The following is a 225089-nucleotide window of genomic DNA, read 5'->3' on the forward strand; positions in this document are numbered from 1 at the left end:
CTGAAAGGCTCTGTATAGCTGTTTTTCCAACTTCACAGTTGGATGATAATTTTCTGTGGGTTTGTCACTATAAGCTTTCACATTACATGTAGGAATTTGATCCGTTAATATTAAAAAATATTAATTAGTACAGCTTTAAACCAACATAACACAATTATTCTTTTGTTTGCACTACAGCTCCCATGAGGTTTAGAGTGTGCATACATTAAGAACTAAAAGCTAGTGGAACTGAAGTGCGGGGGGACGTCAGCTCTCTGTTTTATTAGAAATAGTCGGAAAATCACTGTTGCAGTCACACACAGACAAACGTTCCTTTATTGTGTATTTATGGACAGTTTGCACATTTATCATTAGCAACAAGGATGATTCATCAACTGTAATAAAACCTCTCAGAGTTGTATTATTTGGAAAACAAATGAGCATGAATAAATAATGAAATGTGAATAAATCCGGTTACTGTTTCTTTTTTTTTCTTCCTACCAGTGACTGAACTTGCTGTATACATTATAAATCAATTCATCTAGCAAAAACATAACCTAACTTTATAAAATATGGGTTTTCATTTCAAGTCCAGTGTCTTCAAATGCCTAAAGAAAAAAATCTTTTGAAACCAGTAGTGAAATGCCGCTATGACACATACTCAAGAAATATCATGAGGTTCTTCTCTAATAAAAACTGACATCAATCATCTAGAGGAAAACCTACCGAAGTGCACAAGAAAAAGACATTCTCATGATGGCACGGAGGGGGATATAAATTAGGGCTAATTATGAACTTTGGAGAGCGTTTCGATATAAACATTCTACTTACATGTTCTTCTTCCCCTTTTCATCCACACTGAGGCAAACAGTGTAATCACATTAATCAGAAGTAACACTTTATTGTACAGTCTGTGTAGCTTATGTGTACTATATTCCCAGCATTCACACAAAAAATGTGTTCAGATATGTACTCTGAGGTACAGAATTATTGCACTAAATAGTATTAGTGCTGACGTTGATCCCAAAACATCCACTGAATTAAACAAGCTTCTGTACCATTTTGTTCATAAATGCCAAGAGAATGAGAGGGCTTTCAGGTGTAACACACCCTCCCAGCAAAATGTTACTCAGAAGATATTGAAACGACAACTTGGATATAGAGGACGATCCACCTTAATTTATGTCTAATTTTGGTTGAATGCTAAATAGATGTACAGTACATTTATATTGTGTTAATATTTAGGGAAATATAAAAATGTTGTACAAGTTTGGCAGTCATGGGCTACTTTAGGATATATTTTGATAAAAATTCATGGACCACTGTCAAATTTTAACAACTGTTTCTGGGCTCTATGATGGTCACAAGAGAGATTAGATCAAGCCAACATTGGGTGTTTAGTGGGACACTGGCAGCCATGTTGTAGGCCTTGGACAGTCACTGTAAACAGGTGTTGTTTAGCGTTGAAACAGAATTCAGCAGACAGATGTTTTGTGCTGCCTTCTTTTACTGATATTTTTTTCACCAACTTATCTGACTGATTTCATATTTAGATATTTTAGCAGCATTTAGCTTGCAAACATTCTGCTTAGCTAATACTAATTAGCACTCTCCTGTTGTACACCTAGCTTACACACTAGATAATGTAGTAGAAGCTGGAGTTAGCATCTAGTGTTAATGCCAGCTGCTTTGCTTAACTGAGCTGGCTGCCAGATACTTAGCTAACAAACAAAGCAAAAACCAAATGCTAATTTTGTCAATCATACATTTCAAATACTTTTTTCGATATATGGGCTCTTCCAAATGCATTTCAAAGATGCCTTTAAGCGACATGAAAATGTATTTCTGTATCTGAAAGTAATGTAGAACAGCATGTAGCCTGACATGCCTTGAGAAGTATATACTGTAATATATTAAGGAACATAACTGAAATGTATTTTCTTTAGCAGTTTCAAATATATATTTAACTAGAGAAACAACAGAACATAAAAAGTTTGACAAAATAATCTTAACTCAGGGTCCACTTACTAGCTTTTTCTGGAGATTTCAACCAGATGGCACGTTCTTCACCAGCAAACTGAAGTTTGCTCAGTTGTCATGACGTGACTGCAAGTATGGAACTTTGGTGACATGATAACAAGTAGTTGTATATACTAGAGGTAGTAAGTGAACCTTCAGTTAAGATTAATTTATCAAACCACTATTCCCAAGATCAAGAATAAACTTTCACACTGAAAACTGAAAGTAGGTTTGCAATATTTGAAGTGAATTTAAAATATATTTGTTAGACATTTAGACCTGATTTGAAATGCATGTTAAATAGCAGTGCATTTGGAATTAATTTAAAATTAGAGATATATTGAGAAATCCCCAAATATACTGAAAAAGCACCACATGCAGTATTTATCACAATATTTGAAATGGCCAATATTATTTTGTATGCATATTGAAACACATACTGTATGTAATTGAAATATATTTTCTTTTCAAGAAAATTTGGAAAGAAATCTCATGAGTGAGCTACTTATAACACGAATGAATGTTAGATATCTCTCTTTCTTCTTGGGTTTTATACTGTAGTCATTGTTTATGTAATATTTTCAAACAGCTAATTCTTTAACAGACCAACTTTGTGGCTCCAGTTGTGGCTGAGATAAGATTTGTGACAAAACTGCAAAGCCTCTACAACGCAGAGAGATTGTAGAATAAAGTGCACTGTAACTGAATCATACACATCTTCCAAGTACAGTAGTTGTGCGGCGCGCAGCTTCAAACTGGGCAGAGGGCTCTAGGGCTCCCCTGGGGTCATTCATCAAGGTTGGACGGCGGAGAAATGTGCCTGTTGTTGGTATTAATAGCCTGGGGTGAAATAGGTCTTCTCCGCTGTGGAGACGATCTGGCAACTCGGGTGAGCCCTATCTCACTTTTCTCCACTTTTACTGACTTGAGCCTCATTCTGGGCCTCATTCTCCTCAAGCTGTTACTGCAGGAGAGGCAGCGAGTGTCATCAGAACATTTGAAAACACCCCCCATCCCCACCCCCACCCTCTACATCACTCCATGTACTCTTGCTATTTCCCGGTTCAGTAAATCATATTTCTCTGATAAATTCATGATTAATAAATTATCTTCTCTTTGTAGACAATAAAATTAAAATAATTTGTAGTAATTAAGGCAGTCTTTCCATTTATAAACAAGACATTTAAACTCAGAAAATGTAATCGGATAGGAAAAAAATGAAAGGTCGGACTTGTCCCAAAGAAGTCATGTTTACTTGCTCCATAGTTAAAACCTTTCATGTTTTGTTCTTCAATCTCTTGAGGAAAACGTCTTGTAAAGTTCCCACATATCTTCTTCTCCCATTTATCAGATCATCTTAAATTCCATTAGAGTCCCTCTAGACCTTATAGAAACCTGGGTTCCTAGATTTCAGCAGAAAGAAACCTCAGCGTTGGAGTTATACGTGCACAGACGGCACACTCTTGTTCAGGACCTGCGCTCTCATCAGTTGGACGCTGGTCATGATCTTCTTCTGGTGGCCCATGAGCGTCACCCCAAGCCTCTGGATGTCCCTGTACAACACACACACAAATACAAACACATACAAAAATTGAGTTGTTGATCCATGATGACCTTAATGCTGTTTCAGTCTTGAATTTTGGGGAATACACAGAAAAAAGAAACACTTTTTGACATGAAAATTAAAAACCCTGAGTTTTGGCAGAACATACTGTAAATTCTCAGATAATAGCCAGGGCCTTCATGTACCTCAAAAGCAGAGAGAACAAGCCCTTTATTCAGAACAGGCTTATATCAATGATAGGCCTTTTTACACACATTTTTAAATATATCTCACAATAATTACTCTGTAAAATGTTTTTATGACCATCTCCCTTTTTAATTTGCTGTTGCTGTTGTTTTGTGTTAATGCAAACTCAACACATCTTCCATTTTTAACTGTTGTCTTGATAAATTCAGGATAATGTACATTTTCACATCATTAAAACCATCAGTATAACAACACAGTCTACTTTCCACTTTGCTGTTCTTTCAATCAGTGTCAAGCTACTGATTTATTTTTTTTTTTTTGGGGGGGTATTTTGTTTTTATTAAAGTGGCTATAATCGATATTTTTATAATAACAAATTTATGACAGAATGTGAAAACAATGTGACATTGTGAAAGGGGTCGCTCGTAGTGATGAACCTACAGAGAATTATCAGCTGAATGTGCAGCTCCCCTCGGCTTTACTGAGCTTTTTAGTGAGTTTCAGCTCATTGTTGATCTGTCCGTCCCACAACTTTACTGTTTTGGTTCTCTCGCACTGCTCTCATAGCGTTGTATGCAGACAGAGAAAGGGGAATGACATGCAACGAAGGTCCCCGGCCAGAACTGAACTGGGGACATTGCGATTACATGGTTTGCATCCTAACCACTAGGCCACCGGGCACCCGTCCTGCACAGATATTTCACATTAAAAGCTTTCCAGTGGCTCAAAGGACAAAACCCTTCTCTGATAGGCCTTTTAATGTGAAATACATAGCTACAGGAACTGTTGACTTTCGCTGACAGTAGCTTGACACTGATCAAAAAGTGCCAAGTAAAAGCAGTTGGAGTTATTTAGTGAATGTGAACAGTGCTTCTGTTAAAAAGAGAACTTCAGAGTAATAGATTGGTGAGCATGACATTACTATTGTTACTCACCATGTAAGCAGGTAATTCCACCCCCCATACCCCCCATTTTCTCCTATTACCTGGCCTTTATTTGATAGTGGCCAGCACATATTGTTATATTATTTGGTGGTATTTGAGACTGTATTTGGGCATCAGCTTTTATTTGAGGCACAACTCACAATTTGCTGCAAGAGTATCACATTGCGTAGGGTGATGATGATTATGAACAATTTTAAATCTTCTTCTTCTTTAAATCACTGCTTGTTCACATCACCTCTGGGTCATAAAACACACCCTGCCTGGACTCAGGGAGGACATCAAAGAAGAATTAGTGACAAATGGCCAGTTCACGAGAGGATGGGCCTTCACTAATCTGATAAACTGGCAATACTCCCACATCTCCAGATGTGGCTGGGGAGTTTACAGCACACTGGGAATTCAGAAAAGAAAGAACAAAGGGACAGGCTTGACCATATGGAATTCTTGTGATATTGGGGTTGATGCTAATAGATTACTAAAAGTAATTAAGCGTTAGGTCAGGAGTAGGATCCGACTTATCGTAAAATCGTGCTTCCCAAAACCTTGCTGCCGAACGGTGATCTGCGTATTCTATTACTTATTTATTCACCGATCTACTGTATATATATATTTTTGAGTAGCATAAAGGGAACCACAAAACAAAATCTCATTATACAACCCTGTGTTGTAAAATGATCAATAAATCTATCTTGTATCTTGTAATAATTCTGATTAACACTATATATCCCTACATAATGGTGGAGAATGCTTCAAACTGCTTTTGTTTCCCTACATATTTACTACAACTGTCACATTACAGGAGAGATGTGGTCATGCAGTATGTGATGATAGTTGTGAAGGGCAGACTTGAAGGCTGATTGAAATAGAAATAAGCTAAGATCCTTACCCCTGGCTCTGTGGAGGTGGTAATTAACAAAGAACATGAGCGGTGCAGAAAAACAGCAATTTTATCTCTATTTTCTGAGATTTACTTGGAGCAGTTTTATAATGATCCAAGTGTGCAGAAGCTCCAACTTACTTCACTGTAACAATCAAACAGTTTAAGCCCGGAGTGCAGTGATTTCTCACCCTACAGGGTCTTTCTGCTGGTAGAGCCCAGCAGCTAAGTGCTGACAACAGCTAACAGCTCACCATATCCTCTGAGTTGTTATCACTCTCCATCGTGGTCAGTACTTACCCTTGGTTCATGCCTATGACGTGCCCCAGAGTATGGTACCCCCCTGCTGCAAAGCGGTCCTTGTAGCGGCCCATCTTTATGGTGTCGAGCCACTCGTTTACTGAGTTACAGCTACTGAAGTCGGGGATAGCTCTCTCCATCAGCGGAGGACTGTTTAAACTGCCAGATGGCCATAGATAGACAGAGAGTGAGAGGAAGATGTATGGGAAGACAAAAAGATTAGTTGGAGGGAGTCCGAAAACGAGAAAAGAGTCAAAAAGTGAGCAAGAGGCAGAGCGACCGTTGGTAAGGGGGGCTTTGAAATGCGAATTGTAGCTGAGACAGAAAATCAATTGCAGTTAAAATGATAGAGAAGAGGTGGCGGCTGTGGTTGCAGGATGGCTGCTTTGGGTAGATTAATAAAGGGATAAATCCTTAACACTCCTCCTGCTCCTCTTCCTCTACCTAATACTTCTCTCACCTCACGCACAGATGCACAGTACCACGCACCACTGACTCCGTAGGTCCTGGGATCTGAACAGAGCAATTTACACAGGTCCAGCTTCAGCCCGGGTGTCCTCTCAAACCTGCTCCCAGTTTCACCGCGGATCAATGTCAATATCACAGCTTGGCTTTTACTTAATGCACAGCGCGTCTATCAAAGATGAGCTTATCGGAAAACGAACACGACCACTTGCTCCATCTGTCAGAGAACTTTGAGGGAAACTTTAGGCTGCAACTTTATCCCACTGTGCTCATGTTTGATAGCAGCTGGATGAGATTGGATTTACTCTGCCTCCCACACCAGGACAGTTACTTAGTAGCCTAACAGTCTGTCACCATATATTGTCCGGGAGATCATCTTCTCAGCCCCTCGCAGACGGTGTCTTGCTTTGATTTGCAGCTTAATCCGCTAATCACATGAACCAATATTTGATTAAATTTTGGCGAACTGTCATGCCAAATTAAATCAAGACTCCTCTGCATGTGACACAATGCACCCATGTTGCTTCACCATAAATATAGATCTATTCAGTGGCCCACCCACCTGCAGAGCGTGTCCATAGACTTCAGGTTCTCTGGGTTGCGGATTAGCTTGTCAAGAACAGTGACTATCTGGCAAAAGCGTGGCCTCTCGTTGCGATCCTTCTGCCAGCAGTCCAGCATGAGCGTGTGTAGAGCAGCAGGGCAGCCCATAGGAGCAGGCAGCCTGTAGCCCTCCTCCACAGATTTGATCACCTGCACATGTACAGCAAAATATGGATGAGACTAGAGTATTTGCTATGAAAATACCATGAAGATTAGTTATGGTCAACAAATATTGCTCACATCTCTGTTGGTGAGGTTCCAGTATGGTCGCTCTCCGTAAGACATCACCTCCCACATGACCACTCCGTAGCTCCACACGTCACTGGAGGAGGAGAACTTCCTGTAGGCGATGGCCTCCGGGGCTGTCCAGCGGATTGGAATTTTCCCGCCCTGTCAGGAACATAAAGAAAGTTTGACCAGGGTGTATAAGACTTTATGAGACATCTCGAGACTAGACAATCAAACTCATAATCACAGTTTTAAGGGTGTGTCTGGCTATAGTCTATATTTATAGTTATTATTGTCAACACATCCCATGAAAAGACCAAAACTAACTTAGAATGTATCCTACTTGCAAGTAGTCTTTGTATCTAAAGCCTGATATACTGCATCTTCTTCCTCTGAGCCACAGAGCTCCAAATGTGGTAAAAGGGTCAAATGTCAAAAACATATTTCATTTTAAAATGGGATTGTATGTCTACAAATATTCTCTGAGGCTGTTTAATAAATAAATGCAGTGGTGAAAGAAGTATTCAGATCCTTCCAGTTAACAATGGATCAAATAACTATGTGTAATGTGAAAGGAGTCGCTCGTAGTGACGAACCCACAGAAAATTATCAGGTGACTTCACAGTTCCCCTCAGTTCTACAGAGCACTTTAGTGTCTTTTAGCTCATTATTTTGGTTTTATGGCCAGTTAAAGTGGTAATATCACAGTCTAGAAATAAAGTAAAGGTATAGAAGTAGTATTAGCAAAATGTAGTTAAAATAACAAAAGTAAAAGTACTCATGCAGAAACCTCCCCCTCTATTCCCAAAATCAGGCCAATGTAACTCGATTACAAAACTGTCTCCGAAGATATTAAAGACTGGTTGTCTCATAATTTCCTTCAGTTAAATGAGGACAAAACAGAGGTCCTACTCTTTTTATCACTGTTGCACTGTGTGCATCAAATATGATCCTGGGTGTCATATTTGATGCAGATCTAAGTTTCAACAGGCAGGTCAATTCTGTTGTCAGGTCCAGCTTCTTCCAACTCAGAGCCAGCTCCAAAATGAGGCATTTCCTATCACCCTCTGATTCATGCACTAGTATCATCCAGGCTGGACTATTGTAACTCCCTCTACATAGGCCTCTCTCACGCTGCCATTTTCCGCTGCTGCCTGTTTATTAACAGGCCCAAGAAATGAGACCACATTACCTTTATCCTGAAATGAATGGAAGGATGCAAGGATAAACTTCAAAATCGTTTTAATTGTCTACAAATCTCTCCATGGTCTCGCCCCGACATATATCTCAGAACTTCTCACCCCCTACGGCCCCACCAGCCCCTTCAGATCCTGCTACCGTGGAGAAAAAAAGGCCGGGGACAGGGCTTTTTCTGTAGCAGCTCCTCGGCTCCGGAATAGCCTGCCAGAGGCCATTAGACAGGTTGAGTCTGTTGATGCTCTTAAGATGCACCTAAAGACCCACTTTTATTCTCTGGCTTTTAATTGTATTTAACCGGTTTTATTTTTATCTAATTCCTTGGGTTTTAAATTGGGCTTAATTTATTTCCATTTTAATCTTACTTTATTACCACAACATCTGTTATGCACATATATGCCTTTATGTTTGTATGTGTATACATACATGTCTGTCTTTGTGAAGCACTTTGGTGCAAAACCTTTTAAAGATTTTTTTTCAGAGCATTTATTTGATTTATTGATTGCTGTCGGGATGTAAAGAGAATTTCCACAAATATAACAAAAAATGCTTCTGAAATACATTACCTACCCTAGCTTTAATGTGGAAACAGCATTTAAATGGTACAGCTAGTGAAAGTGGCTTATTTTAAGTACTTTATATACTGTTGATTTGTATAAAGTAACTATATACTGCATATATAGTAGTATCTAGTAACTAGAAGTGAAATAAATTTACTGGAATAAAAAGTATACTATTACCCTCTAAAATGTAGTAACGTAGAAATAGAACAAAATGGAGATAGGTTAGAAGAGTACTACCTAAAGTGTGTACTTGAGTACAGTACTTTCCACCACTGAGTAAATGTACATGAAATCAAAAAGTTAAAAGATACACAGCCAGTGTGGGCATGCGTTGCAGGCCAAGACAAGAATAGACTTGCAAATGTTAGCAAGTATGTGAACTACTTTTTCCATTATTCTTGATATAAAACTGACACTTCATTAGGTTGACAAATGGATACATCACTTCTTAAACAAACAAAGCACTCCCTGTGGGTTATTTTAAACATTTGAAGGTTGCTCTCAAAAAGTAGCCCATTATAGACACTTGATGTCCTGCTAAACTTTAAAACCAGCAAATTGATCCACTGGAATTCTCTAACCTGAACTTGTGATCTCAATACTTTTGGGTTCTTCAAAGTGACTTTGCTTCCAGGTTCCACAGAATAGGCAGCTTTATTCACTTTACTAAAATTTCCAGGCAATAATGTGAACTGTATTAATCTTCAGCCATTATCAACCATTAATTCGAGATGTGCTGTAATGATGCTATAGTGTCTGTAATATCATCATCTACAATCCTTTTCCCCTTCAGAACGTCTCGGAGTGATGCTGCACATAATCACCTTGCTTTCTGTAATCTGATTGCTGTGCTTTAACAGACTGTAACAGACAAATGTGTCAAATGCTGATTTCCATCTGCGTCCTGTGAGCTGATAGCATCAGACTCTGGAAGGAGCTGCCTTGGCCTTTTTTTTAGTTAAGACTTAATGCATTTGTTAGCATCAGGCTGCAGGTTTAATCTTGGACTGCTCTCTACTGGAGCACTTACAAAGATGATTTTACTTTTACTTTACTATACAAGTACAGTCCATTTGCTTTGCTCTAGCATTCATGTGACTTTGTATTTGTATTGCTTTATATATTGTTGTATTTGTCTCCAACCTTTATGCTTGTCTCGATGCTACTTTCCTGGCCAGATTTCAATGGAATTGCCTTCTTAAATCCATTTTTAGATTTGTTATCTTTTGGCATGCACCTTATTGACATGATCTCAAGGCCGCCACTATGCCTAGTGCAACTTTAAAGATGAAACACCTTATTTCATACATAAAGTTCAGTTCACTCATCATAAGGACCACTACTCAGTTGCTCGGAGGAGCTTTGTAAAGTCTGAGTAAATGACCCAGAAGACATCATAGTGACACCATCAGGGTTATCTTGGCTTGAGGAATCTTTAACAGAAAGCCAGTGTTACAAACTGGGGGTGTGGGTTTACTAGGGATGGCTCAGATACTGACCTTGCGAAGGGTGTGTGTACTGGCCAGACATCACCGATCTACATTAAAGCTACTGGTGTTACTCAACATTTCCTGCATGTGCTTCACAATAAAAGGTATATTAATGTGAAGGCGGAGTTAAGGCTTTATGGCTTTATCGACATTAGACTGTATTACGTGTTTAACAAAGCCTGATTGAGGACAGTGGCTAAGAAAATGAGGACTGACATTACATATTATTAACAACACATTTTTTATTTACAGGAGTAAAAAAACACTATGGATGAGCTTTTAATGTTAGCTTAGCAGTTTGAAGAAGAAAAAAAACAGATCCATGTACAGGTGGAGGATATGGTAAAAAATAAGTATCGTCAGGGTTATTTCTTTTAAACTTTAGATAACTCCCACCAGAAACGCAAAAGATATTATACAAGTATTTCCACACACTGAGAAGTACCAACCATGACTAGTAAACTGAACTTCATCTATAAAATGGTGGAGTGTCCCTTTAGATTTGGGAAAAGAGAGCACATTATCAAATGTGTATTTGCAGAAACCCTAAGTTTAGGTATCCAAATTGGTATCTGGAGAGAAAAAGTTTGGTGCGTCCTTTGTGTTTGCTACTGGTTGTGTTGTGGAAAATGTAGGATTCAGGGTTTTGGGGCTTTCACCCAAACTAGTGTCTAAAGGTCAGGATATCTCAGCCTCTGCTGCTTCGATTTTTACTATTTTAACTGTCTCTTGTGAGTCTTACAGTGCCCTTACAGTGCCCAAGTGCATTACTAAATCGCTGAAGTGCCCATTAAAAGTCTGAGTCCCTCACTGCATGGAACTCTTTGTGATCATTCTTATGTACGTTAACATGAGGCTGTAACTGTAACTTTTACATATCAGCAGAGACATTCATTCACCATCATTCGTTTTAGGTTTGTGCATTTAAATTGTAGCTGTTTTATTTTCAGTCCCATTACATGTGATTGCCACTCCCTGACCCGAACCATTTATTTTAAAGAATTGTGTGTGTGTCTGAATGTGTGTGTGTGTGTGTGTGTGTGTGTGCGCTGCCTTAATGCTTGCCTCGATGTGAAAACTCACACTGGTGGTGTATGCAGCATCGGGGTCATCCTCCAGTACTCGGGACAGGCCGAAGTCAGACACCTTACACACCAGGTTGCTGTTGACCAGGATGTTGCGGGCAGCCAGGTCTCTATGGATGTAGCCCAGGTCAGACAGGTAGGTCATACCGGCCGCAATGCCACGCAGCAACCCGACCAGCTGGATGATGGTGAACTGGCCATCGTGTCTCTACAGGAAGGCAGAAAAGAAAAGGGAAAGATTGGGAAGGAGGAATTAGGGAGAGTTTTAATGGCAGATCAAATAAAAAATACGTGATGGTATAGCAGCAGAAAAGATGAAGAGAGTGATAATAGAAGAGATTTTAATCAAGATAGAGAAGAGAGTAAAGATAAGAGAATAAAACATGACAGGGATTTGCTTTTAAGTTATAATCCGCAGTATTTTCTTATAAGCAAATACTGGAGCTGTTTGACATTTTCGATGTAATACAATGTTAAATCAACTTATATCTTGTAAAATAAAACTTTCACATTTGCTGGTAAACCACTGGTGCCTTTCTCCTGGCAACAATACTCTGATACACAGGAAGTGATGTGAAGTGATGTTGCTCTCCTGTGAAAACCATTTATTCTCAAGTTTGGAGATTTTTATATTTTCACATTCTTCTTGATGCATTGAGAAAATTCTCCAACCTCTTAGGTTCATAAAACCTTTTGGAAATCCACTGGATTATCCAAACAAATGTACTAAGCTTATACCAAAGCTTTTTAATAGTTGCTAAGAAGTTAACAACTTGGTGATACGTTGTTTTCACCGGACATGGATGATGAGCAGGTATAGCTGTCATAGCTTAACAGAGAAGGAGAATATCGCCCCTTACCCATTAACAGACAACAGAAAAAAACATTTAACACTAAAGACAAAATTAGGGCAGCGTCTCTGCAGATACAGGCACTGCCACACACTTCTTGTGGGTCATAAGTGATGATTGAGAGGGATTATTTTTAGGAAAATCCTACTCTTTCTACATTTAAATACTGTTCAACCTAAAGTTTCAATACCAACCCTGAGGAAGGAGTCCAGAGAGCCATTCTCCATGTACTCTGTGATGATCATCACCGGTTTGCCTGAGGAAACAAATAGGAACCTTCAGGACTCTGGCTTTATAGTGTTTACACATAAATGCAGTGCCTTGATTTTACTGTTACAGTCTTTGTTCCCTTGACTTAAAGGGTTAGTTCACCCAAACAACAAAAACATAAAGAATCTTCACTTTTCGCCTACCCCTCGTGGTAACCATGCAGAAAGCGTCTGTTTCATGTTGGTGAGCTTTCCAGGTGTCTGGCATCATAGCTGTGTCCCAATTCCACACTACATGCTAATTCTAAGCAGGTTGTGAGGGTGTATTATGTTCACTAGAAAAGTGACAATATTGGGTATACATAAAAGGTCAGTATGGTCAGTAAAAGGTCATACTAAAAAACACATTATTTTTGAGTGTGCTGTTGGTGTAAGGACATGGTGGTTACTGCTCACTGTCGCAAAACATTAAAATAAATTCTAAAGGATGGTGAGACTTCAACAATTTTAAATCTTTAGAAAGTAATTTTACTCTCCCTCTGTGAAGTTTAATGGACAGTGGCATTCTATAGTTACACATATTGTATCATTTCCCTTATACTAACCTCAAAAAATAGTGTTCCATAAAAATGATTCAATAATACATACTGTATACAATTAGTAAGTAGTATGGATTAGGGACACAGCATGAGACCTCTGCCACCACCACAATACACTTCAAATGAACGGCAAGTTGTCTTTGGAACTCAAAGCATCTACAAATGCAAGTGAAACACTCAACAGTGTTTCCGTGTTCAGAAACAATGTCTCATGTCTCTGAATCATCCATAGACCCCCCCACTGGAACAGTTTCCATTAAGAAATGTGGCAGTAGTACTTTGGTAGAAACTCATTCTCAATGAACCACGAAAAGATGTTGCTGTTGAGTTTTTCAGTACCAATGAAAATGGAATAACTGTGAAATGACGGTAAGTATTTCAGTTAATTGTGTGAACTGACCCTTGTTTGGGAAACAATCTTTAATGGTTTGGATAAGCATTAAGCTAGGACACATTACAATCTGGCAAATTCTGTCAGATGGGATACAAAGGAGAGAGACGGTAATTATTACAGTATTACAACCCCAGTAGAGACGCTTTTACCTCCTTCTACCTTTTGCCCTCCCAGTAAAAATGACTACAAGTTAGAATAGTCCCATGTGATTTGAGCTCCCTGGCAAATGTTAAGCCACTTTTTCCATCAAGTGCTCACCAATAGCTAACAGCTTTAAGTAAGATGTCTATAGCCAACATGACATTACACATACAGTAGTAGATTACTGACATATATGTCAATAATCCCGAAAACTGCTTTACACTAATATACAGTTTTAGCGGCAGCATACTCTGAGTTACCACTCCCTCCAGGCGGATGACGTTGGGGTGGTCGAACTGGGCCATGATGGACGCCTCAGCAAGGAAGTCCCTCTTCTGCTTCTCTGTGTATCCTGCCTTCAGGGTCTTCAGGGCCACTGGGATGTCTCTTTTCCCTGGGAGTCTCATACGTCCATAACACACCTCCCCAAACTCCCCTAAACACATACACAAGAATGAGCCCAATTCAGCGTGAAATACATTCAACCTTTAATTTTATTCCACTGTATTCAACATGTAATGTGCTTTGCTGCACACTGTATATATATGTACAAAACTGGAAGTAAGCTAACCATCAGCCTCTTTCTCATTAATTCTTATCTTTAGCTTAGAGTGTGATTGCTGTTATTTGTCTTCTTCAATTTTATACTTTATATTTCTCTGGATGTCTGCAGGAGTCATATCTAGCACAGTGTATTGTGGAGCTGACACAGTGTTAGTATTCCCTGCCTGTCCGAGGAGCTTTGATTGACAGTCCCACGCAACGCTCTGATTCCGCTCTGCCATCCTCCTCTCTGCTGCACACCACAGCCTTTACACTGGCCAATGATTTTAAGTTAGCTCAGCCAATGATTCTTACTGTGTGTGTGTGTTTGTGAGAGTCCCTGTTTGTGTGTGTGAGCGCACACAAGTTCATGGTTTTACCTGAACCAATGATTTTCTCTATTTTGATCCTGGAAGCTTCAATTTCTCTGGCAAACTCGTGGACCGCCTGGCAGGGGTCCTCGTATGTGTGCGGGTCGATATAGAACCTTGCGTCGGGGAATGACACTAAGATAAACAACATTAGCATTTGGTCACATATCGGAGAATGAGAGCAACATCACATCTGAGCCCCTGTCACTGGTGTGTGGAGGGAAAACTTGATGAAAGGAAAAGAAATGACTCAGAAAGAAGCAATGAGAGAGAGGGAGAGAATAAACAGCATGCAGGAAATAAGGCCTGTGTGCTCCTGAAATCACTCAGAGCGTGATGAAAATTGTTTGCTCTAAGGATGAACTTTATTACACGGGGATGAAAATAGTCCTCTTCAAAGAATGCTGAATAGATGTAATCTATTATTGGTAATAATTGAGGAATGGGCCAAACATACCGTGACCGTTCTGGTAATGCATCTTCTCCTCATCAGAGTCCTGGAAGGCTTTGCTGTATCCACAGTGTCTGTACAAACCACACACACACACACACACACACACGCAAAGGACAAACACACACACACATGCACACACATAAACAGACGGCGGGATGAAAATAGTGAAACATTTGTACAATCAAACTCTAACCACAGCTCATAATTAATAAATCAATAATTGTTAATAATGAATTAATAACTTAGTGAGACTTTGTTATTTATAAGGAACAACCAGTCAACCTGTTCTCCCAGTTAATTAGGTTTCCAATTGCAAGTTGGAGAGGGAAAGAGGTTAAGAAACGGAAATGTTCACCCACATTATTAAAAGATTTCTGCTGTCACTCCAATACACAGGCTGAATTGTGGATTGAAATGTTTGTACCACTAGAAGTAAGTGAGAAAATATGTTTTTTGGTTGTTGTTTTTTTCCAGGGGGTAATTTGGGTGAACCAACTCTTCAAATTATTTTGAACATTTTCTTTTATAATAATAAGCCTTTTTTTCTATGGGTATGCTTCCATGTTTTCAAGTTAATATGATTAACATCAATTTTCATGTTCAGAAGGCACAATAAACACATCTCAAGAGGGCATTTAGGAGAGACAGGGCAAAAGGATTTAACTCCTCGTTCACACATACAGATTAAAAAGAGGCAGCCTGTCTCTTGCACCTCATGACTCTGTAGCTTCCAGGCGTGTTTAGCATTGGTCGTTTGCATACTGAGCACCAACTCAGCAGTTTTTTTCTCACTTTGCCTCTCGTACCAAGTAGTATCGAAACGTCTCCAGTCAAACGATACCTGTACAGCAGCTACAGCTAGCAGCTAGCAGCTACAGCTAGCAGCTATAGCTAGCAGCTACATACAGTCTGTGGTGGTGGTGAAGTCTAGCACGGTGTATTTGATGGAGTTGCCTGTCCAGGCCGGGCAGGAGGGACTGCGACAGCCGAAGAGATCGGTGTGTTTCCCGGGGAAACTTCAGCTCACTTTCACAATGTATTCGTGTAAAAATCATTTGGATGGGGAGGAGTGGTGACAGCATTTTATGCAACTGAATTCTTCTGTTCACATGATGGGTATCGAATGAAGTAGGGAAAAAAAAGGTTTCGAATGAAGTACTCTATTAGTATCAGTATCACTTTACTACTACAACTACTGGTACTGGTATTAGAACTGGTATCATCATTTTTTTAAACAATATCCAGCCCTAACAGTGACAGTCGAGTTAGCATGATTGACTGGCATTGTGGTCCTGTATGCACTCGAAACGTTCCCTGTACTAGCGTCATGGTATGAGCAGTATTGGGGAAGCTACTTTGAAACTGTAGCTAGTGAAGCTACAAGCTACTCTTCAGTGGAAGTAGTTAGGCTACAGAAAAACTATCTTTGTGTTGAAAGTAGCAAGCTACACTACAAGCAACTGAAAAGTTATCTTAACACAATGAAGCTGTTTACCATGACTTTGCTACACGTAGCGTCGCTTTTTGAGTCTTGGCGGTCGACGACAAATATTGAGGTTCAATTCAAAATGTATGCATCCTGTCACTTCACCAGTGTTTGAGTCATTGGGTACGGCTTCTTTAAACTGTTTGGATTTTACTCTGTGTGGCAGTAACCATTGCTATTGCCTCTCATCTCCTTACTAATATTTTAGTTATTAAAATAATACAATTGTTAGTCAGTTTCAAAGTCATGTCTAAAAGGCACATTTTCTTTTTGTCTGTATAGTTACTTTAAAACCTGGCAAGGCTGGTGAGATACCCACACTGACAGTCCTTATGAAAACTGTCCTTTCTACTTGCTGACTCGTTCCAGAGACCAGAGATGGAAATGGATGCCAACAATAAAGTATAAACCAAGTGCTGCAGGTGATAGAAGTGCTGCTAAAAGCAAATGTATCAAGTTTTGGCAAATTGTGATGAGATGGAGACATAAAAGACAAAAGTCTCCATGCTAGCGTGCTAGCATACACTATCTTGAGTGATAGCTGGGCACTAGCATCAGGCAAAGTGCTGTATTTTATTTAGAAAGATTAAAATGTCAATTAGTCATATAGCAGAATCATTTGAGGTGATCAACCATTAATTCATCTGCAGTGAGGTAAGGTATTTTTTCTTATTCAGGTTTACTTCCTGTGTAAACAGCAAAACCATCCCCGGTGGTTTTGTTGGTATTTTCTCATCAGTTTAATAGTAAGTTGGCCAGTGGCCCATTTCCCTCAGTTTTAGTGTATTCCTTAAAAAGGGGCATTTTAAATGCTAAACTCCACTATCAGTGAAGACTTTCTCGATCCTCCATCTCTGCATTGAACATACGGGACTTTGCGGTCATGACAACATTTTTTTGCCTGGATAACATCTTTAAATCCAAACATATTTTTTTCTCCTCAAACAGAATGGAAATGAAAAACTTAATTTGCATTGAAGTACGAATTAATTAAGTGCAATGAAATTAATTTTTCGGTGCAGTACTCCAGACATGTAAGTTGAAGACATGAAAAGAGAGGAAGGGGGGCTGATGGGATAAGTGGGAACGTTTGGCTTGCAAGCTAGTGGACATGAATCAACATAATTAAATCCACTATGAGGTGGAAATCATGAGTTAGGACATTAGCTAAATAAGACAGGGAGGGTTGAGGAGATGAAAGAAGCTAAAGCATTAGCTTTCATAACTCCCCTCTACTCCTCGTCCTTATTACTGATAGATAAAAGCTTGCAGATTATTTGCGCGCTCCGACATTTTGAACATTTCAACATGACGAGGGGAAATAAAGGTATTTTAGCTTCTCAAACACAGGCTTAAATGAGGTCCTTCCCCATTTTTGGAGAACATTTTTAGGTTTTCTTTTAGGAGAGCTTCACTCAGATTATAATCTTACTTTCAATTTACATGCAGTCAATACTACATGTGGAAAAAGCAGGGAGAAATACAGTGCACATTGGGTTTTGATCACAAGCAACATTACACAAAGAGAGGCATGGTAGAGTAGTGTAAGAAAGTGTTCCACACACAGCAGCGATGGGTAGTGTGGTAAAGTGTAGCCTTGCCGTTTCCTGCAGATGATGATGGCCAGAAAGGTGACCAGGCTGGACACCAGGGCCATGCAGATCCAGATGATGGTCATGGTGTTGTAGCGCAGAGGAGCTGAAAACACACACAAACACATTGTGTTAGCTGAGGAAAAGGTGCCATCAACAGTCGAGCGTTTGCAGTTTACACACACACACACCGGCAAACACAGAAGGCAGGTAGAGTGGTCTTGGTCAAACAAGATAAACAAGAATTTGGAGCTTCATTAAAGAGCTTGGTGTTTTCTAATTACCTCCTGTTTGCATTTTGAAAGTTTGTCCGTGGCATTATAGGTAGAAAATATTCAGCTAATGTTGTCATCTATTTTGAAAGATTGAATGTTGTCCCAGACTTCTAAGGGATTAAGCATTTACCTTTAAGTACGCTGTTATGAATACCTACATGGACATGTAAGATGCGAGTGTATGACAAAAAACATTGCAATGTTTTTGCTGTCTAAGCAGCTGTTAAACAAACAAACTTATGGTATGTTATACGCACATCAAAACTGATAAGGTGATTAATGTACATAACGTCGGAACTACGGATAATGGAATTTTAAAATGACATAGGTTATTACATTTGTGATTGTTAATACATTATGATTTCGTTGGCAATTTTTAAAAATGAAAAATGTTATAATTTACCATATATTTTAATAACAAGCCTAAATAAAATTATTAAGTGTGTGATGGATATATTTTTGATAACTGTGTATGCCAGTGGTGGAAAGTAACTAAGTATGTGTACATTTTCCTCTACTTTATACTTCCACTCCACTTCATTACAGAGGCAAATATACTTTATACTCCATACAAATTAATTAAAATTAGCCCCACCTTTACCAGCTGCACATTAAAGTGATGAACACATTAATGCATCAACAATTCTAATACAATAATATAATATAGTATATTATAGTATATTATTCTGAAATGGGACATTCTGCATAATGAGTACTTTTACTTTGGTACTTTCAGTACATTCTGATAATAATACTTGTACTTTTACTTTACTTTTAAGTTTTGAATGCAGGACTTTTACTTGTAACAGAGTATTTCTACACTGAGGTACTTCTACTTTTACTTAAAGCTGGACTTTTACATAGAAATGAACGTCTGTTATATTCAAGCTGCTGCCAAACAAGTTCACACAAATGCTGATTAAGCCTATCACTGCCAGGTAAATCTCTCTGTATTTCGCAGTATATCAGAGTTTTTAAATCTGGTGTCTGTGGTGACATTCCCGCGCTGGCAACCAGCAATGACTGCTTTGCCAGAGCTGAAGGGGGAAGCAACCCAGAGCCATGTAGAGATCCGCCATTGCTGGCTACCAGCAACTAGGAGTCAGGTTGGTAAAATATTCGGAGTAGGCTGTGCAGCTATTACATTGACTCCACCTAAATAATGGATTATTGTCTTGAACTGTGGACTGTGGTCTCTGTATTTTTGAAACTATTTCTGAACACGAGCCTGGAGCTCACTGTAGGCGTACGCCATCAACACTCACTGCCAGAAGGGCAAAAGGTACACACTGCAGGTTTAAGTAAAAGACCTTAGTACTGCTTCCACCACTGCTGTGTGCTAACACACCCTTCAACATGGGTTTGTACACCTAAAGCAGTGGTAGTGCCCATGTAGCCCAGCACTACAGAAGCATATGTTCACTTCCTGGAAGCAGGGCATCCAGCTTGGCTAGGCATTATAAGCAACACAACTGGCACTGTTGGTGGCTGGGAAGCCAGTGAGGGATGATTCACTAGTTTTTGCCCTAGGACAAACCAACTACATGGTGGAGGCAGTCTAGATGAGTGGGCACAGTGAGGTTCCTGATGCAAAAAAGGTTTAATTGAGAATAAACCTATTTACTTACTACATTACACATAAAAAGGTATCACATTATGTACATTTTTATTAGGTTATGGGCAGGTTATTACATTATCAATTAATTATTTTATTACATTATATGCAGTTCTTACAGTAACTGCAGTTATTACATTATCGGTTTCTACAAGGCCTAACAAACATTCATATTCATGTCTTCATTCCTTGCGTCTTTTTTGTACATTTAAAGAAAAATGGAAAGGTTTCCAGTATGAACTTATAACGACACAAGGCCCTCCAAAAGGCAGTAACCTTACCTGTTTTAAAATTTGAATGATACATGAAAATGTAATGCAGTTTTAAAGTAACTTCAAACTGTTTTCAGTGATTCATATACAGTAGATGTGTGTTGTGCCCACTGGTGGCTGTTTTCCCTGGTTGGAGAAACAACGGACCCGATCAGAGCTTTGTACCTGGCAGGATTAAGAATGGGGGATGTCATCTTCCTGTGCTAGAGCTAGAATCCATTCTAAACAAAAATGGCAACACATGTGGATGATATTGATGCCACTGTTCAGACTGTTGTAAGTTAATTCATAGAAATAACAACTCTTAAAGCAACATACTTCTTGGATTGCCATGCAGACGTTAAGTTAAATGCTCCGAGCAATCACTACCACAGTTTGTTTTTCGGCTGAAAATGACATTGGGAAAGATACATTAATCACGATTGACTGGTTAGAGCAAAATAACACCCCATCCCAAACATGAACATGATATCATACTGATTCATGAAGTAACAAGACTACAGCCACCCTAGCTGCTCTGTGAGCCTGGACTGAGGTATAGTGGTGCTTTGAGCTAAACACTAACATCAGCATGCTAACATTCTCACAGTGACAATGCTAACGTGCCGATGTTTAGCAGGTATATTGTTTACCCTGATCACCTTCTTAGTTTAGTGTATTAGCATGCTAATATTTGTAAATTAGCACAAACTCTTAAGTACAAATGAGGCTGATGAGAATGTCATATTGTAGGTATTTGGTCATAAACCAAAGTGTTGGACAAATTGAAATTTGACCTGATGGTGGTGCTAGAATAAAAGTCAGGACATCACCAAAATCAGTAGGTTACATCCTCTGGGGACCACGAATGTCTGTACAATATATCTAATATTTAAGAGATATTTCAGTCTGGACCAAAGTGGTGGACCGACCGACAGACAGACCATCTCTAGAGCCATGCCGTTAGCATGGCTAATTTCAGTCTGATTATCAGGTTACACCTAAAGCAGGTTACTGTTAAGTCTCACACAAGTTTGGGTACAACTCAACTCTGAGAATTGACGTCATTGTTTGCAGTTACGGACACGACGAAAAAGGCTACTCAGTCTGTTTTTCATAAACTTTAGGACTTATTGATTACTCAGCATGTAGGCTAGTGGGATGTGTGCAGTCCTATTGAGAGGAGGGGAGTCTGGGTCCAGTGAGCAGCAGAATGAAGGGAGACTATTAGTCAATGAAACAGCACTGGGACTCCAACCAGGCAGGATGTTGAGCTTTGCAGACCTAGAGTCTTCGCTGCACATTATCTGCCAAATCCCCTATTAGGAAAGAAAAATGTTCTAATAAAAGGTGTTTTTTAGTAATTCCTAACTTTCAGTGTTGTACTTGCCTCAGGTGAACAGACTCATGAAGACTTCTACCCCACCCCAGAACTGTGTACAGTTGTTTGAAGCTGGGATAGGCTGCAGTTTTGCTGACAGGGGTGACCCTCTAACAAAGCGCAGATCAATGGAACAGAGGGATGGACTGAGGCGGTTATCTGCCTCACTGACACCCAAGCCTCTTTAGCCATGGACCATGCTGTGCAGTCTGGCCTGGCTTTGAGAAGCTTTCTTTTAACACAACAAACAGTTTTCTTACTGGACTTTTTCCACTGTATTAAACCACATACGACTGCTGAAAGCTTCCTGTGGCTCACGGCAGGCAGGAGGGTTTAAGTAATAATTCAGTGATACAGTATGCCCTCTTTCTGTTTCTCTGTTTCTTATAGACCATCATACACACACACACGCACCTGCTTTCCCAGTCTGGATCTCCACATTCTGACTGAAGCGTCCGCAGCCTGCTGACGTTCTGGCTCGGACCTGGAAGATGTACTTGGTGCCCGGCTTCAGCCCTGACACTCGGGCACTGGTATTTTTAGACTTCAGAGTGGAGTAACTCTGCTCTTCATTATCCTGTAAGAGAAACAGCCACATTCAAAGGTGGTCAGCTTATGAGCTCACTGCGTTTCCCCATGAAAACATAAGCTCTGCTGCTCCATATTAACATGTTATGGATAGTTGTATATAATACAGTATGTAATGTAGACTTTAGATTGATACATTTCACAACTCAAAACATTAACTCAGTACATTTGATGTAGCCATGTTTATTGTTAACATTGTCATGGCATCACCTTTCAGCAAACAGTTGCTTATTTGCATATGCAGCAGAAATGGAGCAACATTATCATTCATTTGGAGTCATGTTTCTGTCCACCAGATGAATGAAAGCCCAATAGTCACTCTCTGTTAGCTCTGTGTTTGGTCTCCACCAACTCCTGAGGGAAATATCTGGTTTTCACTGAAAACAGCTGCTTGCTGCTGCCGAAAACGACGCTATGAGAGCGGTGAGAGTGAACAGTAAAGTTAGCTAAACAATGAGCTGAAACTCACTATAAAGCTCCGTAAAGCCTCAAGGAGTTACAGATTTGGGTGATAATTCTCTGTAGGTTCATCACCACGAGTGACCCCTTTCACATTTTGACATTGTTTTCACATTGTCACATCCTGACAGCAATCTGGTATCTGTGGCTGTTGCAGGCCTGTAATAAGCCCATCACTGGCCTGCCTGCCTGTCTACCTGCCTACCTGCGCACACTCTGCACGTGCACTCATTGCACATGAAAATGTGTTTTGGGGGAGTGGTTTTGGAGGGAGGCCTGAAGGGAGGGGGTGGATACTTTCAAAATCTAACTGTCTCTTACTAGTTTCTCCAGCGTTACCTACGCTAGCTTTAAGCTAGGAACCATGTATTAATGCACTGTACCATAATGTTTAGGGTTGGGTGGGAAGATTATACAAATTTGTCAATTGGCAGGGATTTTGCTGTTTACACTGAGCCAACAATTTAACATCTCTGGCTGTATTAGGACATTGTGGGTCATGTTGCAGCTCAATGAGCAGGGCTGCTTTATGGCAATATTGGAGTTTTATGTAATTTTTGCATCATGGGATGAAGTAGCTTGATTCGTCAGCAGGGGTTAAATTGGGCCGGAACCCGCCAGAGCTGAGATCTGCCTCATCAATCATATCCAGGGTTGCCAACTCACACTTTTGGCGTAAGACACCCGCTTTCAGGCCCTGTCTCATGCTCTTACACCACCCAAAGAAATGTCGTGCCAAAGAAGAGGAAGCCACAAAGCCACTCCTTGATAAAACATATTGTTTTAATGCGATAAAGGCAGATTTTAACGTTGATCAATAGCTGAGTGTTACCAATACTTACACTTTCCCGTCATTGAATGTAATCTGGAGTTTTGTAGAAACATTAATACTGATGTTCTGTTTAGTATGGGACTTGACCGCAACTATCTGTAGAACTTTCCTTTCATTTCAGTGGATTCAAGACTGGATACCTGCAGTCATCACACAACAGCAAGACTGATATGTGTGTCTCCAAAATGAACTCAACTCAACTCAAACAACCAAAAAAAAAAGATATCATCTGCCATTGGCAGCATATTTGGGGTGATGGAATGTGGCCATGTAGATTGTAGTTATGATTCAGTTTATCTAAGGATTGAGTTATCTGTCACCTCACAAATCCTGATTTAACCCTTGTTCGTCAGGTATTTTATTTTCCGGAATAGCCAAAAACAGACACCCCCATTTCGTTATTTCTCACCACAGTTTCTCCTCCACTCCTCATCATTTTAATCTGATACATGAGCTCAATTTAAAAAAAATCATGGAAAGAAGTCCCTGTGCGTCTTCAAAATAGTATTAAATTTCAGTTTTTGGTTTAAATAAACCACAGGATTTGGCTGTGTGATTTAAGATAATTTAACATTTAGCTAATAGAGCTGCTGCAATTTTCTCATTTTGGAGGTAATAGTAGTGGTTCCTCAACATGTACTACAGTTTTAGTGAGGAGCAAACGATCAACTGGGGAAACATGAATATTTTGCTGTCGCGTGACTGGCATTTTACCAAAATTGTTGTGTGTTCCAACAGCAACAGACACATTTTCTTCCTTATTTTCAACATGCTTGTCATCTTTACGTGTGTTAATAGTCCAAATTCACCACCACTTATAACAATGCAATCAGTTGAAATGCTTATGGTTTAAAGGTCATTTTCAAAATTAATTTTTTCAAACAATGCAGTGCCATTTGTCTCAGGAGGTTTTTGAAAAAACATCAGTATCTTGAAACAAAGTGGAAAAGAGCAGATCATGCTAGCTCTTAAATGATCTTAAATGAATACAACCTTGTCTGCCAGTCACATGTAATTGGCAGGTAATTACCTCAGATATCTTTTTATCTGCTTTTATCAGCTAAAAAAATGACAGGTACTTTGAGGAGTGTTTATCTTTTTTTCATGTTTCCTTTCAGATAATAGCTTAATTTATGATGCATCATTTGTTCAAATGTAAATTTTCAAGCTTATTATGCCTATCTGCCTTGCAAAGTTTAGTTTTCTATGTACATAGTCATTAAAAAGGGGATGCATTTATTGTTTTGAAGGAACGTTTCTTTTTTGGAAGTCTCGATTAACAATAAAGTTCATCATTATCATCATGATTGCTATTCTTATTTTCATCTGCCTGCTGCAGCATTTTTGCAAACTTAATTCAGAGATACTTTATAAGTGTGGAGGTAAGAGGTGCAAGGTGCATCCAAACAGCAGAATAAGTGAATCATTCATGTGTCCTTAGAAAGGATAAGAGCCTAATTATGAAGAAGTGCTAGGTGCAGAAATACGAGCCTTTTTTGTCTTCATTATCATCCTCAGCTAGTGTGCTGCTGCAGCGGCTGCCACCCTCACTGTGACTCATTGTTGTTTAGTACAGTAGTATAGAAACCTTAAGAAAGCACATTGCTGACTTGTCCACTTGAAATCCCCCACAGGCGTCTCGCCCCCCTGAGCGAGGCCAGATTAAGACACCAGTGCAAGAGACGAGCTAATCCTTCAGCACTCCCCTCACCATCCTGCTTGTTTGGCTATGAGACTGCCTGTTCCCAGGCTGCTCCCTCTGCAATTAGCTGATTTCTATCATCACACACACATACATCTCCTCACCCAAACACACATGCATGTACACATTCACACACACACACTCAGCAATTAGCTCATTGCGAGGCTTATGCGCCTGCCAGCCGCTTGCTGTCACTGTCACTTTTGCTAAGTTGGAATCTACACCGTCTCATCCTCCTTCTTGCTCTCCCTCTCTCAACCCCCATTTCCTTTCAATTAGCTGAGCTGCCAGCAGGATCTTTTTCTTGGATTAAGTTATCCAGAGTCTATCCAAACGCCACTCCTCTGCATTCACAATACCTTGACTCAGCTTAGTCGCAGCCCTTTGAAGACAATAAGCTTATGTTCTCCAAGTATAGCGGAGACTGTGTCACTTATTTTCCTCTCTTAAACTGCCTCAATAATTTGTTAGCTGTTTTTGGAAAATAAACAGAATATGTTGAAACAGCCCTAAAACAAATGACTGCAGTATTTGGGGTTTGTCCTTTTTAAGTGCAGTTCCTATGTGGTACAGATGCAGCAGTTATTTGCGTACCTTCTCGTAGTATTTGATGTCGTACTCCAGGATTACTCCGTTGGGCTGGTCGGGTTCATGCCACAGCAGAGTCACGCTGTTCTGACTGGTGTTCTCCTGGCGAATCGCTAACACTTCAGAGGGGGCTGCACAACAAAAAGGAGAGATTACTGTTTTGTCAGTTCATGTTGTTCCTCAATGACTGCCACATATAATAAGGTAATGATATTGCCCTGCAGTAAAGTCCTATTGATACAGGAACTGCTGCATTTCATGAAATACATTCAGACCGGATGATGAAATGATTTATTGTACAGTAAGTTGGCCTTGACAGCTACATCAGTTAGTGCAGACTTTATAAACTCTTTGATAAGTTCAAATCATTCTGACAGATGAGATCGTGTGGTTGAGTTTAGTGACTTAGGGTGATATAGACTGACACTTCTGACACTGACATGGCGCTCTGTGGTGTATTTTGGGGGGATGAGTCTTTCGCTGAAGGTACTCCTTTGTTTGACCAGCACGTCATGGAGTGGGTGGGAGACACTGTCCAAGATGGCATGTAGTTTGGCCAGCATCCTCCTCTCTGACACCACCGCCAAAGAGTCCAGCTCCACCCCCACAATGTCACTGGCCTTACAGATTAGTTTGTTGAGTCTGTTAGCGTCCGCTACCCTCAGCCTGCTGCCCCAGTATGCAACAGCATACAGGATAGCACTGGCCACCACAGACTCATAAAACATCTTCAGCATTGTCCGGCAGATGTTGAAGGACCTCAGCCTCCTCAGAAAATAGAGGTGGCTCTGGCCCTTCCTGTAAACAGCTTGAGTGTTCTTAGCCCAGTCCAGTTTATTGTCCATGTGTACTCCCAGGTACTTGTAGTCCACAATGTCCACACTGACCCCCTGGATGGAAACCAGGGTCACTAGTGCCTTGGCCCTTTGTAGGTCTACCACCAGCTTCTTAGACTTTGTCGCATTGAGGTACAGTTGGTTCTGCTCACACCATGAGACAAAGTTCCCCACAAAAAACATGATCCTCATCGTGCTTGCCGGCTTGTCCAGGTGGGTGTAGATGTGATCTGACCATGGGCCGCAGCTGTTCCAGCACCAGTTTCTCCAGGGTCTTCATTATGTAGGAGGTCAGTGCCACCGGTCTGTAGTCCTTGGAGCCACTGGGAAGCGGCATCTTTGGCACAGGAATGAGGCGAGATGTCTTCCACAGAACAGGGACCCTTTGAAGACTCACGCTCAAGTTGAAGACATGGGGAAGAACTCCACGTAGCTGGGGGCACAGGCTTTTAGCACCCCGGGGCAAACGCCATCGGGGCCTGCAGCCTTGTTTGAGTGGAGTTTCATCAGCTGTACTCTCACCTCGTCAAGAGTCAGGCACCCAGCAGAGGTTACAGGTGAGGGAGGGGGGGAGTCGTCAGTCTGGAGAGGCCCGTTAGCCTGAGAGCCAGTTGAGAGGGGAGTAAGACTCTCCCAGGAAGCTGGAGGAGGGGGGAGCAGTGGACTCAGAGGAGTCTGAGGGCAGACAGCAGCTGAGTTAGAGGGGGGATGAGCAGGAGCCGGTGTGTCGAATCTGTTAAAGAACAGATTAAGTTTGTTGGCCCTGTCCAAGCTGCCTTCAACTCCTCTGCTGCCAGTTGGTGTGAAGCCAGTGATGCTCTTCATGACGCTCCAGACCTCTCTCATGTTGTTCTGCTGGAGTTTCCGCTCCAGCTTCCTCCTGTTCTTCTCCTTGGCCTCCCTGATCTTCACCTTCAGGTCAGCCTGGATTTCCCTCACCTCCTCCTATTAAAGGCCCTCCTCTTGGCATTCAGGATGTCTTTGATGTCCTTTGTTACCCACGGTTTGTTATTTGGATAACAATGGGCCATCTTAGTTGGGACATTGCAGTCCACACAGACGTTAATGTAGCCAGTGATGCACTCAGTGAGCCCATCAATGTCCTCTCCATGAGGCTCACATAGTGCATCCCAGTTTGTCACCTCAAAACATCCCTGCAGTGTCGCATAGGCCTCCTCTGACCATCTCCTCACTTCCTTGTGGTCGCAGGCTGCCTTTTAACCAGAGGCACATAGCAGGGTTTGAGGTGAACCAGGTTGTGGTCTGACCTACCCAAGGGGGGAGGGAGGAAGAGCTGTATACATCCTTAACATTAGCATACAGCAGGTCCAGTGTCCTCTCCTCTCTAGTAGGACAACTCACATACTGGGTGTTGTTGAAACACTGACATGGTTGAAGTCATCCGAGATTAATATGAGTGCACTCGGGTGTGAAAAATGTTAAACTTGAGTGCAGGTAAGACTTAATAAGTGTCAGCCAATCAATGACAAGGTTTTTGCTAGTGATCACTGAAACACTAATCACAATGCAGATAAAGTTGATATTATTTGTTGTGTTTATACAGTCAATATGGAGTGCCGTAGTGTCAGAGTAGGACATAAGTACTGCTGACAGTGGCAGCTACTCCAACTAGTCCTTATGGAAACAAAGTGCGTGTGCCACAACTTGCTTTTCATTATCAGCACAAAATGTCGTTGAGACAGCACATTTCTTTCAAAGATTGTTATTTTGGCACTTTTGCTAAATTTGACAGTAAGAGTGAGACAGCAAGAGGAGAAGAGACAGACGTGTGATGAAGGATCAAGGCTGGATTCAAACTCAAAATGATGTGGCTGCAAGTCAGCCACCAACATGCCCAAGGGCAAAGTCTATCTTTTATTTTTTTAAAAGATTGTTTTTTTTGCCATTTTTCTTCTTTTTGATAATTTACAGTGAGTGAATCAAGGTCACATTGAACCCAGGACGTCACAGTTACATGGTATGAACTTGAGTTGTTGAGCCATCCCGAACAGCAGAGTGAACACATCCTTTACTATTTGAGCTTTGTCCTGTCTAAAGTCATTCTGCATTTTTTTCACTACAGGAACCAACAAACTGTAACCTGGAGCTTCCCATAACCTGAACTTTTAAAAACCTGTAAGGCTTTGGAACAAGGTCATGCCTTACATTTGTGCTGTGTTTTGCAAACTGGAATGGATACATGTCAACGAAAAGTCGACACTGCTTCAGATATACACCACAACAGGACGTTGTCATTCTTATGTGCTGTTTAGTAGGCGAATGCAGTTGTGGGACAGACAAGAATGGATTGGAAGTGTCCCTGATAATGACTTTCTAATGGAAGGGTCCCACCCGTGGGATGCACAGCAATCATATCTGAGCTTTCTTTTTTCAAAGGGAAAATTAAATGTAGCAATGTAACGTTTAGTTTGTGCAAGAATAGCTCACTACTGAGAACATTATATGAGTTTGACAGCAGTTACACAACTTTATCAGCTTTATCACACTATGTGATCAATGAGAGTGAACTACAACAGAAAAGTTGTGTGCTGCGTAACGTAGAGGGGAGCTGCAGATTCAGGTGATAATTCTCTATAGGTTCATCATTATGAGTGACCCCTTTCACATTGTCACATTGTTTTCACGTTGTCATTTGATACATTGTTATCATAAAATATCAATTATAGCCACTTTAAACTAGTAGTGTACTCCCCAACACTGTGCAGTCTACATATATACATAGACAGCAAAACACAAGTGTTGGATAATCTCATTTAGAATCATATAGAATCAGAATATAGCCTGTATATCAAAGCACACCTCCTTGCAGTACTTAGCTAAACACATGTCCTGCTTTATTGAAGCCATGTTGCCTCTGCAAACAAATTGTTGATTTCCATCCCCCTTAGAGTACCTGGAACTTGGATATATTCCATTCCGGAGCAGTGCTGAAATGTATTTCCAGGAACAGTGGAAACAAAAGCAGAACCCAGGACAGTGGATACGTTACGGGTTGTTCCATAGTGGAAAAGTCCTGTATGTGCCATGCACCAATGCCTTCATATTGAGAAATAGAATGTTATTGTTCCGAACCCTACCTGCCTGGTTCGTTGTGATGTTGACCAAGACATAAGGTGATGGCTCATTGCTCAGGTGCGTCACTGCATTCATGGCCAGAATGCGGAAGGAGTAGTTGGTGTGAGCCACGAGGTTGAGCACCGTCACCCAGGGCTCCGTCAACCCAGTCTGGCGTGGAACGAATCGAACTGCTGCAGTGCCTGAACGCTCCACCATCCCTCCTCCTCCGGCCCCGATACTCGCTCCTCCGCCTGCCTTCCCTCCACCAGAACCTCCCGGGTAGGATGCACAGTCCTCGCAGGGCCCTCCTTCCCCTGAGCATTTCTGACACAACACGCTGTACTGCAGGTCGCTGCGACCTCCGGTATCCAGAGGGCGATCCCACTCTAAATTCACAGACGTCCCGTTGACCGAGGAGATGACACTTACTGGAGCAGATGGAGGGCCTGGAGAAAAGAAAGATGGGGATTTGAGTTCATTCACAGGTTTGATCACTGTCTAAAAAAGTAAATTGGATTTTTGAGGCATAGATAAGTTCGGCACATCATTCCATAGTCGCGGGTGTGTGCGAGTGCGTGCATAAGTCTTAGAGGCTTTCTTGGCTTGGGATTAGGTGATTTTGTGTACCATGTGTTTGTGCTTACGGGAACATGGAGCTGCAGGTGGGTCATCTGCTGCTCGATAGTAGTTGGAGTCGCAGGGGCAGGAGAGGGCAGCTCTGGTCTCTGAGTGGCTGTGTTGAGGACATTTACCACACAGGCCATCGCCTGCCACCGGCTTGTAGAAACCCACCTCACAGGCTGCAGAGAGAGAGAGAATAAATAGAGTAAACAGAGAGCTTGCAGGGAAGGGCTCTGCACTCCCATAATCACTCAGACCATGATAAAATTGAGAGAGAGTGCAGCCAGAAAGGCATGAATCACAGTCCTATAGCAAGCTGTGCATATCAACGGAGCTTCAACTTTTTCAAAACTGTGTCATCTCCTCCAAAGCATTCATTTTAAGACTTAACCCACCCCTTGCACCCCTCCTCCAAATCTATGTATAATTACAGGCCTTGTAACCGTAGAGACCGTGGAGCAGGGGAGATGAAAGTCATACTTCTTTCTGCTCAGATTTGGACTGAAAAGGCTCTGCACTGTTGATACTCCCAGTGAGACCCTCAGAATCCAGACCGTGTTTCAACCTTATTCAGCTCCTCTGATACATATTCACTTTTAACTCTGCACTGATTAATAATGGAGGGGGCTCTGATAAATATATTCTCTTTCCAAGCGATTAATAGGCTTCTGCTATGGTAAATGGGGCAAGGGTAAACCTCACATACACTCAGAAAGCAGCAGCAGACACTGGTGTGCTCGCGTTTGCTCTTCCTCACAGGGTAATTTATGCTTCCCCAGAATGCTGAGTGTTAGTTTACAGATGCAGTGTTGTTCTAACCTTTCCTTGTTTTTAGAAGACCATTTTAGGTGCTTAAACTTCAAAGGTGCTGAAAGAACCATGAAATTGGATAACCAACATGAGTGAAATTTTAACAAAGCAAATGGTTAAAATGCATTCTGGATTACTGGCTGAGACAATTTTAGATGCAACTGAAAAGGAATAAAACCTTCCCTTCCCTGCTTGTACCTGAAAAGTACACATGCAAATGTTCACCATGGCTGCACAGAAACACAAACAGAGACACACAACCTGGATGTGCAATTCAACCATGTGATTAGATTTTATGATACCCTGCATAATGGTGTTTAATTTCATAGGCTGAATTTTCCCCAGCCATTTCATTTTCAGCTAATTGTTCACTGGAACACTCTGTTATTACCCCCATGAAGTACTTTTCATGAAAAATGTAATCATTTAAGTGTGAAGGTTCACATTACCCCTGAAAAATCTACCTCCACTGAATAGAGAAGTTACTACTTTTGACATGATCCCTCACTGGCTTCCCACCTGCAAACACCAGCAGTTGTGTTTATTGGCGCATACCACTGCCAGCAGTCAGACCGTGGTGTCTGTGGCAGTGGTAAGTCATCCCGCATTTTGCTTGCTCATGGTGGGATTTGCTGGGTCTCTGTAATTAATATTATAAAGAGTACAGTCTAGACCTGCTCTATAGGAAAAGCGCAATGAGTTATGAGATAACTTCTGTTATGAATTGGCGCTATATAAATGAAATTGAATTGAATTGAAATTGACATTTGACAGACGTATACAATTGAAATAGAACGAAAAATGGAAAAGAAAGAAAAATAATGTGGATGGATAAAAACACTGCATTCTTTGACTCAAAATTTAAATTAAATAATTAAAATATGAATTTCTTTTTAGGTTTCAGTAGGCCTCTGTTTATTGGATGCTGTGGGTGAAAAAGAAAAAGACTGTCTAGTCTAATTATCTACTCTTCTCTGCAAACTGAAGCAAACCAAATTCTAAACAGAAAACATTGGAAAAAAAGTGACACTGAAATATTACTATTCTAAATTGATTGTTTAGAAAATACAAAGGTGCTTTGACTTTGACATTGTGAGCACTCTACTACTTTCACTGTTTTAACATGGACATGGTCAACATAGAAACATTGTCTAGGCTACCCGAGTATCTCTGAGCATGATCCTGAATTATTTAAAAAAAACACCCCAAATGTTTTAGCACCTTTTTGTTTTACACCTCTCCTGACTTCCTGTGGTCAAACATCCATGTCACAGCCTTTCTTTGGGGTGTGTCACTACTAGAAGCCACCACATGCTTACAAATGTAAAATCACTCCAATAGGCTGAGATGGGCTATGATACTATCAGTTCAGCATGGGAAAGCATATCTGAAAGGAAAATTCTGTTCCATATTTGATCAACTACAGTGTTCAACTACTCTGCAAACCCCACTGTATATGTAACGCTATTCAATATATGTTTACACAAACCCCACAGTTGTTCAGGTTCAATTTTACTGCATCTTCTTACACTGTTACATATTTTTTAAATAATTACTTTAACCCCCTCTTAATTTAGAAATTAGTTTTTCTTATGGAAACTCTACTGACTTTACAGATTGTTTTATATGGAGAGTTTGTTAAGGTAAGGTTTTATTTAGAGCAACATAGAAACATGTAGATGTGGACAGAGATGGAGAGTCAGACACTGTGCTCCTTGTTGTGTGTTTGTCATATCAAAAAGTGCATCAGTAAAGGGGCATACATTATCAGAGCAAAAGAGCAACATTAGATTTCTATGACAAAACAAGGACAATTGAAGGCTGAAAATGCTGAAAACCTCTAACGAAAAAGGAATATAGATGGACAGTGTGAGGCGCACACACACACATACATACACAGTATTTTATCTGACTCTATTCCTCTATCTGGATGAGAAAAGAAAGATCTCTGGGAACTCTGAGCTTGAGCAGGGCGAGCCAATAGGTAGAAAGTGTGGAGGAGCTGGCAGCAGCTTGCAAAAATGGATTTACCAGCTCAGCTTCCTTCCACTGTTTACCAAGGAATCCTGTGCTGAGACAAAAATGTCTGTATTTTCTTGACAGAGTTGACATGCCTACAAACCTAGAGGGACCTGCAGTGTTTGCAGCGCACATTTCAGCTAAGACAGTTTCAAGAATTTTACACAGAAGTCCATGGGATCTGCCAAAAAGTTGATTCTGAGGCCTGACTGTGCTATGTGTTATTTATCCTGGGACGTCAACGGCAAGCAGGGGTCACAACTGTGCTGTATGTAAGTACTTTAACTTATTCTGGGATCATTCTTCCATGTTTGCACGAGATGGTCTTCACCCAAACAAGTCAGGTAGTTGCATGCTGGCGGCTAACCTGCAGCACGCTGTGCTGTCCTCCTCACGTAGTTGACTATTTACATCACCTGTTTCCCCTCGCTCTTCTTCTTCCTCTTTTCTGCCCACCAAAAATAGCCACGCACCCTCTGCTGTCACTACCTCCTCCTTGTGGACTGATCATAGTGCTGCTATCTGGAGCCCGGATCCCTCTAGTGCCACTTTTAACATTTCTGTGGTAATTTCGGATAGGTCCTTAGTGCGAAACAGACACAGCCGACACAGCAATAATAATAACTTAATGAAGATCTGGGACAGAACCCTACCTCCAGTCTCAACCTCAAATCTGTAGCAGCACAGACTTTTTAAGATGGCTCTACTCAATGTAAGATCCCTCTCTCCCTCTCTAACAAAACGTTTGTTTTAAATGATTTTATCTCTTCTACTGATTTAGAATTTATGTTTTTAACTGAATTCTGGTTACGTCCTGGTGATCACAGTCAGCTGGCTGAATTGTGCCCCCCAGATTATGACTGCTTTAGCCGTCCTAGGGTTTGTGGTCGAGGTGGGGGCCTTGTTACTGTCTATAGGAAGCATTTTAATTGTGACCTCATAGCTTGCAATGATTTTTCCTCCTTTGAAGTGCTCATGTTTAAACTTGGCGGCCCCCTCCTGGTCATATTTGCTATTATATATCACCCCCCTAAACCAGCTGGCTCCTTCTTGTTGGAACACCCTGAGTTTTTATCCAGTCTTGTGTTAAATTATGATAGAATTCTTCTTTGTGGTGATTTTAATATTCATGTTGATGACTCCTCTAATGCCCTTGCTGCTGATTTTTTAAATATCATTAACTCTTTTAACTTTCAACAACATGTGTCTGGCCAAACTCATTCCCGTGGCCACACCTTAGACCTAGTCTTTAGTCTGGGCCTGAAAACCCCATCTGTGGAAACCAGGGACATGTTTGTATCTGATCACCTCTGCATTGTTTTTAACTGTGAATTAGAGGCTGCTAGTACTGTCTTGTCCAACTCTAAGTACGCACGCGTCCTTAATGAGCATAGTGCCTCAGAATTCTGTACACTGTTCAATTCTCCGGGCAGTGTGTTTCCCGATTCCTCCAACACCAACGATTTGGTTGATTATTTTAACTACCTGTGTTCTTCAACCTTAGATGTCATAGCTCCTCTGAAAAATAGACCAAACTCAAAGACTAGAAAACAGCCATGGTTAATTCTGTTGCACTTTGCTGGAAAGGTGGAGTTAATAAGATCTGATATCACCCCCAATCCTGCCTTTTTAGATGTGGATCACCTGTTCAGGGATTCTTTGAGCAATTTTTCTGCTGTTACTCTGCCTGAACTCGCAGACATCATGTCTCTTATGAGAGTATCCTCCAGCCCTCTGGACAAAATCCCAACTAGGTTTTTATTGGAAGTTATGGATTGTATTGCGCCCCTTTTACAAATTATTTTTAACAGCTCGCTGTCTACTGGCTGCGTCCCTGATTACTTTAAAATAGCTTGTGTCCTAAAAAAACCTGGGCTTGATCCCACCCTCCTGGATAACTACCGCCCAATCTCCAAATTACCTTTTATTTCGAAGATTCTCAAAAAACTTGTATCTAAGCAGCTTCTTGCTGCTATGGAAAACAATAATACCTTTGAAAGTTCCAATCTGGCTTTCGTCAACACCACAGCACTGAGACAGCCCTTCTCAAAGTCACTAATGACCTTTTAATGAATGCAGACGCAGGCATGTGTTCAATTCTTGTGCTGTTGGACTTAAAAGTGCTGCCTTTGATACAATTGATCATGGCATTCTTTTAGATAGACTGAGGCACTGGGTGTGCATATCTGGCACTGCACTAGACTGGTTCGCATCTTATCTGTCCAATAGGAAATTCTGTGTCAGCATTAATAACTTCATGTCATCCTTTTCCCATATCAAGTACGGTGTGCCTCAAGGTTCAATTCTGGGACCAATACTGTTCTCCTTGTACACGCTTCCTTTGGGTGATGTCATCCGCAGACATGGTATTTCTTTTCATTGTTATGCGGATGACATACAGTTGTACCTCCCTGTCAAGCCCACTGACCTTAGTATGCTGAGTTCTCTGCAGGACTGCCTGTCTGACATAAAAAATTGGATGTCGATAAATTCCTTCAGGTCAACTCAAATAAAACTGAAATCCTTATTATTGGGCCCCAACACATCACTAAACAAATACTGCCATCTATTGGTAACCTGTCACAACATATCAAGCCTGTTACAAGAAATCTTGTTGTCCTGTTTGATAGCAATTTATGTTTTGAGCAACATATCATTAAGCCTGTCCAATCATGTTTTTATCACCTCAGAAATATTGCAAAAATACAATCTACAGTATTTTAAATCTTAGTGATGCAGAAACTGTTGTACATGCTTTTATCTCCTCACGCATCGATTACTGTAACAGCATGTTCACTTGTCTTAATCAAAAAACTTTGACACGACTGCAGACTGTACAGAACTCAGCTGCTAGGCTGTTAAACAGGACCAAGAAGTACGACCACATAACACCTGTTTTAGCCTCTTTATATTGGCTCCCTGTTTGTTTTAGGATTGATTTTAAGATCTTGTTGATTACTTTTAAGGCTCTTCATGGCCTGGCTCCAGATTATATTTTAGACCTTGTAATCCCTTATGAAACTTCATGTAGTTTGAGATCTTCGGGCAGGGATCTTCTGTTTGTTCCTGAGTCCAAGATGAAAACTAAGGGAGACAGAGCTTTTGCTATCAGGGCCCCGAGGCTCTGGAACAACTTGCTCAAAGAAATTAGGTTGTCTGAGTCAGTGTCTTCGTTTAAGTCTCGTCTCAAAACACATATTTATCTGAAAGCAGATCCTGATTTTACCTGAACTGGCTGTTTATTTTATTGTTTATTTTATTGCTTTTGTGTATTTTATGTATTTTATTTCTTTATATTCGTCATTCACTGTGGTATTTTATTTCTCTTGTTGTGAAGCACTTTGTACTTTGTTTTGATAAGTGCTCTCTAAATAAAGTTTTATTATTATCATTAACCAATGTCTTACAAGAAAGCTTCCTCCATGCAATACTCTTCCTAATTGACTGTTTATAGCACACCTTTGCAGTTCTTTTCACTAAGTAGCAGATATTGTAGCTGACAGAAATTCCAGATATCTCTGACATGGAATTATAACTAGAACAATTTTTCCCACTCGGTTGTTCATAATTACAGTCTTTACGACTCGAATGTGACATGGACGTGCTTTAGCATTATTGCTCATAAATGTGTGTATTATCCTTTGAAAGCCACCTACACAGCATGCATTCAGAGTCTTACAACTTCTGCTTCAACTTCAATAATTTCAGCAACTCCATCAGCACATTTTGTTTCAGATGACATATAAGCAAGGCTATTGAAATTCTGGCTATCCAATTTTGTCAATTTTTTACAAGTTTCATGCAGACATGAAACACACTAAATTTACAGTGTTTGACAGTGTTTGTACAAATTGTAGAGTTTCTTTTTCTTTTGGCCGTGTTAAGTGACTAGAACTGAGTGTTACTGAAACTTCTGTGGTGGAGGATGGGGAGGCCTGCGTTATCTATGCGTTCAATATTTGCATTTCCGTATATAGATTGTGTAATTCTCAAGTTACTCTTAAAAAGGGAGAAGGAGTTTTCTCATGAGTTCACTGACATTTTTTCATTAAAAACCCACTGTAGAAAAATATATTTGATATATTTGATTTGATACACGGCTTAAAATTTATCTGGAGGGCATCTTAAAATTGCCCTTTTAATAATGCTAGATTCTGTTCAGTATTTCATCTAGATATCTACAGTACCACATGCTAACGCTTTAGTATCTGCTATTACCAGCAAAATGTAAAATGAGTTTAAATTACACATTAAGTACTAGGAAAAATAGCTTTTAATTGATTTGCATTACATTTCCAGGGATTGAAGCTGCAGCATTTAAAACTGTGAAAATTATAACTGAGAATTAACACACTGCATAAAAACACCCACACACACACCTGCACAAGTGCTGATAATGTAAAACACAGAGCAGATGCTCAGATATGCACATACAGACACACACACACACACACACACACACACACACACACACTATAGTATGTGTATCACTATAGATAAACAGACTGGGGGCAATAGTGCTCTTCTCTTTCACTGTCAGGACCCCCATAGGAGCCAGAAACTATTTCTATTTGTGATATTTCTCCCAGACTGTTTTCACTTCCTCCTTTTTATCCTGTTAATCCCTCCATCCCTTGATGTTTTTTGTGAAGCCCCTGAGTTGAAAAGCAGGTCACGATAAACATCGGAACAGCTCGTTCATCAAGGAGAGAGGCGGCGAGCGCTTTGAAGTCTGACAGATTCACCAGGAGTTCTACACACACTCACGCATATACACACACATGGAAAGGTTATGATAATGCAAAACACACACAAACATACACACGGGATGTCTGATGCAGCCACAGTAACCACACGCAACATGAATTTATCAACACACAGGTGAATATGCAAAGGCCGAGTGAAGGCGGTCTGTGTCAAGACCAGCTGTGATAACCTTTCACTTCACTTCTGACATGCTGCTCATTTGGTGCTCTGGATAGAGAAAAAAAATAGATTTAAATGGGGATAATGAAAATAATATCATCATAAAAAAGATGAGTTAAAAGGCCAACAGCCACAAGAAGCAAAGTGATCAGTGGGAAGCATGACAAATAATGGATTCTGGGCAGACTAATTTTTCTTCTGATATTCCTATTATATTTCATACAATGTACTTAAAAGCAATGTTTGTAGCATTTAATGTCAATAAATCACATCATCGTTTGAGACCTTAGTAGAATTAAACCATGGATGAGCAGGATCAGCAACAAAACAGGATGTGAGTGCTTTTCTTTCAGCACAAACGGAGCCAAAGCTTTGAAAGTTTCTGTTAACAGTAGGATTATCACAATGCTTTGTTCACTCTCACCTACAGCACTGTAACCTTCTCTAAATGCATGGTTAGTTGTTGCTCCACAAGCAAGTGAGTAGCAACCAATAGTTTTAATTGATGCTATCCATACTGTCAATGAGACAGTGAGTAATGCAAATTGTGACTCTACTATTTCAGTGACGTTTTGCAGGTGGACTTCGCCTGTAAGGGTTGCAGCTTGGGATCGAGGCTTTTTAACAGAAAGTCTGCTTTATATACCGGATTGATGGAGTTTGAAAGACATGGGCGTTTACAAAGGTTAGTCAAACATAATGGGAAGTGTAGGATCCAGTGTTTTTGGAGCTGGATCCATACTAGGGACTAAAGGTCAAGCGATCTCAGCCTCTGCTGCTTCTCTTTTCACCATTCTTTGTTTTAGTCGTGTTTACTCTTGCGAGTCCCCCGACTTTGTAGGAGTGCATTACTAAAGAGCTGGAGTACCCCTTTAAAGAAAAGCTCTGACGCAGGTTATACTTTTCCTAATGCAGAACCATTCAGCTGTTGTGTCTACTGCACTGTGCAGCGGTATTATATATAGGGAATAAATACAATTTATAGAAATGTCAGAACTTAGTATCAGCAGATATTTTAATGTATGAAAATACCTGTACCTGACTGGGACAAAGCTGAATTAACAACATGGCAAAGTGGACAACTGCCACGGGTGAGTTGTGAAACTGGGGCCCCAAAAGCCCATCACTGTGTGTTAATGAGTTGTACATATGTATGAATTTGATTAAATGCTAATTTGTTTCGAATTTTTCACCCCAAAAGAACTATATTGATTAAAGCACGTCCTGCACCTCATCTCTGTCTGGTCTTGCAGAGGGGCCCTTTGTCAAAAACTAGTTTTAGGACTAGTTAAGGAAGATGCACCATGAGCACAATATAAACTAGGAGTTGTGCTTAAATCATATTGCCTTAAACTAACTGACACACAGAAAACCTGGAGCCAGGCAGTGTTACAGCACTGGAGTGTTGGTTGATTTCTTGGTTTTGGGCATATAGTGAGGCTGTGGATAGGAGCCCGGGGACCCTGTTGAGACATCTCTAGTTACAGTGCTAATGGTACAACTAAATTGAGATAGTGGCCAATCTTCTCCACTATGGTCTCGTTTGTTTACAATAATTACACAAAGATATCACAGTCATTTGACAGCAGATATTGATGTTTAACAATACTACATGTAGGGGCATCCTGGTGGTTAAGATGCATTTGATTCCAGATTATTTGACTTGAAGATGGTGAACTTCATGGACAGTTGCAGAGTTCTTAAGCATTACTGTCAAAACTCTAGAAGTAAGTTCCAGATTTTAACAAAAGTTTAAATTTTCTTGAACAGCATTCAAGAGATCAACACTGTGAATAATTAACAGTTTAAAAACTGTATGACCATCTGTAGCAAGAACTCTTTCAGTGGTTTTCCTGGAATAGAATTTCATAACGTGTTATATTTTACAGGGTAGACATTTAATTTTACTGTATAATAATTTTAATAATACTGATGAGTAGATAACTTTTCAGAAAAGTAAGGGATATATGTTTGAAAATGTACTATGAACGTAATGAAATAGTGATGAAATAGAAGGAGATGTGGTGAGAAGAGACACGTAGTTCTCTCTTCGGTCACACTCTTTAAGGTAAACTGCCTGCAGAATCTGTAAGATGGTAAATGTGTGTGTCTTTGCATGTGTGTGTGTTCATGTGGCTGTTTGCGTGTTGCCCAGCGTGTCAGTACCTGTCAATGTAGTGCACTCGCTACAGGAGAATTTGCATTACAATGCATCTTAATAGCCGTGTGCGGCATTGTGTGCTGACCTTGATTTATTCCCTGTATAAGTGGGTAAATAAATACACGGGAGCTGGAGAAAGCACATCATCGTTCCACGCGTGAGGAGACTGAGGGAGAAGTGGGGAGGCGCGGGGTCTGAAGTGCAGCCTGGGTTGGCTGGTGAAAGCTCACATTCAGCGTGCAGTGCTGGCTCTGAGCCCGCTCTGCCTCAAGGATACATTTGAATTAATTTAGGAATCTACAATAAAAATGAAAACAATAAATGCATTTCTTCATTTAAAACAAAAATAAGGACTTCAAATCTACTTCTCTTCTGCGGTGACAGTCAAAATGTGCAAAGCAATGTGGTTGTTGAAAGTCTCCCAGAATGGTAAAAGACAGTAAAGTAGGAGTCAAAATGGTGGATGAATTATATTAAAGATGCATAACCGTCACTTGTGCCAAAATGAAGGCTTATTGGCTGAAATGCATTAGCGTCGTGTGATGGTCGTATGCCCATCAATTAACTGGACTCTGCTGCTTTGACTCCTTTCGTTGTTTCTTAATGGCTTTTCAGTGGAGGTTGTGGTTTTTTTTGGTCCATTTTCTTTTGCTTACCTTAAGGGTGACGTCTAAAAACAAAATCTCTACAAGTCCGTTTTCTCTCAGTGCAGTTTGACATGTTTTAATGCTCTTAAATTGTACACAAAGGTGCTAATCAGAAAGTTCCTTTTTCCTTGCAGAGATGCTGATCCCGGAAGTCACTTGTCACCAGAGCTGTAATGAAGACCACTTCTAGTCTAGTCAGAGACAAGTCCAAGTCCAAGCAGTTATGAGATCAAGTTAAGACTGAGTATAATATGGGGCCCAAGTGCGTGTCAAGATGGAGTCCAAAAATGCTTGAGACAAAATAAAATCAAAAGCCAAAAAAACAAAACAATCTCCACTCAAGAGACTGTTGTCTTACTGTTGTTGATAGCTGAAGGTCAGCTGTAGAAATATGTAAAATGTGATAGCAACAGAAAATAATGTAAATTTGCCTAAATGTTGTATTAATTGCTAAAAATGTGATTGCAATGGGAAAAAACAATTATATTAGAAATGTTAGAAAGTAGAAAGTATTGTGCAATATTGCAAATATTGCACAAGCATCGTATGTAACAAGCAAACTTGTACAATATATTTACACCCATGTGTGCATAAGATGCTTGGGTGTTATTATTGCCTATGGCCAGATGATCGTTTGTGACGACTGTGCAACACCAATGTTTTTGTTTTTCCTATGACAAAGGTTTTTAAGATTCAAGCTTTCTATAATATTTCTTATGTCAATTAGGGTGATGGCAAATAAACTACAGTTAAGTTATGATTAGGGTTAAGCAACTAAAATATGGAAGACTTAAAAGGCCTAAATAAAAACAAATCAACCAAAGAAATAAGGCTGTCATATGTATTTCTTCTTTATGTATTTACTGTGTCACAATGAAATGGAAACATGTCACGGCTGCCATGATGCCAGCGATGATCAGCTCCATCCGTGGTTCCGCCCCCAGCGGATTTTCATTTCGGTATTGACAATGCTGCTCCATCTCAAATAAGCAAAAAACTCCCTTGCATCTCTTCATGAAAACTTATGACAAGTGTTTTGTATTTAGTATTGGCAGGTCTATGCTACTCTCTGCTGGACAACACTGAAATGCAAAACACTCTTCACTTTGTTTTGTTGTGATTTTATTTTAATGTGGCATGGAAAATTCATGTCACAATGAAAAACAATTCATTCCGTTATTAAAGACAAAAAGTTAAATAATTGTCCTTTTAACATGTCGATGAATACATTAAAAGCAAATACATATAACAATGTGTATTGTATTTCACTCTATTTCTTTGTTTAATTTGTTTAGACATTTTAAATCTTCCAGACTGAAACACGTGGTTAGGGTTAGGGGAAGATTGTGGTTACAGTTAATAAAACAGCATTCATTAATTGCAGGTCTTCCTACTTCCTGCATTCGCACTGACCGTTGGCATTGAATCGTAAATCCTGAGGTGCAGAATCGTCCAAGATGGACATAAATCCTAGGGATACTGGCCTGACATTATTGTGCAGAACAGTCCATTAAAGGATTTTTGCCTCTGTGTGTGGAACTGACAGTAAAGCAGCCTCTCAAAGCCTGCTGTGAGAGCAGCCAGCCATACTGGGCAGCAAAGGCAAAGAAATTATGATGGGGGGGACTAGTTGCCAAGACAGAGACAAGTTCAAGTCAAAACACCCATGAGACCAGGCCAAGTATGAGATAATAGAAATATGTCTCGAGACCGTACTTGAGAACTACAGCCCTGCTCGTCAGACACACTTTAGAACAGAAAATATGTAGAATCTTTCATTAACTGGATAGAGAATACACCACCATCGCGCTGCATCAATCGGTAACAGGGAGTAGAAATGCAAATATTTATTGATAACAAAGTATCACAAATGTTTACTTTTAAACTCATCAGTCAGCAAGATCAGATCTAAAAGTTCTGCATGTGCTTCAAGAACATATCCAGTCCCGATGTCCTAGATCCTGCGCAGCATCGACCTTGTAAGGAAGTGAGTGCACTCCAAAATCCAGTGACAAGCTGGCCAAAGGCTCCTTAGCTGGTCCCCCCGGAGCACATGAGGACAGTAACGAGCCGCTGAAGCTATCTGAGTGATGGATGAGCGTGTCGGTGAGATCAGCTGTGGAAATGGGACACATCGCTAGTGTAGATACTGAGTTACTCCGCGTTATGTCCAGCTGCTTGGAGCTAGAATGGATCGGGCTGGTTAAAAATCCGTTCAGGAGGAGAGAGAGATGGGCTCAACTTGTGTGTGTTGGGGTCAGAGGTCAACACAGAAAGTCACTGGAAAACATCATTTTGAGTGCTCTTTGCAAATAAAGGCGTCTTGTGGCATTTTTTTTGTGTTTAGTTAAGCGACATTCTTTACCATTTACAGAAATAAAATTCCTCCTATTCTTCCTATTCAATATCATAATGGATCCAAGATGTAACTGTATTGTAATTATTGTATTGTATATTGTCTGCAGTTTTATACTGTAGAGAACTTGATGGAGCAGGAAATCTGTGATGAAATGTGTATTGATGCAACAATGAGACAAGACTAGATAGAAATGGAACTAGAAAATGAGAAAAAAGGTTAAAGATAGATATATGATTCTTCTTATAATTACAAAACATCAGAAAACATGTCAGCAGAGAAAACAAGCAGTCTGTGGGAACATTTATTAGACTGTAAAGTGGAAACTCCACAGCCTGGAAGAAAACTGGAGCACATTTTAAACTGTCTAAATGAAAAAACCACTTGTTTATGCCATTGGGTACCTGGGTTTCCTCTGGCAATATGATCACAGCACATTTTTAAAGTCATCTATCACATAATTAGCTGACCTTATCTGGAAAATCTGTGTGAACAGCCAGAAAAATAAGACTGTTGGCATTGCAGCATTTCTCCACTTAAAGTCCAACTGAAATCACAAAAGTTATCAGTTTTTGTAGTCAGAGATTATTGTTTATGTGTTTGCCATATTTTTCATTAATATTGTTATTACTGAAAGAAGAAAAAACTCTTTTAGCCTCCTTGCCTCTGAGTGGGCAGCCTGTGTAGGTGTTTGATTGACAGCTGAGCAGGCAGGGTCACAGAGACAGAAAGTGAATAAATGTCTGCAGGTTTGCTGGGATCTTTTAAACTAATGTTACAGCTTACTAGCTAATTAGCTAACTAGCCTGCAAAATATAATTGCAACTAGCCGTTGAACATAGTGGAGCATTTAGCTGCTGGAGACCAAACACCGAGCTAAAGGAGAGTGACTGTTAGACTTACATTTATCAGGTGGAGTGACACACAACTCCAAGTGAAAGGTAATGTTGCTCTGTGTCTGCTGGATGTGTACATAAGCATAAGTGGGGTGGCTGTGACTTAGTGGTAGAGCGGGTTGTCCACCAATCAGAAGGTCGGTGGTTTGATCCCGGCTTCCCCCCGCCCACATGTCTAAGTGTCCTTGGGCAAGACACTGAACCCCAAATTGCTCCCGAGGGCTGTGCCTTCGGTGTGTGTGTGTGTGTGTGTGTGTGTGTGTGTGTGTGTGTGTGTGTGTGTGTGTGTGTGTGTGAGTTTCTTTGCTCTGATGAGCACCTGCCATCAGTGTGTGAATGTGATATGTGAGTGGTCATACAAGTACAGTCCATTTACCATTTGCTAATGCGTTAGCTCCATACTCCAACTCCATAAGGTGACAATATGTCAATGTTTATGTTTTGCCCCCAAAATTGAATGATTTGGCTGGTTGTATCCAAAGAATGTATCTCCCTTTTGGTTATTTATGCTTTGAGAATGAATCACAGAGCACATCTGTACGGTGTAGCAGTAAACTCATGACATTTCAGTTAATATTCTCTTCTATATACACAGTACATGTGAATCGTGTGTTTTTGTTTGCTGTATTTCATGGTACAGATGCTACCAATTGATTCGTCTCTAGCTGTCAGAATTTCTGTCTGCTTGAAGAACATTGATTTAAGAGAAACTAAGACAAATAACAAGTATGGCGTCAGTGTCTTCAGTACATATACATTCCTGCCTCTCCTTGCCTCCCTGTTGGCCTCCCTGCTGGGTTCAAATCTATTCCATCAATGAAGCCATCACAAAGGGAACATTACCGTAGTGTTTTCCTGTGAAAAAGGCCTGGTAATTACAAATCAAACGAGACAAATACGTCCCGGTTAATGAGCGTTAAACGGATGTTAATTATCCGATTGAATGGCTGTCACCATTAAACTGTGTCTGATGGGGGAAATGGGAGGAGGAGGGGAGGGGGGGAGGAGAGCGGGGAGAGGGTCGAGGGGAAGGGTAGCTCAAAAAAGACGGGCATTCTGAAAAGCATATTAGCAGCAGATTGAGAAGATCAGACAGTGTGAAGCGCGTGTGTCGGAAATGGAAGCGAGAGGGGAAAGGCGTGGGGAGAGGCAGCAGGGGAGGGGAGGGGAGGGACGGGTCGGCGGAGGGAGGGGAGGGATGGAGGGAGGCTAAACTTTTCTCTTTTTCCAACATTAGCAATTGCTGCGATGCACCAGAGGGGAAATTAATCAACTGTTTTTGATTATTTATATATTTGAAAAGGACAAAGTGTATGAGGAGAGAGCTGCACAGAGGCAGGAGTCACGCTGCGCTAATACGGTCACAGCCGGTCTGCCAGGCAGCTCCAGTCATAACATATCCGTCTCAGAAGGATAAAAAAAAGTTCACACACTTAACATTCAAAACAAGGTACAAGTCCTCTCTGATTCATCAGGCAGCTCACATAACGAGGTGGGAGTCTACATTTGGAATAGGAAGTACACGCAGAACAAGTTTGGAACTCACTCATGTCTGTGTGTGTTTGAGCAGAGGTTTGGTCAAATAATAATTCCTCACTGGATGGAGACAAAATAAACAGATGAAGGGTACACACAGAGCTGAGCGGGGTTTTGACAAAACCAATCTGGATCGAATCTGTTCAACAACGCCTTGAACGGTCTGATTAACGTATGACACCTGTAACTGTGACCTGAGTTTTTCGCTGCTCCAGGTCTTTTGTTTGTTGAGGTCAAAAAGATAAATGAGTTTCATTTTCTTGCTTTTGCACAGGACTGCTCCATCACCGTTAGGAAGATAACATCTCACCACATACTGTAACTAACAGTTTTCCATGTCACAGAAACACACTGCTCAATCAAGAAGGCTAATCTGCAATCTAATGTTGTGATTTTAATTTACCGTATTTCCTTAAATAAAATATTATTCCTTTTAAAATTAAGTTTGTAAAAAATCACAGTGGCCAGCACTTTTAGGGAGTTACTGAGCCTTTTTAAAAATAAAACTATATACTGTATTTGAAACCCATTTTTAAAGATTTCTGTCCTCAGTAGGAAATGAGTGTGGTTGGGGTTGAGGGACGTCAGAGAGTATTGAGAGATGGACTAACACGTGCTTTACTGTAATGCACTTTACTTTACCCCACTCTACAAGCCACTGAGACATGTGTTTGACCATGTCTTAACTTCTTTATTGTCCTGTGTGCTGTCTGTTGCTGTGTTGCTCTTGGCCTGCGAAACAAAACTGAACTTGAACTTGAAGATTGTTGCTTTTATATGGGATTTGTTGACAATAAGAAAAATTTAGAATATTGCAAGCCTTATAAAGGCAACCGACCACATACAGAATACACAGACCATGGGATGAACAACTAGGGGCCCATAGCTCAAGTTTGCCCCCGGGGCCCCCTAGCAAGCTGCGACAAATACCAATGTACTGTATTGTCAACTTTAATTTTGCCAATTTTAAATGAGCAAAAACATACAAAGTATCGCATTTGCAAGATAAAGTGTTTGACTTATTAGTTGACTCGGAAATAAAAATCCAGTGTGTAACATTTAGGAGGAGCTATTGGCAGAAATGGAATATAATATTTATATAAGTATATTTTCATTAGTGAATAATCGCCTGAAAATAAGAATCGCTGTGTTTTTGTTACCTTAGAATAATCCGTTTTTATCTACAGAGGGAGCTGGTCCCCTTCCACGGAGGCTGCCGTGTTGCACCGCCATCTTTCTACAGGAGCCCAGAACGGACAAACCAAACTGGCTCTTGATTGGGCCATTTGTGTTTTGAGAGTTTCGTGGCCACCGTAGTTTCTCCTACACGCTTGGAAGGGGAGGGCGAGGCGAGCGGTGTTCAGATGTCTGCAAACTGCAATTTCACCGCTAGATGCCACTAAATCCTCCACACTGGACCTTTAAATATTCAAATGACATTTTACCAGACTGCATTAGTGCATACTCTGGTTTTCAATAAGAAATGACAAATTACATAGCATAAATTTGCAATATTTCTATAGTCTCAGTTTTGTTTATCCAAGAAATCAACTGATGAATTTAGTCTCCCTACCAACAATGTTGCAAATGGTCCCCCTATTTTAAATGCCAGCATCATTACAATTCATGACACACGCATACATTCAACCATCCACATCCATACAAACTTCTAGCCTAGAAGAGGGAGAAGTAAATGACAGCGTCCTGTGTGCACATCAGTTTAACTCAACAAGAAGTCAGGGCAGAAAATCATTTGAAGAAGTCCCGCAGTCCCTTCAGACGGAGGCTGCCAGCTTCTCAGTGATCTGCTATCATGTTGCCTGTCTCTTTACTGTCAGCACTAATAGCTTTTAGACACTGGACTGGGACATGGGTGGCTACTGCAGGCCAAAGGTGGCACACACTCAATCAATAATTTACCCAGCAGCTCTCGGCCTTTTGTGTGTGTGTTTTCATTCCTGAATTAAGCATTCATGTGGACTGCACATAAGAGGATTTGTTTGTGAGAGTGTGTCTTTGTGTAACTGGCAACATGGGTATGCAAGTGTGTGCAAGTGTGAGTGTTTGTGTGTCAGCAAAGTTGCTTTGAGTACTGATGTGTAGCCCTTTGCACCTGCTGTGGAGATAGGGCTTCGGCCAATCACAACAAAGATTGGAGGGAAGTTTGAGTGACACAACAGTGCTGTGTCTGGCTGAGATATGATTCATTCTGTTATCGCCCGCTCGCGCTCTCTCTCACACACATGCACGCTCACACACACACACACACACTTACACACTCAGTCATGATGGCTTAACAGCATTAAAATGTTTTATAATACCATCTCTCCTCATCCAATGGTTCTTTTTCTCTCTTCTCTTTCCTTTTCTCCTTTCCTCCTCTGCTCTCCTCTTTTCTCTCCTCTCTTCTATCCTCCTCCCCACACTGACCAATTAAATTCCTTGGTCATCCACCAATGAGGACCAACCAGACACACAAAAAGACTAATTAGTCTTGGCACAGTAACAACAAATCCCTCAGCAGTGACGCTCACACACTCTAACAGACAGATGTACACTGCTGACACGTTTAATGAGACCCACACATTTGGACACATTTGCGCATTAACACACACATTCCCAAATGCACAGCATGCGGCCACAGCAGCTGTGATAGCTGTTGTTTTGTGCTTTTGTAAAGTTTTTGTTTGGCCACATCAGTATGGTTACCTTATAACTGCATTATGTGTGTTTTGTGTGTACAGTATGAACATTTGCTTTGCCTCCAGTTTTGATTGTTGGCCCCTCCTTGATTGTTCGCACCTGTGTCTTGTTGTTTCACCTCCCTTTGTTCATTGTCGGATCATTGTGTTCCTGTCGTGTGTGTGTGCGTGTGTCGCTGGTCTGTGCATTCTCGTTGTACCTCATTCCTGTGTCCAGTTTCCCGGCATTTCTGGCCGTGACTTCTTTTGTATGGATTCTTTGTCTCCCTTGGATTGTGTCTGGATTCTGGACTTTGAACTTTGCCTGCTCCCTGTCAGATTTGTTTAGCCTTGTTGGACTCATTTCCTGGTTTCACCCACTGCCAGCCGGTAACCTGTTTTCCTTTACCCGGACCTGTATCTGCCTGTATCTGTCTGTAAGCTACATCACCCAATAAACACTGTAGTCATCCAGCTACCTCATCCTCATACCGCTTCCTGGTCGTCTGCATTTGGGTCCACATACTGCACCACTTACGACAATTCCAGTGTTATTATGAAGTTGATTATCCTAATTTAGCTTGAGACGTTTCAATTAGCCACTTGTCACTGTGCCACTCAGTGTGCTGTAGGCCTATTTGTCTGAGGTAAAGGATAATTCCAGTTTACTACAGCTTGAGTTTTATTTTCATAGTTCTGGCCATCATTTCTATCACTTAACATTGTATTCAATAAAATAATTTCTGAGATCTGGCAACACGCTGACATCCCTTCAACAAAGTCTGTCAGGGTGAACTTCCATTGGCGGCAGGGGCTTGTTTATGGTGAAAATAAAGGTTAGGCTCTAAGTAGGTTACACATTTGGACATTATAACACGTTAGGCTTTTTATCTCCCCCACCTCCCAAGAAACTCCCAAGTGACATTTGTGAGATTTTGGTTTTGACTGTTAGCTAGCTAGTTAGCCTGAAAATCCTGAGGGGTCCATACAAAAGAGACTTAATAACAAGAGATTTAAGCCGTATCTCTCGTCATGGGCAGCGTGAGATCACTGGCGAATAAAATGGACGAGCTAACGGCGTTAGCCCGGAGTTTGATGTGCTTCTCAGAGACATGGCTACACCAGGATATCCCAGATCACAACGTTTCTATTTTGATTAGGTGTATTATAGTGTATCATATTTCGATTTGCTTGCAGACTTATTTTTGTCTATTTCTATTCTATCAGTACTTCTTCTCCTGTGTGTCGTGACAGTGAGCAGCTGTAACAAAGTGTTTCCCCTCGGGGATCAATAAAGTATTTCTGATTCTGAAATCAATCAATCGTAGATCCCAACTCTGCTTGTCGCCATTTCTCTAGCTAGGCAGCTATGTAGCGAGATGACGGCTCAAATTTTTTATCCTGCCACCGAAGCTCTGATTGGTCAAATGTCTCTCCAACCAGCAGTGAAAGTCAAACTGAAAGCGAGGATGCCAAAAATGGATGTTTACAATGAACAATTTTACGGTTTGCCTTTGTTTTATTTTCCAAATACATTTTGTCTGATCCTCAGGAAAAAAAAAGTTCAACCTGTCTGATCATCAGACTGCTTGCGTATATTTCCCTGCCAGATTTCTCTCTAGTGATTTGGGGCATTCCCAGATCTCAGCAATTACTTTGCTGAGTCCAGTGTTTTCATAACCAACAGAAGTGGTGGCCAAAACTACAAAAAAAGACCCAAGTTGCAATAAAACCCAATTTTCCTGTAAGAGAAAAAATGATGACCTTCTTCAGAGTTCAGATGATTTTGGTACAAATTTCAGGTGAAATGGAATTAGAGGATTCAAACTGTATGTGAGTTTGTGTCCCTCAGTATAAAGTCATATCTGCGTGTGAATGCTTGCTCTCACACTGGACAGCTTTCCTGCCCCAAGGCTGTGAGTGTGGGTGTGTTTCTGGTGCCTCTGTGTCATTTGCATCCAAACAGTAACAATGTTGTTGATCAGCAGTTGTTTACAAACCGCAAGGAGGATGGAACTAATTTGATCGCTTCGTATTCCCCCGTCTCTCCCTCTCTGGAGACGGTTTCAATTTGAGATCCTTATTCGTTCTCAATAGCAGGCCGCCACAAGTTGATTCTGACAGCAATTATGAATATCATGTTCCACTCAAGTGGTCGTGAGCCGAGGCATAATGAAGTTCTCACCAAATCATCTGTTCCCCAAATCACTTAACTGCATCTTCATTAGAAACTTTGCAGCCTGGAGGAAATCACAGTGGGACTCGTCTGAAAGACGTAGCAGCTACGTACATGCCAAAGAATTAGATTTATGGGCTTAATTTCACCTACGTTACTGAAATCGCAAGGCTTATAAATACAGCTGTCTGTACAGGGTGTTTCATGATGGATTGCATTGTTTCAGCAGATACTAATATTTTTTATATATCGAAATCAGTGTTGATTGATAGTAGACATTTTCTACATTGATTGTCTGATTTGTCCATTTTAGTGTTAACACGACTGGAATAGCTTCTAAAACAACACTTCCTCCTGATCATCTCACCAAGTATTGTGAATATCCATTTCAACTGCTTTCATCTCATACACTTCCTACACTCATACACTTTCAAAACTTTCAACAGCTTTCAGGTTACACTTCAAATAACATCCAAACTCCTTTTAATGCTTACAATTCAACTGCCTTTAAACCCTTTCAGTGGTTCAACTTCAGCTGACACTTCAACTGCTCTCAATGCTTATTCATCAAATGACATTTCAACTGCTTTCATGGCTTTGACATTGACTGACAGTTCACCTGTTTTCAGATCTTACTCTCCAACTGTTAGTTTAACTTCTTTCAGTGTTTATTGCACTATGCACTATTACTTTATACCGTATTATCATCATCGACCGGTAAACCCACTTTGTACTTCATTATATTTTTGCTTAGTACTTCTATTCCTGTGAGCACTGTAACAAAAGAGTTCAATAAAGATCAATAAAGTATTTCTGATTCTGAGTGTACAGTATATACAGACTGACAACTCAACTGTCTACACTTGAAACTAAAATTTCAAAAATGAAATGCCTTCAGTGCTTCAACCTCAACTGACAATTCATCTGCTTCAAGTGCTACAACTCAAACTGGAACTTCCATGTAACATCTTACATGCAAACAATAAACATTTTAAGGCATTTTAATTTATAGTGTTTGAATGTGCAATTTTTAGCACATGTGAGCATACTTACATTTTCCTCAGAAAATGTTGCTTTTTCCAGTCTGTCTATTTTTTGGATAGTTATTTGACTGTTTAGTCTATAAAATGTCAGAAAATTGTGAAAAATATCCATCACAATTTCCCAGAGGCCAGGTGATGTCTACAAGTTGCTTCTTTTGTTTGACCAACAGTCCAATTTCAAAACTTTGCAATTTCCAATCCTACAAAACATAAAAAGGCAGCAAATACCAGTGAATGTTTTGCATTTTTGCTTGAAAAATTACTACAATTAAATGTTTATTGAAATAGCTGTCGATTAATTTTCTGTTACTTCACTAATTGATTAATTAACTTTTCAGCAGTAGTTTAGATGTTCTGGCTATATTAGCTCTTTCAATATCCATATCAGAATTTACATACATCATAACAGATGAATTAAAAGATTAAATGTTTTTATTATTTTATTAAACATTTCCAGAACATTTTTAACTGTTTTCAAGAAGACATTGAATCTTTTTAAGGGTGGACAACATTATCTAATATCCAATATTTAATAAAAATAACAATATTGGTCTGATAACCTTTAACCATATACAGTACATAAGGAAGCCATTAAACTGGTCTAACCCCTTTTTCACAGATGAGTGTCAGCTGTTTTCACCTGTACAGACCTAAGGACCCTGGGCCAATGAGGGTGCTCTGCCCTGTCAGAGATGGCCATGCACAGCTCTGTCTCTGGAGATTCAATGACCTGTGTGTGTGTGTGTGTGTGTGTGTGTGTGTGTGTGTGTGTGTGTGTGTGTGTGTGTGTGTGTGTGTGTGTGTGTGTCCACCTCTGCATACGTGCATCATCTGTTTGAAGTGGAAAATACCAAAAGTGAGGAGGTGTGACAGCAGAGAGGAGGGAGATGCTGACAGGCCAGAGAAAGGACAAAGCGCTCAGCTCCTCTGTGTGTGTGATGAAATAAATATATAATAGAGGAATATTAAATCCTCCTTGTCGCCGACTGCTGTCTTCCTCTGATAATTCTCTACGGTGCCACACTGACAGATAATGATCACATTACTGTAGGTGGCGGAAAAATATTTTTACTAATGTTGTGATAGTTTCAGCTATATTGCCCAGCCCTAATACAGTGGCATCCAAAAATGCCAGAACCCTGGATTAAAAATATATACTATAGTCAAAATACTGTGGAGCACAAGAGAATCCTTTCAGATTCAAATGTTATCAGACATTAGAAATTTCCTTTGTACAGTTGGCTCTGACTGACATAGCAATTTCCTAAATCTCATCATTTGCTCTGGTCATGGTTTTATCTCTGCAAAGGGATCAACTGAATTAGTTTTGCCTGATACCTTTTTGTTTGTCTGTAAAAATGTACAATTTTCTCAACAAAGAAAGGCCATATTAATGTGGATACTGACCATAATGAAAACATTTGTGCTTAAATGTAACGCTTTACAGTATAGGTAAATACTTTGGGTATTATTTATGTTTAAAATCAGAAAATGAATACATTTATTATTAGTTCACTAATATAACCATTTGCTCATCTATCTGCATTCACTGATAAAATTCTTCTTAATTTCTCCAATTTTAACATGAATACGTGATTAATTTTAAACAAACAAGTTTATCCCCTCAAACCTCAAACCTCACTGACCTGGTGTGGTGTTTCAGTCAACACGAACTTATGTTGTGCAGCAAAACTTTGTTTTAATCCATTTTGAGTTCATTTTAAAGGGCCTGAAAACCCATGTTCTCAGTAAGCTTCTTATTCTGAGTGATAATGTCTTAGATGAACACAAATTTCTTTATCAAAATTACAACATTTTTAGTTATCTTAGTGAGAGATTTTCTGTATGTGGTGTTTTGTCCAAGCTCTTTGCACTGGTTTTAAGTGGCTTGGTTGGAAAAATGTGATGTCCTGTATATTAGGATTTAGCAACAGTTAAATAAAAATGTGACTGTTGGGTTGTTTGCTTATGTTGCCAGGCCACCGTCAATCGAATCTGATCAAACCACAGCCACACAGTCCTGATGGAGCACATTTGCTGATGTTTTGAATGTAAAACTTTAATACAACTTTAAAACAACTAAGGGTATTCATTTCTGAACTTTAATTTTGATTGTTGCTTAATTAGTCATAAGTATTATGATGACTATAATTCAGAAGGATTTAAAAAGTTTCCAGTGTCCTTAAATTCTGGTACACAAAACATCTATATTTCGATTTGATGGAATGGTACAGCATAAAAATCATTGGGTTTGAATATTTTACTCAGTGTAATTGGCTGCATATACCTTCAATAAAGATGTGATATAAAGATATATATATATATATATATATATATATATATATATATATATATATATATATATATATATATATATATATATATATATATATATGATACTGTCAGACAGTGTGGAATGACGAGTTTAACCTTAAAGGTACTTTAGGGGAAATATAAGGGGAAACTGTATGTTAAGGGGTTAGTGTAATTGTTTTAGATGTAATAGTTCCAGTAAGTGTGTGAATTTCTATTCTAGTAGCTGGATTATGTCATTTCCTACAAACTCAACCATAAATCACATGAAAGAATCAGAGGCACAGTGCAGTTCACAGAGTAGGAGGACAGCCTGTGGTCCATTGACTGAGCAAAGGACTGAGCTAACCCAGATGTGTGAGTACGCACCAACCCCTCTCTCCTTGGCATGTGTGTGTGTGTGTGTGTGTGTCAGGCTTGGATGGGCCAGCTGAGCTGAGTAGATGTGACCAGCCTAAGTGTGTGTGTCTCATATCAGTGTGTCCTCGATCGCTCTCACTGTATGGGGCACTTTAGTCCATTCTTCACTGGCACCGGGAGGCACGCATACACACAGAGACACACATACACACACGTACAGATACAGTACACACCTGCACACATGTATGCACAACTATACACACACACACACACAGACTCAGTGTTTTGATGTAAACTCAAGTGGACGAGGGGTCCAGTCAACCACTCCACCAGTCTTTCTTCCTCTTTTCTCCTTCGTTTTTTATTGCCCTGTGACACTTTTAACGGCATGTCACGCAACCCTGTGCTCACACACACACACACACACCACCATGCCGTGCTCTCAGCCAAAGCTCTGCACCTTTGTCAGGGGAGAACCACTTAAGAACGCTCATATACACACACATATTCACGCACATTCATGTCTGATTTCTCTCTCTCTCTGCACACACACATACGAGCCTTCACCACTTAAGCCGTCTTCCTTTCACCATCTCGTGCCCTCCCCTCCTGTCTGTGTCTTGTCTGGTCTCGTGTGTGCGTGACTGTGGCTGGCTTTGGCGAGGGTGAATTAGCACGGCGACCCAGTTTGGTGCCAGAAGAGACAAGACGTCAGTGGAGGATATATTGAAGAGCTCTTTTTTCCCCTTCCAGTGCAAATCCACTTTGTGCTCTGGCTGCCGTGATGTAATGGTAAATAAAATACGGGGTAAAAACATCACCTCCAGCTGAGGATTATCATAAAACATATTAATTTTATTTTTAGATGCTTTTATGCTTTTTTCTCCCTTAAAGGATTGTATCTTTATAACCTCAGATTACTTACATCAGTGTGTTACATTCAAATCAGCATTAAAATGTGTATTAAATCAGTTCCATAAACACTGACTTGGGGTGATTTTTCCTTCCACCCTCTTCTCTGCTTTCTTTATGGGCTGTTTTGCATTTCTGTGCTGATGCTAATTGGCTGCAACTAATTATAGAAAGTCTGTAAGTGGCCCTCTGAACCGGACACACAAACATACACACACACGCACATAAACTCCTCTTCCTACGCTTTTCAACAGGTTTTGACAAGGAGCTCTCACTGTGTCGAACCAAGAGGGTGTTTGCCACTGGCCTTGAATTGGTAAGACACAACAGAGATTTGTGAGTGTGTGTGTGTTTGTGTGTGTGTGTAAGTGTGGGAAGGAGGAAGAGGGGGAAAAGGAGGACGAGGGGGAGGAGGGGGATGCAAGCAAACCGGTGTTGCGTGTCTCGTTCGGTTCGTTTAGCTGACAAACTGCTTTTAGCGTTTAATTATCCATCGCTCTGTGATTAATAGGTTTTAATTACTGTAACCCATGGCAACCTGAAATATGCACAGGTCTCTGCACGAGGTCAGCCTATCAAATCCCCATGAAAAAATCAGAAAAGTCAAAAACAAACAGAAGGTGGTTTTTTTAAAAAAACAAGCGAGGATCAATCTTTGCATCTCAAATGTCTCACTTATTATTCATCAGCAATGGCTGAATGAGAAAACAAACTTCAGCTTAGACAGACACGCAGCTACTTTCTCAGTATTTACCTACTTGAGAAAAGTGTTAGACCTCAGAAAAAGCTTTTGACCAGACCTTGAAATTCTTCACTTCATTTATTCTTTTGCATGATCCATTGCCAGAGCTTCAAACAGACTTTTTGATTCACTAAAAAGGTTAGAACCTTTCCAAATTCATGTGTTGCTTCGAAGGCTTTTTACATTCTACAGACATTTCTGCTGATGCTCTGAGCTCAGAGGAAACTTTTAGATAGTTAAATAAATCGGCAAATCTTATGCTTAAATGGTTTTGTTGAGAAAATATTTTCCTAAGTAGAAAAGAGGGTGGTAGACTTGATAAAAGCAACCACTATGTTCCAGCATCTTCAGCAGAATAGATCTATCTTTGGTTGCATTCGTACCTGTAATTCAGTTCACCTGGTCTGGACCAAAGAAAAAATGTATCCATTGCTTCCCTTTACTTCTGGACCAGTAAATGTTCACACTGGATTTTACAAATGAAAGTCACTGGAAGTCATACGGACTCACAGGTAAAGTCATATGGACTCACAGGTAAAGTCATATGGACTCACAGGTAAAGTCATATGGACTCACAGGTAAAGTCACTGGACAGTTTTGGTGATACTGTACCTCTCGGGTCGTATGTTTTTGTGCATAAAAGTCACAGAAAAAATATTTTTTTCTGTGACTAAATAGGGGTGTACTGAATACAAATACATTCTGTATTCTGATATGCACAGATAATGTCCTCTGAACAGATTTTTTGTTAATAGCTTTCTCATTTTCTATCACAGATACTTCAGACCAACTTTAGATTCATTAGGGCCACCTCCCATTATATACACAACCTCCAGTTGTTAAAGAGTGCAATTCTGACCAACCTCCTTTTCTATTTCCACTTTTAATTTCCACCCAGACCATTAACAGTAACACAGCTTTTATTTAGATACAGACAGTTGCCTTGCGTTACACCGCTAGTGTTAACTACTTAATGGTGCCATTTTTGACTGGTCTCTCTGTAAATGAGATCATCTCAAGATACTTTCCGAAATAAAATCATCAGCACTATGTGGACCCATAAGGAAAGATTTCATTCTGACAGCATGTGCACTTTACTGTGCCTTTTGCATTCATTTATCTTTTCTGATAAATAGGACATTATGAGCATTAATAAGTTGAGGAGACACATTACAACTGTTGAGCTTATGAAAATCATTTGGGGGTGACAACTGATCGGACCAAGTTGGACCAGGTCTGTACCAGACAGGATTTTGGGCATTTTATGCCTTTATTCAAGAGTGTAGAGATGTGTTATAGTTAGCCTCTATTCCCCCCGATCCCTGTGTGCTCTAGTGTGCTTTTCCTCTCCTTGTGTTTCCCTCTTCATTGCTGTGTGTGTGTGTGTGTGTGTGTGTGTGTGTGTGTGTGTGTGTTCTGGTCTGGCTTCCTGGTCTCCGGCCTGCTGCTGATCACCGGCACAGCTGACATCAATCATTCATCAGTCTCCACAGCATATCTACCAGGCTCTCCCACACTACCAGCGCCAGATCGTCTCCGTGCACTTGTACGAAACCGACGTTACGGCTCCAACCTTGACCAAGTTAAGTGAATAGTACGCTCTAGTTTTTGCCTCTTTGTAACTTTGTCTGTTTCTGTCACAGAGCTATTCTCTGCCGGTGATCTCAGCCACAGTCTCCCCTCGGATCTCTGCAAGACTGTTTCTTGTACCAACTGCCACGCTACACTAGCCAGCTGCCTTGCCTGCTCTGTCAACCTCACCACTTGAGCCTGCTGCCTCTCAGGTCCAACCTACTCCGCCCCACGGATCAGCTGCCTGGTCGGTTCAGCACGTCCCACTACACCAGCCAGTCCAGAGCCTGCTTCCCCCGTCTCCGTCCGGAACGTCGCCGCTACATCCACGACCCGGACCGGTCACGTCCTCTGAGTCTACAGGGAACTACGCCAGACTGCCGCACAGTTATTATTACAGTAAAAATAAACTGTTACTAATTAAACCCAGTTCTACTCCGTTGTGTTCTGCATGTGGGGTTCTTTGATCGTGCACTACAACAAGATGAGCAGAAATGAGGGGAGATGGAGATGGGGAATGACAGTCCCTTGCTGGACACAAACTGCAGACGTTGTAGTTGCAGTGTGTGTTGTGTCGAGGTCAGAAAAACCTCTCTCCGAGTTGGTTGATGAGAAGGGATCCACACGAGACCTACAATTGTCTTTTAACTAGTATTTATAATCCTCACAATTATTACAAACATTACAAACAATCTAACAATACAGACAAATACAGATAAATACAGATATATATCTGGAGACACAGCACAGAGACCTCTCCAGGCGATCTCCCCGCTATGTCTTAAGCAGCAATACAAAAGTGGTTGGTTATATGTCCTCTTGGTACACAATGCTATGTAAATGCCTAAGTTCACACTTCCCATTCCTCTTGATCTTCACCGGCCGCTGCATTCCATTCTCAGGTGTGATCAGAGCGGCTGGTCAGTAAGGAAATGCGAGTCACCCCCATGCATTGATCAAGCAACTCATCTCAACAGGGTGCCGACTCCGGCCTGCCAACACATGTGCATACATTCCTTCCCACTCTTTGTCAACCCCAATCACCTCTGTATGTCACCATGGGATTATCATATCCACTGTACCTTCCCCCACTTTCTTGTATCTAACTGTTAATTAGATTGCAGTCTATGGTGCAGAACAGCTGCTGACCTGAGATGTTACATTAGTTAGACTTGTACAGAGGCAAACATCTTACATACAAGGTGTACGTAGCACAAACTATCAATCCTACTAACACAGCCCAAGTTTTCATATTTGACAGTTGTTTAATGATTGTAATTGTTTGCCTTCCGATCCTGTCGCTACCCGCTGTTCTCATTAAGAATATTTCAGACATGTTTGATGGAACTGGAATCAGGATCGTTGACATCACAAAAAAACAAAACTGTTCGTAAATGGCAAACTGTGCTGTAAGTGAGACAGTAGCTATAACTTTATAATTCACTTTTATTCGGGCCAAATGAAATGATTGGCTGGCCTACCTGCCTGCACGCACTCGTGCATGAAAATGTGTTTTGGGGGAGTGGCTTTAGAGGGAGGGGGTGGGATTTTTTTCGGTTGGAAACTTTCAAAATCTAGGTGTGTCTTGCTAGTTTTTCCAATGTTACCTACCCTAGCTTTAACTGTCATAAATTATAACAGCTAGAAACAGGATGAAAAGGAGGTGCCTTGTACCAAAATATTATGGTGAGGAGAGTGTGGGTTGGGCGATAGTAACTGTTTGGTCTCTACATTTCACTCACTTTTTAATGAGGACCTGCCAAAATACATGGAGCTCAGAGGTACAACACATTTTTGTTTTAACGCCTTTTCACTTATGATAGATCAGGGAAAATCCCCTCACTGACTGCATACCATGGTTACTAAATGATCATGCAAGATTACTTAGATATTTGTATATAGTTTATATACATATAACTTAGGAAATCACTTCCTTGACATTTCCCACAATCAGCTCATGGACTGGGTTCACTAAATTGCAGTTTAGCTTTTGTATTCAAGTCACATGTACTATCACACAATCCTGTTATTGGTCTTCTTTGCTTTCCTACCACAAACAAACCACACCGGACTTTGCTTGTCTTGGTGTGGTTTGTTGGTCGGCACCAGTTAGAACCAGTGTTCACAACAGCCTAAACGAACCACACCAAACCGGCAAACATACAATAAATCATTTGAACTGCACCAAACAGGTTAGGTATGAAGGCACCCCGAGCCAACTTACCCACGCAGGAGTCTCTGTGTTCTTCAAATCCGGCGGAGCACACACACCTCCCAATGGGCACCAACCACTCCCCCTCAGCGCTGCAGTACATCTTGGGCGTGTCCCTCTCCTCGGCGTGATCCACACACTGACCCCTGACCTCCACCAGAGAGGACGAGTCGGCGCCCGTCACCACATCAGTGAACACCGCCAGATTACGGCTCACACCCACGCAGCGTTTGTAGTACACCCGCACAGAGGTGAGCGCGATGCAGGCGCCGATGTCCTGGAAGGCCAGGTAGAAGCCTCGTCTGTTCAAAGGACCCACACCTCGCACCTGGGAGAAGAGGAGAACGGTTTGACACTCCCATCTCACACACTTCATGTCATCATGACCCATCATGAGTGTTGACAATCCGTTTTTGACAATGACAACAAATATTTTTATATATATATATATATATATATATATATAATTATGAGTGTGGCATTGAAATTGAACATTTAACAGTCTTTCCACAAAATCCTTTTTTATCGGACTTTTTAATAACTTTTGAACTCCTATTACTGGACTACATGCCATTAGACAAACATTACTACATTAGATGTCTGTCTAATAATGTTGTAGCTAAATTTAAGGAAGTGATTCCATCTGCATTTAATTCTATGCTATGTCTCAATATAACAGAGGACTCCTATGCTATTTTCTGTCCCTCTCAAATTGACCATCTTGTTGATAGCGCTGCAGGCTCACTGCGAACGACACTCGATTCTATGGCTCCTCTAAAAAAGAAGATAATAAAACAAAGACGGTTAGCTCCATGGTATAACCCCAAAACCCGAAAATTATAGCAAACATTCGAAAATTCGAAATGGAAATGGCGTTCCACCAATCTGGAAGAAGTAGTGGTAACAACTTCATGAGCTCCTTTAATGCTACAATTTTAATTAGTAGAGACACAATTCATCATCTCCTACCCTTAACTGGTACCAATGTATCTTCAGACACAGGAACCTTAGAAACAGCTGTAACCCTGATTTATAATTCACTTCAATTCAATTCAATTGAGCTTTCTTGGCATGGGAAAAAGATGTTAACATTGCCAAAGCATGTGTGAAACAAAAACAGAAAAAATGTGTTATTAGAATATATACAGATAAGACGGTGTAGTCCCTCATTCGTCCAGGAGTGTTCTATCATAGAAAAGGTTTCAGTCATAGTCATCTGGACACTGTTTTCAGAATCAAGACGTTTCGGCTCCCATCCGGAAGTCATTCTTAATTGTGAAAATGACTGGCCAAATAGAGTTGAAATCTTTCTTGAAGTCAATAAAACAAGTGAATATCTTACCATTTTTTGTTTAGAGTACATGTTTCTTAATTAAAGTGTGAAGGGTGTATACATGGTCAGTGGTGCAGTGTTTTGGGATAAAGCCAATTTGATTTTTATTCAAGATGGAGTGCTCTTCAAGGAAATCTAGTATTCTTTTATTTAGAATACTACAGAATAGTTTACCTAGACGACTGCTGACACAGATGCAACGGTAGTTACTAGGGTCTGATTGGTCCCCTCTCTTGATTGGGGAAAATGAGCCCTTTGCACCAGATGTCAGGAAAATATCCTGACTGTAGTACGATATTGAGCAACTTCAAAACTGCACCCTGCATCTCTGGGGCGCTGCGTTTGAGCATTTCGTTTTTTAATGCTGTCTGGACTACAAGCTTTTCTTGGCTGGAGAGACTTTATCTGTGTTGTCAATTCTTCCCAAGTAATTGGGAAATCAAGTTTTTTTGGTTTTCTTTAATTGTTTCTTCTAATGTTTGGAGTTTTTCTTTTATAATACATTTATCTGAATTAATTAGATTTACTGGTATGTCTTTGTACATATTTTTATGTGCTGTCCAGATGTCACCATTTTGGATGGGTAGTGCTTGTGGTTGCTTTGTGTTGAAGTTGTTCCACATATCCCAGAATTGATTTTGATTGATGGCATTTTCAATATCTTCACGTTTCATGTGGATATAATATTGTTTTTTGTTCCTTATTGTATGTTTATATTTGTTTAAAATTTCATTGTACCTAGTGCGTAAGGCTGGGTTGTTTGGTTGGTGATGTTTTTCATTTGCTATTTTTTTCAGGTCTTTTCTGATGGTCTTGTATTCTTGATCAAACTAATTTTTTCAGCAGTTTGCTTTTTAACAGGCTTCCATTTTTGTTTTAAAATGTTAGCTTTAATAGCTGCCTTATGAAATATCATATTGATATCATCAGTGGCCTTTTTTACACCATCTCTGGTAGGGACATTGATTTTGGTTATTTACTGATATGTCATTCATCAGATCAAGTAAGTTCAAGGTCATGGTGAATTTGTCTCCACTGTCTTGGGCTCATCTGTAAGTAGGATTTATTTTATACAATTTACTGTACCACCCACAGCAGCATATCTCTGCTGCTGTGGGTGGGTAGGGGGACAGGGAGCAGGTGTCGCCACATATCTCTGCTGCTGATGCTGTACAGGTGGTTGGTGGGCAGGGGCTAAGGACGGGGAAGGTGACCTCCTCTGGTTGTGCTTCAAAGTGGTGAGGTTGTGGGCGCGTGATGAGTGGGAGGTCCAGGTTGAGCTGTTGTGTCTCCTCACAGCAGGGGGGATGTTCCTGGAGTGGTGATGGAGAGGAGGAGGTCTGGGATGGTCTCTAAAGCTCCTAGTAGAGGAGCTGGTGGGGGCATTGTGTCCCAGAGCTGTGTCTTTGAGGGTGTTTGCAAATATCTTCACCCTTTCTCTGTGTAGATGGTGTCCATCATAGAGGTCCCAGGTGCCAATGGTTGGGTCGAGGCCCAGGTGGACGTTGGGTAAGGTGGCACATCCTCTTCTGATCTCCATATTAATGCCATGGATGACATGAGGAGGGGTGTCTGTCCTAGGCAGCAGGGTGGAGACCACAATGCGGGTGTCAGGGAACTCCTTACTGGCCTGTTTCGCAATCTTCCTCAATGCCTCAGTAGTGTCTTTACAAAGGCTGTGTATTTGTTCCTGTGTGGATCACCAGGCATTGAGGGCTCTTAAGGGTCTCCTTTTTCAAAAGCTTCATTGCCTGACCTGTGGTGCTGCAGCATCTAGAGAGCACTTTCTTACCAGGAAAAAGCCTATTTGTGTCCAGGAATTTCCCATTAGAGTCAGCTAGCAGGACCACTTGTGGGACTTCCTGTTCAGGCTGAGTGGAGGGAACCTGGCATGGGCAGAGCTGGCTGTTGGTAGCTGTCTGTGCTAACAGAGACAAGGCAGGGGTTTGAGACACTGGCAAGGAGAGTCTGTGTCTCAGTACTTGTCATTGTGGGGACTGATGAGAGTTGGTCTGTCAGGTGTTGGACTTGTGTGTGTTGCCTGGTGAAGCTCCTTTCTCTATTCTCAGCATCCTCCTTTACTTTGGCTAACTATGCACGGAGCACACTGTTCTCCTGTTTGAGTGCCTCTAGACTTCTAGACCTCTGAGGTCAGATGCCAAGGCCTAGTTGTCTCTCTTTAGCTGCTGGAGCTCCTCTTTAAGCTGCTGTAGAGTGTTGTCTGGGTGGTCAGACAGGCTGGCTTGTGTCAGCTCTTTGAATTCAGCAAAGTCCAGCTCCAGCAGGGCCATACCCTCCTTCAGCTGGTTGGTGGTGCTGGTCGGTGTAGGAGGAGCAGAGATGGACAAGATGGTGGGGTTCCCTAGTGGGCTCTCATCATCTTCACTGTCAGAGGGGACATTAATCCTCTTGATGTCCATCTCAGCTTTCAACAGGGGAAATGCCTCTTGAAAGGACTCCAGGTGTGCTTCATTCCCTTGGACCATGACCTTTCCTTTGGTTTAGTATGTCATGGTAACCATCTGCCTCCTGAGCCGATGCCCTCACTGGATACTCTGTGCAGCAATTATGCACAGAGTATCTTTCCAGAGGTAGATGGAATCAGTGAAGAATATGAGGTTGTTCTTCTTCCTTCCTTTCTTTTTGTTGGGCGTGGTCCGTGAAGAGGACCTCTGGTTTTTCATGAAGAGTCTTCTCTTTGTGTTTCTCCCTAGCTGTTCAACTTTTACATTTAGCAGGATACTGAATCTCCTTGCTCTCTACTCTGAGAGCTGTGCTGTGTTGCCTTCTGATCAGTTTCCATGGCGACAACTTGTTTACTCCAAGGGGAGCTAGGCTAACAATATACTTTGCAAGCTTTTCTAGCCTACATACACAAACTGAACTATGCACAGTTTACCAGATATATTCAGAATCAGAATCAGAAAAACTTTATTGATCCCCGAGGAGAATATTACAGCTGCTCACTATCACGTCAGTGCACACAGAAATAGAAGTACTAAGCAAAAAGTATAATAGACTATAATATAGGCAAGATAAATGAAGTACCAAGTGGGTATAAGTATAAAATTAAAATAAGTGTGCAAGTGTACAATGTGGATTACCGGTTGATGATAACTATGTACGGTATAATAAACAATGTAATAATATAAGTAATAAGTAGAAGTGCATGTACTGTCAAGTTAAGTGTAGCTTATTAAGATCATTATGAGACGGTGGATATTGCACAGCAGTAATAGAAGTATGAATAAATATCAATAAAATAAACTGAAAACAGAGTATATTGCACTGGAGTATTAAACAGAGAATATCCAACAATATTACCAACAAGGATCCTTTAATTATTCTTCTTGTCAAGGTTCTGTGCTTGGACCGATTCTATTCACCTTATATATGCTTCCTTTAGGCAAAATTATTAGGAAACACTCCATAAACTTTCATTGGTATGCAGATGATACCCAATTATATCTATCGATCAAGCCAGGTGAAACTAATCAATTAGCTAAACTTCAAGCATGCCTTAAGGACATAAAAACCTCTGACAAAACTGAAGTTATTGTACTTGGCCCCAGACACCTCCGAGATACATTATCTAAAGATATAGTTACTCTAGATGGCATTGCCCTGGCCTACAGCACCAACGTAAGGAAACTCTGAGTTATCTTTGATCAGGATACAGTGGTGTGAAAAAGTGATTGCCCCCTAAACCTAATAACTGGTTGGGCCACCCTTAGCAGAAACAACTGCAATCAAGTGTTTGCAATAACTTGCAATGAGTCTTTTACAGCGCTGTGGAGGAATTTTGGCCCACTCATCTTTGCAGAATTGTTGTAATTCAGCCACATTGGAGGGTTTTCGAGCATGAACTGCCTTTTTAAGGTCATGCCACAGCATCTCAATAGGATTCAGGTCAGAACTTTGACTAGGCCACTCCAAAGTCTTCATTTTGTTCTTCTTCAGCCATTCAGAGGTGGACTTGCTGGTTTTGGATCATTGTCCTGCTGCAGAACCCAAGTTCACTTCAGCTTGAGGTCATGAACAGATGGCCGGACATTCTCCTTCAGGAGTTTTTGGTAGACAGCAAAATTCATGGTTCCATTTATCACAGCAAGTTTTCCAGGTCCCGAAGCAGCAAAACAGCCCCAGACTATCACACTACCACCACCATATTTTACTGTTGGTATGATGTTCTTTTTCTGAAATGCGGTATTACTTTTACGCCAGATGTAATGGGACACAAACCTTCCAAAAAGTTCAACTTTTGTCTTGTCAGTCCACAGAGTATTTTCCCAAAAGTCTTGGTCTTGGTCTCAGGTGTGATAACACAGTTATGTTTTAACAGGTGGGGCCCAACCAGTTATTAGGTTTAGGGGGTAATCACTTTTTCACACAGGGCCATGTAGGTTTAGATTTAGTTTTCCCTTAATAATAACAACCTTCATTTAAAAACTGCATTTTGTGTTTACTTGTGTTATCTTTGACTAATGCTTAAATTTGTTTGATGATCTGAAACATTTAAGTGTGACAAACATGCAAAAAAAAAAAGAACTCAGGAAGGGAGCAAACACTTTTGCACACCACTGTATGTCCTTTAACTCCCACATGAAATAAACTTCAAGGACTGAAATCTCTCATGTGAAACAACCAAAACTGTTCTAACTTTGGCAGTATATGTACGACCCCATTACTCATAGTAAGAAGATGATTGAGAAAAGTTTTTAGGGCCTGTAATTGATGCTTTTTGTTGTGAAATACTGGATGGATTTCCCTTTTCCAACCTCTAAAAAATATTTAAATGTTCAATGTTCTATGGTGGAAAGGCTCACAATTTATGACAACAAGAAAATGCTTTTTTGGCGGGGTTGTAATGCAATAAGGGAAGCACTGCCCTAAGTCAGAAGGCAACTGCATGTTAAATGGCACTTTGCTGGCTTTATTATGATCGATAGTGGTGAAGTACATAGTAAATGTACTTTCAGTACTGTACACAGTATACAGTACACAGGATACATGGGCATATTGCATATTTATGAAACCTCTGTGTATGTTACTGGACTTACTAGGCAACTTACTAGAGTTTGGAAAGTTCTCGTACTTTTTCATACTAAAAGCTCATACAGTGGTTGCCGCAGTGGTTCCTAAACAAAAAGGTGGAACAGTGTGAACACAGCCTTAATTTAATCTCTGGACTGGTGTTTGGTGTTGTGCTTTGGCAGCAGTCATTTATCAACTGCTCCGCTTCCAACAACAACATAGAAACATGGATGTTTTTACATTTTTATATGCTTGTTTTTCATAACATATCACATCACGACTATCTTATTAACACCCAGAAACTGATTCAAAACATTATTTGCAAAGTTTGTTGTGAAAGCATATGAAAATATAGTACAGCTTTTTTTGCAGGCAGTAAGACTTATTAACATCTAGGGTCACAAATGCAGAACAAGTCTAGTTGTTTCTAATTGCCTTTTTAACAACTACCTGTAATTACCATGGGCTGATAAGTGTTGATATATGGTTATTAGGCAGATCTACAGTGTGTCCATAAATGCATATACAGCATGTTGTATTTTGAAATTGATAGCCATGGCATAAAAGCTATTTTCTATAATATGACAATAAAATTCTAGATACTGAACTTTGAAGAAAAACAAAGAGACAGGACACAATACGATAAATATGACAAATTAGGGAATAGGCTATTGTTGGTTGTTTATTATCTCCTTATTGTCTCAGCCAACATCTAACTTTAAAGAAATAAGGCTGAATTTGCTGGGCTACTGTCATTAATTTTGCTACCATCCCAAAAAAAGTCACACTAAACTTAGCTATCTTAAGATCTATGTGCTGGTTAAACTATCTGACTAGCTGACTTAAGGCCTGGTCACACCAGAAAGTGGTAGAGCGAAATTAATCTGTGCATCTTTGTTAAATATTTGATCCTAAAAGCTTGGTAATGTAGTGACTACTTGTAGGGCTAGAATTGCTGTAGCTGGCAAGCTAACCATTAACTTGCTAACTGGCTGGGCTAACGCTAGTCAATCACAATAGCTCCTGGAGATTCCTTCTATGTTCTCCATACTGTTCTGTTTACTTCCCCCTGTCATTTTGTTCAGCATTGTACACCATTTTGTTGAGTAAAAGGTTATCAAAGAGGGAAGATAAAGCTATCTGAGCTAATGAGCTTCCTAACAGTCAAAATTGTTAGCGCTTTAGCTTAGCTCAGTCACTAACATGATGTCCCGTACACAGTTAATTCAAAAGACATATTTGTACCATCGACTCCTGTCTCATAACTTTCTGTAAACGATTATTCTTTTGTGGAGGAGTTAATATCCTGAAAGAGGCAGTTAAGTAAAAGTGAATGGTGGAACACAGCTAATAAGCTTGCTTCATTTTGGACTTTCCGGCTCTCCGTCCCCTCAAAGGTTACAACTGCCAAAATTGCTAGTGCAAATTTGCAGGTCAAAATTCACCAAAGTTGAACTCCATGAAAAATTGCGTGCATTTACTTTGCCACCACAAGCAAATCCACTAATTGCTGCGATTCCATTGGAATGAATTAAAATCGCAGCAAAATGTTTGCATTTTAAATGCTAGTGCAGCTACAATCAAAGTACCTGCTACACCTATAGCTCTATTGTAATGATTAATTTTGTAATTTGTAATGATAGCTGTTATTCAGTTTGTGTTCACACATTACAGTCTGTCCTGTTTTCAGCCCTTTCTAATGAGATTCCACAAGTGGCAGAAAGGAAAGAAACAGGCCGATGGTGAGGCTGATACTAGAATACTGTTTGCACAGGATGGATTTTGTATTTCTCCTAAATGTGAAAGATGAGAGTATGCTGATATACAGGAAGCACAGATCTGGTATGTTTTCATGTGTATGTGTTTTAAAGGAGCAGTCTCTACATGCTGAAACAACATTACTGCTGCTCAATTTGTAGCGTTGTTTACAAACTGATGGACTGATTAGATTTTTCACTGTCAAACTGACTCACCAAGGTCCTGACACATCAACACTGTGCTAATTAGACAGCTAATTATGAGTTTTGCGGATTGTTCTGGCTATTATGGAGATGTTTTTGTTGCTATTTCATGTAAATGCCAGGAATTAATATGTTCTGTAATCAAAATCACCAGTTGTCATTTAAGTTGCCTCAGGCATTTTCTTTCCCTGCACTGTTTGCTAACATTTGTCAGTTGGGCACACACTGTATGGTTTCAGCTCTTTTGATGTAATTTTTCCTTGGGAAAATCATACTTATTTATCACAATTCATTGTTCTTAACAATGGCAGCACAGTGGCAGTGATATTGGTTGATAAACTGAAAAATGAAAGAATATACTATAGCTGTCTGTAACATAGTAAAAGTGCTGCACATGTGACTATCTAATTTCGCAAAAACTGAATTGAATGTCCTGAATTGGATCATTCTTTCACATTTTAACTGTGAGAACTATCATCATTTGCAGGGATCAGAGAAAAAAGAATGAAAAAATATGGTGAGATAAGATAAAATAAAACATATGCAAGGTAAGATAAGGTTACTGTCAGCCTTAAAGATGTGTGAAATGTTCACTAAAATCACATTATTTTCAGATTTATAGTAGGTATGTAAACATGCTACATGATAATAATTTGAAGTAAATAGAATAGAAAATAACATCAACATCCCTACCATCCTAACATGCAGGTTTCCATCAGAAAAGCTGAACAACCTCAGGACGTAAGGGTTGCTATACAGTTATGTGCATGGATATATGTGCAGACATCTGCAGCTGAAACCTGTTTGACTTCAGGTTGGGCCGGGATTCTCTGTAGTGATTGGGTCCAAATGCAATACAGAAAAACTAAAGGGTACTCAAACTGTTATTTTTAAAATTCAATCTAAAGCCATTGACAGCTGATGTTTTAACTTGTGATAAAAGATCATTTTTAACAACAAATGTCTGCATACATTCTGGTGAAGCTGCTGTGACATGTTCCTTCATTACCATGAACACACAGATTGTAGAATTACAGATTCACAATCCTGCTGTTTTAAACACTCAACAGTGCACAAAATGTATTAATCTGCAGCTAAAATCGGCCCAAAAATGCACTATTTCTTCTTGTTTGAGTAAAGTTTGCTAAAAACTACAGTGCCATGCTGTTTTATGAAATTACTGAACCTTTTTCAAAAAGTTTTTTTCACTGCTTTTAAAGATTTATGTCTTCAGAAGGAACCAATGGGCTTGGGGTTCAGAGCCGCAGACTGTGTAGGGAAATCACACAGACGGACCAACATGTTGTTTTGGGTTATTTCTTCAGAATCTGTTGACAATGTAATACGTTTAAAGCAACACCACCCTTATCCTTTAAACAAACACACAAAAAGAAGTCTTCGTAACATTACAATTCTACAAAACTACAGCTATAACAATAAGTTTTGTATGGTACTGTAGTTGTCTTTTCAATTTAGTGGCAGCCTATAGACAATTCACAATCTTTTAGGCCAAATATACTTGTTTTATACTTAAACTAAATGTTCTGCAGTTGAACTAATAAATCAAGCATTGCAGAACAGCCATTGTCAATCAGGTTTTTTGTAGAATGTTCACCCTTTGGCACTACAGTAGGAACAAAAGAGGAAAAGATTCAAGTAAAAGGTTAATGGCAAAACCACTGTACCAACAAAACCACAACCTAATTTTAGTTTTTGTGTTTCCTATAGCTAACTCAGAATGAATGTGTAGTAATTCAAAGACAGTGTACAATGAATTATACTGTGTCGTTCACATCTTCATCTTTGTAACAATGTAAGGTATCAATAAAACAGTAGCTCCACTATCCAGTATCAAATTTGAATCTGTTATCAATATCAAAGTATTTCCCATGATACTGAACTGAGGCCTGCTGTTTGTTTTCTTTTACAGATCTGCAGAACCGAGCACAAAACAGAAACTCTACACAATAAAACTCTCCAGGGCTGTGGATGTTTCCAACTTGTCTTGAACTCCTGTGGAGGTGTACGTGCTAAGAATTAGAATTAACTTATGATCCAAAGTGAGATACTGCTTCAAAGAGCCTGGACTGACATTAACCTGTTGTATCAATCAGCATTTGTGCCATTGTTTAGTGTTGTTGCTCATACCTCAGTGTTGAGCTTAAGTCTGCGGACTCCCAGGTCCACCCCCGTGAAGCTCTCGTCAGCAGCGATGGTGTCAATCTTAAAGAACTGGTTCTCCCGTATGGCCGAGCCTACCGCTCTGTCAGACTCGTAGTAGTATAGGTTGAAGGTTTCCTGTAGAACAAACAAGGGTAGTATGAGTATTATATGTGTGTTCATTGTGTTACAAAATGAGTAATATATTGTTACCCAATATCAAAAAAAGCCAAGAGTAAATGCAACCAAGAAGCATTAAAGATGGACTAAAACCACCTCAGGAGGTGGTTTGAAACTTATTCTTGTCAGATGTTAGAAAGGTGTAAATGCTTCTGACTGTCCAAGAGGCATACAGTATATGTAATAGTGTAACTATGGCAGTAAGCAATCTGTTGGAAGTAGCCACTAACAAGGTCTTACCCCTGTGATAATGGCAGCTGAAGTCGCACTGAAAGTGTTAGGAAGACAAACAAAAAGATGCAAACTGATGTTGTATTTCCATTTATCTTAACAGTGTAACCAATAAATGATCTGTATCGGTCAGGAAGTGGCATGGTCTTGAGCCTGTGAGAACGAGCAAAACTTTTGTCTCATTCATAGTCCACCATTGCAAGTCATCCATGTGTTTGTGTTAGTTTATAGATAGTTGTTAGCTAGCTAGCTAAAAGGGTTAATAGATCAAATGGAGTTGCTGAAACTAAACTGCCAAAGTTATTCTTCTTCTGGTGTTTTTGAGCCATTATTGTATCAAACAGCTTCCCTGAAAACCAAAGTGGACTGCAATCAGATTTTGTGACATTGGAAATTACAAAAGTAAATGGGGCCTATTTCGTTTTCACCGGCATTTAACATCTAATAAGCAACATTAGCAACATTAGTAACAGTATTTCATTAGGTCAGCATTGTATTTTGATTCTGTGAATAAGGCAAAATGACAAACTGAGCTAGTGCAATGGAAAGTATTGATGCAAATTAGCCTTCAACACTGACAACCAGAATCCAATATCTAACTGAGACCATGGAAAAGTCCATGTGAGTAAAGTCTTTATTTATAGTTTACGTTTTTTATATTTAGCTGTGATCAAACCCTTTTGCGCATCTTAAAGTAAGTTAAACGCAAGGTTGCGTAAACTCAACCTTAAAAGAGCACTCCACCGATTTAGCATTGCTAATCCTATAACATTGTTGCACTCACTATGATCAGTTTAAAAAAAGACCAAAATTGAAGCAGCAGAACCAGAGATATCATTCCATACATTCTTCTTCCTTGTACCTTGGCACTTACATTACCCACAATGCAACTTGGGTGAAAAGTTATGCAGTCATCACGACAGCACATAAATATATAACTTTCCGACTAAACAAAATTACACCCAAACTTCACAAGAACAGGTTTTTTCAACTTTTTTGGGTCAGTTTCACATCTACTTTCCCCAAAAGGTCTGTCAGGTCTGTATTTGGCCATTCAAATGAACTCACATCCCAGACTTAGAGTTGCTACAGGTTCTCATTTTCTCAGTTTTTGAATGGTGATAATTATTTATGCCTAATATACTGTACATACTGCGAGGCTAAGCGCTTAAGTGTTAGCATGCACACCCCAGAGCTATCTACCAGATACAGACACAGATTATTTGGTGCCATTGCTCTTTTCACACTATAGGTAAAGTGAGCAGTATGTCAAACTCCCCAAAAGTCCTTAAAAGTAATTATTGTAGTTTCCTAATTGTTTAGGAAAAATTAGTTTCCTAATTGTTTATAATCATTGTGAGTCTTTGAACTCTGTGAACGGCCCCAGCCCCAGCTGGGAGTTGAGGACGCCATCATCTTCCTGCTGAACCGCATCCACACCCACCTGGACAAGCCGGCAAGCACGGTGAGGATCATGTTTTTTGACTTCTCCAGTGCTTTCAACACCATCCGGCCAGCCCTGCTGGGTGAGAAGCTGGCAGCGATGCAGGTGGATGCCCCCTCGTGTCCTGGATTGTGGACTACCTGACTGGCAGACAACAGCATGTGCATCTGCAGCACTGTGTGTCGGACAGCGTGGTCAGCAACACTGGGGCCCCTCAGGGGACTGTCCTCTCTCCCTTCCTCTTCACCATCTACACCACAGACTTCAGCTACCACACAGAGTCCTGCCACCTTCAGAAGTTTTCTGATGACTCTGCTGTGGTGGGATGTATCAGCGGTGGTGAGGAGTCTGAGTATAGGGCTGTGGTGGGGAACTTTGTCTCATGGTGCGAGCAGAACCATCTGCAGCTCAAAGTGACAAAGTCTAAGAAGCTGGTTGTGGATCTATGGAGGGCCAAGGCACCAGTGATCCCGGTTTCCATCCAGGGGGTCAGTGTGGACATTGTAGAGGATAAATAAACAATAAACTGGACTGGGCTAAGAACATTCAAGCTGTTTGTAGGAAGGGCCAGAGCCGCCTCTGTTTCCTGAGGAGGCTGAGGTCCTTCAACATCTGCCGGACAATGCTGAAGATGTTTTATGAGTCTGTGGTGGCCAGTGCTGTCCTGTATGCTGTTGCATGCTGGGGCAGCAGGCTGAGGGCAGCAGGCTGAGGGTAGCGGACGCTAACAGACTCAACAAACTGATCCGTAAGGCTGGTGACATTATGGGGGTGGAGCTGGACTCTCTGGCGGTGGTGTCAGAGAGGAGGATGCTGGCCAAACTACATGCCATCTTGGACAGCGTCTCCCACCCGCTCCATGACGTGCTGGTCAAGCAAAGGAGCACCTTCAGCGGAAGACTCATCCCCCCAAAATGCACCACAGAGCGCCACAGGAAGTCATTCCTGCCTGTGGCCATCAGACTCTTTAACTCCTCCCTCTAAGTGTCAGTCTGTATGACCCGAAGTCACTAAACTGGACATTGATCATTACATCTCTGCAATACTTGAAATAATTGTGCAATATACTCTTTTCAGTGTAAAATTCCCTATTTATTGATATTTATTCATACTTCTATTACTGCTGTGCAAAATCCTCCATCTCATAATCATCTTAATAGCTACACTTAACTTGATAGTACTACTTACTACATATATTATTACATTATATTATTATACCGTACATATCATCAACTGGTAAATCCACTTTGTACTTTACACTTATTTTAATTTTAATTTTATACTTATACCCACTTGGTACTTAATTTATTTTCTGACCTGTATTATAGTGTATTATATATTGATTTGCTCAGTACTTCTGTTCCTGTGTGCACTGACGTGACAGTGAGCCGCTGTAACAAAAGTTACAGAGTTTCCCCTCGAGGATCAATAAAGTATTTCTGATTCTGATTCTGAAATAGACTTCATCTCAGATTGTGATTTTTAAATGCTAATGGTATACTCGAACAGAATATGAGTGCATGTAAAGCTAGGGTAGGTAACATTGGAGAAACTAGTAACACATTTTCATGTGTGACGAGTGCATGTGCAGATTGTGTGCAGGTAGGCCGGCGATGGGCTTATTACAGGCCTGCGACAGCCACAGATACCAGATTTGTTTCATTCTTTTTCAGAACATTTGATTTATTGATTTCTGAAAGAGAATTTCAACAAATGAAAAAACAAGAAATGCTTCTGAAATACATTACCTACCCTAGCTTTAAGAACTCTATTTTACAGCTGTCTCCTTCTCCCATACAGTTCTATCCTCATTCACCCTCTCCCTCCCCTCGCTTTCCCACCCTCTCCTCTCTGAGTGTTACCTTGCAGGTGCCCAGTACTCCAGGCATGCTGTTGCAGTCTCTCAGGGTGAACTTGACCTCGATGTAGATCCTCCTTGCTCCTTCTCGAGGGATCCAGCCCGTCCTCAGCCAGTTGTTCTGGCTGGGGCTCATCACGTTACAGACCTGATTCAGAGTAAGTGTTATAATCAGCAACTCTAGCAGCACCATACATCATCAATAAAAACAAACATTGTAGTCTTTCAAGGGGCTATGTGTTTCCCTCAGATTTTTGGAGAGATGTCATTTGTCCTCCCTCCTCTGTGGTGCTCTATTTGTTTTGAAGAGCAGAGCAGCTGGTAGTAGCTCTTCACAACAGCTAATCTGTATTTAGATGATGTGGACATGAAGATGAACCTGCACTGGTAGACTGGTTGAAATGTGTTACTCGCAAATCATAAAGTGTTTCCTGGTTTGTGCTGTAAAGCAATATAACATATTTTTAACCAACCCAGTATCACACAATGTGAAATGCAGCGTAGGTGGTAGACACTGACAGTCCAGTCAGCATTTGTCTGGTTGCTTTATTGAAATCATGGGAATATTTTATGTGGACGTTACTTGTTGATGGTAGAATGCTCCACATAGCATCTGTAACACTGGTTTAGCATTTTAGAAATACACAAGTTACATGCCCTTCCCATCCATTTGGATGGCAGCATATAGACCAGACTGGCTATTGTCAGGGTCGTAGCTCCACTGACGACACTGAGCTCATGTCCTTTGTATTTTTCTGGGAATTTGCTGGTTTTAGCAACTTGACTGGAGTTTATGTCCTGCAATTAAAAACCACCACTTGGTTGATATTTTATAGGCTGGTTCTAGTATTGTGTGTGTGTGTGTGTGTGTGTGTGTGTGTGTTTTACCACTTTTAAATGAATAGCTAAATCATTAGTTAATCAAGTGTTTTCGCATTTTAGCAAAAATGTGTGCCTGCACACCAGTGCTGAAACGCTGGAATTGAGATGGGATTTCTCACTCAACAATATTATAAAGAGTTCGGTCTAGACCTGCTCTATAGGAAAAGTGCAATGAGATAACTTCTGTTGTGAATTGGTGCTATATAAATAAAATTGAATTGAATTCAATTGAATTTCTCACCAAATACACCCCCTGTTACTGAGGATAAAAACTGCAAACACTGGGCATATTTTTGTTGTATATATGTAAAGAAACAAAACCACCTTCTCAAAACCACAAGTCATAAATACTGAAGTACAACCCTGAAAAATCACTAAATAAAGTTGTCTCAACTTTTATACACCAGCAGGAATTGTTTTATAATCTTTATTTTTTATTATTTAATGAAAGTTATTACCATATAAGCTAACAAACATAAAAGAATACCTTGTGATAAATTATCCACAGTTTGTGTTTTAAAATGAATGAATTAATTCAATTTACGTTGAGAAAACACCCAGTTTTACCTGGGACCAAAGTGATATATTCTTCTAATAATTACTTGTAATAAAACATTCAACCCAATCGCACACTGAGAACATTACACACCTGGTATGTGTGGATAGGACTGAAGTACTCGTCCATCTCGTTAATGGCATCCCACTGTGCAGAGAGAAAGAAAGAGAGAGGGGGAAATATTATTGGGTCAGTCACATGTTCACACGTCTCCACGTTTTTCAGATTCATATGCAGCCAATCATTCAGCTGCTGTCTATATTTCCCACATGATCGTCTGTGCCTACGCGTCTCCCTAACCACATCGGAAGATTATTAGCTTTGACTTCAAATGAAACATGTGATGACTCCTGTCACACAGGCGGCAGTCATGCTAGTGTGGCAGGTGTATGGTATGCTATATTTGAATCTCTCAGAAGACAAACAGTATGGTTTAAGTTTCCAGATGATTGGTGGTGATTTCAAACCTCATTATGTGTATGACTGAGTTGGAGTCATGCACACTTTGACAGTCAAAAATAAACTGTAGAAATTGTATTTTTGCATAAGGTTAAAAATCCACCTTCACATTCACTTTCTCATACTCTTTGTCTAAAAGCTTCATTCTAAAATCTTACTAAACACTGTTAAACTGGGATTAATTCTGGATTTAAATATGCTGATGCATTCCGCTCCAGCGTTAGCACATGCAATCATGTGTTCTACATTTCAGCATGTTGGAATTTTCCTTTAGCGACATGCCCATCATACATGTGATTACATGTGTATATTGTGATTAGCTGTACTCCCAAAGACCTCTATCTACAGATGGGGAGCCCAGAAAATGCCCAGATTTCATGTAGTAGGACGCACAGGAAGATTACATTTAAAATTCAGATTCATTTGAATGCATCAGTGTGTATGAACGCCGGCACACATTTGCAGTGTAGTACAAGATGATTGATAACAATCTCCTTTCCATGTACAGATCCCAACCCCACTCAACATACCTGTCAGTCTATTTTTGCTCCAGTGTTCACAAACAGTACAAACGTAAACAAAGCATTTACATATGCATGGATTTGCATTTCATTTTGTGTAGATAGACTAGAAACAGTGTAGTAAGTTATCACTTTAACTGAACAAATTGGATACATCCATGCTACATTTTCTTAATGGTCTTTGTCTTTGGGACAATGTCTGTAAAAGTCAAAGGTCAAAGTTATTTTAGAAAGTTTGCTCAAAGACACGTGTTTGAAATTACTTCTGTTCAGGTTTTTAGCCATGATAGCTGTGCAGCTCCGAGGATGGCAATGTCAGTCTGTTGGTCGGCCACCACTTTGGTCCAGACTGAAACATCTCAACAACTATTGGATGGATTGCCATGAGATTTTGTACAGACATTCACAGTCCCCAGAAGAAGAATCGCAGGGACGCAGGTGATCCCTGACTTTTCCTCGAGCACCATCATGAGGTACACATCTGTGGTTTTGTGTAAAAAGTCTCATCAACTATTGGATGGATTACTGTGAAATTTGTTTCAGACATTCATGTTCTCAGGATGAATTGGAACAACTTAACATTTGTTTTTATCTAGCACCATCAACAGGTAAAACATTTTAAATTGTCCAGTACTTTACATTTATTTCCAAATACCTGCAAAACTAATGAAGTTGTCATGGCTAATAATACAATATAAAAAATATCAGAAAGAACCAGATTTAAAAACTTATTTATTTAGTTATTTAGTACATTAGAAGTAACCCGCCGCAGCTCAGCCAGAGAGGAAATAAGGATGTTCTGTCAACTGGTTTATTCATAGTCACATGGAGACTCAGTTGCAGGGTGTCAAAAGTTCATGCAAACAGCTTGACCCAAACTACAGCGGCTCACTAGGAGTTTGAGAGCAGCTTTCTTCCTTCTCTACTCCTGTTGAAACAGGATGTTTGCATGTGACCTAAAGGTCATTCAAACGGATAAAACAATAGGATATCAGTTAATAAAAGAAACAAAGATTTATTTTACAAAAGGGAAAGCGGAGTGAGATTATTTCTGTGATGCTTTCATTGGCTGGACTTTTCATATGGGTCTACTGATGCAAAACACTGCCAAACCTTTTTTTTGTCGTAACCTGCCAACGTTTAAGTCTGAGCAGTATATTGGATTCAGTTTGATCATCTAAAACCCAGAGGAATTACAGTTAGAGTGTCTTTAGCGTCCGTAATGTGACATATTTCCAAGTGAAATTGAACATGTGGGAGGGTTACGTTTTGAGAGAGATTTAATGAAATTGTCCAGGGATTTGATTGGGTCATTCAAAAGCGGGCGTGTTGTAGCGAGCATGCGTGAGTTGGAGCTGTAGAGGACTACTGGCCTTCACCTACACCTCCCTCACCAATGTTGTTACATCAGGAGGTGGAGGATGCAGGAGAAATAAAGAAATTAGAGCACAACCACGCTCTTTTGGAAATGTAAACAATGTTTATGCCCAGTGACACTGAAACACACACCTCTACACCCATTATATCGCTCTACTCAATTCTACAACCCACAAGCTAATGGTCTCTAAGACAGCAGGGGGCAGCTGGTCGCCCCACAATCACATTTGATTGGATAACTTTATGTATACTCCCCCAAGTGGAGGATGAGTCATCAAAACATTTCAGTGTTTGACTGTAAAAGACTGATTTTCATATATGTCAAAAATCATAATTTTTGACATATGTTTGGCATATACCAAGAGATAACAGAACGATTGGGAATTACTTGGAAAATGTATTTTTTATTTCACTGGGTCTTTAGTGGTAACCTCACCCTGCAATAAAAGGCTTTTCTCTTCTCAAGTAATATTCTATTAGTTTGCAAATTACAATGATCTCTGTGTTATGTACCACCTCACATATTTTTAACATAAATTACATCATATTAAAGGAACTCTCTGATTTTACTTATGAAGATCTGATTTTCTTGACTTAGATTTAGTCGTCGTGAAGCCTGTGTCTTGTGTGGCTCTGGAGGAGCTTTCTTTAGTCTGAGAAAATAACCCCCATGATGTCATCAGACTGAAAAAAACAAAGCCTGCACTGCAGACTGGGGGCAGTATTTGAAGATGTAGGCATTTACCAGTCAGGGAAGATCTAATGAAAGATAACTTGCTTTATAGGAAATGTAGGATCCAGCACCTCTGAAGCTTGAACCGTATTACGGACTAAAAGTCAGAATACCGCAGCCTCAACTGCTTCAACTTTGACCATCTGTCACTCGCAAGTCCCATACTTCATGGAAGTGTAATACTAAAGCACCTGAACACCCCTTTAAGAAAGTTAAAGTCTGCCATTAAATTGTGTTTTTAAGATGTGGAGGGGGGACCCCCAAACCAGCTTTTTACCTAGGGCCCCAAAAACACTAAGGCCAGCCCTGTGTGTTAATGTAAAGCAGGCCGCTGCAGGATAAGAGAATGGTACTCCTTTCCTGGATTTAAAAAAAGCAATAATGAAAAAGAAACATCTCAGTGGACGTAAACAGAACCAGTGACTCACTCAGTGCCAAACTATATGACTTCCTCCCTCCCTCCACCTCTACCAGGTGAAAAGCAATTCTCCCAGTCTCCCTCCTTCAGATGAGCTGGAGCGAGGATTACAGGTTAAGGTGTGCTGGGTTTTGAAAATTGGTATTCATCAGATCCAAAACTGGTACTTTCTGGAATCATTGACGCAATAACTTTCAACCTTCAACAATATACTGCATTGATTATTTTGTCTCAGTGTAAGCATAGCCAATTTGTATGCATGTATAAATGAATAAACGCATGTGTGTTTAACCCCAGTGTTACCCATGATCCTCCGGGGCTGCGGATTCTTGTGCGAGTGGCGGAGTAATTGAAAGGGAAAGTGTCAACCCCGAGAAGCTTTGGGCCACGCCCAGCTGAACTCGGCTACGGATAACACGACTGGGCTTTACACGGAAGCCCTCCAACTCCTCTCCTCAGCCCCAACTCACCCTGCTCCCCCCTCGCTCCCCCAACACACACACTCCCCAAGGCACCACCAACCAAAAACCACTGGGATAATTAAGATGTAGGAGTCTCACCCATCTCACCCATCCCTCCCTTCCTCATCCTCTCATCTTTATCAGCTAAATTGAAACCGTCCTTGAACTTGTGAAGACCTCGGCTAATTAGTGGGGTGTATAACCTCTCTATCTCCCTCATTATTCCCGTCTTGCCATCGCTGCACTCTCAACCTCTCCTTTTTTTTTTTCTTTTCCTCGCAAATCTTAGACTTTTCCTCCTTGTAATTTTCTCCAGGAGTGAAAAATCCCAGCAACTGAAGGCAGACTGCTGTAATGCGAGCAAGGAGGGGATGAGATTGGACAAGATTGGGTGTTGTTTAGTCATGTAAATAATGGAAATCTTTTCTGCTTGTCCTCAGCAGACAGACAGGGAGAAGAAGAAGTCAGAGAGATTCAGCAGGGCATGTTTATCTTCTGAGAGCGCGATAAGAGAGTTTCCTATCGCGACGACGACAGAAGCGCAGTGCTTCACAGAGCGGCCGGCTGACAATGCAGTGTGGGTGTGAGCAGATATGCGTGTATGTCAGACAGAGAGAGAGTAAAGTACAACCGAGAGAGAGAGTGAGAGAGAAATTAATTGGCTGTAAATTGCACATCTGTTTCCTGCTTGTCAACTCATCGGATCTCTCATCAGGAGAAATCAAATGTGACAGACGCAGAGCAAAACTGTTTCCTCACACACACAAATATATCACAACTGCAAATATACTGCAGGCACACACAAGTGTATGAGAATAAAAGTCTATCATCTCTATACAGAGTAAATGTCTAAAAACATTTTCATGGCATTTGTCAAACACTGGATGTTTCAATCATCTCCAAACTGAGTTCAGACAAAACTTGTTTAAATTCGTTTTAGGTGTGGGTCACAGTGCTCCTGACTGTCTCTGATAAGTTCAATATTTGTTTCACTTTGGCTTAAGTCCATCAAAATTAAACCCATGGACAAGTGTTCTTCAATATACCACGCTTTATTCCCCAAATGTTTCCAGCCATCTTGTCCTCATCATGGTGGTTGTTTCTGGTGTCTTTATGTATGTGTTTAGTCTTGCAATTAGTCATGTGAATTATTAATTACCATAAATACAAGGTACCAACAACAACATTTTAATTTTAGCACAAGGTCCACTTACTGGAAATTTTCTTACTGGAAATGTTCTGGGGGCTCTCAGCCACATCTCATGGCCTTCATTAGCAGATGAGCATGCTCAGTTTGATTGAACTTTATTTTTCAATACAAAATAGCAAATTCTACACTGTTTCCACCTCATTTTTCAAAACAACAAATCTCCTCCATCTCTTTACACTAAACTGTGGCTTGAGACCAAAACAGTTCACCATCAGGAAGGATTTTTTTTCTAGAATAAAACTATGAATTTCAATCATTAAGATTTGTGTTAACCACATAGTGTGTAAAAAGTACTGACTGTTTCATAGAGATTTTTAAATTGACTCAATAACATCCCTGAGTCCAAGCCCCTCTGCTTCAGAGACATGACAATATTAACAAATATATTTTTCTTTACACACGTAAAACTAAAACTCTGTTAACTCATTCCGTAACTTCTCAATTACATTTACATTTACTTTTGGAATCATTAAATCCTTGTGGAGTTATGTTTAAATTCATTGTTTCTTAGCAAAATGCATTGTGTGTATCCTTGATACTTAATGTGTGGAACACATTTCCATCCTCAGAAAATAATTGGCGAAGCTGATTTTTCTGAATATTTTAAACCCTTCATTGTCTACATCCATGTTTGCTACCTTGTAGTTTTCTTCTTCACTGCCTTGTGCTAGAGCATTGTCACGTAACTTTATTGCCACCAGCTGTCAGTAGAAAAGTGGAAAATTGTCAGCAGGAACGTGGCTCATCACCTGTGTGGTCATAAACTTATGTGTGTCCTTGTGGTAACAGAGCACAAGACACAAACAAAATGGGGATCCGCTCATCAAAGCATTGCTCCATAGCACCACTAGTGGTCAGAAACTTGGAAAGATCATGGTTTGGGTTAAAACTGTCCCTGCGTTATGGTTAGTGGCGCTTCATTGTCATGGTTACCATAATTGACAATTAGTTAAGGTTAGGGAACATGGGTAAAAAAAAACAACATTGACTGACTGTTGGAAACAGGAAACAAACAGCTGTCTCCCATGTTAACAATGTCACCTAACTTCCTCCTTTGCTCCTGTCATAGTTACTTTGGCCACCAGAGGGCGCGGTCACATTGACGTAAACAAATGTCGTTTTGGGAAACTTGCTAAAATGAATGATTCTGTCACTTTTCTTGGGAGGACAGTCTCCTCAAAGGCCTAGCTGGACTTCAGAGAATCCAGCCTTAGGACATTATGGTGACAAGTTATTAGTAGTTGTCATGTTTTATTACCTATCAAAATACAGTTTTACAGCCTTATATTACATAGAGTGGCTGTTTTATGACATTCTTAAAGGCCATGTACAGCTGCACTGGCTGAGGTTGAAATGTGACCTCACCAAACTACATGTACAAATACTAATGATAAAGGTGTAAGTTATCCCGCCCTCCCACGTGCAACAAGCTAACAGAGTGAGGAAGATGTCAATCAAGCACAGATTGTACACGTCCACACAGTCCTGAGAAGAGGTCTAATCAGGCGCAGTGAGTGTAACTGTGTAGGTGTACGCTGGGTGTGTAGGGCCTTCTTTTTACTATGTCTTCATTACAACTTGTAAGTCACTGTTTTGAAAAGCAGTATAAAGTGGTTCTAAACAAAGGACACAGACAGGAAAGAGCGGTGATAAGAGAGAGTGGATGATAAGCTCAGTGTTGTACTAAATTTGAACCTGTGATATTGTGACTCAGTCCACTGATCCCCCAGAATGCCCCGAGTGAGCTGATATTATACTGATATCATCACTATCTTCAATACATAAAATACAAACAAAGACAAAAGCTTTAATCCAGCCTGGTGATAGTTTCTTCTTATTTATTGCTAATTGTGTTTCCGATCGGGACGTTCTGGGGTCATGCAGTCAAACGGCTCAGCCTCTTTTGACTCTTTGTGCCAATTAATACACGTCTGATCCACGTTCCTCGATTTCTCTGATTCTCCACGCTCCCTTTCTCTCTTTAATCTCAATCTCTTTTGTTTTATTCAGCCCATTTAGTGTTTCCACTTAGACAAAGAAGTTGCCATCTGAGTTGCCTGGAGATCAGAGAAGCTGTTGTTAAGCAGAATTACTGAAAGACTGCATTTTTTTAATGCAGTCGCCTCTAAAGCTTGCGTCTATATCTTGGGGTCTACTCTCATACGAGACTGAGCCCCTGTAGCATGAAATCAATTTCAGTCTATTCATAACATAGGATATGAAAGAGTGGATGCCAAAAAAGATGAAAGAAAGAATGAAAGATTGATTAACAAATATAGAGAGAAAACTGGTTGAAAAGAGAGATGATTATGTGCTGCTGGTGTGAGGGACAATAGAAAGGGAGTGGCTGTTTAAGGCTTTATTCATCATTGTTGTTTCTGAGGAAGCTGAAGGCAGTATAAACACAGATTCTTGCAGGCAGTCTGGTGCGCTGATGGAAAATGTTCCTGCTCACCTTTCATATATGTATTTCATTTCATTTATATATATACACAATTTCTAACAAGACTTTCCCCAAAACTTTCCAGACCACACAAACTGTTGTTGCATTTACCAACCTTTTAATGAAAAACAAAACTAAAAATGACCCACAAGTGTGTGCTTATTGTTATTAATTACCTTCACTGTCCATACTTGTCCTCTATTTGTCTCATCTTACAGAAGCCTCATACTGATCATTTCAATAATGTCGATTTACAATACACATCCAATGTTGAAAACAATGAAAAACAAATCTGACCCATTACTCTTCAAATTTCCTGTGCATACTTATACTTCATTGTAATTTGGACTGTATTTGTGAAAATCAAAATTAAAAAGGTAATATTAAATCATGTATGACTGACAGGGCTGGGGTAAAGATGTTAAGCTAAGATGACAGCTGTTGTAAACTTATGTGCAGTAAATCTGCTAGTCAGGGTCTCTGAATTTGTTTCATATGAATTTTTAATATCGAGGGGTGGGTGGTGCATGAGTGTGTGGAACTGGCTAATTGGTTCTTGGCTTTTATATTAAAAAACAATAGGTCTCTGAGGCGGCAATATAATTTTAGAACAGAAGCTTAGGGTGATGTATATTCTTCCTACTAAAATGAAAATAGTTTTTGTGAAATAACTTTTTAAAAATAAATTACAAAAATATAGGTATGTTAAAGTAAGAATAGTGTAGAGAGGATGTTTTGGGGCTACTAAATGGTCCCTGAAACCACTACATGGTTTTTCCTAATACATTGTGGAGGGAAAATAATGGCTACCTGGATTACATTCACTGGCAACATTTCTTCCAATCCACAAAATGCTAGGTTCAGGCTACTTAAGTACTTGGTTAAAAAAGACAACATGTCCTCCCTTGTGTCACAAGTCAACACTGACTTTTCCATATTTTTCCAAAATGACAATCTTTCCCTAACCATAACTCTGAGTGCTCGGAGTTTCCTAAACAGAAACATAAAAACATTCATCTTGCTTTTTGCCACGAGCAGATATTGTAGAAAATTAGTAGTGAACATTTTGCCGATACTGTTAGTATGAATATTTCGTGACTTTGCAGATACTGTCAGTAATAATGTTTCCTCATTATGTTGATAAAAAACAGAATCCACATAGCATTACTGTTCTCTCACGATGCATTTGCTGTTGCAAATTTGTAGTAGTTCTTTACTATTATGTTATCTATGTCCTTTACTGTCCTGTATTTGTCCTCTAATCAAAGTCACAACAGGGACTATGGCATTTAATTAATCTCAGAACCCACACACATGAAAACCAGGTGCGTGCACGTGACACGAGCGCACAGAACAGTATCTGTGAGCAGAAAACCATCCTCACAAGGAAGCATTTCTTCTCCGCATGCACGAATGTAGCCCCACGATCATAGGGCGGTGATGAGCGTGAGCTCAGCCCTCCCAACGCGCTCGCAACAGCTCAACACTTGCTCACCCGTCAAGTTGACTCGTGGATGGAATAGCGTGGCTGATGTCTCCACTCGTTTGATTGGTCACCATTGATAGACCCAATGTATAAGTTAGTAAAGGTCAGTGCTAGCAACTGCCTGTCTTCCACTGTGTCAGTGATCAAACCAAACAGCCAATCAAAGGTCATGGTCAGTATTCAAACAAGATTATAAGCACTGGAAATAGAAATCTGATCTATTTATTCTCATTAAATCACTGCTTCTGGAGACCTTACACTTCATTTTGACTTTTTTCTGGCAAAATGGAACCTTTTGTAACGTTTAGTGCCAAAACAGGGCAGCAAGGAAAACAGGGGATTGGACCCAGATGCAGACACCGGAGGCAGAGCAGGTGCAGTTCAATGATTTAATGAGAAAAGTCAATAAACAAAAGCTTACGGAATGGTGAGGCAGGCAAAAGGTCAAAATATAAAAGTGCTGTGGATGAAGTCTTTACAACTACTGAGCTCTCATGTCAATAGATCCATATATCTCCATGACACCTCTGCAAACGCCATCCTCTGATGAAAACAGTGTGCTATAGTTGGAAGCTCCAATAAAAGCTAATAAGTGGACCTTGAGTTGGCATTGTTTTGTCAAACTGCTAAAGATTACTCAGTTTTTATGGGAATGTATTACTATTGTTTGATTACTGCTCTCTGCTTATAAACCCTAATTCATTCATATTAACGGAAGATCAAAATGTCCACGTAATGATCCGATTATTGTATAATCCAGCTGCTTGTAATTACTACCACTCTCTCTTGCATTACAGTGTGCAGAAAGTGCAGACAACACACATGTTTTAGGAGAAGAGGCATCAAAAGAAAGACAAGACAAAGACAAAGACTGGTGTCTTCTTTGAAAGATCCAATTTCAGATTAGTATGTTTGATGGAGGTTTCTTTAGAACTCAGTGGCGGATGGCTGCCCAACCTGAGTCTGGTTCTGCTCGAGGTTTCTACCTCTTAAAGGAAGTTTTTCCTTGCCACTGTCACAAAGTGCTTGCTCATGGCGGGATTTGTTGGATCTCTGTAAATAATATTAGACCTGCTCTATAGGAAAAGTGCAGTGAGATAACTTCTGTTATGAATTGGCGCTATATAAATAAAATTGAATTGAATTGAATTGAATAGACAGAGAATGACAGAGGGGGAGGGATAGAAAGAGGATGATGAAGATAGAGAGAGTCGTCGGGGTGTGATGGCTGTGTAACACCAGGGCCGACGCAGGGGGGGTGCAAGGCCCTGTGCGAACTTGACGTGCGAGGCCCTGCTCATTGACATGCATGAGCATGAATCACAGTCACACGCACATAGCTATTCTAGTTCTACTGATTACTCCCGTAATCTCAGTGCAATACATTTTTAACAAGTAGAATAAAACAGCATCATCACACACATAGTCTCAGCTATGACTTTTCACTATTATAGTCTTTCAAAGGAAAAAAATCAAACTGTAAAACTATCATCAAGTCAGCTCAGCTGTCACTATATTTTGGCATATTGAAGGATGACAGTATCTTGCAATTCAATATTTCAGGTCTATAGCCCACATTTCATTCAGATTTTAGATAATTGTTCAGACTGGTCATTATATGTAGCATACGGCCACAGTCACATGCATATAGGTATTCTAGATCTACTGCAGGCTGTATAATATGGTAGTATATAGGCAATAATAATAATAATAATAAAATAATAATAATACATCATCATGTGTACATTGTCTAAGCTCATCACATGTTGCTATAGTCTTTCAAAGGAAAAAAACAGTAAAAACTAGCCTGTTGGCTTTACGTACACTCACTGATGACAGTCATCTCATCTGTCACTATTTAGACATGACATTTCTATGGAAAAATGACAGATTAACAAAAGCTGGAATGTTTCAATTAGATATTTCAGGTATACATTTCATCATAGTGTAAGATTATTTTTTCATACTGGTCAGGTCATACATGGCCTAGCCTACTGTACTGTGCACTGTACTGTAACTCAAATAAATGAGATGGACTCAGTCCGACTCACCATACACATAAATGGATTAAGTGAAAGTCACTTTCCTTGCCTTCTTGGCTGCAAATTCAGCAATAAATTCCTTGTAATCCAGTTTGGATGCAACATCCTTTTGATTGATTGATAGAAGGGCGAGTCCACATAGTCTGTCCTGCGACATGGAAGTGCACATATAGTTTTTAATTAGTTTCAACTTTGAAAAGCTTTGCTCGCCTGATGCCACCGTTACTAGGATAGTCAATAGGATCCTGAGAGCAGACAGGACTTTCGCTTTGAGTATTTCCCACCATTTAGGAGAGCCTGTGAATATCGTATAAAATGGTTGTACAATACCAATGAATTGGATGAATGAATGACATTACTTTTGGACAACATTTTGCCATTTATCGGTGTTAAATTCAGCTTGTGGCAACCGCATGGCATGACGGGGATTGAGACGTAGAATATGAGCTGGGACTGATTTTGTTTTTCTTTCATGTTCGCCCCGTTATGGTGTCCTTGTTCCCGACAGTAATTTATGTTCAGTCCGAAGGCATCTAATTCAGCCAAGAGTGCATTTGATAGTCCCTTTCCAGTTTGGTTGTTTACTCGGATGAAATCTATGTGTTCTCCTACATTTGCTTCTAATGATGTCATATTGACAAAACGGAGAATCAGTGACATTTGCTCATATCTGGTGTGCAATCAAGAAGCACAGAAAAAAAAATTTGCTCTCTGTCATTCACAATAGAGCTTTTGACATTTGTGGCCATAAGATCAATTATCTCATTTTGAATCTGAGGCCCCAGATAATGTGCATGAGTGTCCTTATTTCTTATGCGTTTGACATGTTCTTCAGATTTGGCGAGCATCTCTATTAATCCCAAAAAGTTACCATTGTTCTCTTCATAAAGCTTTGCCTTTGTTCCTCAAAGTGCCAAATTATGTTCAGACAAATATTGCACGGCTGCTAGAATGCATGTTAAAACATCCTGACAGTGTGCCTTTTCTCTGTATCTCTCTGTGATGTGACTCGTCTATAAATGTTATTGGGTCTAATCTCCGTTTAGTCTTCATCCATTTTGTGATATGATCTCGGGATGTTTCGTGTTGTTTCAGTAGAGCAGCCAAATGTCTCCAATCATTATTGCCTTCATTAGCAAGTTTGGGCCGACTTGTACAGTTGTTAAACTGTTTACAAGAAAAGCAAAATACAGAATCTGTTTTTTTCAAATAGACAAACCAATCTCTACAAGCCTTTTCACCACTGGGCAACTTTCTTACGTAGGCGTCATCGGAAAAGTGTCTTTTTTCTTGATTCACAGGGAAATCACAGTTGGCCTTTTTCCACTAGTAAATCCACGGTCTTGGCATCTAGATGTGCAGACCAATTGCTATCAAGGTCTCCAAGATACACTGACACTTCTCTCTCACTGTCGGAGCAATGCTCTTCATCAGTAGGTGACCTTACAGCCCAGTCCTTAGTAAGTTGTAGTAGAAAAAGAAGGGAATTGATCGTGTGGTCCAACTTATACTGAATCGGATCCAATTCAAAATGGCACAAACCTTATTCTAAATATTTATCAGCCACAGCCACTTATTATTCTTGTCCCTCACCTTGGGCTTCATCATCATCACGTTCCCATCCTGCTGTTGTTTCGGTCCGGTAGGCTTACTAGCCATAGTGCCAGTGTGGGTGGTGCTAGTTGTCGCCATTTTAGCATTTTCATCCCACCTGCTAGCTTTCGACCCCTGCTCAGCCACCACATCTCTAGAAGTGTTGACAAATGTATCCAGCAGTCAGCAGTGACTTATGAAATTCTTCCTTCTTTCAAATTTTTCTCCTTTTCCCAGCACCCGACCCTAGTTTACGAAATCGGTTGCGCTCTCGTGCAGCCGACATTGTTTCCCCTTCTCCTTCTTCCTCACAGTGGGTAGCGAGATGGAGCATGCACTAATGTAACAACGCAATATCGAAAATAAAAAACCCTGAATCATTTGTTAGATTTTTTCTTGTGACCTTGGGTCAAGACAGTAAACACAACAGTAAAAAAAAATTATATATTAAAAAAAAAAAACTGCAAGATTGCAGGCCAGGTGTGAGGCCCCGTGCGGTCGCACACTTTGCACAGCCCATGTGACGGTTCTGTGTAACACAGTTTGTATGTGTGTGTGTGTGTGTGTGTGTGTGTGTGTGTGTGTGTGTGTGTGTGTGTTCGCAGGTGGCATTTCCAGGCTTAATGCTGGGCTCTATGTGAAGTAACAGGTCTGCATATTAACTCAGTGGAAATATCAGGCTCTGCCCAACACCTTTCTGCCTCTCATACTATCAGCCACACAACCAAAACAGACTTAATAACTTTGCTTCTGTGTGTGTGTGTGTGTGTGTGTGTGTGTGTCTGTCTGTGGGCTCTTTGACAGCGATAACCTTTCTGGAATAGGAGTGTTAATTGCACTGGTCTGGGATCAGTGGGGGAGATGGTGTAATTGCTATCTATTCTGAGATGCAATTTTTACAGGACAGTGTGTGTGTGTGTGTGTGCAATTGTGTGCAAAAAGATGAAAACATCCTGACAAAGAGGCATAAAAAGAATATATTGAATTTTTTTAAATAAAATGTATAATAAAGTGAAGTGTGTGTGTGTGTGTGTGTGTGTGTGTGTGTGTGTGTGTGTGTGTGTGTGGGATTGGTATCATCATAGAGGCAAACCTACCAAATATCCACTGTGGCAGCGTTTACAACAGAGAGCAACATCAGTGTCTGTTCACGGCCTCTGTTCACCTCTCCTGGCCTCCAGCACTGTCAGCTGGGAGCATTTGGAGAATGTCCTATTCGATTTTGGTTTCAAAGTATTTTATTTTTTCATATTATCCACCTGCTTCACCAGGGGATGATGGCCAAGAAACAGAGATACATGTATCTAGATCCATTCAATGAACAGCACCGGTGTTAAGAGTTTGAACCAACCTCTTCAGCTGAATATTTGAGCAATTCAAAGTTTGATAGGAAGCTGGGGTATAAATTCAACAATAACTGTTACATAGTAACTTATTAATTTCACACTACACTCGCTACTTTGTTTAGTTGCACTTTGACTACTTGTGCTCCAAGGATAATTCCAGAGAATTACAACCTGAGTGTTATTTTCATAGTTTTGTCCATCGTGTCTATTATTTCTATCAGTTATGATAACATTAAAATCATCAAAGTAATTTCTGAGATCTGGGAACACGCCTGCATCACCACGGCAAAAAATATGAGCAGCTATACCAGACAGGTTGTTAACAAGACAACAGTTCAGCCATATTATTTAAACCACTCTATCCAGAGGAAAAACTGAAAATGTCAGACATTACTGTGTCATATAATTGCAGCATAAATTCATGGTGACCCTGTTTTACAATAACAGCTGCAGTAGTGTAGTGCTGTAGTGCACAATAATATTATCTTTAATATAATGTGAATATTGCTCCTAAAAGAAGATTAAAATGAGCTCTAGTTTGTCCCCCCCCCCCCCCCCCCCTTTCTAAATAATAATAATCCAGGTTTTAGAATATAGTGTTGTTGATGATGATGAAAGAGGTAAAAGTCCACTGTATAGGTTAAAAAATGGAGCAATAGTGACAGCAGACTGTCAACATAAGTACCAGAAAAAAATATCCTCTGGTTCTTCTAACATTACTCTCAACAAGTCCTGACATGACAAAAGTTAATAAGGAATGTTTGTACATGTTAACGGTGAGTCCTCCGTGCACACCAAAGTTAGTCACGGAGTTCCACAAGGTTCTGTATTTGAACCAATTCTATTCACCCTATATATGCTTCCTTTAGGCAATATTATTAGGAAACACTCCATAAACTTTCATTATTATGCGGATGATATCTATCGACCGATTATATCTATCGATCAAGCCAGATGAAACTAATCAGTTAGCTAAACTTCAAGCATGCCTTAAAGACATAAAAACCTGGATGACCTACAATTTTCTGATGTTAAACTCTGACAAAACTCAAGTTATTGTACTTGGCCCCAAACACCTCCGAGACACATTATCTAAAGATATAGTTATTCTAGATGGCATTGCCCTGGCCTCCATCACCACCGTAAGGAACCTCGGAGTTATCTTTGATCAGGATTAATCCTTTAACTCCCCCATGAAAGAAACTTCAAGGACTGTCTTTTTTCACCTACGTAACATTGCAAAAATCAGGCACATCTCAAAATGACGCAGAAAAACTAGTCCATGCATTTGTTACTTCTAGGCTGGATTATTGCAAATTCTGCAATTCCCCCCCTCAGCCCAGCTGGCAGCAGCAGATGGTCGCTCAACCTGAGTCTGGTTCTGTCCAAGGTTTCTGGCTCTTAAAGGAAGTTTTTCCTTGCCACTGTCGGCAAGTGCTTGCTCATGGTGGGATTTAACACAACCCTGCAAAAGAGTAGCAAGTATAGAAAATAGCTGGACTGATGTTTTTTTAATTAACTTCTATGGTGCATACTTTTTTGTCTTATTATATCGTAACTCCCAATCTATGTTCAAACAAAGCTAAATGGGAACTACACATATTGTAGCTGGTGCAACAGCCTACAAGACTCTACAAGCCTTCAAGAAACTGCAAGGGAGGGAGAGAACCCCACACTTGAGGCCCATTTCAGATAATTTCATTCCAAACAGATCATCCCTGCTGCGCCTGTTAAAGCCGACAGCAGAATAAAGCTGTCTGTCAAACCCTGTCGAGGCTGAGGTGGTCTGTCTGTCTGCCTCAAATCTCTCATTCAGACACCTGGGCAGTTTCCCTTCTGAGGACTGCAGTGCTGATCAGGAAATCCAAACTTGGATCATGCTGGCTTCATCTTCCTTTGGGGAAGCTCTGGCATAAGATCTTTCAAATCAAGATAGCCCATCTGCATGCTGAAGCTACCATACCAACCTGCCAGCATCCACACACACTCCTATGCTGGTTTTACAGACGCCACATCAAGCCCCTCCAGTGATCCAGCACCTGCAACACATCTTTGCCTTCACATGGCATGTTTATTAAGTGAGATAGTTTCAAAGAGCAGCTGCAGAGATGTGTTAGCTCCACCATCAGCCAATAGCAGCTGTGCTGTGTCGGCCATGCCGCTATCTCATGGGATCTTGTACGGTCAATTACACCGCTGCAAACGGTCATCGGGACAGCAACAGAGCAAGTTCAAGAACTAGCTGAAGGTGTGTTAAGGACGTGTGTAATCAGACGTGGAGGACGGTGCTACTGATAGCAGCAGAAAGGTACCCAGGAGAAAAATGTCGCAAAAATTTGTTGGACTTCTTATTCAAAAATGATTTTCAGAACTAATTTGAATATAATGTCATCACTTAAGTCAGAAATCAAAAATAGTCAATATGAGCATTTTAGGTTTAAGAATTCAAAATTATGACTCAGAATAATTATAATAATTCTAATTAAGTATTATTAAGTAAATGATATGGTTTACAATCATTTCCTTTCAGCCTACTTTCTAGCTAAATAAAGTAAAATAAAATATAAAGTTACATCAAAGACACTGTTCTGTATGTATCGTAGTGCTTCAGTGTTTCATTGCTTTGTTACCAACTGTTATATGACTTTTCTCTTTCACCCCCAAAACTTTAAATTGCATCTGCTCCTCCTTACAAAATCTGAATTAGACAGTTTCTTTTCCTATGAAATGATAAGAAAAAACAATCAGTGTTTACGGTCAGTATTCTCTTCAACCTTGCTGGATAAAGTCAAAGTAGAGTAAATACTCCCACTCAGAGACCAGGACCACCTCATTTATCGTGTAAAATGACAAGACAATTACTACAATAAAAAAATAATTAAAAAATGAGGTATGATAGTGAGATGTGACCAGTGCCAGATTAAGGTGGTCAGGGGCCCCTAGACTACACTTTTTGTGGGCCCCCCTGCTAAGTAATTCGATGACATGTTTTGGGGAATAACCTGCTGGAAATATAAGTCAGCACACACACGTGTGCAGGGTGTACACACCTAAACACACAGGGTATTGTGGTAATCGGGTTGTCATACAGTATCATGCTATACGACACAGGAGAAGTCTAATATATTTTTCCATTCTTTTACCCTTTACATGGTAATATTTATGTTTCACAACAATCACTCTTAGCTTATATTTCAATGCATTTTCCGCTTACAAGTACATGAACAATTTCCATAACAAGGGAGACAGACGGGAGATACTTTTTCACTTTATTATAACGTGTCTGTGTCTCTTGGTCCAGTTGATAGTCAGGCAAAAATTCAAATCAGCACAAGTTGGCAAAAGAGCTACAGCCTGATATCAGCACTAAGATCAACAAGAATAACAGAAAATGCCAGTGTTTCCCCAAAACAGCAGAACATCTGAGGAATTTATTTACGAAGCTTCCTTAAAAAACTTTAAACATGCAATAACTGATTTTTTGGCCACATGGGGGCAGCGGAAACAAGCTATGATCACAACAATGACATATCATCACATTAAGTTGATATGGTGAACTGGTTAACAAACACTTGTGTATTTACACATTCAGCAGTTACGGAGCAATATTATCCTTCATTTGGGATCGTGTTTCTGACCGCCTGACAAAAGTCCAATATTCTTTCTCCTTGTTGTCCTGGGGAAATATCTGGCTCTTTATCTGCTAAATGCTCAATATGTTCACAAGCTAGCTGCTAACTTTGTCTGTCTGCTGTTTGGTGCTGAGCAGGTACTGTACAGATTTTAGAGCCTTTTCTCTGAAAACAGCTGCCTGCTCACAAACGACGTCATGAGAGTGAACAAAAAAAGTTGCAGGCCAGACAGCTAAGCAATGAGCTGAAAGTTGCTTTAAAGCTCCATGGAGCTGAGAAGCACTGCAGACTCAGGTGATAACTCTCTGTGGGTTTATCACTACAAGCAACACTTTTGACATACAAGTAGTCATGTGACTGAATGCTAAAATATTGCTTATATACTTTAAAGATCCCCTCTGAGTGGTAACAGGGAGTCTGCTGGTCACCATGAATGACTACTTTCAACCATCAGATAAAACTCATCTTTAAGAACCAGCAGTGGAAGGCAGTGTTAGGTACAGACTGTAAAATGCAAAGTGTGTGTGTGTGTGTGTGTGTGTGTGTGTGTGAGAGAGAGAGAGAGAGAGAGAGAGAGAGAGAGGGGAAGAGAGAGTTGGAGAAATAGTTAGTAATAGCAACAGACTGTGGGCTTTTGACACTTCAGCTCATCACTTGCTCATCCACATCATGGCTTCCACGGCCCACGTTAATCATCACACACGCACACACACACACACACACACACACACACACACACACACCGTACTGTCAGCTGTATCGATTGTGGGGTGGCCGGTGGATGAACCTGTCATGGCCAACATAGATCGGACCGGAGGATAATGAAGTCTTCCTGCCCTATCTGACAAGCTCCAAGAGGGTGTGCGTGCATGCGTGTGTGTGTGTGTGTGTGTGTGTGTGTGTGTGTGTGTGTGTGTGTGCGTGAGGAAGAGAGAGTAAGAGAGAGAAAACAGAGAAAGATGCTCCTGGGACAGCCCACGGGCGTCTTAACCATTGCCTGAATAAATTGGATGGAAAGAAGCCCCTTGAGTCGAAGACGTGATCTGTCATGATGTCATCTAAATGAGACTGGCATAGAGGGAGAGGTCAGGGTGCTAATAAAGACCTAACCCACCCCCACACACACACACACACACACCATCGATTGAACAGTAAGTGTAAGCTGACAATCTTTTCCTGGAAACATTTTAATCTGGCTATAACATTGTTGAAAACATTCTGCTTCCCTCCCTCTCTCTCTGTCTCTCCATCTTTTTCCTTCCATCCCTCCGTCTTTCTAGGAGTATGAACTCACACCTCGGTGATGTCTCTGTCTTTTTTTTCTCTCATTTTTATTTTTTATATCTTTATTTATTCAGGCAGTCTCATAGAGATCAAGATCTCTTTTCCAAGAGAGGCCTGATAACCAAAACATTCAAAAGAACACAAGCAACAAACAGAATCAACACAACTACACAATAAACAAGGAATTAGTAAAAAGCTGTTAAACAAATCATTGACATCAGATAATAAAGCTTTAAAATCTCCAAGGACAATGTAAGACTGTAGTTTGTGGGCAGTTTGCAGTTCATTCCATTTAAAAGGTGCATAGTACCTGAAAGCAGTTCTGCCAGCATTAGTGCGTACATGACGGATATATCTAAGGTTAGATAGTTACTGGACCGTGAGCGTATTCTATATTTTTGTTATTGTCAACAAATGCCATGAAAAGACCAAAACCAAAATTGTGTTGGTCTGTTTCTCCACACGTTCGGACATCTCTACCCTGCCTGTGGCTCTCAGCACCAAGTCTAACAAATATTTTCCCTCTCCTTTAGCTCTGTTTTGGTCTCCACCAACTCCTGATAAATATGTGTGTCTCTTTAGCGGCTAAATGCTCCACTATGTTCACCAGGTGGTTGTTAACTTTGTCTCTCTGCTGTTTGGTGCTGAGCAGTGGGTTTGTTTGAGCTTTTTTTTAAAACAGCTGCCTGGAAATGAGGCTGATAGGAGCACTGACACTGCACTAAAGTTTGAAATCAGTACATATGTGGGCCATTAAACCAAAACAATGAGCTGAAAGATGCTAAAACACTCCATAGAGCTGTATAGTATGATGATAATTCTCTGTGGCTTAATCACTATGAGTGACCCATTTCATATTACCCATAGTCATTTTGGTCATTTTTTAATATCAAAATATTCATTGGATCAGCTTTAAAGATACTATGTGGTATGCCTAAATACAAAGAGAATTCATCTGGCAAGGAGTACAATAAAAAAAAAAATTAAATAAAAAAATTAAACAGTTATTCTGAGCTGCAGTGAGGAAATGTCTACCCCCGACCCCTGGACCTCTGTCTGAAAATGACTACACATTCAGGAAACTACACGCTGACAATTTAATCCATCTTCCTCCAGTGTGGACTTGACGCTTCTTCCACTTGTGTTCCCTGTAGGCAACCTCTCTATCTATTTCTCCTTCTCTCTCCCCCTCACCTTTGCCTCACTCGCTCACTCACAGTGACATGTGTGTCCCCTCCTGAACAACATTTCAATGTAAAAATAACATTATTGAACCTGCAGGATAACAGCAGAGCCAAGTTTAATGTATTTGTTTTTGTAACAGTACATTTCGCATAATATTGCAGAATCCAAACTTCTCACCTGCTTTGTGGATCAAACCAGATGTGACCGTACATAAACAAGTCACTCTCAGCACTAAACAATAACAGCTATGCGTGACATAATCGTCAGGCGACAGAAATCTCTTCTTTCCACTGCAGTTGTATTTTCTCGACCTAAGACCATCAAAGAGCTGCTGCTGCCCGGAGCAGAGGCCAGCTAAAAAACTGATGCTGCCAGCATGGCACATTCATAACACTGTAAGCTGTCAGGATAGCAAAAATGACCTTATATGTGTACTGTATGTGTGAATGTGTGTGTGAGTGTTAGAAACTGTCAGAACATCCATTTATCAAAGAACCCATGAGGTCTCAGCAATGGTTTTCTCTCTCTTTCTCACACATATACACACAAATATACTTTCTGAGGCACCTTGCATACCAGTCACATTGTAAATAGTGTCTAAGTGTCTAAAGAAAAGGTTTAGATGGAAGTCTATCTTAACTCAATACTCACATGCCATATGAATGTTAAGTTAAGTAAGTGAATGTTAGTTACTGGTTGCTGTAATCGTGATTCTTTCCTAAGTTCAGCCAAAGTTAAAGCTACACTACTCAATATTTTTGTTTTAACAATAGATCAGTTGACTATGAATAATGTGTAAGGTGTCACTTGTAGTTACAAACCCACAGACCATGATCACCAACTCTGCAGTTCCCCTCAGCTCGTGGACAGCATGTATTGTTTTAGTGTCTTTCAGCTCATAGTTTCGGTTTTGTGGCCCACAATATTACAGTTTTAGTTCACTCTCACCACTCGTATTAACCTTGCTTCCAGCAGCAGCAGGCAGCTGTTTTCAGCAAAAAACACTTAAAGTGAACTTAGTAAACCCACTATATGCTACGCTACCTGCCAGTACCAAACTGCAGACAGACAAAGTTAGCGACTGGCTGGTGAACATAGTGGGGCATTTATCTCAGATAGAGTTAAAAGGAGAATGAATATTGGACTTACATTCATCGGGTGATAGAAACATGACTCAGAATAATTGCTCCATGTCTGCTGGATGTGTTAATAGGCAAATGTTTGGTAACACAATTCACTATAACAACTTTTTATGTCCTTGTTGTCTTTAGCAGTGCTAACAAGGGGGTTCAAACCATCAGACATTGGTACTTTTCTGGTTTCCGGTCAGCGTGGCTGAAAAAACTGAAAGTAGATGCAGGCCCGCAGCAATAAAGTGCTGCTGCTGGTCTGATAGCTTTACTGAAGAATAATTTTCAATGCATCATTATCACGCTCCAAACATACCCAGTCTGCAGCGGCACTAACTGCTCCAAGTACATCAAACCTCCCACATGCTGCTCCTTACTCACACTGTACAAGCCAAGCTCTTTCAAACACTATGCACCCAGACTGTCAAAATACACACTTTTACTGTCAGTGGTCACAATATAAGCAATCTTACTTCTGAAACTTGAAAAAACCCCACTTTGAATGACTTTCAAAGTTTTCATTTAAGAATTTAATATAATTTATGACTTAAAATGCTCATTTTCAGGTTCATAATTTTATTTTGGGGTTGTACTAGAATATGTTTAGGATCAGAATCTGAATCAGAAATACTTTATTGATCCCTGAGGGGAAACTCTTTTGTCACAGCAGCTCACTGTCACATCAATGCACACAGGAATAGAAGGACTAAGCAAAAATATAACACACTATAATACAGGTCAGAAAATAAATTAAGTACCAAGTGGGTATAAGTATAAAATAAAATAAGTGTGAAGTACAAAGCGGGTGGGTTTACGCGGTTTGATTTTCAAAAAGCACTATATTTTTCCTCATGCACATTGCTGCAGCACTTCTTTTCACCCTGTGTCTTGAACGCTCCGTTGTAGCTACTGAGTGAGGCATCTCACTTCTATTCAATCTTTGTTGGGAGTTGCACATGCTCAGCACCTAGGTGAGGACTACTAGCCAATCAGAAGCAGAGTAGGGCAGGTCCTGACAAGCAAGGTAGTGTGATCCAAAGCAGGTTACTGTGGCTTCAGTTCAGCCATACATGTTCCAACAACCCGAACCAGCTTCACAACCGAGACTGGAGCGAGACATTTCAGAGTGGTAAGTTATTCATTTGTAACTAATTTATCTTTCATAGGTAACGTTTTAACTGTGCACTGTCTCTACATCGCAGTAAAAACTTCATGACCTTTGACTGCCTGGAGGGTATCTAATGTTATTTTCATTTCATATTTAGGTGTACTCGTGGAAACTGCTCAATTTGTGCATTATGATGCGTGTTACATAGTAACGTAGATACGTTACGGAAGTAAAGGCTGGACTACAATCGAGCTGTTTTCAGGCAGTTCAGGAGCAGAGTTTTCTGTAGGAGAGGCTAACTCCCTTTGGGGTGGACTTTGGGCTTTTTCACTTTGCAAACCTATTACATGCACAAAAAAGACATAATACAATAAAGGAAAGGGGAAAAGCCAAAAAGCATAATATGACCACTTTAAGTTAATTCCTTTTAAAAGGTGACATAGGATATACTATACTATACTATACCCTAGAGAGGACACATAACATGAACATTATTTATATGTTGGTGCTGTAAGAAGCAAAGAGGTAGTTTTTAACCTTCTAAACTCTGTGACCTTGCCTTTGTGTAATGGGTACTGTGTTGGGACCACTGGGACTCCACCGATGAATTCGTTCATTTGTGTGACTTAAACTGAACTTTTATTGTGAAACATGAGCCATTGAACTCAATCTCCCATAATCCTCCAGACTTCACAGCCGTGCAGGTCAGTGTGACCTGTGACCCGTGATATCACCAGGTCAATAAAAGGACCAGCTGGCCATTGCTCGCTCTCTTTTCTCCTGGACTGGTCCACTGCCTCTGCCGACAGCAGCAGCTGTCTTCCAGCGCGTCCTGCAGCAGAACCGAACTCTCTCTCCACATGCCAAGTTGATGTTAGTTAACGTTATGCTCCACACAGACACAGAGTCTTTGCATGCTAACTAACTCTTTTTACGTTGACACCGTTATCATACACCATACCTGCCAAAACTCCCGTTTTTCCCGGGTTTCTCCCGTATTTCAAGCCATCTCCCGGCGCCCTCCCGTTTTGATGTTTCTCCCGGGAAACTCCCGTAATTTGCATGTCCCTCAGATTTCTGAATAATCATCATACACGGATCCAAGTTTTGGATGTTTTTCTGACATTACCCAAGTTGCCAGATTGTCTGTGAAACACAGTCCACACACTCCATACAATTTCAACCCATCTGCCACCACAACCTGGCAACCCACAACCCGATCCAAAGGGCGTGTGCACAGCTGCTGTCTGTGCAGGCAGACAGGCCATCATCAGGGCAGGATGGCGCTTCCCCCCCTCCCCAAGTTGTTGCCGTGGTTTAAAAAGGTCCGGGAACCACTGATGTAGACAACAGTGAATGGATGCACAAGGGAGTGATATGAACCAACATCTTCACCCTCAATGATAGTGTAGTCATTTGTCCCCCTGTAGGCTTATGCCACTTTGAACGCAGTACTAAAATAAAAACTGTCTGATAAGATCAAAACATCATACAGCTTGTTTCACCTTCCTCAGATTCTTGCCATTCAGCACAAGATGCATACCTTATGTAACCTGACCATAATGCCACAAAGCTGAGCTCCAGCTCTCACTGCATTCAATCAAACATTTCATGAGCTCAGAGTGAAAAAAAACGTCTCTCATCAAGTTAGAAGTGAATATTTTTGGCATATTAAACCAATTAAATGAAACTCTATGGGCTGGGTGTGATCTAGATGTTATAACAGGGGCCTGTCAGGATGGAGGAGATTCACTTCTCACGCTGATTTTACTCAAAACTCTAATCCAATTCTTCCAGCTCTTTTCTCAGGACTTGAAAGACAATCCATCTGTTCCTCCTGGCCAACGTTCAATCACACCGCCTTCTGTTGTGTGGGCCGGAGGTGAGTTAAATGTTTCTACCACTTCACCGACAGCCAGGGGAGTCTGGGACACGGTGGCATCTCGCTGCTATAAAGATCACGGCTGGAGTTCTAATTCATCACCCCAGGCAGCATTATGTGGCATTACAATATGCTAATGTAGCAACGCCGTGCCCTCGCTGTCACCTCATTCTCTCTCTTTCATCTTTCTTCCTCTTCCCTCCACCTCCCTCTCCTCTTCCTCCCCTTGGAGGCTAGGCTCCCCCCTTTTGTGATTTGCACCTTGCTACCAATATGTGGAAGGGGCTGAAAGTGATGTCAGAGCTGATGTTGGAATTAGGTGAGCGTTGCGTGTAGTTGTCTGGCTGCAACAGACGAACACGTAATTAGCCTGTGATGTCAGCGTTACAACCGAATCCCATTTAATAAGCACAGGTTCCCCCTCAACTGGGAAACCACCGCCTCACTTTCCCTCAGATTAAAATAGGAGTATCTTTGCAACAGGTGTGGCTTCGAGGTGGAAATTTGTGCAGTTGGGTTTTCACAGAGATACAGTACAATAAGGATGCAATAAGCAAACATGCTGATGCTGACTAGACATTGGCTTCGAGGTAAATTTGACATCTGTAGCCTAGTCTTCATCATGTTGGCACCAGGAGTTAAATTTGAAAATAATTGAATTTGAAACTAAATTGAAAAGCTGATTAAATATGTATTTTTCCTGTGCTGTTCTTACCCCATGTGACGGATACGTTAGCCAGCCCCAGTCTCCTGTGATCGTCGTCGTGTCCAGTAGATTCACTGCAGAGAAAGAACAAAACAACAGAGGTAAGTGATGAACTTTAAATGATTGTTTTTCCCATCCTCCCCCATCCATCCTGTCCTTCATCACTATCCTCTGTGTGCACTGGCACCCGACAGAGTCACGCACATACACACACAGGCTACACCTGTCTGACAGGTGTGACTGATGAGGCGGGGCGGTCGTCACGGCAACTCTGAGCTGCGTGCCACAGCGTGTGATGTCACCTTGACCTGGTCCACCCTCGGAGCCCTGGGAGCCCTCGGAGCTGGGGCCTCAGGGGTCCAGGCTCAGAACAGAACAGGAAACAAAACGTTTACCGTCACAGAAATCTCTGGAATCTGTGTCTGGAAGTCACCGTGGTCTGGACAAAATCACCCGCAGATCAGACTGCAACTCCTCTCTCCTATCTTTTTCTCTTTAAAGTTATCATCAGCAGCTCAACATCTATACGTTTCAAGTCGGTTACAAAAGAACATAACACTAACTATAAATCCAGACAGAAAACAAAGAATGAACAAAATTAACAAATTAATTAAATTAAATTAATTAACTTAATTCAATTAACAAAATATTGACCCCATCATGTGCCAGAGCAACCTATATCCATTTGTTGTCATTCAAAACAATACATACTGAGACATTGCTTTAACAATTTTAGATGTTAGTTTCTTTTTCCTTTTTTTCATACATTTTTGGGGATTTGTTGCATTACGTGTTTAATGAGCTTCAAACAAATAGCCTAGGTTTACATTTTTACTAATACTCACCGTCTTATTAAATGTGTCACTACCACCTACACCTAGTATTTATTTTTAAAGCTGATTTATTTTCTTAGAAAAACAAATTAAGTCCAAAACCACTAACAGTTAGCTTTATCAGCTTAGCTTATTAATAGCTTTATTACACAGACAGACTGTAATGTGCGTTCAGACAAACAAAGTTAATTGTTACTTGCATGAATGCAGTCCGTATTTATTCATTCCAAACAGCCAATGGCAGTACAGACATTAGCTGTAGCTAGCTAGCAAATTACGCACTGACCACTGACTAAGGGCGTAGGTTTGGTCTCAACATTGGTATGGACACAACAACCCCCTGCTTTTCAACAAATCACCATTTACAAGGTTTCAATCCTGGAAAACAAACTAATACACTGAAAAGAGTGCTGCAGTTGTGAAGAAGGGAAACTTATGATGTCAGTAAACAAAATAATGTTTACAGAGATTTTTTTTTTTAAATCAGCCTATCAAAACATTATGCAAGCCTTCAAAAGTTAGTTTCAATCTTGCAAAACCTTTTTTATTAGATGGCAAGCTTTCAAACTTTTTTTCAGTTTTAAGATATGGTATGATTCATCCCATACTGGGTGGGCAGTGAGAGAGAGAAACGCATATGGACACAAGCCCTAAGGCTACTGTTTCAAAATCAAAGAATACATTTATTAATCAGAGCACTCACTTAAGAACGTAGTACTAGCAGAGCGCTAAATATTTTTTGAATTTATGAACGATTATCTGTCAAAATTAGCGAGAGGAGGTGCGTAGAAACAGCTTTTTTCCGGCTTGCAATTCAGTTAATTTTCAATTCAAAGAGCCTTTATTGGCATGGGAAACAGACGTTTACATTGCTGCATTTGCAGCTCTCTCTCTCTATTTCTTTCAGCACTGTTCATTGTTCTGAAACAACACCTAAGCAATAGTCACATGTATCTCGGCCAATAAGTTGACGTAGCCTCCGGGAGAGCTCATCGGAATGATTTAAAATGGCTTCACTCCAAAGATAATGCGAATGAGTTCGCTAAAATATTGGTAGGGACAATGCCCATATGCAAACCTACGCCCTTGCCACTGACTGTACTTTGCTACTTTGCCTGTTTGTGCGAAAGCTGGTCTCAGAGCTAACCAGAAACTCCATTTCCTTCTGTTATTTTCCTCCACTCTCCTTTTTCTTCTCCTCTCTGTATACTTATAAAGTCCTGGGGACAAGCGCAAATTTCACTGAAGTTGAAACATGTTCAACTCATGTAGACGCCTCTTCTCCTCGAATTTGCATCTGTTTGTGCCCACCCACATCTTTCCATTGACTTTGTATGCAATCTTGCTGCATCTAAAATTCACTTGACATTCTGTCTGAACACATCTTCAGATCTGAGTGGCAGTTTATTACAAGAAAGAGGGATGGACAGATGAGGAAAAAGTTTTTTAAGTAGAACTAATTCTACCCACTGGCAGTGTCCACATCTTCAGCTCTAGCAGGTGTGTGTGTGCGTGTCTCTTCCCTTCAACACTTCCAGCTAATATGATCTCTGCCCTCAGGCTGCTTGTCAAGCAGCTAAATGATGTCCCTCACATTAGAATGAGTTTAACAAAACACTTCACACTTCTTAGCTTTCTGTCTCTTATACTTCATCTATCTGTTTGACACTCCATGGAGCGCTGATAACGCAACTGGGCACAGGAATTGTTACAAATCGCTCAAATAATAGCTTGCCTCCTGTGCATGTAGGCAGTAGTAGCATTCTAAAATGCAGAATTTAACTGCACAACAGCTGCTAGCAAAGACGACAGGGTCAGCAATGCCTGTAATTCATTATCCATACTGAATTACACGCTGGTGGTCAAGTCTGGTGTTGTTTGGGTCACGTGATAGCGGCATGATGAATCAGGGAAGGACACGTCGTGACGTCGGGGAGCAAACGTGGGTGTCTGCGTCATCGCTTTTAAAAGTCTCTGTTTTAGGGGTTTGAAAATGCCAGAGTAGCGTGGACGCTAGGCGTAAACGTTAGTGTGGATGTAGCCTCAGAGATTATCTAGCATCACTCTGTGGTTACTTAGGAAATGTTGCAAACTGAAAGTTCAAGAAATATTTGGCATTAGATTTTCTGAATTTTCTGATGTTTCTTTGTTCACTGGCAAAAAGGAAGTCATGACATGTATCCTTCTTTTTTTTCTGTTTAATAGTTGATAAAACTATCATGACTGAAAATAGAAAGAAAACAGCACCACCTATAGAAAATCCAAATTCATCAAAACAAGAACCACCCACACAGTTTGATTGACAAGTGACTTCTTCCATCTGCAAAAACATCACAGTGATGAGTACTTAACGCGTCTGCAGAGCCATGGTACACTTACACAGGGGTTTTCACTTCTGCCTGATTAGACCTCCTCTCTGGATTGCGTGAGCACACTGTGCTTGACTGACATCTAACTTTCCGGTTAGCTTTTATTGCACCTGTTAGGATGAGACGACAAACACCTGTATGATACTTTTAAAGCTGCATTAATACATGTTGGCCACTAGGAAGTAGAATAACTACAGAACAGGCTAAAAGATAGACAGCCCTGTCGTATTACTGCCATAGATAATTAAGTTACTAACTCTCTGTCTGTCTGCTTTTTGGTGCTGGGAAAGTAGTGTAAGGTGGGTTTATCAGAGCTCCTACACTGAAACAGCTTCCTGCTGCTGCTGGAAACGAGGTCGATGAGAGCAGTGAGACTGAACTGTAAATACGGCATTAAACCAAAACCATGGAACAAAACGATAAAAGGCTGTACTTTGGCACAGCTAATGTAAGAATGTTAACATACTCAGAATGACAAAGGTAACATGCTGATGTTAAGTAGGTAATGCTTACCATGTTCACCATATTAGTTTAGCGTGTTAGCATGCTAACATTTGCTAATTTGCACTAACCACAAAGAACAGCTGAGTCTGATGGGAATGCCATTAGTTTTAGAGGCATTTGGTCGTTAACAAATTGAAACTTTGACCTGATGAGGTTGCTAATCAGGGAATCATCACAGTAGTTGATTACCACTGCAGAATTAGCTGATATTTCTGCATTGATTCAAAGTTTTATGAATAAAATCCCAATTAATGGAGCTTTACGTACTTAAAATTAGATGACTCCCAGCATAGCTCTGCCCATCTTGAGCCTGAAAAAAGATTTAATTAGCCAGAATAATTGAAAACACCTGTGTGGAATTGGAAAGGAAACACATATGATGTCCAAAAACATTTACTGATTTTGCAGATCACTTTATTAAAACTATACCAGGCAGTCTGGCTCTTTGGTGGCTAAAAAAAGCTGCCATATAGAAAATAATGAACTTCAATAGCAAGAACTCTTGAAACCTGACAGTACACTGCACACAGGGTGCTTACTAACATATACAGAAGCACACCAAAGAGATGAGCTCTAATCTGGGTTAGTCCAACAATTAACAGTGCTTGGTTGCCGCTGTTTTAGAGAGAGTTTTGTGTTTTGATCTGAAGTGTTACTTCCTGTGGGTCAAGAAGTGTTTACACCCACAATTCATGGAGGCAAATAGGATGAGTGTAAAGCATGGTAATGGGGATAGAGCACTCTTGTCTGCTGCAGCTCCACTTCATGATTTAGGCTAATAAGACGGGAGTATTTTTCCATAAAAATCTTGTCAAGTGGAGCCTCATGATCTTCTAATTTCTCTGTGCAAAGACTGTTGCTTCCCACACAAACACACACTTACGTGTTTCAATTAGCTGGTGTGTCACTCCTCCTAATTTGAGCACTGGGCCGCTGAGGAGGGCAGTGGGTCAGAACACACAGACAGATGGCAGTGCCACCATCCTCTCATCCCTCCATCCATCCCTCCCCCATCTACCAGCCTTCTCTCTGCCTCTCCCTCCCTCAGCACGGCGACGTCCCGTCGTCTCGTATTGATGATGCGATGGCCCTTCGCACTTTAGCCAAGGTCACAAATGGATGCCGCCAATTACACTCCTCAGAGTGCTCTTCATGGGCCCACCAAAGTGACATAATGAAAGCAGCGTACTGGCGCAAGTGGATATAATAATTCTTCAATGCACCAAGGGAATTTTGCTTTGCTATACAGTTATTATTAAAGGACAAAAAAAGGACAAATATATCCCCTCCCTCAATCCGAAAACATGTGAGGCTGTGTATCATCACCACAGCAGACCGTGTGAAGACTCACAAGCCATTCCCAGTGGTATTAATTTAATTTCCACTCAAATGAGAAATCCCTCTGTCTTTGAAGGTGTTGGGAGTCATTTATCTAATTTGCTCTAGTTGTCTGAATTATGACTTGTATACAAGCGATAGGTTTTAGTGGCATGTCTGGTGCTTTGCTTTAATGTGACAGGAACTGTGTGAAGAAAACAGGACAGGCAGTAATTAGCACTTTGCTTTTTTCTCCCCTCGCACTTCTTCTCATCTTACATGCAGGAAAACAGAAGTGAAGCCCAAATCTCTCTCTCTCTGCATCCCACCTCCACCTTCATGGACAGCTTTTTGTTTGTGTTGCTTTAACCTAATTGTAACCCAGTGACAGCGAGCTAAAAAACAGCTTCACAAAAGAAGTCACAAGACAGATGGATTGAAACAAGCCTTCTCTTCAGAGTACTGACTGACCTTCATGACACCTTGATGAGAACTAGCTCTAAAGGCAGAGGGTCCTGTAGCTCCAACAAAACATTCTGCAGCAGTGAAGAGGTTAAAGCCTTCGTTTGGCAGTGGAGGCGGGTGGAGGGACCAAGTGCTTCTCCTCGAGGACTCCGGGCTTGAAATTGAGTTTGTTCCTGTTTCACAGCGTTCTGTTCATAACAGAAACACAAACCACCAATACCAGCCCTCCACACGTCCTCCACCTCCACCAATTTCTCTCTCGCCCTCTCTACCCTGTACTCCTCCACATCTTGGAGAGCGCCAAATGAAAAAGCTGTCCGCCGACTTGAGAGCTTGTTTTTGCTCGCTCAGAGAAACGCCACATATTTCCCAGGGCGGTGGTCAACTTTCCTCCCGCATTACTTTTCCCTCCTCACCTTGTGACTCAATCTGGCCAGTAGGTTACCAGGTGTGTGGACGCCTGCGGCATGGCATTCATGTCGCAGGCATGTATCAAATCAGCCAGGCCCGCCAATACTGTTGAAATGCACACACACACACACACACACACACACACACACATATACGCACTCTATCTGGCCCTATCAGTGGTCATGGCAGGCTGAAAAAAGGGAGTGTAAGTGTCTGAAGTCAACATGGATGAATTATGGGCTGTCTGGGAGGAAGTGGAGTTTGCCTGCAGCGCCTGCGGTGACTCCATACAGCCGACAACAACAATGCTGCCTTTAAAATAAATACACACATACACACACAGAAGGGGGGAACCAAAGAAGGAGGAAATGGCTAAATAGAGCAGATGCTCAAAACCTAATTTCCCCCCCAAAAGACATGGCCATACATTTCAAAGGAAAAAGCGCAGCCATTATTCAACACCAAGTGTCTAAACACACACAATAACACACACACAGTATATATACATACAAACACACAGATGGAAGTCAACATGCGACGGCAGTCAACAATGTGCATTGTACCGTTTTTTTGGAAAAAAAAGTGATACACTGACAAACACGCGTTGAGCAAATGTACACCCTTACAAACATGTACAAATACACACACATCGACAGCTGACACATATACGTACACACGCACACACACAGAGACACATTGATGGCACAGCTCTTGGGCCAGACAGGGACTATGACAGCTGTGTAATTATCTTATCAACACCTCCCTTCTCTAACAAGCCTCTCCTTCTCTCTCTTCTCGCTGCCCGTAAAGCTCCTCATCAGCGCCGCGACCAGAGGAGACGATAAAAGCCTTCACAGAGATGAGAGCAGCTCCACCAAAACACCAAACCCTCTCTCTCTCTTATTTTCACACACATAAGCTCTTGCACACACACACACACACACACACACACACACACAGCCATCTTCTATCCTTTCTAGTTTTGTTTTGCATTTGCTTCACAGTCCTAATGCCAATTCCCCACTCTCCAATTACAAGAGCAGGTCCACATAAATTACTACCTCTCAAAAAAACAAGCCTTTGCTCATGCAAGGCAGAAACAAACCAATACAAAATGACTTGAAATAATTGTTTTCATCAACCCCATCCTTCACACAGATGCAAATTTATTTTTCACAGTTTTTTCAACACTAATGCTGATGATGACTAGTGATAGGTATAGGGAAGTGTTCTGAACTAAATTAGACATATGAAATGAAAGGTGGAATAGAATTACAGTAAGGGTGTTCACTGACTCCTTTGATTCGCGTTGTTAATTTGGTGCCTGTGAGCAAATAGAGGAGAAAGAAGCACTGAGGTAGTGGATCATGGTGTTGCTGCACACAAGGACACTCAAGTACACAAGCAGAACAAGGTGCTTAGAACAAGTCCCTTCAAGCATTTTCAGATCGAAAACATAAAGTAAGAAAGGCAAAACCACGATTCCTCAGGCAAATGCCATGCATTTGTAAGAAAATACATTTATCATGACTTTACAAAGAACATACCCAGAGCCATATCCGGGCTCACTTAGGTGAGACCAATTCCCCCAGAAGAACCCAACTAAGGAATTTTTGACCAACTACCAATTTAACTAAAAAACACACAATGTCACATTGTATTTATTCATTTAACTGTTCAATTACATTTTCTGTAAATTTTATCTCCCTACATTATTGTCTAAATCATCTTCTCTTCGTGCCAGGTATGTAATTGTGGAGAAGAACACTGAACTCCTTTTTATTTTTATTTATTTAGATATTTGCCTAACAAGCTAAACAAATTAAGGCACAGCAGTGTTTTGAGCGAAATGCTAATGTCAGCTGATGTTTAATAGGAATAATGTTTACCATGTTCACCATCTGTTAGCATGCAACCATTTGCTAATTAATACTAAACACAAAGTACAGCTGAGACTGATGGAAATATTATTCATTTTGCAGGTATTTGGTCATAAACCGAAGTATTGGTCAAATTAAAATGTTGACCTGATGTTGGCATTAGATGAAAAGTCAGAGAATCACCAAAATCATTAGGGTTCATCCTCTGGGGACCATGATTGTCTGTAAAAAATGTCATGGCAAGCCATCAAATGGTTTTTGGGATATTTCAGTCTGGACCAAAGTGGTGGACCAACGTTGCCATTGCTACTGTGGCTAACAAAAGTCACATTTTCCAATATTTAGTCTAAAAAAAATCTCAGAATCAGTCTTAAAAAAAAACCAACATGTGTAATGTGTCTAATAGAAGAATGTAATTGTTACGGAACAGATGGGCAGGGGACACCGAGGTGGAGACAGAATGGATTTTATTTAGATGACAGCCCAAGAGTAATAGTTTATAGATAGGGAAGTCGGTAGGAGGGAAGATTCACTGGGGACTAGAGAAACGCTGGAGAAGGGAGATATAGGCGATATGCCAAGTGGCATGGAGAGTCCTGGATTCAAATGAGGTCGGACACATATTGAGGTGAGTGCAGGGCTTATATGCTGGCTGTGATTGGGATCTAATGGGGAGCAGGAGTGTAATTGGGAGCAGGTGTGGGTGATTAGTGGATGGTGGAGCCTGGCATAACTGTGACAGTACCCCCCCCTCCACGGCCAGCTCCTGAGGGCCGAAAAACCCCGCCGACGTGGTGGTCATCCTCCACCACGAGGAACAGGTTGATCCAGGCGACCGGCCGGAGCCTGGGCAGGTGTGGAGCAGGGAGTCTCGGACGGACGACCAGGAGGTTGGACAGGTGTGGAGCAGGGAGTCTCGGACTGATGACCATGACCCCGGTGCTGGGTGTTACAGAGGATCCCGGGCGGATGGCCCGGTAGCAGAACCAGGGTGGAGCTGAGGACCTCCGGCGGACGACCTGGGGACTGGCCTGGTGTGGGGTTGAGGACCTCCGACAGACGACCCAGGAGCTGGCCTGGCGCGGGGCTGAGGACCTCCATTGGACGGCCAGGAGACTGGACAAGCGAGGAGCTGGGTACCTCGGGCGGATGGCTTGTTGCCATCTTGCTTTGTGTTTTCCCTTTGGAGCTTCTGTCACTCAGCCTGCCTGTTACCTGTTTACCTGTTACCGGTCTACCTGACTCCCTGCCTACCTACCAGTACCTACCTGTAAGCTTTTCTTATGCACAATAAATCATTGAACTGCACCAGTTTGCCTCTTCTGTCTGTATTTGGGTCCAATCCCCATTGCCCTGCACAACCCTCCATGACAGGAGGCCCTGAACATAACATTAAACTTTTTAAGAACCATATTTTTTATGAATTAACAATCAGTACTTGTCCCTTCAGAATCTTCCCCACCCTGGCTATTTATGTCACAGATACGCCAGCCTCCACCATCCACCCACACCTGTTCCCAATTACACTCCTGCTCCCCATTAGTCCCAATAACAGCGAGTATAAAAGACCTGCACTCACCTCAGTATGTGTCCGACCTCGTTCAGACTTTGGACTCTCCATGCCATTTGGCATAACACTTCGGTTCTCCAGTCTCCTGTGGTTCTCCAGACTCCAGTGTTTCTCCAGTCCGTCTCCAGTGATCTCCCTGCTTGCCTCCAGTGACATCCCTGCCTCCAGTGATCTCCCTCCTACAGACTATCCCTCTCTCCATACCCACCATATCTGGCTGTCATTCAATAAAAAACATTCTGGCCCATCTCGGTGTCCCCTGCCTGTTTGTACTGTAACAATCTACCTATGACTTATTTCATTTAATTTATTCTTTTTTTTTTTATTTTACAACTACATATTGACCCACATTGTATACACTTCATATAAACATAAACACAAGGCCACACAAACTCATGATTTATTTTAGAAAAAAAATAAAATACATTTTAAAGTGTGCACTATTTTTGCATCTGTGTACAGATTTGTCGGAAACCTATCAAAGATTCATTCAGATGGAGCTGTCATTGTGGTTACACAGAGTTTCCCTGAAGAGTCTGCTTTGTGTTGGACAAGATGTGCATGAGTGAAAACTGTTTCTAAACTGACTTTTGGAAAGTTTATTCAGCCAATAATCCCTTTCATTTTACAAAGTAGGGAACAAAATTGTGTGGCTTTCTGGATGACAAATGGGCTGTAAATAAACCACAACACATGGGAGCAAAACTCCAAGCTGGGATCACAACCAATTCATAACATATTTGTGTTGCTGCTTTCTTACAACCTGACATATATCACTACACATGATGATTCTTCTGACTATTTGTTCTCCTTTCTCTTATACATTATGTTAATAAGTATTTTTTGTATAGTAGGCTATTTTTTCTTGTAAACCCAATGAACTGAAAAATGTTCTCATTGAGGAAAACTGGGAACACTTTATTTCAAACTTCCTATTTAGCATGTATGAGCATTAAAATGGTTTATAACATACTATAACACATAATAATGTAGTTGTAAGCAGTTGTAAGGACCATTTTAACTGTATATTAATGTATTTGTCAACTATTATAACTTCACCTTTGAAGCATCCATACTGTAAATTTAATTAAACATGATTTCATTATATGTCAATATTTGTTCAACTTAAAACAGAATCAAACTTATTCATGCAATCCAATGCACATGTTTGAAACAAACTTCAGTAAAGTAACACTCAGTGCATTAAGTGTCGTTAAGGGTAAAGTTAACTTCACTGCTGCTCCCCTCTGTCACAGATCACTTACCTTCTCATCAGTGATGAGCATTCAGAGTCACATAGTACAGTGTGTGTGTGTGTGTGTGTGTGAGTGAGTGAGTGAGTGAGTGAGTGAGTGAGTGAGTGAGTGAGTGAGTGAGTGAGTGAGTGAGTGAGTGAGTGAGTGAGAGAGAGAGAGAGATGGTCTGAAAAATTTTTTCACAACCAGTACTCATCATTAATCTCCATCAAGTCCAACTTTCTGTATTCTAATAATATTCTGTTGTTTAGCGCAGAAAGAGACGGTCGATGAGAGCAGGAATACAGTTTACAGACATGCAGATTTTCTTAGAACCAGCTGTGTCAAGAGTTTATGTCTCCAACAGAAAAATTATATAAAGCCAAATGGCTGATCAGCAACAACAAGAAACGGGTAACGTGTAAAACAAGAAGGCAAAGACAATGAAGTGCTTATATCAAGAGTTCAACTTGCCACACTTGTCAGATATGGTGACAGAGTCCTTGGCATTGTTTGGAGGCAGCTTGTTACACTTGGTTGAGAGTGTAGACAGGGAATTAATAGTTTGTTTTTGTTAATTTTTAGTTTAAAAAAATAAAAGGACGTTCCTGCTGCTGTCATGAATTACAAACACTCATGGTGAACTACTTTTGTTGTTCCTCTCCTCCTCCTCAACCCCAAGTCATTGGTTCCCACTGAAGATGTACATTTTTTTTGTACAACAGCAAAACGAATACATAGTGTCACTTTTTAAAAAAGCCTCAGTAATTTCCTAAAACATCTGGGCACTGTAGCTTATAACAGAAACAGGAGGAAATGGTGCATTTGTTGGGGACTATTTTCAGCGGCGGATTAATCCACATTTGGTGCTCTAGTGAGCATTTGGGGCAGCAGGACGGTGTATGTGGGACTGAGTCAGAATATAGTACAGTGTGTGTGTTCATGGTAATGAAGGAACATGTCATCCAGTGCAACAGTGTGGCTCATTAATGTGTTTTAGTAGTGTTTGGACAACAATGGAGCTCTATGGCAGTGATTCCCAATGTGGGTGCCTTAAGGTGCTGCAAAATGTATCAAATCGTTGTTCATTTATTGAGTGTTTTTAAACAACATTTTACCACATTGTTGTGGTGTGTCGAGCAGGAAAGCAGGACTACAACAGAATAGGACCCAAACGCAGACTAGCAAGTAGAGCTGGTGCAGAGCAATAATTTTATTAACAAAAAAGGCTTATACTGAATTGGCGGGCAAAAGCAACTCTCAGCAGGTAAGTCCAAAACAGAAACACAAGTCCAACGGTGAGTAGGCAAAATCCACAGACCGGCAAGATACAAGGGGAACAAAGAAGACAGAACTCACAGGTACAAGAAACCAGGGTGCTTGACAGAGATACGACGAACTGACAGCTGAACAAATGAAGGACACAGACTTAAATAGACTTAGGTTAGGGACAAAACGAAACACAGGTGAAACCAATCAAAGACAGGAAGCAAAACTAAGAGACACTTGAGGGAAAGAGACTATTTCAAAATATAACAGGAAATAACACAAACCCAAAACCATGAGTAGTAGTTCAGGGTGGGTCGAAGACCTCAGGCGGACAGCCCGAGGGCTGGACAGGTGCGGGGCTGGGACCCTCGGGTGGAAAGCCAGGGGGCTAGACAGAAGAGCAGAGCCGGTCAGGATGGCGACCAGGAGACAGGACTGAAGGGCCAGACGTGTGGGGCAACTCAGGAGGTCGGCGACGAAGGCTAAACCCCTCTGGAGGCCGGACTGGAGGTCGGCCACAAAGGCGGAACCCCTCTGGAGGCCAGCGGCGTGGCTGGAGATCAAGACCAGGGTCTGGCAACAGGGCAGTAGGACAGGAAGCCGGTGGAACCAGTGATGCCAGGGAACCAGGAGTCTGCAGGAGTGTGCTGCAACACAGGCAGTTCAGTAGGGACAGGAGATTGCCCAACTGGAACTGGAGATGGTTGAGGCTGTGATAAACGGAACCATGAATTCTGCTGTCTGCCAAAAACTCCTGAAGGAGAATGTCCGGCCATCTGTTCGTGACCTCAAGCTGAAGCGAGCTTGGGTTCTGCAGCAAGACAATGATCCAAAACTCACCAGCAAGTCCACCTCTGAATGGCTGAAGAAGAACAAAATGAAGACTTTGGTGTGGCCTAGTCAAAGTCCTGACCTGAATCCTATTGAGATGCTGTGGCATGACCTTAAAAAGGCAGTTAATGCTCGAAAACCCTCCAATGTGGCTGAATTAAAACAATTCTGCAAAGATGAGTGGGCCAAAATTCCTTCACAGTGCTGTAAAACACTCATTGCAAGTTATCTCAAAGCAAACGGTCCCAGCCAAACTGCCCGTGTTCATGTCATCGTCCAAGGGCACCGAGGTGAACCAGCAGGAGTTAGGTGTTTTGTGTTGCAGGAAACCTGTGCGAACACATGGAGGAAGAAAGGGCCCAGTCAGCATGGATGCAATGTGTCCCTAAAACACAGCTCTCTTGCTGCCGAAACCCGGGATCGAACCAGAGACCTTGAGATCCTTAGTTTAATTAATAAAAAAATCATTGATTCATTTTACAAATGACCAACAGATTCACTGATAATGAAAATAATCACTATAATCACTGAAATGACATGTTTTCTATAAGGTTGTGTTTTGTGAAATGCTGTAGAGTTTTGTCTTTTGTTAATTTGTTTTCTCAAATGTTGTGCTTTGCATCTCAGAGCTGCCGTACTCATTAGAGCTTCAGTACAGCGCTCAATCTATCTGACCCCAACAAAAGAAAAACACATGGAAAATCTCAAAGCAAACGGTCCCAGCCAAACTGCCCGTGTTCATGTCAGCGTCCAAGGGCACCAAGGTGAACCGGCACGAGCTAGGCCCTCAACATGGATGTGTTGCAGGAAACCTATGCGAACACATGGAGGAAGAAAGGGCCCAGTCAGCATGGATGCAATGTGTCCCTAAAACACAGCTCTCCTGCTGCCGAAACCCGGGATCGATCCAGGGACCTTTAGATTTTCAGTCTAACGCTCTCCCAACTGAGAAACACAAGAAAAACACATGGAAAATCTCAAAGCAAACGGTCCCAGCCAAACTGCCCGTGTTCATGTCATCGTCCAAGGGCACCAAGGTGAACCAGCAGGAGTTAGGTGTTTTGTGTTGCAGGAAACCTATGCGAACACATGGAGGAAGAAAGGGTCTATGCATCTCAGGGCTGCCGTACTCATTAGAGCTTCAGTACAGCGCTCAATCTATCTGACCCCAACAAAAGAAAAACCTCAATGCAAACGGTCCCAGCCAAACTGCCCGTGTTCATGTCATCATCCAAGAGCACCAAGGTGAACCGGCACGAGTTAGGTCCTCAACATGGATGTGTTGCAGGAAACCTATGCGAACACATGGAGGAAGAAAGGGCCCAGTCAGCATGGATGCAATGTGTCCCTAAAACACAGCTCTCCTGCTGCCGAAACCCGGGATCGAACCAGGGACCTTTAGATCTTCAGTCTAACGCTCTCCCAACTGAGCTATTTCGGCACAAAAGCCCAGAAAAGCGGTGGCCCCGCTCATAAGCAAAACAACATCTCGAACAGTCGTTTCAGAAAAAAACACAAGGTTCCACAAACCATTAGGGGGCTGTTGCTCTGTCACCTAGCATCTGACTAGCTTAGCTGCAGTTTAGAATACAGGTTTAAAACGCAGCTACGTGCTACACTGGACCTGACTGTTATCTTTTCTGAAATGTTGCGCTCTCTGTTTTGTTGTCTAGTTTTTGTAACTGTTGTGTTCTGCACCTAAGGGCCAACATACATATTAAAGATTCAGTACAGGCCTCAACCTACCTTATCTGAACCAAAAACCACATCTAAGATTTCAAAGCAAACACTCCAAGCAATACTGCCTGTCTTCGTTTTCACAGCCAAGAAAACTAAAGTCCAATTGCAGGAGTTTGTCCCCAACATACATGCGTTGCTGTAAACCCACGTAGGAGAACATGGAAACTCCAGACAGAGAGGAGCCAATCAGCTTTGACATCAACTACCAAACCTGAAATCTGAACACATGTATGACATTGTAAACAACTTGATTGCAGTTGTTGCTGCTAAGGGTGACACAACCAGTTATTAGGTTTAGGGGGCAATCACTTTTTCACACAGGGCCATGTAGGTTTGGATTTTGTTTTCCCTTAATAATAACAACCTTCATTTAAAAACTGCATTTTGTGTTTACTTGTGTTATCTTTGACTCCTTAATATTTAAATTTGTTTGATGATCTGAAACATTTAAGTGTGACAAACATGCAAAAAAATAAGAAATCAGGAAGGGGGCAAACATGTTTTCACACCACTGTATGTCATGGTATGGCTGTACCATTCCTAGTGACCTAGTGAAACCAGCTCCTCGCGGTCAAGCTGGCACTGGAGGAATGGAGGCACTGGTTGGAGTGATCAGAGTTGCCATTTGTGGTGTGGACCGACAATGGCATATTCAACTTTTCCCTCACCTACCGGCCAGGGTCCACCCTGGACCTACTTGAAAGACACTTCTGGTGGCCCATCATGGAGGCTGACACTCGTGCTTTTGTGGCGGCCTGCACCATCTGTGTCCGGGGGAAATCCTCTCATCGTCCTCCGGCTGGCTTGCTATGTCCTCTGCCCGTTCCCAGCCACCAGTGGTCCCACATAGCCCTGGACTTTGTGACCGGCTTACCCCCGTCCCAAGGTAACAGTCATTTTCACCTTGGTGGACCGTTTTTCCAAGGCTGTTCACTTTGTGGCGCTCCCCACAGCCCGTGAAACAGCCAACGTCATGTTAAACCAGGTTTTCCGCCTGCATGGGATACCCTGAGCTGTGTGGCAGCTACCAACTCCAGATCCTAGTGTTCCCATCTGACCTGGGTGGAGTACACGCACAATGCGCTGAGCGTCGCCACAGGAGTGTCACCATTTCAAGCATCTCGAGGTCTCAACCCCCGCTGTTTCCATCACAGGAAACTGAGATTGCGGTTCCCTCAGTCCAACACCAACTGCGCCACTGCCGCAAGATCTGGAGGGATACCCATGCTGCTCTACTCCATTCCACCAACAACCAGCGCATTGCGGACCGCCACCGGACACTGTCTCCTGAATACTCACCAGGTCAGAAAGTTTGGTTATCCTCCAAAAATATTCCACTTAAAGCTGACTCCAGAAAACTTGCTCCCCGGTTAATTGGTCCATATGTGGTGGAGGAAATAATCAACTGCTCAGCAGTTAAATTTAAGCTTTCTCATAACATGAAGATCCACCCCACATTCCATGTCTCTCAGGTCAAACCAGTGTTCTCGAGTCCTTTGTGCCTGCCTTCCATCCCCCCCTCCACCCACCCGGATCATCAACGACCATCCTGCCTACACGGTCCGACGGCTACTGGACGTGCCCCCCCGAGGCAGGGGCCTCCAGTATCTCGTGGACTGGGAGGGATATGGTCCAGAAGAACGTCCGTGGATTCCCCGTTCATTCATAATGGACAACCAGTTGATCAAAGACTTCCACCAGCTACATCCCGACAGATCTGGTGGGTCACCAGGAGGCTGGGGGGGGGGGTTACTGTCAGCCTATTAATCAACCCTAAACCTAAACGAAATTATAACTCATTCAGAAGCCTTGTTCTTAGTCTTTCACACTTAACCTGAAAAACATGACAGCCAATTCTATTTGTTATAGTGCACCGCGCTCCTGGTCCTTATTCTGAATTTTTATCTGAATTCTCAGAGAATTAATCAAGTTTAGTCCTTAAAACTGATAAAGTAATTGTATTGTATTGTTGGTGATTTCAATATTCATGTGGACGTTGAAAATGATAGCCTTAGTACTGCGTTTATCTCATTATTAGATTCGATTGACTTTTGTCAGAGTGTGCATGAAGCCACTCACTGTTTTAATCACACCGTCGACCTTGTTCTGGTATATGGCATTGAAATTGAACATTTAATAGTCTTTCCACAGAATCCTTCTTTATCGGACCATTACTTAATAACTTTGAACTGCTATTACTGGACTACACACCATTAGGCAAAAATTCTTACTCTAGATGTCTATCTGATATTGCTGTAGCTAGATTTAAGGAAGCACTTCCATCTGCATTTAATTCAATGTTATGTCTCGATATAACGGAGAACTCTATGCTAATTTCAGCCCCTCCCAAACTGACCATCTAGTTGATAGTCCTGCAGGCTCACTGCGAATGACACTCGATTCTATCGCTCCTCTAAAAAAGAAGATAATAAAACAAAGAAGGTTAGCTCCATGGTATAACCCCCATACCCACAAATTGAAAGGAAATGGCGTTCCCCCAATCTGGAAGAATCTCGTTTAGTCTGGCAAGATAGTCTTAAAACATACAGGAAGGCCCTCCATAATGCCAGAGTAGCTTACTACTCATCATTAATAGAGAAAAATAAAAACAACCCCAGGTTTCTTTACAGCACTGTAGCCAGGCTGACAGAGAATCACAGCTCTATTGAGCCATGTATTCCTATAGCCCTCAGTAGCAACGACGGTATGAACTTCTTTAATGATAAAATTTTAACTATTAGAGAAAAAATTCATCAAGTTCTGCCTTCAACTGGTGCCGACTTGCCTTCAAACACAGGAACCTTGGAAACAGCTGTAGAGTCTGATGTGTGTTTTGGCTGCTTTGCTCCTGTCGATCTTCTTCAGCTGACTTCGACGATTAAATTCATCTAAGCCATCAACCTGTCTCTTAGACCCCATTCCAACTAGGCTGCTTAAAGACGTTTTACCCTTAATTAGTATTTCTTTACTGGATATGATCAATCTGTCTTTATTAACAGGCTATGTACCACAATCCTTTAAAGTAGCTGTAATTAAACCGCTTCTTAAAAAGCCCACTCTTGAGCCAGGGGTTTTAGCCAACAATAGAGCTATATCTAACCTTCCCTTTCTCTCTAAGATCCTTGAGAAAGCAGTCGCTAATCAGTTGTGTGACTTTCTAAATAACAAGAGTTTATTTGAGGATTTTCAGTCAGGATTTAGAGTGCATCATAGCACAGAGACAGCACTGATGAAAATTACAAATGACCTTTTAATTGCATCAGACAACGGACTTGTCTCTGTACTTATCTTGTTAGAGTTTAGTGCTGTATTCGACACCATTGCATCCATGCATGCATTACAGAGACTGGAACATGTAATTGGCATTAAAGGAGCTGCACTAAGCTGGTTTAAGTCCTATCTATCAGATCGATCACAGTTTGTACATGTTAACGGTGAGTCCTCCTTGCACGCCAAAGTTAGTCATGGAGTTCCACAAGGTTCTGTGCTTGGACCGATTCTGTCACATTATATATGCTTCCTCTAGGCAATGTTATTAGGAAACACTCCATAAACTTTCATTGCTATGCAGATGATACCCAATTATAGCTGCAGAGACTGGATCTGTGGTTGTGGGCCACCTGCTGTCCCTGTGTTCCTGCTCGACAACTGCTAGTTGTTGTTATTGGCTCTGTTACAAATACTCACATAATTTTTCCTATAGCTGTCATTCCTATTATTATTATTAATAATTTATTAATATTAACACTACAATTACTATTCTACTATTTTTTTTAAATATTCTAGGTGGTATTTGCATTGTGCCTCCCTCTCCCCCACCACCCCTCCCCCAAAACCCCTCTCTCTCTCTCAATACCTAACAGGGCAGCGGTGGATGGCCGCCCACCATTGAGTCTGGTTCTGTCCAAGGTTTCTACCTCTTAAAGGAAGTTTTTTCTTGCCACTGTCGCCAAATGCTTGCTCATGGTGGGATTTTTTGGTACTCTGTAAATAATATTATAGAGTACGGTCTAGACCTGCTCTATAGGAAAAGTGCAATGATATAACTTCTGTTATGAATTGGTCCTATATAAATAAATAATTGAATTGAATTGTCATGGTGAGCTGTACCATTCCTAGTGTCTCTGTCTGTTTGTCCCCTGTTGGTTCTCCTCCTGTGTGTGTGTGTGTGCTATGAGGGGGCAGCTTCCAAGGAACTGCCAATCAGCAACTGACACACCTGCTGCTGCTCACCTGCTCTCCATCCACAATCACACCTGACAGTAGATCTACTCGGCTCCTCTCACCAGTCTTTGCCAGATTGTCTGTTTACCTTAGTGGTATAACTCCTCGGCTCTTGACTACTTAGAGATATTACCTGCATGTTATCGGAACGCCTGACTAACTCTTTGACTACCTGTGTCCAAGTTGCCCTCCAGCTTTCCAGGAGGACCTCACCACAGCTCTCTTCTGCTTCCCCTCAGACCGCTGTTCCTGCCTCAGCGTGCCTGATCTCCCCAGCTTTGTGTTGGTCCACTGTCTGCCTCCAGTCTTCTGGCTTCCAGCATTTCCTCCACACTCCAGGTTCCTCATTGTGTCTCCTATAAATAAACGGAACCTACTACTTCACTTCCACTGTCCTAGTCGTGCTTTTGGGTCCAGCTTCTGGTATACCATAACAGTATCTGTAAAGAATAAATGCACTGGGCAAAGATCAGGGTACGCCTTGGACAGGTCACCAGTGTATCACAGACGCATAAACAGCCAAACACGTTCATGATCACATTTACACTTGTCTTTTCAAGTGTCTGGAGAAAATCCAGATTTAATACACTTTCATTTACACTAAGCCACATATATACATAATCTGTTGGCCAGATCACAAATCTGATTGCAATTTGTCTCGGTTTTTCCGGGCTACATGCAAATCAAGGTCGGCCGTAATGCACCTGAAGCTGTTTCATAACAAAAACTCCTGAAGAAGAATAACTTATAGAATAACGGTTTAGCTAGCGTTAGCTAACACCACAAACACATGAATGAATCATATTTATGAACTACGAGCGAGACAAAAGTTTTGCTGTCTTCACGGGCTCTCACTCACACTGCTCCCTCACCCGTACAGATTGACCTGCAGGGACCAGATAAATGCTACAACAGCTCAGTACGCCTTCTGTACAGTCAAGTGCTAGCTGCCACTATCACTGTGGTAAGACCCTGTACCGGCTACTTCAACACTTACTGCTTACTGACGTAGTTACAGTTGGGAGGAGTAAAGATTACACAAACCCACTCAAAACAGTGCACGCTATGGAGTGTTAGCATGGAACACTGAAGCCAGTGATGTAGCAGGAGCACATGGATGAAAATAAAATAAACAGAAGAAAATGAGGAATTCCTTTAAGCAATCTCTCTTCAGAATATTTAATATATTTTACCTTCCTTGTCCTTGTCTTTTGTGCATGTTTGCTTACGTTGATAACTTTAATTTTCCTTATATCCTAATTCTGTCCCCTGTTTGACATGTATTACACAATACTACAAGACACTACACATTTTCATGTTTTAGGTTTATTCTCACATCCAACATAGGCTGAATCTATACTTGTGTTATCTGTTTCAGTTACCTTTTTGCAGTCTATACCTTTCCATACTCTTCCATACCTCTAATTGAAAATAAAATAAAATTGTGGTATGGTCAGTGGTGTTGCATTTCTATGGTAACATCTTTTCATCTTTGCCATTACTGTTGACACTCTTTCTTTCTTGAAGTATTCTCTTATTATTTGTTGCAGCAGTGGCCTATTTTCCCCACAGGGATCATTAAAACTTCATCTTGTTACCTCTACACCTACACTAACCTTCTTTCCTCCTCCTCTTCCTCCTCCTAGTCTAATCTTTTTCCAAACTCTCCCTGAAGTTTATGTCCCCAGAGGCCCTTTTCTCCCTAGCATCTCCATTGTGGTGTAAGCATTTTGTCCTTGGTGCAGAGAAAGCAGTACAGACGGATGGAGGGAAAAGACTGCTGAGAGACTTATTATGACACTCTGATGCAGACGTCCCCCCAACAAACACTTTGTTTTCAACTTTTCATCTTCGCCTTCTGAACTCTCCTGTTTGTATGGTGAGTGCAGGGAATGAGATTTTAGAGGTTTAAAGTGCTAAACAGAGCCAACAACTGCAAACAACAGTAACCATCCAGAAGCACACACATACAAGCACACACAGACACGCAGATGATATGATATATAGAATTGAAAGGTAACAGCAATGTGTATCTTACAGTGGATAGAAAAATGTGCAGAAAATGAAAATTTTCTAAACAAGAGAGCAGAACAAACCCACAGGCATTCTGGTCAATTTTTGCGATCACCATGTGTTTCAGGCAGACTGAAAACGGTGACTTTGGAACGAGGGCCTGGCTTCATTTTCATTCGGCTGAATTCAATGATCAGATGGTTTCACTTAAATATGTTTTTCAAGGCCTAAAGAGATAAAATGATCCAATAAAACTACCTACCTAAACTACCTAACAGTATATTAAATACTTGCTCCACCTCGACCAGCTACAACAATTATAAAGAGTACGGTCTAGACCTGCTCTAAATGAAAAGTGCCCTGAGATAACTTCTGTTATGATTTGGCGCTATATAAATAAAGGTGAATTAAAGAGTAAAATGCTATTTACGATGTAATGCATCAGTATTATAGGTATAAGAATGTAATACATAAATACATATCAGTCACAGGGGACATTTTTCTGCAGAACCAGAACTTTTACTTTTGATATTTTAAGAAGATTTTGCTTTAAATACCTATTTCATTTTTCTCAAGTAGGAGTTTGACTGTGCTTGTAATGAAGACGTTTTTACATTACTGTGTTGGCATTGACTTAAGTGAAGGATCTGAGTACTTCTTCCATCACTGGTTTTTATAAGCAGTCACATCAAAAATGGGAAAACTATCCGCAGTGTTGTCATACTGAGGACACGACTGAACACGTCTGAAGCACACAGAAACACATTTAGTAATGAAACACTTCACTATGATTGACCTGGCAAAGTTTGAACAATTCAAAAATGCATGAGCCGCTATTTTGTCAAAAAGTGATGGATGTTACAGTGTCCAGTTGCTTAAGGATAATTCTAGAAAAAAAAAATGAAAACGCCTATCAAATCAATTCTTTAATACCCGTGAAAAACTAAGTAAACAGACACCCTCAAAGCCGCAAATGGGCATCGTTCATCCAGCAGACAGGGAACGGGGATTGAAGACTTGATTTGTTAGGTGTACTAAACTGTTTCTAGCATTATCCCAGAGTAATAGGACTCTGTCACATGCTTGATACTTTCTTGATGAAATCGTTACCTGGCTCATACATTTTTGATTCGTTGATTTTGCCAGATCAATGCTTTAGGAGACAACACGCACAGCACAGAATTCTAATATGTTTGAGTTTACTGATGTATCACTATCAAAGTAACATGGGAACACTCTCATGATCATATTGTCCTTGTGTATAATTAACTAATGATCTAATTAGAAAACATGAAATGCAGATATTTATTTCTGATTTTGGTGTACAGGTTTGTTGCACTTGCAAAATATGTGTGGATGTGCATGTGCCTCTTATTGAGTGATAAGCAGTCATGACATGAAATTTTTTTTCAATCACAGCAACAAGGCAGGGGCTCACACTTCTCTCACTGCATCAGCAAAGCTGTAAATGGCTAAAATAAAATAGAATACACAGAAATCCAAAAATGGGTCTTACACTGCAACATGCATACATGGATCTGCTGTTTCTGTAACCTACAAGTATTTTTACACTGGAGACACAACGGCACTCAATCATCATCACTACCAGAGCATCTAAAATTGTTATAGAAATGAAGCATGGAAGTGTGCGCTGCACAACTTTTTTCATAATATCAGCACAAAATGCATGAGACAGTGCTTTTTCAACAAAAATCAAAACAAAAGCAAACATGCCCCAGTTTACCCCTTTCCAAAATCACAAGATTAGGTCAGAACGAGTGGGCAGTGGAGTGTCCGCTCCTCTGCTGGAGTGGTGTCGAAAATGATTCGGTTTACACTGACCAATTTATTTTAGCAGGTGCTCCCAGGCTGGAGCTTGGGACCCTGCTTTGTATTTCCTTGCACAGCATCGTGTTGGCTGCATGATGGAGGGTGGAGGATGCTCAGGGCCAGCGAGGCTCATCCTTTCCCAGGGGAGAGGAGTGAATTGCAGGCTATACTGCTGCCCAGGCCTGCCTGGCTTCCCCAGGGAAAACATCCAGAGAGGTATAGACGTAGCAGAGGAGAAGCACGCAGAGCTATTTATAGAGCAGGTAAAGAGGAGAGGTGAGCAGAGAATGAGAGGGGGGAGTGAGAAAGAAGAGGGGAGTTGAAAACAAGAGAAGGAGAAACAGAAGAGTCTGAATGCAGATGACAGAGTGTGATTTCTGCCGCCGATAGCGTCCACAGAGATCCGGGACGACGCTGTCTGCAACACCTGCTGAACAGAACAGAGCCCCTGACTTGTAGTGTGGCCTGCTGCGCAAAAGCTAACAAAGTACGCCTCAACTTATTGATTGATGGTAGAGAGAGTTCGTGCAGAGGTTAGCTGTGCTGAACTGAGAGAATAGTTGAGTCAAGACGACCATGATATTTTATCAATACAGACTCGACTTGCAGCCCAGAGATCTTTGTGATGTTTCTACACAAGCATAGTCCTGGCTCTGCCTTCCTCTTTAATAAATAAAATTACTTTTATTCTTTATTTATTTTCCCACTCTCCCACTCTCCGGCTGCTCCACCCGCAGGCCTCCACGCTGTCAGCTCGTTTCAGCCCTTGTGCAGCATGTATGTCTCTATTTCACACTGATGCCCTTTAATCATTTTCATCATTTCAGTGAGCTGACATTTTACATAAAGAGCTCTTATCATCCCTGGCTTACGCTTAATGATGAATGGTGATAATTACTGTCAGTCAGTGCGTCTAACGTGCCATGGTCACATCGGTATTTCTGCTCTGAAGTGTGTGTGCTTCAAGAGAGAGGAGTCTGCAATATCCATAGCTAAAGTGGGCCACATATTGTACAATACATGGTCATGACTCCATTTATTGAAAAACCTCAAGTAACACATACAATATAAGAACACTAGTTACGTCAATGAAAGCAGTGGTTCCCAACCTTCGGGACGTGGACCGAGTCTTAGCCAAGAAGCCTGTCAAGCCCACAACAACTGATTTTGAACTGCAGTAGGCCTGCCTCAGGTGTGGTAGTCCATCGTCATCCATTTGTCAGGTTCTTTATTGTCATATGCACAACAATTACAGTGACGCGGCTCCCCCCAACAATTTTCAAACAAATACGAATAAAAAGAAAATAACGTAAGTAAAAATGAGAATCTAAGACATAAAGACATAAAATAGTGCAAATGTTAAAATAGAGGAATAAAATCTAATATATCAAATAAAATATAATAAAATCTAAACATCAGGAGCTCGAGACACGGCGCCATCTTCTCATCTAGCCACACGGTGCAGTGTTGCAACTAGCTTGCTAACATGAGTAAAACCAAAAACATCAAGAGTTTGAGAAAGCATTAGAGCCTCTTCAGAGGAGGTAGGCCTAATGTGTCTGTTATACTGTACAAACATCTGACCTCTATTAGAGTCAGTCCTGCTGCTAAATACTCACTAGCGTACCAAATGTGTATTAATACTTCGGTCTAGAAGATTGTGCAAGATATAGATAGTTTTTTTTCTCATAAACTACTCCACTTACTTGAACTTTGGCACAATTGTCTATCACTATGTGTAATTTGATGTGAATCCAGATGCAGACTTTCTGAGCTAAGCTTCTGTTACTGAAATAAAAATGTTTACAGCTCATGCACCATTGATGGAGGTATCTGTGTGCGTTCTCATTTTGGGGCTACTTCACAAGCATCTACATATTCATCCGCTGTGCAGTGAACACAAGTTATCTTTTTTGTGCTATATTTCATATTTTGGAATAGAATTACTAAATTACTTACGTTTTAGCTAACTTTCCATAAAACTAAAACAAAACATTAGCATGAAGCACCAAGCCAGTAATCCCCTGGGGATAACAGATGATGATTTTGATTAATGAGGTTCTTCGTCACCAAAAGTCTTGATGTACCCCCGTCTGAGTGTGTCTGTGTGCAGCCCGATCAGGGTAAAGTCCTGATGCTGTCCGCCTGAATGAGTGCCATCACGCAGCCACCAGCTGTCCATGCAGTGACACTGCAACATGACGCGGTGACTCTCAATGTTATTAGCAACGACTAAAATAAATTAGTCTGAGGATAAAAACATCAGCAAGGAGAATTGAAGTTCATGACTCATTATCAAAGCACAAATTCCAGCAGTCCATGTGATGACTTGCTGCTTATTAATGTGTTTGTTTTCCCCACAGAATGACGTGTCGGAGTGTGGAAAGTTCGAGTGCAGACTAACTCAAGCTTTTCCTCCTCTGTCATCACAACCAAGCAAAGTCCCCAGCCTCGCAGGGATACACAAGCTTTGTTGTTAATCTAGTTTGAGTGTGAGTAGATGAATGAATTTAGCTTCATGCATTCAAAAGGGCAGAACAGAAGAAGCAGACAACAGAGAACAGAGAAGAGAATAAAGGAGTGTTTGGGCTCCCTGCTTTGGCTCTGTTTGTGGGTTAGCCGCTACTGAATCGTTCCATTAAACATCACTGGAGTGATTGTCTGTAAGATCTTCATCCTGTCTGTAAAATTTTAGTGTTCTTCTTCTGACTATTGCAGTTTGGATGATAATTATTTATTCCACATTTGTGCATTATTTCAGTTTTAAGTAATTTCTTTGCAACTTTCCAGATTCAACCATGATATCATTTATCTTCAAGTATGCTCTCCGTATTTTTACGGGACCTCACATATGCATAACTGCCCTTATTAGTCGTGTCAGCCATTCACACAGTGATAAAACAGAGATAGTAATAAGAGAATAGATAAAGAGGAGAAATAAAACATATTTTTGCAAATAGTAATAGATTAAAGAAATGAATTGCAGATGGCACAATGGCTTGGCAGTCTAGAAGATTGCAAAATTACAGTTTCCTCCTCTTTAAAAGCAAACTTTTTCTAACCTTTGTGAGATATTTTGACTGTAAGACATTAGATCATTAAAGTGCTCTTCATGTCTTGCCCTGTGCTCTGGAAGGGTAAGGATGAATTTGCTGTAAAATCGTGATTGTACACTGTAAAAGTCAGGAGGTCAGAATGTTAGAACAGGCAATGGTTCCTTTTAGGGTTCATTTACCACACAAACAGTCCTCCAAACAACTACTGCAGCAGGAGGTAACTTACAAGCTAGGCGCTGATGCAAGACATTGAAATAGACTTTTACAAACCTTTTGCCAAAACACCCTTCATTTGATTTATTCACTTTCTGCTCTTCTCTTCCCTGTCTCTGTCTCCACTATCTGTGTGTTTAAGTTAGACATTATGAACGCTTGTGTTCCCTTTAGACTAATGCTTCACATATACCAGGCCTTAATATCATCCCCACAGAGATAACTCGGTTAGATGGAGTGTGTGTGTGTGTGTGAGCGAGCACATGAATACATACATGTGTGCCTGCATGCATCTGTTTGGATTGTGTGTACATGTGTGTCTGGATTTTCATCAGATGAAAAATGCCCCCCCCACCAGATATTAATTACATCAGGCCTGTGATATATGGACAGATTACTAGGTGTAAAACACATTATTTCCTTATGGAAAAAGGGCCCAGGAGAGATCCATCAGCCCGCATCACGGACGGTTTGGGGCTCACTACATCATGCGTGAGCATCCAGCTTCACAATCGGAGGGGGAATCTATCCTACTGCCATATGAATTCAAGACTGTCCTCACCAGCATTGGTTTTTCAAATGCCTATGATTAGGTTTACCTGACAAGGCCCCCTTTTGAGATCCTCTTAACCTCTTAGTAAGGAGTTTGTTGGGCTAACAAAGCTAATGACACAGTAGCAGTGGCAGAACAAACGTCTTTCACTGAGGTGGCCAGGCTGAGACCAGTGTTTACTTTTGGCTAGCATGCTAGCATGAGCCATGCTAAGTTTTGTGTTTTCAGCACTTTAGACTGATACTCAGTAGTTTTGCGTCTCTTGAGTCACAGTGACTGCAGTATTACAAGTGTGCTATTAGGAATCATATATAATGAGCTTTTCTTGTCTATAACCATCAATAGATGAAACGACTTGTGATACTGTTATTAAAGTGAGACTATGTAACATTTTCTAGACAGTACTGTTTACTGTGGCCAATTACAAGATAATAGCACAGTGATTTTATTCCTTCATTTCCCAAAATTCCCTTTAGTCAGTTGTTTTAAAGACGTCATCAAAAGGTGACCTGACTGAGAGCAAGTGGAATGGGACCACAACCACGTCTCCTAGTGACCACACAGTCCGTTTACTGCTGTTTGGACTTTTGTGATAACTATTGAAATGTGTTATCTTAATATAGTGTAACACAAGTAGAGAAGAGCCATAAAGGCAGTGAACTGACTTCTAAAGTTTGCTAGCATTAGCAACCATAAGCTACTAGTCATACCATACCAAGGCTGTAGCAGCAAAAGCCCTGAGTCTATTGAACTGAGTAAGGGTGCATTTCAGTACAATGAATTAAACCTTTAATTTGTAAAAACAACAGTGTTACTTCTCCTTTTATAAATTGCATAGTTTTGTCATGCCCCTCGGCATTCTATACAAATGCACAAGGTACCCTTCAGCGTTTTTATGGGACGCACAGGGCTGCCAGAAAGCCTTCAGGAAGTCAGGTGACGTAGTATAACGGGCGCCAAAAAGAGCGGAGGCGGAGGGGTTGATGGATGGGTCAAACAAACACAGGACTTTCACCCAGGAGACCCGGGGTTCATGTCCCGTGTGAAACCAAAAGTCACTTATGTCATGTGACATCCTACTACCTAACCAAGTCGTTTCTAAAGGCGCTACAGCGGTCTCTGAGGGCGTCTCCTACAGACACTGAAGGGTACAGTGTGCGTCTGTAGGAGACTCCGAGGGGCCGTTGATAAGATGTCGGTATTGAGAACTGGGAATGAGAATGGGTTGCCACCACTGCATGACCACCCTGTCTCCTATCAACCCTAAATGTTGCTTTCATTTAACCATGACCACTGTTTAATTGCCTAAGCCTAACCAAAGCTCAACGACAGAGGTGGCAGATCAGAAAACGACCATATGAATTTTTTTTTTATTTCAGAAGGCACTGACAAACAACGTTGTCCTGCCAAAGGCGGAGTCATATCACAAAATGCTAATATGGGTAGTTCTGGAAAGCAATGACAAACAACCTGTCATTTAGTTTAGAGGACTTGATGAATTCACACACTACGCTCTCAGCTTGTTGCTGTTTGAGCCGCTGTGACTCAGAAGAAATGCTCTTCACAATGTGAGCTGAGCGCAAACTCTGAGTTTGACCTTATTAGATGGATGGTTCTTTGTTGCCGCAGCTATTGGAACAGGTTGGTTGGTTTGCCAGCGTTTATCAGAGCATATTAGGCCTTCGCTGGGCTTCTATTAAACTTAATGAACATTTAGATCCTTTAATGGATTGAAGGGAATTGAGAGCGGCAAATTATCAGCTAGACGCTCTCCGCTGGTGTTGATAAAGACACCCGCCAATGGAACTTTAAGAGACGCATTTGAGACAGCAGCCTCCCCCTCCTTCCCTGTCTTCATCTCACTTTGTTCTCTCCCTGTGACCGCCTCACACTCCTTCTTTTTCTCCTTCACTCCCTCTCTCTCTCTTTGCCCATGTATCCCTCTATCATACAGCCTCTCTTTTGTTTCTAACACATGCTGTGTTCGTCTGTCTGTCTATAACAGAAGAGGAGGCTGTAGCTGCAGAGCCAGATCTCCGTCATTCATCAGTCCCCATGAAGGGAACATCATAGAGGTCTCTCTCCAGGAGGGATATGCTAACACAACCACAACACCAACCCATTACAGAGCTGTCAAGCGTCGCCTACAACCTTCTCTCCCTGTCTCTCATGCTTTTGCTTTATCCTCAGCCATCCCAGTGAGGGATCTTCTACCCCAACATAAATAAGAAACATAAATTACCCAACGACACAGCTGCAATCACAGAGCATAGCAGAGCCCCAGCCCAGGGGCTGCTGAACTCCGGCCAGCCCAGCATCAGGTCCTGCTAATGGGTGGAAAGGGCTCAAGAGAGGCCCCTGCTTTTTGAGGGCAGATCTGGCTGTATTGATCTGGTAGCTCCTATATTCCTGTCGACGCTGGCGAACAAGGCTGATGTCTCAATGAAGACCGGTGCCGGGAGAAAAGGGGGAGTAGCCGGCCAGCCGACAGCAACCTGTGTTGAGACAAACCAGCAGACAGAGGGAGGGAAAGGTCGTGCCCTCTCTGGTTCTTTAATGTGCTCTCACAACACTGCACATACAGGCATTCCATCCTCAGGATGACAATAAAAATAAAAAAATAACGAAAAATACAATTTCATCAATTACTACATGACTGCTGAGGAGCGGATTCGCTTTTATTGCTTTTAAAGTGATACAAAGTAAAAGTAAACTGCAGTAATTTGCTGGCAAATTAATAAACCTCGCATTTTAAAAATGATTTCATAGTTTCAAGGTGAAATCATGAGCAATTAATACAGAGCTCTGTTAGCACAGTACGCAAACCCCTTACAGACTTTTCCTAGAGCCTACCATATCTCCTAATACTCTTCTATCTATTATTGATCGAGAACTGACAGCTCTAAGTCATTGAGCAAAACAAACAAAAGAAGCGAGTGTGTGTGTGTGTGTGTGTGTGTGTGTGTGTGTGTGTGTGTGTGTGTGTGTGTGTGTGTGTGTGTGTGTGTGAAAGAAACACACCACAGATGATGAGGCTGGTGATACTTCAGGTTATAGTCTGGCCACTCTGTGTGGTGAGGAGGTGGAAACTCCACTTGTCAATAAAGGGCGTTATAAAAGCTGAAACAGGAGACGCTATGAAGGAAAACATCTTTCTTTGTCAGCAAGCCTGCTGAAGTGTCCTTGAGCAGGACACCAAAGACTACACACTTTAGCAAATTCAGCACTTATTACAATAACTTTAAGTTTTTTTTTCTGTAATCTGTTGCAGACAGGTCTCACCTGCAAGCTATAAATTATGACAATTTTTCGTGCATTTATCTCTCATGTGACGTTACTAAACATGCGGCAGATACTCTATTGACTGAGGACAGATCAATACAAACAGCAGCATCTGAGCTGCCCGTAGCAGTGATCAAAATCAAAAGCCTTACTGTCTTTTTTTTTCAAGACAAAAATGTGTCTTTGCCCTTTATTGCACAAAGAGAAAAATTGCAGCTCCCAGCAGTCTAGTTCCTTTCAACTTTTCCCTCTTCATTTCCTGTTTTTCCTGCAATTTTGTTGCTTCTAAATTACATGTTCAAATCTTAAAATACGAAAAATCTTTGTTGCTATTCATCGTTCCCTGCCTCTGTGTCTCTTTCCCCATTGGTCCTTCTGCAGCAGAGGTATGCGGTAATAATCATCCACCTACAGTTTGCTCATTAGCAGCGAGTCCTGCTCTCTGCATGGGTCTTTTCATGTTCCTCAGTACTAACAACAACCTGAAGGAACGCTCTCTATCCTCGCTGGGAACGCGACGGTGTGAAACAGTGTGCAGGAGTTGAATCAGGGACAGAGCCGGCAGACAGGAGGGGCTGCTCAGGGAAACCTCCACCTCCATACAGGCAAATGATTCCGTTCACACTCACAACAAATATGGGAGCTACTGGATACAGTTAGGCTGGGCTTCATTTCTTGCTCTCTGTGTGTGTTTGGCCGGAAGGCTGATTCAAATACCGATAACCAGTATTTTATGTCAGTAACTTTAATGTGGCCATTTTCATCCCTCAAAATAACACAGATTCAGTGTTTCCCCTCAGAGTTGTTTCCTTGAAAATGTTATTTCTGCACCAGATAGCTCCTGTTTGAAGGACTTGTACTGCTGTGGTGATGTTTAGAGTTTATAGCTTCCTCAGACTTCACAGGAAGAAAGTTTCGTTTCTAGGACATGTGTGTCATGTTTGTTGAATCTTTGCTGCGAGGAAAAGTGTCTGAAGCTAAATGACCCAAAGTGTTCAAAATGAAATAAATCGTTTTTCAATACACATGGTGAAATTTGCCAAATGCATACAATACCTACACGTGGTACATAACCATGAAAAATTCCAATACATTTTTACAACTCAGCTCATTAGTATGAAATGTATTTCATCCCACCATTTATTTGATTGGCTGTTACTTTGGTCTGAATTAGCAAAGAGAAAATCACATAACTGGTTACATTTGTAAGATATTCTCTGTATTTATTCATATGATTATTAACACACTGACTCTCCATACTACAAATTATAATGATAATAAAAATTAATTAACACTTAACTGACTCCATAATTCACACATTGTTACATAAATAGGAGGCTAAAATATCAAATTTTCAAACGCCGTCTATTTTAGCCGCTTTTCAGTATTTTAGAGGAGAGGGTGACAGGGAAATGGGGAAAGAGAAAGACGGCTGATGTGTGGAAAGGTTACGACGAGATTGCAGTTTATCGACATTACATTTTCACGGTACCGTTGCTGCCCTATGAAAACCACGTATCTCCAAATTTGGTGATTTTTTTAGACAAACTGAAGGATAAAGTGTTCCTTTATGGATTGAGGAAAATGATCCTAGTGCTAAATAAGACAATAGAGAACCTGTTGGATTATCTGAAAAATCCAATATTACAAAGGTGAGAACAGACCTATTTTTTAATAACTCATGAAAAGTTTTGGAGATACGTGGTGTTCACAGGACAGTGACGGTATGCATCTTAAAATGTTATTTTCAGTTTTTTCTTTTTACTGTTTAAAAAATATGATTTTGCAATTAAATTGTATTTACTATTTACCTCTGATACTACAGTACTTACCATGATGTCCGCTACGAACTGACATAAAGAAAGAAGCTTTACATCGGCTTGTGAGGTGCTAAACTCCGGCCCTGCAAACGAAACATGTGGGTAAGCTGAGCTGAGGAGGCTTTACCTTCCTCCACTACTTCCCTGCTGGTCTGCTACTGATTCCCCTTCTCTGTTATCTGTTTCTGGATAGAAAAAAGTAGCAATCTGATTCTATAATAACTACTGTGTCTCTCAAGCACACAATGCATTCACTGCAAGATTCGCTCTTTTACGTGATATTGAAGAAATACACAAACACGTCATGAGATATCAAAAATACTGAGACTAGTTTTCCCTTTGTCTCATTCCTCCCCCTTACCATACATACACACACACATATATATGCACACACAATGAAAGTAATGACGTGGACTGGATCGAATATGCACACACCGTATACACAATTCAAATTCTCAGTGTGTCAGTGAGTTGTGGCAGTGGAGCCAGTTGTATGTATCTACACAAGATGAAATATGACTGCAAACATGAACAATGAACAAAAACAAAATGGCTGGCCATGGCTGCTGCTCGTATTCAACATACTGTCTTTTGTGAGTGCTCTTGAGTGTTGTGTGTGTGTGTGTGTAGCAGTGTGTGTGTGTTGTCAGGTGGAGCCCTGCATGGTTGTGTGAGCAGTTATCTGTTCTTCCACCAATTTAATTTCCAGCTCTTCATTCATTCCAAAGGTTATCTCTTCCATGTACATGTAATATTTGTAATTGCCCTCAAGTAGGACCGCAACCAAACCGAAGCAAAGAAGAGAAATTACATTTTCGGCTTTTTGGCATTTTCATTTTTTAAACGCATCACTTATCATCAACTATTTGCTTGAGCTTAATAACAATTTTGCCCCTAATCACTTCCAAATTACAATGAAAACAGTGCTTACTCTTTTGCAGAATGTTGAAAAATTGATTTGTTTTTCTTGTTTTCATTTAGATTAATTAGTGTGCGGGATAAGGGCAAAATCGAATTTTGGGGAACGTTATATTCACAACTGGTGTGGAGTGTGGTCTTTCTGGGATGAATAGAAATCAATTGATTCATTTACATTCAATTCAATTTTCAATTCAATTTTATTTACATAGTGCCAATTCGTAACAGAAGTTATCTCACTGCACTTTTACTATAGAGCAGGTCTAGACCGAACTCTTTATAATATTATATATATATATATAAAGTACACATTGATTAAAATGTCAAATATCCCACTGTATTCTGAGTTTTTCAAGCTGCACAGTTTTGATCTGATGAAAAGGCCCAGAAAACCATTCAAAATCACTGCTCACACAACTCTTCAACACTTTGTTTAGAGCCTGTAATTGTATATTTCAAGCCCTCAACCTGAAAGGACTCCAATCAGACAATTCAAAGTGTTCTGCAAAACATTTTCACTGGAATTTGGGTTTAATGTGACATGATAGTCTAATTGCTGTTTTAGGGGATTTCCAAACCTGAAACACAGCATTTTCTAAATTTTAGGAAACAAGTTGGACTCAAAATGAGGCGGATGACACATAACGTCCCCGGTTTCATTGCAGCCTTTGTTGCATGTCATATACCTCTTTCTCTCTCCACATGTTGTGTTGTGTCATTAAAAAAAAAACAACTAAATATTGGAAGAAAATATAAGAAGCTGCAATTTGCAGATTACAAAGAGGATCATTTAGGTTTCAAAATGTGCTTCACAAAAAGCACATATAAGACCTACTGTATATATATGATATATGGACACATTCAACATTAATTATAACAAATAAGATTATATTGATTAAAAAGATTTTGCATACGAGACAATATTTTGTTGTACTGATTTAATTTTTACTTTGTGAGAGCGACTGATCAATAACACAGAAATGCCTCCTTCAGTTTAACTCTGTGGAAACACATTCAGACAGCAAAACCGACGCGTTAAAATGGGACTTTTCGTAAGGAACTCTTGTTGTAAGATTTACTTTCACATCTGGATACAGCCGGTTCACGTATGCTCTGTATTCAGTGTGGAGTGGAAGAAAACATCTTGAACCAAATTCTTGAACTCAGTAAGCGGAGAGTAGGTGACAAGACAAAAACATTGCGTATTAAGTGCGTATTGCACTTCATTTATCTAATCACACTGAATGGTTAATCAGCAAAGGTCAACAATCATCACAGGAGAGGTTGAATGAATTTGAATATCAAAGTCACAAGAGAGGGAAAGATGAGGACACTTGACATGGAAGTCAGTAAGTGAAATTACGGTCCAAACAGGAGCAGCGGGGAGGAGGAGGAAATAAAATCTGACATGCAAATAACACAGGATGTTAAAGGTGGGTTGTAAATGCGATGGTCACTGAGGCGACACACACGAGGACATCTTGACTGGACCGTCTGTCTGTCTGTCTGTCTGTCTGCACGGGCGGTCCTCGCTTCCTGCTCTGTGTGACCTGAGGAGGCCCGACTCTTCCATCCCGACTTTACAGGCTTAATACAGGATAAGTGGCTGCCCTCACCTCTCCACTGCTGAACCAAAGCACTGATCTCGCTCTCTTCTCCCCACTATCTCTTCCTCTTCTTCTCCTGCTGCTGCTTCTCCCCTGCAGTGGTAAGCTGAATGTTGCCGTCAGGGTGAAGAAGGCCCTAACAGTCGAATCACTGCTGTCACTCAGCCTCCTGACACCAGACCTATGTCAAGGACCCTGTCTCACACACACACACACACACATAAAGGAAGGCACCGGGGGACTTTGTGGTCTGTGTGTGTGGCATTAGCCGAACAAGTGACAACAACAGTTTTCCGTCTCGTGGTGGAAAGATGAAGGACAGGAGGATGGAAGTAAACACGCCCAGGCTGGGCTCAGGGAGCTAAGTGTGCTGTGTGTGACAAGAAAATACACACACGCATTGAAACACACACACACTTCGTTCAAGAAGCTCAAAAGGAAATACACAAGTGGGATTCAGAGGGATGTTCTCCTCAGATCACCTAAAGGATGGAAACAGCGTAGACACACACTCTTACACACACTTTCACGTCACAGACACATGCGCTGTGACTGCAGCTGACACGCAACCCGGGCAAATATGAGCAATGTCAACATGAGTTCACACACACACACACACACACACACACACACACACACACACAGACATCACCCAGATTTCCTTGAGTTACAGTGCAGAGCAAACTTTGATGTCATGCCTGGGGTTATGACACACAAACACACCATCTAAGTGTGTGTGTGTGTGTGTGTGTGTGTGTGTGTGTGTGTGTGTGTGTGTGTGTGTGTCATGCGTGGGTCATGTTGGCTCGTTGTCAGTGTGTTTTCCAGGAGCTCCACATGTATGAAGTTAATCCCCGCTGTCAGAGAATATGCATTGTTTAACTCCGTCTATTCAAATGAGCGCGCACACACACACACACACACTCTAACCTTCGTTGCTGTTAGTTCCTGCGGAGCCCAGAGCCTGTAGCGATATAGTCCATAGCAGCATCGCAGCCAGCCCCGGATCTGAAGCCATGGTGTTCTCCCTCACACCCCGCCAGTCTCCCTCTCTCCTCTCTTACTCCCTCGCTCTCACTCTCCCTCTCTGCCACTCGCTGCCTCTCTCTCCTCTCCTTCTTCTTCTGTGTCCCAGGGTTGAAGCAAGAGCGAGAGCTGGCTCTGAGGAGAGTGTGAGTGTGTGTGTCAGGAGTGTGTGTGAGTGTGAGGGCTGCGAGCTCATTGGGTTGGAGTTAGAGCCTGCCTCTGTGGCTCGCTTCAGTCTGCCGGCTCCCTCACACACACACACACATATACATACATACACTTTCTGCAGGCAGCCGGAGGGTGGGAGGGACGAGCGTGTCTGTCAAAGTCTCACCAGCCAATTAGAACGCAGGATCGGCCGGCGCTGCACACTAAATGCTCTCTCCGTTGCCACACCCTCCCGTCCTACCTGCCTGGCCAACTCTCACTTTCTGTTTATCTCTCTGGGTCATGGGCTCGCACACTGCATCCCTCTGTTATTTACCCTCATTTGTCATTGGCTCGCTTCTCCCACACACACTTCACCTACCCAGTGGCAAATATCTGACTGATGGGATGAACTGAAAACAGCAGCATGTCTGCGAGGCTCAAGGACAATGATCGGTTATCGATCTCCTGTGTTGTATTCATAAAGCTATTATTTACAGTATGTCTAGGTGCAACAGAGTGTGTCCTCACATGTGTGTGTGTGTGTGTGTGTGTGTGTGTGTTATTCAAGGACTATGATCATGTATTGATTCATGTGATGGTGGGGAACTCTGCAAATGTGCCAGATCACAGCACCTGTCCTGATCAGCTGCAAACGAGACACACACACACACACACACACACACACACACACACACACACACACACACACACACCTTCCTCCGCACACTGCTGCAAAGTGACCTGAGCCACGTTGAAGTGAAATCATTACACGTTCACAAAGCTGATAGGAAAAGATTTTTAGTCAATGTTAACCTTAATCTGATGTCAAACTAATAATTCTGTACATCAAGCTCCGTCTAGTAGCTCTTCTGGTTCCGTTCTCCTGATGAAAATCATGTGATATGATCGAAAGCTCCACAACAGCTCCTGCATGGACCTTGAGGTGAGGTTGTTTTGTCAGCTGCTGTTTCCAAGGTCAACAATGAACTCAGCAGCGCAACAGTAATATACTGTACAGGTATAGTGTTCAATATTACCACTGCGCTTTGTTATTAATGCTAATAATGTGTATTTGTGTTTAATTGGCACTGCTACTATACATTCTATAAACTACCCCTACCTGATATTAATACTACTACTGCTACTACTAATAATAATCATAGTAATGCTATTTTTATTAATGCTAATAATACCACATCTACTAATAAGAAGGATTGTTTGTGCTGCTACAATAACAACTAATTGAATAATAATAATAACAATAACAAATATATTGTTATCAATGCTAATAATCTACTACTACTACTACTACTACTACTAATAATAATAATAATAATAATAGTGTTTATGTATTTAGTTTACTACTACTGCTAATAGTATTATAATAATACTCATACTAATAATGTGTAATGTGTGAAATGTTATACTGTACTGTTGTACTACCACTACAACCACCACTACCATCATTATTACTAATAATATGAGTCATAATAATACTGATAAAGAAATCTGTGCTTAGTTTATACTACTACTAATAGCAATAACAATAATAATGCGCTTTGTTATCAATGCTAATAATGTGTATTTGTATTTAATTGGCACTGCTACTATACATTCTATAAACTACCCCTACCTTATATTAATACTTTTACTGCTGATAATAATAATAATAATAATAATAATAATAATAATAGTAAAGCTATTTTTATTAATGCTAATAATACTACATCTACTAATAAGAAGGATTATTTGTATTTTGTTTGCTGTTACTACTACAATAACAACTAAATTAATAATAATAATAATAATAATAATAACAAATATATTGTTATCAATGCAAATAATCCTACTACTACTAATAATAATAATAATAATAACAAATATATTGTTATCAATGCAAATAATCCTACTACTACTACTACTACTAATAATAATAATAATAATAATAATAATAATAATAATAATAAAATAATAATAATAATAATAATAATAATAACAATAACAATAACAAATATATTGTTATCAATGCAAATAATCCTACTACTACTACTAATAATAATAATAATGATAATAATAATAATAATAATAATAATAATGATGATGTTATTTGTTAGAATTGTTAAAGGTATTAAATAACTTGAAAGGCTTAGTGTCACTGTATGTTCTTAGTTGTTCTAGCTCGTGGCCAGCCGCTGTGTCGCTCTCTCAGGTTGTAACTGTGGTCTAATGTGTACAGGGCGAGGTCTGCCGGCCCGCGGCCGTGCTGAGTTTCCAAACTGACTGCACGCCCTGTAAGCCCGGGGACATGGCAGCACGACACTGTCCCCGCTCGGCTACCATCACGAGCTGCTGAAGCATCGCTGCCGGGGCCCAAAAGGAGTTCTACTCATCCTATATATGTTAATATTTAAGACTATAAATGAGGAATGTCCCTGAATATTGAGTGTGAACATACATGCAGCTGGCCTGCTAAGTGATGGAGATGGAGGGTTAGTTGAGAGTTGAGTTGAGTCCAGGCCAAATTGAAGCAGCGCTGCATTTGCCAACCCCCCCCCCTCCAGGCCTGGAGACACAGGGGTTTCTGTGTGAGCTTATAACGCTTCGTCCACAGCATGTATAGGGGAGCCTTGTGCCTACGTGCACTGAATAGAGGGTGGAGCAAGCAAGACACACACAAACACACAGAAGTGCAGAGGGTTACGCATCATATTCAGGCAGACGTTGTTATTCTCTGTATCTGTGTTGGCCCTGATCTGCAGTGTGTGTTCATGTGTGAGGCTCCGTTGCTTTACCACTAGGCTGCACTGTCAGTCTGCCTGTCTAATAGGCTGCGTGCCTGTGAGGACAACAACACTGTCATCTTCTCCGACACTCCGATCTTTCAAGTGCAGAGGAGAGAACGCGCTCTGAACCCTTAAGCACAACCCAAAAATCACTGATTTCTGTCAGTGTCTCTGATGTGAACGCATGACCAGAGAGATTTGGAGAAGAAAAGGATGCTTTGTAAGGAGCAGCCTGACAAACATAGTTCAAACACAGAGAAATTAAATCTATATTCTTCCTATTACTAGCGAGACATGAAGAATTTTAGAAAAACAACCATTTACGTAAGAATGACTTTCCATTGAGATGTACAGCCTGGAGCTGCTCGCCATAAAATATAGATACAAAATGTTTGTATCACTTTCATTGTATTGTATTGAACCAGAAAATAGATCTGTATCCCCAGAAAAATCTCGCTCAGTGTGACATCTCATTTTAGGCAGCAGTGTAAAGTCTTTGCTCATTAATGGCTACGGAACGTGATAGAAAATTTCCACGTTCAAAATAAAAAGTCCAAGAGTGTGTGAATAGTAGTACTCAGAGGCTCAGGTATTATAAGAGCAAACGTGTGACACAGAATATGAACATGAATGTGCGTGAACACAAAGAAGAGTAATGCTAATATTGTAGGGTCATTTTGTCCTTTTACCATAATTGAAGCAGTGTGAGGGAGAGAAATGTGTGATAGATGTGTTATTATATACACAGACTGAACCTCCACACACACACACACACACACATAGAGGCAAGCTCATTAAAAAGGCTCCGTATAGCTCTCTGTTCTCACAGTGAGTCTTTGAGAAGCCTTGTTGTCACATTCTCATACAGTATAGTATATGCATCCGCCACAATGACAAGATTTACTAATGACTCTATCGCTGCGGCAACAAAGTGGGGAGTCCCCTGTATATGTGTGTTGTGTGTATGTGTGAGACCACCTCGTGACAGGAATGAAATAAGTCCACCTCGGTTTACCTGGGCGGTCTGTGGGCAGCAGTTGGCATTAAAACCTTAAGGTGTGTGTCTACATGCATGTGTATGAATGTGTGTGTGTGTGTGTGTGTGTGTGTGTGTGTGTGTGTGTGTGTGTGTGTGTGTGAGAGAGAGAGTGAGCAGATGGTGGGGGTCAGTGCGTGCCTACTGTTGTGGGGCTTGTTGGTGTGTGTTGGCTAAATATAGCGCAGTAGTGACAGAGCTGCTCAGAGCACAGTTACTGACTCTGTCGCTGCTCTCACTTTAATTCTTTGATCAGTTCAGCTTCGTTCATTTCACCTCAATGTAATCGAGTCACTTCAAAGCAAGTGAATTTATTTCAGGTAAATTAATTTCAACGATAAACTAACTAGCCGCAGAATGACACTGAAAGCTGATATTTTACGTGCCAACTGTTATCATCACCAATTAAAATAATAATTGTTTTTTTATCAGAAAGGCATTTTTTACTTGATTTTACCAGTACCGTACTGTACATGCTCAAGTATTATTTACCTCAAATGCAGACATTTTTGATTTGAAACAGGCTTATATTAGAGACAGGCCTTTATTTCAAATTTTCCCTGTTATAAGTACATTCTATTATATTTTAGTAAGACGTATTTTTTCTGGTTTCCTAATGTTTTTATTTGCTGTTGATGCTATTTGTTCTTAATGCAAATACAATACTCAATACTTCCTCCATGCGTACCTGTTTTCTTGATAATTTTATGGTAATGTTCATTTCCACAGCATTTTTATACATCGTCATTTCATACTCACCACTCTGCTGCTGTGAGTTTCTTTTTTTGTCAGAAATGCTGTTTTCACTCACTAATTAATTCCAGTCTTTGTAGTTTTTTCATTTGTTGTTAAGTTACCATCAGTTAAAATACAACACTTCTGCACAGATGATTTAAGACCTTTAAGTCCTCTGGCAGAATCATTCGTTTCCCCAAAACAACAGTCAAAGTTTCCTTTAACCATAACCACGTTTATTATTATAACTATGATGACAAAGGTCTCCTAACCTTAATGAAGTAACAGAATTAAACATTCAGAATCTGAAACTATTTAGATCTCCTGCATAGACCTTTTTACATCTCATCTGCTTTGCTTGTCATCCCCCACTTTTCTGCTACCCCCTCCAACACGGAGGTCAGTGAACTCTTATCATGGTGCTGCAGCTTACACAGCTCAGGGTCAGAGGTGCTGCACTTAACAGGTAGCCTCACAGAGGCGAGCTTTGTGACTAAGGTTGAGTCATGACAGGCTGCAGAAAATGAAGGTAAAATGTACAGCAACTGATAGGAAAACTTGCAAACTTTTGCCAGTAAATATGGAACACACAACATAACATCCAAAATCCTGTCATAAATAGTCTACATATGGACCATGCACTAACCATACGCAGCAACAGCACGTGTTAACACATCCACCTATACAGACACCAATATAATATAAGCTAAACCATGTGCGCATCCGCTGTCAGCATCCGTTTTGGAGTATATCAAGAGCTTAGCATACAAAACAATGGGTGGGGGTGGGGGTGCCAGCCCCAGAGTATGTGAGCAGTCCTAAGTGGAAGCAGAGTGCAGCATTTTTGTTTGTTTGTCTTTTTTCGTGAGCTTTCGTGGTCTCACTCCAAGATACCGCTCCATCCCCACCAGCCTGCCTTCAGATTCAACACAAAGCCACTTTTCATTTCACTATCAAATCTGACACAAACAGCAAATAGGCCAGTTCCTCCAGAGGCAGTACATACATTTGCTGCACCAACACACACTGACTTTGTACAGCGTGTCTGTGTACTGTATTTGAGTACCACACTAAATAATGACACACAAATTTACCATACTTGTCTTACTTCAGTACAGATGTGTTTGCTTTTGTAGTGCATGCGCAGTTGTGCGGTCACAAATTTTGGGCAGCACACGGACTTCCGCACAGAGCCTCGCGGACACAGGCAGACGAATTTATGGCACCAACATTTTTGCTGCCTTTATGGATGATCTGTGTTTGCCTCCATTTGTGTCTTTCAATTGACTTTATGCATTCATTCTGCCTATAAGTTTTGCTTTGCATTGTATTATACAACTGAACAACATTTGCTATGAAGCAACCCGAGAGGTGAGGATTTAAAGAATGCCTCAGTCATGGAGTAGAAACTGCTGCCTGTCCACTCCACATACTCTGGTGGGCGCCACATAACCCCAACACTATTGAGACTCTACCCTTGGCACTTCCCACTTTCTTACCTACCACAAAGCCAAGGGGTTGGTATTATAACCAGAAACCGTTGTGTAGCATTGTTTGGTATGTCATTCAGCATAAAGACAGAAGACGTAGTCACAGTAGATGGATGCCAAGCCTGGATACAACTGTAATAAAATTACTGCTTTTTCTTAACACTAGTAGTGTGTTTTGACGTGCATTATGCACCACGTGTGTGTGCCCTGATTAAAACTCTGAGTCTTGTGTAAACCTTGCCAAAAAGTACTAATTCCCACACCTAAAGATTGTCCTGAAAGTGGTGGCCACAGTCAAGAGCACCTGATGAAAGCAGGAATTGAGCTTCTCTGGGCTACACGTCGCGAGAACGTGCACGGGGGGTCACTTGGATATGCTCGTGTAGCTGTTTCTTTTGTACTTGTGCGCACTGTTTTCGTAACAGTTTCGGACTGCCCCCCAACAAGAGTTGAACTTGCTTGACGCACAGGTCAGCACATCGCATAGTTGAGATTTGGTAGGTCTGCGAGCCTCTGCGACCTATACGGTTACCCATAACACACTTCTCTGAGTAGGTTTGCAGAGACGTTTATGTGTATGTGTGGAGAAGCTTAACACACATTATGAGGGTGCTGCTTTGTGTGGTCACTGTCCACACACTAAGGCTTAGGGGTCTTAGCAGTACTTGTCAAGCAAAATAATAATAATAAACTTTATTTATAGAGCACTTATCAAACCAAAGCACAAAGCGCTTTACAGAGAGAAAAATGAAGTAAAATACCAAAATGACAAAATTAAAAAATAAACATAATTGGGCCATCCCCCCTGTTAAAAATGAACAAATCGTTATCTCAGTGAAAATCTAATCCCTACAATGCAATGTTAGTTTTCCACCAGGGAACACAGGATTTCAAGTGACCCTAACAGACTTTAGAAAAGACCACATGGAGAGGCTGAGTTGTCTCGTCCATGCCTGTTGTTTGCTCAGAAGGCCTTTCAGCAGCTTTCAGGGACGTTAATGCTAATCGTGATATTCATTATAGGATTAAAATCTCTTGTCAAAGTTGCTTCATTCGAGCAAATCTTTTTATGGACAGCTACTTCAGCCTGACCATGTAACCCTACGACATCTCTGAGAGCATTCAGGTCTGCTGGATTTAATGAGCCGCCATTTCAGCTAAAACTTTTCCAGTCTTCTGCTGCTAATCACTGGTGCTTCCTTTGAACTCTGCTCCTGCCCAAGTAGCCAGGACCAAACAGAATCCAACTGTACGCCGTCAGCACTGCCTGTCTAGCCTTGATGTATAGCTAAAATAAACATTTACTCAAAGCAGTGTAATCTGCAGTGAAATCAGTTCTCTCAGACGAGACTACAGACGTCTCACAGTCTGATTAGTATGTTATGCTTTGAGTAATAAGCGTTGATTATTCAACTTTCTTAATTTACCTGCATATGTTACTGATTGCTGCTTCACTGATTTTTTTTTCAGAGCTTTCTTGTCTGCAACTATACGCAAGTCATTGAGTTTCTGTAGTTTTACCAAACTACAGGTCTTGCAGTTTAAATATGTGACATGCTTGTGTTGTGCACACAGACAAACATACCAATAATGTAATACAGTGAGAAGTTTTATCATCAAAGGCAGAACTATGGCTTTGAGGATAACACTAAAGTGTATTCTTGACAGCAGAGTCATGGTTAACTTGTAGTAGAGAGATCTGTCTTATTTCAAGATGTTAACACTCATTTCCATAGTATATATACTTTGTGAAGTTATTTTTTTATTTTCTCAACTTTATTTTCAATGTTTCTCAACTATTCACCAGGTACGTAGTGACACAGACACTTCACCCTGATGCTAACATCAGCATATTCTCTTATCCATTTGAACAACTTAACTCATCTATCCAACGCAGAAATAAACCATCCTTATACAGTTTTCAATTATGGCTGGATACACACAAACCGTTTGGTAAGACAGAATGTAAACTGGCGTTGCACCTAGCAAGGCAATCGCCCGTTTACATAACAACCAATCAGCATCCAGCTTTGGAACAAGGAAGAAGGTGGAGATTAGTTAACCATAAAAATATGTGAGCACCATCAACCAGACTTGCTAAACCATGAAATCTCTTCAAGTCACATTAATACACATTCAATTAGTTTTCTCTTCCACTAAGCAGAAATCTCACCTTTCTGTAAAGTACATTTTTGAGTGTGGCATTTTCATCACTTCGTTCTGGTGCATCAAGCCGTAATGGGATTATTATCATCCCCTGTGGCCGGAGGGCAGTAAACACCCACTGCAACTGCAGCTGGTAAGAACCACAGTTGTAGTGGGTGGTGCTTCCTCCCCATCCGCCACAAGGGGCAGCAATGAGACCATTCTACACTCAAAAACAAACAGACAAGCCACACAAAGTTGAGATTTACACTTTACCGGAAGCATTTTCAAACTGTATATTTCGGTTTTACAAGAAAGGACGCTTCAGGGATAAGAACTATGTAGTTGGATTGGCACTTGTATGTCTGGTTTACTTCCCCGCCTCTGATAAAGTGCAGCGCAGAACTGCTTCCTAAACTTTTATATGGGAAGCATAGCTTCCACACAGTGAATGGGACAATCCCAAACGGGGTTAAGCGGTGTGTATGACAGTTGTTTTATAATAATGCTGTGAATGTACATTATACTACGTTTATCAAGACAAAAGGTATACATGGTGGAAATTTTGACTTTGCATTAACAGCAAACAGCATTAAAGGTAAATTAAAATAGTAGCAGATCAGAAAATAGGAAGGTACAATGCCTGTAAAACGGGACAAAGAAAGGCTCATACCATCAATACAACAGTGATTAGGTCTCAGTAAATGAAAATCAGCTGAAGATGGGCCATGATTACTCAGGTCTTAAAAATTGATTTAAAAAAATAGTGTGATAGTTTACAGTAAATTGGCCAATCTGTTTTAGTTTTTTCCAGAGGAGCCAAGAGCAGCAGGGACCGTGAGAGGATCTTAACCAGGAACAACATCAATAATGAGGTCACACTTTGTGTATGTGAGTGTGTACATGAGAAACTGAATATTCGCTTGTTTGTGTATGTGTCCTTGTGTGTGCGTCTGTGTGCGCCTGAGATAGACAGAAAGTGTGTGCAAGAGAGAGAGGGCTTTGAGGGGTCAGTGTTGTTGTTGTGCTAATACAATTTAGTCCTAATTAGCAGGCTGCCTCTAAGCCTCAAGTGTCTCACAATACACACCATTTCCTAACAATCAATTTCCACGAAAACAAGAATTAGCCCCCAAACTACATCATGATGACCCAAAGTCTTTGTTGTTGTGCTTTTGTGGTATTTTTTTTATGTTTTGTGTTCTTCATGAACATGACATTTCAGCACAAGACTTCCAAAAGAGGAATAGTCGTTGTCTTGTATCTTGCCTCCACGAAAGCTTGTCTTGACTTGTTTGGAAACCCCAAGAGTTGACAGACTTGACAGGGACTGCGCCACTGAGACCCTGTCAGACAGACACTGTGTGTGTGTGTGTGTGTGTGTGTGTGTGTGTGTGTGTGTGTGTGTGTGTGTACCCCTATGTGCTAGTGAGGGTCACGGAGTGCCTGTGTGACCCATGGCTAGTTGTATCTTTAATCAGAAAAAAGAAAAATTATGGAGACAGAAATAGATTGAAGACTATCAGGCCAAAATAAAAAATGTAGCAAGTTGTCTTGAAATATATGTTAGTGACAGGCTCCATTCACAGTTATTAAGACAAGGCATGATGGATGGAAGTTGTGAAATCTTTTCAATCAGAATCCACATTTATATGGTCAATATGGACACAAAAGCACTTTTTGCATCATGACCTTAATGTATTCTGTTACTCAAGTCTTTCCATAATTTAATAATCTATTGAAGGAATACTTAACATTTTGGGAAACACACTAATTTGCTTTCTTTCTGACAGTGAGATGAGAAAATCTATACCATTCTCATATCTGTCTGTTAAGTACAGAGCTATGGTGGTTATCTTAGCATTAACACCGATAGCAGGGGGAAACAGCTAGCCTGGCTCTCCCCAAAGTTCAAAAATACACCTACCAACATCTCCAAAGCTGACTAATAAAGGTTTACCTCCCGGGTTATATTCTAGGTTTCTGTACAGGCACGAAGGTACCAAACCTGGCAACTGCACTGTGTTATTTGCCAGGAAATAGTTACGGCACGTGACTCACCCTAAAACCATTACCTTTTAGTTTGTGCTCACATTAAACAAACGAGATTCAGGACATTAATTAGTGAGCTTTAGAGGTTACTTTAGACAGAGCTAAGCTAGTTGTTTTTATGCTGAGGAGTGCTAATCCCCCGGCTCCTGCTCGATACGTAATGTACAAACATGAGTGATATCAATCTTCTCGTCAAACTATCTGAAAGAAAGTGAATAATAGTATTTCCTAGAATGTTACGGTCTTGATTTCTGTGGAGCTGGTGTCAGGATGGGATGAGCCTAGCTTAGCATAAAGACTGGAAGTAGGGAGAAACAGCTAGCCTGGATCTGTCCAAATGCCTACCAGCACCTCTAAAGCTCATTTACTAATTGACATGTATCTCATTTGTTTAACCCGTACATAAGCAGAAATGTAAAAATGTTAATTCTTTAGGCACAGTAACTTTCTGGAGTCTCGACTGGGTGCCTGGCAACTGCTCAGAGACAAGAAATAGCCTGGCCCATAACCCCCCATAAAATGGTGAATTGACATTTTTACACTTAGATTTAACAATTTAGATAATAATGTGTTAGTGAGCTTTAGAGGTTAACCTATTTCTTTTACAGTTGGACAGAGCCAGGTTAGCTGTTTCCCTTCCATACCGTATGCTAAGTGGCTGTAGCTTCATATTAACCATGCAGATATGAGATATTAATCTTCTCATATACTAAATCTCTGCTGGAGAGCAAATGAGCGTATTTTCCAAAATTTGCTTTTGCTTTAACTACCAGTTACCAACATGTGCACCATATCCTTCTCCCTCATCTGGCTCTGTCTCACCATTTCCCTCATCTCTATGTGCGGGTTTTGTTTTTCATGCCTCACCTGCCCAGCAGATGCCCTCAGTGTCTCTGTGCTCTGCACACCTGTTCTCTATCACCTCATCAGCCTTGTGACCCGCTGTCTCCACAGCTGCACTACGTTGGATAATTACTGTTACCTAATTACCTCTGTATAGAGGATGTACACAATGTGACCACATTCACTCCCTTGTCAGCACAATACTTTAGTTAGGTAAGAAAAGTGATGGGTGGGAGTAAGTTTGTACTTTGTGTTAAACCTTTGAATTAACCTTCTTTGATTGTCTATATTGGGTTTTTCTTTGTACATGGGAAGATTTCAGACAGTAAAAAGTTTTACTGGTAGTTATACTTGCAGTTAACTTGCAGTCTTTGGTCAAGTTTTTATCCAAATGTAGCACAAATTTTTACTGAATTTCCAGAAAATCTGCAAAATAAAATGAGAATTAATGAGTGTTTTGATCCACTACTGTTATGTGAATATCAGGGGTTGGTTCATCGAGGTGAACAGTTGGTGGAGCTAATTCTCCAGTTGGGTGCCATTAAACCATTGCAGAAAAAGACAACAAGATGACATCATTAAAAGAGCGCCAGTCAAACATTTACGCTTTACCTTACACCTTTTCATGTACATCATTATTTATTGGCCAAGTCAGTTTCCATTGTACTTTGTGGAGTTTTGTTTTTATCAGTATACAAACTTTTCAACTGCAGCCAAGCGTAAAAAACCTTTTTGCCATATTTCTACTTTTTTTTCCACTCTGGTTTGTTTATGCACAATTTCAAAATGCGGATAAAAACAGGCAAATGGAAATACTTGACAAACGTCTTTCAAATTCTGCTATTTAATTTGACAAGTTACAGTGAGATGGAATAGATTATTACTAATTATTACTTTTAAGAATCTTAATTACTTATTCATTCATTCATTTTCAATTACTGTTGTTGTTAACTCATTGCAGCACTTGCATTGCACTCATTCTTTGCTGTCGTTGAGATGACTGTAAAATACAGATTTAACTGTATCATCCATAAGAATAACCTTCCTTTTTACTACATTTAGCATTGACAACATACATTACATTCAGCAATGAAATTACATTTTCAGTTTTGAACTAAATTCTATGACCTTTTGCAATCAGACTCTGAGCCTCCTTTCTCTGGCAGACACTCTAAATTGCAAGTCTAACTTTACTGTTTTGGTAGTCAGGGATGGATTAGAGGCAGCATTAACAATAATGTGTTTGTTGCTTGCACTGGCAGTAAAATCCACTATTTAAAATAAGAACAACACCTGCTCTACAGTTAAGACATCCAGATGAAAGCTGTAAATCCTTATTATTATTTTATATTAAACTACTTCATGAACTATACAGGTGCAGGAAAAAGTCTACCACCTGTCTCAAACCTATCTACATCTTTACAGACAGACTGAATTGGGTTTAATAACTAAAAATAATAAGGACTCGCTGATCTCATCTGGTACGTAGAACTAAAGCAGAAAGCTGGTGTCCCCAGTGTTTTTACACTGACTATAGTATCAAGTTCAATTTTCATGTTCACAATAACATTTTATTTAAAATGAGGCATCAGTGGAAACTTTTCCACTTCATTTCTCCATAATTTCCATGCGTCTCATGCTGGTGTTGTGCCTCTTGCTGCTCATACATTCTCGTAACACTGAGGTGATATCATGTTAATCTCAGGTCAAGTTTAATTGTTAAAGAGTAACTCCACCAATTTTACACACCAAAGAATGTTTACGGGTGTTGGGGAGTACTACTGCATATGTGAAAACAGCAGTATAAAGCCTTCAGTCTCCACAGGGAGCTGTGTGAAGTCTGATAAATGTCCTCAAGTGATGTCACAACTACAAGTTTTAAAGTTAGAAAGAAGTGAGCTTACCGGACCACTGTAGCCCACTCCTCTTCTCTGCTCTAGGCTAGAGGCGCCAAGCTACATTAGCCACTACTAGCATAACACACCCAAATCTATAGAGTTGAGTGAATCGAGTCAAGTTGCACTGTGGGTAATGTAGGCGACAAGAAAGAATGCGTTGAATAAAAAACATATCTCTGGTTCTTCTGCATCAATTTGTTCTGTTTTTAAACTGTCCATCATGAGTCTGACAGTGTTATATGAGTGCAATGCTAAATCGGTGAAGTCTCTTGCAAATACAGTGAACATAACTATGATGTCTACTTATCCCAAACTGGGACCTGATTCCACAGTAGAGGAGCTTGATAACTGAAGGCTCTGGCTCCCATTCTACTTTTGGAGACTCTAGGAACCACAAGTAACCCTGCATCCTGGGAGCACAGTGTTCTAGTGGGGTAATGAGCTCTTTAAGATGCGATGGTGCCTGACCATTAAGAGCTTTGTAGGTGAGGAGAAGGATTTTAAATTCTATTCTGGATTTTACAGGTAGCCAGTGCAGAAAAGCTAATATTGGAGAAATACGATCTCTTTTCATAGTTCTTGTCAGTACACGTGCCGCAGCATTCTGGATCAACTGGAGAGTCTTTAGGGAGTTATTCGGGCAGCCTGATACTATATATATGATATATTGCAATAGCCTAGAAGTAATAACTGCATGCACTAGACTGCAATGACTCTGCGTCATTTTGAGACAGGATGTACCTGATTTTTGCAATGTCACGTAGGTGAAAGAAGGCAGTCCTTCCGGTCCAGAAGTTTGTTTTATGTGGGAGTTAAAGGACAAATCCTGATCAAAGATGAGTCCAAGGTTCCTTACGGTGTCATAGTTTTGGATTTGTATTCTGTTATTTGATGGGCTCACTGAGTGCATTACTGGCTACATTAACTTCTGTCTGGACTGCAATGTCCCAACTAAGTTGGTCCATTGTTATCAGAATAACAAACCGTGGGTAACAAAGGACATCAAGGACATCCTGAATGCCAAGAGGAGGGCCTTTACTGATGGTAATAGGGAGGAGGTGAGGGCAATCCAGGCTGACCTGAACGTGAAGATCAGGGAGGCCAAGGAGAAGTACAGAAGGAAGCAGCAGAACAACAGGAGAGAGGCCTGGAGGGGCATGAAGAGCATCACTGGCTTCAGACCGACTGGCAGCAGAGGAGTTGAAGGCAGCTTGGACAGGGCCAACGAACTTAATCTGTTCTTTAACAGATTCGACACACCGGCTCCTGCTCATCCCCCCTCTAACTCAGCTGCTGTCAGCTCTGAAGCTCCTCTGAGTACTCTGTTCCCCCTCCTCCTACTCCCCCCTCAACTGGCTCTCAGGCTAACGGCCCTCTTCACACTAATGACTCCCCCCCTCCCCCGCCTGTAACCTCTGCTCTGTGCCTGACTACTGACCAGGTGAGAGGACAGCTGATGAAACTCCATTCAAACAAGGCTGCAGGCCCCGATGGAGTTAGCCCCGGGGTGCTAAAAGCCTGTGCCCCCCAGCTATGTGGAGTCCTTCAACATGTCTTCAACCTGAGCCTGAGTCTTCAAAGGGCCCCTGTTCTGTGGAAGACATCTTGCCTCGTTCCTGTGCCGAAGACGCCGCGTCCCAGTGGCTCCAAGGACTACGAACCGGTGGCACTGACCTCCCACATAATGAGACCCTGGAGAGACTGGTGCTGGAACAGCTGCGGCCCATGGTCAGACCCCTCCTGGACCCCCTTCAGTTTGCCTACCAGCCCCGGCTGGTTGAGGATGCCATCATCTTCCTTCTGAACCACATCCACACCCACCTGGACAAGCTGGCAAGCACGGTGACGATCATGTTTTTTGACTTCTGATTCTGATTCTGATTTCCTGTTTTATTTTGAAATAGCCTCCTTCCCTCATGTTTTTGTTTGCTATAGGAATAGATGGTTCAATAGAGCTGTGATTCTCGGTCAGCCTGGCTACAGTGCAGAAAAGAAACTGGGGTTGTTTTTATTTTTCTCTATTAATGATGAGTTGTAAGCTGCTCTGGCATTACAGAGGGCCTTCCTATATGTTTTAAGACTATCTTGCCAGACTAAACGAGATTCTTCCAGGTTAATGGCACGCCATTTTCTTTCAAGTTTTCATGATGTTTGATTTAATTTGTGGGTTTGGGGGTTATACCATGGAGCTAACCTTCTTTGTTTTATTATCTTCTTTTTTAGAGGAGCAATAGAATCAAGTGTCGTTCGCAGTGAGCCTGCAGCACTATCAACTAGATGGTCAGTTTTGGAGGGGCTGAAATTAATATAGGAGTCCTCTGTTATATTGAGACATAACGCTGAATTAAATGCAGATAGAATCACCATAAATTTAGCTACAGCACTATCAGATAGACATCTAGAGTAGGAGTTTCTGCCTAATGGTGTGTAGTCCAGTAATAGCAGTTCAAAAGTTATCAAATAATGGTCCAATAATGAAGGATTCTGTGGAAAGACTATTAAATGTTCAATTTCAATGCCATATACCAGAACAAGGTCGAGGGTGTGGTTAAAACAGTGAGTGGTTTCATGCACACTTTGACAAAAGCCAATCGAATCTAATAATGAGATAAACGCTGTACTAAGGCTATCATTTTCAACGTCCACATGGACATTGAAATCACCTAAAATAATTACTTTATCTGTTTTAAGGACTAAACTTGATAAAAACTCTGAGAATTCAGATAAAAACTCAGAATAAGGACCAGGAGTGCGGTGCACTATAACAAATAGAATTGGCTGTCGTATTTTCCAGGTTGGGTGAGAATGAGTAAGGCTTTCGAATGAGTTATAATTTCGTTTAGGTTTAGGGTTGATTTATAGGTTTGAGTCAAAGATGGCTCGAGGAATGTGAGTATTAATATGACTGGGCGGAGTGGATTCATTTAGGCTAACAGCTAACAGGCTAACACAAACCAGCAACAGATTTAAATGCAGTAATGATGTAAGGATGTTGGAAAAAAGTTAAAACGGAACTTAACAAAGTCCATAGGACAGCCTCAGACTGAATTAAAGGCAAAAGAGAAAAGGTGGGTCTTTAAACTTGATTTAAAATTGTCAATGGTTAAAATTAATTGTATTTCAATGGTAACCAATGCAGGTGAGCCAGAACAGGAGTGATGTGTTGTTTTTTCTTTGTTCCAGTTAAAAGTCTAGCAGCTGCATTTTGAACCTTTTGGAGTCGAGAAAGGGTGGAATTGGTCTGCCCCACATAGAGGGAATTACAGAAATCGAGCTGAGAGGTGATTAAAGCATGGATATCTGTTTCCACGTCCTTCTGAGATAAAAACGGCTTTAATTTGGCTAAGAGTCCAAGCTGCACTTCACAACACAACTAACTTGTTTATTAAAATTCAATGAAGTGTCCAAGAAAACAGAGATTTGTCACTTCATTGTGCAAATTTGTAGACAAGGGCCTGAGCGCATTGCTTAGGCTGGTGACAGAGCTCAGAGGGCTGAACATGGTTAGCTGGTAAGTAAAATTGTGTGTCAACAGTGGTACAGAATACTGTATTTCTCAAAGATAGAGCCATGGAGAAGCATGTATAATGAGAACAAAAGAGGGCCTGAAATTGAGCCTTGGGGGGTGCCACATTTAATGGGAGCAGAAGAACAGTTTCCTAGTATGCCTGAAAAGGTTCTTTCTTTCAGGTAGGAGATAAATCATTTTAACACAAGGCCCTGCAGACCGACTTTGCCCTCCAGACATTTTAAAAGAATGTCATGGTCGATTGTGGGTCGAATGCTGCGCTGAGATCAAGCACGATTAAAATGGCACAAGAACCAGAGTCGAGAGAGAGAAGAATGTCGTTCTGATTGATCAAAAATGTTGAAAAAGTTCAAATAGGACGAGACAGTGTTCATCAAACACTGGGTGAGATGTTGGCAATTTTGTCAGTGAAGAATTTCAAAAACATCTCACAGGTTTCGGTGGTTGAAGCAAGGGTAGCAGCAGCAGCAGATTTAATTTTAATTACATTTTTATTATTATTATTATTATTATTAAATTAAAGTCCTCTTAAAGGAAGTTTTTCCTTGCTCCTGTCGCCAAGTGCTTGCTCATGGTGGGATTTGTTGGGTCTCTGTAAATAATATTATAAAGAGTAGTCTAGACCTGCTCTATAGGAAAAGTGCAATGAGATAACTTCTGTTATGAACTGGCACTATATAAATAAATTGAATTGAATATTTTAGGTCTGTGGTCATTTTTATTAATTAGTTCACCATAATATAGAGCCTTGGCTGTCTTAATAGAGCTTTGGTAAAGCTTTAAACAATGTCTAAAAATCTCAGAGACCTGGAGTTTGTCACTTTTCCATCTGCGCTCTGCACTCTTGCAATCTCACGGGTGAAGATTATTGTGTAGGCATGTGGACAGATTCAGCCGGCTTCCTCAAATGACTAACTCAGAACTCATTAAGCATGACAAAAACTTATCAAAATAAAATCCATCCAACATTATGCTTTAAAGGCAACACAATTATCAAAACCAATGGAACTGATGACAGAGTTATAAAATTAAATCCCAAGCTGCAGTTTAACCTTTAAACCTGTACCTTTGTTTCTGTGATGACAGAGTTAGTGACTGACCCTCCATGCTGCCGCAGGAAAATATTATCACCTGTGTTGGCTCACCTTCACAATAAATGTGACAAGGTGACACAGGACTAAGGCTGTATTCACACTAAATCAGGCGTCTGGAAATGTCATCATGGCAGCAATTAGTCTCTTCCATCTTCACAGTCGCTCAGTAAACCGCAGAATGCTACAATGCTACAATGCTAAACAAGGTTCTTCTTTCCGTGGGCGTCTTCCGGTCTGATCACCGGTTTACGTGATTGGTTGTGTTTCTTCAAAAGTTGATTCTGTTTCAACTTTTTTTTCAGCATCTCCTGCAGTTCCCATCACTGCAGCCTGAGCACACTACCCACATTCAAATGAATGATTTAGTGTGAATACAGCCTAAATGAAACACTGACACACAATCTCTCCCCTGTTTCCCAGAGTCTGCAAAGTACTTGTTCTAGCGCTTTCTTTGTCTCTTTTCTATCTCTTTTTGTGCCCTTGTTCGCTGTAAATCATACTGTGACAAACGTGTTACTTTAAAGACCTCTATAAATGAAATTGACCTACACAGTGCAAAGATATAGGGTCATATAATGTGAAGAACTGGAAAAGAACACATTTTGACAGGAGATTATGCTTATACAGCATGAAAGTATATATATTTAAATGAAAATGCATTGATTGATCCTGGCAGCAGTAGTTATGCTAAAAAGACGTTGGCAGCATGATGCCCTTGTAGTTCGAGAAATAGCAAGACTTGTGTATAAGTCATAGGAACATTTATCACAAAGGCTAGTGTGTGGCCAGTTAACCCCTATACGGACTCATTAACTGAGTTGGTGAGGATCACAGCAACACTCAGAGGCCTAAAGTGTATGTTTATTTTGTCACAGAGCACAGATTATAATGAGGCACACTGCACCAGTGGGTGTAGGGGACACCAGATGTGCTCATGTTACACGTTTTCTTCTTCAGTTCCATTTTTATTTGTTCTATTTTCTCTTTTTTCCAAGCGTCTTCCTCTGTGGTTCATGTTTTAACATTTTTAAAATGAACACAACCAGATTGCATCACATTTATTTTGTATAGAACTGTTCCACATTTTAAATACTATTCCACTGAACTTTAGTCTTTTAAAGAATTTTAAAGTACAAGCTTTAGAACATCTGGTTCTTGAAGTATTGTAAAGCAGAAATGTGTATTTTGCCCAGTACATCCACCCAAGACATGAGTCTCCATTAAAATACATTCTCAGGCAGTAAATGTTAGATTCAGCAAAACAAAACATTTGATGTGAGTTTTAACAAGCAGTATTTGTATCTCTTCTGTGCTGAGGTTTACAGCGACCACTGCACGTCTGCCACTGCTCTAAACTCAGCTAACAGCAATGAGTGTTTCAGTTTGTGTTGACGGCTCGCTAACCAGAACATTAACAAAGCCATGTTGTGATTTGCGCAACTGTGTAGGTCATACAGTTACTGTAGCTACAGCTACATTAAATATCCGTCTTTATTAAAAGATACACGATTGACTCGCGCATCTTTTAATAAACACTGATATTTAATTAAATGCATAAAGAATATTTGTGAAAATTGACAATGAGTCTATGTGTGTGTTGGGGAGGGACTCTGTTTTATGTATGAACCTGTGCAATTCCATTAAAACAGATTCCAGAGGCCCCTACTGTACTACATATGAATACAGGTCAATCTGGAAAAAGGATCGATACTTGCTCCACCACTTGTTAGACCTGTCAATGATAAGAAGAAGTGCCATTTTACCGACTGTGCCACATCGGTGAGGTTCTGCCAGAGCAGCTGTCATTACGCTTGTTTCATTGATTCATCACGTGTACCTGTGTCTTAATCATTCTAAAATGTCAGAAAGATGAACAATGATTTAGTTTATAGCACCGACGTTGAAACAGATTTCACAAAGTGCTTCACAATAAAGGATAAAATAAAAAGATTGTTAACACAGGGAAACAAAACGATTCCTCCCAGGTAAATAAAAATTATCAAATCGATCATGCAGAAGTTAAATTGCGTTTAAAAGTACAACTTTGATTGACATTTTACAAAGTGCTGTGTAGACTACAAAAAAATCACACAATCAGTGAAATTGGCAAACAATCTAAACAATGTTTTTTATCTTATTTTCCCTTATTTTTCCCCGCCATCATATACAGTATATTATATATTACCTGTGTGTACGCATGGTCTCTAGTATCACAGATAATGCAGTAACAGACACTGGGGGTGCTGAGAGAAACTTATCTATATAATGATGTCAGAGTAAATGCTGGGCGATGTTCATGGTTTTTGCTTTAATTTGAATGGCTAGTTATTAACAACAATTTACAACAGTTTTAGAGCGTTTTACACAACAGCAGACCTGAACACCAACATACTGTACGTCAAAGCAGCCACAGCAACTGCACAGTCAACAACAGGAACTAATGCACGAGAACTGAAGGAGATGAAGAGGGAGAGACAGCGCCTGGAAGCGGACGAGAGATGTGAGCCACGACCGGGTTATCAGGTTATTCAGTGGAACACTTGAAAAACTTCCTTTGAAACACCTCAAAGTGTTCACGCACAATAGAAAAGCTCCGGCCTGCGGCAAGTCTGCATCACAAGGACTTTTAATAATGGACAGCACACATAGCCTACAGTATATCCCAGTAGGAAAGGGGAAAACGTTATATAACTTTTAGATCAATTGATGGTTTTTCTAATGCCTGGTTTTAGGGGGGTGCAGCAGCCCCACTTCCCACGTCCATGAGCACCATACCAAGGCAGGTTACGTTGGTTGTAACTGTGCTCTCGTGCGATCCTGCCCTATTTTGCACTACGTTTTTCACTACTTTTCTCTTACAGTGTAGTTCTTCTGTTTATCTCAAACACACAGCTGTTGCTGCCATTGGAGATGTAAAGCTCATCACTTCCTGTGTGCCAGCTGACTTTTCCCTGGAAAGTCATTGCAATCAGCAATAAAGAGGAGGAAAGCAAACGCGGTTTATATGGAAATATCTCACTTTAACTAATGAGCCTTTTGTTTCTCATGTGTAATGTTACTGAGGGAATACTTGTCATTGTGGAGGAACGTAATGTTGAGTAGAGCCTTTATGACTACACTGACGGTAAGACCATCTGATGTGACTGCAGGCACCTCCTTCCATCATTTTCAGACACGTCTCCTCGCTCATTTACACTTCTAAAGAAAGCCTACCTGCCTGACAGAGGTACTTCTTGTGTGTATAGGTGAGAATAGGCATGCGTACGTGAGGATAATTATAGGAAGATATGTCTTTGCATCCTTGAGGTTCATTTTACCAGCAGGAAACAGTGATGTCAATTGATTTCGTAGTGTTTTATGATTCTCCCAGCATCCATTTTCATTTAAGGCGTTGAATCGATATGGGACAAATTTTGCAGCTGATAAACTGTGACGGCCCCGCTGTGTGTGTGTGACCTATCAGCACGGAGGAAGCAGGGAAACACACACATACACCAACACTCCTGTGCTTGAATAAAGGAGGACAGAAATAGATCTTCAGGTATTGTGCACTCACTGCGGAGACAACAGGGTCGTCCTCTCTCAGTGTTAGTCTCTGTCTGAGGATCTCTCTCCATGACAGACTCTCTCAGAGGGGCGGTTTATAAAAGAATGAGCGAGGAATAGGGAGAGGAAGAGGAGGAGGAGTGAAGGGAGGTAAACAAGGACTGTCACCAAACAGCTCGAGAGCTCTTTGTCACTGAGAAAGAGAGCAAACAGCTCCGGCAGAGAGAGGACGGAGGTGTGTGTTTGTGTCAGCATCTCTGCATTAACTGTGTGTGTGTGTATCAGCGAGTCTGAATGTATCTTTGTACCTGTGATTGAAAAGGATGGTAGGAATTGTGGGAAGCTGTGGAAGGTTACTAGGAGTGTTGCATCATGGGAGGTAGGGTCAAATAGAGTTCAGTGTTGAACGAGTTGACCCAGAAGCATTGTCAGGATAACACACACACACACACACACACACACACACGTGCAGGATAATGGCTGAGTCCAAAATTTAGCATCTTGGGGGCATAATGCCCGAGGTGCCTTAAAGCATTGTCTAAAGCCTTTAAACGCACACACATACAGAAACAAGCACTACACACATACAGTTGAAGAGCTTATCTCGTCTGAATGTAGGCTATTCATTTGTTTGCCAAGAGGGGAGATAAAGCAGAGGGACAAAGAACACCAGACACTGTAAATCCATTTATGTGTGAGAGAAAGTCTGTGTGTGTGTGTGTGTGTGTGTGTGTGTGTGTGTGTGTGTGTGTGTGTGTGTGTGTGTGTGTGTGTGTGTGTGTGTGTTACTGGCCACTGCCCATCTGCATGGTAAAGTTATCAACTGATTCAGATGAAGCTTACTCAGACAGAGCTCACTGTTCAGTGTCAATCCTTTAGCTAAATGACACATATGAAGCTGGTGTACATTTGTATTCAGCGTGCTTATCGCAGGGCTGATTTGGAATCATTGAGCAGCTTCTTTTGATCAGCTTGTTATTGTGGATATGTGAGGCAAACTGAATAAGGGCTCTTGTTATAAAAGCCAAGCATGACTGCAAAAACACTTCTTATTTTGTTAGTTGGTAGTTTGTTAATTTACATCTTAGATTAGACAGAAGTACATTCCCATGTTGATGGAGTCACTCAGTGTGTCTCTCAGCTAGCTTTCAATTCAGTAGGATCATATCTTAGAGCCCAAAACTAATGTGTAAGGTCGCTGCTCTGCTTACTGAGCGTGTACCTGACCCACTGTGGCTGGAGATGCTGCACAGAGCTGCTGTGTAAATGAATAAATAAAACCTCCAACCATTTAACTGCCTCTAGAACAACAATGTCTTGTTGTGGTCCAATGTATTGCAGCGTCAGTCTGTTGGTCTATTTGGTTTATCTCGACAACAATGGGATTGGATTGCCATTCAGAACAAGAAGAATCTCATGTGATCCTCTGATGACCAACATGACGTTTCCACTTGTCTAACATTTGAGTTTGTGGCGGGATACCTCATACCTCGGGATAGATCAATGTACTCTCATGCTAAATGTCCGCATGTTTCTTGGCCTTGATCCAGGACCGGATAGCCACGAAACACCAACATTTCACTCACTTGGGGTCATAGAATTCATTATGGAAATACAAGAATTCATATTTTCAAACTCAAGTGACCAAATATTGCAGCAATACTACTGAGTAAAACCGTCGTCTGGTTTATATATCTTCTGGCCACCGGCGCTGAGAGCACTGCTGCTGAGCATAAAGAAATCCTTTGATTTCACACGGCGTGTCTCGACTTAAATGGACGACACCTTTCTTGGTCAGAGTAAATTTTGTGTGTTTTTTGTTACTTTGTGACTAACATTTTTCCCACCTGGAACGTCTCTAAGAAGATTTCTTACCCTCAACACTCTTCCCATAACAAAATAATGAGCCCCTACGTGAGTGGCATGTGTGGATTCCGATGGCTATCCAGGACCGTCCTTGATGAGGGTATCTGTATGCATGTTAAAATACTACCGTCCCAAACGTTTCATGCTCATCATCAACATGTTATTCTGCTAACTGTATGCATGTGAATGTGCTAACATTAGCACGTTCACATGCTATTGTTAGAATTCAAAGCACTTTGCAAAGTAGGCTAGTCTACTAACGAAGGCTAGTAGCCAAGTCTTTTAAGCTGCATGGCCACTGAACAGGGGATAAAGGCTTTTGATTTAGTGACACCCTCAGGCCAAACTACTATTATTTTGCCCCACAAGTGGTGACGATATAAGAAGTTATCACTCCATTTTTCATCCATCCAACATCTGGTCAGCAGGGAAACAACAGTTATTTAATGCCAGGTGTGCCAGCTGATTGCTTAGTTCTCAGTGTATCACGGGCTGAATCAGGGAGCTCATGTTCTGGGATGAGACCATATAAACTGCAGAAAACCTGGACATACATGAAGGATATGTGCTTTCCTTTTCAGCAAATGCAATGGTCTTCATATGGTGGTATTAACGTACCATGTCTTCTGTTGCCCCCCCGGCCTGGTGGATGTCAGGGAGGGGTGTGTTCATAAACCCTGTAGCTCTATAGTTAAAAACAAAGAGGCAAAACACTTTCGCTTGCATTCAGCTTGACTGTAGGATTTATTCTGCGATTTTCTCAAACATAGGAAACTTGTTAAACAACTCATGACTTAAGTCACTAACCAGAACTACTCATCAGATTCAACACTTTGTAGTTACAGCATATTCAGGTATTATAATTACTACAGTCTGTATTACAGAAAACACATATGTAACCATTGTATGTGTAAAAACATGAACAGCTGGAGCACATTGATATAAACTATAAAGATGTCCTTAACATATAAAAACTAGAAGGGCACTCTGAGAGCACAGACCTCCGCCAAGGCCAATAGTCCAGTTTTCTATGATATGCAAATCTGCAAGTGCAACCATTATATATGTCTGGATATATTTCCAAAAGTATTAGAACGAGAGTATGTCAAGATATGGTTGGGCCTAAAACCACATCCCTGATTGCTAATTCACGTCCTGCTGCATTTGATTCTACAGTGATGTTTGAGGTGGCTGTTATATTTTTTCGCGGTACACCATCGCACATGCGAAATATCAAATTCAGTTCATTTTGCCATAGACAGCGGTAATACAATTGACCTATCTTGCAGTGTTAATGAAAGTGAAACATTATTTGTGTATCCGCCCCATGATTCGGATCCGCTCCAAAATTGAATGGGTTCTTCCTTGGTCCATGCCACGCCCTTCCACCAAGTTTCATGAAAATCGGGCCGGTAGTTTTTCCATAATCCTGCTGACAAACAAACAAACGGCACCGAAAACACACTCCCACGCGGAGGTAATCATTTGTTCTCTGTTCACTACTTTAACCTAGCATTTCCAGTAAAGTAGTAGTAACTTTTAGCACTTTTGCACAAAACAACGAAGCACACACTTACAGTAAGTGACTTTTTGATTATCTTTTCTGCATGTTATTCATGTCCTGTAAATACATTCTTCAACACTTTACACCTCCATGTGTTGCGCCCATGGCATGAAAAGAAATCACAAAAACTTTAGATGCTCGTTGTTTTTCAGCTGCTTGTGGGAAATATGTTGCATATGTTGTCTCTGCGTTGCAGTGTTGCAGAGAGTGAAGGGTGGCGGTTTTTTCAACCATATTTCTATGCGCCTGCAGCCATACTTGAATTAAACTCACTGCATGGAGAATTGTCTTGTTAAAATAGGCTTTACTTTCATTAAGCTTGCACAGACAAAGCAACAACAACCACTGGTACAGAGCATGTGGCTGCATCCACAATCACCCCTCAAAGTGTGTGCGGCTTTGGAAGATAGTTTGGCGAATCAGGTGAGAAATTTCAAATTGCATATTGTCTAACACTTCAAAGGTCAAGTTATGCGTAACCAAGATAATGCACACTCATAAGTAATGGCCATGTTACATGGTCATTATCCATAGTTTTTCACCAATTGTTTTGGTGACAGACTGTCTCAAATGGTAATGAGGCTAGAAACATCCACATTTAATTCAAATTATTGTTACAGATTGCTGTTTACTTCAGTATCCCATAAGAAATGAAACACAGATCAGATGGAGCAGTATTTTATTCAGTGACAAAAGAGACACTTTGTAAAAAACACAATCATTTTCTGCAGTTTGTCATCATCTTTTTTTTGTCAAAATCACAACTTTAAGGAGTAAGTTTACACAGAATACACTTTTTTGAGTTAGGAAATCATATATTGTCAGTTATGGATTTGAAATTTGCAAAGACATAGAGAGATTGAGAGTGTGCAAATGAGATTAGGAGAACTGTGTGTTCAGACAGAACGTGAACGTACAGAGTCCATGGAAATATGTTTTCGGTGGCACGAATTGAGGCGAGTACGTGACCGTGTGAGTTGAAAATGTTTCAACTTGAGCAAAATAAATTGTACCTATCCTGGCGCTTTATGAAGCTGCTTCATAAATGTACAGAAGTAGAGGAAAAGGTAGAGAGGCTGGAGGGGAATAAGAACTGGAGTTTCTGGTGAACACACACACACACACACACACACAGAGCTAACATACAAACTACATGTTCTCTTTAGGGAGAATAAACTTTTGTAAATCACCTGTACATCCAAAAAGTGACTAAAGTAGTTGCGTGAAGACTTACCCACTTTGTCTTCTGTTTGCACACCTGGCCAGTCGCTGTGTAAAGTGGCCGTGCTTGTCGGTTTTGGTTTTTATAACTTTTGGAAAGTTCTAAAAAAATTATTAATTATAGTTATTGTGGAGGAAAAGGGCAATAGTGTGTTTCTGGGTTTCTTTGAAATTAGTTTTTTATTTCTGAAGGGGGAATGTTCAAGCTAAAACACAAATACTGGCTGTGACAGCCCTCTAGTCCTCCAGTTCCTGTATGGCCGAGCCTTCCTAAAGGAAATGGGAATGTAGTCCCTCAGTAGGATGGCTAACACCTGTGCTGGCTGCTCAGCTATATAAGCTACAGTGCCAAGAAAAAGAAAGTGAACCTTTCGGAATTACCTACATTTATGCATAATTTATCCATAAAATGTGGTCTGATCTTCATCAAAGTAACTATAATAGTGTAAAACAAAGTGTATTCATCTATTTGTTTTCTTGGCATATTTATTAAGCAATCTCAATATAAAAAATCCCATCAGTGAGCTGAAACTGTAGTTAGTGCTTAGTCGTGCCTTGTTCTGTTGTACAAAACAATAACAAAAATATTGGTTGCTGACACTCTTCTCTTCACAAGCTGATGTGAACTATCCCTCATTCACATGTTCTTTCAGACTACTTCAGATGCTTAAAATGTGGAAGAGACAGTTCAGGCCCTGTCAAATATCTCAAAGTCACTGAGGTCGTGATTTATGTCTCAGCAATAAAATAAATATGTAAGGTCACCACGGAGTACTTTAAAATACACTGACATTTTCGTCTTTATTGCTGAAGCATCACTAAATGATGTCTGATTGGATGTAAATTAAAGGGCTAAGCCAAAATTGTTTAAATCGACTGGATCGGAAGATTTTGACTACGGCAACAGCTGCGCACGTAGATGCTGTGGCCTGCCGCTCCTGCAAACTCCGCGGGCTGCATTCTTGCTTTTCATCTGTCTTTTGTTCACCTTTATTACCTATGACAGTAATACGTCACCGCTGTATGGATTAAAGAGCAGCAGACCCGAGGCGGACCTGAGGCAGACCAACCGGACCAGGCAGGCACCACGCGGCTGCTGTGATCACCCAGGAGGAGAGGACAGACAGCCGGGACAGGAGCCATGCTGGCCCAGCTTGGACTCAAGGCTGCTCCTGGCTAATGTCTGGACCAAATGGGACTCAGATCTGGAAAAGCAGCGGGAATCACATCATTACAGAGACCTGCTCCACCAACAAGCTCTGGAGGGGCGGACCGGGTTCAGAGCAGGATGAGGAGGAGGACTCTGTGGTTACATGGATGGTGCTCGGCGCTCAAACGCAGGCGAAGTGGACGGACTCTGTCTCACTGATGTGGAGCTTTTTACGTGAAGATGGAAACCACGTTGTCATCACTGTCTCTATCTGCTGTTTCCATTCCGCAAATTCATAAAACTATATAACTGTATATTGTTTTATTTCGTTTTATTTTATGTTATTTTATTTTAATATGAATTGAATTATCTGTTATGTTCTATGTGTGTAGCATGAAGGGACTACAAACTTGTATTTTATTAGACAACCTTGTGTTGTAAAACGATAAATAAATGACCTTGTACATGTCAAGTTGGCAACCTGACTGTTCTATTATGTTACTGGCAGAAACACTTTGTTTTCTTATTACTCCAATCTAACTAACAGCCTACCATAACATCATCCTTAAAGTGAAGCATGGAGTAGGGATCATCAATGGACAACCATTACTCACTGAGAAAACAATGCACTCAAACGTACACATTATTTTACTAGTTTAAGTGCGAGGGAAGCTGTCAGTCATCTGCTGCCTAATGCAAAATGCCCCTAAAGAAAAAAAACCCAAAATGGCTTAGACATCGGAAAAGTGATGTTTCAGAATGGTTAAGCCTCAAATCAACTGAGATCCGGTGACCTGAACTGAAAAGTGTTTCGTACAATTCCTCCTGGCCAATGTGGAGATGTGATGCAGGAAACATCTGGCTGAGGTCACTGCTGTAAAAAAGTTTAACTAGTTACTAAAACCAACTTTCATTTTCCAACCTGACTTTGAATGTTCAAGCAAATGATTCAATAAATACACCAAAACGTTGTTTATGTTACTATTTCAGGCAGGTGTAGCGTTTCCATTATTGTGACTGTGAATACTTATTTACACACTTTGCATTACCTTTGTGAAGTCAATCTGTAGTTAAGATTCATGTGGCAGTGACAGGCTGTGACATTTTATCAAAATATTACAACTTTAATCTCAAAACCTCCGATTTCGTTTCTCCCTAGAGTTGCCTTGAGACTCAGTTGTAAGAAACAAAGCGGACACACAACTATTGCAGCAAGACAACAATTATCATTGTGGGTTTTATCAAGGCCAACAGCATCTCCTACATGGTCCCACATGTACATGCAACTGTGGTGTGTAGTGTATGTATCTGTGTATCTGTGTGTGTGTGTGTGTGTGTGTGTGTGTGTGTAATCAGGAACAGTAGCGTAATGTTCCCCAGCACACAGCTGCTAAGTGACAACAAAAGGCCTGTCACTGTGATTAATGACAAGGGAAGTGTCCCTGCGTGCTTCCTGTGTGCAGTACTGTAGTAGCAGCTCTGAATGGAGCCTCGGATGCACATGCACTTGCAGGCAGGCGTGCATGTGCATCTCTGTTGGTCTCTTTCTGTCTCATTCCACAAGTTACTACCTCCACTTATCTCCGAGCTTACACACTCGTACCGGCTCTTGCCCACCGAGCCTCGTGGTGTTTTGGCTCAGGAGAGGAAAGAAGTGGTGGAGTAAGGACGACGACGCGGCGCTTTGACTGGAGAAAAGACAAAGGTGGAGCCAGAACACACTGTCGCAACATGACATGTTCAGCCAGGTGCTTTAGACAACAGGGCTCTGACTTCTTGCCATAAAGTTGTTTTCTCGCCCACCTCCATGTCGGCGAGGGCAGGCTGTTCTTTCGTTTGCTTGTTTTTGAGGTGAGAGAGACAGGGGGGTGCAGAGAGGGAGAGAGTCTATCGATTAACGTTTCTGATTCTCCCATCGGGAAGCAAGCACCAAACCAGCTGGGGTAAAACCACATCAGCCATTAGAGCTAAACTGACGGCTCAACTCTATGGAAAAATCCATACTTTAAGGTTTATTCCAGCAATTGGGATGCACCACATAGTAGCGCACCACATGAAGGTAAGAAGAACACACAAATAATATAAAAGAGTAATGCTGCAGCTGTCTGAACCCTGATTTCTTTGTTTAACTTAAATTGAAAGTTCATATGTTCTGGTTTGTGCACACACCAGTTTTTATGGATCAGGTTTCTCTTTTTACTTGAACAATGATTCAGGTTTATTACAACTTGGGTCTCAGGTCCCTTACACACTCGGTTGGTAGGAACAAAATGATTCTTTGTAGCCTTTCACTTCTGGTGTGTTTCACGTTCACACTAACTTATTTCAAACAAACCACGAGCTGTGAACATGAAATCATGGGCTCGGAGGTAACTCACTGACTGAACAGTTTTGCTGATGCCATCCTGCATCACTACATGGACCTGCATGGGGAAATCAAATTCCAGAGACTGACAGCAACTCATGCTGCATTCAAATCTGTTTATTGATGTTCTCTGGCGTCACAACCAGCTCACAAACTAATAATTGATTATGAGTATTATTAGTCTAGACTACGACTGGACCTCATTTGTCATAGATAATAAGGGACAGCTAGAAACAGGACAAAAAGAGGTGTATTGTTGTTATATTACAGGCGGATAGTTACTGTGGGATCGCTGCATTTCACTCACTTAGAGTAGGCAGAGGAGCCAGAAGTATTTAGCTGCTTTACTTAAGTAAAAGTTGTGATACCACAGTGTAAAAATACTCTGTTACAAGGAAAAGTCCTGCATTGTCACAAAAATGGACTTCAAGTATCTAAAGTTCTCATTATGCACAATGGACCCCATCAGTGTTGTAGTCTTATATATTATTGTATTGTTACTTCTGATACCTTTAAGTATAAGCAGCACGATAATGTTGCAGCTGGTCGAGGTGATATTATACTGTTTGGTGGTTTCATTAATATTAATGCATCGTTTATAAAGGCATCATCTAATTTGCATGTAAAACCTGAAGGCCCTGCACACTTGTGGTCCACCCACACAGGTGTTTTCACCTAATTAGTGCTGTGCTTGATTGACATTAAAATCCCTCACCCTGTTGTAATTCTTATTAAGTGCATGGAAATCACATAATTCCCATCATAGCTCCACCCAACTTACACCTGACTAGAGGTCTAATCAGACAGGGGGTTGGAAACACCTGCGTGGGTGTGCTGAGTAACCAGTAACCATAGCTCTCATATAAATATAGTGGAGTAAAAAGTACAACATTTCCCTCTGAAATGAAGTAGAAGTAGATGTGCAAAGTAGCATAAAATAGAAATATTAAAGTAAAGTATAATTCCCTCATAATTGTACTCAAGTACATGTACACTTAGTTACTTTCCACCACTGGGAATAGGACACACGCACAACACACCTCTGTTTGAACTCCTTTCCACACTCATGTGCTGCCACACACACGTGTTACCATGGTTACCAACTCATCTTACATACATAAGTAAAGCTGTGGCTACTTTTTATGTAATTGGGCAGATTGTGATTATATGGGCTACTTTTTGTACCATTTGGGCAGTTTCCACCAATGAAAAGTGTTATAGTGCTATATTCCAATAAATCAGCCCCGCCTTCCCTCTGAGTGGTATGATTATGATTGCCTGGGCACTGAGTTCAGTGGGCTCAGCTGACAAAAATTAATGTCATTTCAGTTTATTACACCTCATTTGAAACTTCTTTTTCCTATTTCAATTATTACTTTAGCTCCGTGATAAAAGACTTAAAAGCATCTGTTCACTTGACTGTTAGAACCCACAGATATATGAATGCGCTGAATGAAATAAATGGATAATGTGACCTGTTTACATGCTTCACAGTAAGTAGAAAGGGCAACTTTTTGGAGATATATGGCTTTCACTGAAAAGCAGGATTTGTCACTTTCTGTTTTTGCTCCGGCCACACTGACAATAAAACCCTCCGAATGTACTGAGCACGCCTTAACCGGAGGACAAAAACAACACAGCCCCGTAGACAAAGAGAAACTCCTGAAGAGACACACTTGACGGTGCTCTTGAAAGGGTCTCTGCGCGGTGGCTGCGTCCGTTGGCAGGCATGCTAACGAGCCCACGGCAGTGCTCGGCGTCCTCTGGCTCCGAGCTGGAAAAGTGCTCCCTGAATGCTGGAGACGACCACAGGGGAAGTGAACTGTCTCATATTGTCCCAGATGGACTCATTATCCGAATAATGAATCTCTCCCTCATACGCACACACACGCGCTCTGTTTCTCTTTCCTTCCCTCTTACACACACAGTCGATCTCTCCGTTGTCTCTCTCGTGAGCACATCAAACAAAAAAGAGATAAAACAGTGCAGAGAGACAGACGAGAGAAGTCTCTCCTCCTGATTAAAGATGGTGGGGATTTTCTCCACCAGGTTGATTGCAGTTTGCTCCCTTTGAACACCACAACCTTGGTCAACTTCACAGACGCAAACCGGGGCGATCGGTTAAAGACGGCCCCAGATTTAAAATTCAGCGAGGGCCAGTTTCTCCTTCTTTATGCAAGTTAGCTAAATCAAAGTGGAATTTTATTTTAGATTTTTATTGAATGCTGTGCTCCCACTCGGTAGTCAGTGTTTGGTCAGCGTATCACCGATGGCCATTCACTTGGCAGAGGCGCCTTTGGACAGCGTGTTGTGAAGATTAAAAGAACACACACACGCTCCTACACATCCTGTACACTGACACACACACTATGTGGGAATGAGCCATGCAGCGGGGCAGCGGTACGGCTGCACATAATGCTCGCTGTTGTTGTGACTGTTGACAGCTTGGCTGCTGTTGAAAATGCAGTGTGTGTGTGTGTGTGTGTGTGTGTGTGTGTGTGTGTGTGTGTGTGTGTGAGTGAGTCACTATGGCTTAATGCTTATGTGTGTTATTGTGTGGAGCAGAAAAGAGTGTGATGATCAACGCAACTGTGCCCCAGTCCCTCTATTGGCCCCTGCAAACACCAGGGACTCCGGGCAGAATTAAAACAAGCCAGCTGCAATTATTAGCCGCCTATCCTCCTCCTCCTGTTCACTGTTTCTCCCCCCTCCCTCTCCTTTCCCTTTTAAAACAGAGAGATAAAGCCGGGCCTCCGATGACTATAATCTTGGGCCTCACTACTTTCCCAAATGGAAACATTGCAGACGGAAGAAAATGGAGGGAGGGACCGAGGATGTTAGACATCAAATGTGGCAAACCAAAATAGCCTGCGAGTGTTTCTGTAAGTGTAGTATATCTTAATATAGCTATGTGTACACCTTATGTATGAGTGTATAAGTGTGTGTGCATGCATGTGTTAGCCTCATATGCAGTGGTGGAATAAGTTAGAATTATGTGTCATGTAATAATACTCCATTATAGGACTGTACAGAGATGCTTAGCACAATAAAAACCATTTCCTTGATAAGAAAATTCTATTCTATTCTATTAAAACTTCAATATTCTGTTGATAAAACTGACATTCACATTACAGAAACAAAATTATTTCTATCCTTATGAACAGACAGCCCACTTCTCAACATAGGTACAGCAGGCTTGGCTGCGCTAGCTAAACACAACACATGCTACTGTTTTGAAAGTAATAGATGGGAGACATGAGGGCTTCTTCAGCGCAAATCATACAACAAGTCGTTCTGCAATCTGATTGGTCAACTAGACATTTAGAACGTGCTCAAATCAGCATGACCGCACTGCTCATCCTCCCTCAGTTTTGTGACTGCAGTGGAAATGTTCATTTTGAAAGGTTAAGAAGTCGGCTCTGCTGCTGGTCGTTACTAAGGGTCGGCCTACTTGCTGGAGTAATAAACTAGGTTTCATTACATAGGATTCCACTGATGTTTCCATTTATTAGTCAGACCCCGTGTGTTTCCAGGGAAACGGAGATAACACTAGCAAAAAGTTTTTTTATTTTGAGAGCGAATTGCCCCACAATGTAAATACATTTTGATGATATTTTTTATTTTGTTGATAACTGTTGTATGATCGCAACATTACACTCGAGGGTGCGCAGTCCTGACCGCATCACTGTTGTGCCAATAATGATGTTAAAGCGCACCCTCTCGTGTAACATTGCTTAAGTTTAAGTGTGATGGTGGTGTTGCGATACTTTGGCTGCTTAAAGCCCTGTTTGGTCACAAAGGGAATGAGACAGTCCCGAATGAGGCAAGGCTACTTAAAGTCCAACGTGAGATTTGTCATACTTATTGTGAAGTCTGCCGAAAACCTGCACCAATAAACACCTGAAGCATCACCATCCAGTAAAGCATGCATAGTTCAAGCAGTTACAGTCTCAAGCACCAGACATTGTCCGTTCCCCCAAACAGCAACTGTCCGTTTAGAGCTTAACAGCCGTGACTAGGCACAGCACGCCTGCCAAGCTTTGGATTTCTCAACATGCTGCAGCGGCGTAAGGAGAATAAGGAGAATTACGTCTTTTTTAATCGCCTTTCCAAAACCAAAAGTATAAAGAATGCCTTAAACAGTGTGTTTATCTGTTCAAACATGAGCTGCAAATGTTAGCATTCTGAGGTAACTAGCGTACAACTAACAGTAGTAACCTACTGCTACTTCCAAAGCCAATAAGTATATAATTAGCTAACTACATTAGTTTTGTGGGTTACAGTTTATGTTAGAAAAAGCCCCATTCAGGACACATCTACGGTCTGGGAGCCAGTCCTAGAAGCTACTCTATCAGAATTGAATGCTAATGTTAGCAGCTCTATCCTGCTCTTTATTAGATTTGGGGAATTTACTCCAGCAACCCCAGCCAAACTCGTTACCCGAGATAATGTTACTCGGTAGTCCTCATCATTGAAGCCTTTTCTCCTGTAAAAGTGAAAACTAATGAAAATATTAACGATACAGTTTAAATCCAACCTCTGTGTTGCTTGTCCAGTGATGCTTTCCTGTCATAAACAACCAAACAGGGTTATGTTAGAACGCTATAATAATCTGATCTTACATTTTTCACATTATAACTGTACAATAAATGGGCTAACTAGCTATCCTGCAATTCAAGACCAATGCTGCTACTTTATTTTCATATATTCTACATGGATCATCAACTGGTCAGTTGCCGACGTTTGGTCTGGAACATGTAGCTTTAGCTTCAGTTTTTTAGCATGTATGTAGTTGTCAAGTGCATATTTAAGGCCCTTTTACAGGGGTTCTCATTTCATAAGGAGTTAGTCAGAGACATTTAAAAGTCAGCTGAAGACAGTTTTCAACCAACTCATGGAGCAAACGTCAAATAAGCTAGCTACCTACAGTTGAACATATTTACCTGTTGTCACGTCAACTGACCAAATCAACACAAGTCACAAATTTGCCTCAGCTAAACCCTCGATTTGAATGAGGAAAAACTCCTCAAAAAACCCTTTAACAGGGGAAAAAAAGAAAGGAACAAGGAAGGAACGAGCAGCAAGGCACTCAGAGACACACCTCAGCAACAGTTATTTTATTATGATTTATTAATTGAAACTGATTTTATTTTTTTCATGTTCTGAAGTAGTAGTACAAGGGCATTTTAAACTTAAACAGCCACCTAACACCAGCAGAAAATCTTGTTGTATAAGATGTATAAGTTTAGAATTAGAATCTTTAAGCTCAACAGAAATATCGATTTCATTTAAATTCGACTGATATGAAAAAAGTATATCATGATCAAATATTTTGTGCCATATCGCCTAGCCCTGTATTCCATTAGGACAAGTCCTGCATTTAAAACTTTACTCAAGCACAAGTGCAAAAGTATTATCAGCAAAACACACTTTACTGTAGTAAAAGTACTCATTATGCAGAATATCCTCTTTCTGACCTTTACAGTACTTTATATACATTATTGGATTATTATCACTGATGCATTAATGTGTAAGGAGCATTTTAAAGCTGTAGTTGGTCCATGTGGAGCCAATTGTGACAACTGTATAAACTGCCGGGTAGTTTAATCTACAATGATGCTCCATATTTGGTTATAAGTTGGTCATATGTTTTGTGTAAAATCTTACTTTGTAAAATAACTATTAACTTTAGCTGTCAAATAAACGTAGTGGAGTAAAACGTGCAACATTTGAAATGCAGTGGTACAGAGTAGAGGTACAAAGTAGCATAAAATGGAAACACTCAAGTAAAGTACAAGTACCTGAAAACTGTACTTTAGTACTGTACTTGAGTAAAGGTGTGTCTGTTTGGTTTCCACTGGGTTTGCTCTGAGGGTGGGTGTTCCTAGTCTTAGCTAGCGGCTTGCAGCTCTGTCGATCTCACACTGTTTAGTAGAGGCTTATCTGGAACTCCAGCTTAGATATAACACAAACACACTTCACACGTACACACACATACACACCTAGACCTAGAGTTCCCACCACGACTCTGCAAAGACAGAAGAAGAAGCAGACAGTGGAAAGAGGGCAGGGCACCGATGCATGGACAACGCCAGGCGAAGATGTCATGGAAGAAATGAAATGAGATTTCAGACATAAGGCTTTGAAAAAAGCAGCAAAAGTAACAGCGGGGGTGAAGTCAAACTCCCACAGAGGAGCCCTGACTCCCAGCTCTCCCCTATTGACTCCCCCCTCCCCTCCTGTTTCTGCCTTTGGCCCAGCTCTGTTCTCCTCTCCTCTCCTCTCCTCTCCTCAACATGCTGTGTCTCTGTCCTAGCCTCACCCAGCTTAACCCTGTCTTCTTCTCCAGCCTCCTCCTCGCTCTCGGTCCTCCCCCTTCATCCGCTCCTCGACCCGTCCCTCACCCTCTCCACTTATTTTCCCTCCCCTCTCATACCGTCACCCTGGAAAGCATTCAGGATGGGCTTATACTGTGCTGCCTCGCAGTCTTCACTCACTAATGCAAGTGTTCAGCGGATTAAAGGGAGGATGTGTTGACTGCGCCATAAACCATTTCCATGGCTCTTGATCACAAAGTGGAACTGACTCTTGACTACAGAGGCTGACAAAAAACAAAAGAACATGACAACCTCATTACTAATTCAGCTGGTATTGATGAAACACATGTATATAATTATACACACCCTAAATATACCCTGGTTCTCGTCCTGGCTCAGGGACTGAGCCCAGTTCATTAGTTCAGCTTACATAAGTATGCTAACGAGGCACTGATTTTATTGGCCTCATTACACCGCAGGGAATAGGCCCGTTAAAACAGGAGTTATGTAAGAGAGGAGAGGACCAGTGTTTAACATCTGCCCCTTCATGGCACTGAGCCCATCAGGCACCAGCACCAGCACCAGGCTGTCTTTGCGCTGATAGAGAGACAGAGAGTGAGATGTAGAGAGAGACAGATCCCTGGCCAAATCCACTTTTGGCAGGCCTGTGTGTGGGACGGTGTTTGCGTGTCTGTGTGTGTTTGTGCGATTTGTTTTTGTCTTCCCTTTTTGTGCCTGCTTCTTTGCCAAAGCTGAAATTTCATGGCTGGGGACTATCAGAGGTGATTTTGAGTGCAAAGCTGAATTATTTCTTTTTGTGTCTCATATAAGCGCCTTGGGACATATCAGTGTGTGCACATGAGTGTGTGTTTCAGGGTATTTCATGTGTTTTGCACCCCTCAGACTCTCTGTCCTGTAAAATGTTGTCAGCCGTTTGTTCTCATTCCAGTGTATCAGTACATAAAGGAGTGTACACTGTGAAACCGAGCTATCCATTTCTTTGCACGTGGGCAAAAGCTGTTTGCTCCGATCCCTCGTCTCAACCAGGCGAGTTGAATTAGTGGCTAGCTAAAAGCTGCTACCTTTTGTATGGTGATTATCTCCAGATATTATTCCAGACCTTTTGAATAACTCGGGACAATGGAGAGATTTGTTTAAATAACAGTAAATGACTTTGACTCCAGCATTACAGCGAGCTGAGTTTCATCAGAAACTTACCCTGCAGCTGAGAAAGTAATTACCTGCTAAGATGAAGCTGTGGCACGTTTGTTTGCAATAAAGCTCTCCACACATTTCTAGTCAAGCACAGAGCTAAGCTGTGAGGTCATATAGACCTGTATGGTTATTCAAAAACATAGTCCACAACTCATTTAAATACTGTTTCACATCCACTCCACAATCAAAAGTTTGGTCCAGTTTGTTGGTTCTTAATCAACTTAAAGCTGCAGTAATTGATTACACAAAATACCATTTGCTGGCATAAGAACTCCACAACAAGCTGACCTAAGTATCCAGCAGGCCTGGAGCAACATTAGCATACATTTTGACTCGTGTCTAGCCGCCAAATGAACATAAGTCCAATATTGGCTATTCGTTTAGCTCTGTTTTGGTCTCCACCAACTCCGGAGTAAATTATCTTGGTCTTTAACCAGCTGTTTCCCCCTGCTTCCAGTCTTTATGCTAAGCTAATCGCCTCCTCTTAAGGCACATGATCCAACTTAAAAAGGGAACAAGTGTTTTTTATGACCCCTCCTTGAACCGCCACCTTAACGTGGTGGAGGGGTTTGAGTACCCGAATGACCCTGGGAGCTATGTTGCCTGGGGCTGTATGCCCCTGGTAGGGTCACCCATGGCAAACAGGTCCAGGGTGACGGGTCAGACCAAGAGCGGTTCAGAGGCCCCTTATGGATTACTTAAAATCAAGGCCAGTTACGTCGCCCGGATTGGCGCTACCGGGCCCCACCCTGGAGCCAGGCCTGGGGTGGGTGCCCGACGGCAGCGCCTGGTGGCCGGGCCTTTCCCCACGGGCCCGGCCGGGCACAGCCCGAAGGAGCGACGTGGGGCCGTCCTCCCGTGGACCCACCACCCGCGGGAGGATCCGTAAGGGGGCGGTGCAGAGAGATCTGGGCGGCAGTCGAAGGCAGGGGCCGGCGACCAGATCTCCGGACACAGAAACTGGCTCTAGGGACATGGAATGTCACTTCGCTGGGGGAAGGAGCCTGAGCTTGTGCGGGAGGTTGAGCGTTACCGGCTAGATATAGTCGGCCTCGCCTCCACGCACAGCCTGGGCTCTGGAACCCGTCTCCTCGAGAGGGCTGGACGCTCCATTTCTCTGGCGTTGCCGGGCGGGAGAGGCGGCGGGCTGGTGTGGGCCTGCTCATAGCCCCACAGCTCAGCCGTCACGTGTTGGAGTTTACCCCAGTGAGCGAGAGGGTCGCGTCCCTCCGCCTCCGGGTGGGGACAGGTCTCTCACTGTTGTGGCGGCCTACGGGCCGAACAGCAGTGCAGAGTACCAGGCCTTCTTGGAGTCCCTGGGAGGGGTACTAGACAGTGCACCACCGGGGACTCCGTTGTTCTACTGGGGGACTTCAGCGCCCACGTGGCAAGCGACAGTGACACCTGGAGAGGGGTAATCGGAAGGAGCGGCCCCCTGATCTGAACCCGAGCGGTGTTCAGTTGTTGGACTTCTGTGCTAGTTACAGTTTGTCCATAACTAACACCATGTTCAAGCACAAGGGTGTCCATCAGTGCACGTGGCACCAGGACACCCCTAGGCGGGAGGTCGATGATCGACTTTGTTGTCGTATCATCTGACCTCCGGCCGCGTGTCTTGACACTCGGGTGAAGAGGGCGGAGCTGTCAACCGATCACCACCTGGTGGTGAGTTGGATCCGCTGGCGGGGAGGAAGCCGGACAGACTTGGCAGGCCCAAGCGTATCGTGAGGGTCTGCTGGGAGCGTCTGGCGGAGCCCTCTGTCAGCAGGGTCTACAACTCACACCTCCGGGAGAGCTTCTCCCAGATCCCGGGAGGTTGGGGACATTGAGTCCGAGTGGACCATGTTTTCCACCTCCATTGCTTCGATGCGGCGGCTCGTAGCTGTGGTCGCAAGGTTTCTGGTGCCTGTCGCGGCGGCAATCCCCGAACACGGTGGTGGGCGCCGGAAGTAAGGGATGCCGTCAGGCTGAAGAAGGAGTCCTATCGGGCCTTGTTGGCTCGTGGGACTCCCGAGGCAGCTGACAGGTACCCGGCAGGCTAAGCGTGCTGCAGCCCGTGCGGTCACAGAGGCAAAAACTCAGGACTGGGAGAGGTTCGGAGAGGCCATGGAGGAGGACTATCGGTCGGCCTCAAAGAAATTCTGGCAAACCGTCCGGACGGCTCAGGAGGGGGAAGCAGTGCTTCACCAACACCTTTGCGGTGCGGGTGGAGAGCTGTTGACCTCGACTGGGGATGTTGTCGGACGGTGGAAGGAATACTTTGAGGATCTCCTCAATCCCGCTGTCACGTCTTCCGAAGAGGAAGCGGAGGCTGGGGACGGAGGCGGACTCATCCATCACCCTGGCCGAAGTCACTGAGGTTGTTGGCAAGCTCCTTGGTGGCAAGGCTTCGGGGGTGGATGAGATCCGTCCTGAGTATCTTAAGTCTCTGGATGTTGTGGGACTGTCTTGGCTGACACGTCTCTGCAACATCGCGTGGCGGTCTGGGACAGTGCCTCTGGACTGGCAGACCGGGGTGGTGGTCCCTCTGTATAAGAAGGGGACCGGAGGGTGTGTTCCAATCACAGAGGGATCACACTTCTCAGCCTCCCCGGTAAGGTCTATTCCAGGGTACTGGAGAGGAGAATTCGTCCGATAGTCGAACCTCGGATTCAGGAGGAGCAGAGTGGTTTTCGTCCCGGTCGTGGAACACTGGACCAGCTCTATACTCTCCATCGGGTGCTCGAGGGTTCATGGGAGTTTGCCCAACCAGTCCACATGTGCTTTGTGGATCTGGAGAAGGCGATTCGACCGTGTGCCCCGGGCGCTTTGTGGGGAGTGCTCTGGGAGTATGGGGTCCGGGGCCCTTTGCTAAGGGCTGTCCGGTCCCTGTATAACCGGAGCAGGAGCTGTGTTCGCATTGCCGGCAGTAAGTCAGACCTGTTCCCGGTACATGTTGGACTCCGCCAGGGCTGCCCTTTGTCACCGGTTCTGTTCATAATTTATATGGACAGAATTTCTAGGCGCAGTCAGGGGCCGGAGGGTGTCGGTTTGGGAACCACAGGATCTCATCTCTGCTGTTTGCAGATGATGTCGTTCTGATGGCTTCTTCAAACCGGGACCTGCAGCATGCACTGGGACGGTTTGCAGCCGAGTGTGAAGCAGCTGGGATGAGAATCAGCTCTTCCAAATCTGAGGCCATGGTTCTTGACCGGAAAAAGGTGGTTTGCTCTCTTCGCGTGGGTGGGAGTCCTTGCCCCAAGTGGAGGAGTTTAAGTATCTTGGGGTCTTGTTCACGAGTGAGGGACGGATGGAGCGTGAGATTGACAGGCGGATCGGTGCAGCGTCTGCAGTGATGCGGGCGCTGTATCGGACCGTTGTGGTAAAGAAGGAGCTGAGTCGAAAGACAAAGCTCTCGATTTACCGGTCAATCTACGCTCCTGCCCTCACCTATGGTCATGAGCTTTGGGTAGTGACCGAGAAAGGACAAGATCGCGGATACAAGCGGCGAAATGGGCTTCCTCCGCCGAGTGGCTGGGCGCTCCCTTAGAGATAGGGTGAGGAGCTCAGTCACACGGGGAGCTCGGAGTAGAGCCGCTGCTCCTCCACGTCGAGAGGAGCCAGCTGAGGTGGCTAGGGCATCTGATCCGGATGCCTCCTGGACTCCCTCGGGAGGTGTTCTGGGCATGTCCCACCGGGAGGCGGCCCGGGAAGACCCAGGACACGCTGGAGGGACTATGTCTCTCGGCTGGCCTGGGAGCGCCTCGGGATCCCCGGAGGAGCTGGAGGAAGTGTCTGGGGCGAAGGAAGTCTGGGAGTCCTGCTTAGACTGCTGCCCCGCGACCCGGCCCCGGATAAGCGGAAGAAGATGGATGGATGGATGGATGGATGTTTTTTATGATTATGCTGAACCATTCCTTTAAAGCTGCATTAATCTGTTCTTTTCTTTCTTTCTATATTTTAGCCACTTTGGGTAGGACTCAACAGTCACAAGTCACACTTGTTTCAAATATTATGGTCTTATAGAGTTGATATGGCTAACATGTTAGAAAACAATTGCGTATTTACACAACCATTAGCATTAATTTGAGTCGTGTTTCTTGCGACCTGACCAATGTAAGTATTATTAAAGATTTATTAAGATATATTAAAGATCTCTTTTTTTAGCTCAACCATCAACTCCTGAGAAAATCTAGCAGACAGCAAATTTAGCTGTTAAATGTTCAAATTCATTCGCCAGCTAGTTGCTTCTGTGCTGGTCAGGTAGTGTACAGTGGCTTTATCAGAACTTGTTTGATAAAAACAGCTGTGAATGGAATTAATGAGAGTGGTGAGACTGAACCAAACAATTAAAACAAAAACAATGAGCTAAAAGAGGCTAAAAAGCTCTCTTACTGTTTGCACTGTTCCTCCCTCGGTGATCCGCTGGCTAAATTGCACAGAATATGTTCATATATGGTCGATTAGACCTGTTTTTATTGAAGAACACTAATGAAGCTCTGCTAACTTGGTGACAAGCACATTGCATTTCCTGTAACTTCTTCACAATAAAAGCATCCCGCCAGTTTACCAGTGGAAAACTTTTAATGTGAAGCAGCAGGAAAGGTTCGGGTTGCATCAGCAGTTTCTGCTCTCCTGTCAAAGCTTTTTATAAAATTTCCACTCTCAGCTTTTCTAGTTGCTGCTTTCTTCACTGGTCAGTCACAAACCCCGCCCTGTTTTCTTCACAGCAAATGTGGTAAAGCTTCCTGTCAGATGCATTATATGATGTGAAGTGAAACTTAGCACCACAATGAATGCATAGATGATGGAAAGACCCGAACATACATGATTCAGTCTAGGTGATGTAGAAAATAATGTGCCTGAGTTAAATGTGTTTAAACTTCAGTAGCTATTGTATGTCTCTACTTCCTTAATGTTCTGAGAAGAAAGAACATGAGAGCCTGGGGGAAAATACAAAAAAAACTACTGAAGTTATTTGTTGTTGTTTTTTAATCAATTTGTCTGAGCTATCACACAGACATATCCAAACACACAGTTGGTGCACCATATTACCATCTTAATAAAAAGATCTGTACTGTCAGTCGAATAACATGCCCATTAGCTGTTTGGAGACAAAACACACAGAATGCAAAAACACTGCAGCACTTACATTTGCACAGCTAAAGAGATGAAAATTAATTTTGATCTGACCGCAGTTTGCTTGTGGGATGGAGTAATATCTTGGAGTGAGAGTTATCACAAATCCGCTGACTTTTAAAAAAGCTGCTCCATGCTCCACAGGAAATCATGCTGCTCTTCTCCCGCTCTGCTTCAAAAACAACTGTGTGCATCTGGTTTTTAATATTGTGTAGTATAGTGAAGATGAAATTGTGCCTGCTTGTGTCAAGCCAGCAGGGTTAGCTGGCCCATTAGCTTATATAGTTTGGAGTTTAGTAATTACTGGGTGACTACAGGTATTCTTGATCTAATTAAATTCAGTGATGGGAGATAAACATTTAATATGATGAATGAATATAATATGTAATATAAAAAGTAATATCTATATCTAATATCGCAACTTCATTAGTTCTGTATTTTCATACTGAAGGAGCTGTCCCCAAATGCTCTAATGAGCCTTGTATTCCTATAGCCCTCAGTAGTAACGACTTCATGAGCTTCTTTAATGATAAAATTGTAACTATTAAAGAAAAAATTCATCACGTCCTGCCCTCAACCAGTACCAATTTATCTTCAAACACAGATTGTACAGTTGTTTCTAACAACTGTAAAATCTGATATATATTTTGGCTGCTTTGCTTCTATCGACCTTCTTCAACTAACTTCAACGATTAATTCATCTAAGCCATCAACCTGTCACTTAGACCCCATTCCAACTAGACTGCTTAAAGACATTGTACCCTTAGTTAGCACTTCTTTTCTGGATATGCTCAATCTGTCTTTATTAACAGGCTATGTACCACAGTCCTTTTAAAGTAGCTGTAAATAAACCGCTTCTTAAAAAGCCCACTCTTGATCCTGGGGTTTCAGCCAACTATAGACCTATATCTAACCTTCCCTTTCTCTCTAAGATCCTTGAGAAAGCAGTTGCCAATCAGTTGTGTGACTTTCTAAATAACAATAGTTTATTTGAGGATTTTCAGTCAGGATTTAGAGTGCATCATAGCACAGAGACAGCACTGGTGAAAATTACAAATGACCTTTTAATTGCATCAGACAATGGACTTGTCTCTGTACTTGTCTTGTTAGATCTTAGTGCTGCGCTCGACACCATTGACCATCACATCCTATTACAGAGACTGGAACATGAAATTGGCATTAAAGGAACCTCCCTAAGCTGGTTTAAATCCTATCTATCAGATCGATCTCAGTCCTCCGTGCACGCCAAAGTTAGTCACGGAGTTCCACGAGGTTCTGTGCTTGGACCGATCCTATTCACCTTATATATGCTTCCTCTAGGCAATATTATTAGGAAACACTCCATAAACTTTCATTGTTATGCGGATGATACCCAATTATACCTATCAATCAAGCCAGATGAAACTAACCAGTTAGCTAAACTTCAAGCATACCTTAAGGACATAAAAACCTGAATGACCTGCAATTTTCTGATGTTAAACTCAAGTTATTGTACCCCAAACTCCTCCGAGACACATTATCTAAAGATATAGTTACTGTAGATGGCATTGCCCTGGCCTGCAGCACCACCGTGAGGAACCTCAGAGTTATCTTTGATTAGCATTTGTCCTTTAACTCCCACATGAAACAAACTTCAAGGACTTTTTTCACCTATGTAACCTATGTAATTGCAAAAATCAGGCACATCCTGTCTCAAAATGATGCCGAAAAACTAGTCCATGCATTGGTTACTTCTAGGCTGGACTATTGCAATTCCTTATGATCAGGCTGCCCGAATAAGTTCCTTAAGACTCTCCAGTTGATCCAGAATGTGTACTGACAAGAACTAGGAAAAGAGATCATATTTCTCCAATATTAGCTTCTCTGCACTGGCTCCCTGTAAAATCCAGAATAGAATTTAAAATCCTTCTCCTCACCTACAAAGCTCTTAATGGTCAGGCACCATCATATAAGAGCTCATAATACCTTATTACCCGACTAGGACACTGCGCTCCAAGGATGCATGATTACTTGTGGTTCCTAGAGTCTACAAAAGTAGAATGGGAGCCAGAGCCTTCAGCTATTAAGCTCCTCTCCTGTGGAACCAGGTCCCAGTTTGGGTTCGAGAGGCAGACACCATCTCCACATTTAAGAATAGACTAAAGACTTTCCTCTTTGATAAAGCTTATAGTTAGGGCTGGCTTGGGTGAGTCCTGAACCATCCCTTAGTTATACTGCTATAGGCCTAGACTGTCGGGAGACTTCCCATGATGCACCTCTTTCCTCCTCTTCCCTCTCCATCTGTATGCATTTTTATACCATTAATTAATTTTACTAACTCAACATCTTCTCTCTCACGTAGTTTTGTGCTTTCTCGTTTCTCTCTTCTCTCCTTCTGTCGCTTTCAGCAGGTATTTCTGCCTCCGGAGCTGCAGAGTCTGGATCTGTGGTTGGTGGTTATTGGCTTTGTTACTATTATTGTCATTATTAGTCCTATGACTATCATTCCTATTACGTTATTAATATTAATATTACCACTACCATTACATTATTGCTATTTTAAAATTCTAGGTGGAATTTGCATTTTGCCCCCTCCCCTCTCATCCCAACACGGCAGCTGTGGACCGCCCACCATTGAGTCTGGTTCTGCTCGAGGTTTATACCTGTTAAAAGGAAGTTTTTTTATGAATTGGCGCTATATAAATAAAATTTTATTGAATTTATGTCCACCGCCTTTTTAAGCTGTTTTAAATGTACAAATAATGCCTTGCTTTTGTTCAGTGAAAAGTAATTGGAGCTAAACACCCCAGGTCTGGTATTTGCTGACAGGTACAGTATGGTGGAGCTCTGGGGAACCGCCTCGTATTACAGAATAACAGTGACCTTTAAAACATCCCATCAGGCACCCTGGGTGTTCTTGGAAAAAACATCTGTTACTGTAGCTCAAAGCACACACCGCCACCAGCAGCACAACTCATTGTCCCGCTCTGCTCAGTTCAGTTCTGCTCTAAAAGCCTGACACAACTTTTTTCAGGAAACTGCAGGATTTTGCATAATACATAGCATGACAGGAGCCATACTCTTCTTTGCTGTCTGCTGGACTGTTGGTGGTTTGTATCTGTTGAAGAAGGGATTCAGCAATCAGAGAGTCTGCCATTCCCAAACACATATTTTTGTCCACAGCTGATAAGCTTGATATTTCAGTATCGGGTATACATCTCGACAGAATGCAGCCAGTTTGTTTACAGTGTAAAATCAGGATTATGGACCATGAGACTTTCGGCCCACTGGCCTCGCTGTGACTCTGTCCGCATACGGGGCTGAACAAAAACAGGCTTTGTCCCAGAAACGCAATTTGGAACGGTGCTGTCAGCCAGCCCCCCCAACCCCCGGTCACTGTGAGAAAGATCAAAACTACTGCACTCAGGCTTAGCGTCAAACACTGCAAGAAGTTTCTTCTCCAAATATACAGCACTCCAAAGTGCTGTTTAAGGAAAGTTATGAAACTTTTATGTAACATACTTGGCCATGTTGGAATTGACTACATTAGACAAATAGGGGGCATTGAGTACCATAGTAAGTGAGATTTATGTATAAATTTCAATAGATTTTCTTTTTAAAGGATAATTCCATTTAAGTAATAACTTACTGCCATAGCAGTGGTCACATTTTTTATCATTAATATCATATGATAACATTGTGCTCACAATCGTCATCACTAAAGCCACTGTCACATGTAGTTTGGAAGGATGAAAGAAGCCCATTGTTGCCTTTAGTTTCTGATAGTTACTGTGTTGTCACTTTGTTTCAGTTGCCTTTTGATAATGAACTACTAAAATACACAACGCCTCTTTTTACGTTTTACTCATAGAGATCACTGACACCTTGACACTTCCAATGATCAGCAGATGAATTTCATAGCAGTTTAACTTTTGAATTCATGTTACACTACACTACAGGGAAATTCAATGGGGCAACACACACGAGCCGTCAGGCAATGAGACAAGTTGTAAACAAGCCAACAGTTTAGCCAGATTATCTAAACCACTTTATGTGGAGGTAAAACTGAAAGTGAGCACACACAAAAATGCCGTTAAGAATCCCCAGTTGAAGAGGAAAACTATGAGTGTGTGCAAATGTGGTAAGCAGAGTAGGTCAAAGTTGAACAAGTGAGTTGGTCTGTAAACTGTGATGGATGTTTATAATAAAGTTTGAGTGATAATTTTACTGTTTGCCTTTGTTTTCTCTTCCAAGTAAGTTTAAATAGCGTAGGAGTTTGATTAAAAGCTGTCTGATTGTCTGAATGCTCGTGTTCTTACCCCATCTGACTTCTTTTTAGTGATGTTGCCATGTTCCCACATCTCAGCAGTTAACTTATACCACTGAGTACAGTGGTATCATAACCAATAGAACCAATGGCCAGAACTACAAAAATAAAACCCAAATTGACCAAAACATATAAAAACTATATTATAATAATCCAGAATTATCCTTCAATCCTTTGAACCCAGCTGTTTCTGCTTGGTTTTCACTCCCTTTATTTATAGGCTTATGTCATTCACTACATGTCTTAGCTAGGCATACCAAATGTTTTTTTCAGAATAGTTTAGGTTACTGTTTTGTTGTAACTGTATGTTTTAAGGTCCAGAATATCCAAATCCTGAATGGACCTTGTGTTGGAATAGTTTTGTCAACTGCTGTTTCAAAAAAAGATTTTTACAATTAAAATGTTTGCCTTTATGTGCACAGATTTTCAACACACAAATATCTATATATAAATAGACAGAGGAGAGTAGTGATAGTTTCAAACAAAAAAGATTATATTCATTGACTGTGACCCTCCTAAGCAAGGTGTAAACAGAAAGTATGATGCGGCCATGGAGACAATGAGCACAGTTAGCTAATGTCTTTACATTTTGGCAAATGGACTCTATGAAAACTCGAGCTGCATTAGCTACTAGCAGTTCCTGTTTGCACTGTAACCACTGATGTAAAGAAATCAATTAACTTGATTACTTTTGCCACTGAAGAAAACATCTAAACATCGTGATTATGAGACAAGATCTGACGTTATTAGGAGCTTCCTTTTTCTATAAATTCTATGCAGATTTACAAGCGTTGCTCCAACATACTGCTAACACTCAAAAACGTAAGTCACACAAATTCGAGAGTTAAGAGTTATGGTGTGTATATGTTGTGCACCTTGTGTCAATCTGGTTCAAGGAGTTAATTCCCCACCCAGCAGTTTTTCACAGTTTGGCAGTTGCTGCTGATATCATCTTCAAGCACCCAGCACAGGTCCTAAACACATCTACAATACAACAATTTAGAAAGCATTCACTGACTGGAGCCTGCGACAGTCTGTTAAAATGCACTGAAGGCCAGAGTGAGCAGCAGTTTGACGGTTTGTAGTGGCCGACTCAGCGTGGTGGCCCGTGTGTGTCTGGACAGCTGTTGGTATTTTAAACTTAACATCTACAACTACTTGAAAAAAGTGGATCGTTATATTTCTCTTTATATTCCACCTTGTAGGTTTTTCATGTTTGCCTTGCAGTGAATTTGTCCCTGTAAAAACAAATTTCGTTGTGTTTCCGCCTGATTTTCCTTCCTTTTATGCAACTTCTTGAGCCAGTCAACCACCAACACTGGCTGTCCTGGAAGTCATTTTTGGCACGTGAACAATCGCTATTCTTCCTCTTCTGTAGCCTGCAAGTTATACTTCTAACACTGGCCAAGCTGTTTTTCCCTGTGTTCTCCAGGACTCGCAATTATCGATCAAATCCAAAAAGCTGAAATGCCAGCAGGGAATACACACTACAGCAGGCAGATTTATCAAAGGTTGGCTGTTAATGAAGTCACACCAGGCAGACGGATTGAAAAAAAGTGACATGCAATGTGGTAAATGAATTTATGCTCTTGTTTGCTTTGATAATCGTTTTAATGTCGCCACAATGCTACTTTGGGAAATGCTTACGGAACATTTACACCATACCTTTTGAAAAATATATATTTTATTGTAAAAATGTCCGTGCAGACTGAAAGCAAGTGTTCGTGATTCAGTGGGTTTGATGAAAAGACCAAAAGACCTTGTCAGATCAGGACAGCCTCTGGCAGAGTTTCCTGTCTAGCGCTGGTGCACTGGTGAGTGTTTTCAGCCTCCCAGTCACGGCATTTGGATGACTTTAACTTTCTACTGTGATCCTCTGATGGAGCACGTTTCCTGCGTAACACAACAGTCAACATGTGTGCCTTACCACATTGTGATTTTGTGTTATTTCTGTGCTATGCTATATGCCTGCATGTATGCATATGCTACATCTGTGTGTGTGTGTTTTTATGTGTGTATGGTGGTAGCGTGAGCAGGAGTGTATGTTTTCAGTGCTTCCGTGACTTGCCAGGAAGCCCCCCTGCTGTGTTGCTGAGTGCCTCCCCTTCAAATGCATTAAAAAAAGATGAGTGTGTGTCTATGTGTGAGTGTGCAGCAGTGCATGTGTGTGTGTGTGTGTGTGTGTGTGTATAAAGTAGAGAGGGATGGAGATAGTAAAAGAACAGAGTTAAAGGAGATATTAAAGGATTGCAAACACAGACATCATGAGGCAATCTCTGTGTGCGCAGTCACACTGCACACATGCAAACATGCCTTTATGTGTGTGTGTGTGTGTGTGTGTGTGTGTGTGTGTGTGTGTGTGTGTGTGTGTGTGTGTGTGTGTGTGTGTGTGTGTGTGTGTGCAGGAATGTGTGTGTTGGAGTCCCTGTAGGCCATTAAACTAAGATGAGTGCCATGTTGGATAGCAGAGAGGGAGAGAGAGTGGAGGAAGAGGGAGGAGGAGGAGGAGACGTGTACATGGTGGGTAATTGGCTCTTAAGTGCAGCACGCGTCTTTACCCAAGAGCCTCTCCTCTCATGGCTGCTGTTTGTTGGGCTGCAAACGCCGTCCACTTATCTCCTCAGCCAGCAATCACTACAACCTTAAACACACACACACTCTCTTTATCATTGACTTACATGCTTCCCTCTATTCTGTCTTCTATTCTCTCCATTCTCACTCCCTCCTGCTCGTCGCTTTCTCACACACACACACACACACACACACACACACACACAATCACTGGTGAGAGCAGCAGAGTAGAGGAAAACAAGCAATGCTGATTATGTCATGCTATACAATAAATATAGCAATATTTTGATTTCATTCATTCATTAACATTGTGCATGAATTGTGTTTATAAAAAGCTATTTATTTTAATCGATGTTTTATTACAGGAGCACTGCACCGGTTTTACACTGAAAACAGTTGTATGATGTCTACTGCGGTTTAAGAAAATAACCCTGACGACATGTCATTATCTCAGCCTGGGACTGGAGACTACAGAATCATAACGGACTGCAAATTGGGGGTGTGGAGTTTGAAAGATGTGGGTGTTGCTGGAAGGGTCTGAAGAAGAGACACTATGGCATTATGAGAAGTCTTTGGATCTTGACCCATACTAGGGACTAAACGTCAGGTCATCTCAGCATCGGCTGCATCAGTTTTACATAATGTGAAAGAAAATTCAATTAACCTGATTTACGAATAATCCACAGATATGCAAAACCGTGGATATTTTTGCAATAGCAAAAATATTTTCCATCAATTGTGCGATAGCATGTACATAATATCCTTTCATTGTCAGACTAAATATATGCGGTACATAAACTCTCAATAAATGCACATAAAACCACATAACTAACTATTATATTATATACTTAAATTCCAAACTTGGCCAATAAAGTTGATGTTTACCAAGCACAGACACCTTCCTACATGAAATGCTCCTACTGTGTAAATAAAGACTCTTCTCCGCCTCAGTCACTTAAATACAGAGAGACTGGTTCCCCACATCAAGGCCGTACCAAAACTCATAGTCGTGAGTGTCTGCACCAGTCCTGACTTACCAAGCTACACCACCCCCCCACCCCCACCACCCCACAGAAGCACAGGTGCTGAACAAAAGAGGATAAAGCATACCTATTTAAAGTCTGTCTGTGCAGAAACTGTATTCGATTATGGCATCTTTTAAATTTTTCTGAAGCCATAAGTATTTCTTTGTAAAAAGAGAGAAAAGAGAGAGAGAGAGACACAAGCCTGGTAACAATTGGTAGAGTCCGTGTTGCTTGCAGCCTCGATATCCCATGCTGGGAGTATCCTATCCTATACACAAGGGCTTTAAGTTCTTCCCTGCTGCTTTCCTTGAGTATTTTGAAGGGTTTGTGAGTTTCTTCATTAACCAGATTTAGTAAGAGCTCTCCTATCCTTTCTAAATGTGTAATAGTAAGGGCACACCAAATGGATTGAGCTAGATGCTTAAATATAACTTCCACCAACTCCAACTCCACCAATGTAGGTCACCTGACAACCTGACAAGATGACTTATCTGCCCACAAGTGGCTGATTACAGGAGGCGTAGGTGGCACCCGGTGGCCTGGCCACATTCCGTCTGGCTCTACGCTAAACCTGGCTGTCCTGCAGCATTATGGATTTGAATCTGGTCCATGACCTTTTTCACATGTCATCCCCTCCCTGTCTCCCATCTTTCCTGTCTCTCTCTGTGTAATGAAGCAAACATGGAATAAAACTGCTGCTCAGAGAGCTGTTTAAAGATAATGTAGTGCACCTCTGCTCTATTCAAACAGAAATAAACTTTTAGCATGCTCCCTTGATTCATACAAGGTACTGTATGTGCAGACACACACGTACACAAACACGAAAACCAGTACAAAGTAATTTATTTATACAGCAGTGAATATCTGTTTCCAAATCTGTGGCTCACCTGAGTACAGTTTGTTACAGAGTTTGCTTGAAAGCCTGAACTTTATCTAGTTATTTTTCTTCAGCAGACACAATGTGGTGGCAAACACTTTAAAGTTTGTCCCCTAGGTGCCCTTAAATAACATCTGGTTAGTGTTGGTAGCATTTGTTCCAAAAACCAGGGGACCCAGAAAGCTGCAAACCCGCTTCAACTTTCTCCTCATGGTGTTAAATGCATCTGGTGAATAAAACTAACCAATTAAAATCCAAAATATCAGCCTATGGCTTTTAAGAATCATGTGCTCAGCGTGTCAGGATCGTCCTTCAAAGAGTGCAGCGATGGATGTGGCGGAATAACACAAGTCCGTGTTTGTGTGTGGCTTTCGATTTTCATGCTTGTCAAACCTTTACATTACAACATCATGAATGATTGAAGAGAACGGCACATGCAAGGCTAATTCAACCCATCTGAAAGTCCTATCATCCCTCTGTCCCTTCCGTTTCCCCGTTGGTAATAAGAGCTCCAGACTCCCGACTTAAAGTATTCATGGAGGAGAGATAAGCCCCTCTGCTCTGAGAAAAAAAAACTCCCGCAATGATAAAAAGCTGCTGGAGAAAAAAATAATATTCCTCAACAGAGTGAGAGAAAAGGCTTATGTTTATGATTTCTCAAAACAACTTTATTTCTGACCTCTCCATAATCCCCAGAAAGTCTTTCAATTAGAGAATGGCTGAGATTCCCCCTATTACTGAGCGCCCTGCTCCCAGACAGACTGGGGAGAGAGGGAGATAATTGGCCAATAAAAATGTAAATAGGGTGGTGGAGCAAACCAGCATGTGATGTGGAAGAGGGTGGTGTAGGTGAGGGAGGGAGGGGAGGTTTTGGGATAATCCACTGACAGGTTGTGTTGGTTTTGTTGGTTGCTGATTGGAAGCTCATGAGGTTCTTTTCCGCATAAACACCATAATACCACACAGACATGGTTACTGATGGGAGCGAAATGAGACGAGGGGGGTCCAAAGCCAGAGCGGTTTGGATGGGACCCCCCCCGACCTCCAGGATGATGGCTAACAGGTGAAACTCTGCGGAATGACATGATTTGATTTGTTTGAGTTCAAAGCAGGGTTAGACCTGTAATTGGATTTGACAGCAGGTGATATAGGGCTTTAATTAAAACTCCAATATGATTTGGTGTAGTGGCTCCAATGAGATGGATGTGGATTCATGCAGTGTGTACAATTACACATTTATTGTAGAATTTATCTTGTAGACAGCACAACACTAGCTGTCTACAAGACAGCTTTAGAAATATTTTGATCAAATTTGATTACGCTATATCAATGTTTTACTTTATTTCCTTCTTTTAACTTCTCTTTTGGTAAAGGTTGGTTTGGTTTGCTCCACTCTCTTCAACCTGGTTTCCAGAAACAGCAGGCAGCTGTTTTTAACAAAAAGCTCTGATGAGCTGACTGAGCTCCACCTGACCAGCACCAAACAGCAGACACAGTTAGCAGCTAGCTGGTGAAGAAGCTATCCTGTCTGTCCAAAGTTTGAAAATAAGCCTACAACACTGACGACTAAACAAATGAAATTGTGTAAATTAGTGCGCTTTAGAGATGTTAGTAAGTGGATTTATTTATTTTATTTACTTTGGACAGAGCCAGGCTAGCCATTTCCCCCTGCTTCCATTTTGTAAGCTAAGCTAAGCTAATCGACTCCCGGCTCTCACTCCTTGACTAATGCACAGACACGAGAGCTGTACTGATCTTCTCAACTAGCTCTCGACAGTAAAGCAAATAAACATATCTCTCAAAATATCAAACTTTTCATTTAAAGCTGCATTCATTTTTTGTGGTCCACTTGGGGATCGATGCTGTTTTAAATGCCGTTTGTGTGATGCTTCAAAGGCTTTTCCTCCTGAAAATAGTGAAATTCTGAATAGTTTTTGGATTGATATGTCACATGTAAATGATCAGAATCAAAGATAGTAAATATCATTATTGGCCTTCAAATGTATATCAGTCAAATCTTCATTTAATGTCAGAAAGAAAGATGGAACCAAACAAAACAGACAAACCAAAACACCCCCCAAAACTAGAAACTGGAAACAGAAAAAAGCAGAGGGCAGACAAATCAATTCCAAATCCATTGTCTATTTTCAGAAATGCAAAGCCTATTATTTCCTCATTTATGAAAAGTAGATAGAGCAAAATGGACAAATACAAAATGGAAAAACCTTTCAGAAAGGCTGGAACAAATTATTATTTTTTTCTTCTCTGAGTGACATCCCTCGGTAACCATGTTGTTGGAGAATAACAAGCGGAGGGTTTTGTTTTGTGTGCGTGTATGTGTGTGTCTGCTCATGTACAAATGTGCAAATGTGTGTGTTGAGGCCTTCCTCAGATGGGAAGAGCTCTTCATTAAGGCGGCGTGCTGAAGGAGAGCCGTTCCGTTCCCGTTCAGCCCCCTCTGTTTGTCCTGATGAGAATTCACACACAAAATGACTCACAAGTGGCAGGGTACACCGCTGAACTGACTTTAATCACTCGTTGTTTATCATATTTACTCAAACCTTCATGTCTCGCAGATATCCCAGCATGCCACTTTGATATGTTTCTTTTCTCTGGTGGAAACAGAAAAGTCGGCACACTTTGAAATGATGGAGAAAGGGAGAGCATTAGACTGTTCTTTTTTGAAAAACAAATAAACGTGTTTAGGGAGATGCAGACAAATAACTAGTGAAGCAAGTTCCGCTCCTTCACACATTCCCTTACAAAGACATTATAATTCTTTCTATGAAGAAATCCTTTCTGAATAACAGGCTCTTTTTTTAAAGCCAGGACTCACCTGTCTCTCATGTTACATTCACATTTCAATGCAGCAGAAATGAAGACTAAAAACAAACTCTAACTTAAGAAGAAGTCCTAAAAGTGTGAACATCTAGTTAGATTACAACTGAGCAAATTCCATCCAAGGATAAAAACCATGTGATATGGTCAAAAGCTCGAGAACACATGAGTAAATGGCCCTTAAGTTGAAATTGTTTTGATAACTGCTATTTCCAAGGTCAAGAATGAACTGTCCAGCTCAAACTATATTCTGTAATTTTCACATGTGGGAATAAATAGCAGTCACTGCTAGCAGTAGATGGAATGAGGAAGACCTTTTTTACAGAAACAAGAGTCTTACTGTACTTATTTCCCTTTATTCGGGTTACACTCAATATGACTTGATCGTATGACTTTTACTGGTAGATGGAACTTAATGTAAAATAGAGAGTTTGCATGTTAACAAGAGTCTACAGCCATGCAAGCGGTTCTGCGAGCCTGTACACAGACACAGGGGCACTTTGAGCTTAATGCTAACATCAGCATGCTAACATGCTCACAGTGACAATGTTAAAATAAGTAAGTAAAAAAAAACAAATCTAAACCATCAGTATTTACTGATGATGAAATGATATCTTTAATAATGCATACAGACAGGCGCTGCTGAGCAGGGAAGATGTAGGACATGTTTTGCAGTAGCTGCGCTACAATGTGACTTCTTACTCACTTTATTTGCACGATTTTGTTCCTTTTGTCATAAATGATGGTGGGTTGAGGGAAATACTTCTGATCCAGAACCACAACAGCAGCTAGATGCTAACGAGACTCTGTTGCTAACATGAGGCAGATTTTGGACGAACTGCACATTATCAGTAAATTTGATTCCATCATCTTGGAAGCTGTCAAAAGAGAGATAACAGCAGCTCTGGAGCCTTTTGAGAGCAAAACTGTCTCACATGCAGGGTTTTTCCTGGCTCAGAATGGGCCTTTGGGGGGTGACTACGTACGACACCATGCATGATCGGTCCACATAGTTAGGGCTGGGCGATATGGCTTATAACTAATATCTCGATATTTTTAAGGTAATATGCCGCAATATACAACATATATCTCGACACATTTTCTCTAGAATAATGTAACATACACCGTAAATTCTCAAATAGTGCAAGCATATGAAGATCCCATAGAATATGACGCATTGCTGCAGGTTAAACTACCCAACAGTTTATAAAGCAGTTAAAATGATTAACTCAATCATTTTTGTTGACTTTGTTTCACGGCAAATAGATTTTTTTGTGATTTAAACAAATCACCTGATGTGTCCGCTTAGGTGCTGTGGGAGACTTTAAAGGCATATATCTAGAGATAATCTCCTACAAAGGATATGAGAAAAAACTTTGAAAAGAAAAACTGGCTAAGTTGGCGGAACACTTATCTCGACTTGATAACATGTATGCTACCTCCTGCAGGAGCGTCTCTCCTTTTAGAGTTTGACGTTCTTATGACAAACTTCTGCTCCAAACGAGATCCGAGTTTTATGAACATGGTGACAAGGCCAGCAAGCTACCAGCACATCAGTTATGTCAGATATCATCATCTCATCAAATCCCCCAGATCCAAACAAATTCAGGTAAAACTACTGAACCTTTGGAAATGAATGCATTTAAGGATTTTAAATCTCTACACTCATCTGATCAAGATCCTTTTCCTTCCAATTTTGATAGTTTCTTTGATAAATTGGATATTCCCTCCATTGAACAGTCTGTTGCAGAGTAACTGGAACAGCCACTCGCTATTGCTGAACTCGTGCAGTCGTGTTGTCTCTACAAAGTGGGAAATGTCCAGGTCCAGACGGCTATCCTTCTGAGTTTTATAAAAAGAAAATTGGTACAAGCTAGGCCCTTTATGAATGGGCCAAGATCTCTTAGCCTGCACCTCCTGTCGCCCAGTAAGTTTCTTAAACGTTGACTTTAAATTGTTATCAAAGCTGTAGAGCGCTTAAGCTGCTCTATTCTTCCCCACAAGCCTCAGTCAGGACAAATAATATTCAATCTGAGTATTTTTGCCTTTATCGCTGTACAAGACAGGGTTGTCCTCTTTGCCTATTATTATTTGCAATCGCCATTGAACCCCTTTCGATAGCACCTCGATCTAACCACAATATTACAGACATACTTAGAAATGGTATTGAGTTGAAGGTCTCCCTTTAAGCAGATGGCCTCTTTTTGTATGTTTCCAATTTACCTGTCTGTCAAAAGTGAGTTATTTCCTATTACAGTTTTTTCCAGTTGCTAACAAGCATTGTTCAATACTGAAACCACATTTTCAAAACTCTTCACACAGTCAGCGAAACAGAAGTCCATGCAGACCAAACTGGGAACCATTTTGCATCGCTTTCAGACAAAATGCATTCAGCGACCGCACTTTTCAAAGTTCAGGAGCTCTTTTCCCGTTCGTCCTCCACAACACGCAAAACACTGTGTGTTTTCAGCACATTGTTCTAACGCTAACACACTGCATTCAGAATGATTACACACACATTCAAAACACAATGATGGCAAATTGATGGCATTTATGCAGTAATTATTTTAAAATACTGAAAGTAAACTAAAACACTGGAGGCAGTGGAGACGTTTCTCCTGCAGGCTGCCGGACGGATCGGACGTCCAGCAGGAAGTTTCCGGAGACGCCATCAGCTGTGATGCTGATGAGGACAGAGAGAGCAGACTGGAAGCATCGCTGTAATTTACTATAATGAACAACTACACATGTTGTTGCAGTAATGTGTAGGATGCATTTTATTTATTCTTTTTTATTATCATTGCAGCCCTGGAGTTTTCCCCTCTTTTTTCACCTTTTGGTTATAATTTTTAAGTAGTATATTCATAATTCAATACATAATTCATATTCAAAATGGTTCACAGTTTGGTCTGCATGGACTTCTGTTTCGCTGACTGTGTGAAGAGTTTTGAAAATGTGGTTTCAGTGTTGAACAATGCTTGTTAGCAACTGGAGAAAACTGTAATACAGCTGCTAGGAATTATCCTCTACAAAACTAAAAACTCAAACCATGACAGAGGTCTTTGACCCTCCCCTGACCTGGCTGGTTACAGAGGCAGACTCTACCAAACCTGTATCACTGAAGGCACTCTCCTATTCATTCTTCCACGTCCCCCCTATACAAAGAATGTGAGTGTTAAAACCTCTCTTAGGATCTGGGTTCAGTTTAAGTGCTATTTTGGTCCACAATCATTTTCTACCTATGCCCCACTAGCTGCTAATCATGTTTTTCCTCCTTCCCTAGCAGACAGTGTTTTCTTAATGTGGTCAAATCTTGGTATCAATTCTTTTAAAGACTTGTATAATGATAATGTCTTTGCAGCCTTTCAGCAACTCTCGGACAGATTTTCACTTCCCAGGCAACATTTTTTTCAGATATTTACAGGTCCATAGCTTCGCCCATAACACGTTCCAAGCAAGAGAGTGAATAACGAGAGGTAGCAGCGTTAGTGAAAATAAAGCAGTGAAACAGGTAAATAAAATATTATTTTCTGAATGTTTCCCAGCGGTTATGCTCTAAAGCACAAATAAACATGCCCACACCTCCACCAAACCCTGCAGGAAGGATTTTGAGCAGCAAGCAGAGGAGAGAGACAGAGACAGCAGAGTCCTGACCTCACAGCCTGTGTGCTGTTATTGGCTGGGGGCTGCACACCACTGCCCAAAGATTGATGCCCAGAAACGTCCCGAACACAGCAAACTAATAAAAGACTAAGAAAATCCAGGCAGAGGGCAGCGTCTCTGCAGAGACAGACACTGCCACACACTTCTAGTGATGATTGAGAGGGATTATTTTTCTGCCACTCAATCAAGTCAGCAAGTTGTTTTTTAGGAAAATCCTACTCATTCTACCTTTAAGTACAGTACTTGAATAAATGTACTTAGTTACATTCCACCACTGGACTGAATATGCGCCATCTTTGGGTCAGGTATCCAGCTCTTACACTAAATCCATGCTGTGAGCACAGCAAGTCCCGCCCTACAGTGATTGGCTAGTACTTGTTACTTCGACGAGTACTAGCCTGCTGCTAGCTCTACCAGTTTTTCTGTCAAATTTTCGGCAAGTCCTGCTACATTAGTGACACAACTGACGTTGACGATAATAGGGTATCTGCAAATTTCATAAGTACAAATTTAATGACTTTTTAATGCCTCTTATAGGAAAAAATAATACCTTTAAAGTGGATATAAGTATAAAAGTGGATTTAGAGGTTAGAGCATTTAGAGGTTACTGCTGAAGATGTTTGCGGTTACAGTGATGTTGATAGGTTTTCAATGTAGAGAGTCCGCGGGACCCACAGGTGGTCATTTGAGGGGGTTCCCAATAAAATGTGTGTTTTTTGCCAAACTGTAGTGTTAAACTCGTGTTTGATGTTATATGGTTGTAATTATGGTTATTCATGTACATTGAAAATGTATGTCAAAATTAAACAAATAAAATCCCAAATCTGTAAATACACTGCAGACACACAGCAGCTGACAGAAAGTGGAGGTCATATTAAACAGAGAAATATGAGCTGTTTCTGGGTGAATAAATGTTAAAAAGGAAGCTAAAGGGCAACGAGAATGCTGAGCTTTCAAGTTTCATCAGGAGTCAAACACCATCAAGCACATCATGTTTCATTAGGAAAGTAGTTTAAAAACACACACAAAGGGCAACTTTTACTGCATAATGCCGTTAAAAACTTAATAATCTAATTATCAGCTAAGTATAATTAGCTGATAATTAGCCTGATCAGCCACCATCAGTAATCAATACAAACACACATTATTAGACTGTAAACCATTAATCAAACCAATAACTAACCACAGTCAACGTCAGACAACCTTATCATACTTCAGCAGTTACCTAGTGTTTCTGTAGAGGTGACGAGAGGTTAAAAAACAGTATTAGCAGTTTGAAACTACTTAAATATATTTTTAACAGTGAGCGGAAGCTCCTTGCACGCTCCAGGGAAAATATTAAGACACTCTCTTTAAGAAATATGACGCATTAACAATTCCTTACGTTTCTGCAAAAACACACGACTCTAGAAACACAAGATATAAGGCGTCCTATGTCGACAGTCTTCTTGTCAATTTGGCATCGATATAATCCATAAAGATGAACCATATTTCTGTACTTACATACTTTCTGTACCTACATTTATCGATTTATCTGTCGTGTGTGTGTGTGTGTGTGTGTGTGAGAGACGGAGTTCTTTCGGTCAAAGTAACTACCCGGTTTGTTGCTTCCCAATTGGTGCTAGAGAAGTACAGTATATGCGCAGACGGTAAGAAAAAGGGTTTTTGACAGCAAGGTTTCTTTTGTTTATTTCTAGGATTTCAAAACACATTTGTTGTTCATAATGTACGTTAGCATTATCAGGGGAAAATGACCGTTATTTTTTTCCCCAGTTGTTCGGTGCGAGTCCCACCCTACAGTGCTGTGCTTGGCTAGTATTTGTTACTTGACACGTCCTTGTGATTGGATGCTAGTTGTGAGTGAGGCAAGTCCCGCCCTCATGAATTGTATTTTTGTATAAATAAAATTGTGCACTTTTGGATTAGTCCTGTCTCCAGTGCATCGTACAGTTGCACTTCACTTACTGTCTAGGATCATCTCGTCTATGATGGTGTGACCTAGTATGTGACCCTAGGCTGATAGAGATCCTACATGCTCCCTCGACTGTGACTTATTGCCTTAGTTGGTTTTTCTAGTTGGTCTTCATTACGAAATAGGAAAGATCTGATCAGTTAGTTTACCACTGTTACGGACAGAACCCGGCATCGGCGTGCGAATCGGAAACGAATGCATTTTTTCCCCATGATACATCCAACTCAGAATGCCCTGATTGACCTGCAGAGTAGGAACCGCTCGCAGCTCAAACATTTTACCTCAGAAGAACATGTTCCTTCAGGCTCGGCAGCCCGGCCAAGTGCCAGGGAAAGCACCAAGAAGAACGATAACATTGCTCTCTATAGCTGCATTAAAATGGACCCTAATATTCCACTAATAAACGGAATAATAGCCCAATCAGAATAAAAATGCCTCATGTAACCACCTCCATCGGAAGAGATTGGCCCGATGAAAGGAATTTCCAATTGGACTTGAGAGGGGTGGTGTACACCTTTGATAATCCTTCAAGTTTCCGGGAGAGACAGAAACATGGCGGTAGCAAAACAAAACTGGTCTGTGGCTGATACAACTTTTTTGTTGGAGGCCGTGCTGCATTCACATGGATTCAGGCTACACCTTCTGGAATGCACGAGCTAAACAGCACAGGACAGCAAAACGAAACACGCATGACGATATGCTATGGTGATCTCGGCTACACAAAGTTAATAGCTAAAGTTAATAGTTTAGTGTCCATGTAAACAGTTACGTTGGAATCCTTAATCAGAATGAATATCAGTCCGGTCGAAGAAACATTGTCCATGTAACCGCAGCTACCACTAGCTTTTTTACCACCTGCCTGATCCCGACTGCTTGTGTTGCTGTCCTGCTGGACTCTGTTGTAGTGATCTCATTTCATCCCCAGATCTTAGCAGATAACTTAGCAGATATGTGTGGGAACACATAACTAATGGGAATGATGGCTAAAATTATGAAAATATTTCTTAGGTTATGAAGGAACTGAATGTTTCTTAAAGCAATTGTTTTGGGAAGTATGCTTCTTTGCTTTCTTGCCAAGAGTAAGATGAGAAGATAGATACCACTCTCATGTCTGTATGTCTCATGTCTGGTATATAGACAATTTAGACTTTGTGCTAATTTAGCTTAGTACAAAGACTGGAAACAGGGGGAAACAGCTAGCTTGGCTCTGTCCAACTGCACCTCTAAAGCTCAGTAATTTGTATCTTGTTAATAGAAAAACTGAAATCAAAGCCTTTGGACAGAGCCAGGCCAGCTGTTTCCCTGTTTCCAGGCTCTGCTGATACTGATAGGAGCCAAACCTGGCCGGCATTGCTGAAACAACGGCCAGTGTAGCATCACTGCTGTATGACAGAAAGAGTTTTTAGTGGATGGGGATTAATGTATTAAATGTGATAACCTAACGACATTATTCCGCACATTAATACCAAAACACAACTGCTAGCCTGGCAACTGGTACATGGGAGGCTAGCAGCTGTGTTTTGGTACTCTCCAGACCCCTGACCCATGTTAACTATTAAAAGTAGGCGCTGTAGTTATAAAATGATATCGTGATCGCAGTCACGGAAGCTCAACGAGCGCTGCGTCTGTCGAGTCAGGTGTAGGAAGGATTTATGTCTGACTGCAGGATAGAGCTGTTAATCACCTATTGTGCAGTCTACTTGAAATGACGTCTGTCTGAAGCTAACTGCTAACGCTAGATTACCACGAAGTTGAAGAAATGTTTATTTACAGGAAAGTTTCACAGGTTATTACTTTAGTGATTCTGTTAGGTATTAGATAGCCTTGCGTGAATTCAACTTTAAACTAAGAAAGCATACACACACACACACGAATGCAGCATGCACAGAGCCTACAGGGAGGGTTAGTTGGTAGGACAGTGTTAATCTGTCCATCTTCTCATCTCTTTATGTTTTTTAGATCACTCGTTCAGCAGGTTCACCAGACCCCTGAGAAAAGTCTAACCTCAGCATGAACCCGCATCTCACCTCAAATATGACAGCTTACACTCCCCTCTCATCTCCCCGTTCTGCTCTCGCTCTGACACACACGAGGAAGACAGTCACACACACTCATCTCAGTTTTCCTTTCATCTCAACACTCACATGCACAGGAAAGTTTGCAACTTCTCTCTTCCTTTCTCGCTCTTTCTCTACACACACACACACACACACACACACACACACACAGGGGAGCTCAACTTTGAGAGGAGGCAGTGAAAGGGAAGAGGAGATGGTACAGGGAGGAAAGGGCTGGAGAAATGTAAGATCTGTCACTGTGACCTTTGATGGTGACAAGTGTGAGAGCGCTGCCATACAACTGCTGTCTTTACCTCTGTCTGTGCCTCTCTCTTTCTCCCTGAAATATCTGGATGAAGAGCAACTCATGTTTGTTTCAAGATGTGAGAAGAATCATGTTTTAAAGTCTTGCCAACTAAAGCAACTCATAGTTTTTTACAGCTGGTCGTGTATTTTCAGTAGATACTCCAAGTAGATTATTTGGATTGGCTACATTTGCTCGTTATTTTGGCTGTTTTGGAAGGAAAAGTACACCTGGGAAAAAAAAGATGTGTACTCTGGATAAATATTGTTTATTCGGCCAAAAAATAGTGTGTATTCTAACAGTTCTTTACAGGAAATGTGGTTTGTTACACAACTTTTTTTGGTTCACTACACACTGTAAATGAAATAAGTACTGTTGAATTTGCTTAATACACTCCTGATTAGGTCTACGTTTTAGCACATGGAACATAACTTCTACAAGTTCAACTGAAAGCACAGTAGGACAGTTAATGAGGTATAACAAGAAACCGTTTTAGTTTAACGAGATGTGTTTAATTTGTGTAATAACTATAAAGTTTTGTGATATAGCAAGATAAAGTGATTTGTTGTTGTAACAAAGTTTCATTTTATTAATAATTTGGTATGTATGCGGCTGTACTTACGCACAGTGGTACTATAAGCTAAATGCTAAAAATGCTAACAGGCTCACAATTACAATGGCAGCATGCTGAGTGACCCCTACCCGCTCCTGATGAGCAGGTTGGCAGCCGCTGCCATCAGTGTATGAATGTGTGTGTGAATGGGTGAAATGTTGACATGTATTGTAAAGTGCTTTGAGTGAGACTAGAAAAGCGCTATATAAATGCAATCCATTTACCATTTACCATGCTCACCATCTTAGTTTAACATGTTAGCATGCAACTATTTAGCTAATGAGCACTAAACACACAGTACAGCTGAGGGTGATGGGAATATCATTTGTCTTGGACAAATACTTTTATTTTCCCCAGAAAATGGTGCAGATGAAAAGGGATCACCAGTTATTGCAATTCATCCTGAGGGGGACATGTCTGTACCAAATTTCACGGCAGTCCATCCAATAGTTGTTGGGACACTTGACTAAAAAACAAAAATGTCAAGTTCACGGTGGCGTTGGAGAAAACGTCATGATGAAAAAATAAATATAACAATATAAAATAATATGTGATAACAAATCCTAGTAATAATCACATATTATTTGTCAAACTGAACATTTTTCGGGGAGTTAGCAATACACTGGCATACCGCCATTCAGTGTTTTTTATTTTTCAAAATAAATGAGCAAACTGTTATATTCGGTGTTTCTTTGTTTTGCATGCTGTACGGAAAACATACCAAACCATGAGTTTGCCTACTGACTTTTATTAGCTAACTTTAATATCACTACTAACAAAATATATACTTTTGAGAGGATTGAAACATCTGCACTTTTGAAATATCATACCAAAAATGAATTCTAGATAACAGCGTATTGTTATTTTGGAGTCAATGCCTTTTTTTTTTTTTGAGTGGGCTTTTCCCTGTTGTGTTTGGGTGTGTGTATGTGCCTGCAGATGGAGAGCTCAGAATAGTTCTAACACAGAGCAGTTAATGAGCGTCTTTCCCTGTCTGATCTGTTGTGATGTCTCAGGCTATTTTAAGAGTAAAGCCTTTGTAATAGGCACACGCACACAGACGTTGATGTTCAGTAATTGATGCTGCACCTTGTCATCAATTAGTGTTTCTCCCAGTTTTGTCTAATTCCTGAGACTGTGTTTTCTTCGTCTTTTTATATCTCCCCCTTCTCTTCTAATTCTCAGTGATGTTTAGTCTTCCTCTGGTGGGTTCCACAAAGTCCAAGTGAGACATACACACAGGGACATTTCAGGTAAGTTGTTTTACGATGACTGTTAGGTATGATATGCGAGATTGTCCTCACCAGAAAAACAAGAGCATTGGTTGTTTGTTCAAACACTTAAGCTTTCCTGAAAATAGAGCGAAATCACAGTCTGTAATGTGACGTTATTATACGTCTTCACCAAGAGGTTGTGATATGATTCACAGTCATACCAACAGTTAACACCGTTTTCTTGTAACCACGGCAGCGTGAAACTTCAGGCGTTATCTTGGAAACAGTAGTTAGAAGAAGAAGAAAAAACCATCACACAGTCTTTGCTGAGCAAACCCCATTCATCAAGGAAGACTGGCAGGGCTGTTTCTGGAGGGCTTGGTGCCCTAGGCGAGATATCCACTGGTGCCCATGAGCAGAATGATCTTTTCATTACAATATTTTATAACAATTATAATACTTGTAGAATAATTGATTATGTTGCAGGAAGGTCTTGACAGTATTTAGACAAACACTTAACTTCAGCATGAACAAAACACTGAAGTTTTCAACAAACAGCAGCATTTTAGATTCTGGTTCACCTGCAAAATGTCACTGAAATAGACACAAAATGGCCGCTCGGCTCACGTCGTTCGCTGCTGCTGCTGCTGTCATCTGATAAACTGAAACTTCCTTTCACTGTTTTTATATATTTTTGTGGCTCAGCAGGCTCACTCGTTCCGAACACTGTGTAGACAGTTTTAACGAAGAACGTTTTTGACAGCTGTCATTCCAGGAGAAAACATCTGACTATAAGCAATACCTATCAAAATACATGGATTGGTCCCGATCTAGATCCTGTGGAGTGCTTTCATTTCAGGGCGTAGATCATTGTTGTTGCCATGTGTACGATATAATCACTCCTGCTGGCCATGAAAGTGATAGCCTTGAAGCGACTTGAGCCACTGTGAGAAATAGCAGACAAAACGCAGTCTTCCTTCCCTCCAAAGCTAATATGAGGCTTCAGCTGTCTGAGCTAGCCAAATCAAGTGGGTATCCTCCAAAGTTGGTCTTTCTGTACAAAATAGTAGTGTGAGTGTTGTACTGTATTACGACAGGTCTATCCTTTAACCCCAGAGATGGCAGATCAGAAAACACTAACATGAGTTATTTCTGGAATCCATGCAGGTTGTTTTGAAAGATGCCGACAGTCTACCTCTTTTGTTGTTTAGATGTGAAGACTTGTTGGACATGCGACACAGTACACACAAAATAGCAATTACCCCAATTCTCTCAGTATCATTTAATTTTCCATTTAATGTATTTTATCTACCTGCTCAGTCCCTTTCTCAGCATGCATTCGACAGTCCACCAGTATATCACAGGGTTGGCAGAGAGACAATCCAACACATTAGACTTAGACTGACATATTTAGATTCACATTATATCTACATTTGTATTTTAGATGCTCACTAACAAGTTCATCTTCTCTGTGAGTCGTTCTCCAACAAAGACAACAAAGTCCTCAAATGAATACGCTACAGCACACAAATTGATTGACAAATTCAACTTTTTAGGCTTCTCTTGGGAAATGGTTGGATGATTCATTTACATGATGGTTTACAAAACACAAATCCTACTCAAACAGCATCTCCTCTCTGCCATAGACCCTCGAAAAACTATTAAAGACGCCACATGAGCACTGGCTGACATGTTCCTTCATCACCATGAACACACACACTGTAGTTTATTCTGACTCAGCCCCACACACACCGTCCTGCTGCCCCAAACACTCACTACAGCACCACATGTGGATTCATCCGCCACTGAAAATAGTCCCCAACAAATGCACTATTCACTCCTGTTTAAGTAACGTTCGTAAAAACTACAGTGGTCATCTGTTTTAGGAAATTACTGAGCCTTTTAAAAAAATGAAACTTCATATTTGTGAATCATTTAGAAAGATTTATCTGAAACAGGAATGAATGGACTTGGGGTTGAGTGTCACAGACTGGGTACAAAAGTATTGCGAGACGGATGGACGAACACATTGTTGGTTTTGGATTTGTTAACAATGATGAAAATACAGAATAATGCCGGCCTTCTCTTGTAACCACATTCAAGTCACCTCAGTGTTTCATTTTGTGTTTTATTGGTGTATTTCTTTAGTTCCGGCCATTTCACGTTCAATAGGAACAATGCTGTATTTCAGCCCAGTTTTACTTTCTTAGAGCATGTGGGACACTGGGAAATATTGAGTTACTTCATTAGCAAGTTAGAGCAAAATACAGAACATTAAGTATAACATCCCTTTAATAATTTCTAGTGTTGTTTCTGTCGCTGCTATCATACATATTTCTGAGCAGCGAAGCAGAACTCTTTCCATGCAGTATAATTTGATCCTATTTTGAAATTCTGTGCACGCTTCCTTGATCTTTCTCTCTCTTTCTCTCAGCCCTCCCCACTCCCCCCGACATACACATTCACATCTCCATCTCCACCTGCACTTCCCAACACACCTGCACTTTCTTGTCTACCTCCAAACGTAACCCTCTGGGGCACACAAAGCGAGCCAGGGCCTGGCCATAATGCCCCCGTTGTTGCCGGCCTGCTGGCTCCGGAGCCTGGGAATAGATTGGATGCCTCCGTTCCCACTTTGTGACACTCATCCAGGCATACCTGCATGCAAGACAATCTCCTAAGAATGTCCAAGCTTGTCTGAGGGGCTGTTGTTGTTTGCTGCTTTGTCTCATGCCATTCCCAGACTACTGCGAGGCCCAAGGCCAGACCTAAGGGAGTATTGGCTTGTCGTACAGAAAAGCAGAAATACATTTTTTCTTTGTTTATGAGGGAATTCTCCTGCTCAGCTTACCTCTCTCTTTTCTCTTTCAAAGTAGTAAAGCAATGTGTGAGAGAGATCCGGCAGGAAAGGAGAGCAGAAAGAGAGACAGGGAAGCAAATATGGACGTTGAAACCTACTGAGAGGGAGGAGAAGTGGAAAAGAAAAGGAAGGGAGGAGAGAGGAGGGGGTGGAGGAGGGAAGACGTGAGAAAAGGTGAACAGAGATGGGGAGTCAGTTGGGGATGGGGAGAGGGAGGGATGAAGAGCAGAGAAAAGATGGAGAGGGTAGATTTTGTCTCCCCATCAGGGTGCTGTCAGGTTTATAAATAACAGTAATCAATGGCTCAGCTGGCTCTGTCCTCTGCACTAATTGCTTTAAGTGCTTAAAAACCAACTCATGCGCTTTTTGTCCAGGACAGCATGGTTATAGAGCTGCCACTGTGCTTTTGTCTCGTCCACTGCTGTTTCACATTTGTGTTTTTGGACACATTGGTCATGTGATTAGTTGGTTTTGCAAGTTGCACTGACTCTTTGGTCTTGTGCATAGGTCAGTGGTTACAAATGACACTGGGCTTTCACACAACTGGACGCAGGATGATTACAGACAGGATTTGACAGCACAACTTGATTGATTTGTTTGTAACAAATATTGTAGTATGTGACCTAGAGGTCTCCACTGGTCCAAAATCCGAAATGGAGACATGGAAAGCCTACCTGGAACATGTGCCTACAAAAGAGAAAAAAGTAAAAAGAGAAAGCCCTATTGAAAAGGAAATCCAGGACAGCTGCACCCAGTCCGAATAGACCTAAATATAATTACACCTGATCCAAAATGTTTTTGACCCCAACAGACCCAAATAGAGAGAGAACACCAACACACTGGCAGCAGCATGATGCTCCCCCGAACGCGTGGTTACAGGTTGTGTTAGAAAAAGCCTCGTAATGGACTGATCCACATCATATCATGTGTAGGAGTTAGTGTAACATTGGTCCCGAATGCTACTAACCTATATTAGAGTTTAGGGTGAGCGACTCTCTCCTGCCCTAAATTTGATTTGGGGAAGTTTACCTTACAAAAAAGAAATAAACTATAATACTAGGTCTAACTAACTACCCTGCAATACAAGAACAATGCTTCTCCTTTATTTCCATGTCTTCATCGTCTCATGAGGATACTAACACAAAATATGTGAATAATACTTATTGACAACTAGACAGGCAGCCAACATTCCAGCGTGTAGACATTAAAAAGTCAGGAGATAAGAGTTTTCAACCAACTCGCAGAGTTCATTTTAGTTGACAAGCTGCTTGTCAACAGTCTCAAATCAAGGACCCGTTGTTTTAAATATCACCACGAAATTTGAGTAGCAAATACTGTTATCATTGTAAAACTGACAAGCATAGCAACAATGACTAAGGTTGGGCAGGACTTATGCTGCATTCCAGTCAAAGTCCGAGGTCGGAATTTCCCAGTTCCCAAATTTCCGACTTCTGACCTCCAAGCGTTCCAGGCGCACAACCTCAAACGTAAACAAAAAACATGGCTGACCGTGACAACTGCTTCTTCTTGAAGTCGGGGTAGATGGATTTGCCCCGAGATCACGAGTAGGAACTCCGACTTTAAGGAGCGTTCAGAGCTGATAGCCCTTTTCTAACTGTGTGTGGTTCAGTATCTTCAAACAGTTAACTGCAATGATGTATCAGCAGCATTAGTGAGACACTTCCCATAAGGACTCTGGACCCCTTGTTTCTCACACTTTTTAAGTTGTTCTGGATAAGATGGTGGGCTAAGTGCCTAAAATGTAAATGAGGGAAGCGTTTACTCAGTAGGTGATATCTAGCTCTGAGGCGTCTGGACAACTCCAGGAGACAAAGTTTTTGGTCCAACACTTTCCCCACAAACCTCCTTCCAAGTAAGCCTAGTGTGAACTCAGCAGATTCGGTTCATCTTCACACATACCTCCCAACAGTATTTGGGCCAGGGACTTGTCCTATATTCCAGCTCTACTTGGCAGGTATCCGCTGTCTTTGGGCTTACAAGCACAACTCTGCCCGTGAACAGAATGGAAGAGCCAAGTTTGCTGCAGCCCTGAACATTCTGCTGGAATTAGTATTTCAACCCTCTGTATCTCAACCCTAACCCTCAGCCTTCAGAAAACTGCTTTCAAATAAGATTTCATCCAATAGATTTTACGATATAAGCTGTTGTACTGAAATTAGCCACAAAATAAGAGAGGGTGTCTGGTCTGGTGTTATTCATTTAAGCAATACATCCAGACATGAAGCATGTTCTGATTTGCATATTTATTTTTAAACCAACACAACCCAACAAATGAGGCCCCCCAGATGAATGGGGCATACTGTCTGTATTGTAAAGTCATAGTGATGGTGTTGTACAAGACTGTGTTATAGACTGTTGGAGCCATTCAAAATTGACAACACCTGACCAACAAATGTGAGTAGCAATTATGCTGTATGTACTTTAATCAGACCAGACTCAGAAATACTTTGGTCATCTCTTTTTCGTCAATGATACTGACTGGAGATTTAGTCAGAGTTATTGTTTAATGAAGTCAGTTTCGTATTGTCAACGTCTAATCATGGAAAAACGTTGTTGACGAAAATATTTTGTCTTTTTCATTAACGAAATTATCACTAGTTGCACCAATGTAAGAAGTGCTACTAGTAGTAGTAGAATCAGGAATAGCAGTGGCATTAGTAGCAGAAGGATAACTTATAGTAGCACAAATCCTGATAACAGTGACACTAGCAATGTTGGTACCTATGAGCTTTAGCAGCCACTGCTATGGAGAAGTTGGTAGCCAGAGGTCCAAATCAGATGTTTAATCAGAAACACTTCAGTTGCTTTAGTGATCCAAAGAGGCTGCAGAATCTGAAGTCGAGAGCTCTACAAATCTCAACCTCCTACTTCCTCGAGCCATTAGCAGTGCAGTCAACAGAATTTCAAGTGTCTCTTACTGCAAGGCTCCTTAAGACTTAGAGGTAGTTGACTCGACAGAGTCTTGGATTTTAGACTTTTCATCATTTTTTACATCACAGTTGTTCAATGTTTGTTTCAGGCAGGAGAGTTTATCTAAGCCTGAATTCCTCCAGCTGCTATTCACCTCACAGTGCCTGTAAAAAAGGATTGGGAACCCCCAGCTTGTTATAACCTCTCCCACCACACCACTCAAGTGGTAGCAGTAATAGTACTGGTGATAGGGCTGGGCAATATGGCCAAAACATAAAATCTTTTATGAAGAAATCTTGAAAAAAAAAATTGTTTCAACCTTGGAGACAATTCACAATATTAATTGCAGAAAGACTTAAAGGAGCTGTATGTGACATTCACTGCCACAGAGCACCAGCATCTCAGACCAAAACAAATGGGTGCTGTGGCCCACCAGACTCCATTTTACCTCGCAGATCATTGTAAAACACACTTCATTCAAACTGGACAGAAACAAAATAAAACTCACCAAAACCATCTTTGTTAGTCTTTCCACTGTTCCGACAATCATCAGCTCTGGTTTGGTCCAAATAAACCCTTAATTCACCGAGTTAGATGAGAAAAGAAAGAGCCGTTCACTCTGCTCACAGCCAGCAGTTTCACAGGGAGGAACTCACATGACCGGCTGTATAAACAGAGAACAGAGACTCTCGTCATCCTCTGCTCAGGACGGCGTCACTCCACTATATCTTTACATAGCAAATAATTGTTTGCTGCTATATTAATGTTCCAAATCTCGTATACAGAACCTTCAAACATGATTGAAATGTCATATTTCATAATAATAATGATAGACCTGCACCACTTGAAAGTCGTCATTGTTATTTACAAAATCTGAGTTATCCCATACAGCTATGAACAGACAGTACCAGATGACTGAATTATGACGGGCACTGACGTCCACTTTTATAATCGGTTCAGCACAGACAGCAGAGGCTTTTAGTCCCCTCACTAATTCATCTTTAGCTGCTGTCTGTGTTTGTTGACATCAGCCTGAGATCTGCAGACAGCTGGCTAGCTAGCACGAGCTGCCTGGTTACTTGGCCAGTGTTCCCAACTTGGCAACTTTGTCACCAGATTTAACGACTTTTCAGATCCTCTTACCGACTTTATTTCTAAAAAGCGACTAGCGACAAATTTAGCAACTTATTCAGGCCATCGGGAAAAGGCGAGAAATATATTCAAACATATTATATTGTAATTCATTCCCATGCATGCTGCGGCTCTTCTGCCAGCAGTCTTCCTCGTCAGCGTGCGGCAGCTTCACCCTCTCTCCGGATCTCTGGATCAGGATGTTACAGCTTGTAAATATGTCAACAGTTGGTTTGTGCTTCTCCCTCCTCCCTCCCTTTGTAGATTTTTTAATTTATCATTTTTACTTCAAATACATGATTTCCCCGTCGTGAGTTTGTGATTATTTGGCCAAAGATTTCTCTATCTACATTTTATAAGTCTTAAATTAAGGTGATCTCTCCGTCACTGCACTAAGATTTATGCAAATGAATGCGCGATGACGTCATCTGGTGACTTTTAGTGACTTTTGGAGCTAGTGCTAGCTACTTTCATTGGAAAAGAGATGGCAACACTGGACTTGGCAGGGACGGACTGAAGAAAGCAGAATCTGCAGTGTTCAGTCGACTCGAGCCAGAGATGATATCTCGTCAACAAACACAAACCAATAATGCAGACACAGACACAGAGGCTTTTTAAAATCTATTCTTCTCATAGATGTGACCATGCTCAGACACCTGGAGTCCAGTGAAAATACGACAGAGAGATAATTCAGCATCCACGATGGCTGCTTTATTGAGAGCTGGGGAAAACATGCGCCTGCCCTTCAGCAGCTCCTTCTACACACCTGTGCACCCAAAACACCTTAGCGCCGCATTCAGGCGATGACAGATCAGAGCATAGGGTCCCAAACAGCACATTCTTCCCTTGTTGAGTATTTTTACTGCTTTTCTTTCAAACACCGCAGTAACAGTCCCATAAACTGCAGCGGGTTCCCATATGGAGTAACTATTCCCGTCGGTTTGCAGGACTTTTGTGACTCAAGACAGCTAACGTAGCCAGCTATCGTCTACATTCGTTTTTTACTAAAAATAAACTTTTTTATACAAAAATTTGAATTAATTTTGATATATCGCCCAGTCCTAATTGGTAAAAGAAATACCACTAGTTGCGGCGCTTAGCAATTGCAGTAGTCAAAGTGGTAATACTAGCAGCAGTAGCATTTTTAGGCATTCAGATTGAAAACAGCACTACAGTGCAATTAGTGCAACATGTCATGAGTTTGAAGACTTAGCAGACGCCAAAGCACTGCCCAGCGGCTTATAAAGCTTTTATTTATTTAGATTTTCTGAAACATTATCACAGCTGCAATCATTTTGTCATCCGTCGCAACAATCACTGGATTAACAATAGAAATTCACTGATATGTTACAATGTAATCTAACAAGAATGTGAACGTGCACATGTTTGATTGGCCAACACAGCACCAAGTTGCACTGCGCAGCCCTCTCCGCTGGCACCTTGCTGGTTCCTAACAGTGGCATTAGCATTCATTTGTCTAACACCTCAGAAGTCTTCCTCTGAAATAAAAGCACTTCTTGTTTGAAATCCTCTCTAAACACAACAGCAGAGTTTTGATATTACTCTGTGCTCAAAGGCTTTCACACAAGTGAGCTCTGTGCAATGTTTGTGTGGCGATTGATTTCTTCGGGCATGTGAAGGTAGGTGCTTACTTCCATAGCAAGCACCCAACAGTGCAATGGCTGCTTTTGTATTGATCTGTCCTGCTGTCATGGATCAAATCAAAATAAAAAGAACTAAACCCATGGGACACCGCAGGGGCTTAGTGGGCTAAACAACGTCTCACGTCTCCATTGTCTTTTATTCCTCTTCCTCCTTCCTATTTTATTGTTTTTGCTGGTCTTGTTGTTCCTCTTATTTCCCCACCCTCTCAACCTATCCTAACCTTCCGTCCCTCTACTCTATCAACCCGTTTAGCTCTTCTCCCATCTCTGTGTTCTCAAAGGGAAAACGCCACGGAAACCAGAGTTTCTCTTTCCAAAGGTTTGTCACTTTTAAGGCTGACCTATGAAAGTCATTTGTATATAATTGAAAAGAAATGAGTATACTTGCAATGCAGTAGTTTTGAATTATGGCCTTTAATTTCCCATGTCATTCTTTATGATGTCAAACTGAGGACAGATGGAATCATTTTATATGAGACCAACAAAGAACTGTATGCCTGGATCCCCTTTCTGGATTAGCTGGCAGATTTCCTCTAATCAGCTCCAGCCTCCTGTGCTGCGAGTAGTTTCACCCGATCACATACTGTAATGTTGGGAAGAAATGATGCTTTCGATTTGCTGCAATGGGAGCTCAGTCATGCGCGGATGTTCTCGGTGCCTGTTTAACATCCAAAGTGCTGTCTATCTCCAATGAGGCTTGCCAGTTTGGCTCATTCAAGGCAGTGTTTCGTGTGTGTGTGTGTGTGTGCATGTGTTCATGCTGGCGTAGCACTAAAATGAAATGAAACCAACTGTGAAGAGATGACTAGGCATGGCAGGTAAGTGTGTTTTTAGTTTGTGTGTGGCTGGATGGGGGTTTGACGAGATGCACCTTAAGTGCTGCTGAGCAGCTTTTTCTGCGTTTGGCGAGCCTTGTTGCCGATTAGATACAAACAGGTTTTGAGAAGGTGAAACCAGCAGTCCTCTTGACGAACAGACCTGCAAGGATTCTTATCATGATTTCAGGCACCAATCACAAAATCAGTTTGACCAATATTGGCCTTTCCTTAACTTTACTTCAGGTAACATCCACTGCTAATGTGATGGAGGTTCCTCCCTGACCACAGCTACATAAAAACAGCCTAGAAAATGAGCTTTTTCTTTGTGTAATTGTTCACTGTTTTTATTAACTCTTCATTTACTGGCAGCAGAGGAGCCCAGAGAGCCCAGATTTACTGCTCGAGAGTTAGCAGCCGAACAACACAGCATTCATGAGCTTTGCTGTTGGAAAAGACAAACCTTAATGTTTCAGATAACTAACCCTGGTGGGTGTGATAGCTCTCTTGAGAGATGAATCGAAGGGCTTTATGGTAAATGGTGCCCAAGGGTTTAAGGGTAGTGGCAGCAGCATGAGCACACAGGAAATCTCCATGATCCTGTGTAAATAGTATTATGGACTGTATAATGTTTGTTTTATTTTGAAGGGAGAAACCAGCTCTTTTCTGGTATAAGAATCAAATTTAAGCTTTTAGTTTTTTAGCAAGGTGTTGACTGTGAGGTTTGTGGGACAATCTGCTGTCTAACTAATGTCTTAAAATGTATAATACTGTACTTTGCCGATTAGATTTCAGTTGGGGACATGTATTGGTTTAGGAACATCAAAGCTTCATGCTCTTGTGCAATGCATTCGTTTTGTATTTTTAGAGTTTAGAACAAGCTTTCAGAATCAGAAATACTTTACTGATCCCAGAGGGGAAACTCTTTTGTTACAGCAGCTCACCTTTATGTCAGTGCACACAGGAACAGAAGTACTAAGCAAAAAATATAACACACTGTAACACAGGTCAGGTATACTTACACCAAGTGGATGTAAGTATAAAATTAAAATTAAAATAAGTGTAAAGTACTAAGTGGATTTACCGGTTGATGATATGTACGGTATAATAATATAATGTAATAATATATGTAGTAAGTAGTACTATCAAGTTAAGTGTAGCTATTAAGATGTGTACTCCCAGGTACTTGTAGTCCTCTACAATGTCCACACTGACCCCCTGGATGGAAACCGGGATCACTGGTGCCTTGGCCCTTCGTAGATCCACAACCAGCTCCTTAGACTTTGTCGCGTTGAGCTGCAGATGGTTCTGCTCGCACCATGAAACAAAGTTCCCCACCACAGCCCTGTACTCAGACTCATCACCACCGCTGATACATCCCACCACAGCAGAGTCATCAGAAACCTTCTGAAGGTGGCAGGACTCTGTGTGGTGGCTGAAGTCTGTGGTGTAGATGGTGAAGAGGAAGGGAGAGAGGACAGTCCCCTGAGGGGCCCCAGTGTTTTATTATATATCAGTAACAGAGATCTGGAGGTCGTCAAAAGCAGACTGTAACCTGGAGGAGGTCTGGTTTGAGGTAGAGTGTAAAGGTTTCGCAGAATATCAGTGTTGTTAACACAATTTTTCCCAAACTTCAGTTTTGAGTATAATATATACTAGTATAATTTATTTTTCCTTTCCTCTAAAATGCCCGATTTTTACTCCTTTTGTCCTCATTGTCTTGTTTTCTTCCACTGAACCTACATTCAAACCTACATATTGGTCCCTGATTCATACAGTGAAATTACAGTGTAAATCGTGGGCTGTATTATGAAGTGTTACCAAAGTTTGTGCCAGTATTTATAATGGATATTGGCAACAATGATCACCTATCAGTAACTGTTTGAAATGTCAGGTGTTTCCCTTCAAAATCCATACTGGTCAGACCCTTCAGTCGTGTCAAAACACCAAAAGATCCTACAGAAATACAAAGAGAAACTGGGCTGACAGGAATTTGATGTAGAAAGGATAGCGAGGGATTTATTGCCTGCTGTTTAACATCCAAAAGAACAGTGAGCCCTTGTGTACCAGAAAATGAACTCTCAATGAGGAATTACTATTGAAAGATCTAGATCCCAAGCCAAGTTGTTTCATGTAGGCCTCCTTAGAGGAGCGAATGGGGATTCAGAGGAAGTCAAATCCAAAGTGAACTGTGCGGTCAAAGAGCCGATGAACCACGAGCCAAGACAGATTTTGTTGGGATAAAAACAATAATCTGTGAGACGATTAGAGAGGACAATTAGCGGTGAAATGGCGCTTTTATTCAATGACATTAGCAATAACAAAGAAGTCTTGTGGCTGTTTATTTAGCATAATAAAGGCTGTGTAGAGCAAGCCAAATAATGTGGGCTGGCCAGACAAAAGCAGTCCATCAAAACTCATTAGAGCTAGGAATAAGACACATTAGGAATTTATCATACTTGGTTATGATGTTGAAAGATAACGAATGGAGCTCTGAAAGTAAAGGATATGTTTACTTTCAACAATATGGTGAGAAGGTAAAAGGCCCACTTTGTATTCTACAGAGAGAAGCATGGCAGCTGATCCCAGGCCTTATTATTTATGGCTTTCACCTCAGCTATAAATGGCACGATCTGCATGGTGTTTTGCCACCACCTGTAGACAGATACAAGAGGTCAGGAGGCTAATGTCAGCCAGAGCTTGTGTAGTCTGACACAGTAAATCTTGTCAGAGGAGATAAACACTATCTCTCAGCGCACTGACAAGCCCTCTTTGTCTCGGAGAATGTGAAAGTCTCATGAAAACTTTATTATTTATCTTCTGCGCCGCCTAAAATGGAGAGAAGGAAAGATTGAGCAACACAGGAACGGAAGAGGGTTAGGGCCAAACTGCTGCAATAAAAGTGATGTATGAGACGTCACTCAGTGATTGGCTCAATACATCACCCTCAAAACACGCACACACACACACACACACACACACACACACACACACACACTGTGTACTTGAAGTACTTGGTAGACTCCTGCCTGCCTGCGGGCTAATAGATGTGAGATAAAATAAGAACTTTGCAAATATAGGATGGAGCAGTCCTTTATTGGGCTGTATTAACTCCACCAGAATATCCACACACACACACTCACACATGCGTGCTCTCATACACACACAAGCACACAGACTTTTTTTGTGTTAAATGGAACTTCTCTAAAGCTGGAAGCACAGGAGCATTACAGCTGAGAATAAGCTGGTGGTAACTAAGTGGGATACCGCTCACTGATGCTCGCTGCTTCCAGTGACGCTCATGAACCTTCTCAAAGTACGGAGGTCTGGAGCAGGACGGGGCACGGCCTCACTGCTGTGGAATAATACATGAAGTCTTCCTTTGTTCCTGCTCTTTGTTTACAACGAAATCTCTCTTCAGATCCGACATTGAAAAACCGTCAGTGCCAGTGCTGACACAGGTAGACTGTGTGTCATACAAGTAAAACGTATTAATAAGTGTGTGTTATTTGGTTATTTGTTCACTCTTCTGTTCATTAGTTTCCCCAGTGACAAACTGTGAAGTGGCCTACTTTTATAGACTCTTTGGGACACAGGGGTGCAACATCATTTTTGTTCATTGATCATGTGCAACACTTCAGATACAATAGATCAGATTCTAATGACGCTCGGACAAACAGAAACACAAACGGCTCTCTCAGGGCCAGATTTACTAAGACGACTGAAGTTGCAGGTGCGCTCTGCATGTGTTCAGCGCCTGATTTAGTAAGACGGCAGCTCATTACGCAGTCAGCTCCTGGCCTGCGCCTGGGACTGCCCTGCACACACACTGCAAGCGGGATTTCTATGACATCACTAAACTCAGAAAAGATTAGAAAACATTTACTTTGTCTGAGGTTCAACTCCACCTCCGAGAACTATAAAACTGCAAAAATATTATTCATAAAAGTGTGATATTCAAATCTGTAACATATCAAATTATTAATACATTAGAAGGTATTAAACATGGGAAACAAAAAGGAGATGAAGTGGCATAATGAGACGAGAGAGAGGGAGCCTGCAGGTGGAGATGGTGTTGATGGTGCCGAGGTAAACGCAGTCAAATTAAATGTCTTAACAAAAGAAAGCCTGCAGTGATTTTACACTTCTGTGATGGTCAAGTTCATGAACACAAATCAAAACTCCTCATCCATTCATTTGCGTTGCAGTAATCAGATACATGTGTTGTGTTCTTTAATTGCATTAAATGTTTCTTTCAAATAATATTTTTTTATTGTTCACAGCCTACGTATATTTAACGCACATGTATTTCCTTGTGGCTCTTGTAACTCATCTGCACGATGTTTACGCCTTGTCTTCAGAGGCAGAGACACACAAAGGGTTTCACTCTGCGGCCTTCTGGTGTGCACAGGCATCGTTATGGTGGTGAAAAAAAAGATGTTGAGTATCTCCTGTTCCTCAAGCAAAAAAACAGCTTCATCGAAATAATAATCATAATGAATCCAGTAAGTAAAAGAAAATCTCTAGCGTGCTGAGAGGCACTGCCTGCTGGGAGGAGGAGGTGCTGAGTGTGGGTGGGGTTTGTGTATGGGGGGGTGGAGCGGTGACTCAGGGAAGACACTTGAAGTCGCCCCTCCTGTTGGCCTTGCCCTTGACGCTGACAGTGCTGTTGCCCTTGCACTTGAAGATGTCAAATCCTTGTGTGTCGATGTGTGTGTGCGAGCAGCATCGCTCGGATGGAGACACTTCGATGGCAGTCACCATGACAGGGTCAACAAGGAGGGAGAGCACTGACACTGACATCACTCGACCTCTGATGACCGCTCTCTGCACGCACACACACACGCGCACACGCACACACACGCACACGCATGCACGCACACACACCACACACACACGCACGCACGCACGCACACACGCATGCTTCTTGTTCAGACACACTCAGACAAAGTTACACAGAACCACAGTTAGCTGATTAGTGGAAACAATTATTTTGGACTGGATTTGAGATTTGGACACAGAATGGAGACACACAGACATTTCAGATGTCACACAGGAGAAGATTTTGATTGGTGATTTTTGACAAATGGTGACTTCAAATTTTTATTCCACTCTTGCAGCCACAGAGAAGGGACATTTAAAGTGGTGAATATGACAAGAAACTCCTTCACACCTAGAACAATAATATTGCTGTAACTGTATAAAGGTTTAAATAAGTTTTGGTAAATAGATTTTGTTCCCAGTGTTCGTGCTTTGATGATAATTATAAAATCATCTGACAGGGTACAGTTTGGTCCCAGAGCAATTTAATTTGATGCAGTTACAATAAAGTATTTTCAGTCAAGCAAATTAAAGTTGAAGAGAAAAAAGCAGGTAGGCTCGGGTGAAGGCTTAGAGCCTCGTGTGCTGAAGAACTTACAGATGTTACGGTAGCGATGTGATGCTGCAGCCACGATATACTGTACCATTGTTGTCAGGAGCTGATTTGCAAGAGGGTGGGTTTGGGTTAAGGGTCCTACTTACTTTACATAATTTAATTCCAGATATTTAAATTCTATTAAAGGCTATTTGTTTCGCCTTCTGCTTGGTTGCACCTGGAGGCTAAAGAGGTTGTCACGGGTCAGTGGGCTGCACCCAGTCGGCATACCTGAAAGGATGAAGGCATTTAGAGTCTTATCTGCCACACTGGATGGATCATGGATAAAAACAGGTGAGGAAAGACATAATGAGGTTTGATTTGGTTTAGGTGCATACTGCCAAGTGATTTCACTTCCTTTCTGAATCCTTTGACAACAGCATGCAGGCTTCTCCCGCCGACTGACGCGACGCGAGCACGGCAGCAGCAGGGCGCTTGCACAGTGACGTGGCCTGGAGTCGAGGTAAAAATCGTAGGCTGTAAAAATAGTTTTCCTCCAAGAGTGTAGGTTTCATGTAGAGGGGAAGCAAACACAATAAATGCATTTCTGGTCAAATGCTTTTAGGTTTTAAAGAGAATGGTTGTTTTGTCAGACGTGCTTAAAGCAATGTTAGCCACATTTTGTGCCAAAAAAATCTAAATAAAGTAAATGAAGACGAGAGCACAGTTCACCCTTGTCCTGTTATTGAGCGTGCGTGCCATCTGTGCTTATATTACAGAACTGTGAGGTGCCTCATGCTGGACAATATATCAATATCATATTATCATTGTGATATGATGCTGTATTATCTGGCATTATCGCAATATCACGATGTAGCTTAACAGTTTTTCTGTTCGTACAGAAAGTTAGGAGCTTATGGGACTGTAGAAGAACAATGATGATGCTTACACCTGCGTAGTCATTATATGCACTTTCTGATTATTTCCTTGAGTGTGAATATGTTTGCTTGTCATATTTGGGTTCTGTGATATCTAGTATCAATACTACTTTATAAAAAAAATTATTACAAGTAAAAGTCTTGCTTTAAACACTTGACATGTAAAAGCACAAAAGTGTTATATGTATTATTGCATTATTATTAGTGATGCATTAACATGTACGAAGCGTCATTTTGCAGCTGGTGGAGGTGGAGCTGATTTTGTATAGTTTAAAGGAAAAGGTTGGTCTTTTTCTTAAAACCAACAGTGTGTCGCGCTCTCTGACTTCCCCACCCTGTCTGTGACTCTTAGCCTCAAGCCCATTGGTTCCTACTGAAGACATAAATCTTTAAAAAGGATTTATGAATATGTACTTTGTTTTTTCCTCTAACAGCTGGACATTGTAGTTTTTAACAGATGTTACTCAAACTGGACAACAATGGCGCTCCACAGCACAGCGGAACGAGCTATATATCAGGCTTTGGATACACAGACAGTACTTGTTGTTTTTATCAATTCGTTGTTGGTTCAAAATGTAAAAATGTAGAATATCTCCACCTCTCACCCTTTAATCTGTAATAATGCATCGAATTTTATGGGCATATATTTGTATGTAAAATGAATCAGTAAAGTGACTAGAATCTATAGCTGTCAAATAAGTGGAGTGGGTTGAAAGGATCAATATTTTAGTGGAGTAGAAGTATAAAGTAGCATAAAATAGAAATACTCAAGTAAAGAAGTGACTACACGCCAGCGCTGTTGTTGTTACCAGCAAGGTGTGAAAGAAATGTTGGAGCTTCAAATTCCAGCAACACTTTCAGTACAGTAGAGAACATAACCTGCACTTAAAGCACCGACAGCCGGCTTCCAAATACTGTCACATTAGTTATTTGGTCAGATACGTCATTATATTTGACTTTGTCAATATTGCCCAGCTTAATTCTTCACATTTCTTACACTGTGTGTCCTTGCAGTCGCACTCTGACTGACTGAGCTGATGAAGAGCTTTTGAATACACCTGGTGTAACATTAAGTTGAGGAATAAGAATGGGCAGAATTTAAAAGGTGATAGATTGCACTCGGTAAGAAGTTTCACCCAACAGCTCTCCTCCGGAGCCGGGACGGACACCGTAATGGGTTCCTGAGTGAAGTTATGTCATGTTATCATTCTAGATGTTAATGGCCTTTATATGGAGAGAGAGACGGCAAAGACACATTAAAGTCCTCCTCTTCGTTTTTAACCTTGACCTACCTAACGTGCTCCTGAGGTAACCGCGCCACAGTAATGCACACACACACACACACACACACACACAGAAAAGATGACTTCTGCAGAGGAGGTCATTTATAATTAGTTACACAGCACGACAGTAGTCCTGCTCCGCCACACACAATCAAAGACAACTCACAGCATACAACATCCTGTGCATGCACAATAGCAATCAGTGTTCAAGGCAATCAAGTAATCACATTTTTCATAATGCAGCTCCTACTGGGGGACAGTGTACAACAGTGTAGGCTGAATATTAGATAATAATAATAAGCAAAAAACGGATAAAAAGCTACCCTTTCTGCTCACATTTCACTATTGCATTGCACTTTTAAACCATATTTTCTCAGCCAGCAGCAGCAGTGTGTGGCTGTCAGAGAAGGTGACAGCTCTATACTTCGATGCCAGCCGTTGGACAGGTTGCCACAGAAAGCCTGGAGAGAGCTGCAGGCTCATGCTCAACAGCAGCAGTCGACGCTGGAACTATGGACCTCTTTGTTCCTCCAAACAAGTCTTGGAAAACTTTGGTTTACTTCTCTGTGGATGAGTCTCTCAGAAAGAAAGCTCCACCTGCTCCACCTCTGGACTTAACTTCCCATTCTGTCAGTTTCACCTGGACATGCACTATACTGATTACTGGGCCATCTTGGAAACAATTAGCTCAGTTTCAGGTGAGACTAGCTATTAACAGATACTCAGGTAGACTCCTTCCTGAGGGCGGGGCTTATGTAACACAGAGTAGCTTAAATTTCTAGTTCCCGTCCCATTTTTTCACAATTGAGAATGACTTCCGGATGGGAGCCGAAACGTCTTGATTCTGAAAACAGTGTCCAGACGACTACGACTGAAACCTTTTCTACGATAGAACTAAAGGGGAAAATAATAATACTATTTGACGTATTAAGTCATTTCCGACTATGAATCCGACATATTCTTCTACAGTAAACTATTGTACACTGGCGTCTCCACAGGGTCTGTACAGCTTTTCATGGGCTGAAAAGGTCCGTAGGCTCCGTAGGCTCCGTAGGCTCCGCAGGCCGTCTTACCTGAACTCGAGATGCACGTATGCATTTAAAAATACCATAGACCTGAACCTGTGTGGAACCTAAGGAAAGTCCACATAAAGTGGGCAACAATGCTTCAGACACAGTGCTTTTTGGATTGTCTAACAGCATCTGAAACGCCCTCCACGCACTCCTCTCTGTAACTCTCTAAAGCTCTGCTTTTCATTCACACAACTACTTCTGTCCCTTTTTGTGTGTAGAAACGATGCTTTGACGAGAGGCTGTCCTGCTCGTTATCCCAGTTTGAATGATTATCGTCGTGTGTGACAGTGGGCCTCGACTTATTGTTCGAAGCGGCTTGTTTCATGCACACCCGGCCTTTTCCATTCACTGTCTCTTGTCTTTAACTGATTTGAGCCCACACAAAGCTCGTGCAACTTATCCAGTTCTGAACCTCATTTGACAGCGATTTGGCTCTCAACTGGTACATTAAAAAAAGTCATAGCATACTGTGAAAAAAACCTCCTCTTGCACAAAAGCTCCATATAAATACATAATTCCTTCTGTCCTGATTGGTCAGCTGAGGCCCAGTTCACCCAGTGGACGTGTCACAGGAACACTGTTAATGGGGCTGTGTATGTACATACATGCTGTATTTTCTTGTCATAGTGTGAGTTGAAAAAAGTCCAAAGTAGTTCCACTTTTGAGGTGACACAGTTCAGATCACCTGTCAAACCACAACGGGAAAACAATGAATGACTAGGGGTCCAGGAACTGACTCAGTTTAGGTCCTTGGGTTTATGGGGGGTCTGGTATGCCCCGAAGACCTCTACAGCTGAAAAACTGATGACCCCCACTTTGATGACATTCTCCTACATTAGCTTTTGAGGTCATGTACATTTGGGGTGCCAAATTTGGCAATTGCAGTTGAAAACCTCAGACACTATCATGAAATGATTTCTAAAATATAATATAATCTAGGGCATGACCAGAACAAGTGTGCTAGGCCTCCTGGGGACTGAGACATCCATCGAAGAACATACTGGTCTCTGGGTAAATTTGGGTCGATAAAGTTTGCTAAAGTGGACTCCCCAAACTCTCCTCCACAGCTGTAGTTCCTCATGTGTGGTCTGTGAGTGTACTGGAGCGGCACTCACAAATAAGAAATAGAATAATGTGATTTGAGTGAAATATTAAGAATGATTGTGTTTATCTTTCATTATGTAGACAGCTCAAATTGAGCAAACATCAAATGTTCAGATAATAGGACAAAGCAGACACAGTGAGACAAAACAGAGTTATTAAATTAGTGCAGATGTAGAGTTATGTGGGAGAAATACTTGTCATTGGAATGAGTGTGTGTGTGCATTTGTGAGGATGGTATGTGTGGGCATCTGAAGAAGGAGGAGAAGGAAATGGTAGGAGGAAATGAAAGAGAAAGAAAGGGAGGATATGTATATATATATATATATATATATATATATATATATATATATATATATATATATATATATGTATATTGTTGCCTCGCAAAACCGCTAAATAACCATCAGCATTTCCAATGCTGCAATGAACGATATAAGAATTCCACAATGGCCTATCATCTGTGTGTTTAACTGCTCGGTGCAGTGCTGGCTACCGGAGCGCACCTCCTGCCAGTGCATTCAGTTCAGCAGATATCAGTCATCGTGAGTGTCCCCCTCTGTTCATCAGCATGCCCTTCCCAATCACACCTTTCTAAAGCAGCTTTCTCCTACAAAAGCCTCGCCCACAAAAACATGACTTTGGAAGAGAACGGATGTAGGAAATAGCAATCTGTCTCACTCAGTGGTGAGTTTTTGTTTAGTTTTTATTCCTCCTTGTAATATTCGTCTGTCTCCCTCTCCCCTCCTGAAGCTGCCCATGGTTGTGATGTTTTTACGACACATGTGTAGTCCAAACCGACCGTGGAATAAGATACCTCTGATGTCTCAAGAGATGCTGTACTTCAGCTACCGTATATACTGTTGCTTTCTTTCTTAAAAAAAGAAGGAAATGAGTGAGTGCAGTAAGAGTAATTCAACTCAATCAAAGCTGTCGAATGTCCCACGTGTTAATAAGCCTGAACAGGATTTATTCACTGAATTATAGACAAAAATGACTTTTTGCAGTGAACACAATTATATATTTATATATATTTTAGAAGTTGATCATATGTCATACTGGCAACTTAATCTCATAAATGAATGTGGTGGAGTAGAAGTATAAGGTAACAAAATGGAAATGCTCAAGCACCTCAAAATTTACAGTACAGTACAGTATTGGGTAAATGTACAAACTGGCCAACAGCATGAAACATCTTCTCATATGAAGTAAGTAGGATCACACTGATATCCACTGGAGATTCATGGCTCTCATGTGCATCTATTTGTGACACAAAAAAACTGTATTTCACTGTAAAATATTAGTATTAGTACTGGAACGTTTACTGCTTCTGCTTCAACCATGCATTTGGCAACAGAGCCACAGGAGTAGGCCACTGCCTGTTGCTATGTTTTATCATGACATGTCCGTGCCTAAAATGGTGCTACTCACATACAGTATACGATTAACCATCCACAGGGTAGTATGAGGTGATTTACTGGGTCAAATGTGTGAGAACCTGTAATTTAACAGCATGTGGTCAGATCATCCAACACTGCCACCTTGTGGCAGAAAGAAAAAACTGCACTAAATGTCCATGTGGGAACGTTAAAAAGTCATCATTACAGGCCTCCCCTGTGTGTGTGTGTGTGTGTGTGTGTGTGTGTGTGTGTGTGTGTGTGTGTGAGCAGATCTGTAATGGTAACGCCTTCTGGAAGAGCGCCAGCCATGTTGATTTAACCTCTCTCCCAGGATCAGACTGGGTGACAGAGGCTGTTTTTTAAGTCCTTCGTGTTGGTTAAATAGGCTGTGCTGTTGATAATCAGCCTATTTGTTCATCATCAACATGCATTTGTTTTGTCATTCATGTCTGTGTACGTTCAGCTGGGTTGCAGCAGCAGCTCAAACCTCAGCGCTCCTTATAGCAGCATATTTCAGTGGGCGTTTGTATGTGTGTCACAGAGCCACCCTGTCCTCTCTTTCACCCCGAAAAAACAGAAATACTCCCTCTTCATCCTGCTCTTCCTCTCTCCATACCCCCCTATCTCCCTCCGCCTCCACCCGGCTTTGATCCGCCCCTGCAGCCACGCTGGAAAGATGACAGAGCGAGGAAAGAAGAGCGGAGAGGGAGGGAGGAGAGAAAGAGATGACAGCTCCTCAACAAGTGTGGAGCATCAGCAAAGAGAGAGGCGGAGAAAAAGAGGAGAGTGCTATTCTGATGAGGAGCGTCTCACCATGGGAGGGGTAGGAGGCATATTCAGCATCAAGAGGCGCTGGAGCTGGGTTAAGCATGCACACGCACGCTGCTCTCTTTTTACACACACACACACACACTGGGTTAACCACCTCTGTTTACCCTCAGTCTGGATCGTCGACAGTCTCTGTTGCCATCTGCCCTGGTTGACGCAGATGCTGACTTGTAACACATCCAGTAATAATCAGTCATAGAAAAGTAGATGCTCAGAGGTTGTCGGCAGCTGTAGCCTTGACAGACACTCACACACACTGTTAAAACTCAGACTGATGCACAGATGCATGCGATAGCTTAAAGGCTGGCAAAGTATTTTAGTTATTGTCAACAAATCCCATGAAAAGACCAAAACCAGCAGTGAACGTATCTGCTAACAGGTGTTGTGTGTGTGATCCACAGCTGATGGATCTTGTTGTCCAGAAACACACCAGTGAGCCGCACCGCTGCACTGGGTGATGTTCCTCCAGCACCATGAACACACACACTGGAGTTTATTCTGACTCAGCCCCACACACACCGTCCTGCTGCCCCAAACACTCACTAGAGTGGATTCATCCGCCGCTGAAAATAGTTCCCAACATATGCACTGTTTCCTCCTGTTTGAGTAACGTTTGCTAAAAACGACAGTGTCCAGCTGCTTTAGAAATTACTTAGCAAACTATATTTTAAAAGAGTTACGTCTTCAGTAGGAACTAATGAGACAGAGTAGGAAAGTCTGAGCTTTTCGAGAGATAGTCAGTGAAATTCATCCTGCACTCTCACAATGTAGGCGGTGCTAAAGGGTTGGTGACGTAGGGATTAAGTGGTGAACTACGTAGCCGGCAGGCCGGGAACATGCTAGCAGTAATCTTTCACAGTAGAATGAAAATTGAAATTTTGGTCTCAGAATTGTACATCACTTTTTTTCTCCTTTATTAGCGCAATGGGACAAAAAGGGGACAAATTAGACAGACAATAACACAAAACAGTAAAAACGTAACAGGCTATGATTTGAATGTGGTACAGATTTTTAGTTGTTTACGTTAGTGGGAGAACTGCGTATAGGTATTTCATACTATGACCGTGTTTCCATACGCGTATGAAAGTGTGTTGTGTATTGTTATGTAAGTGTGATGATCGTTGATGAATCTCCCGGGAGGCGGGGTGAGGCAGCCCAGGAGAGGAGACAGCGATAGTTGGAGATTTCTGTCCAAAGGAGCTTTACGGGTGTGCAGAGCCAGATGGCATGGAAGCAGGTGTCAGGAATGTTTTGTGTACAGTGGGAACAAATTTCAGATTGGACCAATCCCATTTGAAACATCCTGTGCCAGTGAACTCTGTGGATGATATTTTCATATTTGGTCAGCAAGCAGGAAGGAGAATTTAGGTTGATGGCCTTCATGTTTAATTTTGTTTTAATGGAAGATTTTATTTGTAGATATTCAAGGAAGTGATTTCTCCCAATGCTGTACTTCTGAACAAGGTGGAAGAATAAGACCAAGGTGTTATTATTGAAGATATGTTCGAGTGAAAGTTAAGTGGCTTTTTGTGAAGAAGAGAGTCAGGATTGTTCCAAATGGGAGAGCAGTGTGATGCTTCCACCAGGCTGTCAGAGTCGTTGATAGTGTTGATACTCTGAAACAAGAGGAACATGATGGAGTGTAATGATTTAAACCAGGTGAGGGTGGGTTGAATTGGAATCATTGAGTATTTTAACAGTAGCTATTCTTCCCATAACAGAAATTTGTAAGATCATCATTTTTGTTTGGAGCTATGGGGTGAAGCTGAGGTTGAACAGCTCTGACAGCCTGGGGGAAATCCCTAGATATGTGATGTGACATAGTGGGACAGGTGGTGTAAGCCACATTTTGAAGCCAAATTTCTCCAATGTGGCAAATAGAAATTTCCAATTTACCTCATCAAAAGCTTTTTCTGCATGGAGACTATGATAGGTTTTGTTTGCTGGAGAGAATAATGTATTCATTTGAACAGTCTGTATTGCTGAATGAACGTGTAGCTTTAATAAAACCGGTTTGATCTGGAAGGATAATGGAAGGAATCACCTTTTCTAGTCTCGAGACTTGATTTTTACGTCTGTGTTGATGAGTGAAATGGAAGGTAGCTGGCTGGTAGAGTGGGGTCTTCAAAAGACGTGAGATTGTGGCGGTATTCGTGTTTGCTGGTAGTCCGGAGTTTTGTTTTATTTCAGTTGTCAGTTGTGAAAAAGCGGTGCTAGGTAAAACTCTGCAGGGAAGCCATCAGGTCCTGGTTCTCTGTTGTTTGGCATGTGATGAAGAGCAGTGCAGAGTTCGTCTGTGTTACAGGTGACTCGAGTCTTTCTTTGTTCCTTGGTAAGATGCAGCAGGTCAGTCCTATCACAAAATGAAGCGATGTCTTCTTGATGTGTGTCATTGTCTGCTGAATACAGGTTTGCATATCATTTTCTGCAAATGTTATTGTTGCAATTTTAATCTAATACAGTCTGGTGCGGATAGGTGGGTTTCCTGCAGTAGGCTTACATCTGCCAATGCTGCGGACATTCCCGGTCCAAATTTGAGAGGTGACATGTTACAATTCAAAGGTTAATACGAGGGGCCAGTTTAATACTGATAGATGTGTGTGTGTGTGTGTGTGTGTGTGTGTGTGTGTGTGTGTGTGTGTGTGTGTGTGTGTGTGTGTGTGTGTGTGTGTGTGTGTGTTTGTGTGTGTGTGTGTGTGTGTGTGTGTGTGTGTGTGTGTGGCACATGTTCCAGAATGTGACAGACATACAGAGACGACAGTGGACACAGAGATACAAACACATAAAAGACATAAAACCAAACAACATGCAAAAAGCAGTAAGGTGTTCGTCAAGGCACAGAGTGTACAGTGAGACCTAGGTGCATTTCGTACAGTACATACTGGGATGAAATGTCCAAATGGTGTGTGTGTGTGTGTGTGTGTGTGTGTGTGTGTGTGTGTGTAAGGGTGGGGAGGCTGCCCCTCTAGAAGAGCCACATCTTTATCACGCTACAGTTGTCCATTGATAAATAATTTGCCCAGTGAGATGACTGCTTTCTGACGGGAAATCTGTCCGCCCCGTATCTCCCGTGGGTCCTGGTCAGTGAGTCCATAGTGTGTCCTCTCACGGGTCTTCCTGCTTGTAGTGTTCAAATTTGGCTATGATCAGCTGTGGATGTTTATTGTCGGGGGGGGGGGGGTTCCTCCTAGACGGTGTGCGCGCTGAAAGGTGATGTTACTGAAAGTTTCGGATGGTGTTTCGGATGGTGACCATTAATTCCTTTATCGTGGGTTTTTGGGGAATACCAGAAAAGACCAGATTGTCCCTCATGCTGCGTGCTTGTAGGTCGAGCAGTCTCTTTCATGAACTTGTTTTGGGCCGTGACAGAGGTAAGTTGAGCTGTGAGATTGTTTACGGGGTGTTGCAGTTTTATTTTCCCTGGGAAGTGACTCTATTTGCTCTGGTCTGACTTCCAGGCAGGAGTTTGTTTTCGGATACGTTCGCCTCTGTGCAGCATGACGTTTTCGGAGGAGCAGATGGAGATGTTCCCGAGCTACTGAGCGAGTCTGGACGGAGTCTTCTGAGGTTTGGTGTGGCGTTATCCTTTACCTGCCACAGCCCCAGGTCCACACTCCCATATATAAAATTTTCTCTGCTCCAAATTTAAATAATGCTGAACTACTGTAGACTGTATATTGGCCCCAAAAGGGCAATATGGACACATAAGTAGCTCTTCCCAGTTTTGAATAAGATATACGGGTCCTAACTTACGGAACTCTTTTTCTCATTTGGAGATATCGGTAGAAAGGAAATAGTTCCCACATGAAACTGTTCACAACAAATCCGGATTATCTTCAGTAACCGGGCCATGATTTCTGGAAAGAGACGCTGCTGTTGAGTTTTCCAAAAGTTTTTTATTTATTTTTTTTGGCGCTCTGAGCACCACAAGCCGAATTCCACACAGTCCCATTATATTCAAGAAATGCAGACGTCTCTACGGCCGATATCTCCAAAACTCTGCAGCTCACACCGAAACTCTCCAGATGGATAAACAGCGCTGCGGGTGAGAGGAGGAATATGTATCTTTGATTTTGGGGTGAACTGTCCCTTTAAGTTATGTTTTATAATTTTGCATTGTTTCTTTACAGCATTCTCCTTTCGATTCTTATTTTTTGTCATTTGTTTGATTTTAACGTGTGCAAATAAATAAAAGTCACTCTGAAATGAGATCTCCACCGTGTGATGATACATTCACTAACTCTAACAAAGTGACAAAAAAACCCAACTCATTATGCAAAGTGGTGCCCATAGGGAATCCTAATGCAGTTCAAGCTCATTACTAAACATTAGAGCACAGAAAAGTAAACACAATATTTTTATGGGATAATTATTTTGAAGGGCAACTGTATAGTTATTCCTGTAGAAACAGAACAAACTTTGCAGCTATTTGATTCATTATGATAACGTTAACTCTATAAAACAGATATATTGTTAAACTTTGTCTATACCTGTGTGCTTGTAATGTGTTTTCAACCCGATTGAGTTCATGAAAGTTCACGTTTTCATTCATTACATGTTTTTCATATCGGTGCAGACGGTGTCTGACGGATCTCTGCCGGCCTGGGAAGCATTTTCTGGCACACAGTCAATGTGAGAACAGACAATGGAGGGAAATGTCTGATAACAGCACTGACATTGCCCCAAACCAAAATGCTATCGATGTGACTTGAATACAGCGTTACTGCGTAATTGCAAATCACAAGTATGCTCAATAATACCCAGCTATTATCCTGACATGAATCAGAAACAACTTAGAAACAC

The 225089-nt window shown here is 41.3% G+C and overlaps 1 protein-coding gene, 1 long non-coding RNA gene and 1 other non-coding gene across 6 annotated transcripts; 1 reads left to right on the top strand and 2 right to left on the bottom strand.

Annotated features, from left to right (window-relative positions):
- Positions 1 to 286: 286 nt before the first annotated feature.
- Positions 287 to 135616, bottom strand: epha8 (eph receptor A8). Of its 4 annotated transcripts, none has more exons than XM_044174814.1 (20): positions 135254 to 135616; positions 100393 to 100457; positions 75461 to 75514; positions 73934 to 74077; positions 70205 to 70354; positions 59741 to 60056; positions 30390 to 30545; positions 29766 to 30191; positions 25838 to 25962; positions 22077 to 22239; positions 18150 to 18246; positions 15066 to 15133; positions 14618 to 14743; positions 13945 to 14130; positions 12546 to 12607; positions 11499 to 11708; positions 7178 to 7327; positions 6897 to 7087; positions 5870 to 6028; positions 287 to 3551 (listed from the first exon to the last, which is right to left on the bottom strand). In XM_044174814.1, the coding sequence occupies exons 1-20, from the start codon at positions 135339 to 135341 to the stop codon at positions 3437 to 3439; spliced, it is 3051 nt and encodes a 1016-aa protein (XP_044030749.1). In that variant the 5' UTR covers positions 135342 to 135616; the 3' UTR covers positions 287 to 3436. The 4 variants fall into 4 exon arrangements, with proteins under 4 accessions (XP_044030749.1, XP_044030739.1, XP_044030730.1 ...); XM_044174804.1 differs by having other exon boundaries at positions 11481 to 11708; XM_044174795.1 differs by having other exon boundaries at positions 18114 to 18246.
- LOC122865946 lies at positions 99637 to 106020 on the top strand. The gene is made up of 3 exons (XR_006375582.1): positions 99637 to 99677; positions 100418 to 100484; positions 105692 to 106020. It is a non-coding gene; the product is annotated as an uncharacterized LOC122865946 (long non-coding RNA).
- trnaf-gaa lies at positions 114436 to 114508 on the bottom strand. The gene has a single exon. It is a non-coding gene; the product is annotated as a tRNA-Phe (tRNA).
- Positions 135617 to 225089: the final 89473 nt, after the last annotated feature.

Source organism: Siniperca chuatsi, linkage group LG2 (genome assembly GCF_020085105.1).
Source record: "Siniperca chuatsi isolate FFG_IHB_CAS linkage group LG2, ASM2008510v1, whole genome shotgun sequence".
Classification (NCBI taxonomy): domain Eukaryota; kingdom Metazoa; phylum Chordata; class Actinopteri; order Centrarchiformes; family Sinipercidae; genus Siniperca; species Siniperca chuatsi.

Bases quoted from the DNA above. Each gene is read 5' to 3' on its own strand.
- epha8 (XM_044174786.1), bottom strand. From the start codon at position 135,341: ATGGCTTCAGATCCGGGGCTGGCTGCGATGCTGCTATGGACTATATCG. The intron at 74,078-75,460 runs GTGTGTAATGTT...ACTCTGAATCAG, and splicing joins GTCCTATCCACACATACCAG to GTCTGTAACGTGATGAGCCC. The intron at 7,088-7,177 runs GTGAGCAATATT...GTACATGTGCAG, and splicing joins GGAACCTCACCAACAGAGAT to GTGATCAAATCTGTGGAGGA.